The 218,095-nt window shown below is 35.2% G+C and overlaps 1 protein-coding gene across 5 annotated transcripts; it reads left to right on the top strand.

Moving 5' to 3' along the window:
• The first annotated feature begins 82,729 nt into the window (after window positions 1–82,729).
• On the top strand, window positions 82,730–217,760 carry RAP1GDS1 (Rap1 GTPase-GDP dissociation stimulator 1). 5 transcript variants are annotated; one of them, XM_079153820.1, is made up of 15 exons: window positions 82,730–82,960; window positions 112,680–112,787; window positions 141,874–141,996; window positions 146,933–147,058; window positions 169,100–169,246; window positions 181,975–182,103; window positions 186,526–186,651; window positions 194,724–194,867; window positions 195,313–195,444; window positions 197,729–197,863; window positions 198,759–198,884; window positions 199,721–199,857; window positions 208,800–208,926; window positions 211,975–212,103; window positions 215,901–217,760. In XM_079153820.1, exons 1-15 carry the CDS (start codon window positions 82,957–82,959, stop codon window positions 216,026–216,028), a joined length of 1,821 nt encoding a protein of 606 aa, XP_079009946.1. In that variant the 5' UTR covers window positions 82,730–82,956; the 3' UTR covers window positions 216,029–217,760. The 5 variants fall into 5 exon arrangements, with proteins under 5 accessions (XP_079009946.1, XP_079009948.1, XP_079009945.1 ...); XM_079153819.1 differs by having other exon boundaries at window positions 82,736–82,960; window positions 199,718–199,857; XM_079153822.1 differs by lacking the exon at window positions 169,100–169,246 and having other exon boundaries at window positions 82,734–82,960.
• The last annotated feature ends 335 nt before the right edge of the window (window positions 217,761–218,095 follow it).

Here is a 218,095-nt window from a genome sequence, read left to right as displayed (position 1 = left end):
TAGCCCTTTTAATTAACTATATGATTTGTGAATTTTACTTTGCTCTGTCTCTAGGTTGGCTTACTTTTATTGAGCATTTGCTATGTAACAGAACCATACTGGGTGTCTAATCTATAGTAAGTCATTTAAAGCTGAAAATAACCTATGAAATAGGTAATGTTACTATCTGGATTTTACAGATGAAAAAACTGAGGCTTAGGGAAATTAATAAAATTATCCCTAATTATATAGTAAGGTGCAGCAAAGCTTAAATTCTGATCCAGGCAATTTGACCCAAAGTTTTTTATTTTTAACTAATGTATTACAACACAAATATGAAATTCCTTTATTGAAATTATGGAAGCATCATAAACCAAGTTACAAATGAAAGGAAGAAATTACTTTGCCTATTTGCAAGTCTAGCAAAAAAACAAAACAAAACAAAACAAAACAAAACTGCAGGATGAACTGAATACCTTTTGAATCACATCCAGAAATTCAAACATTGTTATTACAGCTTTCCCTTATGATAGCACCCTGTGTTAACATTTTCTGAAAATTCTACTCTAAATTTTAAAAAATATGGATTTATAATTTTATAAGAGTGCAAAGTTTTCAAGTTAACTTATTACTGATTACAATTTGGCTAAGTTAGCCTAGAAAACTAACAATGCTATGAAAAAAAATCAAGTAATCTGTAGCTTGAGAGCAATATAAATAGGTACTCTTTCTCAGATATTGTTCTAGCCTAACCAATGATGTAATTGTTCACATGAATCTATTCATAAATATACAATTAATAAAATGAGAAAAGAATAATGAGATAATAACTTTGAAAATAGTAATTAAAATCATGTAAATAATTTATAAGTTAACTGAACATAAAAGAACTATATTGGGAAAATTTACTAGCAAAAAATTTAGGCTACTTTATAGCAAGTATCTCTCTAACCATTTGCATTTACCAAAATAAATAAAGGTATTTCAGTAAAAGTTAAAGAATGCCTAACATCTGCTGACTAGTTAGCTGAAAAGACAGAATTTAGAAATAAATTTGGTACAAAAAGTGATTCTTTCGAAGTGTTTATGAGATATGAGATATACAGAGGAGTGAAGGAGGTAAATCAAAAGAACTTTAGGATGTAGCAAAATACATCTTTAAAAGAGAAATTATTTCTACAAAAGAAAGCATTTCAGGCAGAGGGGCTGATAAGGACAAAAATGATATAAAACAATTGGGTGATTTTGACTAATTGCATATTCTTCGGCACGCTCAAATAAATTTTGAGGGAAGAAATGCCATGAGATGCTAGAGGTGAAGCAGATGATTTATGGAGAATCTCATCTGCCATAATTGCAATTTGATTTTTATTCAAGGTCAACAGGAGACACTGAAGAATTCATGTCAGCAAAGTAATACGGTCATCTGGCATTATAAGTCAATCACTTCCATTACATTGATGAAAGATCCTTGTAATGATATGAAATTTCTCTCTGGTAGTAATATATCTTACATTAAAATTCATTTTGATATTAAGATGGCTATACCAGTCTTGTTTTGTTTAGAGTTTATATGGTCTGGACTTTTTAATCATTTACTTTCAACTTTTCAATATCCTTATATTTAAAATGTTTCTTTTGCAACATATGGTTGGACACTTTTTGTCTGACAACTTTAGTTTTTAATTGGAATATTTATCCATTAATATTTAATGTAATTTTACTAATATTACTTTTGTTTTATTTGTCCCACCTGTTGTATATTGTTTTCTTTCCATTCTTCTGCTCTTTTTTGTTAACCAAATTATTTTTATTCTTTATTCTTCCCTTTCCAATCATTTGCTTATTATTTGTATACTTTTATTTTTGGGATTACTCTACAGCAAACTGTCTCAACTGTGTTACTTGATATTTGGGACTGAGTAACACTTTGTTGAGATTTGGGAAGACTATTCTGTGTATATATATATGCTGTATACGTATATTATGTGATGCTCAGCAGCACCCATGGCAGAGATAGCAATATCCATCTACTTGTTAGATATCGCTAGCATCATCCTTGCTTCCCTAAAAGACTTATGTGTTAAAGGTCAGTCCCCAGCTGTTTCCTGAGTTGTGACAATTAAAAATGTTCTCAGATATTACCAGATATTCCCTTGGGGGCAAAATCCTCCTTCATGAGAACCTACTCAAAAGCTGGGCTATCTGGTGTATTAGTAGTTAGTAGCCACTTGTGAGCTCTTGAAATGTGTGTAGTGTAAATGGATTTATGCCTTAAAGGGTAAAATGGTTGCCGGATTGTAAAGACTGGATATGATTTTTAAAAAATACACAGATCTTCAGAACACTTCAACTACTGTTAACTACTCTTTCCCTTATTGTGTTACTGTTGTCAAGTATTTTAATTTCTTATAAATATTACTTGAGATTACTGTTATAATTTTATACAGCTAATTTTGCCATTTGACATTTTCTGTTCCTCCTGCATTTCCATGCTTTCATCTGGAATAATTTTCTTTCTCAGTAAATAACTCCTTTTATTATTTCTTTTAGTGCATGTCTACTAAAAGATTAATTTTTGCTTTTATGAAAGTCTTTTTCTATAACTAAATGCACTTTTACATATGAATACTATCATGGTTTGGACTTCGTCTCCCTGAAAGGCTTATGTGTTAAAGATTAGTCCCTAGCCGATGACACTATTGGGAGGTGGTGGAACCTGTAGGAAGTGGGGTCTAGTGGAAGGAAGTTATGTCATGGAGGCATGCCCTGGAATGGGATATTGGGACCTCAGCCCCTTCCTCTCTCTGTTTCCTGACCACCACGAGGTTAGCAGCTTTGGCCACCATGCACTCCTTTTCATAATGCACTGCCTTGCCACAGGCCCAAAAGCAACAGAGCCATCTGACCCTGCGCTGAAACCTCTTAAACTATTAGTTAAAATAAACCTTTCTTCTTTTAAGTCATTTATCTCAGGTATTTTGTCATAGAAATGGAAAGCTAACACAAATATAACCACAACCAGATCAAGTGATGGAACATTTCTAGCACTGCAAATATTTCTAGCACTCCTGTTTGTCTTGCTTTTCCTCATTGAACTTAAAACTATGGGTGCAGAGGTAAATTAGATTTGCCTCCTCTTGTTCTTCATATAAATTGACACTTTTGTGCCTAGTTTTATTTTGTAAAATATTGTGTCTGTGAGATTTGTTCACTTTGTTGCACAGAGCAGTTTTCTCAATATTATATGGTATGAATTTACTACCCCGTCGTTTTCTCCATTATTATGTTGATATAAAGTTTGAGTTGTTTCCAGATGTTTAAAATTATGAATAAAGCTGCTATGGACATTCTTTTTAAATACATTTGGTGAAAATAGCACTCATTATGGTAAATCCTTTAATATATAATGCCAAATAAATTTCCAAAGTGGTTGTACAAATTAACATTCCCATTACCAATGCATGAGAGTTTCAGTTTCTTAACATCCTAACACTTTGCCATAGTGGGTCTTTTATTCTTAGACTGTCTGGTAGATAACAGTCTTTTGGGGATCTACATCTTGTGAAATATATTAAAGTAGTCTCATCAATGTTAATATTAGCTGGTGCAACCAATTTGGATATTTGTTTGGCACTCTTATCAAAGAGTTTACTACGTGACCCAGGAATTTCATTATTCTGATCTTTGATTTCCCTTTTTCTCCTTAATGGTGTCTTTGATGAACATAAATTCTTAATTTTAATTAAGTATAACTCTTTAAATATTGCTTGTTATAGTTATGATGTTTTGTTTAAGAAATAATTGTTTACCCTGAGACCATTATGATAGTTCTTATTATTACTCAATCCAGAAAGTTTATTTTTTAACTTTCACAATTAGGTTTATGATTCATTTTATTTTCCTTTTTTAAGGATACTTTCATTAGTTTGGAATTCTAAGACATGTGTTTTCACTTGCTTATGGGAGCAGTTCTATTACTGGCTGTTCTAAAAACATTCTTCTTTGTTCAGCTAATCCATTTTACTAGTGTGCATGGGAGAGAAGAAACTTATTTGCTTTATACTCTCACTTTCATTATATTTTACAAATTGGAAGATTTTTAAATGAGACAGATATCCTGTGTCATCACACCTCTTTCAGTTAGAGGTAGTAAAAATACAATATAAATTATCTGGGCCTCAAAATCTTGAATTGCCAAATAATTGCAATGTGCAGAGACAGTGCTTAGACATAGCTGAATCAAGGGTTTCAAACTACCTAATTACCATCCTGTTCACCTTCATTGTTCTCTCTGTGTCTCTCTTTCTTCTACCTTATCTCTCTGGAAAGTAGAGTCATTGGTTCTCTTCTTGTTGCTTTAGCAAATGGTCACAACTTTAGTGGCTTAAAAAGACACAAATTTATTCTTTTGAAGTTCTTCAAGTGAGAAGTTCAAAATGTGTCTTTTAGGGCTAATGCTGAACAGGTGGGCAAAGTTTCTTTCTTCTAGAGTTTTCAGGGGAGAATTTGTTGTTTGTCTCTTCCAGCTTCTAGAAGTTACTAGAATTCCTTGGCTTGTGGATACCTGACTCCAATCTCTGCTTCCCGGTCACATTGCCTTCTACTCTTTGTTTTCCCGCATCCCTCTTCAAAAAAGTCTTATGATTACACCAAGCTCTCCTAAAATGAAATTGCCATATAATCCAGGATAGTTCATCTCAAGAGCCTCAATTGATCCTTTCTACCAAATCTCTTTTATGGTATAAGGTACCATTTATTCATCCATTCTAGGGATTCTGTTGTCAACATCTTTGGGAGTCCATTATCAGTCAACCACAGATGTTGCCTCTTCCTCTAATTGTAGAAGAAAATCCTAGGCAAATCTCATAAATGTCCAGTGTGGGTAATATCCATATTCCCAAGCCAACCATTATAGCCAAAGGCATGAGGTCAAGGACTGTCAGCCAGATCTTCATGACCACTCCTGAGAGATGGTATAAGAAAGTTATGACAATGGTTCCATCGGGTCATATGTATTTGGAGAGGGGCAGGTATCCAGAGGAAGAGTTGTTACTATCAGAAGGATAGAGAAGGAATAAGGAGCAGAACAAAACAGCATAAGCAAAAAAAAATGTGAAAAACATGAGAGATGCCCATTTGAACCATGCTGTCGACACTCTTCAGTGATCTTAAACAGCACTATTCCTTTTGAAATATTTTTAGATGTTGATAGACCTTTATTCTTATTCATTTATTTTATATGCAGCTCTGAGGATCAAACCCAGTGCCCCATGCATGCTAGGCAAGTGCTCTACCACTGAGCCACAACCCCCGTCCCAAGCACTTTTCTTCTTTAAGAACTCCATATATTAGAGTTTGTACTTGTCTGTATGTTTTTGGCTTAGACAAAGGGGAAAAAAAGCAATGAATAGGATGTAAGATGTAAAATCAGGCAGACATGGATTTATGGAATGATTTTACCCCTTTCGACAGTACAGTAACAGCCAGAGGAGCCAGAACACAGAAATCTCATGTTATTGAAATTTCCTGACTTGCAGTTTCGTCATAGATAAAATAGGGTTGTTTGCCACAGTGACCATGGTGGATATTTGTCATGCTTGTTGACTACCCAGCATGTTTCAAAACATTGTTACTATGTAGGAAAATTCCCAGCCTTGAGAGTCTTGCTTCCACAAAGGAGAATGCAGAGAAAACCAAGGTTGCAGCCTCTCTGGTAGCCAGACCTACAGATGAAAGTGGCTTTGACTTTTCCAATCAGACTCATATGCAGGAGAATTTGACCAGTAAATGGGCAACAAGAGAAAGGAGGTCCCAGTCAGAATTCATTTTTTGGCATGGTGGTGGGTGAGCAGCAATGTTGTCTCTTTTGGTAGTAGCTGCAGGGGGCTATGCATTTTCTTCATGGTTTCAAGATCAAGTTCCTGGCACAGAAATGGCCAAGGTAGGGAGCTGGGAGTTGGCCCTGCCTGCCCTCCTTCTCTATAGGACAATTTCTCCTTTGGGCAACTCTGCCATATGGCATTCAGAGTTGTTCCTAGGAGTTTAATTTCAAGTCTGGTTGTCCCAGCTTCCAAACATTCTGTGAGGAATCAATCAATGTGCTTTAAAAAAAAAAAAAATCCCTTTTCTGCTTGATTCACTAAAGAGCATTAGGTTCAGTCACTTGAAATTAAAGGCAATGACTATATATCTACCTCAGAGAGTTGGTGTTATAATTATACAAAATATTATGTTGTCTTGCAAAAAAGAACTAATGGAGGGAGCACAGTGGTGCACACCTGTAATTCCAGTAGCTCTGGAGGCTGAGGCAGGAGATCATAAGTTCAAGTCCAGTCTCAGCAACATAGAGGCCCTAAGCAATTTAGAGAGACCCTGTCTCAAAATAAAAAATAAAAATGGGTTGGGGATATAGCTCAGTAGTTAGGCACCCTTGAGTTCAATCCCTAGTACTCCCCTCCCAAAAAGGACTAATGGCCAATCAGCATACATAAAAGACCTGCTAAAGCAAAGTTTATTGGAGAAAATTTGTAGAGACAGGAATAGTAACAAGCATTCAGGTAACCTGTTGCATTGTAAGTAAGCAAAGAGTGCTAGCGTGGTCATGCTCTCCAAGTGGAACCCCCAATTCCTGGTCCATAGGTTTTTAAGATCCATCATCAAGGAAACATTGGTCCCTACCCTCAGATGGTCAGGGAACAGAATGCAATAACAAGATGGCAAGGTAAATCGTTGATTCCAGCCCTATTCTCTGAGCTCAGATTTTATATTTATAGATACCATGAACCTTTGCCCTGCTATGATCAGGAATTCAAGTGCAGGCCTTATAGTTGACCAGGATTGACTGCCTTAAGATTTGGCTGTGACCAGTTTTTATGGAGTTCTATGGAAAGCCAGCTCCTTTTTCTTGGAACCAGCCTGCAGAGAATCAATTTTAGGCAAGTTCATCCTTACCTCTTAGGATGGATTGAATAGTGTCTCCCCCAAATCCATTTCCACCTGGGAATTCAGAATAGTTCCTTACTTGATAGGGTTGGATGTAATTACGTTACAATGAGGCCAACTGCAGAAGACAGTTCTAACATCCTGACATCATCCCACTTCAAATATGTGTATCTCTTCCTTGCCTCAGGATTTTCTCTTAGACTGAGAGTTCTTTTTACTTAAATAATTTAAAGCAACACAAACCAATGACTGCTAGAAATAAGTAGATAAGTGTTCCCAAGCTTCTTAGCCTCCAGCAAGATAATTCTATAGCATGTAAGAAACTGAACACATAGACAGTGACCAGACCACATATAAAAATAGAACTCTGACCTATAATATACAGCAAATAGTCAAGGAAACCAACCCATTGCCTATGGAAAGCTAGCCTACTCTCTAAAAGTCAGTATTGTAGGAAGTCAGACCACTAGCCCTATCGATCATTCCTATAGCAGTTAGTCCAAAATGGCCAGAACTTGATTAATAATTGACATCTTCCCTAAGTTCTATCCCTGCTTCTAACCAGAGAAAGCCAAACATGCACCACTAACCAATGACACAGTGTGCCTCCGTTACATCCTATAGCCTTTACATACCAACAACTCCCAATCAGATCATATCTGAAGCTTTCCCCTTTTCTCACTATAAAGTTTTCCTACTCCTCAGCCTGCCTTTTCCAAATACAAGTGATGAGTCTACCAAAACACAGGTGAGGAGATCTGACTCTTTTGCTATGGTAACCTTTGCCTGCTCTCCTTTAGTTTGTCTTCATTTATTTCCGAACATGGCATATCCTATTTCTGTGGAAGTCCCAGTACAATTAATTCCCAGTAGCCTGCTGCTGCACTTTGCTCATTAATACTCTCTTTATTGGCCTCCTTCTTTCCCTATCTCAATTTGGCTTCCTTGATTCGCTTGCTACATAGGATCATCTCCTAAATACACTAACTACATCTGCTCCTAAGGGAACCCAGTGAAGATGTACCATATTTATGGAAGCTTGATTTTAAGAAAATACTACACATTAACTTTGAACATTTCCCATAAGAAGAGTCATTTAAAACTAAAATTCCAAAGCAATGCCTCAGTCATTGCTTTCTTCAAGTCAAAGTGCTAAAATACTGAATATTATATTTTAAAGTGTGGGATTATTCCCATGACTTCCTGTGCCATTAATGTATCTGACATACATTATTTATTTCCAAAAAAGTTGGCAAAATTCCCTAAAGGAAATTGTCATTTTAATATATCAAGTCATCTTTTTTGTTTATCCCAGAGGTAAAGGTTTAATATGCGATTGCACTGAAAATAGTGCTGAAATTTCAGAATGCTTTTAAAGGAAGAAGATTCAATAATATTCTACTGCTTGGAATGTAGTTTACAAGAAAAGCTAATTACTTTTACAGAGTAGATGAAAACCTTATGCCTAGAATATGTGAATGATTTTCATTTGAGAAAATTAAGAGAATTGACTCATCTTTGTTGCAAAGTGATCCAGTTACTTTTAGTTGGGGAATATTCACAGCATTTGGGAAACCTAAAAAAAAAAAAAAAATTTTTTTAAATCCTAGAGTACATTTTCCCTGCAGGCTCTTACTGAAAATTCAATTAAGATTTATTGATAAAAGACTGCACCAGCTAAAATATATTATCCTAATTTAGGAATCAATAAGCATTTCTGTGATTTTTATGCACTATAAATTATTTACTTGAATTTATGCCTATCCAATGTCCAAGTGTATTGGTAAATGAGATGCCTAAAGCAACGTATGGGGATAGAATATAATTTTGTTAATGTTTAAGAGAGATGGTATTTGTATTCTAATCATAACAGAGCTCATGTGGACTGTTTTAACAACTTGCATACTACACTCAGATTTATATAGTGTCCCTTCTGTCTGTAGTCTTTAACACCTGGTTAATCCACCCACACATACATAAAGTCACACTGAAAGCACTAAGAGAAGTTTTACAGTTTTAGACAATTACCTCCTACTTTCACATTTCTCTTTCCCAAGACTCTCACACCCTCTCTGCCCTGCGTTCGTTTTTGGTGACATGCATGTGTGACAGGGTTCCAGGTGAAGCTGAGTTTAGAACACTGAGTGACAAGCTGGCAGTACTTGGTTTAGGTACCTGTCTCCCCACCTTGGTTCTCTTGAAGATCTCTGTTTTGCTCTTAGATGTGTAAGATGTTCAGGCACCTGTTCTCTTGGGGGAAAGTCTCATAACCTAATGTTTTTCCTTAAGTCTTTGTACACAGAGCTTGCCTCTGGAGTAAGGTGAGGGAAAATTTTCGTACTAATGAAGGAGCCTCTTGGGGGGAAAAATGAATCAAGACCTAAACAACTTCTTGAGGCTTAAAATTATTTTTAAAAAAGTTCTAACCCTTTGAAATGGTTTTGCCCAAGATTTTAAATTGAAAAATGGCACCAAAGGTTTTGAAGTAGAACTTTCCCTTAGGGATATGGACTTAAGATGTAGCCAATTCAAGAACCTAGCCTGCAGAAACAGCATTGGTCAAAGTGCACATGAGAAATACTTCAGTTCCTACCCACCAAGCATCTGGTCAGCTGGGGGAGCCAATGGATGGGTGTGTGTGTAAGCATAAACTTGAAGCCTAACTGTGGTGTCACTCTCCAGTGCTAGAGACATCTACGACAAAGGATATTTGCAGCAGTACTAAATAGTTGCTCCTTAGGTAGAATGGTCATGCAGTAGAGACATCAAGGGCTATGACAGAACATCTCTCGATACAAAAGGCCTCTACAGACATTCTAATTCTCTGTTCTCCCTTCTTTTTGGAAGCCAAACTGACCATTGTGGACAATACATGTGGAGAGACCACAAAAGACAAGACTTTGACATTTCTGCAAATATGAGAAGGAGGTTGCTGATAGATACATGCCAACCCAATAAAGTAAATCATGGTTTCCAGCTCTACTCACTTTTAGCATTTTGGCAGCTCCCCTCTTCTCTCATGCCTCTGTGTAAAAGCTATATAGATTATGTCTCTGAGTATAAGCCACAGATTGTAAAACTTAGACCATAGTTCAAATGATTCCATGGGAATATAAAAATTAAGCAGGAAAATATAGTTGATCAATTTATTTTTTAAATTGTATCACTCAAAATGTGAGAAAGTATACAAAATTAAAACAGAACATAGTTTTTCATCTCTACAGTATTGATATTTTGGACCAGATAATTATTTGAGTAGGGGGCTGTCCTAAACATTGTAGAACGTTTAACAGAACAGCTGACCTCTACCCACTAGATACCAGTCAAATCTTCCCTCCCCAAAGGTGACAATCAAAAATGTTTCTAGACCTTGCCAAATATCTGCCCCTCTGTTGACAATTACTGAGATTGTCATTTATTTATACACTTCCAGTGGAATGTTATGAAGTGTTAAAAAGAAAAATAAAGTTGGATAAGGAGAGACAGAATAGAGGGAGGCATGTACTACCTTCAGTAGGGTGGTAAGGGAAGAGCAGATCTCTGCAAAGGCAAATGTATGAGTAATGTTCCTTTGAAGGACACAGAATTGTAGGCAGAGGAAACAGCAAGAACAAAGACACTGAGAAATAAGTATATCTGGCATGCTTGAGGAAGAGTTTCTCACTAGTATTTTGGAGCAGAGAGAGAAAGAAAGGGATTATAAATAAGGTCAGAGAGGAAACCAGGAGCTAGATCTTTTAGGTGCTTTTATACCACAGTAAGAACTTGGAGTATTATTTTAGATAAAATTAAAACCCATAGGAGGTTTTTGAGAGAAGACTCATGTTAACAGAATAAAGGAATAAAAATAGTTAATCTTATGAAAAAATAATCAACTTCAGTTGTAATTAATTCAAAAGACTTTGAAAAATTGATATACCTCTTTTTTCACTTAGGACATTAGCAAAGATTAGAAAATTGAAATATACAGTGATGGTGAATCTCTAGGGAGATAGGCACAGTCCTCTCTTTTAATGGATGTAAAATGGTACAATGTCTTTGGAGGACAATTTGTCAATATCAATTAAAATTTAAAAATTGATGCACTAATTGTAGTTAAAAGGAATATAACATATAGGTCTACACACATATGGGCAAAAATATATCAAAATTACTATTGCAGTATTGTTTGAAATAGGAAAAACACCAACTGTGTTTTTCAATAATATTGAACTAGTTATAAAAATTATAGCAAATCCAATAATAGTAACTGCACAGTAATAAAAAAAAATTAAGGTAGGCTGATATGGCAATATTAGCAAAAATACTGTCAATCTAAGAAAAATAAATCTAAGTACAAAAAAAAAAAACCACCTTGTCATATAATTCCATCATTTAAAAAAGCATTTGAAAGGCACATGTGTATTTGCCTTAAGGATATTCATTTTCTTTGTATCTGGTTCCAATTAACTGGTTGTTCCCTATAATTTTCATTGAATATAATAAAAAATGCTTACTAATGCATGGTTTCTTTTGCTTAGATGCTTGATTTTTAGATCTTTGCTTATTTTATAGATTTATATTTGAGAATTCTGCTTTTTTGGGTACTACAAAATATCTCATATTTTAGTATAATTTTAAATAAATATAAAGATAATTTTAAAGTAAAACTTCTGTTTCTTTATGGGTAGAAAATTCTTAAAAAGAAGTATAAGAAACTGTTAAGAATGGTTTTCTCTGGAGAATGGAATTAGAAGTGAAGGGGGTAGGAGATTTTACAGTTCATTTTATACCTTTATGTTACTGTTTGATTTTTTTTATCGTGTCTACTTTTAATTATATTAATAATTTAAGTTAAAATGAGAATCTTCTTGAATACCCAGTGCCATTCCATTATCAGTCTCTAACCCAATCATTCTGCAGTCCTATCCTCTGAAGCTGTTTCCTACTCCCAGCATAGGATTACTTCTTGGGAAGACATTTGGTTTCCTCCACTTTTGTTCTTAATTCTCTAAAACTCTGTTTGCATTCACACAGGTTCCTATTCTTCTTAGCATTCCAGGTGACCACTTCATGTGATCACCCTGTGGTCCATCTGCCTACCTAGCTAGACCTCCAACCTGGTCTTCCACAAAAGAGGTAAGGGGAAAGTTCATAAAACTGACAAGTATGAGTAAGCAATACTAATCATGTAGACAATGCTCTTGTAATGGTTAATAGAAATAGATTTCATTAAGATGCTCAATAATTGTATTGCATCCTATTTAGAGTTAAAGATAAAAACTTGTGGTAACCCTCATGGTTTTATTGTGAAATTATATATTTATTGTGGATTTTATATGGTTTAGATTTGTGTAAGAAGGTGCATGCTTAAGTCAGAAGATTCCCTCATGCCATACACCAAACATAATTGCAAAATAGTAGATGAAGTTGGTAATGTGTTACTGGCCTTCAATGGGCCCTTTTTTTTATGCCACCTGGGTAATAGAATATTTTAAAATATTGTTTCAGATTGACCTGGGTCCATATATGGTTTTCAAGGAAGAATTTACTATCCTAAGTTACCCATGGTTGGTTTCTTCTTACCATTCTTGTACACCACTTTCCTGACCAATACTCCCACCTCCCAAGTCTTAGCTGAGCATTTTTCATCTCTGCTGTAATAGGTCACCCTGGGTTGTTAACATGTAACCAATAATAAATGATGGCATTCCCGACATTTTCACAAGGAATAAAAACAATGAACATAGGTGTACCTGTCAATTTTTTGATGTCCAACCACATTTCATGTTTTTCTAACCTTTATTTTTTGCCTTTATTTCTAACATCTATTTCTGAGCAATTTTCTAGATTAAAAAAAAAAAAAAACAACTTCCTGATTTGTTGCCATCTTCTGGCAGAATAACTGTCAGATTCCCATTTGGCCTTTATACTTTCTTCAGCTCAAAGTGGATAAACACTAAAGAAGAAAAACCAGATACTCAGAACCAGACTAAATAACATATGCTTTTTTTCCCTACTCTGCCAATGTCAGTAGTGGAATTGTAGCTCCAATTAATAAATGTGGATTTTTGCTGCCAAAACACAGTTACAGTTTTTCTAATTGTTGTATTAAGAGAACATCAAAATTAGTACTTAGGCACCCTATTATTTAAGGACTAATGGGATCCTATGAAACTGTCTGAAAAGTTAATTTGGTGAAATCCTATTTCATATCTTAATTAATGAATAGGCAAGATATTGCTATGGAAAACAAATTTTGCAATTGGTTAAGTCAACAGCTTTCAGAAGGAAACGATTGCTATGGTGATCATTATTGTGGTTTGCTGGGAGTTGTCAGATAAAAGCATTCCAGATTGCCATTATACCTAGCAATCGGCAATTTTGCCTTCAGTTTTTGAACATTTGGACACATCTTAGCAATGCCTTCTCTATTTCTTGATCTACCCTTTCATTATTTTTTTTTCATTGCAAAACCCTGGGAATCTCTGTTTTGCCTGAGTATTTCAGGTTCTATGTAGAATTCTCCTCCTATCCCCTACACTTTTAAAATATTCTAATTGGCATGAATGGAAAAGTGATTAACAAATGGTGTATTGTTCAGGAAAATTTCTTACCCTCCTACAACCTGTTAGTTCCCTATTTTATCAACTTTGAAAATTTGAAGTTTTATATATTAAGTAGTGAATGACATTTACTATAAATAACATTTCACATATGACAAACATTAATATGTAAAGTACGAAATATTAGCAAGAGAACTTTAATATTCAACCTAGCATTAGAAGGACTGCTACTATTGTTTTTCCTAATGCGTTTCTGTTTTAAGTCATTTCACTTATTTAACTGATACATATTATTTATACAGAATGTTAGGTTTTATTTTGGCCTATACATAAAAACATAATTTGATCAATCTTACTCCCTTCTACCTTTCCCTTCCCCCTGAACCTTTTTCCCCTCTATCCTAATGGTCTCCCTTCTACTTTCATGGAGTCCCTTTTTGTTCTGGGTTTTCTTTTTTCCCTATAGCTTCACATATTAGAGAGAACACATAATAAAACTTTTCTCTAATTCTGATTTATTTTGCTCAAAATTATGGTCTCCAGTTCCATCCATTTTTCTGCCTATGAAATAATTTTGCTCTTCATTATAGCTGAATTAAACTCCATTGTGTATATATACCATGTAATCTTTGTCCATTCATTTGATGATGGGCACCTAGGCTGATTTTGTAACTTGGCTATTGTGATTCGAGCTGTGATAAACATGGATATGCATGTATCACTACAGGATGATGGCTTAAATTCCTTTTTACTATTGATTTTTAAGTGAAGATCTATTTTATCTGAGATAAAAAGGAAAAGACTGACAATTTCACATTTGTATAGTATTGGGAAGTAACAATGCCATTGTTTTTCTAAAGCTTTTTAAAAATATGATTACATGCTAAATTAAAATGCTTTTATTGTTTTAAAAAATAGGTACTTAAAGTTGAAAAATATGCATTTCAATATAGACAGGCAGTTTCTATATGGATAATTTTTATATGGAAATTAATTTTTAATGAACTGGTTTGTTAGTTGCATGTTTTATGATCAAATATAATAATTGATAATTACTAAAACGTCAACTTTTTGCTTCTTTACTAGTTATATCACATTAACAGTTCTAAGAACAATTAAGTTACATTTGGGTTTTCTTTTCAAATGTCTTTATAAAGAAGGCTCTCTAGAGCTGTAAGTGAATAAATAATTTGAACTAGATCTTTCTTCCTCATGTGCCTATATGCCTCATGTGTCTTTCTAGAGATTCCTTTGAAGTGGTGACAGGCCAAAAGATGGAAATGATAAGCAATAGGGGGGAATAAAATTTTGCTACTGCAACTTAATGTTGTAAAGTAAATTCACCAACTTCAAAAGAATAGTGATAGGAAGTAGTGAGAAAAGAGATTGGATAGAATAAGTAAACAGGTTTGAATAAAAGATTGAGAAACTTGGATTGAATTTTACAAGTAAAAGTAAGTCAGTGAATAAGTTCCTCATCGGGGGAATTGACAGAATAAGAAGTTTGCTTTGCAAAAATTAATATACAACTCTGTCACACATAGAAGTCAAGAGATGGGAAACCAAATGGTATAGGAATATGATTAAACTCACTGGAGCCAGAGGTCCTAAATGCCAGAACTAAAGTGGTTGTAATAAACAAAGCAAATAGAATTTAGGAAATATTATGAAGAAGAAACAGGCTGTGCTTCCTGACTGTCATGAAAAAAGCAGCTTTCCTCCACCACAAGAAATGATGTTCTTCTGCCATGAACTGGGCCTGGAGCTGTCAGTTGGCCAATCATTTACTGAACCTCTGAAACCATGAGCCAAAATAAACTTTTCTTCCTATAAGTTGTTCTTGACAGGTCTTTTGGTCTCAGTGACACAAAAACACTAAAACAGAAATTGGTACTGAGAAATGGGGCCATTGCTGTGACTAACCTGATCATGTAGTTCAGAAGCCTGGGGAGTAGTTCGTGAAGGAGTTCAAGGTTCAGAGAAGCAAGCTGGAAAAGCTTTCTAATGTTGTAAGCAGAGGCAAATGGATGATTCTGGGGAAGTTCAGAAGATCAGAATGTCATTGGGGCTGTGGACAGTAAAGGCTGACTCATAAGGTTTTAGAGGCCTTTCATGTTATCTTCTGTCAAAGAAGTTGCCTATATTTTGATCATGTCCTGAGACTTTGTGTGAGACTATATTTAAAGGTGATGGTCTAATTAATTTGGCAGAGAAAATTTCAAGGCAGCAAAGCAGTCAGTGAATGGCATGGATATTGCTAGCAGCTTTTAACCAAGTTTACTGTGATAATCAGAAGCAGAAAGCAGAGTAGAAATACTTGAAAAACTTGCATTTGGACCAGAAAACTGCAAGTAAAATAGGGGCTAAGGAAGTTGTGGTTGTTAAACAGAGTATAGCCACTAAAGAGATGCTAAATACCTAGCCAGAAACAGTAGGAAAGATGGCTGTCATTAACCAGCAACTTTCCTCCACCATGCCCTTCTGCCATGATGTTCTATCTCACTTTGGACCTGAGCTATGGAATCAGCTGGCCATAGACTGAACATCTGAAACTGTGAGCCAAAATAGATTTTTAATCCTCTAAAAGAATAAAAGAAGGAGGAGGGGGAAGTGGATGAGGAAGAGGAGGATCGGGAAGGGTGGGGAATGGGCCATGCTTTGGAACTGATTGGTATAGGTCACAAATGAGAAGGAAAAATAAGAACTTCCAGTCTCTGGGATTATCAGTATAGCAAAGTTAACAATATATACTGTGTGTATGTAAAGACATCTTTTTAAGAAAGTCATAGCTTCCTTGAAGTTAGTATTTATAATTTTAAAAATCCAATTATGGAGACAGATGCAAGTGACTGCCTTTAATTTAATAATGCTTTTGGGTGAAATTCTGTTTATTGAATCACAACAGCTATAGATCTGTTTACATTGTGCATTAACTCTTCTGCATATTGACATTAATATGAATGCTACCCCTGAAGTTCTGCAGTGTATAACATATGCAACTGTACACAGTAAGCATGACTATAACATCTACATACCTTTGGAAACAGTTGAGGAAATCCCACTTATTCAGTCCTCAAATACTATCCCATTCAAAATGGTTCCAGGGATGATATGCAAGGACTCTTTCACTTCCCAGGGTACAGTCATCCATATATTGGCTACCCATAAGAGGAGGAAAAATAGGATTATATTGCTGTGAACAGTGATGGGAAAGTTTATAGAAGGAAGAATTCTACTATATTAGTTACCTAGAGCTGCTATAACAAATTACCAAAACCCTGGTCACTTAAAACAACCGATATGTATTTACTCACAATTTTGGAGTCCAGCAGTCCAAAATTAAGGTGTTAATAGGGCCATGGTTTCTCTTATGGCTCTAAGCAGAATCATAATCATTACTAGCCTGAGCCATATAAGATGGTGTATTAAAGGAAGACTGCATTTCCAGTTACTTCATGACTTAGGATTCAAGCAGCAAGAGTATGCTTTCTCAGCATCAAAGAGGGATTTAACTAAGATTCAATATTGAATAGTCAGAGTGTCTTAGAGACCCAGAAATGTGGGTGCATTGAACAAAGAACAAGAAAGAGTACTTTGGAGCGAAGCCAGTTGTGGCAGCAGCTGTGGTGCTGGGTCACCACAGAGGGGAAAGACAACCCAGAGAAACACAATGGACATATTTGGCATGGAAAAACTTGTGGATCTGAAAAGCAGCCTGAATTGAGCTAATCCAGAGGCTGCATAGCAAAAGTTGGTGGTTGAAAAGTGCTCTGTATTTCTCAACTGTCACATGGAGATGTGAGGCTGTAGACATCTTGAAGAGTGCAGGCTGCCTCTTGCTGCTATGGGAGCCCAGGAGATCATAGAGAACATTGTCATACTGCCATGGAAAGCGCCTAACATGTGGCCTGGGGTGTACTTTACAGAATGTGAGTGAAATAGGCACAGAGATTTTACCCAAGGAAATTCAAGTCAGAAAAATTAAAGGAAGTCCAGCTGTTTTCCCCTGAATCTAGCAGATCATACAACCACTGAAGAGGGTAAGGAATCTGACACTCAGGCAGGAGTGAATATACTCAGGGATTAAGCCTGGAAGTTTTATCTTTAGGCAGCAGAGTGTGTGGAAGATTGGCTCCCCTCTCCCACTCATAGAATTCCTAGGAATCTCTGAGATCCAGACTCCCAGCAGAGATTTGCATCTGCCTGGCCCTATGGGTGTGCTGACTTAACCACTCTAGAGTAGAAACCACCAAAGTCCCCAAGACCTGATTAGATATAAGCCTCAGTCACTAGAACTCTCATAGAACTCTGCATCAGCCCCACTCTGGTAGAGGATTGATCTGGACTGTGCAGATGAAACTCCATTTGGCTGTAGTTTCCATTTCATCCTACTTATCCTGGTAAGAAGGGAAGCTAAGAGCTATTTCAACCAATTTCAGTTTTGGACCACCAACCAGAAGCTTGTTGAGCAAAACAAAAGAGGAAGGAGTTAACAATCCCCAATCCCCCCCTCCTCTCTCAGTATATAGCTGAAGATGGAAGAGAAGGAAGGACAATTGGGTAGAGGCAGTGACCATCCATCCTTGTCAACCGTTCTGACCACCTCAGTGGAAACCATTCTTTCATTTTTCACTAAAAATCAATTTTTTCTCTTTTTTTTTTTTTTTTTTTGGCGGGGGGGAGTAGTTTCTTGCTGTGCTGATTGGTTCATTAACATATATACATATACATATTCTCCCTCATTTTTAGCATTTTTAATGTTATTTTACCTTGCCTTATCTTTTGAGGGATAGGGGTTTTGGTTTGTTTATTTTTGTTTGGTTTTTTGTTTGTTTCTTTCTTTCTCTGCTTTCTTCTCCTGCTAACAACCAAATTCTCTTGTTCTCTCTCTCTCCCTTTACTTTTCCTATTTTTAATCCTCCTACTTTATAACCATTACTGGCTACATCTCTTCTGCTTTCTCTCTGCTCACATTTTGAACATTCTAAACTTCCTTCTCCCTTACATTTTCTGTACTCTTAATAAACTGTATTTTTACCATCTTTCACAACTATTTGACTTATATAACTCCTGCCTCCCACCATTCATCATGTTGCAGTTATTAGTGCTGTGGGTGACATAGTTGACATCTGATGTTTACTTTAATGCCAGATCTACTTCACAGTTATTTATTGTTTTTCTGTTGACAATTGCTAACACTACCATTCCTGGTTTTGTGGTAATTAGTGTCATAGATGTTATAGTGGGCAGCAGGCATTAATTTTAATGCTGTATATTGTTTGCTTCAGTTGTTGCAATTGTTTCCCCATTTTCTGTGAGGTACTGTACAAACAGGTACATTACAAATTCACAGGGCAGAGATTCTGCTATTGAATTAAATCCAACCAAAAGACAGTGCAACTTGCATCATACACAAGTTAATGACACTCAAACTTTAGCTATACTTTAATGCAAAGAACAGAAGAGACAAAACTCAAACTAATGACGAGGTCTCAAGTAGGAATGGCTAGGTGTGGATCCTCAGGTCCCATTCACAGATATCCATTCCTACAACAAAAACAGAGAGAATTAAAACAATGACTATGGAGCAGCCCAGCCCCCTCCAGTGGGAAGCGCCTCTCTAGGCTAGCTTCACGGGGCAGACCGCCCAGTGAGAGCCTTTCGACGCAGAGCCACCACAAGTCCCCAAGCCAGCAGAGACCTCCGACCCGCAAGCAGCTTCTGGGACCAGGGCTGGGCAGCCAGAGACCTCTCCAGGCAGCCTTGCCCCCCTCCAGCTGCAGGCATTTTCCACAGGGCGATCCAAGATGGTGGACTAGAAGGTGAATGCATCTCCAGTCACTCCAGAACCCAGGATTCAAGAAGGGGAGGCATTGAGAGACTCGGACTAAAATAGAACCAGGGGGTGAGTCTCCCCCACCCAGTGAAGCTCAGCTGGGCGGCAGGCCCAGATTCGAGCGGCTTATTAGAGTAGGACAGGGCAGATAGAGTCTCCCCAGGCAGCTCTGAGCACTCTGGCGATGGGTTCCTCCCACAGGGACAGATTCTCCAGCCTCGTGGAGCAGGCCCCACAGTGAGAGCCTTTCTGCACAGAAGGAGCGCGGCCAGCTCCAGTCAGCCCCAAGCCAGCTCTGGCCTGCCCACAGGTTGCTTCAGAGACCAGCACAGGGCGCCAGGGACTCCCCCAAGCAGCCCAGCCCCCTCCGGCGGGAAGCGCCTCTCTAGGCTAGCTTCTCGGGGCAGACCGCCCAGTGAGAGCCTGTCTACACAGAGTCAGATACAAGTCCCCAAGCCAGTGGAGACCTCCAACCTGCAAGCAGCCTCTGGGACCAGGGCTGGGCAGCAAGAGACCTCTCCAGGTCTCTCTCCCTGGAACCAGTAGCGGGCTACGGGCAGCGTTCTTTGGAAGCACTGCTTATCAAGTAACTCCAAGACTTCAGGCTACTGAAGGCTGGTAGGTGATACACTGGAAATCTACAAGGACACTATAAGCCAATAGAGGAAATCTGCAGTATCACAGAGTCCCACTGACATCTGACCAATAGGAGAAAACAAGGGAAGAAAATGTCCCAAACAAACCTAGATACTATATCAATAAAACCCAATGACAGCACAGCAGAAGAAATGTCAGAAAGGGAGTACAGAATGTACATAATTAAAACAGTCAGGGAATCAAACGAGGAGATGAAAGAAAAAATGCAGGAATTAAATGAACGCACCAATGAACAGTTAAAAGAGCAAATACGGGAAACAAAAGAGCATTTCAATAAAGAGTTAGAGATGCTGAAAAAAAAACAAACAGAAATCCTTGAAATGAAGGAAACAATAAACCAAGTTAAAAACTCCATAGAAACCATAACCAATAGGATAGATCACCTGGAAGACAGAACCTCAGATATTGAAGACAAAATATTTAATCTTGAAAACAAGGTTGAGCAAACAGAAGAGATGGTAGGAAATCATGAACAGAATCTACAAGAATTATGGGATATCATGAAAAGGACAAATTTAAGAATTATTGGGATTGAGGAAGGCTTAGAGAAACAAACCAAAGGAATGAACAATCTACTCAATGAAATAATATCAGAAAATTTCCCAAATCTGAAGCATGAAATGGAAATCCAAGTACAAGAGGCTTATAGAACTCCAAATATACAAAATTACTACAGACCCACACCAAGGCACATTATTATGAAAATATCTAACATACACAATAAAGACAGAATTTTAAAGGCCGTGAGAGAAAAGAATCAGATTACATTCAGGGGGAAACCAATAGGAATATCAGCAGATTTTTCAATCCAGACCCTAAAAGCTAGAACGGCCTGGAACATTATTTACCAAGGCCTGAAAGAAAATGAATGACAACCAAGAATTTTATACCCAGCAAAACTTACTTTCAGATTTGACGATGAGATAAGATCCTTCCATGATAAACAAAAGCTAAAGGAATTTACAAGAAGAAAGCTGGCATTACAGAACATTCTCAGCAAAATATTCCATGAGGAAGAGATGAAAAACAATGATGTAAATCAGCAACGGGAGGAACTAGCCAAAAGGAACAGCCAAATAAAGGAGAAACCAAATCATGTCAAAAAACAAAAATGAGTCCAATGACTAGGAATACAAACATATCACAATAATAACCCTGAATGTTAATGGCCTGAACTCATCAATCAAAAGACATAGACTGGCAGATTGGATTAAAAAGAAAAATCCAACAATATGCTGCCTGCAAGAGACTCATCTCATAGAAACAGATACCCACAGACTAAAGGTGAAAGGATGGGAAAAAACATGCCATGCACACGGACACAGCAAAAAAGCTGGAGTATGCATGCTCATTTCAGATAATGTGGACTTCAAGCCAAAACTAGTCAGAAGGGATAAAGAAGGACATTACATACTGCTTAAGGGAAGCATAAATCGGCAAGACCTAACAATCATAAATATCTATGCCCCGAACATTGGCTCATCCATGTACATCAAACAAATCCTTGTCAATTCCAGAAATCAAATAGACCACAACACAATAATACTAGGTGATTTTAACACACCTCTCTAACTGCTGGATAGATCGTCTAAACAAAAATTGAATAAAGAAACCATAGATCTCAATAACACAATCAACAATTTAGACTTAACCGACTTATATGGAATATACCATCCAACAAAGAACAAATACACTTTCTTCTCAGCAGCACATGGATCCTTCTCTAAAATAGACCATGTTTTATGCCACAAAGCTACTGTTAGCAAATACAAGAAGATAGAGATACTACCTTGTACTCTATTAGATCATAATAGACTGAAATTAGAAATAAATGACAGAATAAAAAACAGAAACTTCTTCAATACTTGGAGATTGAATAATACACTATTATATGATGAATGGATAACAGAAGACATCAGGAGGGAAATTTAAAAATTCTTAGAAGTAAACGAGAACAAAGACACATCATATCAAAATCTCTGGGACACTATGAAAGCAGTACTTAGAGGAAGATTTATTTCATGGGGCGCATTCATCAAAAGAAGTAGAAATCAACAAATAAACGACTTAACATTACAGCTCAAAGCCCTAGAAAAAGAAGAGCAGACCAACACCAAAAGTAGTAGAAGACAGGAAATAGTTAAAATCAGAGCCGAAATCAACGAAATTGAAACAAAAGAAACAATCGGAAAAATTAACAAAATAAATAGTTGGTTCTTTGAAAAAATAAACAAAATTGACAAACCTTTAGCCACACTAACAAAGAGAAAGAGGGAGAAAACTCAAATTACTAAAATTCAGAATGAACAAGGAAATATCACAACAGACACGAGTGAAATACAAAACATAATTAGAAGCTATTTTGAAAATCTATACTCCAACAAAACAGAAAACCTCGAAGACATCAACAAGTTTCTAGAGACATATGAATTACCTAAACTGAACAAGGAGGACATACACAACTTAAATAAATCAATTTCAAGCAATGAAATAGAAGAGGTCATCAAAAGCCTACCAACAAAGAAAAGTCCGGGACCAGATGGGTTCTCAGCCGAGTTTTACAAAACCTTTAAAGATGAGCTCATTCCAATACTTCTCAAAGTATTCCATGAAATAGAAGAGGAGGGAACCCTCCCAAACTCATTCTATGAAGCCAATATCACCCTGATATCTAAACCAGACAGAGACACATCGAGGAAAGAAAATTTCAGACCAATATCCTTAATGAACATCGACACAAAAATTCTCAACAAAATTTTAGCAAATCGCATACAAAAATATATTAAAAAGATAGTGCACCACAATCAAGTGGGTTTTATCCCAGGGATGCAAGGTTGGTTCAACATCCGGAATCAATAAATGTCATTCACCATATCAACAGACTAAAAGTTAAGAATCATATGATTATTTCAATAGATGCAGAAAAAGCATTCGATAAAATACAGCATCCCTTCATGCTCAAAACACTAGAAAAAATTGGGGTAGTGGGATCATTCCTTAACATTGTGAAGGCCATCTATGCTAAACCCATGGCCAATATCATTCTAAATGGTGAAAAATTGAAAGCATTCCCCCTAAAAACTGGAACAAGGCAGGGATGCCCTCTTTCACCACTTCTATTCAATATCGTCCTTGAAACTAGCCAGAGCAATTAGACAGACCAAAGAAATTAAAGGGATACGAATTGGAAAAGAGGAACTCAAACTATCCCTGTTCGCTGATGACATGATTATATATTTAGAGGAACCTGGAAATTCTACCAGAAAACTTACTGAACTCATAAGTGAATTCAGTAAAGTAGCTGGTTACAACATCAATGCTCATAAATCCAATGCATTTATATACGTAAGTGATGAATCTTCAGAAAGAGAAATTAGGAAAACTACCCCATTCACAATAGCATCGAAAAAAATAAAATACTTGGGAATCAATCTCACAAAAGAGGTGACAGACCTCTACAATGAGAACTACAGAACACTAAAGAAAGAAATTAAAGAAAACCTTAGAAGATGGAAAGATCTCCCATGTTCTTGGATAGGCAGAATTAATATTGTCAAAATGGTCTTACTACCAAAAGTGCTATACAGATTCAATGCAATTCCAATTAAAATCCCAATGATGTACCTTACAGAAATAGAGCAAGCAATCATGAAATTCATCTGGAAGAATAAAAAACCCAGAGTAGCTAAAGCAATCCTCAGTAGAAAGAGCGAAGCAGGGGGTATCGCAATACCAGATCTTCAACTCCATTACAAAGCAATAGTAACAAAAACGGTATGGTATTGGTAGCAAATAGACAGGTAGATCAATGGTACAGAATAGAGGACATGGACACAAACCCAAATAAATACAATTTTCTCATACTAGACAAAGGGGTCAAAATTATGCAATGGAGAAAAGAGAGCCTCTTCAACAAATGGTGCTGGGAAAACTGGAAAACCATATGCAACAGAATGAAATTAAATCCCTATCTCTCACCCTGCACAAAACTCAACTCAAAATGGATCAAGGTCCTCGGAATCAGACCAGAGACCCTGCATCTTATAGAAGAAAAAGTAGGTCCAAACCTTCAACTTGTTGGCTTAGGATCAGACTTCCTTAACAGAACTCCCATAGCACAAGAAATAAAAGCAAGAATCAACAACTGGGATAGATTCAAACTAAAAAGCTTTCTCTCAGCAAAGGAAACTATCAGTAATGTGAAGAGAGAGCCTACAGAGTGGGAGAATATCTTTGCCAATCATACTTCAGATAGAGCGCTAATATCCCGAATCTATAAAGAACTCAGAAAACTCTACACCAAGAATACAAATAATCCAATCAACAAATGGGCTAAGGAAATGAAGAGACATTTCACAGAAGAAGATGTACAAGCAATCAACAGATATATGAAAAAATGTTCAACATCTCTAGTAATAAGAGAAATGCAAATCAAAACTACCCTAAGATTTCATCTCACCCCAATTAGAATGGCGATTATCAAGAACATAAGCAGCAATAGGTGTTGGTGAGGATGTGGAGAGAAAGGTACACTCATACATTGCTGGTGGGGTTGCAAATTAGTGCCGCCACTGTGGAAAGCAGTATGGAGATTCCTCAGAAAGCTTGGAAGGGAACCACCATTTGACCCAGCTATCCCATTCCTTGGCCTATACCCAAAGGACTTAAAATCAGCATACTACAAAGATACAGCCACATCAATGTTCATAGCTGCTCAATTCACCATAGCCAGAGTGTGGAACCAACCTAGATGCCCTTCAGTTGATGAAAGGATAAAGAAACTGTGGCATATATATACAATGGAATATTACTCCTCCATGAAGGATGATAAAATTATGGCATTTGCAGGCAAATGGATGAAATTGGAGAATATTATGCTAAGTGAGATAAGCCAATCTCAAAAAACTAAAGGACAAATGATCTCGCTGATAAGCGGATGAGGACATATAAGGGGGGGGGGGTAGGAGGGGTTAGCGTTAGGGCTAGGGTTAGGTTATGGTTAGGGATAATGAGGGTGGTAAGAATGGAGGAAGGAAAGACTGTATAGAGGGAAAAGAAGGGTGGGAGGGGTGGGGGGGAAGGGAAAAATAACAGAATGAATCAAACAACATTGCCCTATGTAAATTTATGATTTTTAATAAAAAAATGGGAAAAAAAACTACACAGAGTATTTCAGAAATAAATAATTCCTAGGTTTTTAATAACAAAAATAAAAAAAAAAAGACTATGGATGCTACACCTACAAGAGGATCTTAATTTAGATCACTCAAAGATACTTTGGCAAGAGGATACCATGCCCTAAAACAACCCACACATAAGAGTAGAAGATAAATCCATCCCCATAAATGCATAAAATCCAACACAAGAATACAAGAAACATAAAAAACCAAGTTAACACAATGCCTCCTAAGTTCATATTTCACCAGCAACTGATTCCAAAGATATTGAAATGGATGAAATGTCAGATAAAGAACTCAAAATGATGATTATATAAATAGTCAGTGAATTCCAAAAGAACACATTAAAAACAACTAAATAAATTAAGGAAGTGCATAGAGGACATGAAAGAGAATTTCAATAAGGAGATAAAGTTAATGAAAAAGAACAAAACAGAAACTTTAGAAATGAAAGACACAACAATCAAATAAAATATTCTTTCTCTTTAATGAAAGTCTCTTTAATGGGGTAGACCATGCTAAAGACAGACTCAGAGTTGGAAGACAATGTGGCCAGCCTTGAATATTCAATAGTGTTAAGGAAAATAAAAATAGATACAAGAACTCTGAGACATTTTGAGACTAACTTTAAGAATCATTGTAATTAAGGAGGGTTGTGAGATGGAGGTTAATGGAATGGATAATCTCTTCAGGGAAATAATAATAGAAAAAAATTCTAAACTTTGGAAATGAGATAGATATCCAGATACAAACAGAATTCAGAATCCAAATACAAAAGATCAGAAAAAAATCCACTCCAGGGCACATTATAATTAAAATGCCTAACATACAGAACAAAGACTTTTTAAAACCTCAAGAGAGGGACTGTGGTTGTAGCTCAGTGGTAGAGCACTTGCCTAGCATATGTGAGGCACTGGGTTTGATCCTCAGCACCACATAAAGATAAATAAATAAAACAAAGGTATTGTGTCCATCTACAACTAAAAAAAAATTAAATAAAAAAGTCAAGAGAAAAACACCAGATCAAATTAAGAGGCAAGCCTATTGGAATCACTTTTGATTTCTTAGCACAAATTCTACAAGTCAGGATGACTTGGAAGGATGTGTTCCAAGTCCTGAAAGAAAATGACTGATAACTAAGACTGTTATATTCAGAAAAACTATTCTTCAAAATGAATAAGAAATTTTGAAAACTTTCAGATATGACTACTAAGTCAGCACTACTGAACTTACTCAAAGAAATACTCCACACGGAAGATATAAAAAACAAACTCCAAAGTTCACAAATGAACAAATCTCATTTAAAGAGTATCTAAGCAAATAAGAAATAGGACCAAATTAAACATTAGACATAAATGGCAGGAATTAGTAAACATCTCTCCAAAATAACATTGAATATAGCCTCAGCTCTCTAGTTGAAAACCATAGGATGACAGAATAAACAAACAAACAAAAAAAGGACCCAACTATATGTTGTTTGCAAGAGACTCACCCTATAGTCAAAGATAGCCACAGAAAGTAAAAGGATAGAAATTGATATACCATGCAAATGAAGCCCAAAACAATCAGGAGTAGCTACTCTCATATTAAACAAAGCACATTTCAAATCAAAATTAATCAGAAGAGTCAAAGATCACTTCATAAAAAATGGAACAATCCAACAACAAGCTATCACAGTAGTAAATATTTATGTCTCAAATATTTGTGCACTCAATTCACTACTTGAATTAAAACCTCAGATTGACCCCAGAACAATAATACAGGTGAGAAGATTCCTCTCACCAATAGATAGGCCATCCAGACATAAACCTGGATGACATAAGACTATTTGGACTTGAAAAATACTATATCAAATGAATTTAACAGTCATCAATAAACATTTCATCCAACAACAACTAGATACATTTGCTTCTCAGGGCCCCATAGAACCTTCTCCAAAATAACCGTATTTTAGGTAACAAAGCAATTCTTAACAAATGAAAAATAGTGTAATTCCTTACATCTTATCAGGTCATAAGGGAATGAAATTAGAAATCAACAACAAAACCCCTACAGACAATATATAAACACATGGAGAATGAAGATACACTTTAGAAAGACAAATGGGTGATAGAAGAAATCAGAAATTTTAAAATTCTTAAAATCAAACAAGAATAATGAGACAACATGCCAGAATGTGTGGGACAGTATGAAGGCCATTCTAAACATGCAGCTTAGAATATCAGAAAGATCCTAAATAAACAACTTAATGATGCATCTCAAATTCCTTGAAAAAGGACAAACCATTTCAAGGGAGAAAATCATTAAGATTGGAGTCAAAATCAATGAAATTGAAAATTAAATAAACAATACAAAGGATCAATGAAACGAAGAGCTGTTTCTTCAAAAAGATAGATGAGATTGGTAAGTCCTTAGCCAAACTAACCAAAAGAAAAAGAGAGAATACCCAAAGTAATAAAAATAGAAACAAAAAAGGAGAAATCACCACAGATATCACAAACCCAGAGGATCCATTAAGGACTATTTTGAAAATTTATACTCCAATACATTGGAAAATCTGGAAGAAACAGACATTTCTAGACACATACAATCTTCCAAAGTTGAATCAAGAAGACATAGAAAATATAAACAGATCAATAACTAATAATGAGATATAAGCAGTAATAAAAAAAAAAAAAAGCCTTCCATCAAAGAAAAGCCTAGGACCAGATTGATTTTTCAGCTGAATTCTATCAATTCTTTAAAGCAGAACTAATGTCAATGCTACTCAAATTATTTCAAGAAATGAAAAAGGATGGATCACTTCCAAATCCATGCTGTTAAGCCTGTATCATACTCATAACCAAACCAGGTAAGGACCTATCAAGAAAAGAAAACCACAGATCAATGTCTCTGATTAACTTAGATGCAAAAATACTTAATAAAATATTAACAAATCATGTTCAACAACATATTAAGAAGATTTACATCATGACCCAATTGGTTTTATCTTCAGGATGCAAGAAATAGTTTGACATACACAAATCAGTAAATGTAATTCACATAAATAGAATTTGTCGCTGACTCTTTGCGGTTCCAAAATCCATGGATATTTGTCACCACTTGCAGCAACAACTTGCACGGGTCTTATGGGTGGTGGAGTGGAAACTGAGGCACTTCTATCTTTCTCTTTAGTGCACTGCTTTCTTGCTTGTTTGTTTATAGAGGATAGAGGAAATGAGGTTTACTTGCTTTGAGAGAAGAGAGAGAGAGAGAGACTTTGCTTAAGCGAGAAACTTGCTACGCCTTAAAGTCCTGCATCCTGTGAACTAAGGGTACATCTACCTAAGGTGCCCTAGTGATGTGTCTCAGTGCTCCGTTCTGCAATCTGCCTTCCACCGCTGCCCCTACTCTCTGCTGTCACGCGTGTTTTTCCTTTCTTCTGGATGCTGTTGCGTATGTCCCTACTGGCTACTGCAGCGTGTTTTCCCCTCTGGCTGCTGCCCCGCGTGTGTCTTTCTTCTCCTGCTTTTCTGCTAATGGCTGCTATCTCTGTCTCACTCTGCCTACGCTTATATCACCTCCAGGAGGCGAAGAGCAGGGCCACGCCTCTTTCGCAAGACGCTCCAAGCAGGCAATTAGCGCTCGAGAACACATGCGCATACTCCGCGCGGTGGAGAAAATCACCTGAGTGTGCTTATGTCAATTAACCTCCTCGCTGCCGATGTGATCAGGCGCCATCCCGGGGCCACCAACATGGCACAGCCCCCAACAAGAATTAAGGACAAAAATTACTTAGTCTTCTCAACAGATGTGGAGAGACTTTTTGACAAAATTCAGCACCCTTTCATGATAAAAACTCTGAAGAAATTAGAGGTAAAATGACCCTACCTCAAAATCATAAAGGCTATATATGAAAACCCCAACACCAACATCAGAGTGAATAGATGGTGGTACTGAAAAGTTGAAAGCGTTTCCTTTAAAATATGAAACAAGACTAGGATTTCCACTCTCACTAGTCATACTCAACACGGTACTAAAAATTCTAGCCAGAGAAATTAGGCAGGAGAAGGAAATAAAAGGGAAAACAATCAGGAAGCAAAGAAGTCAAATTATCACTGCAGATGATCTAATCCTATACTTAGAAGATCCACAAATTTCCACCCAAAGACTGCTAGAGTTAATTAACAAATTCAACAAAGTAACAAGTTACAAAATTAATAGTGTTTCTATACATTAATAATGAATCTGCTGAAAAAGAAATCAGGAAAGTAATTCCATTCACAATAACCTTAAAAAAATAAAAAATACATAGGAATAAACCTACCCAAGGAGGCGAAAGACCTCTGCTATGAAAACTATAGAACACTGAAAAAAACATTGAAGAAGAACTAGAAAGACCTCCCATGCTCATGAATAGGTAGAGTTAATATTGTTAAAATGGCAAACTACTAAAAGCAATACACAGATCAAATGTAATCTCCATCAAAATACCAATGATATTCCTAGAACTAGTTTTTCAAAAAAAGTCCTAAAATTCATTTGAAAGAATAAAAGACCCAGAATGGTCAAAGAAATTCTAAGTGAAAAAAGGATTGCTGGAGGTATCATAATACCTCACTTCAAATTATACTACAGACCTACAGTAACAAAAATTACCTGGTACTGGCATAAAAACTGACACATAGACCAGTGGTATAGAATATATTACACAGAGATAAACCCTCCCAGATTCAGTCATCTTATCCTTGACAAAGATGCCAAAAGCATACATTGGAGGAAAGATAGTCTTTTTAACAAGCAGTGCTGGGGAAACTGGTTGTCCATATGTGGAAGAATGAAACTAGATACCTATCTCCCACCCAGCAAAAAAAGTCAAACCAAAATGGATCAAAGACCTAGGAATTAGACCAGAAACTATGCAACTTCTAGAAGAAAACATGGTGTTAACACTCCAACATATAGGTAAAGGCAACAATTTTCTCAATAGGACCCCTAAAACTCAGGAAATAATGCCAAGAGTTAATAAATGGGATGGCATCGAGTTAAAAAAATTTCTGCGTAGCAAAGGATATAAAGAGAGAACCTATGGAATGGGAGAATGCCGCTTGCCGCCAACCAGTGGGACAAACGACACATACTCTTCAGAAGTTCATGAAGCAGCTTCCGCTTTATTCGGATAACACCCTCAATATATAAGCAGTCTCATGCATAAGCAATTGTAATCAGATATATCCATCCAATCCTATTAAAGGTCAAGCGATCACGAGCTCAAGCATACATGTAAGATATATCTGTCCATGCGCTAGGCGGCTGAACTAATTATCATACAGCCAATGGTAAACGCTTCCTGGTTTTCTCAAGGCGCATTCAGCACGCCCTTTGGCTCTCTGCCAGTCGCCATCTTAGATGCATGTGGCGTAACCCTGGGCCCTGGGTCTCACCCGCCACAGAGAAAATCTTTGCTAACTATTCTTCTGACAAAGAATTAATATACAGAATATATAAAGAACTCAAAAACTTAACAACAACAAAAAAAAACACAACACAATAAATGGGAAAATGAGTTAATCAGACAATTCCCAAAAGAAGAAATACAAATGATCAACAAATATATGAAAAAAAAAATTCAACATCTTTAGCAACTAGGGAAATGCAAATTAATACTATAATGAGTTGTTATCTCACTCAAATCAGAATGGCGGTCATCAAGAAAACAATAAATTCTGGAGAAGATGTGGAGAAAAAGGTATACTTTTTGATGTGATTGTAGATTAGTGCAACCATTATGGAAATCAATATGGACATTCCTCAAAGGACTAGGCATGGAACAATCATATGACCCAGCTGTACCATTCTTTTAATCTATTTATCCTAACAATTAAAGTCTCATTCTGTAGTGATACCTGCATAACCATATTTATAGCTGCACAGTTCACAATAGCTGAACTGTAGAATCGGCTTAGGTGTCGATGGATGAATGGATAAAGAAAATGTGGTGTACATATATCCATGTGTGTGTGTGTATATATGCACACACACATGGATATATGTACAGTGAAGTTTTATTCAACCACAAAGAATGAAATTATGTCATTTGCAGAAAAATGAATGGAAGTGGAGAAATTTACAGTAAGCAAAAATAAGCCAAGTTCAAAAAGTCAAGGGTTTTATGTTTACTCTCATGTGGAAGCTAGAGAGGAAAAAGCAAAAAAAAGACAGGGGGAGTTGGAGGAGGGGGATCTCATGAAAATCCAAGGGAGATCAGTAAAGTAGAGGAAAGGTACTAGGGAGAGAGAGGAGGGAAGGGAAAAGGAAAATACATACTGGGGTATGATACTGACCAAATTATATCATATGTATATATGTATGAATATGGAATAACAAATCTCACCATTATGTACAACTATAATGCACCCCAAAAATGTGGCAAAAAAATAATCATCGCTATCCTCTCCCAGTTTCTGATGCTCTTTGCAATCCATGATATTCCTTGACTTGGCTTGCACCGCTCCAATCTCTGCCTCCATCTTTACATTGCCGCCTTCTCTGACTTTGTGTATCTACCTCTTCTTGTGAAAACACCTGTCATTGATATAGGGCCTACCCAAATCCAGAATGAATATATCTCAACATCCTTTACCTATTACATCTACAAAGACTGTTTCCAGATGAGGAAACACTCTTTGTATGAGGATGTTCCAGGTGGGCATGGATTTATGTGGGGAACACTATCCAATCCACTACATATATCTATGTGAAAAACCTCAAGATTTCACAGCCAGCTGTCATGTCTTTCAAAGCAAATGCTATATTTTATAGTGGCTGAGTTTTGCAAAAGTAAAGAAGCAATGTGTTCTGATTCTGATGCTCAAATAGGAAAATAACAGCCACAGGGCTACAGTGGGGGCAGAGCAGCACAGGGTTTTAAGAACAGTTAAGGTCTTCGAACTCTCCTCCTTTAACCTCTTGAGAACACAGTCTTCCCTTGAGTAATGACTTGTACATGCATTCTTCTTACATGCCTTTCCCTACTTGTGATAGACAAGTCCTGCTTTTATTTCATTATGAGAGAAGAAAAGGAAGAAAGATAGGCTACAATTCCACAGGCATGTTATCTAACTCTTTTCATAAAACAAAAACCTTTTATTTTGTTGTTAATTGATGTTTAAATTGTACAATTAACTATTATCTTGATCTTTCCTTCTTTTTCTAGTTTAGCATATTCAGGCATGATTGGAATATTTTATTTTATCTGAAACATTCTGATTGTTTATTAATGTAGACCGGAATGTGTGGGACTTTTAAAATATTAGTTTATAATTCTTTTTGAAGTTTATATAAAATGGTGGGTTTTTAAAAATTCATCACAATTTTTTCCTAAAATGAATTCTTTACCCTTTGCATAATAAAGGGAGTTAATATGAGAAAGGATTTTAGATTTATAAATCTACCTTCTTCTTACTCTTTGTTGCTTTCACATTTTAACATAGCAAATTAAAGGAAGAATTACATCATCATAGGAATTCAGTAACCTTTTCTTTTATAAGGTCAAATTTGTTCCACTCTCAGATTTAAATAATAAGAACAGAGAAGACATGTTTATCCAAAATCCTGGGGCTAACAATAAAGAGGTGGGTTAAACTAGGTCCCTGCTATTAAAGTGCTGAACAAACTAGTGATAAACTAATAATTACAAAGAGCACAATGTGATACATGCCACAGTGGTTCTATTTATATATTGCTATGACATTATAGGAGACAAGTTCGTTAAGGAAGGCTTCACTGGAAAGTGACATTTGAGCTAAATCTGAAAGGATAAGACAGGCTTTGCCAAGCAAAGGATAAGTGGGAAAAGGATATTCTAGGCAAAACAAACAGCTGTGTTAATTCATGGACTCGTGCTCTGTTCAGAAAATGTAAGAAATTTATTGTAACTAAAGAATAAGGTTTGTATAGCAGATGGAACATAGTATGAATTGAGTATAAGAAGGTAAGGCAGATTGCAATCAGGTTATGATGCACTTTGTATAAGTAGTAGGGATGATATTTTACAAATACTAAACTAATGCTTTGTAATGTCTCTGTTTAAATGTGTTTCTTTGCATTCTTCCACTTCCAAAGTCAAGACATCAGGTTTATCATCCCAGGAAAGGGAAAATACTATAAGATACAGAGTAGCTTTTGATTTGCTTTGAATCTCAAAGCAAACTTTTCTATCTCATTAGGAAGATAGTAGTTGAGACATCCAAGTTCCATAAGAGAGATTAAAGGGTTTATGAAATTCTTGATCTCTCCCCTTAATATTTCAAAAGCTAGCCTATATAGTTTATGTAAGGGAGATCTAGGCAGGAAAGTTAAATTAGAAAAACCTTCCTCTTTTGATCTTTGTGGGTTAAAGCAGAAGGAAAAGAAATAGGAAGAGTGAGGAGGGCAAACATCAGGAACAGGTCTCCTTTCTCCTCCCTGTTTATGCTTTGAAGCAGAGAGGGACTGCAAGTAGAAGGGTAGGTGTGAAAGAGAAGGGCACTTGGGAAAATCAAAACAAAAATGGCAAAGTCCAAGGACTTTGGATATAGGGACTTACTTCTTAGTAGCAGTTTTGGGGAGGCCATGGACCTAGAAGTACTATACCTGTTTGCTCAGGGCAGTGTCCAACATGGCATGGGAATCATGGTATGGAGGCTGACTGAGGCATGGCTCCTGGCCCCTCATGGCTGATTGAATGTCCTACAGGGATCGCAGAAACTCCTGAATGCTTTAGGAAGGGAACTTGACTGACAGTGCCAGCAGGCCAGTATAACCTGGGGTTACTTGAGAGGACAGTCTATGATAGGACTTTAAGGTACAGAGCAAATGGCTAGGCTTCACCAGGAAGTGCCACCACACCACCAAAATTGCTGATGGTCACCAATCTGAGGAGAACACATATTCATCCATCATTTTCACAACAGAAGATCTGACCAGCTGATACTAGATAATGTGATATTAGAGATGAACAAGACAGGCAGAGCTTTCTGATGAAGTGATTATTTAGTTGAGTCCCAAAAGGTGAACAGTCAATACACAAAGAACTGGGGAAAGATCTGGAGGGGACTAGAGCATTGTGAATGAGGACAGTGTCTGGGGATGAAGTGAGAGAGGTAGGCAGTGACTGGAAGGCCTTGTAAACTATGGTAAAGAGTTTGTATTTTATTCTGATTACAACAGGAGTCAATGAGGAGTTGCATGAAGGGGAATGATATGATCAAGACAATTCCGGGTGCTGTGTGAAGGACAGACTATAAGGGACAAAAGTGAAAAGAGGGATGCCAGTCAGGAAGCTACTGTAGTATTCAAATGAGGGATGATGGAGACTTAGTACAAGTTGTAGCAGTGGAGATAGTGAATGTTGTTGGAATTACATACATATCCTCAAGCCAGTGGGTCTTACTGATGGGTCTGATTGGGATGTGAGGTAAAGAGAGAAATGGATAATGTTGGCTTTTGGTGTCGATACCAACAATAGGGTATAGTGACTTTCCTGAAATGGGGAAGGTTTAGTGGTGGATGAATGGATTGGGGAAGAGATAGAATCAAGTTTTGTTTTGATCATGTTAAGTTTGAGGTACCAATTAGACATCCAAGCAGACATATCAAGTCGGACACAGATGTACAAGTTCTGAGAAGGAGATTTAGTGTTGGAGATGGGAGATTAGTTTATAGATCATCTGCAGAATACGATGTTATATAATGCCAAGTGTCACTTCTGATGGGGTCATCTTGATAATCTTAATGGGGATGAGGTTGTGTGAGCAGCACAACCTTCTACTCCCATCTCAGAGACTCTTAGGAATAGTAGAGGGAGAAGAAACCTGAGAAACTGAGCCCTATACCTCAAGTGACTACACATACAGCCAAAAGGATATTTTAAATTATCTTATTGGACTATGTCTTCAGGTATGGATAAAAATTAGGTTTTCTTTTATCCAGTACATAATAAATGAGGACTTATGGGAAATACCAGGTCATCCCTAGAGAAAATAAAAGAATTCCATTTCTTTGCCTACCTGAGTATATGCCTGCCTCATATATTATTTTAAACCCAGCAGTCCTTACTATCATTAAATATTTGCTTCCAATACTCTCCTGAAATGAAATTTATAGATAATAATACTGACCTAATGTGGTTTCAAAAACAATCAATGTAATACTTAATGTCATATATAAGAAAGGAAAGTAATTTACAATAAAATAATGTGCATTTCAATATGTTATTGCCTGAGTACAACTACTGGGAAACATGAAGCAGTCAGATGCCTGCATCTATATATAAACTCACCAGAAGGTGACAGCCACAAATGTAGATATGTTTTTGGCAAATCAAATACTCCAAGTAGGATATACCCTTGGTGACATGGTTTCCCAAAATGGCAAACAACTTTTGTACTGTTCCAAACAAAACAAGGTACATACACCCCTCAATTTACACAATACTTCCATTCCTAGAAATTTCTATTTAAATTCTCAAACAGGTTTATCACTTACATTAATTTATGAGAAGATATTTGAAAGTCGTGCATGATAGGAATCAATTTTTCACTGAGATGGAATGCCCACACATTGCAAGACTTCTAGCTTCCCAGTACCCTGCCCAATGAGAGCCAGTAGTATTGTCGATCCCTGTGATAAAGTGCATCCGCAAATTTGCACATATTCCCTAAGGAACAGCACCAAGTCCATTGAGGGCCACTCTTCAAGTGAAAGATTCTTTTGTAGTTAACAGGGAGTCAGTGGAATAAAATGATAAGCAGAAAGTTGCCCAGGCATCATTGCTTTGGAAGATATAACCAATTGTGCACATAGATTGAAATGAATAGAAATTAGGGACTAACAGTCCCATTCAGTGGCTGTTGCAATATTTCAGATAATAGATAATAATAGCTAGATTAAAATCATGTCATTTTGAAGAGAAGAATCAAAATCTAGAAGCAAAATGAAAAAATTTCCAGACCATTAGACATAGATTGGGGAGGAGACAGGAATTCAGGATGGCTCTGAGCTTTCTAATTTGGGAGACCAGATAAATGATAATGCCAATGATTTATTAATAATATTAATGAATACAGGAACAAAATCATATTTGAAAGACAAGGGGGTAGAAGATAAGTTAAATTCAATCTCATATACATAGCTTGAAGGAATTACAGGGCAATTTTGCATTTACCCAATTTGCAACCATTAATTCATTCAACAAGTATGTATTATCAACTATTTCCCTGATACCAACACTATAACAAGTGTAGGAGAGTTAGTTCCCTACCTTCAAGGAGTATACCATCTAATGAGAGAGAAAGATTTACCTAATTGTACAGATACTTATCTAATTGTGATTTTAATCAGTGGACTTTCAATGGGTGCAATAAAGAGTTTGAAATTCATTGGGAGGCTGATCTAATTAGTGCAGGCAGTAAAGAGATGACCACTGCCTGGGAGGTGCCAGCTCTCAATGACACTTCTTTATGTCCCACTGCACTGGTAGGGTATGACACTGGTTGAAAAAGATGATATATCCTCACCTGTTGTCTTGTGGCCTCTGGGCCAGGCCTGTAACTTTATGATCCTTCAGTTCTTTCTCTTCCATAACTACATAATAGACACAACTTAGACTCACTGGGGGAAAACCAACATTTATTTCCTATTGAAATTCAAATGTTGTATTACAAAACACCGCTAACTCTCAATGGGGTCATGAAGGAAATTGACCTTTTTAAGTCTTATGTACAACCATGGAACTGGCTTCTCATACCTGCTTCCCTATGCCAGAGAATTGTTACGTACACCTGGACCTGCATCTGAATGTCGCATCTCCCATTATCTCCATAAACTCTGTCTCCATTTTCCTGATTCATGTGGGCAGCCAACAAGAAAGCTGGTTCTCTCAGAAATTGTGTGAGACCAAAAATATTTATAAGACTAGAAAACCAGAAAGGCTAGTATAATAAAATTGCAAAACATTTTCAGTGAAATCAGCAGGTTCTTAGCTAGAATCCTTTTGATTACCTAATACTCCCCAAGGCCTCAAAGGAGGTTGTATCTTAAGGGAATTCCTCCCTCCTTATTTTAACCTTGTGAAGAAAAGCTGTGGTAGCGATTTCTCAAACAACATAAAGTCAAATGCTTTTGGAACAAAAGGGAGGGCACTGCATAATGTGGACTTTAAGGAGTTAGAAGACTCTGTGGATAAACAGTTTCTCTGCCAATAATCTGGCAAACTAATGTTAACATAATCTATTTTCAAATCATTCAATATTGAACTGGACAGAAGTCATAGTATTGACAGAAGGAGAAATGTGATTTGTGATTCTCACTGCAAAGTATATTTTAAACATAATTGAATAAATAAGTTTCTACTATTTTCTCAGTTTGAAACAAACATTTGTGTGAACCTTTGAATTTTGCCCATAGACCCAAATTGTAGTTAACACGCACAACCATACTTTTACTTAATAGAAAAATATAGATATAAAATATAATTCAGGCTTAAGTAGAAACAAAAAGTTCAACATCTATTGCCTTTTAAAAACATCTCTTTAGAGCTAAAATATCATAAATTCATAAAGCCCCCAACCATCCTATAAACATATGATAATTCTGTTAAGAAAATGTAGGTGATCAAAAAGTTTTTAAAATCTTAAGGGTGCTCCCAAAGAAAAGGAGGACTGTTTTGAATTTGTAATATTTTCCTATCATCATTGACCATTTGAAAACTAATGTATTTACATTCCTTCGTACAACTGATGTGTTGTACAAAGAACTGAAGTGATTAATTTGTGTTGATGTCTAATTAGAAAATTGTGGAAATTATGTACTAAAATACCCCCTATTGTTTTTTGTTTGTTAGTTTTGTTTTGGGTGGTACTGGGGATTAAACCAGAGCTTCACACATGCTAGGAAAGTGCTCTACCACTGAGGTACATCCCCAGCCCCTGTATTGTTTTATTTTGAGACAGGGTTTCACTAAATTGCTCAGGTGGGCCTCAAATTTGCAGTCTTCCTGCCTTAGATTCCCAGATTGTTGGGACTGTAGGCATTTCCCACCAAACCCAGTTCCAAGTATTTCTTATAAGCAGTGATATTGGGGATCAAACCCAAGGGTGCTTTACCACTGAGTAACATCCCAGACATTTTTATTTTTAATTTTGAGACAGGGTCTCACTAAGTTGCTGAGGCTGGCCTTGAATTTTCCATTATTCTGCCTCAGCCTCCCAAATCACTGGGATTACAGGTATGTGCCACTGCACCCAGCAAATTGCAAGTAGTTTTAGTAAATAGTATAATGTATATGCGATTATACAAATAAATAAGTACAAGTCGCCATTATTCTATTTCAGTTAAAATAAAGTTAGAATTAGTTGCATTTCTGAAATGATAGTTGTGCTGTTTTAAAAAATATTATTTTTCTATTACTAAAAATGGTGACTGTGAAAAGTATTAAATTACCTTGATGATTGGGGTCAGAAGAGGGATGACAATAAATTGATTCAAACCTAAGACCTATATTCCAACCCAATGTTCTTAGATAATGAGGTCCCTCTTAGCTATAATCTCTTTGGAAGGTTTTATTTAAATTCTCAGATAGGGGAACTGGGCAGCATGAACTGATGCAATATTCTGAAAAATCCTCCAGGGAAAAGAACGTCTACAAAACAAGCATATCAAATGAACTGTGTTCAAGAATTTAAATCAAAATATTAAAGCTAAAAGCAATACTAGATCATAAAAGTAAAATTACTTCACATTATCATGTTAAATCATCCTCTCTGTTTGGGGACTATAATAATTACAAGAATACATCCCTTATCTGAAACTTGAAAGCTGTAGTTTTTTTTTAATACCTCAGTTTAAAAATGTAGTATTGTTTTCATGATAGCTTTTGGCATAATAAAAGTAATAAAATAAAAGACTCACCAAAAACCTTGATATTATTTAAATAACTCCCATTTTGGATGCATTCATCTAAAAATATTAAGGCTAGATTAATGTTCATAATAAATCCCACAGGATGTGAGAATATTTTTATGAGTTTGAATATTAAGTTTCTACCAGACACATTTACAATTTGTCACTGCATAAAATACAAGACAAAATTGTAAATAAGGTAGAGATAATTTAAAACATTGCCCCAAATTGTAATTCTTGAATACCCACCAAACCATTATAATGTTCTCGTTGACTAGTTAACATGGAAAAAAATGTTTTAATTTTTAATTTTAAGTAGTTTTCCAGAAGTATAAAGAATCCTCCCCCTATTTTTGATTTACAGCTTAAAATGTTAATATACAATAATTAGATTATCTTCTGAATTACCAGTACAAATAATCTCTCTGATATTTGTTTTTTTTATTTTAATGTAGCCAATAAAAAATTTAGCTCTATGGATTTAGCAAGATGTAAAAACTTGTGATGATTTCTGTAGTTAAAATCTTATGCATAATTCAGTACTAATATACTATCTTTTTACACTGATACAAATAGCACTTTCACAGGGTACTTTAAAAATTTAGAAGCCTTGCTACAACAGGAAGGACTCCTAAGATACTTACCAGGAAATCTACTTTAAAAATTGTTCTGAAATATGGAATCTATCATGCTGAAAGTAAAAGTATTATATGGTTGGTGCCCATTCAGACTTCTTTTTTCTCTTTGTCTACATTTAGTCTTGTATTGGGTTAGTTACCTCTTTCCTATTGTTTTTTGTTGTTGTTGTTCTTTTTAGTTATACATGACAGTAGAATGTTGGAGTATAACTTCCCATTCTTGTGGTTGTACATGATGCAGAGTTACACTGATAGTGTATTCATATATGGACACAGGAAGGTTATATCTGATTCATTCCACTGTCTTTCCTATTCACATCCCCCCTCCCTTCCCTTCATTCCCCTTGGTCTAATCCAATGAACTTCTATTTGCTGCCCCTTATTTTGTATTAGCATCCACATGTCAGAGAGAATATTTAACCTTTGGTTTTTTGGAATTGGCTTATTTCACTTAGCATGATATTTTTCAGTTCCATCCATTTACTGGCAAATGTCATAATTTCATTTCCTGTTGATTTTAAGAGCTCCTTGTTTATTATAGATATAGGTCATTTGTTTAACAAATTTGTGGCAATTTTTTTTTCTAGTTTGTGGTTTGTTGATTGCTATACTTGAGTTGATTTTTACATTTAACTTTTTATACACTGACTTCAGAATTGTTTATATAATGACTTCTAATTTTCATAATACTCTTTTAAATATCAACTTTATTTCCCAACATTTTCTTCTTATACATTGAATTTTTAAATTTTAATTGTATAAATATATGAATGCAGTGTCAATTCAGTTCATTTATACAATGTATAATAAATAAATTAAGGTAGTTAATTAACATTTTTCTTCTTTGAAAACATTTTTAAATTTTTTGACTAATATGCAATAACTACACATATTTATGAAGTATAGTGTGATATTTCAATACATGCATAGAATATGTACTGTAATCCAGATAATTAACATTTCAAATCCAAGCAATTAACATTTTTGTCTCCATATTATTTTGTATTTGGAGTCTTCAAGCCCCTTTCTTCTAGTTATTAACAAAATATATCATTTATGAACTACAGTCACCCCACTGTGCTGTAGAACACCAGACCTTATTATTTTTCTGTTTTGGTCCTATTATCTTATCTCCCCCTCTATCTCCTCTCTCCCTCCCACTTCTTAACCCCTAGTAATTACTATATTATATATTAGAATCAACTTTTTAACATCCACAAATGAGAATTTGAAATAGTTGTATTTTGCTGTCTAATTTATTTCACTAAACATAATGACCTCTAGTTCCATTTGTTTTGCAGCAAATGCTAGGATATTATTCTTTTCTATTGCTGAATAATATTTCATTGTGTACATATACCATTGTCCTTTTTTATTCACCCAATGATGGACATCTATTAGCTTTTGTGAATATTGCTATAAAAAGCATGGTGTGCAAGTTTCTTATTGATATGTTGACTTCTTTTCCTGTGGCTATTTATCCGGAGGATTAGCTAGATTATGTGGTAGTAGCTGTAAGAATTTGCATTCTCACTAACAGTGTTTAAGGGTTGCCTTTTCTCCACATCCTAGCCAGCATTTATTTTTTAACTTTTCTTTTTTCCTCTCTCTCTTTTTTTTATTGTAAACAAATGGGATACATGTTGCTTCTCTATTTGTACATGGAGTCAAGGCATACCATTTGTGTAATCATAAATTTACATAGGGTAATATTGTTTGATTCATTCTGTTATTTTTTTCCCTTCCCCCCACCCCTCCACCCCTCTTTTCCCTCTATACAGTCCTTCCTTCCTCCATTCTTACCACCCTCCTTAAACCTAACCCTAAACCTAACCCTAACCCTAACGCTAACACCTCGCACCCCCCATTTCATGTCCTCATCTGTTTATCAGAGAGATCATTCATCCTTTAGGTTTTTGAGATTGGCTTATCTCACTTAGCATGATATTCTCCAATTTCATCCATTTGCCTGCAAATGCCATAATTTTATCATATTTCATGGTGGAGTAATATTCCATTGTGTGTGTGTGTGTGTGTGTGTGTGTGTGTGTGTATATATATAAATATATATATATACACCACAGTTTCTTTATCCATTCACCAACTGAAGGGCATCTAGGTTGGTTCCACAATCTGGCTATGGTGAATTGAGCAGCTATGAACATTGATGTGGCTGTGGCTGTATCTCTGTAGTATACTGATTTTAAGTCCTTTGGGTAGAGGCCAAGGAGTGGGATAGCTGGGTCAAATGGTGGTTCCATTCCAAGCTTTCTGAGGAATCACCATACTGCTTTCCAGAGTGGCTGCACTAATTTGCAACCCCAACAGCAATGTATGAGTGTACCTTTTTCCCCACATCCTCGTCAACACCTATTGTTGCTTATGTTCTTGATAATCGCCATTCTAATTGGGGTGAGATGAAATCTTAGGGTAGTTTTGATTTGCATTTCTCTTATTACTAGAGATGTTGAACATTTTTTCATATATCTGTTGATTGCTTGTACACCTTTTTCTGTGAAGTGTCTCTTCATTTCCTTAGCCCATTTGTTGATTGGATTATTTGTATTCTTGGTGTAGAGTTTTCTGAGTTCATTATAGATTCTGGAAATTAGCGCTCTAACTGAAGTATGAGTGGCAAAGATATTCTCCCACTCTGTAGGCTCTCTCTTCACATTACTGATAGTTTCCTTTGCTGAGAGAAAGCTTTTTAGTTTGAATCTATCCCAGTTGTTGATTCTTGCTTTTATTTCTTGTGCTATGGGAGTCCTGTTAAGGAAGTCTGATCCTAAGCCAACAAGTTGAAGGTTTGGACCTACTTTTTCTTCTATAAGATGAAGGGTCTCTGGTCTGATTCCGAGGACCTTGATCCATTTTGAGTTGAGTTTTGTGCAGGGTGAGAGATAGGGATTTAATTTCATTCTGTTGCATATGGTTTTCCAGTTTTCCCAGCACCATTTGTTGAAGAGGCTCTCTTTTCTCCATTGCATAATTTTGACCCCTTTGTCTAGTATGAGAAAATGGTATTTATTTGGGTTTGTGTCCATGTCCTCTATTCTGTACCATTGATCTACCTGTCTATTTGCTACCAATACCATGCCGTTTTTGTTACTATTGCTTTGTAATGGAGTTGAAGATCTGGTATTGCGATACCCCCTGCTTCGCTCTTTCTACTGAGGATTGCTTTAGCTATTCTGGGTTTCTTATTCTTCCAGATGAATTTCAGGATTGCTTGCTCTATTTCTGTAAGGTACATCATTGGGATTTTAATTGGAATTGCATTGAATCTGTATAGCACTTTTGGTAGTAAGACCATTTTGACAATATTAATTCTGCCTATCCAAGAACATGGGAGATCTTTCCATCTTCTAAGGTTTTCTTTAATTTCTTTCTTTAGTGTTCTGTAGTTCTCATTGTAGAGGTCTGTCACCTCTTTTGTGAGATTGATTCCCAAGTATTTTATTTTTTTCGATGCTATTGTGAGTGGGGTAGTTTTCCTAATTTCTCTTTCTGAAGATTCATCACTTACGTATAAAAATGCATTGGATATATGAGCATTGATCTTGTAACCTGCTACTTTACTGAATTCACTTATGAGTTCTAAGAGTTTTCTGGTAGAATTTCCAGATTCCTCTAAATATATAATCATATCAGCAGCAAGCAGGGATAGTTTGAGTTCTTCTTTTCCAATTCATATCCCTTTAATTTCTTTGGTTTGTCTAATTGCTCTGGCTAGAGTCTAAAGGACAATGTTGAATAGAAGTGGTGAAAGAGGGCATCCCTGCCTTGTTCCAGTTTTTAGGGGGAATGTTTTCAGTTTTTCACCATTTAGAATGATATTGGCCATGGGCTTAGCGTAGATGGCCTTCACAATGTTAAGGAATGTTCCCACTACCCCAATTTTTTCTAGTGTTTTGAGCATGAAGGAATGCTGTATTTTATCGAATGCTTTTTCTGCATCTATTGAAATAATCATGTGATTCTTAACTTTTAGTCTGTTGATATGGTGGATGACATTTATTGATTTCCGGATGTTGAATCAATCTAGCATCCCTGGGATAAAACCCACTTGATCGTGGTGCACTATCTTTTTAATATATTTTTGTATGTGATTTGCTAAAATTTTGTTGAGAATTTTTGCGTCGATGTTCATTAAGGATTTTAGTCTGAAATTTTCTTTCCTCGATGTGTCTCTGTCTGGTTTAGATATCAGGGTGATATTGGCTTCATAGAATGAGTTTGGGAGGGTTCCCTCCTCTTCTATTTCATGGAATACTTTGAGGAGTATTGGAATGAGCTCTTCTTTAAAGGTTTTGTAGAACTCGGCTGAGAACCCATCTGGTCCCGGACTTTTCTTTGTTGGTAGACTTTTGATGACCTCTTCTATTTCATTGGTTGAAATTGATTTATTTAAGTTGTGTATGTCCTCCTCGTTCAGTTTCGGTGATTCATATGTCCCTAGAAACTTGTTGATGTCTTCGAGGTTTTCTGTTTTGTTGGAGTATAGATTTTCAAAATAGCTTCTAATTATGTTTTGTATTTCACTCGTGTCTGTTGTGATATTTCCTTGTTCATTCCGAATTTTAGTAATTTGAGTTTTCTCCCTCTTTCTCTTTGTTAGTGTAGCTAAGGGTTTATCAATTTTGTTTATTTTTTCAAAGAACCAACTATTTATTTTGCTAACTTTTCCGATTGTTTCTTTTGTTTCAATTTCGTTGATTTCGGCTCTGATTTTAACTAGTAGTCTTCTACTACTTTTGGTGTTGTTCTGCTCTTCTTTTTCTAGGGCTTTGAGCTGTAGTGTTAAGTTGTTTATTTGTTGATTTCTACTTCTTTTGTTGAATGCGCCCCATGAAATAAATCTTCCTCTAAGTACTGCTTTCATAGTGTCCCAGAGATTTTGATATGATGTGTCTTTGTTCTCGTATACTTCTAAGAATTTTTTAATTTCCCTCCTGATGTCTTCTGTTATCCATTCACCATATAATAGTGTATTATTTAATCTCCAGGTATTGGAGAAGTTTCTGTTTTTTATTCTGTCATTTATTTCTAATTTCAATCCATTATGATCTGATAGAGTACAAGGTAGTATCTCTATCTTCTTGTATTTGCTAACAGTAGCTTTGTGGCATAAAACATGGTCTATTTTAGAGAAGGATCCATGTGCTGCTGAGAAGAAAGTGTATTCGTTCTTTGTTGGATGGTATATTCTATATATGTTGGTTAAGTCTAAATTGTTGATTGTGTTATTGAGATCTATGGTTTCTTTATTCAATTTGTGTTTGAAAGATCTACCCAGTGGTGAGAGAGGTGTGTTAAAATCGCCTAGTATTATTGTGTTGTGGTCTATTTGATTTTTGGAATTGAGAAGGATTTGTTTGATGGACATGGATGAGCCAATGTTCGGGGCATAGATATTTATGATTGTTATGTCTTGCTGATTTATGCTTCCCTTAAGCAGTATGTAATGTCCTTCTTTATCCCTTCTGACTAGTTTTGGCTTGAAGTCCACATTATCTGAAATGAGGATGGATACTCCAGCTTTTTTGCTGTGTCCGTGTGCATGGTATGTTTTTTCCCATCCTTTCACCTTTAGTCTATGGGTATCTGTTTCTATGAGACAAGTCTCTTGCAGGCAGCATACTTTGGATTTTTCTTTTTAATCCAATCTGCCAGTCTATGTCTTTTGATTGATGAGCTCAGGCCATTAACATTCAGGGTTATTATTGTGATATGATTTGTATTCCCAGTCATTTGACTCATGTTTGTTTTTTGACATGATTTGGTTTCTCCTTTATTTGGCTATTCCTTTAGGCTAGTTCCTCCCGTTGCTGATTTGCATCATTGTTTTTCATCTCTTCCTCATGGAATATTTTGCTGAGAATATTCTGTAATGCCAGCTTTCGTTTTGTAAATTCCTTTAGCTTTTGTTTATCATGGAAGGATCTTATTTCATCGTCAAATCTGAAAGTAAGTTTTGCTGGGTATAAGATTCTTGGTTGGCATCTGTTTTCTTTCAGGGCTTGGTAAATGTTGTTCCAGGCCCTTCTAGCTTTTAGGGTCTGGATTAAAAAATCTGCTGATATTCTTTTTGGTTTCCCCCTGAATGTAATTTGATTCTTTTCTCTTGCGGCCTTTAAAATTCTGTCTGTATTTTGTATGTTAGGTATTTTCATTATAATGTGACTTGGTGTGGGTCTGTTGTAATTTTGTATATTTGGAGTCCTATAAGCCTCTTTACTTGGTTTTCCATTTCATTCTTCAGATTTGGGAAATTTTCTGATATTATTTCATTGAATAGATTGTTCATTCCTTTGGTTTATTTCTCTAAGCCTTCCTCAATCCCAATAATTCTTAAATTTGGCCTTTTCATGATATCCCATAATTCTTGTAGATTCTGTTCATGATTTCTTACCATCTTCTCTGTTTGTTCAACTTTGTTTTCAAGATTAACTATTTTGTCTTCAATATCTGAGGTTCTGTCTTCTAGGTATTCTATCCTATTGGTTATGGTTTCTATGGAGTTTTTAACTTGGTTTATTGTTTCCTTCATTTCAAGGATTTCTGTTTGGTTTTTTTTCAGTATCTCTAACTCTTTATTGAAATGATCTCTTGCTTCCCGTATTTGCTCTTTTAACTGTTGATTGCTGTGATCATTTAATGCCTGCATTTGCTCTTTATTCTCCTCCTTCAATGCTTGCATTTGTTCTTTCATCCCTTCGTTTGCTTCCCTGATTGTTTTAAACATGTACATTCTGAACTCCCTTTCTGACATTTCTTCTGCTGTGCTGTCATTGGGTTTTATTGATATAGTATCTCGGTTTGTTTGGGACATTTTCTCCCATTGTTTTCTCATATTGGTCACATGTCAGGGGACTCTGAGATATTGCCGATGTCCTCTCTTGGCTTATAGTGTCCCTGTAGATTTCCAGTGTATCACCTCCCAGCCTTCAGTAGCCTGAAGTCTTGGAGGAACTTGATAATGCAGTGCTTCCGATGAAAGCTGCCCCTAGCCCGCTACTAGTTCCATGGCTAGGAGCTGGCTCTGTGCGGAAAGGCTCTCACTGGGGGGCCTATTCCAAGAAGCTGGCCATGTGGGAGAAGCCCACTGCCAGAGTGAGCAGGGCTACCTGGGGAAGAGTCTAGCTGCCCTGCCCTTCTCTGATAAGCTGCCCCTATCCGTGCCTGCCACCCAGGCCAAGCTTCACCCAGTGGGGGAGACTCACCCCGTGGCTCTATTTTAGTCCGAGTCTCTCAATACCTCCCCTTCTTGAATCCTGGGTTCTGGAGTGACTAGAGACGCAGTCACCTTCTAGTCCGCAATCTTGGATCGCCCCGTGGAAAGAGCCTGCAGCCAGAGGGGGCAGGGCCGCCTGGATAGTTCTCTGGCTGCCCTGCCCTAGTCCCAGAGGCTGCCTGCAGGTCGGAGCTCTCCGCTGGCTTGGGGACTTGTGGCTGGCTCTGTGTAGAAGGGTTCTCACTGGGCGGTCTGCTCCGAGAAGCTAGCCTTGAAAGGCTCCTCCCGCTGGAGGGAGCCGAGCTGCTTGGGGAAGTCCCTGGCTGCCATGTCCTGGTGCCTGTGGGCCCGGAACTCACCGTGCTGGCTCCCAGACTTGGAGCTGGTTCTGTGCAGAAAGGCTCTCACTGGGGGGCCTGCTCCGAGAAGCTGGAGAAGTTGGCTGTGTGGGAGGAGCCCACCACCAGAGTGAGCAGGGCTACCTGGGGAAGACTCTAGCTACCCTGGCCTGCTCTGATAAGCCACATCTATCCGGGCCTGTCGCCCAGGCTGAGCTTTACCCAGTGGGGGAGTCTCACCCCGTTGCTCTATTTTAGTCTGAGTCTCTCAATGCCTCACCTTCTTGAATCCTGGGTTCTGGAGCAACTGGAGATGCAGTCACCCTCTAGTCCGCCATCTTGGATCGCCTCGTGGAAAGAGCCTCTAACTTTTTTATAATAGCCATTCTAATTGGGATGAAGTAATAACTCACTGTGATTTTAACTGAAGTTGAGCATTTTTTCAAAACATTTTGGCCATTTGAATTTCCCCTTTTGAGAATGTCTATTCACATCCTTTGCCCATTCTAAACTGGCTTATTTGGGTTTTGTTATTGAATTTTTTACATTCCTTATGTATTCTGGATATTAATTTTTGCAGTCATTTGCAATTTTTTTTTTACCCATTCTTTAATTGTTTCTTCACTATGTTGTTAGTTTGTTGTTCAGAAACTTCTTAATTTGATATAATCCTTTTTTTCTATTTTTGCTTTTGTTTCTGTGCTTTGGGATCTTGTCCAAAAAGTTCATTGCATATGCTATGCTTATGTCTTCCCATGTTTCCTCTATATTTTCTTTTAGTATTTCAGGTCTTATATTTAGGTCTTTGATCCATTTTGAGTTGATTTTTGTACAAGATGAGAGAGAGGAGTCAAATTCAGTCTTCTGCATGTGGGTTAACCAGTTTTCCCAGCACCATTTACTGAAGAAACTATTCTCCAATATATATTTTTGGCTGTTATGGGGATATTTTCTGGCATTCTATTTTCTTTTCTTTCCTTTTTTTTTGAGTGAGTGTGTGTGTTATTTACTGGGAATTGAACCCAACAGCCTTGATATTGCTAAGTAAGTACTCTACCACTGAGTTACATTCAAGCCACTAGGAGTTTTGGGCTGAGGTTGTGGCTTAGTGGTAGAGCACTTTCTTGCATGTGTGAGGCACTAGGTTCAATTCTTAGTACCGCATATAAATAAATGAATAAAATAAAGGTCCATCAACAACTTAGAAAGACTTCTAAAAAAAAGTCATTAGAGGGCTGGGGAGATAGCTCAGTTGGTAAAGTGCTTGCCTTTCAAACACAGGGCCCTGGGTTCGCTCCCCAGCACCGCCAAAAAAAAAAAAAAAAAAAAAATTCATTATGAATTCTGTTTTATCCCACCGTTCTTTGTGTCTGTTTTTTACCAAGCCAATGCTGATTTTTTTTGTTACTCTTGTTTTGTAATATGTTTTGAAGTGAAGATATTGGTATTTTTAACTTTGTTCTTTTTGCCAAAGATCACTTTGGTTATTTAGGGTCTTTTGTGCTTCCATGTGAATTTTACGTTTTTTTTCTAGTTTCATGAAAAGGTCAATTGATATTTTTAAGAGGATTGAATTGAATCTGTAGATTGCTCTGGTTGTTATGGAAACTTTAATAATATTAATTCTTCCACTCCATGAACATGGGAGATCTTTACTCTTTTTGTTTTTGTTTTTGTTTTTGGTTGTTGTTCTTCTCTTTAATTTCTTTCATCAGAGTTTTCAAAATTTTATTATAGAGATCTTTCATATTCCTGGTCAAGTTTATTCTAGGGATTTTATTTTATTTTATTTTTGTTAGTTACTGTGAATGGAATTCCTTTCGTGATTCCTATCTCAGCAGTCACATTATAAGTGTATAATGTTATATTGACTTTGTGCAAATTTACTGAATTCATTATCAGTTACAATAGACTTTTGATGAAATTTTTAGACTTTTCTGTGTATAGAATCATGTCATCTGCAAACAGGGATAATTTGACTTCCTTCTTGCCTATTTGTATATCTTTTATTTTTCTTGCCTAATTGTGCTTTTCTGACAATAATGGAATAAAACTAGAAATAAACAAGTAAAGAAATTTTAGAACTAGAATAAAGCATTTGGTTAAAAAATCCGCATCCCTTTGGCCAAGCACAGTGGCACATGGCTGTAATCACAGTGACTTGGGAGGCTAAGGCAGGAGGATTGCAAGTTGGAGGCCAGAGTCAGCAATTTAGCAAGGCCCTGAGCAATTTAGGAAGACCTTGTCTCAACATAAAAAGGGAATGTAACTCAGTGGTAAAGCATGCCTGGGTTCAATCCCCAGTAACCCGCCCCCCCCCAAATAATCTGAACAAATTAGATTTAGAAAGAATATACCTCAAGATTATATATATATATAATGCTGTCTTATATATATGTAATATTTATTTATATATAATGACATATATATGTATAATATATATTATGTATATATGTATATATATGTGTGTATATACGTGTGTGTGTGTGTGTGTATTATATATATATATATATAAAACACTCACAGCCAGCATGGTATATCCAAAGCTTTCAGCTTTTCTTCTAAGATCTGGAGCATGATATGATAAGTATGTCCACCCTCACCATTTTATTCTGGTCATGTTTATTTGGGGCCCTATCAACCTCCTTCACCTGGATATCAACATCTTTCTCAAGATTGGGGAAGTTTGTAGATAATATGTCATTGAATAGGTTTTGTATGTTTCTCCCTTTTCTTCCCCTTCAGGTACTCCCAAAACAAGAGTAATTGTTGATATAATCATGTTCCAAAGGTCCCAGAGGCTGACTTCTTAGTTACTTTTTTTTCTTCTTTGATTTTTACTTTTTAATTTATGCATTATAATTTTACAAAATAGTGGAATTCATTATACCATATTCATACATGCATATAACATAATTTGATCAAATTAGTTTCTTTCTTTGCCTGTGTGTGAAGGATGCAGCATCAGATGTCCTTGGCGCAAAACCCTGTCTCAGTCCCGGACCTGGAACATGCCCACATCCAGCCTTACAGTGGCGGACAGCAGCAGGCAACATCAATGCCATGCTCACTCCCAGTCCCATGGCGGCCACACCTGAAGTCCCAGGGGACAAGTGCCTTCATTTCTCATTTCTTGAGAGTGGCACTTTCATCCCCGTCTGTGCTAACACACATATCTCCTGTAGGGCATTGCGCAGGCTTGGGTATTGGGGTCACAGTTGCTTTGCTTAATCAAGTTGGGCTTGTGAGGTACAGTCCTCTGTGTTAGTGTGGTGTAATGTCTGTGGGTCCCAGGTATTGGGATATATGAAGCTTTCTGACCCTTAAGAAAGTATGAATTCAGTTAACACCTCCTTTTTCAAGCTGGCATCAAGCTACAGCAGCCTGGTATCTGGAGGTTGATGGGGAAATAATGTAATTCCTTCTCCAAAGTGAGATTGGTATGCAGATTCCAGGTTGCTCCCCTACCTGGGCTGCAAGCTTATGATGACTGTAAAACTTTCCAGTAGCTAGAATTGCCAGCATCTGTGTTGATGAGGTTTGCCGGAACTCTCCCTGTTACCCTTTCCCCTGCAAAGGAAAGTCCCACCTTCGTGATTGGAGAACTGAGAAAATAGTTGCCTTCCCCTCTTATTCCTCTTTCTATGCTGCCATCTCAAGTCTCCAAATTTTAGTTCCAGTCTCTCCCTTGATGAATTCCAGTGTTCTATCATGGTTCCTCACCTCAAAATACAGCTATCTACCTGTTACTTTCATTCTCTTGGGGAGGAGGAGATGAGCACCGGACACATCTCTTTGGACATGTTGAAATATTCCTTCTTTACATTTATGATTTTATGTCATCCAGTTATCGTGATTATGTTATTGAAATTAAGGTAGACAGCCCTAGTTCTAATTTTCCAAGTTCCTAGTTCTAATTTCCTAGCTGCTTATTTCACTCATTTATCATCACTTTTTCCCTCTGACTTGAAATGCTAATATCTCCATGGTAGACAGAATTACGGTTCCCTCACAGATGTCCATGTCCTGATTCCCAGGACCTGTGAATATGTTTGGTGACATAACAAAAGGTTGTAGATGGAATTACGATTCCTAATCAGATGAACCTGTGATGTGGAGAGGACCCTGGATTATCCAGGTGGGCCCAGTGAAATCACAAGGGTGTTTATAAGCAGAAGAGGAAAAAAAAAAGTCAGAGCCAGCAAGAAATTTGAAGATGCTCTGCCATGGTTTTGAAGGTAGAGAAGGGGCTGCAACCAAGAAAGTCTCAAGAAGCTGGAAAAGGCTAGGTTCTCCCCTAGAACCTCCAAAAGGAATGCACTACTGCCAATATCTCAATTTTAGTCAAGGAGAACTGTTTTGGACTTCTGTCCTCCAGAACTGTAAGATAATAGGTTTGAATTGGTTTAAGTCAGTAAGTTTATGATAATTCAATAATTCAATATGGGAGCAATAGAAAGTAATATACCTTCTTTCATACACAAAGAAATGGTTAAAGTGACATCAATTTGCTAATTAATGGCAAAGTTTGGCTAAAATGGAGAGATCTTTACTCTTAAACCTATGTATTTATAATTAAGCCTCTTAATTTATAAATTACAAAATACAGTAAAGGAATGGGTACAAAGGTAAACTTCAAAAACTAGCACAAATAATTGAACTATAAATAAAATTATTAAAAGATAGGAGACAACTTGTAGGGAGTCCCACAGTATTATGAAGAGTTCTAGCAGATTATCCTAAGGATAAGACAGTCAGAATATAGTTGTTTCTGACATTTTTAGAATTTCTAGGGCCACACAATGAGTGGTCACAAAAATATTACACTAAAATAAATTTCTACTCATGAGAAGCTATGAGACTAGATTATATAACTTTACCTTTTAACAAAAGTATGATTTCCCTTCCACATGAAGGTTGGGCAGCGTAAATTCTCATACCAACAAAAAGCATAGTTTTTGTAGTTTCTGTAGTTTAAGCAGAGAGATTCTTTCTAAATATTCTGTCTTTTTCATCTCCTCTTTCTGGTGTAGAGAAAATATGAAGTATTAGCCCTGAGAAGAGTGTTGAGAGATTTGCAGTGAAGATGGCACTGTAAATTTAGACTTCCACATATCCACACAGCACCAAAAATGTAATATTAATAGACAAAAATATTAAGAGAGAAAACCAAAAAGATCTAGTCAGACTCAAGCAGATAAATATCCAGGGACAGGAAGAAGAGAAATGAAACAAACTTTGCTGGACTTTAAATTCAAAAATAAATACTGAAGTCTGGAATTCACTTTCTAAAGACTAACTGGGACAGAAAACATGCCACTCAAGGTGGAAGACTGACACCAGAACCACTGCTCAAAGCTAGGGCCTGAGGGGTAACTTACCTCCTAAAAGAAAAGAAAAGAAATGTTAGATTTTGCTGCTTTGGTCATGTTACACAAGCTTCAGGCTTAGACAGGGAGAAAATAGGCACATGTCTTTGACTCTGAAATACCAGCTGGCTTGATGAACAGATCTACAATATTGTCAAGTCAGCTTGTAGCAATGATTCCAAAATAATACGATAAAACCTGATTTTGCCCTTGGACCCAGGGAATCTGGGCAGAGACAACCACAGAATCATCAGACAAACAGGGATGAGCACAGAAGTAGAGCCAGAAAAGGAAAATCAGAACATCAAGTATATATCCTCATAATGCAGTACCATGTCAAGTTGAATGACCAAGGTTACATAAGTTAATATAGGTAACTTTTAAAATCTACACCTTTTTCTCTTTCTTACCCTGCACAAAACTCAACTCAAAGTGGATCAAGGACTTAGACATTAACAAAGACCCTGTGCCTACCAGAAGAAAAAGTAAGCCCAACTCTCCACTATGTCAGTTTAGGAACTGACTCCATCAACAAGACTTCATAAGGTGCAAGAAGTAAAATCAAGAATCGATGGCATCGAACTAAAAAGCTTCCTCCCAGCAAAGGAAACAATCAAGAATGAAGAGAGAGCCTACAGAATGGGAGAAAATCTTTGCCACCTGCTCCTCAGACAGAGCATTAATCTCTGGGATATATAAAGAACTCAAAAACAGCACCATAAAGCCAAATAACCCAATCAATGAATGGGCTAAGGGACAAGGTCTCTTCTGTAATACCTCCTGAAGAACCTACCTGAGGAGCTTCCTGAGGAGGTATCACAGGCACTTCACAGAAAAAGAAATAAGATGGGTCAACAAATATATGAAAAAATATTCAACATCTCTAGCAATTTAAAGAAATGAAAATCAAAACTATACTGAGATTCCATCTCACTGCAGTCAGAATGGCAATATCAAGAATATAAGCAAAAATAAATGTTGGCAAGTATGTGGCGGGGGGGGGGGGAGGGGAGGTCCACTTGTACACTGCTAGTGGGACTGCAAATTGGTACAGCCACTCTGGAAACCAGTATGGAGACTCCTTAGAAAACTTGGAATGGAACCACCATTTGACCCAGTTATCCCACTCCTCGGTATATACCGAAAGGACTAGAAATCAGCATATGACAGAGGTGCAGCCACATCAATGTTTGCAGCAACTCAATTCACAATAGCCAAGCTATGGAACCAACATAGGTGGTCCACAACAGATGAATGGATAAAGAAAATGTGGTATATACACACAATATATTCCCATGCTGAATACCGCAGGCAGTTGTTACACAATGGTATTTGTGTATCTAAACATATCTAAATAGAAAGGTACATTAAAAAAAATATGGTCTAAAGATTTTAAAAATTGGTATATCCATATAGGGCAATTACCATATAAGAATGCGAGTGGCTCTGGGTGAGTCAGTGAGTAGTGAGTTAATGTGAAACCTAGAATATCACTATTACTGTCTACTACTATAGACTTTATAAATGCTTACATTCATTTAGGCTACACTAGATTTATTCTAAAATTTTCTTCTATCAATAAGTTCACCTTACTATATCTTTTTCTTTTAGTTTATAAACTTCTAAAAAATTTTAACTTTTTTACTCTTGTCATATTTAGGTTAAGTCACACTTTGCACAGCTCCACAAAAGTATCTTTTTTATATCCTTATTCTGTAAGTTTTTCCTATTTTTAAAATTTATTTTATTTTTAAGCTATTTTGGTAAAAATTAAGACAACACACATTAGCCTAGGTCTACCCAGGATCAGGATCAATGTCTTCTATCTCCACATCTTGTCCCACTGAAGTTCTTCCATAACACACATAGAGCTGTTATCTCCTATAAGAACAAGGGCTCTTCTGTAATACCTCCTGAAGAACCTGCTGAGGAGCTTCCTGAGGAGGTATCACTCTTTTTAGAAATATATCCATGGTTCTTTTCTTGATTTGTTTCTTTTTTTTAATCATAAATTTGCTTGTTAGAAGATAATGCACCATGAACATATCTTTTAATGAGCACCTTTTGGTGTTGGTTGCAGGTTTTCAAACTTTTGAGGAGCTCATTGAGATCTGCAAAACCTTCTGCTAAACCTTTCCCTGTGAATCTTCTTGGGGGTTCTGCTTTTTCATCTCCAACAGTTTTCTTTTCTCTTTCCTCTTTTTCAGTCCAGTTTTCACTAGGTAATAGACATTGTGATTTTATGGGACCACCATTGTAAATGTGATGCGTTGGCCATATTACATAGCTCCATACAAACATATCAGTTTGGAGATAATAAACATTTTAGAAGTTAAGTGTCTTTAAGAAGATGGCTAAGGATTATTTCTATCTACACAAACTTCCAGGGCAGGTAGATACATTTTGCTTCCTGAGGTTCCTGCAAGAATGCAGACCAGCAGGATACCTCTGGCTTCTTAACATGTGCATTCCCCAAAGTTGTTTCCGTTACCACATTTCCAGCAAATGGGAAGGAGGAAAAGTTAGAGGGCAAGCATCTTTAAAGAAGTTACCTGGAAGTTGCATCATTATTTCAACGACTTGCAACTGTTCCTAATTTAGTCATGCCTTCCTGTAGGAGAGGTTTGGAAATGTGGTTTACTTCGTGGCCACATGCCCAGATAGAATGCACTGATAGAGTAAATAAGATGCTGGGATCCCATCAGCTATCTCTGCCACAATGGTAAAAGTATAATGGAAAAACACAAAGTGGTTATCTCTAGGGAAAAAGAGAAGGGAGATGAACAAGAATACACAGGAAGTTTCAAATGCAATGTTTAAAAAATAATGAACACATACCTGCTAAAATGTTAGAATTTCCTAAATCCAGGTGGTAAATATAAGAGTATTCATTATGTTACTCTCTATACTTTTGAGGTAAGTTTGAAGTGTGTATTAATATAAGTAAACAAATAGTCTTTGAGGACCTTTAGCAAATGAATAATAGTATGTAACTTAGACAAATAGATGAAAATACTTACAATATTGGTAGCCGTATCTTCCATAGACTACAGTTCTCATCTACGTTCAGTATTTGCCAAATATATTGTTAACAAATCAATGAAACAGGCATTGCAGTCTTTCTACATGATGGCCTGTGCATATTAAAAGCATTTTAAATATTTTTAAAATGCTAAAGTTCAGCTAAACTCTGAGTTCTTCTAAGATCTTTAATGTGCTAAGTCACCTTATCCTTTTCTGTGAATCTGATAAGGCTGAACCCACCCTGAGGCCACTCACCCAGTCTACGCCTTGGATATCTCAGCCACATGTCTTAATGTGAGAAAACAGTTCCTTACTTATTTATTTATTTATTTATTTATTTATTTATTTATTTATTTATTTATTTATTTTCAGTACCAGGGACTGAACCCAGTGGCACTCCACAACTGTCACATCCCTAGCAGCACCACGACCCCTTTTTAAATGTTGAGACAGTATCTCAACTAAATTTCCCCTGTTGGCTTTAAACTTGTGATCCTCCTACCTCATCCTTCAGCATCTCTGGATTATGGATGTGTGCACCACATGTGGCTCTGAGAGCCAGTTCTTTAAAGAGGCTAAATGAAAGAAGGGTTAGAGGGAGACAGCTAGGAGGATCTAAGAAAAGAAACTTCTCCAGTCATATGACTTACTGATAGGGGACCACTCAATCATTCAAAATAAATATACTCATCATTTTTTCTATGTCCAATTCATAAATTTTAATTTAAAAGGAAGATTTGTGTAGCCCGATTGTCAGCATTAGGTTTTTCACAAGAAGTCAATAAACTGGCAAAAAAATACATATGCTTAGTCTACTTTGTTGTAATCAATAAAAAAGCAAACTTTTAAAGTAGTTTCAAATTTTAATCTGAAAATATTTATTTAAATTAGAAAAATTAAAATAGGTGGAGGTAAGATTGTTTAATAAACCAACAGAATAGGTATTAAGCAAGTAATTGCCCAAACTTATGAATTGAGCATATTATCTTGTAACAAAACATATTACTATGGTATAATTGTATATTTTAAAATAAATAGTAGACAAGTAGACCATATATTTAGTACCTACATGCTTCAGTAGTTCTATTGATTTCATTTTCCTTCATTTTACATAGGAATACATACGGCTGTATTTCAAAATTCCACACAAATAAACCATTAAGACTCTGGGCCCACGTGTGTTTAGCATGCTTAGGACCATGGGTTCAATTCCTAACACCAAAAGAAGAAAGGGGAAAAAAAGATGCTGGGCTCAATAAAAGTTGATTTTTGTAAGAAAAGGATAAAATTTCTTAATTCTCTTGTAATTCTTACTTTTTGTACTGAGTAATAAATATGGCATCTTAAGTGTAATGGGTTATTTAATGCAAATTAAATACTGTATTAACAATGTAGCCCTGAATTGCTTAGAGGGTTCTGCTCAAATTTCAGAAGACTGGTACTGACACAAAAACTGTTAGTGATCTGTGGTTTAGTAAGTTCAGAAATCAAGAATATACCTTTGGAATCTTTCATAGCAATTGGCAATAATTTTTCATCTACAGAATTTTTTTAAAAAATTATGTTTATTATGTTCTCTGGTAGTTCATTTCTGTTGTATCTATTGGTTCACAACTGCTTGAAACTTTAAAAAACCAGGTTGTTGCTGGGCAAGGTGGTGCATAACAATAATTCCAGCAACTCAGGAGGCTATGGCAGGAGGATCACCAGCCTCAGCAATTCAGCAAGACACTGTCTCAATATAAAATAAAACATGAAAAGAACTGGGAATGTAGCTCAGTGTTAAAGTGCCCCTTGGTTCAATCCTCAGTATAAAAACAAAACAAAAAAAAACAAAAAAAACAACAACAAAAAAAAAAACCTGGTTTTCCCCACAGATAATTTGAGAAATAGCCAAGAAAATCCAGTAACTATGAACTAAGAGCCCCAAAATTCCCAGACTGAATTAATATTATGACTAGAAAAGTAATGGTAAACAATGTTTATAATATATTTCTTTAGCATTTATTAGTTCACCAAGCTTCTAATTTTGGCAGGAAGGGATCATTATCCCTATGCTAAATTTCAATAAGAAAACTGAAACTCAGGTAAGTGAGTGATCTGACCAAATACATCCATTTACTCGATAGCAGAGCTGTAAGTGGAACATGAATCTTATAATGCTAAACCAGTATTCTTTCCACTATCTCATGTGCAAGAGTGAAATATATGCTGGTTTGATAGGAAAATTGAAACCACGATTATATCACTCAACTTTGAAATGAGGTTATTCATGCTTTTAAATTCAATTGCAACTGAATGTTCCTGGGGATAGAGAGAAACAGAAGAACCTATTCAGGTCTGAACTTTGTCTTTTAGACTCCAGTCTTTAATCTCAAAGAATCTTAGAGCTTGACTTTCATTTTCTGCACAGACTCAAGGGTAATAAAATGTTAATATATTGTTGATATATCAAGTTTGAAATGTGAAAGAATGAAATAGAAGGCATAAACTAAACAAACTAATTTTAGAAAGTGCATTCTAGTTAGTGCTATCCAGTAATAAGCCACTAGCTACAAATGACTATTGAAATTCAAATTAAATTCAAATTTTAGTTCTTCAGTTGCACTGACCACAATCTTAATGCTCAACAGCCATATGTGGCTGGTGTTTATTACACTTGAAAACATAACCATAGAACATTTCCATTGCTGTAGAAAACTCTATTGGATGGTGCTGTTTTAGTTTCCCCAGTCCCATGGGGACTCTCATCTTTGAAGAATTTAAAGTGAAAAATAAAAGTAAAGAAAAGAAAATCAGGGGACTTCTACAATAAGAAAAATCTAGTTACATGTACCTAATAATTATTCCCAAACCAAATTGCTTCATATACAATAGCTAGTCAAGTAAGGAAGTGAAAAGAACCCTATCCTAGATTTCATAGAGACGGATTATTATAAAACATGCATTGGAAGAAAGATCAAAGTCTAATACTGAGAGAGAAATTTAGTAATAAGTTAATAAAATGTTAACAGCATGTCTTACTTTAATAATTTTAAAAAAGAAAAAATGTAGGCAATGGCAACAAAGGGAAAATAAAAGTAATATTCTATGCCTCTCCGAGAGCTTGGAGCAAGGCCAACATAGCAGATCAGAAAATTATGCTGGATAACACAGAACACTATTGGAATTATGGTGAAGTTACCTTATCATTTGATAATAGATATTAGAAATGCAGAGTACAAAATCTAAAATAACAGGATAAAATGAGTATTTTATAGTAAGCAAATCAACTGTGACTTAAAGCCCAGAAAGTAGAACATGTTTTTAGATGTGTCTCTAAAGAAAGACATATGGTCAGCATCCTGAGCCCTATTTCCTAGCCAGCTGCCATGTTCAAATCCCAAGGTGCATTTCAGGCAAAAGCACTCTCTGTTGTGTTTACTATTTCATTTCTCATTCTGATGAAATAGTCTGGACTCACACAAAAGCCTCAAGGACTCTTTTTACCCTTTTATCTTAAGGCCTATATCAAAGTTAGGCTAACATCTGGTCCACAGAGCTTCCCAAAGTAAGGGAGGCCTGAAAACTCATCCAGCCTCCACCGTACTACTCCAATAACATGACAGGAAGAAAGGTAGGCACAAAGGAAAGCTGGAGGATAGAAGACACAGAAAAGAGCTGAGAAAAGATGAGTTCCAATCCAGTGCTCCTTAGATCCTTGACCTATAGGCAAGCTTCTCCTCCTCGAGGGCACAGGGAGAGAAGAAGAAAATGATTCTTTTAAATCATTAGTAAAGACAAAATATATTTACTCCCAAAATATCTTCTCTGAAATCAATTAAAATAACCATAGATTATCCATATTTTAAGAAGGTTTTGTGAACAGCTTATTTGAATCTTGCCAACAGGAAGAGTTCGTTGGAAATCTAAAGATAGGTGGCAAAGCTGACAGATGTGATCACAAGTGCTCACAAGATGCCTGCAGGAAGCAGAGGTGTGGAAGAAGCACAGGCTCCAGAAACAGGTGGATCCTGTGTTCAGATTGGGTCTGGGTGTCTCCCTGCTCTACAGGAGGAATTGATAGCAACTGATCAGATATAGCACATTATCTGCAATTTATCTAGGGATAGACATACCTACCAGACAGAAAAGAAGAGATATACAATGAGAACAAATAAAAAGAATTTTTATAAAATTCAAAGTTGCTACTGTTGGGATTCAATGGAAAAGGAATCAAAAAGTCAAAGTGAATCAACTGTTAGTAAAAAAAATAACAGTTACACATACCCATTACCAAATTATTCAAAAGATGAGAAGGGTAATGAAAACAATTAAGTTGACTATAGACTAACATCTAAAGGCAATTGAATCTAACTACAAAAATGTGGAAGTGAAATCTGATCAGTGTAGATTAGCATTAGCAGGGGACTCAATGCAAATGTTTTCAAAGATTGACAGAAAGTATAAGCATAAAAACAGTAGAGAATGGTGCAGCCTGCAGAGAACCAGAGTATTTACATTAAAAAAAAAAAAAAACATTTTTTTAGTTGTGGATGGACCTTTATTTTATTTATTTATTTATTTATTTATTTATTTATTTATTTATTTATTTATTTATATGTGGTGCTGAGGATGGAACCCAGGGCGTTTCACATTCTGGGCAACCACTCTACCACTGAGCCACAACCCCAGCCCAGTATTCAAGTTTTAGAATGTTTAAAAACCATGTGTGCTGCTTGAAACAAATCTGCAGGCAGAATTTGACCCCAGGGATGTAATTTTGGAAACTTTTTATACAAAACAAACTTCTACACAAACTTTTATACAATGACAAACTCTCATCTACAGACTAGCTGTGTACAGCATGAAACAAAGGAAAAGATCCTATCAACCTAATTGAATTCACTTTGCACCACAAATGGGTGAGGATCTGGGGAAACAAATGCTACCCACCTTTTTTTAAAAAAAATTGGTGTTATTAAAAATCATGGTTGCTATTCATCCCACATCCTGCCCCTCTTGCATTAACTGCAGAGAAAGAGGTATTACAAATACACAGTAGGAGAAGGCATGAAGAGAAAAATATGGACATCATAAAAATATTCAAAACCTGGAATGATGCTAAAAGGGAACTTTTAGAAACAGGAGAACATCCTACAAAGATGGGGGTGAATATATTCCAATGATATGATAGGAAGATAGGTAGACATAAAGGAGGAGCCATGGGGATAGAAGATGCAGAAAAGAACTGAGAGAAGATGGGCTCCAATCCATGCTGTTTATGTCCTTGACCCATATGCAAGCTCCTCTTCTTTGAGGGCAGAGGAAGAAAGGAGGAAAGCAAGAGAGAAGATTCTTTTTTTTTTTTCTCTCTCTCCCTTTATATCTTTGGGAGATAAATAAGATATATAAGACTATATTAAAACTTTTTTTGTTAACTCTTTTACTATGACAAAATACCTGAGAATATCAACCTAAAAAGATAAAAGGTTACTTTGGCTCATGGCTTCAGAGGTTTTGATTCTTGGTTACTTGACCCTGTTGCTTTGGGCCTGTGGCAGCACAGTATACCATGATGGGCAGTATGTGACCGATGAGGTCTGTTGACCTCAAGGCAGTTGGGAAGCAAAAACAGGAGACAGGAAGGGTCCAAGGTCTCAATGTCCTCTCCAAGGGAATGCCCCAATGACCTAACTCCTTTCTACTAGGCCCCATCTCCTCAAGGGTCCAACCTCTTAATATCACCATGGACTGGGAACCAAATCTTTAACACAAGTGTCTTTGGGGGGTATTCAAGATCCAAACTATAACACATTTATAGGAGAATTAAAGCAAACTGAGGGAACCAGGAATTTTTGATCTTTTCACTTTTGCATCTTTAAATCATTTAATCCCTGGGCTTTTAGAGTTTTGTCATTCGCACTTTAGGGTCTTTTTGGACCTTTGAGACTTGAGGGTTATTTTGTATCTTTTGGACTGAAGAAAGCTATTTTCTTAAAAATGCAAGGATGGAAAAAGTGGAGAACTAATTGTTTAGGATAGATTCTGAACCTTAGAATCAATTAGGCTAAATCAAAGAAGTAAGGATAGCTGGATGTACCTTTCTGAATTCTTGTAGGAGGTACTTCTTTAGGCTGCTCAGCATTTGAGCCCTTTTCTGTATTTTGGAAATTGTACTCTTTATAAATCTTGATGGGAGAATAAGTCTCCCTGCCCAATATAGAAGCTGGATACTCTCCTTTCTAGTCTCCTTTACAGGTAGGGAAAAAAGTGTACCAGGCTTTGACTCAGGAGTTAGTAACACAAGGAAGCAGGGATTGTGAAGCATATAACCCAGAAACCTCGGTGGTAGTAGTCCTACAACCATATCTAATATTTCTTATCAGCGTTGACAGCTATTCAAGATGCAATGTCTAGGGAATGGTGATTTCATGGTTCTAGCTGAGAACTATCCAATATCCTTTACTAAATTCTGTTTCAGCTTATGCTTAGTAGAGCTGATTTCTATTGGTTACAAATAAAAATCTCAGCTGAGACTGCTCTGAGGCCCAACCCACCAGGAAAAGTAAAGAAAGAGTTTGACAAACAAGCTCTATGAAGAAACAAAGACTCCTACTCTTGTGTTGTTTGTACTATTGGGAATCTCAACAGGGTGCCATTGAGACAGTATGAAAAATCAGGGTTATGCCAACTTATACTAAAACTACTCTCTGAGTTCCCCTCGGATTTTCTTACAGATAAATCAAATGACCTCTGTCCATTTCTCAGTGTTAACCTTTCTGCCATATATGACTTCGGAAAACATCTTGAGGATTGTCTTTTTATTAGCACATTGCATTTTGCCTGATACATGGCACTGAATGAGATTTCAATGAATAAATTAATTAATACATTTGTGTTTTTAATTATGACTAAAGAAAAATGCTTAATTGAATAAAGATCACAGGATTGGTTGAATAATAAAAAAGTGACAATAATCCAATTGAGTGTTATGTACCTATTTTAATTATAGTGTTTAATAATAGCATATAAGCAAATCATTGATTAGTGCATACAAATAAGACAAGTAATTGTCTTATAACTTAAGCACATCAACGGGATTGGCCTATTTGTTAACATTTTGATTAATCTATTAAATTAGAGGATAAAAAGATAATGAAGGAGCTACAGAAACTGCATGTAGCTGTCAACAGTCCAAGGAACACTGAAAGTCCTGTGTATATTCAGTTAACTGTACCAGTCTTTACCTCAATAACATCAAAATTCCCCTTGCTGATTAAACAATATCATCTCACTTTTTTTGGATCTTTAAAGTTCGCCAGCTTAATGTTTACCAAGACCAAAATCTGAAATTATAAAAGTGAGTTTCACCTGGACAAAACTGACCCAGCTCTGCAGGAGATTTTTAGTTAAGTAATATTTATATCAAGATCAAACATGCTTCAACCTGGCCAGAAAGCTATCTCACAGGCATTGCTTGATCAGGAATAGGGGTCACAGAACTTCAGCCATTGAACCAAATCCAGCTCATCATCTGTTTTTATAAATACAGTTTTATTGAAACACAGGTGCGCCCATCTGTAACACCTATGGCTGCTTTACAAAGGTGGAGGTCAACAGCTGAGACACAGACAGTATGGCCCACAAAGAGCCAAAAATATTTAGTATGGCTCTTTACATAAAAAGTTTGCTGACTCCTAACCAAGAAGACACAGAGAAAGCTGAAAGGTCTCATTTAGATTGCTTAGATTTGTACAAAAATTCCTGAAAATGGGAATTCTTTTGTTCCTTCTTTCCCACTCTCAGAGCTAAAAAGTCTCCCTTATCTTCCTGCCCTCCCACAATTTCACTGTATTCAGGGCTTATGATGAACAGTTTATCGTAATTAAACTTCATGATTGACAACTCATAGCATGTTGAAATTCCATATCCACTTGTAATTTATCCCAATTGTTTTTCCTAAATTCTCACATGGTTCTCACTTTTTCAAAAATAATAGTCTCCTTTTTATTGATAACCCTTCTTCTGACAACACATGGTCAATCTGTTTCTCTTCTTGTCTTTTTTCCACAATTTTCTTAAATGCAATATTGTACCTGATCTAAGCACTGTTTTCTTCCAGCTCCACTCTTGCTCAAGCCTCATTTATCTGCTTCCGTCATTTTCGCCATCATCCTGTACAACTAATTCTCTCTTGCTTTAACCTTTCTTTAAACCCTCTACTGCATCTCCAAATACTGTATGTCTTCATGTGGGCTTGTTATATTCCTACTCACACTTGTCTGGTTTGACATCTAAATCATTATCTCTGCCCACAAAAACACATCATAAAATACGCACTAAAATAGCTCAGCTGTTCATTGTTTACATTCCTAACTCCGTTAATTGTATTACTCTCCCACTGGCTGCTAAAGCCAGAAACGAGGGAAACTGTCACCATCTACCTTCAACCAAACTTAAAATTCTGAATATTCTTGAGTTTACAATATATTATCTCTGACGTGTCATTTCCAATTTTAAATCCTTATCACAGAATACCTTTAAAATACCTGAAATCTGTGTTCTTGTCTTAATTGGTTACTTCTCTACTTTAGCCCTCATGTTGTCCCTAGAGTGATCTTCCTATAACACAAATCTGATCATTAAACATCACTCCTCAAAAATCTTCAAGACCTACAAAGCAAAAATGTTAGGAGTGGCATTCAAGGTTAATTATGCCCGAGCTAACTTTTCAGATTCTTTCCAACCCCATCATGAAACTTAAACTCTAATGAATTGGATTATTTTCCATTTTCAGACACATCTGTGGCAGAAGAGTTGAGTTATTTTCCCCACCCACACCCCTATGCTGGTGTGGGGAGGGGGGACAATAAGTGGTCACAATTTGGCAGACAATTAGAGACCTTGCTTTGCTGAGAAACTTAATGCAAACTGACTGGTCTCTAAAAAAGAGAACTGAGCAGCATAGTTAGAAAAGCTTCTGAGAATATTCTCATCAAGAACCAGAAGGAATAAAACAATTTATATGAAGAAAAACTTTGCAGAAAGAACAGAGTTTTAGGCTTTTTTGTTTTGCTTTGACTCCCTCCTCTGTTTTTCCCTTAAACCTTCAGTAAGTCTGCATTTCTCAGTAATACTCTCATGGTTAGATTTACTTAAAGGCTAAACTTGAATGGTCTGGCCCAAAGGTGTATATGAAGTGAATTCCAGGACTTGGATTCCATTTAACTATGTATGTTTTCCTCCACCTTTATATAGCAAATTTTCTTGAAAGCATGATCATATTTCATAGTAACTGATCTCTGTTTATGCAATTAATTTGAATTCTACCCAGCTTTATCCTGTATTTCTCCTATTATTGCTATCTCCCAGGTCTATTCTCCCAATCCCTCACAGTACAACCAACTGGACAAATGAGTTGGCACCCTTCCACAATTTTATCTCCTGAATAATCCTATCACTGTCACCAGCATAGCACATGCTCAGAGCGCCTGGAACCTCTTCATTCATTTCCCTGATCAGAAGTCTATAGCTAATTAAGACTCTTTAGGAAAAGGTTATTCCATTGGACATCTCTCCTGCCAACAAAAACAAAACTGTTGTTGGATATGGCCCCTTCATCCATTAAATAGTATTAGATATGACACGTTTTAATGAGGCTCATGCTTTTCTATCTTTAAAGCTCTTCTTCCACAGCTGTCAATTAGGAGATGCAATAGCTTTTCAAAAGAAAATCATGCCAGGGACTGTCCTTACAATGCCAGTTAACAACAAAGACAAAAATCCTTGTTCTCATCGTTGTTATATCCAGTACAGGGAGAAAACAAATAAATAAAACAAGAAAATATCAGGTAACAACGAAGCAACGAAAATAAAACAGGATGCTGTGGTGGAGTGACGATTTTAGATTTATTTGTGTACATTATAGAAGTGAGGCAACTTAGTTCTTCTGAGATACTCCATCTGTGACCTGAATGACAAGGAGGTTGTTATGGAAATATCTGAGGAAAGAGCATTCCCAGCTGAGGGAACAGCGATTTTAGTGGCTCTAAAGCAGGAATGAATTTGGCAAGTTCAGGAAACAGAAAGAAAGGCGATGTAAGAGGGAAAAGGTTTAAGAAGATAAAGTAAATGCAAGCATAGGAAAGATCACTTGAGGGCTTATAAGCAGGGTAAGGAGTTTGAGTTTCCTTCTAAGTGAGGCAGGAGATATTTGGAAGTTTTTAAGCACAAGAGTGATGTGTCTAATTTATATTTTATAATGACCCTGGTTGCTGTGTGGAGATTAAATTATAAAGGAGCAAGAGAGAAATCAGGGTGAACAGCTAGGAGGCTCTTGAAGAAGACTAGGAATGAGAAGATGGTGGCTTGGCCCAGGGTGGTGTAGCAGTAGAAGTGGACAGATGTGAAAAATGTGTTGAGACAAGGAAGAAATGGATGGACAGGATGCAGGGAGAGGGTGACAGAGAGGCAAAGAAAAGAATCAACATGACTTCCAGATGTTTGAGCTAAACAAAATGAGGAGAGGGTAAAGACTGGGAGAGGAGCATATTGGGGGTGGGAAGACAATCAGAATTGGTTTGGAGCACATAAAATTTAGATTGTTTATAATATGTAGGAAGAAATATTATAGTAGCTAAAATACACAACTGGAGCTCTGCTAGGACCAGACATGACTTACAGTCTGAAGACATTAACTGAAGACATTCAGGGAGAGAGGGTAGAGGAGAGAAAAGAAAAGAAAGAAAAGGGGGTAGGGAAGAGGGTCTACGGTTACTTAGAAGTCAGCAGAGGAGAAGCCTCTGAGCTGTGGGGAGATACCAAGCATGAACTCTTCTCCACCACGCTGGACTGCTACATCCACTTCATGATCACTCCCAAACAGCCAGCAATCCTGTTACTCAGGATTTGCCTGAGAGTCACTGATCCAATGTGCTTATTTGTCTTAAGAAGATAAATGTTTCTAACCACTTCCTTCTTTGGACTGGTACTTCTTGTCCACTGAACCACCCACCAGGCATTTCTGAACTCAGCACACTGTTGTCTGACCTCAGCCTCTGGATTCATACTTTTCTCTGATGGCACAAGTCCTGCTGTGCCCTTTGTTTTGGGGGGATGTATGTATTTTCTCTTTGTTTTTAGCATTTCATGCCCAATTAAATTCTATCTTAGTAACTAAAGTGCTTGAGAAGAGTGTTTTAAATAGAAATCTGTGCCCTTAGCTTAGTGTTTACAACTAGCCATTAGTATGAAACCCATTTGCCTTGCTTCTAAAACGTATGTCAAAAGTTCTGGAAAAAAATGTTATATGTATGAGTGCATTCATAAATGCATATGATACGTGTCCAGAGGCTACAGGTTGTATCAGATCTCTGTATTATCTGGAGTTTTGTCCAACATGAATGGTTTTTATTTTCTCTGATTTGATATTTAAGAATTTTGTGTGAAAAAAAATAAGCTACTAGAATTAATCTCTTCATCCTTCTCTCTCCTCCCCAAGTCCTTTCGCTCAACGTAAGTCATTGCTAAAACCTTTATCAGCATATAGTTGGTACGTAATAATTGTGTGGCAGTAAGACTTTTGGCATGAATTCTTAACCACTCTAGGTAAATCCAGAAGGAACAGTTACCCTGAAGTTTTGCTGTTTCACTCAGGGCTGTGTCGCTGGAGCAAAGTGTCCCACTCCATCCTCATTCTCCTCCAAGAACGTGTCTTCCAAAGGGCAATGTGCAAAACAAAACAATGATGATCAAGAGTGAAGTAGTAGATTTCACACTTATATCCATTTTGTGTTTAAGAATATGAAAAGAGCTGGGCATGGTGATGCACACCTGTAATCCCAGTGGTTTGGGAGGCTGAGACAAGAGGATCACAAGTTTGAGGCCATCCTCAGCAACTTAGCAAGGGCCTAAGCAACTTAATGAAACACTGTCTAAAAAAACCAAAAACAGGTTGGGCATGTGGTTCAGTGGTTAAGTGTCCTTGGGTTCAATCTCTGATATCAAAAACAAATAAATAAATGAAGTGATGTTTTTCTAATATTACTTAATGTACTAATACTGCTGTCTTCACTTGCTCCCATATTCAAACATATAGAGAAGCCCCAGTAGGACTTGGCAGTGAGACCCTCATAAATTCAGTACTTTTCCATGTACTCTGTTGTACTACAGTTTACATGCTATAGGATGTTGTCAGTGTGGTTGGTTTTTTAAAACAAGATCTTTAAAGTAATAATGGAGTCTTTGCCATAAGACAAGGGCTGACCATAAAAGTTTTTTTTTTTTTTTTTTTTTTTTTTTTACTATATAGTGATCCATTCACTGTTGGTCTTATAGAAAGACTTCTCAAACTAAAAGCTGGGTAACACTTATCTTTTTAATAAATTGACAAATGTTTCCAATGTGCTGCCCTTTTCTATGAATACAAGTATTGTCAGATTAAAAAAAAATAATACTCTTATTTTTTCCTTCAAGGTAAAGGTAATATTTCTAATAATGAAGGAGAAAGGACTACTCTTCAGGACATCTGTGCTATAAAAAGAGCATTTTAAAAATAGATACTTGGAAATGTTTCATTATTATGTAATTTTGTTACTGAAAACAATTTAAATATAAAAACTCTTAATATCTGCCCACTTAAAAGCATAGAAATAGAGTTTTTAAAATGTTTCAAGAAATCTTTCAAGGAAGTAATTTCAGTGTGCTTTGAAGACATTTCTTTAGAACACAAAAATGCAAAAATTTCTGAAAGTTTGCAAGTACAACTGATATTGAGAATGATTTTGAATTTCAATGAAACCCTTTGCATAATTGGGGATGGGATCGAAAAATGAGTGTCATGATTTAGCAAGCACAACCAATGGTACACTTCTTCCATCTGGCTGTACTTATTTTTGTGAGATCTTTTTTTCAGCTGAAACAGCCCTTGAAGCAGACTTGGAAATACACTGATCTTAGAACCAGATCTCTGCACGTTATATCACGAGGTATTAAACCAAGATTTTTAAACTGATGAGGCGTTTTTAGCCAAATTGCTCTCATCAGATCAAAAAGGTCACTAAATTACTGATAAACAAAATAAAACAATTTAAAGATTATTATTTAAACTTTATCTCATCATCTGCAGACTCTTTTTATGTTTGTTTCACAAGGTATGGATTATAGTAGAGCATTAGTAAATATGATTAATAATTATGTAATTGTTCAACTTGAGGAGGGTTCACAAATTTTCAGTTAGGTGTGCATAATCAAAAAGAAATTTGAAAATCACTGTTTTAGTAGAACCAATCTCAACTTGCCTCAAATTCCTATTTACTTTAATCATCTTTGGAAGTACAAATCCCTCTTGTCGTCCATTACACCTGCCCTTCCAGTGATCTAAACTGACTGTATCCCTCCCAAGTCAACCCTTCCACTCTATCCTCAAAAAGTTCTGGGTCTGGGATCAATGAACTTTCTTTTGTTCTGATCTCCATAGATGTTCACGAATGATTCCCCTCCCTTGAATCTGGACTGACCCTGTAACTCACTTTAATGAAAAGAATGCTGCAGAAGTGATACTGCGCCAATTCTAGGTCTAAGCCTCAAGAAGTCCTGGCAGCTTCTACTTTTGCACTTTTGGGAATGCTCAACTGCCATATAAAAATTCCAGCTACAGTTCAGGAAAGTTCATGTGAAGAAGGAGGGACCCTGAGAAGGGAGGGAGAAACAAGGTGTGGGGGAGGGAGAGAGTGAGAAAGGGGGGAAGGAAGCGGGGGAGGGGCGGGGGGATAGAGAGAGAGAGAGACCTAGCCCTGCTGGCTGAACCCAGCTTTCCAGCCACCTCCACAAGGGCACCAGATATGCAAATGAGTCACCTTGGTCATTCCAGCCCATTCAAAGCCCCAGATGATGATGTCTGTCCCATCTGGCATCCTGTGAATCAGAAGAATCACCCAGCTGGACCCAGTCAATCTGTGGTATTTTGAAAGATAATAAGATTGTTAAGACACTGAGTTTTGAAAATCAATATTGAAAAGCAATAAATAACTAAACCTTATATTACATACTCAACCTTTTGGGAAGTTCCCCTCCCAGCTTTTGACTGTAAAGTAACTTTCACTGGAGAACAACATTTTAATCTAATAGCCCTCATAAGTGATACCGCCTTATTTCCCTCAAGGCCCACCTGTTACAGTGAAGAGGGTAGGTTTTCTCCTTGCTCCCAAACGGCTACACTCTTGAAGTTCACACCCTGACTATCTCTCTCTCTGAATCTTGTTGCTGCCATCAACTGATCTCTTGGCCATTCCTTTTTGCTCACAGATAGCCTAGTCCTGGCTCATGTTCCACTCCTACCTTCTTCATCACACTCTGTGATTTCAACGTTCATGTGGATGACTCAGTCTATTACCTTCCTTCTGGTTCCTTGACTTCTAGAGTGTTGCTATGCTCTCTTCAGTCACCTGCATCCATTGTCATACCCTAGAACTTATAAATTGAACCACCTCCGAATACAAATGTTAAACCCTTCATCATTTTTGTTCGCATGTACTGTTACCTGCACTGCAACAATTCTCTAACCCTATCAGAATTTCCAACAAGCAATGAAATATCTTTTAAGAAAACACAACCAGACTGACACATAACACTTTTCTCATCAATAATCACAAACTTCAGCTGGGCACAGTGGCATATGCCTGTAATTTCAATGATTTGCGTGGCTGAGGCAGAAGGAGCTCAAGTTCAAGGCCAGCCTTGGAAACTTAGTGAGGTCCTAAGCAACTTAGTTAGTCCTGTGTCAAAATAAAAAATAAAAAAGGCTGGGGATGTAGCTCAGGGCTAGAGTACTTCTGGGTTCAATCCTCCGCCCAAAAAAAAGGATACAAATCTCAAAAGCAGCCCAGTGATGATACTTAACTTCTACTTTAGTTTTACATTCATATTTCTGGATATGACTACTTCTTGCTCTCTTCTCTCCTCAAATCTCCTTTCTCCCTGCCCGTTCTTTCATTTCCATGAATGATAGTCCCTCAGGCTTCAGGAATAAAGAGGATGCTATTCACTGAGAACTTTCAATTCTCCCTATCATCAAATCTACCAGCCCATCTGTTGCTGTTTCATCTTCTCTACTGTGACAAAACCCCACATCAGGAGTCCTTCTCTCAGGTCCTTCACACTACTAGAGCTTAGGTCATATCCCCTCTGGCCTTTCCAAAAGTTTTGTACCTCCAGTTATTTTGTCTACCTTCCCTCCAATGTAAAAACAAAACAAACAAACAAACAAACAAAAAAAAACCCAGACATTTAAAGTCTCTTATCATGCCATATTTTTACTTATTTCCACAGAAAATTTTCTTTTAAAAATGTATAAAATCACCTTCTTCAAATTCCATAGTGGCTTCCCTTCCCAGTATTCATGAAAACTCTTTTTGCTCAATCACCAACAATCTTCACATCCCCAAATCAAGGAGTGTGAGTTTGTTATCATTTTATTTTTCTCCCAGATCTCTTCATTTCAATACATGGCATCACCATCTACCCAGGTGCTTACACCCAAAGTCCCATATTCCTGAATTCTGAATTCCTCCTTGATGTGCTTCCCTAAATCCACTTCATCAGCAAATCCCAGCCATCTCCTCTAGACCTCTCCACCTTTTGCCTTTCTTCATTTTCATCATGTATAGTCAATTTTTTGTCACTGTGACCAAAATACCCAACAAGAACAACTTTAAAAAGAAAAAATTTATTTTGGCTCATGATTTCAAAGGTTTAGTCCATGGTGTGCTGCCTTCATTGCTGTGGGCCTAAGGTGAGGCAGAACATCATGGTGGACAGACATGGTGGAGGAGTGATGCTCAATTCATGGTGGCCAGGAAGGGGAGAGAGAGGGAGAGAGAGGAGGGTGGGGAAGGGAAGGGAAGAGCCTGTTGTCTATTAACTTAGACCAAACATGGTTTATGTCCTTCCACATTATATAGTTTATTGAACATCAATAAATTCACAGGTCACTTTCATTAGTGGGCATTCACTGAATACGTGTGGGTCACCTGGTAGTCATAAGCCAGGCAAACTCAAGTTCTTTTCTTCTAATTTTTAAAAAAAAATTTTTTAGTTGTCAATGGACCTTTATTTTATTTATTTATATGTGATGCTGAGAATCGAACCCATTCTGTGCCTCACACATGCTAGGCAAGTGCTCTAGCACTGAGCTACAACCCAACCCCATCCCCTCTTTTATTCTAATCTTAATTTCTAATCACTATATCACTCGAGTCACACATCACACTTTACACACACACCTCTCTCTCTCTCTCTGTACATGTACATATGTATGTAACAGAGAGGCTAAGAAAAGGTTAAGAAAACCCCAGGAGTTCAGAAGGCTGAATTGAGAGCAAAGGCAGAGATCAGACACAAACTCAAAGAGTCACTGTAGAAGGTCAGATAAGATTATGAACCAACCAAAGAGTTGTTCAGGGCACAGAGTTGCCAAAGGTCCTGACAGTTTCAGAGCCTTAGCTTGAGATGTCAGCTGGGAGTGGACCATGTGTGGTCATCATTTAGCACTCTGCTAAAGCCCAGTGGGAAAGGAAATCAGTTCATTGCTTTGATTTTCCTGGGCAGGGCTCATGAGGAGTGACCAGGTGAATGGATCAGTATACTACAGAGTCCAGTCTCAGGGTGCTCCTCTTTTTAAGAAGGTTGCTTCATCCAGTAGTCTAGTGTTCGATAAGCTCATGGACCTGGTTTTCCAATGTGAGTTGATATGCCTGTGCATTCACGTGCTTCTGATTGATTTTATAAGTCCACAGGTGGTCATTTTTATTAGTGCAATTAATGTATTTATCTATTTGTGCTTTACAATTGTGCTAGGCAGATGGTGGTTGTTCACTTGTACAAACAAGATATAGAGTCATCCCACTCCAGCGCTTAAACTCAAAATGGAGCAGCCTATGGCAAATTACTGCTTTACAAAATCGTGTGACACAGATATTGGCACAGCCTGAAAATTGCCATTCTTTCTATACATCATAGAGTAACTCTGAGCAGGGTGTAGCCTGCTCTCCTCTCCACAGGGCTAAAGGGAAGGTGTACCTTTCTAGGGCATGCCCCCACTGACTCACCTCCTCCAGCCTACAGTTATTAGCCATTCTAGTTTGAATGAACTAATTAGGTTACATCTTTCACAATCCAATCATTTCACCCCTGAACTTAACATAGAAGCTTCTGGGTTGGGAGGCAGGGCTCATATCCAAACTATAACACACCTCTCCTTGCAGCATATCTCATTCTGACCACTGCAACAGCCTCCTAGAAGTTGCTTTTCCCCCACTTGTCTCTGAAGCAGCCAGAGTGATCTTTTTAAATCATCAATCAGCCTACGTAGCTCCTTGGCTGAGAATCTCTCAATGCTTCCTGTTTGTACTTAGAATGAAATTCAGACTGTGTCTCAGAGCCTATTAGATGCATCGAATGGAAGTGTCAGGGTAATATTTATCCCCCCACTCCACACATGTCATAGAGAGGAGAGAACATTCTCTCCATAGGAAGAAAATCATAGAAATTTTCCTCTCTCAGCATCTGCTTCCTCTATTCTCCTCCATCAGTACTCCTTTCTTCCCCTGAGGGGAGACAGAATTCTCTCACTGGAGAGATGGGGAACAGAAACGGAGCATGTGTGGCTCACAGGCTTTGAGGGCTCTTTCAGAGGAACTTAATTCTCCTGGGCTCCTTAGTAACCCACCTGTCCCTGGGGTGAAACCTGATGCTCAGTTCTGCCTGGGACAGTAGGGGAAGTAAATGTATTCAGGGTGATGTGACTGGGGTGAGGCATTAGGAAGGCCATTTGGCAGCAGAATCAGTAATGAAGGTGTTATTTTGATCTCCATCTACCAACTCCTGAGTCCCATCTCCCACTTAGTTCTAAACTCTGAAGTAACACAGAGGACTTTTATTTATTAGCACCCACTAACCCCACATTCTACGTTACTTAACTTTCATTAACTTGGCAACTTCATTTTTGCTACTGTTCCCTGTTGACGAGGCTTCAGTTACTCTGGCCTTCTTCCATTTCCTAAGAGAGCCACAGTTTTCCTGCTGCACTTCAAACTTGCAGTTCTGTCTGAAAATTTGCTCCTCAGGCTTTTTACTTGATTGGCTCTTTCTTATCTTTAGGACTTTGATTAATTATCACATTCTAAGAGTGGCCTTCCCACACAATATTACATAAAATTGCTTCCCTAGGGCTGGGGATGTAGCTCAGTGGTACAGTACTTGCCTAGCATGTGGGAGGGCCTGGGTTTGATTCCCAGCATTGCAAAACAAAACAAAACAAAACAAAACAAAAAAAAAACCCAATAAGGACATGTGTCTTTCTTGTTCACTATTGTATTCCCACTGCTTAAATCATAGTAGACTAGTGAGAGTCATTGAATAAATAAATGATTACATGGAACTAGCTTCTTAGAATATAATTAATATCTGTTTTGCCGACTTGATAATTACAAAGTTTTTATTTCAATTAATTTCCATGTGAATATTTGACACGCCTATAATTGATTTGTTCCCTGGAAAGCAGTATTTTTTTTTGCCTTAAAACCAAGTTCCAAAAATGCAAATGTCTTAAAAAGATGTTCACTTCAAGAATACTTAATGATACTTGTTGAAAATGTATATAATAGAACTTTTCAATAGAATTTTCATAGAAGGAAAAAAGAACATGAAAAAGGAATTTATGGTGGATCTTAAAAGGTGAAAATGTATACCAATGAAATAACCAAAGCACATACATAAAATAAAAAGTAAGAAAAGTCTGCTTTCCCACATAGAAAACTAATCAGTTTATCAAGTAAATTTATATATACACATCACATAGGCATCTTCATACTTGCATGTATACATACATATAGGTACTTACTAATTTTCAAAAATTTAATGGAACTATCTGGGGCACAGTGGAGCACACCTGTAATCCCAACAACTTGGGAGGGTGAGGCAGGAGGATCAAAAGTTCAAAGCCAGCCTCAGCACTTTAGCAAGGCCCTAAGCAACTTAGTAAGACCTGTCTCAAAATGAAAAAGGGATAGGGATTTGGCTTAGTGGTTATATATCCCCAGGATCAAAAAAAAAAAAAAAAGTTTTAATGGAACAAAATAAACTTAATATAAGCTACAGAGGTAGGTATGTCCCATAAGATGTTCCTATCCATATCCTAAGCCCTTAGAACTTGTGAATGTGGTAACTTCTGTGGCAAAACGGGTTGTGCAGATGTGATTAAATTAAGGATCGTGAGATGGGAAGATTATTCTGAATTATCTGGGTGGATTCTCTTCTCACAAAGGACCTTAAAAGGGAAAGAAGGAGGCAGGAGAATGAGAGGAGATGTAATGACAGATGGAGAGTTTGAGTGATATGATTGCTAGCTAGAGAGCAGACATAAGCCAAAGGAAGTGGGTACCCTTTGCAAGCTGGAAAAGAGAAAAAAAAAAAAAAAAAAAACAAAAAAACCAGACTATCCCCTGGAGCCTCCAGAAAGGAATTCAGTTCTACCCACACCACATCTTGCTTTTAATCCCTTGAGACCATTTTGGACTTCTGACCTCCACAACTGCTTACAATAAATTTGTGTCATTTTAATCCACCAAATTTGGGGTAAATTGTTATAGCAGCCATAGGAAACTAATACAATTACTTTAAGCAAGCTTTATTTGGCATTTAGTACTTCAGAATCTTGAAACCCCTTAGGGTCATCATGATGAGAATCAATTATTAGTGAACTGTAAGTAAATAGACATGCTGGTTAATGAGGTTTTTCTATTCAGTAGGCTGAATGAGCCAGCTGTTATTACAGAAGCTGCATAAGTAGTAATCAGGACTAGATGAGATTAAATTAGGAAATGTTTCCTAAAGAAGTGAGTTGTTAGGTGAACTTTCAAGAAGATAGCAGAGAACTCTTACAAAGGAAATAGAAGAGACTTCAAGAAGAAGATCTGGAAAAATCCAAAGAGTAGGGAGAATGGGCAACTACTGGTCACTGGAACTACATATATTTATGAAGGAAAGCAAGATAATATTATCAGAACAGTGTTCTGAATTACTTTATTTTTATCTAAAGACTCTTGAAATGCATACATACATACATACATATTTCACAAGATTTTGGAAAGGATGTTTATGAGTCTATTGGCACAGATTACTTCATTAGCTTCCTATCTCTCTGGAAAGGAAAGCATTCTTAGATTGAAACTAAATCAAACAATGTAGAGAAGTAAATACAATGAAATATAGGTGTCTCTTTTTCCTAGAATGTCATAGTAGAGGTGAGATTAGTGGTGGAGAAACAAATTTATAAAGAGCAGTGTGTTGAAATGGAAGGAACATGGATTTTGAAATCAAACAGGTTCAGTTTAAATCCCAACTCTACATTTATTGATCATGTGACATTAGGCAAATGAATTAAAACTATTTAGGTTCTTCATTTCTTTATCTGTAAAATATCTAACTTACATGGCAAGCATTACATGAGAGTTTTTGACACATAAATAGCCCCAAGAGCATCAAAGACTAATTTTGATTACTTCCCAGTTTTGCCTTGGGAATGAAATGTTTTAAGACTTGGAGGATTTCCTTAGTGTGAGTCTGTGAGGATGTATACTTGTGGGTGGGTGGGTGGGGTGGGGAATGAAGATAATTTTAGGTGGTATAGCTAAATGCCTCTAGCAGAACTAAACTCCATGAGAAAAATACTCCTTACATTTAAAAGACGGTTCATGGGCTGCCTCCTTGAAAAAGAGATAATTTACAATTTTTACGAGGAAATTTGAAAGTCAGAGATAAACTGACTTCCCAGAAAGACACAATTAACTGCCACGGAGGTGGATAGTAGTGGAATGGGACTCACCATTCCTGTCTCTTGAACTCTTTCCCTCTATGGTAATGTTCTCAACCATCAGGTCTCTTCACGTTCTTAAGCTACTTATTTATTTTACCTTGGCAGAACTTTCTTGTTACAATGAAATTCAGAAGATAAAATGAGATGACATAACTTGGTAAGCCTTCTCTGTTATTTCAAGAATAACTGAACCTATATTCTAATCAAGAGTAGTTTTATAATGCAGAGATTTCATCTATTATATCTGTAAATTTCAGAGAAACAGGAGCAAAAAATAAGACATGAAATTTTTGCTTCTAAGAGAAATATTTTATAACATTGTATTTTAAAAAAATCAGTTGAAGTCACAAAAAATATAAGCCATTTTCCCTCAACAAATACAATTGCAGTGAGGATTTAAGTCAGAACTACTTAGATTGTATTTTGGCTTCCCTTACTTATAAATTATAGATTCTAAGTTAAATGATTTAACTTCTGAACATGTCTTATCATTTGTAAAGCTGAGATAATATCTCACACATATTGCTATTTTATTGTTAAAAATAAATACTGCTACACAACCTCTAATCAATTGCCTCACCATACTTAATATTTCTCAAGACTGTCCATTACTCTTTAACCCCACTTCTTTTTCTTTCAGCTCGCAGTATCCTCAGAGTTTGCCAACAGTCCCCCAGCTTCCAGTGTATACCCCCTTCTTAGCCATTTTCTACTTTGAAACTACTAAAATATAAATTTAGCAATGCCATTTTCAAATTTAAATCTCTCTAATGTCTCCTGACTGCCCTCAGGATAATATCCAATACCTTAGCTCAGTCATCAAATCCCTACAAGATTCAATCCCTCTTACCTGTCCACTCTTGTCCCCTGACCCTCCCTTTCTCCACATCTCTGCATGCCCCCACTCTAGCCATTAGGAACTGCATGTAGGTTCCTCAAAGATTCACTTTTGTCTGTAGGCCTGTGCACATACAGTTCTCTGCCTGATGCCTTCTATCTGTCCTTCAGGTCTCTGTTTAAATGGTATCTTCTCCAGCATGCTTTCTCTGATAGGATTAAATATTCTACCCTATTCTTCCAGACTACCCCACTGTGGTAGTAATAGCACTGTAATTTAACTGTATACTTGTCTGTCTCTATCACTATAATCCTTAAGAGCCAAAACTATGTCTTGTTCACTCTGTGTACCTATTCCTAGATAGAATGGCACATATTCTCAAAATTATTTAAATTACAATTATTACTTAAATGATAATAAATATTAATTTCTTTAATGTACTGTTTCTCCCTCAATAGTTTTAACCAGGTTATTCCATTTCTTTGAAACTTTCTATGATTCCCTGTTTCCTACCTTATCAAGTTTAAATTCCTCTGCCTGGTTTTTTCAGTCTCTCACAATCTGCCCCTCATACTAAACTTCCAGTCTTATTACCCAAATATTCCTCAGTAGGTGCCCTTTTTTATGGTCTGATAAATACACCTGGGCCTTAGCTCATTCTGTTTCCTTCTCTTGGAATAGATTCCTTTCCCCCTATGATTTCTAAAATATACTTAACCAACCTTTAAATACCTTATGGTTTCTTATGAAACCATTGTTGACTTATTTGACTACTTTTCTTTAGATGTTTTGCATTCACAGAATTAGGAGATTTTCAAATAGGAAGAGACTTTAAAAATAGACTGGTCTTACTGTCTTGTTTCCCATGGTATGTACTTGTAGTTATTTCTAGCACAGTACCAAGTTTAGAAGAGATGCTCAATAATTAGTCAACTGATTTTGAACTGTTATGTCCCATATAATATAAATATGTATATGTAAAAAAGAAAAAAGAAAATTTAAATTTCATAAGATTTAGAAAATGATTAATATATTAATTAAATGAGGGGGTGTTACAACGAGGTTAAGACATCTCAGTTGTTCAACCTGGATTAACTTAACTTCACCAATGAGGGTTTTAAAAAACAGTTTAGGTGCAAAGACTGTTCACTGCCAAATTATTTTGTATTACTGCAAAGTTCAGTTAACTACTCCAGTGAGATTCCCTTAAATGATATTTGGAACACGATGGCAAAGAAGAGGCAATCAGTTCCCTATTATTCTTTTAAAACATTCTCTCCTCTTTCTACTTCTTTTTGCACTGTCCCTCCCAGCATGTTTCCTTTAAAGAATTTAAATCTCCTTCTAACCTCTTTGAGGTTACATGTATCAATGAGGTAAGTTATGCTAGGAGTCGTGCCGAAATGTGCTATTTCTGATCTTTTCTAATAGACATTTTCTTTGATACTTTTTCCCCAAATAAGATTTAGCAAACCATAAGACATTTTTAACAGAACTTGTTCTTCGAATAAATACACAGTACTTTATGAATATCATACTTCATGGCTAGAAGTTTAAAGCCACTACAATGAGGCCATAATTTCCTCTTTTATTTTGTAGCAGGCCTAATCAAATCCTGACCATCGCCTAACCTGAGTAGACAGATTCCTGGAAAAGTCCCTGGGTGTCAGAAGAATATTTTCCAGCTATTTCTGTAATAAATAACTGCAAGTATTATCAAAACAATTTTTCTAGAATATAGCCTGTTTGAGGGCAGGGACCATAATTTATTTGCTTTTATATCCAAGTGCTTATCATAGTGCCTGGTACATAGTAGGTACTCAACAAATCTCTATGAACAGAATGAGTGAATAAATAAGGACTCCGCCCAGTAGGGGACCCCATAGTTTAAGATAGAAACAACATAGACAGTAGTTGTCATCATCAACATTATAACTATTTATTGAATAAACAATTTTACTTGGTGAAATAGTAGAGTTTATAAACAGAATCTTAACACTGTTCTTGCTCCTTCTGGATACAATGTCACTAAAAAAGGAAAAAAGAGAGACTTATTCTTTAAGCAAATTTATATTAATCATTTGCTTTGTGCTTGTACTGTTCTCAGTAATGGGCATATAATGGCAAATAAAGCAAAGACAGAAACTCCTGCCTTTAGGAAACTTACATTTAAACATGATAGACAAAAGAAGCTATATCACTCACACACATACACGAACACACACATAGATATACTACATAATCATCCTAGTGATAAGTGTTACTGGAAATAAAAAAGCATAGAAGTGGGGATATGAAGTGGGAAAGCATTGATGCTTTAGATAAAGATGGCTAGGGAAGGTCTCATAAGAGGTAACAAATGGTGACAGGAGAGGTACTGTTATTTATGGAAGGAGTGGGCATTATACTAGTCCATAAGTGATCCACTTCTGCCTGTAGCAATGATTATGCAGTGATCATGGGGTTCGGTATAAGCACTACGCCTGAACAGCTCCCTGGTTTGTGTGTGTTTGCAGGACTAGGGATTGAACCCAGAGGCCCTCTACCACTGAGCTACATGTCTAGTGCTTTTTATTTATTTTTTAAATTTTTTTCAATTTCTCATGAAATTGCCCTGATTGGCCTCAAACTTGCATTTCTCCTGTCTCAGCCTTCCCAGTAGTTAGGATCAGAGACATGAGTTACTGTGCCCCACTCCCCTAGCCCTGTTTTCATTGGATAAGAAGGTTGAAGGGATGGCTGTGGATTCAAGTCAAACCAAAAAGGTGCTTGAACTAGTGTTGGTGGAGGTCACAAAGTCACTTCAGCTGCTTTTCTAATTTCAAATCACACATTCAAATGATAGAATATGCTTTATGAAATTACTGTAGTATATAACCAGAAAAGGACGTAGCAGAAAAAATAAAGCAAATGAACTTGAAAATCAGAAAGAGATTAGTGAAAGGTAAGGAAAGAGAAAGGCACAAGTTGGAGAATATCATGCTAAGTGAAATAAGCCAATCTCAAAAAAACCAAAAGCCAAAAGTTTTCTCTGATAGGTGGATGCTATCATGGCAGGGGGGGGGGGGGGCGGTTAGTGAAAAAAAGAGGAATGTTGGATTGTGTAGAGCGAAATGGGGGGGGGGGAGATGGTGGAATGTGACAAACATTACCCTGTGTACAAGTAAGATTACATGAATGGTGTGACCCTACGTCACTGTGTACATCCAGAGAAATAAAAAGTTGTACCCCATTTGTGTACAATGAATCAAAATGCACTCTGCTATCAAGTGTAACTAAATAGAACAAATAATAAAAAAAAGATAATAAATGAATGCCTGCTACTTTGAGTGGAAAAAAAAAAAAAAAAAAAAAGAGAAGAAGAAGAAGCAACAATATAAAGGCCCTGGGTTGTCTTCTGGAGACATAAAATAATGAATGTGGAACTTGGCAGGTGTGCGTGCGTGCAATCGAAGGATGGAACTTGCCTTGGTGCCTTATGGGTTGAATTGTGTCCGGTGCCCTGCCCCCCACCCCAGCACTGTTGCTATGTTGAACAAGTCCGCTAGTATCTCAGAAGGTGACCTTCCATGGAAATAGGGTCACTGCAGTTACAATTAAGATTAATGAGGTCCTACCGGAGTATGATGGGCCCTGGATTCAACCACTAGTGTTCTTATAAGAAAGAGAAATTTGAACACAAACAGGTAGAACACCCTGTGCAACTTGCAGTTATTCTGCCACAAGTCAATGAACTACCTGAAGCCAGAAAAGCCTTGGAAGAGATCCTTTCCAAGTGCCTTCGGAGGAAGCATCCCCTACTCACACTTTGACTTCTTGCATCCAGAACTCAAGACAATAATTTCCGTTGTTCTAAACCACTGCTGAGATTGTTACAGCAGTCCCAGGAAACTAATTAAGTGTGTAAGATGATTTTTGAGGCAAACAGGAAGAGCATTCTTGTTTCAGAAGACATAAGTGACTTACACATCAGAAAAGTCCAATTCTTTGACTTCTGTAAACTGTATTTTGCTGTTTTACCAGACCTCTCTATAATTATCATGTTGCATTTTTTTTTTTGTTTTAGAAAAATCACATAAAATTTCCTTTCTTAGCACATTAAGGCCCCCCTTTGATTTATAAGCTTGTAATATTAGTCATACAACAGTATGGCAATGTTAGCAGTTAACATAGTAGGGTGAGCCAATGATGAAGAAAAAACCCTTTCAACATCTGATTGGAAGGGTAAAAAGTTGAAGAGAAATCTAGATTCAGTTGTTCTCCCACAGGTTGTACAGGGGACTGTTTCTCTGCCAGCAAGACTGCGGTCGCTGCAGTCTCGGGATTGCCTCCAGATTCGTCTTTCCAATCACCCTGGGGGCGGGGAGGGTCAGAGCAAGACTAGGTGAAAAAGAAAACGTTTCTTTCTGCCTCCACCCTCCAGGGCAGACGACCCAAAAGCAGCGCGCATGCCCAGTCTCCCAGGCGTCCAAGGGGAGCGCCCCTGCTCAGGGGTTCCCCGCGACCCAGGGGATGGCAGGAGCCCCAGGCGGCGTCCAGAACCGCGGAGCATCCATGGGTTAGCTTAGCCGTGCTGCAGCCAACTCAGTCTTATTTTCAGGCCTGAGAATGTTGTTCCTCCCGCTCAAAACGAGCGGGGCGGAGCTGGCACATCCCGGAGGGGTGGAGCTCGACGGCACCCTAGTTAAAGGGCCCTGCGAGCGCCCTCCGGGGTGTGGAGGCCGCATTCCTCGGAGAGGGTAGCGACGCGCTCTCTGGTCAGTGTACTCAGTTGCCAGAACCTGTTTTTACGCTAGCTACAGATAGGACAACCTCAACTGCTCCAGTGCTAAGCTCGCCGATATGAAGTACCCGCCCAGCGCCGCCCCGGCCCCCTGCCCACAGGCGTCCTGGTCCCTATAAGGGCCGGCCTCATCCGTCTACACGTGCACTCCAGCTCGCTTTCGGGGCGTCTGCTTTGCCTCCCCACCACCCTTCTCGGGTCTGAGGCGGCCCAGCCTCTTCTCGGGGGAACTCTGGTTTGTGCGTCCTAAAACGCATGCAGCCCGAATTCCGAGTGTGAGTTGGAGCTATCGGTGGGAACGCAAGCCTGGGTTGAATCGGCTGGTAGCAGTTGGAGCTCAGTATCCTATGTCCTGCCTCTTGCGGGCCCACCACCCTCGGCCCCTCAGACGGCGGCCATCAAGCTTCGCTGCAGCTACAGCCGGTGCGCAAACACGCCCACCCTCGCGCTCGGTTCACTTGCAGCGCGGAGAAAAAGGCGGCACTGAGCATGCTCGGTGGGGAGGGCGGGGCGCTCCGGGCCGCGCGTCGGGGCCGGCGCTCCTCGGGACGGCTCGGCGCCTCCGCCGCCCGCCAGCCCGCTCGGAGCCGCGCCCGCCGCAGGCTGCGCCCTGCCGCCCCGCCCCGCCCCGCCCCCCGCCGCTCGTCCCCGCCGCGGCCGCGCCGCCTGCAGCAGCAGCAGCTGCTCCTCCCTGGCGGCCGCCCCCCGCGGGTCCCTCCCTGGCTGCGGGAGACACGGAGGTAGAGGGAGGACACTACCGTGCCGTCCGCACCAGAGACCTTCGCCTCGCCCTGCGGGTCCTCACCCTCTGGAAGGAACATGGGTAAGTCATCCTTCCCCCCCGTCATCGCCTGACATTTTTTCTCTTTCTCAGCGTGCTGCAGGGTGGGAAGCATTTCTCGCGCAAAGTTGCCGGATTTCTCAATTCCACGGGTGCGAGACGGTGGCTCTTCCCCCGGGGGAGAGTCGGCGCACGCGGAACGCACGCCGGCTGCTGGACTGGGAGGGTCCCGAGCCGGGGTGGGGTCGGCTGCGGGGCCGGACCGCCGCCCGGCTCTCGGTACTTGCTCCTTTCCTCCCCTCCTCCATTCTTCCTGCCGGTGCCGGCACGAAGGAGCTGCCTAGAGGGCTCACATCCTCTGCCCCAGCCCGTTGATCCGGAGGCCGCCCGCTTCCTTGCTCCCGCGTCGGCCGGGCTCGAGGCTCGTGTCCGACCGCGAGAAAAGACCACTTGGTGTAACTTCCTTCCCTGTCAGTGCGACCTCTTCCCATCTTGGGAACTGCTCATCCCGCGGCGGGGAAGTGGAAGCAAGTAGTTTGGGGGTGATTTTACAACCTGCACATCTATTATTTTCCATGGGGGAGAGCGGACAGCTTCATAGTTTGAAATGATGACTTGTCAGAGGCCAGGAGGAAGGTGAGGCAGAGTAGAGGCGCTGGCTGTTGAATTAATGTTGGATGACTACAATGTGCAATATTTCTGTCCTCGAGCCGTTTTCTCGGTTCCTTCGTCTGTCTACTGGAGCAGGAAACTGCGCCCTGTAACATATTGTTACCGAATTTACATGCTAGTTATTCGTTCCCATCTTCCCCTGCCCAAATCTGCATAATCTGATTTTAGTTCCTTTGTATTTATAGTTAATCTCAAAAGATTGGTTTGGATGAGATTTTTAAAAGCAAATATGTTTTATAAACCTATACATAATTTAACCAATTTTTTTCATGCTGTATTGCTTAACTGTTCAGTAATTACAGAAACGTCTGATGAATTCTGCAATGTAATTAAGAGCTGAAAGTTTCTTTTAATAGTAGCAACTTGGAATACCTTACTTCTGCATGTTCTCCAGCCTGCTTCCACTCCTATCTATCATAATTTCCTCCCTTTAAAATTTGCTCCATTGGCATCCATACACTTGGACTTTTCCCACTCCTTCCGCGGAAGTTATTTTAGGCTTGAGATGAGGGTGGTCCTTTCATCTGTCAGTACGGTGCTCAACATGTCCAGAGTTAGGTCATGGCAACTCAGAACCTTTAAAGAAGTATCTAAATCTAGAAATGGTGTCCTGGAGCTTCCTGGAAAAGCAAATGATCCAAGCTCTGATTCAGACCTTTGGCCATAGAGTGGGAAGAGAACAGTGTTGCAGGAGGAGGGGGTATGAATGAAAAACTCTCTAGGACCCTGGATTTTATTTTTAGTTTTACTATTAATGTCTTATTAATATTCTGAACAGATTTCTGTAAAAAATATGATGGCCTATTTATATGTGTCTATCCTTTTTCCAGGAGCAGAATTTTTAATGAATATTAAATCAGATTATTGAACGTACTTTGATTTTCTTTTAAACATACAGAACAAGTTTGGCTTGTAAAATACATTTTTCCATGTTTTAAGGTGAGCTTTAAAAATCCATCTAATTAAAAGATAAATGTTGAATCATTACTTTTTGGTGGGAGAAATATCTAAATTTGTTGCAAAACTGATGAATAAAAATATATGAAACAATTGATCTACTTGAGTAATCTTGAAAATGTTGAATCTATTGTTTAATTTAAAATTTAAAAAAGGGCCAAATAAAAACCCATCTCTTATTTTGAAGCTTCGGTTAGATTAATCTTTTTCTTCATAATACTCTGTACCTTGTTAGAAAATTTTTAGCAATTACATAATCTACCTGGAAATGGAGTTAGTTAGGTGTGTGTTATGCATTTAATCTTGAGTTTCAGCATTTGAAAACAATGTCTTGTTAATTTTTGTGCTCCTACAGTGCTTTCAATTAGTAGGTATTCAGTAAATCTTTGACAAATTAATTCTTAAAACCACCTATTATTTCTAACTTTTAAACCTGAAAGTGTAGTCTGGGAACAAACATTTGGGTTGGTAGATATTATGAAGGTATAGAAGAAACAGGTACTGAGAAATATCATTGTAGTATGGTCTCTTCAAAAAAAAAAAATGTTGGGTAATCTTAGAGGTATGGACTTTGAATCAACCTCAGGCAAGCCATCTCCTTCTAAACTACAGTTTTCAATGGTAATGTGGTTTGGTGTATGATCAGTAGCTACATACAATAATATAAAAATGGAATCTTGGAAAGCAATTTTATATCTGATCTAAGAAAGTTGTTATAATAATCCATAAGATATTGGTTAATGACAGGGGAAAATTGCTTTTTAGTCATCTTCTCAAAGAAAGTGAAAATTTTTAAAAAAGATCTATGGCAGTGATTTCTCCGCAGGAAAGTAAGGGAAAATTCTTGTATAACCTTGTAGACCACAACTATTTTTTTGTATATATTTTATTGTAAGTTTAACATACGTTATTTATTAAATATCAGTCATATGCAGTGTGATGTGAGAGGACAAAAATGAAAAGGACCTTCATGTTTCAAGTTTCTCGTAATCCTAACAGGAACAATATGACAAATATGCAAATAACTATAATAGGAATACAGGTATGAATGATATAAAAGGCCTTTGCATAAATTACAAAATTTATGGATAAAGTGAGGGTCTTAGAGAAATATTTGAATCAAAGGTTAGTTCAGTTTCTGAAAAGTATATATGAGACTGTTAACTGGAATGGAGAGGGGAGAGAAGTAACATGAAGATAGATATTAAACATTTGAGGAATTTCTAGGATATTATTAAATAGCCACTTTGGGCTAGTGCAGAAGATAAGGAAATAGTGGGTAACAGAGATGAGAAAAATTAATATATCATGACCAGATAATATAAGATCTTAAATGCCAAACTGAAGAAGAGTTTGGATTTAAATGTTTCTGTGCAGTAAAATGTAGCACTTTATAGGGAGTGGCATATATTGTTTTCTTGCCTGGGAATATTTTGTAATTTCAGCATAGTGCTACACATATATTTCTTTGACACTCTACTTAGGTCTTTATAACTTAGCATAGTACAGTTTTTTTCTTTTAAATAATGTCTGTCATTGGGAATTATTTTCCAATTTGAGTTTTGGAAGGGGCAAAAAACATTCAAACCATAGCAGTTACAAAGTATTATTTTGATTCTGAAATTCTATGTCTATTTGAAACTAAAGTTTGAAATATACTTAGTATCATTGATGTCATATTCATCTCTGTATAACTTGTTTTTCTTTATTGTTCAAATGGTAATCTACTTGATGCTGCAGTGTAAGGGTTTAAGATAATTTGTTAGGGTTGGCCTAAATAAATGCCCCCAAAAGTCATTTACAATGCTAACTAAGGTATGGATTCTGGATTCAAACTGCAGAGAAATACCATTTTTTTTCAGTGCATCTATTTATGCAGTTTTTACTACAAGCATTCCAGGAGTTAAAACCAACCACTGCAGTGATAAAAGGAAGTGGTTAAACCGAGCTGCTAACTATGATTAGCTGTACTTGTAAATTCCAAAGTCCTTCTGATGATTTTTTTTTTTTCCAGTTTTTCACAGAGTGATTGTAAATACCTAATGGTATGTATGTATCTATCTATCTGGGCTATTCTTTTTAACCTAACAGATTATTAGACACCTCTGCATGTATTAATTGTATAATTTTAAATAATGATAACCAGAGGTATGCTGGTAATTGTTAACCAAAAGCTTCTCCAAAAAAGCCCAATTTGTGGTGGTTGTCAGTTTCCTGTGTTGTAAATACTCCCACCATTGCAGATTTCAAGCTATCAAAATGGTGTCAACAAGTATAGAATTGGGAAGAGATCAGATGCAGCACACCATTATATAGTATATCTACTGTATAGACATAATCTCAGGAGAACAGATAATAGTGAAATGTAGTAAAGTAATTAAGTAATGATGGTTTTGCATATAACTTGTTTTAATATAACTCATTTAATTTAAAGTATATAATTTAATTTTTAATAATAACTTTTAATAACTGTCTCATAAAATTCCTTAAAATTTAATAATCATTATTTCATGGGCCAGTACATGAGTCTCCGGTACACTGAGTTAATAATTACCATTTATTAAGAATTATTGATGTTAGTTATCATACTCCAAATTTAATTTTAATCTTTTCAATAGTTCTATGAGTTGAGTGACATTCCCCATTTTACTGATTCAGAGAATTAAATAATTTATCCAAGGAGATAAATCCTCTCAAACCTAATATTCTAAAATTCTGATTTAAAGCAGTGTTTTAAGTTTTAGCTTACATAAAAATCACCTGGAAAGCTTGTTAAAAATACTACTGGGTCTATACTCAAAAATTCTGATTCAATGTGTGTGAGATAGGCTGAGAGTTTGCATTGTTAGGAGGATCTCAGGTAATGTTGTACCAGGAATAAATTGCACCCTATCAAGCAGCTGCTCTCAGACTTTTTCCACAGAGGGTGAGATGGTAAGTTTTTTAGGTTTTACAGGCCAAGAAGCAAAAATCAAGGGTATTATACAGAAAAGAGAGAATATATGATGAGAGAAAACAAATATCCACAAATACTTTGACTGAATAGAAAACATAACATTAATTGAACAAAGTTTAGTTTATTGTAATACAAAATGAAAAGACTAGCATTTCTTTTTGTGGGGATAACATTTCACTTTATTTGATTCAAAGGTATCAGAAGATAGTCATTTATTAATGAAGATTTGTAATTCAATTTTATGAATTTCATCTTTGAAGTATTTTTTCAACAGCTACATACTGCAATTATGTTTTATTAATTAATTTGGTTATTTAGTGTGTGTGGTGAGCCAAGGGCTTTGAACCTACGGGGCAAGCTATACTACTGAGCTACATCAACAGGCCTACATATTATTTTAATGAGCATATTCATTTAATGGAAAGCATTTATAGAATTTTTTTAGATCTTCTCTTGATATTTACAGTTTAATATACAGGTCAACCACTTTTAATTGAAGACTAGGTGGGAGCTCCTCCATTGGAACATTAAATGGATTTTGAAATATGGATATTGCCTTTGCACTTGTTGTAAGGTTTGAAAAGGAATGCTGGAACTGTAATTTAAGCTGGCAAAGTATCCATTGAAAATTTGTGAATGCTTGGAGATCTTGTTTTAACCTGAAAACAAAGGAAGTGTACAAAATGAACCAATTGTTACTTGCAATTTGAACAATGTTATCAAAATTACTGTATTAGGATATATATTTCTCATATATAAGCACTATTTTGCCTTGACTTTAGGTTTAATTCATTAGGAAACTATCAAATCTGCAGCAATATCTAATTTTCAAATATATTTATTATTTGATACTAGTGGTTGAAGGCATTTTTTTTGGTTCAGAAATTTTCATTTGTGCATAAGCTCAGACAATCACAGTAAAGCTCTACAGTTACTAAGCTATTAGGCCATTACATGATAAAGCAGGTCAGAATATTCAGTTTCTATTTATGATGTATATGCATAGAACTGACTGCCGTTAAATCTGTGAGGACAAGTAAAGTTCACTGGTGACAGTACTAGTTTAGTGATACATGATTGATTAAAATATTTTCCCAATAAAAAACATATTGACAAGTAATAGAATGAAAAATACCATAGACTTTAAACACCTAACATTTTCACCAACTGTAAACTTGTTCCTCATATATTTTTGCCATTATCATTTGTAACACATCTTAGCAGATTCCACTTCAGGTTAAACTGAATTAGTATTTTCTAAACTTTGGAAATGTTTTTGCCTGTTATTGTTCTATGTTTACTCTTCATAGAGACAAATTCTTCAGTTGCTTAGAATTGACTTCTTGAAAATATAACTATGCAGTGTCACTAATATCTTTCAACTCACCAGGAGACAGGGAAAGCCTCTTGAAATATTTTGCTTTGTTTTTTTTAGTTATATGTTGATACTGTTTCTGGTATCTAGGCTTCCTGAAAAGCATTCTTTAAAAGTTTATTTTCTCTGAAATATTTATTTGGTTGCTGTAGTCAAGTATGATTTAATTATCTCATCATAAGTAAAAAAAAGTTCCATTGCTAGGATAATAAATGAGACACTCTGAAACTTAACTTTGTAGCCTCATTTTCATTTTTTAGTTTTTAATTTGTTTTTGATTGTGGTTGTTTGGTTTGGTGTGGTGCTGGGGATTTAACCCAGGGGTACTTTACCACTGAGTCACATTCCCAACCCTTTTTAATTTTTATTTTGAGACAAGTTCTCACTAAGTTGCTTAGGGTCTCTCTGAGTTCCTGAGGCTAACCTCAAATTTGTAATTCTCCTGCCTCAACCTCCCCAGTTGTAGGGATTACAAGTGTGTGCCACCATACCTGTTCATTTTTCAGTTTTGTAAAGAAATTCTGCTATGATGAGATACTTTGTTTTGTATTTCCTCATTTCTCTGATGACACTTTCCTATGTGTAGGGAATGTGATGAATACTTAATCTGGTTATAATGATGTATATTGTATTTTCCCAGTATAGCTACAGCGTCATTGCATAATAGAATGGTTTGCTATCCAACTCAGTAGCAAAATAATCCAGATACCATTTTAAATGCCTTAAAAGCTTGACATTTAAAGTAAAGAGATTCCTTACCTTATGGGGTTACAATGGTGACTGAGAGGTAACCCCATAGTAAGTTGAAAATATGTTAAAAAATGCATCTACTAGAACTAACTTACTGAATATCATAGCAGTACACTTAAAATCTCTGTTTACCCTTATAATGAACTGGCTTACTAAAAGCTGCTGCTCATTGCCACTGCTCAGCTTTGAGAGAGTGTTAACTAGCCTGGGAAAAGATTAAAATTCAAAGTATGGTTTCTGTTGAATGCATATGGCTTTTGCACCATTTTAAAATTAAAGATTTAAATTGGGGACCATCTGAACAGTCTTTTTGCTTTAATATAATGGTCAAAATGAATATGTGGTATGACAAAGATGGTACTTGAAATTTTGGCAAGTTGTAGCTATGTCACTGCAGTTTACAGTGCATCAGAAAGTATGTAAATTATTTTTCTGGCACAACTACTCCATTCTGCCATTTATATGTTGAATGATATACATAATGCATAAAGGAACAAGTTGTATTCTAATAAAACTGTTATTAGACACTGAAATTGGAATTTCAAATAATTTGCATGTAATGACATAGCCTTTTGATTTTAGTCAACCATTTGTTAATGTAAAAGACATTCATATCCATTAGTTTACAGAAACAGGTTATGTAGTTTGCCAGTCCCTGTCATAAAGTAATGCTATGCTGCCTCAGTTTCCCTAAGATTTTTTTACCCTGTTAATTTTTTATGTAAGTGAATGTTCTCAAGAGTGACACTTGCTTTTTTAAATTAACAAATTTGAACTAACCTGGTATAATGAAAAGAACACTAAGATAGCAGTTGAGAGATCAAGATTAAGATTCTGGACCTGACATTGCCTCTAACTAAATGTATGAACTCAGGTATGTCTCTTAAACTCACTGGCCCCCAGTTCCCTAATCTAGACAAAAACAGTCATGTCATCATTATTTGAGGCCCTGAATCATACACTCTTTGAATTCCAGAAAAGCAGCGATCTGAAGATTTTGGACAGAAACCTAGTTTCTGACATTTTAAACCGGCCCCAAATATGCCTTCCTAGGACCCATTCCTGTATGGCAGAATTGATTGGAGTTGAGCAGGGAATCCCTGGGCGAGTGCATGCACACACACAGTCACAAACAAACAAGAACTCACTAATCCTAAGGATTCATTCAAGTAGGTGGGTCATTAGAAAACTCTATACACTAACATTCCTTATAACCTACAGAATTAACTCAATAATATTGTCTGATTCATGGAAGTACTTGAATATACAGAAATATGAGATTTCTGTTATTGTTTCTGAATTGCTGAAGATTTAATTATATTAAAAATTATGGTAAAGTTGGAACTTACTACTTTTTGAAAATATTTTATTTGACAGAATTCAAGACTTATTTAGAACAACAATTCTCAGCTAAGTAGGATCAGAAGAGAACTTTTTCAATCTGAGAACGGGTAGCTACAAAATTCACATCATCATTGTGGTGAAAAACTGTTTCCCTACACATTGGGAACAAGGCAAAATGTCTGCTGTCAAACCACTTTTATTCAGTACTGTGTTAGAAAATAAATCTATTTTAAAATTAAGAGGTTGTGAAAAGTCTTAACTGGTTAACATAACTACCTATTTTATTTATATTTCATTCATTCATTCATCAGTCATGATTAAATTTTATTTATTTAGACAACCAGAGTGGTTGAAGAATAATCTTAAGAGTTCAGAAAGATAAAAGATAGATTATCTGCTCTTCTGTAAACTGTAATTTGGCAAGTTATTTAAGCTCTTTATATCCTCATTTATATATACCCTTAAAATATTTTCATTTTTATTGAATAAGAACCAAAGAACATATTCCAAATAAAAAGGGAAGGTTGGGGGAGCTAATCTCATGGGAAATTAATACAAATTATAACATGGAAACCTTCAAGCTCCATTACCTAATAAGAACTTCACCACTTCAAATTAAGATGTTGTATTTGTCCTTTTCTTGGTTTTGACCCTTGAGTGTAAACATTTTGTGGAGAAAGTAATGGCATGGCGTTTAAAAAGATTGTCAGAGTACAGTAGAACTGCTGGATTGTTTCTAAGGAGGATTATTTCCTTATATATTAGAAAGAATTTAACCTATAAAAATTACATAAAATCATTTAAATTTAATAATTTACATTGTAAATTATTAAAATTACTTAAGAATTATATAAAATTATCTAAATAATTTCAGATAGCTAGTAAATTCCCTCAATTTGTGATAGGGGAAAAAAACACCCCAGGAATCATTGTACTTTTACAAAAAGAAAAAAAAAATGCTTTTATAGCTGTGAGAAACCCATACCATCTTAAAAAAATTGTTTTTGAACAAATTTGTCAGGGTTTAGAAACTATTTCCTTTTAACCCTTTTGAAAAATAATTCCTGTCTTAAGATTTCTCAATCCCAATATCAGAGATGGAACTGATCATTATAAAAGAGCGAAATTTATATTGATATATATCTATATGTATACACGCCTGAACATATATATTCACTGAAATTTAAATGTCGATTTTTCTTTAAAATTATAACATTTGTTTTTAAAAAAGAAGAAAAATTATATGAATGGATTAATTTCCTTTTGGTTGCAAAAAATCAATTTGGGGGGAGCATGGTATGGTGTTAAGCTCCAAAGAAGGGATAACTGTTCATTGTTTCACGTTTCTGGCTTCTATATAGTACATATAAGCTGTCAGTTAAATCAGAAACACAAGACTCTTAACATTGCAAAAGGTGACAAAAGAAGTGTAGTACAAGTAGTCACCTTTTCTGCTTTTGAAAAACTGTAGAGTAGTATAGAAGAAATAATATATAAAAATATATAACTTATATAAATAATATACAGATATAAAAGAAATGAAAAATAGAAACAGATAAACATTTTTACTCACAAGAGAGAAACACAGACCCTTAAAATTTGAATAAGAAGATCATATTTACTTTTTTAGCATCTAACACAGCTTCTCTGGCATATACAAGTGCTCATTGCTTCCAGAGATCTGGAATTTTTTTTCTCTAGATTTTATTCTTCACTTAAACACTTACTGAAAGCAAGAATATAGGTATCCAGCATTGTATTACCCTTATCTAGAGACAGCTCTCAAATATATTTGTTATATATTTAGGTCGCATATTTAGACATATAGACAGTTCTTACTTAGGACAGCTAACAAATTCATTCTTGAAAAGCTTATATCTATATAAAGCAAGATACAGACAGTCCTTGCATTGCACAGTTCTGATCTGTACAAGATCTTTGTGAGCTTCATTTAACTGCGAAGTGCTGACTGTCTGTACAGTGAAAAGAGCCAGGAGTTTGAAAACACGTCCGGATTTATCACAACTTTAGCACTTATTCTGGGCAAATTATTCAGCTTCTGAATTCAACTTTCATCAGTTAAAATGCCGATGATAATAATAATAGTAACACCTGTTTTCATAGGAAAGTTGTAGATACTGCATAAAATAATATCTGCTGAGTTTTCATTTCTGTTTCTAAAGTTGCAATATAATGGATTTTGGAAAACTAGCTTTGAGAAATATATCCAGTTAAAGAATATAATGCTGTTTACTTAGTACTGTTTTCCTTTTTTTTTTTTTTTTTTCTCAGTATCAAGGACCGAATGAAGGGGTGCTTTGCCACTGAATTACATCCCCAGTTCTTTATTTAATTTTTTATTTTGAGACAAGGTCTAGTTAAGTTGCTGAGGTTGGTCTCAAGCTTGCTGTCTTCCTGCCTCATACTCCCAAGTTGCTGGGTGTGTATGCCACCACACCTGCCTTTATTGTACTATTTTAAACAAACCATTTAGTGAATGTTCAGTTATTATAGCAGATTATATTTTCCAATGGTGACCACAGCAATCTCTTGCTCCACATCATCTTCTGGAACTTGCTACCCCCCATTGAGAGTTAGGTTCAAACTCTCTTATTGAATCTGAGCACACTTATGACTTACTTCTATTCAGCACAATGCCTCAGTGTGCTGCTCTGTGACTTTCTTCTAGTTTAGGTCTACTTCTACCTTGTTCGTTGAACACTGGCCTGCTTAGAGCCCTGAACAGTCTTAGTACTGTGAGTCTGCCTTATTGTTAAGGAAGCCAAGACTTGTGATAAGCGTCAGTTGTCAGGTCAGCAATCCTTGTCTTTAAGTCCTTCCAGGCCAGTCACCAGACATGTGAGTAAATGAATGTGAGATGATTCAGGTGATGCTTCAACCTCAGCTCCTAGAGCCACCCTAGCCTTCAAGACTCTTGTTTCCAGGGCTCAGATCTTGTAGATTAGAAATAAGCTATCCACAGTGTGCTCTTTGTGAATTCCTGGTTCAGAGTCTGTGAGTATAATAAAATGGCTTCTGTTTTATGCCAGTATGTTTGGGGTGATTTGTTATGTAACAACAATTATTGGAACAGTTATAAAACCTAAAAGATAACATTTTCTCAGTAAGAAACAGATTACTATTAAATTCATCAAAGTGAGAACTACCTGCTGAATTAAATGTTATATTGAGTTTTTCTTTCGTTTCAAAGGAAGATAGCCTAATAGAGAAGTCTGCCTAGTAAGTAGCATTCTTCTCTGGTTTCTTTCTCTTTAGTCAGACAATAACTCCCTTTAAGAAGTGTTTGATTGTGTTAACAGTCAAGGAATAGACACATTTGTTTGAATATCGCTGTAGGTTTCACCATAGCTTTCTGATAAATTTTACCGATTTTGCTAATGAAGAAAAGTTTCATTTGTGCTCTTAATAAAAATAGTTATCGCTAAAATTTATATTTTTTTATTGAAACACAAGAACACAATAAAACTTCTTAGGAACATAGGGATATCTATGCTGATCTCTCCAACTGAAAATTTAATTATCCCTGAGTTCATTTTAATGTTTTTATCTTATAGTAATAGCATTTTGGCAAAATTGTTTTAAATCATAGCTTTCCTATCATTTTCTTGGAACACAGTGAGTTTTTTTGTGTTGATTACTACTGAATGAAATAATGCTTTGTCATAATATTAAAAAAGGGATTTCAGTTATATTATGATTTTCTCAAATAATTCTTATGATGGATGATCTAAATGAAGATCATCACCATGAGGAAAAAGGTAGCCAGGGACGTAGTAATATTTGAATTATGTTTTGAAGGTTTTTGTGTAAGTCTATAAATATAAAAATCACATATGCACAGCATGCTTCTGGAAGGATACAGGAGAAACGTAACACTCTTTGTTTCTGGGAATGTACAGGAATATGTGAAAGTAATTCTCATTCATCTTCGTAAAGAGCAGTATTTGGTGCTTGGTAGGCATTTAGTTCATATTGTTAGATGAGTAGAAGTTTGAGTTTACCTTCTTAATTTGTTAGTCCTTTATTCATAACATTCTTTGTCTTTCTCACATAACTCATTTTTCAAAGAAGGCTTTTTATAGATTGCTATCTGTCTAGGTCCAATTAGAAGGCAAAACACACAGTGTTAAATTTATGTGTATATATAAATAGTCTGACAGGAAACACAAGGTTTGCATGTCAGAGAACAGAGTTTATCATTCACAGAGCATTTTAGTGCTGGTTCCCTAACACTCACTCTCAATATTTGGCAGTGTGGCAAGAACCTGGTGTTACCCTGTATATGTAGCAGGGTTGCACCATAGGAGAGAAACCCTAAATTTATGACACTGGAAGCATATATAGGGTTGCTGGCACTTCTGCCCAAAGAAGAAAAAAACAACATACTCCTTATCTTACCCTGTAATTAACAAATTCTCCCTGGGGAGGAAAATGGCATCTCTAAGTTTATTACCCTAAAAGTAAACTAAAAGCAAATTTCTAGGACAAAGAGGGGATTTTTTTTTTTTTTTTTTTAATGATTCTGGAATGTCTTGAAGGAGGTAGACTTATCATTATCCTTTGCTCAGAAAGCTTAACCATGCAGGCGTGCCAAGAAAAAATTGTTTCCCAACACAATAACTTAAACAGGGTACATATACCATAATATTTAATATTATGACATTATTATGTAATGATAAGAGAGTAACTATGAAAGGTAGACCACAAACTCTAAAAGGTAATCTAAGCCTGAGTGAGTATATCAAAGGAAGGGGAAACTAACTTTCTTGGAAGGGCAAATTTTTCATTAAGAGATACAGTTTCAACCCTCTGGATGGCATAGACGTTCATTGGGCGACTAGGCCAGAGCTGGTACACAGACATCAGACCTACAAGAACAACTCTTTGGAGAACAAGCAGGCTAAGGTTGATGAGTGGGCACCTAGAGAATTGGATGTGCAGAAGTTGAGGCATCTGTAAGTACTGCTTAGAACTGAGAGCTGGAGAGCCTGCAGGCACCCAGCATACAGTTTGTGTACAGTTTGGGCCAGAACTACTCTATTTATCCTGGTCCACAGGACTTACAGCATGTGTACTTAGAAAAGGATGTGGAGATGGTACAGGAAGCCATGACCTGGGCTAAGGTGCAGACCTTAGCTGTCTGGAGCTCTCCTATACCGAACTGCTGCCTGCATTGAAAAGTGGAGAAAATATGTGGTGACAGCCATAGCTTGTAGGCATTTGACCCTGGAGAAAACCATGTAGCCTGAACAGGAAGGAGAGAACCTTCCTATCCATTGTCTACTGTAGACAAAGCTTATTGTCATGCCATCTGGCAAAGTTAAAATACCTAAAGGGTCCAGCATTGTCTTTTTTTTTTTTCCCCCTTTGGTACCAGGGATTGAACTCAGGGGCACCTGACCATTGAGTCACATCCCCAACCCTATTTTGTATTTTTTTAAATTTAGAGACAGAGTCTCACTAAGTTGCTCAGTGCCTTGCTTTTGCTGAGGCTGGCTTTGAACTATTGATCCTACTGCCTCAGCCTCCTGAGCCACTGGGATTACAGGTGTGCACCACTGCGCCAAGCCCAATGTTGTTTTTACTGATCAGACTTGAAGAGTGAATTTGGAGCTGAGAAAGAAAGAAATTGTTAACTGACATTGGTTGAATTTTATTCATTTTAAACTTAATGTGGTACATCATAGCTTTAAGTAAGGATGTTAATCCTGCTGTACTTTATTTTTGTCCTAATTCCCTTTTATTTTGACCCTAAAATTTCTTTCTTTTTTTCATATCAGACAGGTCATATGCCAAAGCTGTAATAAGGATTAGAGGGAGAAACCTCTCACACAGCAGTGTGAACACTCAGTCATTATGCTTATGAACTGAAAAGGACCTTGATCCTAAAATTTCTTTTTACTTTCTGTAGCAATATTTTGGGTTGAGATTTCCTTCGTGGATTCATAAGTGATAGTTCAGACAGTTATTTGATTTATAAAAATGTATTTGATTTATTTATTTGATTTATAAAAATGTATTCTTAATGTATTGCTTAGTATTAATATATGCCTACATTAAGTAATACATTAAAAAAAAACTTTTAAATTCACCTGTATTAGGAAATACATTTAATTACTTCTGCATGTCATTTAGGATTGCTTGTGCCTATCATTTTTCTTCAGTGGCATTTGATTACTCAGAAAAGTTGGTGTTTCCTAAAACTATAAATTTCAGTGTGTATATCTATTCTCTGTTGTTAGATTACCAAGTGAGACTGGTTTTTTTTGCCAGTCTTAATGAAATACTTTTTTGTATTTCTCCAGCTAAAGAAAAACTATTAAAATTGTCTAGGCTTTGTATGTCAGTCTTAAATTTTCTCTCCAGCAAAATGTTATAAAGTCGGGTCTTTATTTTCCCCATCACTTTATATGGTTAGTTACAATTTGAATATGTTTTGGAAAAAATCTTAAGACTGTTTGGAAGTCAAAGTGGATAATCCCACTTTTGTTTATCTAATTTATCTAGCCTAGGCAAAATCTCCTCTTATTGAAATTGCATTATCTGTTGCTTGTCTGGTTTTCCTCTGCTGTCAGGCGTATCCTAGAGTCTGAGGTAGAACTTGAAGACAAGATACCTTTTACCCTTGAATCTAAGTGTCAGGGGGTTTCACATGATGGACAAATGCTTGAGTAGCATAGTAGCATAGTGAGGAGTAGAAGCTCACAGCTAAGATAGTCCTAGATCAATCTACTAATCTGAGGAGGTAAGTGGAGTAAGAGAACTAAGAAATAAATAAAATGGGGCCTGGGAGATTGGGAAACACAGGATAATCGGATAAGACATTTTCCTGAAATAATTCTGATGATAGTAAGGTCTTATTTAACTTGACTTGTAGGTACATTATAGGTATAAGGAGCTGAAGCAGGGCAAATATATTAAAAGCAGTTATTTTTATTTTTATTTTTATTTTTATTTTTATTTTTGTGTTTAGAGAGTTTCTCCTTTGTTGATTATACAGGCAATATAAAGGAGGCAGGCAAATAAGTGAAGTTTGAAAGTATATGGTTTCCATTTTCTAGCATTTTCTAGAACTAGTCTTTTATATATAGGTCATTTCAATAATTATTCATCACACAAACTGTTAGTAATCGACAGGTTACATTTTACCAACATTGTTCCAGTATATTTCTTAGCCTCCTTTAAAATTATTCAACATTCTGTCAAGCTCTGTTGATTTATTTATATTGATTTTCTCAGTTGGCTTATAATATCCTAGGTGTTGACCACTGTGATATGAGAGTATCTTAAATCTTTCTGTTTAGTTCCTACTGAACAAATCATCAAAATATTTTTCTTGGTCATTTCTCATACAAATAATTCATTAAGCCTGAATCTCATTGTGAATCACTGATTAGGAAAAAATGATAATGTGTTAATTTCTTAGTAATTTGTGTTATGTTGTATGCTAAAACTATAACAGCTTAAAACAGTGAAATAATTCTTGAACTCCAAGTGAAAAAGGTCTTTTGGCACTTGGTGAAATAAAATTTAACAAACCGTATCTTGTTCTCATGCATTATGGTTTACTATAGTTTTGATAGTTTTGAAGATCATCAATCAGACTCTGGACCATCTAATCAAACATGACAAGTAAGACTATACAGTGGTTCTGATTTAAACCAAAATAGAGTTTTAACTTTATTTAAGAATAAATGAAAAATGACTACTGAGAAAGTTTTTATCAGATTTCTGAAATAATTAGAGAAGAAAACTTATAGTGAAATGAAGTCGTTATTTTTAGTGTAGACCATATTAATACTTTTTTATTACTATTATTAGTATTATAATGCTATGGATTGAACTCAGGACTTTGTTCTTACTAGGCAGGTACTCTATCACTGACTTACATCTCCACCCCTAAAATATTTCTTAATCATGGCAATTTGTACCAAAATTTATAAAAGAATATTCAAGAATGGGTAACTGAGAAAGTAATTGAAGGCCTTCAGAGTTTATTTTGCTTTTACTATAGAGAATAGTGTGAATATCCTAGAAGAATTTCCCAGGTAATAGTAGAAATATACTGACAGTTTTACCGTATGTACGTAGAACTATAAAACTAACAAAATGAAAAGTACAGAACATTTAGAATAAAAATAATTTCTAAGTTAAATTTATGGACTTATTTATGAAGTTAAAGTTTAGAATACAGTCACTTGACAGGGATTTCATACTGCTTTGCTTATTAGGAGAGGTCGATTAAATTTATCTAAACCCTTATATTTTATGAAATCTTGTTTGTTTCCTTATCTGAAGTGAGAGAAGTAAGTAATGTGATATGTTCTAATTATCTTGTGAAATGAAAAAGGAGTACCCAGTGGATGCATGTGTGGATAACTGGGGAATGGGCACAGAGTTAAACGGCATTGCACTCCAGGAGCCACGTGCAGAGCAAGTCGTGAGTCGGTATCACTACATGTTAAAATCATAAATAAACAAACACCTTGAGGTAAAAGTTAAGAATGCAAGATTTATGAAATTTTAAGTTGGAATTTTCATAAATAGAGCAGTTTCTAGCTCTCAATTTTCTTTTCAAATATTACTAATATTCGTAATTCATCAAAGTACTGCTTGAATTGCCCTACAGAATAAACTTTGCATATACGTACTTTGAATAATACATTTTGGCTCTAATATATTTTTCCCCCCAAGGGTTGTGTGTGTGTGTGTGTGTGTGTGTGCGTGCGCGTGTGTGTACTCACTGAACGTATTTAGTATTTATGTTGGACTGGGGTTCTGTGAAATTTAATTATGGAAACTAATGAAAAAAAATGACCCATTTACATTAGCTTCATACTCTCTTTAACATTTGAGGTACTTATTCAGTGACCAAGTAATAGTTATGAAAGTAGTAATAAATTATTAAATTTTAGATATTCTTTCTGAGCTCTCAGTTTTTCTAGTTGACATTTTGACGACAAGCATCTATAATGCAGTAGCAAATAAGAGAGGCATGATTTTTCTTACTTTTTTAGCTGCTAAGAAAAAATGCTCATTTCGTCCAATTTTGTTGAGTGTTTATTTTACCTCATCATCAGAGACGCATAGAGGGTTGCAGTGGTATTAAGAGCAAAAGGGAAGGTTTTCTTTATTAAATATAGTCTAAGTCAGTTAATGTAGTATGAAATGAGAGTTTGGAACTGTTTCCATATTTAATATAAGCATATATACAATATAAAGTATAGTGTGATCTGTATTTGTTGTTCAGATAATTGTATGCGGAGGAAATTTAGGAGACTTTAAAACAAACTCACTCATATTAATAAGAGAATTTGGTGGTTGAATATGTCATCTTCATGCACAGTTTTTCTTTTTTTACTATAGGCATATCTACCTACATAAAGAAATGAGAAATTTTTCTTTTTTTTTCCTTCGGTACTGGGGATTGAACCTGGGGGTGCTTAACCACTGAGCCACATCCCCAGACTTTTTTACTTTATTTAATTTTGAGACAGAGTCTCACTAAGTTGCTGAGGCTGCCTTTGAACTTGTAATCCTCTTATCTCAGCCTTGGAGTTGCTGGAATTATAAGTGTGAGCCACTGTGCCCAGCAAAATGGGGGGAAAAATTCTTAATTCTCACTAATGACAAAATTCTAAAATATGTTGAAATAGGATATATATAAAACTAGACAATTTTACTGAGAGACCCCAAACAGGATCTGAACAAAATGAGATATATCCATGTAGTAGAGGGGAAGACCTAACAGTAAAAATGCAAATGATCTCAAACTTAAAATATAAAGTTAATGTAATCGAAGAGAATATTTATTTGTTCATTTGGCCTTTTAGTCAGTCATTTGTTCACTTTATCACTTTGGAGTGCTTCGATGAAATGATCTAAATGATCTGAAGTGATGAGAGTGAAAAATCTTTGGAAGAAAAAACTCTGAATAACTGAGAAAGAGTGGTGTCAGGACTAGTCTTATCAGATACTAGAACATGAGATAGGTTCAGTGTAATTATGTCAATATATTAGCATAAAAATGGATAAAGATTATTGGAATGAAGAGACAATACATTTCTGTATATGAAATAAAGTAGTAGTTTAATTTAGTGAGAAAAGGGTGAGTGTTAAAACCTCTTGATACAAGAAAATAAAATTATACTCCAATCTTAGGCCTTATGTAAAAATGAATTCCAGTGAATCAAAGACATAAAAATTAAAAGAATCATAATATTGAAAGATAATCAAGCAATTTTCTGGGAGCCCAGGAGACTTTCTTAACTGTAATTGAAAACCCAGATGCTATACAAGAAAATTGCAGGGAAAGAGGAATAATAAAACTAGTAGATTAATGATAGATATTAGGAAAAAAGTTACATAGATGACAGACAAGATTGATATCTATACTGTACAATAAGAATGAGACAAACCTATCTGAGCTCTAGGCAAAGGATGTGAATGAGCACTTTCAAGGAAGTCTAATTCAAAAGGCTAATCAATATTAAATGATGCTGACGTTTATAATGGTTAAAGAAGTGGAAATTAAAATAAAAATTACATAGCAGTCTAAACCCATCAGACTGTCAAGTGGAGAGCTATAATAGTCATTGATACTCAAGATTTGGGAAGAAACTATTTTTAAATACATAGTTGAGGGGAAAATAAAATCATTGAGCCTTTTTGGAAAGTGATCAGGCAAAATTAAAAATACTTAGACTCAGCTGTCCCATTCTTCAGAAACCTGTCCTGTAAAACTAAGAGTATTGTGTACATGTTCAGATATATTTATTGTACATTATTACCAATAATCAAAACAAAAATGCTACAAAAGAAGGCGAAAAACTTCATACAGAAGGGGCTGAATAAATCATGCTATCTGCAACCATGGTGTATGGCTCAAATACATAGATTATCTTGGAGTAATTTATAGGAGTTATTATAGAGTAAGAAAATGAAGATACAAAAAAGCGTGTATAGTAGGATCCCATTTTAGTTATTAGCAAAATTCCCCCAAAGTCTTGTATATCTACACTTGATTATGAGAAGAAGAAAAGCATGAAAGCTTGAAAATATATTAGTTCATTGACATATGAGAGGAGAGGTTAGTGAAAGTAAAAGAAGATCATCAAGCAAAAAGAAGGAAAAATTTATGCGTTTTAAAAGAAAATTGGTAATAGACATCCTGTTAAATTTTTTCTCATCCAAATGCACAATTTTTGGTCACCATTAATGCAATAATCATTTATTGAATGCCTGCTGTTTAAAACAACATGATGGGGCTGGGGAGATAGCACAAGGCCCTGGGTTCAATCTCTAGCACAGCAAAAAAAAAAAAAAAAAACACATGATGGGGATAGTAATACAGTGATACAGTTATAAATGTTATATCAACAGTCATCAGCATTGGTTAGTTGCTTATTGTGTGCACTAGCATCTGTTCTGAGAACATGAGGATTAAGCTCACTTAATCCTCACAACAACCTGATGAAGTATATATTTTTGTCATCTGCATTTATTTTGTTTTCTTTTGAACTTCAGAACAGATTTTATTACTGCTTAATGGGACAACAGGGGCAACACAAAGTTTTCTTCTTGGTTGCATTTGTTTATTTCATAGACTTCATTCACACATGAAAGTAAGATACAGATCCAGTAGAAGTTCATACAGATTAAAATCATTAACATTTGTTGGGACAGTATACCATGAATTTGCACTTTTCTTAATAAGCTTTACATTTATATTTATAGAATGTACTATAGGTAATACATGGAATTTTACCTATGGGGAAACAAAATGAACCAGCCTAAACTCATACAGGTTAAATGTGGACCCAGGACTTAAGCCCAGATGGACTGACTATAAAGGCTGCATTTTTAATCTTTAAAATTTGCTATATTTTCTGCCTGAGGATTGTTTGATTATGGTGAAACCTGACTTGAATTCTTGTAGTAATATAGAAAACAGTGAAGTCAGTGCTATAATTGAGGTATAAACAAAATATGGGAAAAGAAAGGGGGTTGATCAGAGGGTTTCATGTAAGAATTTGTGTTTATTGGTAGACTTTGCAGAGTAAGTAGTCATTCTATAGGTGGAGAGTACACAGAAAGACTTTTTTAACACGAAGAAATTAATTTTGCACATTTGTACAATTGGAGAGTTCCTGGGAAAAAGGCTAGTGGGACTGATGAGCATAATGTGTGACCAGGTAACAAGACATGAGGTTATAATGTTAGTTGAAGCTCTTGGTTTTTATGCAAACACAATTTGTTTTAGGCAGTAGTAAATCACTTAAGATTTTGAAAGAGTAGTGATATGTTCTGGCAAGGACATGTTTGAAGTCCTGGCTTGGATGGGTAGAAGAAGTTGGAAAGGTAGACAGAGGTTCTGACTCAATCTTTATTCATGTACTCATTCTAATTTGAAAGGGGAAATTAGAGAATTTAAAATTTATTTTAAAATGGGCAGAGGATATAATAATCGGGGAGGACTTAAGTCCTTTCTTGGTCTTCAACTTCCTCAGCTAGGAGAAATTTCCTAAAGGAAAGAAATAAAAGTTGTCTTCCATTACATGTAGTATTTAATGGAAGAGAAGTTAGGCTAATTCATTAAAAGGTTTTTGCTCCAGACTGATTTAGGACCAACTCTGTAAACATATATTAAACAAATAGAAACTAAATCATAGCATAGCTAAACTGAAAAATCTTATAATTTTTAAATACAGTATTTTCTTCCTGCTTATAAAAACAATTGTTTCTTCCTACTTCACTAGACAAGCTTTTCAAAATTGCTTCAGTCAGTCAGATACCAAACCCTTTAGATAAATGAAATATAATATCCAGGGGAGACTGTTATTATTTCTACCTCCTTAAACCAAGTGCCCCAAATTGACTTAATGTCATTTATTTTGAAATAAATTTGAAATTTTTTCATTAATACATTGACTACATCCTGTGTATTTGAAAACCATATTAGTACAGAAATATTTTTTCTTTACATTTGATGTGGATAATGATGCCAGTAAAGGTTTGTTACTAGATAGTTACATGAAGATTATGTTAACTTCAATGGCAAGAAAACTTTAATCTCTTTTAAAAATATATTACTGTTAGTGAGTGACTATAGAATTATGGGGAAAATGGGTGATATTTGAAGAGGGGATGGAAAGGTCTTGAACTTTCACAAGCTCAGTTAGCAGTTCTTATCCTGTACTTCCTCCTGTGGTGGTTTTGGTGTTTTTTTTTTTTTTTTTTTGTACTGGGATTGAACCTGGGGCACTTAACCACTAAGCCACAGAGTCATATCCTCCAGATCCCCCCACCCCCTTTTTTGAGACAAGATCTCACTAAGTTGCTGAGGTTGGCCTTGAACTTGTGATCCTTCTGCCTTAGTCTCCCGAGCCACTGGGGTTACAGGTGTGTACCACTGGGCTGAACTCCTGTGGGTTTTTATCATTAAAAATAAAGTTGTTGTCCAACACACACTCCTTTCTATCCATCCATTTACCTAGCATATAATAAAATGATAGAATTTATTAACATTTTAAAATATTATATTATAGATCTAATAACCTTGAAAATAGAGCTATCATTTCTGGTTGATGTCAAGAAGATAAACTGGAAAATATCTACCACAAATAACATAAAAATTAAGTTACCATGATACTGCCTTATATTCAGACTGGTTCTTTAGAGGTCTTTTGCTTATAATCAAGTTCATTTGATGATGGTAATGATCTTTCTTATAGTCAAGTTATTTACATATTATAATAGCCTCATTTTCCCCTTCAGTTTTTCTTAGATTATATTGAGAGGAATTTATAACTGTAGAAATTTAGGTCTTATTAAAACCTTTGATGGCAATAAACACACACTGACAAGAAAATAATTTTGAGTTTCTGGTTTATAGTAGAAGGAGTTTGGAAGATAAAAAGAGATTCTAATGGCATACAGTATTATGAGAAGAAAGAAAGGACTTGAGAAGAATCTTTTGAAAGTTCTAACAGAAAAGTATAGCTGTTCATGTGTTTTTTAATTTTTTACTTATAGATGAACACAATAACTTACTTATTTTTATGTGGTACTGAGGATTGATTACAGTGCGTCATGCTTTCTAGGCAAGCACTCTACTACTGGTCCACAATTGCAGGTCCTGTTCATGTGTTTTTAACAGGAATTTCTGGAAAACACTTATAAGGATAGTTGGCTGACCAGGCTTATCAGAAGTTGCCAGTGGTCAGAGTTTAGCCAAATGACCTTAACTCATATTTATGAGTAGATAAAGGAAGTGGTCTGTCCAGCTGGATATGAAAAGGAGGGACAGAAGGAAAGACAGCATGTCATCCTAGTACTCTGATGGATGTGGTTTTACTCAGGCAGAACTGAGGTCATGCTAACATTAAAGGGGAAGAAAGAGAAGGAGAGCTGGTGAAGATGACCAACAACAAGTGTTCAGAACTGGCATTTTTTAAGTTAAAGTGCTTCAAAACTGGATATCTTTGAGGCAGGAGGATGCAATTGCTGTAAAGATAACCAAATAAGAGGATTGAGGAAAATCCATTGGCTTTGTTTGTAAATCATTAGAGACTTTTACCAGAGAAATTTTGAAAGTTTCAGAGGACTTGGTTAGACAGTGGCTTTAGAAACAATTAATCAGTTAAGAAGTAGGGGACTAAGAATTAATGACCAAGTTGACTTTGCTTTAAGCAAATCTGTTTTCTTGTGGAAAGAGATACTTTAAGAAAAATAATTTGTTTTTGTTATTAATACTTCTTTGGGCTAGGGATATAGCTCAGTGGTAGAGCACTTGCCTTGCAAGCATCAGGTCCTTGGTTCGCTTCCCGACATTGCACATGAAAACAAAAAACCCCACTAAAATTAAAGTCGGGGGAAAACACTTTATGCTGAAACGTCCCATAGACATTATCCATTTCTTTCTCTACTTACTAATTTCCATTAGAACAATTCTAGTATCTGAAAATATAAACAAATACAAAATACAGAAACACAGATTTAGGTGAAAAATAATTCGGATGGTAAGGATTCATGACAGATTTACTGTCATAGTTTGAAGGAGTCCAAAAATAATCCCCTAAAAAGGAAAAAAAATGTCCTTTGTTCCTTACCCACGTTCAGAACCACTGGAGATATAAGCAAAGGAATCATTTGCTAGAATTTAAACTATCTGCTTTAAATTGATAAATATCACAGCAAAGGACCCTATTAGTATGTCATATAGAATTGCTGATCACTGCTAAATTACATATTTACCAATTTTGTCACTGGCACAGCTGAACAGCCAAAGGAATAGAGGAACAGAAATTCTTGCTCCTTCTAAAAGAATAGAAACCTGGAAGGGACTGGGTTGTGCATCTACCATCTGTTCATCCTTCATCTGCCTATCCATTTACTTTTTGAGGTGGGATCTCACTGTGTTTCCCAAACTGGTCTGGAACTCGTAGTCACAAGTGATCCTTCTGTCTGAGACCCCTGAGTAGCAGACACTACAGGTGCACATTACCATACCTAATTTCTTCTCAATTTATTAATCCCCCAAATTATTTCTCTACCAAAGAAGCAGGCAGGAGGAACAATTGGCAAGTAAGGAGGCAGAAAAGACTGAGAATGTCACTGATAGAAATTCCTCCATGGTGAAGTTTGAGGCCAGTGAGAAAGGAGTTCTTCCCCTAATCATTTTATTTTCCAATATACTGTTTTAAAATTGAGATATAATTCATATACACTAAAGTACATAGATTTTAAATGTACTACTGGATGATTTTTGATAAATGTACTCTTGTAATCACTATTACATTGAAAACAAGGAACATTCTAACACTATTTAATAAATGGATTCACAGTACGATTCTTTTAGGTACTGACTTAATTCTTTAAAACTGCTAAAAATTATATTTGTCAATTCTGTTGATGGCTTTGGTTGTCTTGATAAGGAATTTAATGAACTATCTCTAAAAAGTTTTCGTATCATTAATAGGGAATAGTTACTTACACTAAATTTTTACTGATTAGGAGTTTTTAAAAAATGAATATTTCTATGTAGATTTTAGTTGTAATATTTTATACTCTTAAATGCCCATATTGACTTTAGCTATCTCTTCCTATCTTAAAATCTAAGACTGTATTTCTGGTACTAAGGAGAGCATAGTAAATACTAACAGGTAACGTTTGCCTTTCTTTCCCTATTGGCATACTCTGCTCTTGAGTATGTGATACAGAGGATGGTAACTAGAAAGCTTTCTGAAAATAAGAAATTCATCTCCTTAATCACTCAATTCATGTAATGAATGTTTAGTGGACACCTCCTATGTGCTAAGTGATAGGTGTAGTGCACTGACTGTAATAAATAAGTACCTGTACATTACAGTAAGGGAATACATATTAACAATTAAAAAATTATAAGTTGTGAGTCGTGTTATGAAGGTTGGGTGCATATGTTAAGGGTGACCCTGGAGGGTTAAGAAAGGGGGCAAAGACTTCAGGTGGAATGAGCTTGGATGGTCTGAAACTGATGAGAGGGATATCAAACTTGGAGCATTGGGGATGGGATGAATTAAAGACACCAGATGCCATTGCAAGGTGGGGCCTGGAGGTACTTCATGATAAGTTAGAAATCAACTTGGGAGAAGAAATTAGAGAGATGATGAATTTAGTTTGGGACCTGCTCAGTTTGTCATGATGATGGAATATCTAAGGAGACATTCTTACTTAGATCAGAGAGAAAAGATAGGATCAAAGGTTATGTTTGAAACTATGAGTATTTTAAATCAGTGAATTCATGTTAATCAAGTAACTCTAACACATTACTCTGTATTTTGTAATTTTAAGCAATTTCTTTAAAAGTATTCTTATTCATTTTTCTTCATAAATGCAACATTTATGTTGCATATTTATTTATTTTGAAAATATTCTCTAGTAGAATCTAATATGGCAATTAATGTTGGTACTTGGTAAGTACCCAAGGGAGACAGTAGGGCAGATGGGTTAAGAAAATGTACTCTGCAGTCAGTGCTTTGATTTGAATCTTGCATCTTGGATTCTACTAGCTGTGTGATATGGGGAGAAATGATCTCTCTTCATATGCCTCCCTTTATGAACTGTATAGGGGGAAGATAGAAGGAGACCTGGATGGGACCACTTTTGGGGGAAGAGTAGACTGGCTTTCTTGTTGTTTTGAATCCCTGTGACTAGTACCATGCCACCAACCCCAGGAGGGCCCTGTGTAATGATGAGAAACCACATCACATAGAGAAGGCCTTTCTTCCATCAGACCCAGCCAGCCTGATTGACTAGCTTTAAACTTGGAGCTGATGTTGATGTCGCCTCTGAATTGGTACTTGCTTCTTTACACCAACACTTGAGAAAAATTTGTTCTTCACTCTCAGGTCCAGAAATGGGGCTGTGAATCAATTAAATTGGCTTCTAAGGTGATGAAACTGAAATACTGAGCAACTTTGCAAGACCTCATAGTATGTTGGGAGAAGCTATGTTCAGAATTCAAGGAAGTAAGGTTTGCAAAACTGCATGGTCCCTTACTCTTAGAAATGCATTAATATGAAGAAAAAGATCAAGAGTTTTCTGAGAGCCTGTTGGGAAGACCTCAACTTAGTAGAACTAGGGTGATAGGCAGGAATTCCACATTGAAAATACTAATAGAAATGCTCAATGGTAGTTGAATGTAACTCCTCTTGGACAAAATTAGATTTCATTTACTTCATGTGTCTTTAGTTGGTTACCTTCGTTTAGGTCAATTGAACATATTCTGTTGCAAGTCTTTTTCTCTTTCATTAATTCATTTTGAAAATAGTATTGAATTTATTTGAGCAAGAAAAATATTTGAACACAAGTCTTGAGTTTATCCATGTTGATGGAGTTTGCAGGAGAAATTTCATGTGGAGAAACAGATGAATACTTAGCAAAATTGAGGAATTATTACAGTGTCAGGACTGTGGACACTACCTAGAGTTTAAAGGGAACTGATGACCCTTTTAAGCAGGGGACTAATCCCATTTATATTTTAAAGGAAGAGATGTCTGTTTGGAAGGAAAGGTAAGACTGACTCAGCTAGACTGGGCAGTGAGACCACCCTAAGCAAGTAATAATAGAATGAGTAGAGGCAAAGAGGGAGAGAAAGCAACAAATTGGAAAAGCAATGGAACTGTGGTACTCCTCCCACCATATGCAGCCCTGCAGAGCCTGTGTGGGGATGCTGGGGATTAAGAAGTAGACATGAAATCAGCATACTACAGTGATGTAGCCACATCAATGCTTACAGCAGCTCAATTCACAATAGCTAAACTATGGAACCAACCTAGATGCCCTTCAACAGATGAATGGATAAAGAAACTGTGGCACATATACTCAATGGAATATTACTCAGCCTTAAAGAAGAATGAAATTATGGCATTTACAGGTAAATGGATGGAGCTGGAGAATATCATGCTAAGTGAAATAAGCCAAACCCAAAAAGCAAAGGCCAAATGTTTTCTTTGATAAGCAGATGCTGATCCTAAATGGGTGGGGGAATAAAGGGACTTTGGATTGTGCTGAGGGGAATGAGGGGAAGTGGGGGCATGGGAAAGACGGTGGAAAGAGATGGACATTATACCCTATATATATATGTATGATTACACTGCCCGTGTGAGTCTGCACCATGTTCAGCCAGAAGAAGGAGAAGTGTTCCATTTGTGTACAATGTGTCTAAATGCATTCTACTGTCAAGTATAACTAATTAGAACAAATTTAAAAAATGAAAATTTTAATAAAAAAGAGATTGATCAGACACAGAAAAAAAAATAAATAAACTGTATAGGAGTAAAAGGAGTCAAAACACTAGTGTAGTCTACCTTAGGGTGTTGTACTAATCAAATAAGCAGTGCTTAGAGAAGTAAAATGAGCATAAGGGTATGCTTATAGTCTATCTTAAGTTTGTTGTGCAGATCAGATAAAACAATACATTTAAAACATAGAAAAATATTCAATTGTCTGTACACGTTTGTATTTGTAGTGTTCAGGAACGGAACTAAGACGTCTTGCATGCTAGGCAAGCACACTACCAGTCAGCTAATCTGTAACCCATCAATAATTCTTAATTTATAACTTCTTGATTGATAGTTTTGATGAATTTGCCATCATTTCATTATGTTGTTTTAGTTTTAATCAATGTCATAATTTTTATTATTTTTAAAATGTGAACTTATGTATTATACATTGAAAAAATCAATATCTACTTAATACTACTGAACGGGTATATCCGAGATATGATGCCCTACAGCTTCTCTTTAGCTTATAAGAGATAAGAGATACCTGTGGATGTCATTTTCTTTTTCTTTAGAAAAAGATCAGTTTCTCAAAACTGTTTGGTTCTCTTAAGGAAATACATACTAACCTTGGTTGTGAATGATGACCACATTTAATTTTTAATTAAGAGTCTTACATTAGAGTCTTTACTTGGTACAACCAGAGGATGTTAGTATTATTTGATGTGAATTTTTGAGTCTGCTTTTTTCCTGAAAAATAACTTTTCTCTCCCATTATAACAGAATTCCACCAGATTTTTAAAATTGTCATAAGCTAGTAATATACAGAAATCTATTAATATTTGTACATTACTTAGAGAATGTGTGAAAACAGCAATCTGGTGTTCTTCAGTATCTTATTATGAGACCCTTGAGGTCAGAACTATTTGCTTAGAACATTATTTGTCTTTTTCACTGTGTTGATATTTGTGCTAACAATGGTACAAAAACAATTGTGGATTAAAAAAATAACTGATGGTGCTTTAGTATGTATCAGTCAGGGTAGCAGCACAAGATTATACTAGTAGTTATTGTATTCTTCACTATTACATACTTAAGATTAAAAGAAAAATGCCAGTTTTATTTTAAGAATGCCCCTGATAGGGTAGGAAAAAATATATTTTAGAACTTCATCTGTTGAGTATGCATTTTAAAAATATTCTGTGGGATAAAAATTGGAAGTATGCATAATCATTGCATTGTGAAAACTGACAATTGTGAAGAAAATCACTTGTGCAGTTTTTGAATTGTGAGCTGATGGAAGTACTTTTTTTTTTTTTTCCATAGAATACCATTTTTTACTTGAGAGAACTGACAAATTGTTTTTTTCCTGGTAGGCATTTTTTCACAAATAAATAAATTCAGTTTGTCATTTAAGGAAGAAAACCTTAGTAGTATTTGTTGCTGGTATTAAACTGGAGTTTTCAAAGAAATAGAATTTTGGAAAACTTATATCACCTTAAGTTAGACATCTTTCCAATACTTACAGTTGTTTTAGAAATAAGATTAGTGTTAATATCAAAAAATGATATTTTGAGTTAGTACAATGAGGTAGACATGTTAGCATTTGGAAGATGTATAACTCAATTTTCTAAATGACTAATACATGATAATATATCATCTTTTATGCATAAAAGATTAAAAATGCAAGAGACAAAGGATTTTATTCTAACAGTTGAAAGTGTTCTCGGATAGTGTATCAGATTTCACATGGCAACTGACTTTTAAAATACTACCGTTTGTCAAGTTTTGGTGTAGTATCAAAAATATCCTTGTCTGAAAGGGCTATCAAGTAATGTCTTGTTTTCCAGCTATGCATAAATGTGAAACTAAGGGAATTTTTAAAATCTACTCAATCAAAACAACACATTATAAGAGATTGAATATAGAAGCAACTAGGAAAATTCACTTATTTCCTGCAGAACCACATGTGAGAGATTTTGTAACATTGTCACTCTTGCTAAATTCTTTTTCTGTTTTGGAAATATAGTTGTGTTTTACTTGAAGTGCTAATGATGTTAGCATGTAATAAGGTTTATAATTTTTATATTTAAGTGGATTAGTTAGTAAATCTTTGGAAGTTTGTTTTGATTTTTTAAATATTTTTAACATCAATAGAAATAATGAAATATTGGGATCCCCAGTAATATTTAATAGTGAAAAGGGTTTTTAATAGTATAAAGTGAGAATCTGTGGTTAGAGGAATCAACATGTAACTTAGGAGAAGAATGTAACTTTATAATGCAAAATGCACAAATTTTGACTTCAATCAATAATTCAGTGTATTTTTTCAAATAGAATTGTCAAAGTATTTAGACATCACAGTATTATTTGAAGTCATTATTTTGAGACTTTTCTAACCCTTCACTTTTTTCATTTTATTCTGTTTTAAAAATACAACAGAGAAAGCAAAAAAAGAATTAAATATTATTTGCAAAGCTCTAAGGTTTTTCTGTAAACATTTAGTTTTTCTCACCTGTATCTGGTTTTCTGAATGAGCTCAGTAACGTATAAGACTGAAAATGATGTTCAATGATAACCTGGATTGTTCCTTATATCTTAATTTTTTACAAAGTGAATATTTTGTACTTGAATTAAATGTATAAAGTTTTATTTTAAAAGTTTGGTAATAGTGCACTGCGGGGCTGGGGATATAACTCAGTTGGTAAAGTGGTTGCCTTGCAAGCACAAGGCCCTGGGTTCAATCCCCAGTACTGAAAAGAAAAAAAAAAAAGTGCAGTACAGCGCCATTTTTAAATATATGTGGAGGTTAATTCAATGTAATAGGAAACTTTTTCATGTCATTGGTAACTATTATCCTTTTACCATGTAACGTGGTGGTCATAAGGTTAGTGAAACATACTTGTATTTTTTTTCTGTAAACAGATAATCTCAGTGATACGTTAAAGAAACTGAAGATAACTGCTGTTGACAGAACTGAAGATAGTTTAGAAGGATGCTTGGATTGTCTGCTTCAAGCTCTGGCTCAAAATAGTAAGTTCCATTATGTTTACTCAAATTCCAAATAACAACAACAACAATTACATCAGCAGTGGTTAAAAAACGGGAATATAATTAAGCACATAACTTGTATTCGCATAACTTGAATTCTTTTGAATCCTGTTCCTGAATACTTAGATTGTTTTAAATATTTCACCCTCCTACCTATCCCCCACCCCCAGGCTACTCAAAGCCAAGCTGATAGGCAGGGAAAGGAGGAATTTATTGGTAGTAATGACATTTATACCAGTCTCAGAATGAGGCTGTTATTTCATTTCCAACAGACAAGCACCATAGTTTTTTCTTAACCACCTACATTTGTGCTTTAAAAAAAAAGACTTTATTCTATGTTGGGGGAGAAAGGAGAAACAGAAAGGGGAGCTTAAAACACAGTTTTTTCCTGAGATCTTATGGTCTACCTTTTAGAATAATTTTATTTTAAAATAACACGTATGCAGCAGAGCATGGTGGTGCTCCCCTGTAATCTCAGTGATCCGGGAGGCCGAGGCAGGAGGATCACAATTTCAAGCCCAGCCTCAGCAACTTAGTAAGGCCCTGAGCAACTGAGTGAGACGCTGTCTCAAAGTAAAAAATAAAAAGAGCTGGGAATGTGGCTCAGTGTTTAAGTGTGCTTGGGTTCAATCCCTGGTACCTAGCAATAATAGTAACAACAACAACAATAATATGTATGCATAGGTTTAATTGGAAAGAACCATCAGCAGTCAACCAAATATCCTGTGCACCAGATATGGTGGCAAATGTCTGTAATCCTCGTGACCTGGAAGCCAAGCCTCAGCAACTCGGTGAGATCCTAAGAACTTAAAAATAAAAAATTTTAAAGAAAGGCAGGGACTGGAACTATAACTCAATAGTAAAGTGCACCTGATTTTAATGCCCAGTATCAAATAAGCAAACCAGCCAACCAACCCTTTAAAGTAAGGCTTGGTGTTTGGTGTTAGGGTAAATAATACTGGAGACAGAAATCACATAATTCTTCATTAACTAACACATCGTATTGTTACATTAGACTTATCTTTTTGTTCACTGTTTCTCTTTCATAGTGAATAGATAGGTATAAAATGAAACATTTGTTCCCTTAATTCTGCTTGGTTATACTGGTATTTAATTATGCCATTCAATTACCTTGGTACTAACTATATAGCTAAAAAAGAATCCAGGGGAGAATATATATTGTTAAGGTTTCAATTTCAAGGACTCAGACATGTGTGTTCTTTTTTTATTTTTTTAGTAAACTGTGAGTAGAAAATCTAAAATTATTTATTATAGTACTCTTCATTAAAAGACACACTTTAAAACTAGCTTTGAAAACTTTTTTTTTTAATTTTTAATTTTAATTAAAAATCATAAATTTACATAGGGCAATGTTGTTTGATTCATTCTGTTATTTTTTCCCCTTCCCCCCTCCCCTCCCACCCCTCTTTTCCCTCTATACATTCCTTTCTTCCTCATTCTTACCACCCTCCTTATCCCTAACCCTAAACCTAACCCTAACCCTAACACTAACCCCTCCTACCCCCCACCCCCGTATGTCCTCATCCGCTTATCAGCGAGATCATTCGTCCTTTAGTTTTTTGAGATTGGCTTATCTCACTTAGCATGATACCCTCCAATTTCATCCATTTGCCTGCAAATGCCATAATTTTGTCATTCCTCATGGCGGAGTAATATTCCATTGTATATATATGCCACAGTTTCTTTATCCATTCATCAACTGAAGGGCATCTGGGTTGGTTCCACAATCTGGCTATAGTGAATTGAGCAGCTATGAACATTGATGTGGCTGTATCTCTGTAGTATGCTGATTTTAAGTCCTTTGGGTATAGGCCAAGGAGTGGGATAGCTGGGTCAAATGGTGGGTCCATTCCAAGCTTTCTGAGGAATCTCCATACTGCTTTCCAGAGTGGCTGCACTAGTTTGCAACCCCACCAGCAATGTATGAGTGTACCTTTTTCCCCACATCCTCGCCAACACCTATTGTTGCTTATGTTCTTGATAATCGCCATTCTAATTGGGGTGAGATGAAATCTTAGGGTAGTTTTGATTTGCATTTCTCTTATTACTAGAGATGTTGAACATTTTTTCATATATCTGTTGATTGCTTGTACATCTTCTTCTGTGAAGTGTCTGTTCATTTCCTTAGCCCATTTGTTGATTGGATTATTTGTATTCTTGGTGTAGAGTTTTTTGAGTTCTTTATAGATTCGGGATATTAGCGCTCTAACTGAAGTATGATTGGCAAAGATATTCTCCCACTCTGTAGGCTCTCTCTTCACATTACTGATTGTTTCCTTTGCTGAGAGAAAGCTTTTTAGTTTGAAACTATCCTAGTTGTTGATTCTTGCTTTTATTTCTTGGGCTATGGGAGTCCTGTTAAGGAAGTCTGATCCTAAGCCAACAAGTTGAAGGTTTGGGCCTACTTTTTCTTCTATAAGATGCAGGATCTCTGGTCTGATTCCGAGTTCCTTGATCCATTGTGAGTTGAGTTTTGTGCAGGGTGAGAGATAAGGGTTTAATTTCATTCTGTTGCATATGGTTTTCCAGTTTTCCCAGCACCATTTGTTGAAGAGGCTATCTTTTCTCCATTGCATATTTTTAGCTCCTTTGTCTAGTATGAGAAAATTGTATTTATTTGGGTTTGTTTCCGTGTCCTCTATTCTGTACCATTGATCTACCTGTCTATTTTGGTACCAATACCATGCCGTTTTTGTTACTATTGCTTTGTAATAGAGTTGAAGATCTGGTATTGCGATACCACCTGCTTCGCTCTTTCTACTGAGGATTGCTTTAGCTATTCTGGGTTTCTTATTCTTCCAGATGAATTTCATAATTGCTTGCTCTATTTCTGTAAGGTACGTCATTGGGATTTTAATTGGAATTGCATTGCTGATGACATGATTATATATTTAGAGGAACCTGGAAATTCCACCAGAAAACTCTTAGAACTCATAAGTGAATTCAGTAAAGTAGCAGGTTACAAGATCAATGTTCATAAATCCAATGCATTTTTATATATAAGTGATGAATCTTCAGAAAGAGAAGTTAGGAAAACTACCCCATTCACAATAGCATCAAAAAAAATAAAATACTTGGGAATCAATCTCACAAAAGAGGTGAAAGACCTCTACAATGAGAACTACAGAACACTAAAGAAAGAAATTAAAGAAAACCTTAGAAGATGGAAAGATCTCCCATGTTCATGGATAGGAAGAAAACTGTTCTTAGTAATTCACTTTGCTTTCAAGATTGTAACTGTCAAGTTATTTCATCTTAGAGAAGGAGTTTGCAACAAGGAGTTCAATAACAGCATGTAGATAAGGTTGGAGAAAGTTAAGGAAAAAAGAAAGGAGTATCTTAGAGCTGTTGTTCATTATAGTAGAAACATGACTATTTATGTCTAATAAAATTTAAAATGAGGTTCCTTTGCCATTCGTAGTAGTGCATGCCTTTAATCCCAGCTACTCAGAGGGTGAGGCAGGATTGCAAATTTAAGGCCAGCCTGGAATACTTAACAAGATTCTGTCTCAAGATATAAAGAGGATTAGGGGCTAGCTTAGTGTTAAAACACCTCTGGAGTCAATCCTCAGTACCACAAAAACAAACACTATCTTTATCATAGAAAGTTCTTTTGAATAGCCCTGGTCTAGATATGAGATGCCACATGATGACAAGTTTTATGTGTGCCCATAGGCAACTATACATAATAACAATGAGCCTAAGAAATTGAGTAACTCAAGTTTATTTTTTTGAAGAGGAGTTTTATATAATCTCATGTCTTCAGTGCCTTTTTTTTTCCTCTGTTAGAAAAAAAATATTCATAAATGGATCATTTGCTTTAGAAGCTGAAGGAAATGAAAGTGATCTTGATCACATGTGGAAGGTTGCTATTTCTTCTTTGAATGACATAATTTTCAAACCTATTGTGAGCTCATTCATTGAACCTCTTTTTTTGGAAATGGTCTTAAAATTGTATATCACAAAATATTAAGGCCATTTAACCACAAGCTGTTAATGAAAACAAATTTATCAGTTCAGTTAATGACTTCCCAGGAAGATAGCAAAAGAATTATCTTCTTAATCGGAAACAAAAGTTATGAAATGTTCTTAGGTCTGAGACTAATGATGCAGAAGAATATGATACAGGAAGGAGTTCATGCAGATGTTGAGTCTGACAAGAGTTGAATCTGTCATTAAAGCACCTACTGTGTGTTGGCCCTGGGCTAGGGTCTGTATCTGTTATCTAATCTTTCCCATAGTCCCAAGAGGCAGGTATTATTATTGTTGTTTAAGAAGAAACAGATTTACAGTTATTTGGCTTGGTAAATTTGGGTTTAAACTCTTAGTTAACAAAAAAATTATATTCTGAGTGAAGTGAGGCCTTTTGCTGAGTTTATTGTGTTTCAAATTTTGCGTTTTCTTTAAAATAGTTCCAGGTTTTTGTTATTAAAGAGGAGAATGATAGGCCTTTCTTTCCCTTGACATGTAGACCGGTATATTTATTTGACATATTTCATAAAATTAGCATCTGTCTTTTAAACCAGGAAAGGTAACACTATACTAGTAAGGTGCTTGTTTGCTGAAGTTGTTCTTTAGTAAAGTGATTGGTCCATTTCCACTCAGTCTTCTTAAATGTAAAATAATAAAACATTTAGATTTAACTTACACAAATCTGTATTGCCTTTTTACAGAGATCTACTTGCATAATTTTTCCTAGCGCCGGGTGTTTTGACTCAAAATATCACTGTTTGCATTAGAATTGCACCTGATCAAAAAATTTCTTCATTTTGTACAAATTTAAAGTGGTAATGTTTGTAATGGAAATCTAAACTTCAAATTTTATTTAATAATCCACTAACTTATCATTGGAAAGGATATTTCTGAAAGAAATACATTTTCAAATATCTACATGTGGATTTAGTGTGTTTGAATTGTATATTACAAATGAACATAGTCTGAAATTAGAAATTTTACTTTGATGTATGACTTTACAGTAATTTTCTTTCCCTCCTTTCTCCCTGCTTCCCCTTCTTCTCATTAAATATAGTATCTGTATGTTAAGACACAAGTTAGAAGATTTGAATACTTACTAGAGTTTGTGGAAAATGTTTGTTTAAGCAAGCATTTTGTGTAAATCTCTGATCTAAATTAATATGAGGCATATATTCACTCATATAAATACTTCACATCTCACTTCAAAATGTTTTTAGTAAATAGATGAAGGCCACCAGCCAAGAAATCAGCCAGTTTATTCTGGTCTCTCTTGATTCATATTATACTTAGAAGATTCTCAGTAAATGCTTGTTAAATTGTAGCAGGGTTACATTATCTCATGTTTACTTGAAAATCTAAAACAATAGGTCACCTGTTGTCTTCCCTAAGCATTAAGAAAAGGAGATAGCCTTACAAGTAGGAAACTTAGTCACCTTGTGGGAGAAATGACCAACTTACATTAAAGACCTAAAGGCAAGAAAAGTTAACATTCAGTTCCTAAGGAAAATTCTGTTCATTCTACTCCATTTTAAAGCATGGGGAAAATATTACAGGGAACTAGAAAGCATCATGTCCATCATGATCATGGACAGCTTTAAACTCTTCCTGAAGAATAGACTGTCTTCCTTTCTTCCTTTGTCATTTTCCTTTGTATTTTTCTTCTTAAGGTAGGTCTTACCGGACGACAGTTCCTAGTTCATGCAAGAATCATGTGATTGTTTATTTTCTGTAGAACGACTTTGTGAGACAAAGTTACCTCTCTCTACAATTTTACTTCACTTTAGAGAAAACCGTGCTTAGTTTCTAGTTCACGTTCCTAATCTTATATCATACTACCCATGTACCTGTTGAATTCTTAGTTTGTTTCCCAATCTTAGGTTGTTTCCTAGTTCTTATTTATTTGTTGTATCGACTTTTGCTCCCACCTAGGTTGCAGTCCTAAGCATCCTAATTGTGTACACAGGCTGCTCCTATAGAGTACTCTATGTTTCTTCTCTAACAGTTACCATTTTCTTTTAGTCTGCTTTATGCCTTAATATCTCTGAAAGACTTACCGCCAGGTAGCTGTTATTTCTTCTTAAGTAAGGGACTTGAAAACTTGTGAACTATTTTTCAATCACTATGCTAAATTTGCAGTTACTGATTGTGGAGTGTTGCTGCTGTTTGGAGAAATTAAAGATTATAATTTCACTTTGTTTTTTCACAGCAGTATCTATAATAGATTTTTCTTTCCCAGAGTTATCAAATGCATCACAGGAAGTACTGTGTTTCCTTTGCATGCCAAATTCATTATGTTGTTTACCTGCTTTACATTTTTTTGGTATTGTATGCTTCTTTTAGTCCTTGTGTCCATTGTTCATGAAGAGAGATCACTGGTGCTGGTGATACATTACCAAGGATTCAATTTTTACCAAATAAGGAGAATGTTCTAAGAATATATAAGACTTTCAACTAAACTAAGGCCATCAACTAAAAGACATTGGCAATTCTTTATAAATTGAAACTCCTGGATTGCCAGGTAATAGTGGTAGCCCCCTAAATCTGAAATTTTTCACCTTCTCTCAAAATTCACACAGATCAACAGAGCAACTACATCATACTAACTAACCATAATCTATGCCCTCACCATAACTAGGAAACAGACTTCAGATGTTGAGTGAGAGAGAAAAAAATAATCCAAATCTAGCTTACTCAATTGTAGAAACCACTCTCGAAGAGTTCCATGGAAATTACAAAAACAACATGGAAAAGAGGAAGAGGAATGGGGATCCAGGAGCTCAGGGAAATGGTACTCAATTAAAATTGCCTTTAGGACAGATAAGCTCCTACCCTGGTAGAGAAATTCCAAGGACTAGCCTTAGATTAGTTTAGAGCATTGGCCACTTAAAGTGCATAGGAGCCAATATGTCAGGTCAGGAAAGGATCAGACTGGGGAATAGGAGTTGTTCTTTCTTGTGTACTTGATGGTAAAAAGCAAGAAGGGGAAGTTAAGAGTTCTGAAGAGTTAAGAACCATTAAATCGGAAGACACTCATTACTCCCTTGGGTTTCAGTTTAGAAGTGGGAGCTTTTGAACTGGGGATGAGGGATCCCCTAGATATTCATCTCAAATCTTTACCCTTACTTCATATAACTTGTTTTATAGTTAAGGAAAATAAAAATTATACTCTGAATGGAAAATAAGAGATACATCAAAGACATTCTGAGGAAAAATTGAGAATAAAAAAAGAAAAAAGAATCAAAACATTTTAGCTATTAAAAATTTTCCTCCTAAGGTAAATCATGTGTGAAGTAGTTATCAATAACAGAATACCCTGACCTGTATTAAACAGCTTCCTCAAAAAGTCTTCCCGGATATGAAAAATAAAAAAATTTAAAAAATAATCAGAAACTAGAAAATCAGAACCTTATGGATAAATGAAAATAAAAGATCAGAGAAGAGATATCAGTATAGGAGACAGTCAAAAAGATGTAACATACTTGCAATTGGAGTCCTTAAGAAGACAAAACAGTGAAACACAGGTAATATTTAAAACTAAGTTTCCTGGAAGTAAAGGGAAATTTGAATCTATGTATTGAAAGGGTACTTGTAAAAGCTGACCTGAAATGGTCAACTCAAAAATATAGTGCGGTAAAAATTTCAGACACTAAAGATAATAATAATTTAAAGGAAAAAAATCCTCAAGGCCTCCATGCAAAAAGATCAAGTTATTTAAAAAGAAAAGAAAATCAGATTGGCCTCAGACTTCCTAACCGCAATGTATGTGCTAGCAGTATTTTCAGGTAACTCAAGGAATAAGAATTTTATAGTGAACCAAGCAGCTCAGTAAGTATTAAGGCTATAGAAAACCACTATTAAACATAGAAGAACTCAGGGAATACTGTAGTCTTCCAGAGGAATTATCCTAGCTTGTTCTGTCTAATGTAGTAGACGTGCTTCAACATGACTGTTGAACATTTGAAGTAAAGTTAGTCTGAATTGTGGAGAGATGTAATTCTAAACCAAGTGCCAGATTTCAAAAAGTATAAAAAAAGTAAATGATCTCATTAATCATTTTTTTTACTATTGCTTATATATTGCATCTCTTGTTTAAAATTCAATGAAATTCTGTAAATGGTTTATTTCCATTGAAACTTTATAGGATAGCATTTTCTAGATTATAGATAGTGGCTAAACAGAGTGGAGACCCAGTCAGAATGGTATCTTCAAAAAATGAAACTTATTATAGTTGCTTTAGAAAAGTAATTAAGTGGTTTTTATACAATTAAACTTTAAATTACCACAATACTCAACAAACCTGCTCCTACATATTTACCTCAAAGAAATATGAATAAAGGTCCATACTAAAACTTGTGTTTATATAAATACTTAGTACCTTTAGTCAAAATAACCAAAAAGTGGAAATAACTCTAATGTCCATCAACAAATGAATGGAAAAACAAATTGTAGCATATTTATAAAATGGAATACTATTCAGCAATAAGAAGGAATTTAACTTTAAAAATGCAACTTAGAAGCAAAATAATTATAATTCACCTACAATATAATTGAACTATTCACCAAAAGAGAGTATTTTCCAAAAAACCTTAAATTCATTATTCTAGGTTAGATTTTAAAGAGGAGGCAGTATAGAGCATCCAAGTTATGTTTTGTATGCTTATTCTGAAACAGAAAAGAGAAGACTGTATATCCAAATATATTCCTATCTGGGAATTCGTCCAAAAGGGAGCCAGGGAAAGGCTTGAGTCTGGGATAATGAGAAAGACCAATTTGAAATTCCTTGCAAGTCATGAGATTAATAACAAAAGCAAGAAATAAATATGATAGTAGGTGCTAATATGCTTTGAAAGCATGTACTTCATGAGAGGAAAAAAGAATGTGCAGTCTCCAGTGGACAAGCCTCCATTGGTGGTGTGGTTAGTGACTGAAGACTTCATAGAGGATCTGAGTTTGCTAATTTTAGCTAGTGAGTATCATTTTTGCTGCCTAAGTTTAGTAAGTTTGCAAAACTACTTGTGTTGCTGCTATGATTTGAATATGTCCCCCGAAGTTCATGTGTTAGAAACTGAATCCCCAGTGCCAACAGTGTTAAGAGACGGGACCTTTAATCATGAATGGATTACAGTTGTCATCATGAGATGGTTTCCTGGTAAAAGAATGAGTTTGGGTTTTTCAAGATGGCGGCCTAGAGGGTGGCTGCATTTCGTGTTGCTCCAGGACTCAGGATTCAAGAGAGGAGATATTGGGACGCTTGGGACCAACTCAAAGTAGCCGGGTGACTCTCACCCCCTGGGGGGGCATCCCAGATGGGACGGGGGTCCCGGAACGCAGGAAACTTTGTGAAGTAGAACTGCCGGCGAGACGCCCCTCCCCCCGCTGGAGCAGTGAACTCGGACAGCTGGGAGCGCCGTAGAGGAGGCCGCTGGGCACAGCGCTGGGACTCGGAGCAGCCACTGGGGCTCCGGCGGCTGCCCAGGGGAGGAGTGGCGGGGAGAACTGTGTGGACTCAGGACACCGGGGCCTGCCCTGAGGAGGAGGAGAGGAGCGTGGCCACTTGGATTCGGAGAGACTGCACCAGAGCTGCAGGCGGTTGCCAGAGGAGAAGCTGCGTGGCGAGCTGTTTGGAATCAGAACGACGCTTCTGAACACCGGGGCCTGCCCTGAGGACGAGGAGGAAGAGGAGCGGCCGCTTGGATTCGGGTGACTACACGGGAGCTACAGGCGGTTGCCAGAGAAGGGGCTGCGTGGCGAGCTGTTTGGACTCTGACCACTTCTGAACCCCGGGGCCTGCCCGGAGGAGTAGGAGAAGGAGGAGGAGGAGTGCGGCGGGTCCTTTGGACTCGCAGTGACTGCATTAGCGCTCCAGGCGGCTGCTCAGAGGAGAAGGCGAGTGGTGAGTTGTTTGGTCTTAAAGTGACAGCTCATGAACACAGGGGGGCTGCCTGGAGGAGAAGCGTGGTGGGACGCTTGGTCTTGAGTGGCCGCACTTGAGCTCCGGGCGGTGCCCAGAGGACCCGTGCAGCGGGTCACGTGGATTCAGAGCCACTCAGAGGGACTGCTCCTGAACACCCGGGGGGTTATCTGGAGAAGGAGGAGGAACGGGGAGGGTCACTTCGACTCGGAGTGATTGATTGCCCCGGGCTACGGGTGGTTGGTGGGAGGAGGAGGCACGAAGTGAGTTTCTTGGACTCCTAGTGACCGCACCGGCATACTGGGCGGCTGTCTGGAGGAGGAGGCCTGTGGCGGGTCTCTGGGACTCAGAGCGATTGTTCGGGGCCACAGGTGGCTGCTCAGAGGAGGGGCCACGCAGCCAGGCGATTAGGTGCAGAACAGGGTCCCAGGATCTAGGAGGCTTCTGGGTGGAAGAGCCGCACAGAGACAGGCTTAGGGCGGAGCGAAGGTTCCAGGCCTATGGGCAAATTCTCTGAGGAGGGGCAGCCTAAAGAGATTCATCTGCGAAGGGTGAGGCTCCCAGGCCCAGGAGGTAGGGCCGGGCCCCTGGAAACTTTGCAGAGGAAGGCAGCCCAGCCCAGGCAGTAGCTGTAAATTGAGGGGAACCTCTAGGAGGAAACTGACCAGCGAGACCTCCCCACTGGGTGAGTCTTCCCTGCCTGGTGAGGTTTCCCCACAAGGACGGTAAAACCAGAGACACAGGCCCAAACAGGCCTTGCCTCAGCCCACAGCCTAGGTCCCCTTTGGATGACCATTGGTCAACAAGTGGAGGCACCTCTGCCCACTAGCAGGGAATATACCCCACCTGAAGGCCACCACTCCTAGAGAGGCAGCTTCCTTGTGGAGCACCGCATTATCAACTTCCTCCAAGACTTCAGCCTACTGAAGGCTAAGGGGGGATATATATAGAAATCTTCAGGGACATTGTAAATCAGCAGAGGAAATCTGCAATATCTCAGCGGTCCACTGATATCTGAACAATATGAGAAAACAAGGAAAGAAAATACTGCAAACAAATCTAGATGTTACATCAATAAAACCCAATGACAGCATGGCAGAAGAAATGACAGAAAAGGAGTTCAGAATGTACATAATTAAAATGATCAGAGAAGCAAACGATGAGATGAAAGAGCAAATGCAAGCATTGAATGATCGCACCAATCGACAGTTAAAAGAGCAAATACAGGAAGCAAAAGATCATTTCAATAAAGAGTTAGAGATATTGAAAAAAAACCAAACAGAAATCCTTGACCTGAAGGAAACAATAAACCAAATTAAGAACTCCATACAAAACATATCCAGTAGGATAGAACACCTGGAAGACAGAACCTCAGACATTGAAGACAAAATATTTAACCTTGAAAACAAAGTTGAACAAACAGAGAAGATGGTAAGAAATCATGAACAGAATCTACAAGAACTATGGGATATCATGAAAAGGCCAAATTTAAGAATTATTGGGATTGAGGAAGGTCTAGAGAAACAAGCCAAAGGAATGAACAACCTATTCAATGAAATAATATCAGAAAATTTCCCAAATCTGAAGAATGAAATGGAAAATCAAGTTCAAGAGGCTTACAGGACTCCAAATACACAAACTACAACAGACCCACACCAAGGCACATTATAATGAAAATACCTAACATACAAAATAAAGACAGAATTTTAAAGGCTGTGAGAGAAAAGAACCAAATTACATTCAGGGGGAAACCAATACGCATATCAGCAGATTTTTCAATCCAGACCCTAAAAGCTAGAAGGTCCTGGAACAACATTTTTCAAGCCCTGAAAGAAAATGGATGCCAACCAAGAATCTTATACCCAGCAAAACTTACCTTCAAATTTGACGATGAAATAAAATCCTTCCATGATAAACAAAAGCTAAAAGAATTTACACAAAGAAAGCCAGCATTACAGAACATTCTCAACAAAATATTCCATGAGGAAGAGATGAAAAACAAAGCAGCAAATCAGCAAAGGGAGGAATTATCCTAAAGGAATTGTCAAATAAAGGAGGAAACAAGTTGTGTCAAACAAATAAATAAACAAAATTTTAAAAATGAACCAAATGACCGGGAAACCAAATCATTTCTCTATAATAACCCTGAATGTTAATGGCCTGAATTCATCAATCAAAAGACATAGACTGGCAGATTGGATTAAAAAGAAAGATCCAACAATATGTTGCCTGCAAGAGACTCACCTCATAGAAAAAGATACCCATAGATTAAAGGTGAAAGGATGGGGAAAAACATACCATGCACATGGACTCAGCAAAAAAGCTGGAGTATCCATCCTCATTTCCGATAATGTGGACTTCAAGCCAAAGTTAGTCAGAAGGGATAAAGAAGGTCATTTCATACTGCTTAAGGGAAGCATAAATCAGCAAGATATAACAATCATAAACATCTATGCCCCAACAGTGGCTCATCTATGTATGTCAAACAAATCCTTCTCAATTTCAGAAACCAAATAGACCACAACACAATAATACTAGGTGATTTTAACACGCCGCTCTCACCACTGGACAGATCTTCCAGACAAAAATTGAACAAAGAAACCATAGATCTCAACAACACAATCAATAATTTAGACTTAACGGACATTTATAGAATATTCCATCCAACCAAGAGTGAATACACTTTCTTCTCAGCAGCACATGGATCCTTCTCTAAAATAGACCATATATTATGCCACAAAGCTAATGTTAGCAAATACAAGAAGATAGAGACACTAGCATGTATTCTATCAGATCATAATGGTTTGAAGTTAGAAATAAATGAAAGAGTAAAACACAGAAACTATTCCAACATCTGGAGATTAAACAATATGCTATTATATGATGAATGGATAACAGAAGATATTAGGAAGGAAATTAAAAAATTCTTAGAGGTAAATGAGAACAAAGAAACATCATATCAAAATCTCTGGGACACTATGAAAGCAGTACTTAGAGGGAAATTTATTTCATGGAGCGCATTTAATAAAAGAAGTAAAACTCAACAAATAAACAACCTAACACTACAGCTCAAAGCCTTAGAAAAGAAGAACAGAACAGCACCAAAAGTAGTAGAAGACAGGAAATAGTTAAACTCAGAGCTGAAATCAATGAAATTGAAACAAAAGAAACAATACAAAAATTGACAAAATAAATAGTTGGTTCTTCGAAAAAATAAACAAAATTGATAAACCTTTAGCCACACTAACAAAGAGAAGACGAGAGAAAACCCAAATCACTAAATTCGGAATGAACAAGGAAATATCACAACAGACAGGATGGAAATACAAAACATAATTAGAAGCTATTTTGAAAATCTATACTCCAACAAAATAGAAAATTTCGAAGACATCAACAGGTTTCTAGAGACATATGAATTGCCTAAACTGAATGAGGAGGACATAAACAATTTAAATAGACCAATTTCAAGTACTGAAATAGAAGAAGTCATCAAAAGCCTACCAACAAAGAAAAGTCCGGGACCAGATGGGTTCTCAGCCGAGTTCTACAAAACCTTTAAGGAAGAGCTCATTCCAATACTTCTCAAAGTATTCCATAAAATAGAAGAGGAGGGAACCCTCCCAAACTCATTCTATGAAGCCAATATCACACTGATACCTAAACCAGACAGAGACTCATCAAGGAAAGAAAATTTCAGACCAATATCCTTAATGAACATCGACGCAAAAATTCTCAACAAAATTTTAGCAAATCGCATACAAAAACATATTAAAAAGATAGTGCACCATGATCAAGTGGGTTTCATCCCAGGGATGCAAGGTTGGTTCAACATCAGGAAATCAATAAACGTAATTCACCATATTAATAGACTTAAAGTCAAGAATCACATGATTATTTCAATAGATACAGAAAAAGCATTTGATAAAATACAGCACCCCTTCATGCTCAAAACACTAGAAAAAATAGGGATAGTGGGAACATTCCTTAACATTGTAAAGGCCATTTATGCTAAGCCCCTGGCTAATATCATTCTAAATGGTGAAAAACTGAAAGCATTCCCCCTAAAAACCGGAACAAGGCAGGGATGCCCTCTTTCACCACTTCTATTCAACATCGTTCTTGAGACTCTGGCCAGAGCAATTAGACAAACCAAAGAAATTAAAGGGATACGAATTGGAAAAGAAGAACTCAAACTATCCCTGTTCGCTGATGACATGATTATATATTTAGAGGAACCTGGAAATTCCACCAGAAAACTCTTAGAACTCATAAGTGAATTCAGTAAAGTAGCAGGTTACAAGATCAATGCCCATAAATCCAACGCATTTTTATACATAAGTGATGAATCTTCAGAAAGAGAAATTAGGAAAACTACCCCATTCACAATAGCCTCGAAAAAAATAAAATACTTGGGAATCAATCTCACAAAAGAGGTGAAAGACCTCTACAATGAGAACTATACAACACTAAAGAAAGAAATTAAAGAACACCTTAGAAGATGGAAAGATCTTCCATGTTCTTGGATAGGAAGAATTAATATTGTCAAAATGGCCATACTACCTAAAGTGCTATACAAATTCAATGCAATTCCAATTAAAATCCCAATTGTGTACCTTACAGAAATAGAGCAAGCAATTATGAAATTCATCTGGAAGAATAAGAAACCCAGAATAGCTAAAGCAATCCTTAGCAGGAAGAGTGAAACAGGGGGTATTGCAATACCAGATCTTCAACTCTACTACAAAGCAATAGTAACAAAAACGGCATGGTATTGGTACCAAAATAGAAAGGTAGATCAATGGTACAGAATAGAGGACACGGACACAAACCCAAATAAATACAATTTTCTCATACTAGACAAAGGGGCCAAAAATATGCAATGGAGAAAAGATAGCCTCTTCAACAAATGGTGCTGGGAGAATTGGAAATCCATATGCAACAGAATGAAACTAAACCCATATCTCTCACCATGCACGAAACTAAACTCAAAATGGATTAAGGACCTCGGAATCAGACCAGAGACCCTGCAGATTATAGAAGAAAAAGTAGGTCCAAATCTTCACCTTGTTGGTCTAGGACCAGACTTCCTTAACAGGACTCCCATAGCACAAGAAATAAAAGCTAGAATCAACCACTGGGATAGATTCAAACTAAAAAGCTTTCTCTCAGCAAAGGAAACTATCAGCAATGCGAAGAAAGAGCCTACAGAGTGGGAGAATATCTTTGCCAATCATACTTCAGATAGAGCACTAATCTCCAGAATCTATAAAGAACTCAAAAAACTCTACTCCAAGAATTCAAACAGTCCAGTCAACAAATGGGCTAAGGAAATGAATAGACACTTCACAGAAGAAGATCTACAAGCAATCAACAAACATATGGAAAAATGTTCAACATCTCTAGTAATAAGAGAAATGCAAATCAAAACCACCCTAAGGTTCCATCTCACCCCAATTAGAATGGCGATTATCAAGAATACGAGCAACAACAGGTGTTGGCGAGGATGTGGGGAGAAAGGTACACTCATACACTGCTGGTGGGGCTGCAAATTAGTGCAGCCACTATGGAAAGCAGTGTGGAGATTCCTTAGAAACCTTGGAATGGAACCACCATTTGACCCAGCTATCCCACTCCTTGGCCTATACCCAAAGGACTTAAAATCTGCATACTACAGAAATACAGCCACATCAATGTTCATAGCTGCTCAATTCACAATAGCCAGACTGTGGAACCAACCTAGATGCCCTTCAATTGATGAGTGGATAAAGAAACTGTGGTATATATATACTATGGAATATTACTCAGCCATAAAGAATGATAAAATTATGACATTTGCAGGCAAATGGATGAAATTGGAGAATATCATGCTAAGTGAGATAAGCCAATCTCAAAAAGCCAAAGGACGAATGATATCGCTAATAAGTGGAGGATGACACATAATGGGGGGGAGGGAAGGGTTAGAGTTAGGGTTAGGGAGGGCGGCAAGTATGGAGGAAGGAACTACTGTATAGAGGGTAAAGAGGGGTGGGAGGGGTGGGGGGAAGGGAAAAAATAACAGAATGAATCAAACAACATTGCTCTATGTAAATTTATGATTAGACAAATGGTATGCCTTTACGCCATGTACAAACAGAGAAACAACATGTATCCCATTTGTTTACAATAAAAAAAATAAATAAATAAATAAATAAAAATAAAGAAGAATGAGTTTGGCTTCTTTTTTCTCTTCTATGTGTTCTCTTGCCCTTCTGTGTTCTGCTATGGGGTGATGTAGCAAGAAGACCCCTGAGAGATAAGGGCCCTTCAACCTTCTCAGACTCCAGAACTCAGAGAGTTCAAGCACTCTTCTTTGTAAATTACCCAGTCTCAGATGTTCTATTGTAGCAGCATAAAATGGACTATGACGGTTCCCAGCAAAGACTGAATGTATAAGAGAAAAATTGTGATTTGAAATGGTATTGTTTGCCAAATATACACTGGGAAAAAATTTGCCATCCTTAGTATTTATAGTTCCAGTTCTGATTTACTATCTCCAAGGAGTACATTTTAAGCTATTCTGGGGGAAGAAATGATGGGTTTGTGCTTCTATATCTTCCTAGCATTGTTTCCTCAGGGTTCCTTGTAACTCTGCTTCTACAGCTAGCTATGGCCTTCATACTGTTTTTCCCTTTTTATTTTTAATGTTTTTTATTAGAGTATTATACATAATAGTGGGGTTCATTATGACATGTTCATATGGACGCATATCATGATTGACTCTGATTCATTTCCCAGTAGTTACCCTCCTCCTTCCTACCTTCCTCTCTCTATTCCCCTTTCTCTTCATATCTGGTCTTCTTTTTATTTACATATGTAGTTTTTCATTGGTGCATCTTAATTACAAATAAAAGTGTGACTACACACTGATTTAAGTCACCCAACTTCTCTACTCATGTACAGTAGGCCCCCTCCCATCTTTACCTGTGGTTAACTGCAATACAAATATACTACATGAAAAATTTCAGAAATAAACAATTCATAAATTTTAAATTTTATAATACTTGGAGCAGCATGAAGTCTTACACCATCCTGCCCAAAAAGGAACCATTCCTTTGTCCAGAATATCCATGATGTACATGCTACCTGCATGATAACCACCTCATTAGTAGCTATCTCAGTTATCAGATCAGCTGTCAGTCAGATTGACTGTTGTGGCATTGCAGTACCTATTGTTCAAATAAGCTTTATTTTACTTAATGTCCCCAAATTCAAAAGTAGAGATTTCGGCAGTTTGAATATGCAAAAGAGAAGCTACAAAGTGCTTCCTTTAAGTGAAAATGCAAAAATTCTCAAAGGAAGAAAGAGAAAAAAAACATGCTGAGGTTGGTAGTGTCCATGGTTAAGAACAAATATGTCCATTACATTGTGCAGATGGAAAAAGAAATTCATGCTGATTTTGCTGTTATACTGCTTACTGCAAGTTAGAGCCACAGTACGTAAGTGCTTAAATAATGTGGAAAACACATTAGATTTGTGAGTGGAAAACATGAGGAGAAACTGTGTTCCTTGGATGTCAGTGTGTTGTGCCTGAATGCATTGAGCTTCACTCATCTAACCACATCTAGTACATCATGTCACATCATCACAAGAGGAGTTAGTATAGAATAGTAAGATATTTTGAGAGAGAGGGAGAGACCACATTTGCATAACTTATTACAGTATATTGTTATAATTGTTCTATTTTATTATTTTATTGTTGTCAGTCTCATACAGTACCTAATTTATAGCTTAAACTTCATCCTAGGTACTTGTGTTTGGGGGGTTTATATAATATATATATATATATAGGGTTTGGTACTATTATTTAGGCATCTACTAGGTGTGTTAGAATATATCCCCCATTGGTACAGGGGAACTGATATAAATACTAACCCAGTTCATTCTCTTATAACAGAATACCACAGATTGGGTAATTTATAAATAATAGAAATTTACTTCTTGTTCCGGAGGCCAAAAAGTCTAGAATCAAGGCACTAGCAGGTGTGGTGTCTGGTGAGGTACTGTGTTTTATTGATGGTCCCTGATTGTGGTATCCTCACATGATGAAAGGTAGAATAGAAAGATAGAGACTGACAGACATAGAAGTCTCTTTTTAATGGTATTAATCTACTCAGTTCCCCCGGAGTCCTACGTCTTCAAACTATCATTTGGGGGATTAAGTTTCAGCACTTGGATTTGGGGTAGGATACAATGTGTTAGTTCATTTTCAATCACTATGATGAAGTACCTGAGTCAGTCTATTTTGTGAAGCAAAGAGGGTTTTTGCCTGTTACAGAGGACCAAGACCAAGGGGCTGCATCTGGTGATAGCTGGGGTGGTATAGAGTATCACATGGCAAGAGTCAGGGAGCATGCATATGTTTATGTGTCTCTTTTCATCTCCTCCTTCTTTTAAAGCCACCAGGATTCAACTGTTGGGATTCTACCCTGATAACTTTATCTAGTCCTAATTACTTCCCAGAGACCTCAGTTCTAAACACCGTAGGTGGATTAAGTTTATTCTTTCTTAGTACCTCATCATGGGGACTACATTTCAGCACATGAAGCTTTGGGGGATACACTGAAACCATGAAACAGTATGTCCTGAATGTGTTAAGGAATATGAAATATGTAAATTGACCTTTTTGTATAATGAATGAGAAATTAGTTAATATTTGAATAATAAATTTCTCAACAGAAACTTATAATTTGATGCTTAAAGATAGTGAAGTAATAAGTAGATTCAGTTGACCTGTTTTCAGTATCCTCACTGGGATCATTTTGTTTTTTCTTTTACTCCTTTATTTTTATTTTTTATTTTGTTCTTTTTAGTTATACATGACAGTAGAGTGTATTTTGACATATCACACATGGACTATAACTTCCCATTTTTGTGGTTGTACATGATGTGGGGTTATACTGGTCATATACGAATATAGGAAAGTTATGTCCGATTTATTCTACCATCTTTCCTGTTTCCATTCCCCTCCCTTCCCTTCATTCCCCTTTGTCTAATCCATGAACTTTTGTTCTTCCCTTCCCCTCTCCGCATTCCACCCTATCCAGTCCTGTGACTGCCCCCCAGTTGTGTATCAAATCTGCATATCAGAACATTTGACCTTTGTTTTGGGGGGATTGACTTTTTTCACTTAGCATGATAGACTCCATTTACCAGCAAATGCTATAATTTAATTCTGTTTATGACTGAGTAATATTCCATGGTGTATATATACCACATTTTCTTTATCCATTCATTTGTTGCTGGTTCCATAGCTCAGCTATTATGAATTGAGCTGCTATGAACGTTGATGTGGCCACACACTATAGTATGCTAATGTTAAGTCCTTTGGGTATATGTGGAGCAGTGGGATAACTAGGTCAAATGGTGGTTCCATTCTAAGCTTTCTGAGGAATCTCCATACTGCTTTCAAGATGGTTACACCAATTTGCAGTCCCCCTAGCAATGTATGAGTATACCTTTTCCTCTACATCCTTACCAACATTTATTGTTACTTGTATTCTTGATAATTGCCATTCTGACTGAAGTGAGATGAAATCTCAGTGTAGTTTTAATCTGCATTCCTCTAATGATTATTGGTGTTTGAACTGGAAGATAAGAGCAGTATTGGGCTACTTTTTACTTAGTATTGTCCTTGAAAGTCCAGGTGAGTTGTGTTTTCTCCAGAATGCTTTTCTTATACAGTCTAATACCTTCACTTTCACTTCTTACATTTCAAATTTCCTAAGTGCCCTTTTGTCATTATAGAACAAAGATTTATCATTAGGTAGATTATAGAATCTATAAATGAGACATTTGGGGAAATAATAAAATTTATTGAATAACTTTTCTTAATAGAAGCTTCCTTATAAAGTAGACATGTTGTTCTTGTAATTTATTTACTTAGGTTCAAAAATTTATTTTGATATGGTATAAGGTAAGGATCTAATATTTTTTCTAGACATTCAATTTTCTTAATATCATGTGTTTTTAAACCTATTCTTTGTTGGTTATTGATGTTCCTTTTAGCCTGTGATGACCACATAGTTTCATATAATTGCATCAGTATCTGGGTTTTATTCTGTCCCATCAATCTGTTGTTTATTGTGCTATTACCATGATGTTTCAGTTATGGTAACTTTTTGGAGTAAGTTTCTCATTATTAATCTGTCTTGAAAATTTTTTGTTTTTATTAGTCTCATGGATATAACTTCTAGAAGCACTTTGCTACATTCCTGAAAAATCTTATTGGAATTATGATAAGCTCCCTTATTTCCTTAATTGGCCTTCATATCATGACAAAGAGACATTAGAGTACTGTTACAAGATGGTAGAGCAAAGGTTGACAGTATGCTTTCCTAAAATCCGTGTGGCTTATTTGTGTTCTTAATGGAATATTATCTGTTGAAAGGGCTAAGATGATTCTCTTCTGCAGTGGTGTATTGGTCAGGTTCACCAGAGAAGTAGAACCAATAGGATGTGTGTAATAAATAGAGATTTATTTTAAGGATCTGTCTCATGCAATTATGGGACCTGGTAAGCCCACATCTGCAGAGTGAACCAATAGACTGGAGACCCAGGGAAAAGAAGCAATGTTGCAGTTCAAGAATTCCCTCTTCCTTGGGCAATGCCATTCTTTTGTTCTACTAGGTCTTCAGCTGATTGGATGAAGCCTACTCACCTGTAGAGGGCAAATCTGCTTTACTCAACCCACTGACTAAAATGTCTATCTCATCCAGAAACACTGTCACAGAAACATCCAGAACAATGTTTGACCACATGCCTGGATACTGCAGCCAGCCAAATTGATACAGATGTAACTGTGGCAAATGGAATATACATTTCTATTTAAATATCAAATGAATTGTATGGTACAATAGTCAGGTGTTGGGATAACTGCTAGTGAAAAGAGCCATTGGAATTAGAATTTTCTGTACAAGAATATATAATTGGTTTTACTGAGATTTTTTTTCATGACCTACATTTTAATATTTATTATAATAAATGCCAAAATGAGGTTTCAAAAGGCAGAACCATTTTTTTTAATAGAGCATATGGATTCAAAGTCTAGGTTTTAAGCACACAACATTCTGTGAGGCAAATTTTTATTTTAGATGCTTATAATTTTCTCTTCCCCTAGTTGAGTGTTACATATCTTTGTATTGTACTAAAGGAGCAAACAGAGTGTTTTCATTTGGCTCATAATAACTTAGTTATGGATTGATCATCTTTTCTTTTCTGATGTGCATGTGGGAGGGATAATATAAAGGCGAGGTAATTTTCTACAATGATTTTTGAAGGCTTAAAGAACATTTTTGCATATGTTTGCTTTTGAAAAATATTAAGACCTGATTAACTTAATGCAAAGTGAAAAATTAAGTCCTTGCGTGAGCTAGTGATTGGTAATTCTACAAAAATATGTTCTTGACTTTAAAATTTTTGATGAGAATTCCTAAAATATGTCTGCCTCTTTATAAACCTGATCCTCTTTTATTTTAGAAGTAATTACAGCTACAACATCAATAAAACATAACTGAGTTGCTTTATCTTTAATATTCCCATAGCAGTTTATACATTTCTCTCTTCCAGCTTATGTCAATATATATTCATTATTTGTATATGGCTTTTTCATTTCTTTAGTTATAAATTCTGTAAGGGCAGGGATGCAGTTCTGTTCACCTACCATTAACTGGGTACCACTATGCATTAGTTGCTAATTGCCCTGGAGAGATTAGTCGTCTAGATAGATAAATAATAGGTAAGTTTTAATACAGTATAATGTGTTATATAATAGAACAGACTACAAAATATTGTAGCAATAGAGAACTATATCCATTCATGGTTAGAAGAGTCTGTGTACCACGTCTTCTGAGTCTTGATCACTGGATATGTATTGTATAGGTGTACTCTTGTCTTTCTCCTTCTACCTGGCTTTTCTTCACATCTGAGACGATTTACAAATTCTTAACACCGGTAGCATTCAGCTGCTGACTCCCTCCCCAAAATTGCCCTGTGATATAGAATGTTGCTATTACAAGCTTAAGGTCTCTAGCTTCAACTGGTAATTCTGTAATGCTTTTACATATTCCTTCTTTGTAAAATGTATCTTTCTCCTTTTTTTGCTTAGAATATGCTTTATTGTCCTTAAAAGCTCAGCTCATGTTACCTTGTGAGCATTTCCATATTTATACAACTGTATCAGTAACATTGAATTGTGATAATGTACTAACCTCTCTCTTTTTCTTAGTAGACAGCTTACTGAAAATGATTTACATCCCACATCTTATATTTCTATAGGGATTCAGTAAAAACATACTTTCCTGGGATGATCTCTTCCACTCCTATGTCCCTCACTTATAAGTATGTTCTAACAACTGGAAGACAGTTGCAGTGTGGTGTGTATTTGGGTAAGCCTGAACAACGAATGCTGAATTTTGAAAATACAGTGCATTTTAGCTACATGATGTGAGGACTTGAAGAACATCCCAATGAAGTAGGCCTCATGTGGAAAATTACTGAGGTGGGAATGAACTTATTTCAGTAAGAAACTGAAAAGCTTGATGTCACTAGCAGGAAAGGGTCAAGAAATGAAAACTGGAAAGTGTAAGGGATCAAATTATGAAAGGTCTTTTATGCCATCCTAAAATCATAGAAAAGTAAGTGAAAAACCACTAAAAACTGTGGTGATCATTTAAAGGACGGACCTGAGGATAGCCATGAAGAAGAGGACACGTTTTTTGAGACAAGAGTTAAGGAGAGTTAATATCATTGGCTGGTCTGGGTGTAAAGGAACAACATATTTTTACTCTGAATTACCGAGAAAGATTATGCTTGACAGTGATGGAGATAGTGTTTCAAAATATGAAAGGAAATGACTGCAGAATAAAATGATTGCTGAATGTTGAATAAGATTATAAGATACTGATTTGTAGTGGTACAAATCCACTATTAAATATAACACATTTAATAATATAAGAACTATTTTTAAATTGGGGACTATGAAATAGTATATAGCTAGATTCATTTATATAGCTAGAGCTAGAGTCATAGTATATAGTATATAGCTAGAGTCATTTAGTATCAGAAGATTTAGAAGTAAGGTGAAGGTGGGGTTTTAGGGAACTTAGTTAATACTAGAATTGTAGAAATCTTTGTTGAGTAGGTATGGATGAAATTAATTGTAGAGAGAACTGATGGAAAAGGAGAAGATGAAAGAGGTTTCCATAAGTGTAAAAATTTAACAAGGAAATAAAAAACATGATATCAGGAATTGATTTCCAAATTTAAGCTTTCAAACAGAGCAGTTCTACATGATCATGAGACCCTGGGTGTGATTTTGCAATGGATTGTTGAAGAGCAATGGGAATTGGGTCATATGTTAAAAGTCAGGGAAAGTAAAGCCAAGTTATTAACCATCTCAGAGTTTGAGATGGTGGCAGAAATTAGAGGTGGGGCGAGGAAACTGAAAGTAAACTATAGTGAACTTGAGGGTTAGAATATGAGTAATGAGAATAGTATAACATTACCAAATGGTAGAGGCTGAAAAGAGGGAAATCGTTTTTTATAATGTGCTTTTGGATAGCTAGACAGCAATGGTAGTCCTCTATTGAACATTTTTCAAGTACATCTTAAGATGACATAATGATCCATTCAGCTCTTTTTTCTTTATACTGAGGTTACTATAATGTCAATTTTAAGTGACTCAACTTTTTTATTGTTGTTGTTTTTTTATTTTTCTGTGTCTTCTTGTTTCTTTTGTTTTCCTGGAAAAGCAGAGTAAATTTTATTTCACATTGACTTGTAGTTAGTATAACTTATAGTTAGTTTTAAATGAATCCATTGGATCACTCATTCTTTTAGATGTCTTATTAAGGAAATGACTTATTTGTAAAGCAGTATATAATCCTGTAGGCTCACAGTAAACATTAGGAAATGAAGGACTTCATAAAATCCTGCAGATGCCAAATCTCTTCAGCTTTGTTTACTTGATATATTCCTCCAGGGTATTTAACAATAGAATCGAATGGATCCTTAACTGAAAATGTTCCTTTGCTGTGTTTTGTTACACGCTCATTCTCTTGGTCTAAAATGCACAAGTCCACACTTGGATGGGGAATGAATCTACAGTAATGATTTTCACCTTCTAGGTGAATAATTGTAGTTACATACTCTGCTTTTACCACAGTCACTAGCACAGTCCTTCTGGTGTTTACTTTCTCAGTAAATATTTTTATATTTTAATAGTACAATTTTTAAAATTTTAGCAACTGCCTTTATGACCTAGTTAGTGGTAATTTTAAAGAAAAAGTCAAACTAGCATGTCTCCCTGCTTATTCTGGTGAGATTTCTAAACACAACTTCTACTCCCACAACTTACATTATCCCTCGAATTGAAATGGCTGTAAGACTATCGAAATCATTTATTGTAATTTTATAAAATGAGTCTCACAACTTAATCTTTTAGTAAGACCTATTTCTGATGATGAGTCATTGTATAAATGGGGTTTGTTCTGTTCTTTCTTTTCATGACTGCATACGTTCTTTTCTTTCTTGCATCTCGGTTCCTTTTGTGTGTTTAGGATCTTTCTGGGGGAAAAAGGTTCTCATGAGAGAAATGTCATTTTATTCACACATACACCCCCACATATTTCATATGCTTCCATTTTCTTTAAGAAACATTAATTTCTCATTTGTTGGGCCATGATTTTACTTTTAGTCAGCATATTCCTCTTGCGTGTTTTAAACCCACTTCACTTTCTGTAGACTTGTTACCTTTCTTTTCTCGACACAGCCTCATTTTAACTATTCCAAAATACTATACATCCCTTTCCTATCTTCAGTTATCTTGCTTTAGTTCTTATTCCTGTAAAATATGTTAAGTAAGAATATTTTTCACTTTGTGATTTGGCAAGTGTGGTCAAGGTGTTGTGAACAATATGTATATTCCAAATGACAGTTGTGGTAGACAGAACACCAGACTAGGAATCAGAAATACTGGTTTCTTATCTTTTCCGATATAATCGTATCATATAGTCATCTTTATGATATGAAGAACATGATTGTTCATGCCTATCTCACATGACTTTTAAAAACAAAGAGATAAAGCTGGGTCAATAAGAGTGGATGGCTTTTGATCAGATACCTTTGAATGAGGGCAATGTAAGTCTGAGTAAGAATTAGCTAAAATGGTAGGGTGGATGGGGCTGGCATTTTATTTGTTATTAATAGAAGGGTTAGTTTAGGTTACTCTCAAGTTAGTGTGGTTAGAGATGAGAGGTAGGATTGGAAAATATGAATGCCTTTGAATGTTTATTTAAAGGTTGTGGAGGATCACTTAAAGATTTAGAGAAGTGGCAAAATTTGCATTTCTTGACGTTTATTTTGTATCATCATAGATGACAGATTGGGTAGGGGAAGCCAGAATGGAGTTAGGGAGATTTTTAAGGCTGTTGGATTGAATAAGGTCAGAACTAAGAACTTGAAGTGGCAAGAATGTAGAAAGGAAACAATAGATGTAAAAGATACTTGTGAGATGGAAATCTTTGGAACCTGTGTTCTGATTAAATGTGGGTGGTAGGAAGGCATTTACTAAAAGACAAATTTATAATTAATCTAGGGTTTCTGGCTTAGATTCCCCACAATTCACTGAGATAAAAATCAGAATGAATTTAAAGCAAAGAGTAAATTAGGTTTGGGATATGTTAAATGCAAGATATTTATGGTATCTCCCAGTGCAAATATTTTGTTTTCTATTTGATAAGAGAGAATTTGGGACTTGGTAGTAAATGAAGTCTTGGATTTGGATCAGATTGCCCAGGCATAGGGCCAGATTTCTTTGTTATACCTATTTTTAAATCTTCCCCTTGAGGAATGTACAGTTCCTCAGAAGCCAGGGTACCCATGGTCCTTTGAGTCATATTACTGGTCCTTTTAGTCGGTTCCAAACCTGAGTTCTCGCCGAAAATAGGTCTTCTCCAAAGTCTCCCATAAGGATCCTTAGAACATGTAACATCAAAATACCATTGTTCTTGTAACTAAGCAAAACTTAAAGCATCTTTTATTATGTTAAATCTATATTACCAATCTAATCTAAATACCTTTTTAACCAAATGGAGTCAGAATAACAGCATTTTATTTTTATAACTTGTAGTTGTTATTTACTTATCAGATGCTCTTTATTAGTTTGTCTTCATGAAAACTATATGATAATCTAATAAATTCAGCTTATTTATGATAGTATCCCTGAAAACTCCCTGTTGATATTTAACTGAGACAACTATTTTAATGTATTTACTTGGTTAGCATTGTTGGGAACTTTACCGTTTCTCAAACCATAATCTTAAATGACAAGTTCCTGGCTATTCCCATCTTCTCCCTCCTTTGTCCTATCTAGTTATTGTCCTTGAGGTGTTGTAAGCATTGTGCTTTAACGTCTCTCCATACAACATTGTAACCTGGTTTCTTAGTTTACTCTTCGTTCCAGTTTCTTTGGCCTGAATGCCCAGTTTTAAGTGTCATAACTGGGCTGCCTCCTTGTCTTTAGGAGGCCAGATGGGGTGTAGAGATAGAGCTTTCAAGGACTGCAAGGGCCACTGGGCATGACTCCTACATTAGCTTCTACATATCTTATTTTAGAGTAGTAATTGCCCTTTGTATTTGGGTCCTACAGAATTCAAAGGGTCCTTCTAGCTGCCTGGAATTTGTAGGCATACTCAAACATTTTTTATGACTGCACCTAAGTATGAAGGAGGAGAAAGATGTTGATTCGATTCTAGCAAATGTGAGTCATATCAAAGGAGTACAGTTAAAAATGCCAATAGTAGTCTGGCTAAAGATAATGAAAAGTCTACCTTTCTTTAAAAGAATCCTTGATCACAGTGCCTTTTTGAAAAATTTAGTTTTGTTTTAATAAGTTGATATTTATTGGAACTTGCAAACACCAACCTCTGATGTTTTTTAAATCATTTCAGGGGTGCTCACAAACATCTGAGAACGTCTATGAGTTTGCATGTAAAGGTACAGTTTGAGATGTAGTAGGTTGCCAATGCAGAAAGTACACATAAAATGAGGTTAAAACTTGGTAGTTATTTATTGAACAGTGGTGTTTTCATGAAAGAGTAGCCTTTGGTTTTTTATGTTTTTACAACAAAGAAAAAGGGTAATTCCAGATGGTTAGATTCTAACCCTTCACAGAAATCCACATGCTAGCAGGTAATACTATTCCCAAATTTTTGATTCCTGTTTTAGCACAGCTGTTCTCCCAATTGCTTTGATTGTAATCCGTGGAAAGTCTTACCAGAGAGCAAGAGTTTGCATTATTTTCCCCTTGACCCTGACATTCAGCTCTGATATTTAGCCATTCTTTTAGTTATATAGTTAAAATGAGGCATGCATGGGTGATTTGCAGTTAGCTCGCCTCCACACACACAAATGCCTCTGCTCCACATCTAATCATGATTCATGCCTTATGCCAGACTCTTGCTGCCATCCCAGCACCAGCAGATGGTGGGGCTAGACCCCTGGGGCAGCCTGACCCAGTGTTGCAGGTGATATGTCTTCTGGTAGCAGTGGTCAGAAAAGGAAGGGTTGTTTTTTTTGTTTTGTTTTGTTTTTTTAAATGGCAAGTTGAGTTCAGTTCATTTTGGCTTCTTGCTTTAAAAAAATTAATTAATGAACATTAGGTGTTAGATTTCAAGTGATTCCTTAAAAATTTATTAGTCCAAGATACATAATAAAAGCATATACTGGGAGTGATATGTTATTTTAACTCAGAATCTTAGGTACTAAAGGGATGCATGGGATAACAGCTTTTAATTTTTTATCAGAACTCAAATAGAGATACATTTTATATATTACATGTATGCATACGTGTACAGTCACTTATGCTTGTGTGTATACATAACCCAAAATTTCACTGTTTTTATCTTACAATGTGTAGTTATTCTCCTACGTTTTATTGGTAGTGTTAATTCTGTCTCTAAGAAATTGCTGGTAATCATTCACCAAATAAAATTTCAGAGCTTGCTAATGAGTTGGGACCTAGAGTTTGAAAAGCACTGTATTATACAAACAGTTGGCACTTACTATTAAAGTATATTTTTATGGGTTTTCTCAAATTATCCTATTAAAATTATTTTCATACTCTTTTGAATCACATCAGCTGCCATTTACTTAAGAATTTTGTAATATTTTCCATTATTTGTATGTATATGCAAGGGTCTAAAGGATATAGAAGAGCCACACATAGAAACAAATTTAAATTGAACTTTTTAATGCATCTTATCTTTAGACACATACCAGTTCTCTTTATTATTTATAAAGAGTAAATTTATTTCCTTGAGCTTTTATTTTCATCATTCCTATTATCCTTTATTTTAATAGGTCCTTCTTTCAAAGACAGATACATGAAATAGCTTGATTGTATAGGCTCTTTAAGGAAAGAATTTGGAGACCTCCTGAATTTCTGTATGACCAAAGAGCGTTCTGAATGTTATAGACTTTACTATTTCCTTTCTTTATTAGTGGCAGTTGGAATGAGTTGTATGAGAAATACAGTAGTCATATGGAACTATATAATCTCAGCTATCACTTGTTCATTACATGTAAAATGAAGTAGGGATTTTGCTCATTATTATTTCCAATTTTTTTTTATTTGTTGCAGTGCTGAAGTTTAAACCCAGGGCCTTGCACATGGCAGGCAAGTGCTCTATCTCCAGTCCTATAATTGTCGTATTTTAAGTTGCAATGTCATTATAGAGAACAATAGAATTTATATAAAGTGATATCCTATTATAGCTGTAAAAATTCAAAAGGGACATAGAAAAAGTATTCCTGAGTATTCTGAGTAGACAGGCTTAAAACTAACATTAAAAGTAAGTGTTCTCTGCAAATGATATATTCAGAAAGAATTTCTTAATAGTCTAACTGTAGATAGACAAAATATTATAAAGTGTTTTTTGTGAATAAAACCTAAGATCAAATCAGTTCATGGAGCAGAAGATAATTTTATATAAACATACATTTGAATATATGTCAAAACCAATTTCTATTATGGATAGGAAGATTCTTGAAGAATTTATTGCAGATTACGTTGTCAGTGTTAGTATTAGAGATTTTCATTGAAACTCTTTGTATTATTTCTTTCAGATATGGAAACAAGTGAAAAAATGCAAGGAAGTGGAATACTTCAAGTGTTCGCAAGTCTTTTGACTCCACAGTCTTCCTGCACAGCCAAAGTAGCTAACATCATAGCAGAAGTAGCCAAAAATGGTGAGGTTTTCCTCAAGAACTTTTCTGCTGGGAACATCTTCAGTTTTACACCTTACTTGTCAGTATGTTTTATTATGTTTTAATTTTAGAGATTAGATTTTATTTTCTATTCTCCTTTCTTTGACTTTTTTTTTTTCATGTAATTGTTTTAAATGACTATAACTATAGTCATTTAATTCATACATTTCTCATTTGCTATTTCATTCCTTCAGAGAGGAACTAAGGGAAAGCACTGCTAGTCTTAGCTATATTTGCATCATTTATTACTTTGCATACACGATTCTTAAGCTTGTCACTAAGTCTTTCATCTTCATTGTCACAGGAGAGTTGCCTTTTCTGATATGTATGTTGATTTGTGTTATATCCAGATAGGCTTCCCTTTTTTTTTTTCTATTTTCTTTTTCACAGTCTTGCTTGTCCTTCTGACATTGGTGCTTGACATCAACAGTGCAGTTGGAATGTATGTTCTGTTTTCTGCACTTGCTTTCCTGGAAAACATCTATTTCTTAAGTTTTCATATAAGAATATTTTGGAAAAACAGCAACAGCAAAGTTAGATGGTATAATACTTAATTTGTTATTTATGGATTATTTATATCCAGTGAGAGATTTTTTTGGAAGAATGATAGCAGAAATGTTTACATACGATTTTAATTCAGTTGGTTTGAGAAAACACTGCATTCCTAAAGCAGTTTTTTAAGCATGAGGGAAAGCCATAGTAAATGTAGTAATACTTTTAGTGTGCTTCAGTTTGTCAAAGTTTGATATTCTTTTTAGGCCCTTTCTTTTAGTATGTTGCACACTTTAATATGTTCCATATTTATACTTTAAAGAGAGGAAATTTTTTTTTTTTTTTTTTTAATTCTGGTTTCATTTGGTTGATGATCCTTCCAGGTGGCTTTGGAAAGTACTATTATGTATCATTTATGGCTGTAAAAGTGTGTTCTTATGTATGTTCTTGGAAAATAGTCACAGAATGGTTTTGTTTAAAGGTTATCATCATGCCTTTAGGCTTTAATTAGGCTGTGTATTTTGTTGTTGTTACTTGTATGTCACATCTAAGAATCAAATCTAGTTTAAATATGGAACCTCTCTAGACATTGTTTATGTCTTAGCCCAACCCTATCAAAATCTTCTTAAATACAAGTATCTTGTTTTTTAAGATAGGTAGTTAATTTTTAACCTCATTAGAATAATACCATAGATTTTCAGAAATCAATGTAGAGATATAATTTTTATCTTAAAAACACTCTTTCTTAAGAATGGGCCCAAATAATTTGGTATAAATTCAGAAATTTTGGATTGCTGTGAAATGCTCAATATATTGCTCTATATGCTCTTAATATCATTACTCATAATGCTTTGTCACAGTTTCATGACAACTGTTACTAGAGGTTTTTTTATAATAATACTCTAAAAGACACAACTGTGTTCTAAAGACATAATGGAATTTTTAGCATAACTTTAAATCAAAGGCTAATGAAAAGGGTGTATTGCTAACCTCTACTAGTTAAAATTAAGGATATTCATTTGGATGTTTATTGCTTAATGACCATATTGCTTTTTCCCAGTAACCAACCGAGAAAATAGATCAGAATTTTTTTAACACAAATACTTATCGTCAGAAATACAACATGATCCAACAGACTATATTAATTATGCTTGTATTTCTTCTTATTAGAAACTTTACAGTGAACAAAGATTGTATGAACCAGAGAAAAATGAGGTTGAAAGTTGATTTGTTTATCTTGCAGTATGTATTATTTAAAACACAGGAGAAAATTAGCATATACTTCATAGATTCAGAATAAACAAAATATATTTAAATATTTTTGTACAAAAAGAAGCCCTAAAAATTTAACAAATCTGGCTCTGTGCTGACATTCACACTTCAAAGGATTAATAAGATAATACATGCAGAACTTTAATGTGGGAGGATAGCTATGACCATCTTTATGGTAAAAGATTTTTAGACCTTTTTAAATAAAGCATTACCTTATATAAAAAACTTAAGACTGATTTGGGGCAGTGGAATAATAAGCAAGATAGGAAGACTATATGAATACTTCTTCATTTTCAGAAATAGGCTCCGAAGATAACTAATGATAATTTTAACACTACTATTATGTGCCTTCATTGTGCCAAGTATTATGTACATTATTTCAAATTCTGTGACAATCTGTTTTCTTAGATGTGAATCAACTTTGTTATTAAATTTTATTGTCATTGAGATAGTATGATGCCTATTCCTTAAAACTTATGAATTGTATTTCTGTATTAAAGTCCACACATGATACAAAAATTAAAAATAATTCTGTTATATAGATATACATATATACAAATATTTAATAATTTCTGCTTTCCAAAGCCTAATGGCTTCGCTGACTTTGATTTCTACTCATTATTACTCTGTATGCATTTTTATTTCAGCCTCCCTTTATAGTATTCCCCAGCCTCTCCCTTCTCAAGAAGTTTTTTTCAGTTCTCTGGAGCACAGATTGCCAAGAGTGAGAATTTGATTTTCCTTTAGTTCATCACCATTACTGTGCTTAGCAGATCTTGAAGAGTAGACCATCTTTTTAGACTGTTGACCAGCCCTACACAGTCTTGCCTTGAGTCAGAATCTAGCCTGCTGTGATCAGGGTCAGACTCTTTGGTGGGAACACAGGCACGTGTACAGTAGGGACCTGTTTGAATAAGAGTGACTGCCATCACAGCAATTCTGAAGCCTCTCAATATAATAAATGATGTTTTAAACATATTCTAATATATTTTGAAAATATATCTATCTGAAGCATGGTTTTTAAATTAGCTAAGAAAGGCTGCTGTTCTTAGTTAAAAATGGTTTTTTAAGAGGAGTTTACTTTCTCCAGAGGCCAGCAGTATTGCCTTTACATTGACTGAAAGCTGAGGACTATACCAGCCTTGTTCTTTTTATGTTTCTGAGTAAAATACAGTTCAGTTTTATTTAATGCCACAGTTTTCCTATAATTATTTACCTTCAAGCATTCTGAGAATACCTGAATCTTTTAATTGTGAAATCAGTTGTGAAAAATTGGTATATAAGCGGGCTGGGAGATAGCTCAGTTGGTAGAGTGCTTGCCTTGCAAGCACAAGGCCCTGGGTTCAATCCCCAGCACTGGGAAAAAAAAAAAATTGGTATATAAGCATTTAAGTCATAAGAGCAAAGAATAGTTAATACCTTGATGTTTTCATTGCTTAAGGAATAGTAGCAACAAACAAAATATATAACAATATGTTCCATTTATGAAATGAATATAGATCATATTATTACTGACTTTCTTATGTTAAGAGTTGTCAGTGAAATGATCCCAACTGTTGGAACCTAGGTGTAGCTTGGCGAAAAGGGATAATAAACATTGGTCTTTAATTTGAGTTGGTGACATGTTAATTTAATATTTAAAATCTATAAAGATTTATAAAGTAATAGTTAATGTAAGAGGTAGATAAATAGATTGATGTGTCATCTCCTGTAGATGGTCACTGAATTCATGGGCATGTGTAGCATAATTTGTTTTTCTGACAAGTGGTAGGATACCTTCTACTACTGCGGTGTTTTAACATCTCAGTTGATAGATACCATTGTTAAGCTTTGTTATCACTGATGTGATAAACTAAAAGGTTAACTTAAGGTTAGCTTTAAAATAGGAAGTAATTTTAATCTTGGAATTTTAATCACAGAAAGTTTTCAGTGATAAGAGAAAGAATAGGAATGGTACCCTGTGACTTATAGCTATTTTAGGGGGACAGGAAGATTTTTTTGGTTTTTGGCAGTACTGGGGATTGAACCCAGAGCCTCATGTAGGCTAAGCAAGCACTGTACTGCTGAGCCACATCCCTATCCCCCCAATAGGAAGGTGTTTTAGAGGTGACAGTTCACATCACAGCCCTCTGTGTTATGCTCTAATTTGAAAATAAAAGGAGAGGGGGATTGTTACTTATGAGAATACAGGTAAATCAAAAACAAAGGAATGTATCTCCTTGAATGTGAGAGTGAGAAGATAGTTATTTTTCAGTAGGACAAATTATAGATTAAGGATTTAGCTCTGTTTGCTTACCTTTATTGACCAGAACATCCTGATGGTTTAAGTTTTGATGTCCAAAATGACTATTCTGATATTGGTTATTGGAAAATTTTTTTCAATTACATATCTTCATTATCCTTAAATTTTTTAGTGGCCCCTCATGAAGCACTGTAAAGTGGTTTTTTCCAATCATAACCATAGTGGTAGCATTGGAAGTCAATTAGTGGAAAATGATACACTATAAAGATAAGGGAAAAATGAGTTTGCAGTATAAGAAAACTTAACATTTGGTGCTTTAGACCTATAAATGTGTGGGTACAAAAGCAGATATTAAGTGCTCCATAAAAATGGATTTTAATAAAGAATAGGAATGAAAATAAAGGAGTATGTGATTTTAATAGGTCTTACCAGTTGAAAGGTAATATGATTTATAATGATCCAGTCGGGTGCTTTAAAAAAAAAAAAAATGTTATTTTGGCTGTTTAGAGAACATATAGTAAAGAATCAGGCCATGTGATAGATTAGTTTATAACTGTAGTATTTTAATTACCAGGCTCATAGAAAGAACATTGCCATCATCACATGCTACTCCCAAAGCACATCCAGTTATTGTAAGAAGATAGTGATAAATTAGTTGTAATGAAAGTTAATTAAAAATCCTTTTGGTTTATGGCAGAAATTATCAACAAAGAAAAATATGACCCCCTCATTTTTGTGAACTTATTTCATGAACTATTTAGTAGGGTCATAACAGGGTATTTTTGAATAGAAATGTACTTTTCAAATAGAAAGTCACCTTAAACATTTTAATAGTACTTAATTTACTAAGGGAGATGTTAATGTAAATTGTGAATCTGTAGAATTTTAATTAAATATGCCTTTTATTTTCAGAATTTATGCGAATTCCGTGTGTGGATGCTGGATTGATTTCACCACTGGTTCAGCTGCTAAATAGCAAAGACCAGGAAGTGCTGCTGCAAACTGGCAGGGCTCTAGGAAACATATGTTACGATAGCCGTAAGTGTTGAGATGTCAGTAATACACTTGTAAATGTTTAAGAATTGTGATTTTCAGATTAATTTCATTTTTTTGTTAGGACTGACTCTTCTAGGCTGACCAATACATTGATGTTGGCTAGCATGATTTTGCTCTACTCACTTGGCAGAACCACTGTGGCCTACAGGCCACCGTATTCTTAACTAAGAAGTGACAGGAAATTAATTATCTTCCTCTGTTACCATAAGAGGTATTTTCTGATGAGAGAGTAAGTATGTTTCTAAAATTGAGGCTTTCAAATTCAGCAAAAATACATATAAATAAATAAATAAATTCAGTAAACCTTAGGGTTTATGAAAGATGTGTGTCTGAATGAGAATGCTTGTGGACAGTTTTTAAAGTGTCTGAGTCTGTCCAAATAAAATTTTAATTGCTTTTTATTCAGTGAAAACCCATTATCTTCTCAAAAGCTAGATTGACATTTGCATTGACTCCATTGCGACTTGTCATTATGCCATTGTCATCTTCAGCACCTTCTATAACACACTGTTCTGGACAAAGCAAAACAAGAACTTGAGTATGGGTGTATTGCAAAAATGTTACAATGTCTACTGCTTCTTCCCGTATATAAACAAAATACAGAAAACCCTTGGTTGAAATCAATTGAATTAGGCTTAATCTGATTTTCCGTAGATTTCTATTTTCTAAGCCCAAACCACATACTTATCATTCACTTTTAAAGCCTCCTGGAAATTTAGTCTTATTTATATAACTAGTATAACTTTTAATGCCTAAATTCCTTGTTAATATCTCGAGTGAGTGGTGTTTTATTGCCAACACAAAACGGGTGACCCTTTTATAATAGGTAGTGCTTCAAAAAGTGATTCATGCTTATGAACCAGGTGGAAATTAAGAGTATAAACATTAATTTATGGTAAAAGAAAGAAGAAAAAAATTGAAACTATAGTTACAGTTATAACTGTCCTATCGCAGACTGGTAAGGCTGGCCTCATTTGTTCTCCCTTCCTTTCTTTTTCTGTAATGTGTTATGAGCCTTAAGTTTAAATTATCACTGACATGTCTAAGGATGTGGTGGTCTTCACATCAATTTTAATTTATAGTTTTAGTCTCCAGTGCTGCCTATAAATTTACTTATCTGCTTCTTTGCTTCTGTTTGTTTTATCTTAGAGCATTAGCTTTATTCACAAAATGCTAGTGCTTTATGTTTATAATTTTGCATTTTCATATTTATGATTTTTATTATATACTGTCTTATAATCTCCACTCTCAAGAATGAGCCATTATACATTTTGTGATTGATTTTAGCAATCTGTTAAAAAAGACCTCCACACAGTAATAGGCAAGGATTAATGATATGTAGTTGGAGAGCATTGGTTATTACTCTTTTTATTCTTATCCTCCATCTATTTTTTACTAGAATTTAAGGCTACCGGAAGTATTCTTTAAGCCTTGTTCAGCTTAGTTATTCTTGAATTGAACATTGTTTGGACATAGGGAATATTATCTGTTTTGAGGACGTTTGTCCTGGAGTTTAACTTAGTATTGACAAAACAGAAGAAACAGTGAGTGATCTTTTATTTAATATTGCAGTATATTTTGTGGGCACAGAGTAATTTATTTCCTGTGTACTCTGAAAATCCTTGAAGTTAGAATAATAAATGTCCAGTTAATAAGATTATCATTTTGGTGAAGGTGAAGTCCATTATTATCGTGTTTATCATATCCATTTCCTATGTCTTAGGAGATACACAGTAAAGTTCTGTGGATATGCTCTAAGTTATGAAGTTTTTTTTTTTTTGTTTCACTTATTTATAACTACTTCATCCTCATTTGGTTCAATGGAAATTATGGTTGAATGGTAATTAAGAGCAGTGAATACAAGCCGTGGTTTTATGCTTTTAGGCCTTGGTTAAGGAAAATGAAGTTGGCATTCTTAAAAATGAGTATACGTAAGAACTGATACATCGCTGTAACTTAAGTATGATGAGCATGTGTATATGCATATACTTTCCTTAAGACTGCATGCTTTCTTATTATCTTTTAATTTGAAATTAAGTTTCTGTGAACTTAGAGATTTCTCCAGAATTATTATAGGAACACAAGAATCTGTATTCAAATTTCAAGAATGATGTAAAAGTCTGTAAATGTGATACTTGTATGGTTACTTATGAATTTACTTGAAATGTGTTTCTTACTTATTTTCTTTTAACAAACCTAAAACATAGATTTCTCTTTTTTTTGAAGTTTTTAATGGCTTCTATTCTAATTAATTCATCAACCTTCTTCCCTCTCAGAAAGGTAATGTTTTATTTTTGAAGGAAAATAGAAAACTATGTGAGAGCCTTGTAAATACATGAAAGTTTTTTCTTCCAAATACAGTATGTTTTAAAATTCACATTTATGTTTCATCAAACTTACTTGTCAAGTTTAAGCAGTTGACTTAACGTTTTACTAATGTACTCCAAACGAATCACTTCTTAGTGTGATTTTTATTCAGGGTGATAGTAAGTTGCAGTAGATACTAAAGCTGATATATACAGAAAGTTCTCTAAGCAATTCACTATTGGAGGAAAAAATTCAAGAAATTTGCATGTGTGTTATGTATTTTTACTTAAAAAGTAAAGCATATGCTGACATATTTCAGTTAAAATAGTTTATTTGAAAGGAGGGAAGCTCCCTCTGTAGAAAGAAATACCATAAAATTCATGGAAATCTTTAAAAAAGAAGTAGGTCAGATTTCAGTTTTAACAGACTCGACAGTTTCCATTTTAGGAACTCTTCCTAATGGAAGAAAACGGTCTTATATAATTTTAACATCAAGTAACAGACTGACATAACTACTAAATAGAACAGTGTAAGGCTTTGTTGCTGATGAACTTTTTGAATCCCAATTTCCCTCTTGCATATACAGATGAAAGAATCATTGACTGGGAACCTTTTTCATTTAAAACACCTGGTCTATTTCTTTTCTCCCAAACAGCTTCCGAGAAGCTTCATTTATGAGTTTCTCTTTCAAAGTATCCAAACAGACTTTGATACAAACAATATTTTAAAACTTTTGCCCTTTAACTTTGCCAAAATAACTCTTTTTATAAGAGATTTGAATCTCTCAAATCAAAGAAGAGAAAAAAATTGTATTTCAATTTAGAAGGAAATGCTCAGGAATCTGGTTTTCAATAAAGAGAAGCAATATCATATTTCAAAAATGCATTGTTTGACCTATTAATTACACATTCTTCTCAAAGGTGATATAAAAAAAATGAGTGTTGGTTTCTTCCTGTATGGCCATCTTTGTGGCATTCCATTCTTTCATTGATTTATTCTGTTTATACAACTATGCACTTTTTAAATGATATATTTTAATGACCTTATAATCTTGAAAAGCCTCATGTTAAGTTCCCATCCTGTGTTTATAATTTCAAGGGATAATTTGGTAATTGAAGATTGAGTTTTCCATGTTTGTGACTATTTTTGCCTGAGGCCCGGAAATCACTGGGTGTTTGATGCATTAGTTGAAAGATATTAGTAGAGGCAGGAGAAAATGATTACATAAAATTAAATATTTGTCTTTTTTATTCAAAGAGGAAAAATCACATGAACATTTTTAAATTAAATATTCCTCTTTACAGAAATAAAATTTATGTTATAATTAGTCCCATGATTGGAAAGATATGGACACTTAAGGAAGAAAGCTGATGTGGTAGCTTGTTTCACATGGTGTAAAAGAGAAAATTATATTATTGATTACTGATGAGTAAATAAATATTGAGAATGAGAGTAATCAGACTTGGCAAAGACAGTATTTATGAAATAAATATTATTAATTTAATTGACTTCAAGTAAAATTGATGCTCAAATATATGAATGCACCCATTTGTATGTTAGTAATTCTTACTGTGCTACACTATTTTTACATAAAGGATTAAGAAAGAATGTATGGTTATGACTGCAAATGCTGAAAACAATAGTGTATTTACACTATTTTGTACAAGAAGTTGGTCAGATAACCATGTATTAATACAGTACAGACGTGCTTTGAAATTGCCCAAGTAATCAAAGTGTACTTGCAGCTGTTGTAATTAACAGGGAACTATTTATGACTGGCATTTAAAAATAAATATTTCAATGATATACATTAGATTATTTGATATGTTATTAAAAATTTTTGGAGGTCTATTGCCAATTTTTTTCATCATTTAGTTTTAGAATAAAGTAGAATTGTCAGCCAGTAAGTAACATAAAAATAAGATTCTCAACTTTGATCAGTTTGTTTTATTTTGTGAATGAGTCTGTTATCAAAGTGCATTATATATATAAGTATAAGCAACTATATGGTATTTTTAGAAAAATTATAATTATAACTCATAATTATAATCACATGAAAATACTTCATTGTAAAGATGCCATTAAGTATATAAAGTAGATACTGTTTTATAACCCTTTCTCAAACTGAAAAAAAGTGGATGCATAAAAGCTTTTAAAGTAGGAAAAAAATAACATGAACAAAGGAACACAGCTTGAGAATAGTTAGAGTACACATTAAATATATGAGTTTGGCAGAATAAAAATAAATAGATGATGAGAGTACTAATTGCAGATGATTTTTAGAAATCAATCAAACAGTCTGTTGCTTAGGAAAATTAATATAATTATGATATAAAGATTTGTATAACTGTGTTTAAAATCTTAACATGCCCCCAGAAGGCAGATGTAATGGATATGATTTCTAGCTCTGCATTTATTGAGTTGTCGTTTAATTTTTCTGATTTTAGTTTCCTCATTGGTAAAGTAGGTTTGTTATATGGATTAAATAAGGTTTATATATAAAAGTATCACACAGATTATAAATTACTGTGCAAAGCAAATACTGTGATTATTATTTCTAAAATGTGTGCTGCAGCCTAATGTAATACATACACAAACACACAAATATTTACAGTGAAGCTATGAAAGCCAGAAAGGAAGGCAAAGATAAATCTGGGAGGAACAATGGATAATATACTTAATAACTATATTAAGATACATAGTTATAGAGAGAGCTTGAGTTTCTTCCTAGCCAAGATGGAGAGTTGATATCCTATGTAATTTTTATCTCATGCTAAAAAGAAATTTTCCATGTCTTAAAGAAACAAACAAACAAAATAGACAAAATGCTAGAAGGAATTTATCCATAGGATATCCTTAGTTCACCAGTGATTCTTTGCACATACCTAGTTAAAACTTGTAAAGAATATTCACTGGTATTATAGTATGTTCAATACTAGTTCTGCAAATCTTGCCCAAAGTGTTCTCCAGGTCATTGTTTCTTGTATTAATCGTCAGTAGAATCTAAGAAATAGGGACTGGGGTTGTGGCTCAGTGGTAGAGTGCTTGCCTAGCACCTGTGAGGCACTGGGTTCGACCCTCAGCACCACATAAATAAATAAAATGAAAGTTAAAAAAAAAAAGGGTTAGCTCGCCTTTAAAGAAAAAAAAAAAAGAATATAAGAAATAATAGTATTTTAGTGAGGATAGTTTTATTTGGGAAACATATGTTTCCCAAGTATGTTAACTTTGGAAAGTTTGAACTTGGTTCAGGCATATAGCCTAAAATTTGAAGAAGTTTTGATTTGAATATATTTTAGTTGAGTTTTAAATCAGAATACAATTCTACTCTGCATTCGTTATCCCTGGTCATTTTCTTCATGTCACATAACATATACAAGTTGTATTATCTGAGATGAAAAAAATTTGTTTATCTTTGTTGTTCATTGTCAGTTTGATGAAAATCCGGTTTGCATGACATTATTTAAAATACCACATTGGCGATGTTGCATCAACCTACACCTATAATAAGATTGCTTACAATCATACATATCCACACATATACATTAGTGCATGTAAAAACTGATGGCAGTCTGAATAGGCTCTGTAGATGATACCAACCAGGATATTATACTTGAGTTGTTTGATATTACCATTGTAGGAATCTGAATAAAATATATAAAAGACTTTTCTTTCCTTTCTTTCTTCTGTCTTTCTTTTCCTTTGTAGTACTGCATGGTCGAACCCAGGACTCTCTACCATGCCTTTTTTTATTTAGAGACAAGGTCTCACCAAGTTGCCCAGACTGGCCTGGAACTTCGAATTCTGTTTCAGTCTCCCTAGTCACAAGGATTAAAGACCTATTCTACCATGCGCAGCTATCCAAGACTTTTCTTGTGCTTTTTGGGTTGTTTTGGTTTTTCCTTTCTTCTTTGGTAAATTCTGAGTCACTAATTATTTCTAAATAAAAGGTTCAAAACCTTCCTATATTCAGGATTCATACATATAAAGCAACTTGTTTCTATTACCCCTTGAGGGAGGGAATGGGGTAGCACACACACAGTTTTAAAGCATAGCTAAAATATGCTTTGTTTTGTTTTTACTGGGTTTGTATAATTAAAGGGCAAAGTTTCCTATAATTTTTACCCCTCCAAAAATTAGGGAAAAAAATTATTTTAAAAAGTCAATCCCAAAATAAGATTTAGGTAGAGAGAAATTATAATTCATGTCGTTGGGGTAGGATCCATTGGTCAAGGACAAAGTGGATTTCTGAGAGAAGGTGTAATTGATGGGGAAAGCCCCCCCAACACATGCTTCCCCGTGTGTGCGTGGACAAGCACATGGGGCGGGGTAGGGGGAAAGGTACTGAAATTATGAACCCAGGTCATAATTAAGAACAAAAAAGTACATTTCTTTTTTTTTCTTTTTCTTTTTCTTTTTTTCTGAATGGAAAACGAAGGTGGACAAATTTAAACTAAGTAGGTGTTTTCTCAGTTAAGATTAACATGCAGACAAAAAATATTGCTAAATTAAAGATATTATGGTATTTAGAAGCATTTTTATTTGTTTTCCACCTTTATTTATTTATATTTGACAAAATTGTATGTGTTTAAGGTGTACAGTTGATGATGTGAGATGCACACATTGTGAAATGATTGCCACAATCAAGTTAAGACATCTTTCATCTCACCTAGTTACATCATGTACATGTGCCTGCAGTAAGATCCATCCTTTTCGTAAATTTAAAATATGCATTGCATTGTCATTAAATATAAGCTCCATGCTATACATAAATCCCCAGAATATATTCATATTATAATTGAAAGTTTATTGCCTTTGGCTACCATCTCTTCATTTCCCCCACCTACCAACCCCTGACAACCACAATTCTACTCTGTTTTTCAATGAGCTCAACTTGTTAAGAGTTCACATGTAAGAGTATTTTTCTTTCTGTGTCTGGCTTATTTCACTTAGCAGAATGTCCTTAAGTTTATCATTGTTATTGCAAATGGCAGGATTTCCTTTATCATGACTGAATGATATTTCAGTGTCTGTATGTATGTGTATATGTAGTCACGATATCTTTATCCATTTGTCCATCAATAGATACTCAGATTGTTTTCATTTCTTGACAGTTATAAATAATACCACAGTGATTATGGGATAGGAGCTATCTCCTGGACATACTAATTTCATTTCCTCTAGCTGTATGCCTAGAAGTGGGATTATGTATTTTAATTCATTAGTAACTTCCTGGTTGTTTTTCACAATGGCTATACCAATTTATATTTATACAAACTGGGCTCTTTCTTTCTACCTTTGCCAATACTTGTGTTTTTAAGGCCATTGTAATGACCTTAAAATGTATCTCAAATGGGGTTTTGATTTGCATTTTTCTGATGATTAATGATGTTAATTACCTCTTTATGGATCTGATGCCATTTTTATGTCTTCTTAGAAAATCTACTCGTTTTTATCCATTTTTAATAGGGTGATTTTATTGTTTGCTCTTGATTTACATGAATACCTTATATATTTGTGATAGTACCCCTCTTGGATCCATGATTTACAAATATTTTCTCCATTCCAAAAACTGACTCCTCATTTTATGAATTGTTTTATTTTTTTTATTGTTTTTTAAATTTATATATGACAGTAAAATCCATTGTTATATTTATACAAACATAGAATATGTCTTTTTCTAATTAGAACCCCTTTCTTGTGGGTATATATAATGGTGGGACTCACTTAGGTATTTTTATATATATACGTATATGTTGGATTCATACTATTGTCTTTCCTATTCCTTCACTCCTCCCTTCCCTTTATTCCCCTTTGACTAATCCACTGAACTTCACTTCTTCCCCACCGCCTTATTGTGATTTAGTTTCCACATATCAACAAAAACATTCAACCTTTGGTTTTGGGAATTGGCTTATTTCAGTTAGCATGGTAATCTCCAGGTCCATCCACTTACTGACAAATGTCATAAAGTCATTCTTCTTTATGGCTGAATAATATTCCATTGTGAATATATACCACAATTTCTTTATCCATTCATCTGTTAGTGGGCACCTAGATTGGCTCCGTATCTTAGCTCTTGTGAATTGAGCTGCTATAAAAATTGATGTGGCTGCATCACTGTAGTATGCTGATTTTAAGTCTTTTGGATGTATGCTGAGAAGTGGAATAACTGGGTGAAAGGATAGTTTCATTCCTAGTTTTCTGAGGAATCTCCATACTGCTTTCCAGAGTGGTTGCACCAATTTGGAGACCCACCAGGAATGTATGAGTGTACCTTTCCCCCACATCCTCAACAGTGTTCATTGTTCCTTGTACTCTTGATAGTTGCCATTCTGACTGGAGTGAGAGGAACTCTCAGTGTAGTTTTAGTTTGCATTTCTCTAATCGCTAGGGATGTTGAACATTTTTTCATGTATTTGTTCTTCTGAGAAATGTCTGTTCAATTCCTTTGCCTGTTTGTTAATTGGGTTATTTGGTTTTGGTGTTAAGTTTTTTTGAACTCTTTGTGTATAGTGGATATTAATACCCTATCTGAAGAGTAGGTGGTAAAGATTTTCCCTTATTCTGTAGACTCTTTCTTCATGCTCTTTATTATTTCCCTTTCTGTGAAGAAGCTTTTTAGTTTGGTGCCATCCCATTTATTCATGTCTAAATTTTATTTCTTGCACTCAGGAATCTTGTTAAGGTACTTAGTTCCTGATCTACTATTATTGAAGCGTTGGGCTTACATTTTCTTCTAGTATGTGCAGGTTTATGGTCTAATTCCTTGGTCTTTGATTTATTTAGAGTTGATTTTTGTGCAGGGTAAGAGATAGGGGTTAACATTCATTCTATTACATATGGATTTCCAGTTTTCCCAGTACCATTCATTGAAGAGGCTGTCTTTTCTCCATTGTATGTTCTTGGCACCTTTGTCCAGTATGAGCTCACTGTATTTATGTGGGTTAGTTTCTGTGTCTTCTATTCAGTACCATTGGTCTATGTACCTGTTTTGGTGTCAATACCATGCTGTTTTTGTTATTACAGATCTGTAGCATAACTTAAGATCTGCTATTGTGATGCTTCCTGCTTCATTTTTCTTGCTAAGGATTGTTTTGGCTATTCTGGGTCTCTTATTTTTCCAAATGAAGAATTTCATGATTGCTTTTTCTATTTCTATGAGAAATGTTGTTGGGATTTTAATATGAATTGCATTAAATCTGTAATTAAATGCTTTTGGTAGTGTGGTCATTTTGACACTATTAATTCTACCTATCCAAGAACACGGGAGAGCTTTCCAATCTTCTAAGGTCTTCCTCAGTTTCTTCCTTTAGTGTTCTGTAGTTTTCATTGTAGAGGTCCTTCACCTCTTTTGTTAAATTGATTCTCAAGTATTTTATTTTGTTCTTTAGAATATTATGAATGGGATGGTTTTCCTCATTTAGCTGACTCATCATTGGAATATAGGAATGCAATTGATTTTGGGGTGTTAATTTTGTGTCCTGCTACTTTGATGAATTTGTTTATGGTGGGGTTTTTGGGTTTTCTAAATGTAGATTCATATCATTGGCAAATAGGGATAGTTTGAACTTTTATGGTGCTGAGAATCAAACCCATTGCCTCACACATGCTAGGCAAGCACTCTACCACGGAGCCACAACCCAAGCCCCAGCATTATCTTTTTATTATGTTTTTGTGCACAGTTTGCTTGTACTTTATTAAGAATTTTTGCATCTGTGTTCATCGTGAATATTAGTCGGGAGTTTTCTTTCCTTGATGTGTCTTTGTTTGGTTTTGGTATCAGAATGAATGCGTTTGGAAAAGTTCCCTCCTTCCTTATTTTGTGGAATAATTTGAGGATGATTGATATTAGTTCTTCTTTAAAGTCCTGGTAGAACTTGGCTGAGAATCCATCTGGTCCTGGACTTTTCTTTGTGGGTAGGCTTTTGATTCTTCTTTAATTTCATTACTTGAGATTGATCTGTTTAAATTTTCTTTATCCTCCTGTTTCAAATTGGGTAGGTCATATGTCTATATTACTTTGTCAGTATCTACAAGATTTTCTTACTTATTTTCAAAATAGTTTCTGGTTATCTTCTGTATTTCCATAGTATATATCACCATATTTCCATTTTCATCATGGATTTTAATGATTTGAGGTTTTTCTCTCTTTTGGTTAGTTTGCCTAAGGGTTGATCAATTATTTATTCTTTCAGAGAAGCAACTTCTTGTTTCATTCAAAAATTTTTTTTAAATCTCAATTTCATTGAGTTCTGCTCTGATTTTAATTATTTCTTGTCTTCTGTTGATTTTGGTGTTGATTTGTTCTTTTCCTAGTGCCTTGAGGTGTAATGTTAGATTATTTATTTGGTATCTTCTGTTCTCTTATTGAATGAGCTCAATGCTATGAACTTTCCTCTTAGGACCACCTTTATAGTGTCCTAGAGATTTTGATATGTTGTATCACTATTCTTATTTACTTATACGTTTTTTTTTAAATTACACCCCTGATTTCTTCTGCTTTCCATTCATCATTCAGTAGTGAATTTATTAGTCTCCAGGTGTTAGTTTGTACTTTTTGTCTTATCATTGATTTCTAATTTCAATCCATTATGGTCTGATAGAATGCAGGGTATTATCTCTCTTTTTTGTATTTGTGTAAGAGTTGCTTTTTTACCTAAGATATGATCTATTTTAGAAAATGTTCTGTATGCTGAGAAGAAAATATATTCAGTCCTCAATTGATGCAATATTCTATATATGTCTGTTAAATCTAGATTATTAACTTTATTTTTAGTTCTGTAGCTTCTTTATTATAAACTTTTTGTTTGAATGATCTATCTAGTTTTGAGAATATTATTGTATTGTGGTCTATTTAATTCATAATTTTGGAGGAGGGTTTGTTTGATGTACATAGATGCTCCATTATTCACAGCATGAATATTTATGACTCTTATTTCTTGTTGTATGATTCCCTTAGGCAGTATGAAATGGCCTTTCTTGTCCCTTCTGATTAACTTTGTTTTGAAGTCCACTTTATCTGATATGAGAATAGAAACCCCTGCTTGTTTATAAGCTCCATGTGAGTGATATGTTTTTGTTTTTGTTTTTTTTTTTTCCATCTAGAAAGGACATTTCTGCCTTAGAGAAAAATAACAGAAGTTAAGTGAAAATATTTTTAAAAATTAAACTAGTAAAGAGGGCAGTGAATATAGTGTTTCTGGCATGGCTTCTATCTTCCCAGTAAAGGAGAAGTTCAGCTCATAAAAATCAGTATCAAGGTGATGGTTTAAAATTTGGGGCGTATGGCAGGGCAGCAAGAGTTCAGAATTAGGGCTATGTGGGCATGTTATAAACAGTCATGAACACATGGTGAGCCTTCCATGGTTTGAAATCTTGATTTTATGTCCAGTTACTAATGTGTGTTGTCAATTTAAAATGTGTGCAGTGTGAGCTAAGGAGCTATTTGGTATTTTGATGTGTGGACAGGAAAGAGCTACTAAAAGTAACAGAAACTGGTCGTTTCAGTTCTGTACCATTGTATAGTTTGTATTGGAATGGGAAGAGATGTGAGGCAGAGATATCAGGAAGTTCTTATAGTAGACCAGGTGCGATGTGGTAAATACTAACTTGAGACGAGAGAATGAAATTAAAATCTGAAGTGAGAGACAGTGCTCAGATTGAGTTATTTATTACCAGTTGGTTCTTGCTTAACCCTGCACCGGCTTTAAGCAATGTTAAATACGTGGGTAACCTTTAGTATAGTTTACATTTTGATGAACTGTGATCTTGCCATTTTTGTACTTGAGATCAAGTTGAAATCCCTTGTTTATTGTTAAAATGGAATTACTAAATCTAAGATTTTATAAGTTTTTATGTTAAAAAAATTGTAGACAAGGAGTAATTTATGTCACTTATTCTCCCAATGATTGATTAGTTTCCAAGTAGTACTATATTATTAGAAAGGTAACACCTTAAGGAAGACATGGAGTAATGCTCTTTGAATAATTGTTATTAATTTTATAGCTATGAGAGTGGAAGCAATATGTGAGAACATTGCATAGGGCAAAAATAGATGACATTTCTTGAGTTAAATCAGAAATCATGTATATTCACTGCATTAATTAATTTTGTATCTGGGATACCCAGTTACCTCCTGAATGACTGTTGGAATTTTCCTTTCCTAATTAACAAGTCTTAATAGGGTAGGAAAAGTCTGAGTTAGAAATCTCTGAAAGAAAAGGTGTTTGTTTTGTTTTGAGTGTGGTTTAAATCTGTTTTGTTTTCTTTACCACCCTTGTTTCACCTGTTAAAGGTGAAGTTTAGATTTACAAAACATAAAATTTCTAGTTTGCCTATTGAAACTCTAATGGTACATATTATCCTCTGTTCTTTTAAACAGTGTTTTAATTTTTCTATTGTTTTTCTTTTAACCAAACTGAAGTACTGACAGCATTCTCTATTTTTTATCAAAGTTGTCCCTTCTACAAGTTGGGGATATTTCCCTTTGATAAGAGGGAATATGAAAAAGAAATGCTATTTAAAAGTGAATAATTTACATTTTCCTCACTGGGTAAATATTTGTCACTTTTGGGAAATAGAACTATTATCAGCTCAGGTTAAATTTTTTGAGTTTAATAAATTATAATTTTTTTAAACTATAGATCTCAAACATTTGATAATAAAAATAATATAGGCATAAAAATAAAGGTAGTAGAAAATACAAGCAATTTCTTTAGCAAATGTAGTATCATTTATGGATCTCCTATTATACAAAATACTTTTGAAAAAAATAGAATTATCAAACAATTTAAACTGATGTGAGAAATCTATTGTAGTACAGAAATTAATACTAATTTCAGCAGGCACAGCTTACATATGTCCATCAAGTGCTTTGCCATGACCTAGTTTTAAACTGCATCTGTGGTACTAGTGCTTTGGGAAATGAATTTATGTCTTCTCTGCTCTTGGTCTTGTATTACACAAGTAAATACATAGATACTTTAAAATTTTCCTGCAAAAGGCAGCATTTAAATTTGAATATAATATTAATGTCACAAAATTGCAAATGTTGTGCTTTTTTTGATATGTGAGTATTTAATCATCATAGTGACTTTTTCCTCATAACTCATTTGTGTAATTTCACTGATGTAATATTTATAGCTTCTGCATTTATGTCTAGTTTTTCATGGATTTTACCTGCACCTGGAACATGAAAAAATTGCTTTTTGAATTTCAAAAAAGATGTTGATGGGTTCAGGCTTTTCATTTGAAAGCTTATAATATATTTGAATATGTCTTTAAGTACATAATAAAAATTTACCCTTTCAGCTAAAGGATAGAAGGAAATATAAGCATCAGAAATTAATTCTTCCCTAACCGAATTCATAAATATCTTTTGACTTTATCTTTAAAAGTGACATAGGTGTGTTATCATTACCATGCTCCAAGAAAATAGTATTTTTTTTATACTTGACAAAATTAAACTGTAGTATATTTAAGAATAATAGAAAAAAATCCTTTATAATCAATCATACAGATTGGAATGTCCAGTAAATCTGACTTACAAAATATGAAACTACTCTTAATATTTAAGTCATTGGCTGTCAAACTCTGGATACAAAAACCCCCTTTTTGACATCAAATTTTAATTCTCTTTCCCCTTTGAGGATATTGGTCACATAATAGTAATGATTATGTACTCTTAATACTATGGAGATTCAGAGGCTAGAATTTCTATATTGCAAGATAATTCTTTGTCATCTGCAAAATATTTAACTTAAGTTGAGCCATAGAAAGATGCCAAGGATTGCAACTCAAGATCAGAAAAGAGATGCAACCACAGTAGAAAAATAAGCAAAGATTTAACCTTTTCAGTATTCCTGTTTTTAATAAGCCTTATATATGACATAGGAAAAAATGTATCACTAGATATATCCATCAAGTGCTTTGCCATGACCTACTTTTAAACTGCATCTGTGGTACTAGTGCTTTGGGAAATGAGTTTGTTTCTTCTCTTCTCTTGATCTGGTATTACACATGTAAATAAATAAATAACTTTAAAAATTTCCGGGACAAAGGCAATATTTAAATCTGAATATAGTATTATGTCACAAAATTGAGATTAGAATTAGGAACAAACTTTTTTATCATCAAAGACACGTCTTTGTGTTCCTGCCTGAAGAACATCTTGGTATCTGTGCCATGGGTCATATAATGATGAATAAATGCAAGGAAACTCTTACTTTATACCTGTTTGCTTTTTGATGTGTACACCAAATTGTTTAACTCACAAGTGTTCATTGAACCCACTGTATTCAAGGCACTGTGCCAGTTAATGAGGATCATAGGAGAAAATAAAAGCAAGAAATCTGTATTCTTGTGAGTCATGCACAGAAGATAGATAATAAACAACTGAAAATTACAAAAAAGAAGGCACTTATAGATTGTGATCATTAATATCAAAGTAATTAATAAGGTGAGGTAATGGAGAGCATCTGAGGTGAAGAAAGTTGTGAGGATGTTATTTGAGCTGAGATTTGAAAGATGAAAATAAGCAGGCTATTGATAGAGAAGGGGAAGAATATTGCATATAAAAGTGTAGCAGTTGCAAAGCTGGAAGGAGAAAACAGAAGAGAGACCAGGCAGTGAACAGGGAGAGTGTTGTGCTGTAAGATTCAATAAATATAGAAGACGTGGGGTCATGGGACAGAATCATGGGCGACCAATGGAAAGACCTGTCAGTCCAGGCAAGACATAATGGTGACAGGTTAGGTTTAGGTAGTGAGGATAGAGAGAATCAGAAGAATTTAGAAAGTATTCAGGTTGATGGATTGAATTGGGAGGGAAAGGGGAGAAATCCCGAGTGATTCATCAAAAGCAAGTTGTTACAAAGCATCTAGCCCCCTCCTTGTCTCCCTCTCTCCTTTGCATGAATCCACTCAGCAGTTTTTCTCTGTTGTTATGGGATTTCTTTGTGTGTGTCCGCTTGCTTTTCTGCTTTCTACCATGCATGGAGCAGCATGAGACCGTCACCAGACTCCAAGCAGATGTTGGTACCATGCTCTTGGACCATGAGCTAAAATTAGCCTCTTTATCGATTACCCAGTCTCAGGAATTCTCTTACAGCAATAGAAAACAGACTAAGACAGTGACATTAGAGTTGAACCTTGAAATTATTAGACTGAAAGAAGATGGACATAGACAAATAACATAATTCATTTATATAAAAGGCAAACATCTATAGTGACAGAAAACTGGTTCCCCGAGGCCAGAGGCAGAGGAAGATGACCTGCAAAGGAACACAAAGGGTTTTTTGGTTGTGAAAATTTCAATATCTTGTGACCGGGTGGTTTCTAGGTTTCTAACTGTTAAAATCCATCAGTTTTATACTTTGAATTTACATAGTTTATCCTATGTTATTTTATTCAATAGAGTTAATAAAAAAGGGAATCTGATCAGAATCTAAACAAAATAGCACAATAGAACAATTTAATAAATTGCACTAAGGATTTTAAAGACGTTTTGAGAAACATGACTATGAATTTCTCTGACCTCTCCAGGTGAAACTCATTTCCTCATTTGTGCTTCCATTATACTGTGAACACTTTTTTATGTTCACAGCTTCAGTGTTTCCTTTTACAATCCCTTCTTCCCCTTACTCAAATAAAACTGTGAATTAGTTACATTTGCATTCCCATCTTACTTAGTGTATGAAACATGGCAGTCTTTCCCAAAGATATTCGGTAAATGAAGGAGAATGAATAGTTATTTGGTCACAGATTTTGGGATACCTTGAATAAACTGACTATGCAATACTGTTGGCAGTCAGTACTTTAAACAAGGAAATTATACTCTTATTAAATAGTGTTTAGCTTAGATTATAGGTGAGCTAGAGAAACCCTTTTATTTTACTTGTGTATTATTTATAAATATTAGGCAATATACTTATGTTATTATGAACATTTTACTCCTGTGAAGTTTTATGTAAGCCTCCCCCCTCACTTTTTTAAATCCAGAAGAGGTCTGTGTTTTTCTCTCTGCTTCTATGACACTGTAAAAAAACTGTTTTGAAGCTTTTATTCTATTTACTTCTTGTCTTCCTGGTTAGAATAGAAAGTAAAGCCTTTTTATGTCTGTTATAACTGACTGAAAGGTTAATATTTAATGAGCACCTGTTCTATAATTGTTAACATGTCCATTTCTCCCAAATTCTGTCAGGTTTTTGTTTCATATATTTTGAAGCTCTATTTCTGAATGCATGTATATTTAGAATGTCAGGTTCTTTTCCTGAGTTAGTCTCATATCACGTGTAACGTCCCTCTTATCCCTGGTAATATTGCCTGTTCTGATGTTTACTGTATTGTCTGACAATATATAGACGTAACAATTTTCCTTTGAGTTTGCATGACATATTTTTCATGATATATTCTTTTATTTCTAATATATTGAATGTTCTTAGATTTAACGTGGGTAACTTGTAGACAGTGTGGTTAGGTCTGTTTTTTTTGTAAAATCCTATCTGAATATTGCTACCGTTTGTTTTTTTTTTTTTTTCTTTTTTCTTTTTCTAGCTCTACCTTTTAAGAGAGAGGTTTGGATTTGAAATCTACCATCTTCTTAGTTGTTTTCTGAAGTGAGAACTATCCTTTGTTCCTTTCCCTTCCCCTCTTTTCTGTCTTTTGGATTTTTTCCTATTTATCTTCAATACTGGCTAATTTAACCTTCTAATTTTATGGTGATTGCACTGTTATTTGTAAAATATATCTTTAATTTGTTACAGCTCATCATCAAATATTGTCATATCACATATAGTTTAAGAATCTTACAACTATAATTCCAGTTCTACTCTCCCATGCTTTGTGTTATTATTTTCATGTATATCAGAAACCCCACAGTACATTGATATTTTTACTTTATGTAGTCTTTAAGCATAAGAGGAAACTCTTGTATATTTATTTTCATTTTAATAATTTTTCAGTGCATTTTTAGTCTTTGAGTAGATCCATATTTTTTGTCTAATATTGTATGAATTTTGCCTGAAAAGCTTATTTAATAATTATGCATAGTAAGTTTATTGGCAGTGACTTCTCTCAGCTTTTATGTATTTGAAAAGTTTTTACTGCAAGTCAGGCATGGTGGCATACACCTGTAATTCCAGTGGCTCAGGAGGACAAGGTAGAAGGATCACAAATTCAAAGTCATCCTCAGCAACTTAGCAAGGCCCTAAGCAACTTAGCAAGACCCTGTTTGAAAATAAAAAGGACTGGAGATGTGGCTCAGTGGTTAAGCATCCCTGGATTCAGTCCTGGTTCAAAAAAAAGAAAAAGTATTACTTTACCTTATTTATTTAAATATATTTTCAGTGGGTATATTATTCAGGGTTGTAAGTTACATGATATTCCATTAATTTCTTTCTAGCATAGTTTCAGATAAGAAATTTACTGTATTTCTTGTTTTTATTCTTCTGTAGTAAATTTTCCCCCCCTATGGTTTGCCTGCAGAAATTCTCCTTTTGGTTTTTAGCAGCTTGGCAGTAATGTATGTAGATGTGTCTAGTTGTCCTATTGGCTTTGCTTTGGAGTTCTCTAAATGATGCCTTTCACTATATTTGAAAAGTCTCAGTGGTTAACTCTTCATATATTTCTTCTATTGTAGCCTCTTTCATTTATGCTTACATTAGACTATTGACTATGTTCCTTCATCTTATGGGTGCTCTAGGTCCCCTTGCCCCATTGTTTTCATTTCTTTATATTTTAGCTTGTATAAGATCTCTCCTCCTGTTCCCCTACCCCACACACCCAACTTTCTCTCAGTGATTAAACCTGGTGCCTCACACATGCTTGGCAAGTCCTTACACAGAGCTGCATCCGCAGCCCATTTTATTTTACCTTAAGACAAAATCTCACTAAGTTGTTGAGGTTGGCTTTGAACTTGATGAGTCTCCTTCCTTAGACTCCCAAGTAGCTGGAATTACAGGCCTGTACCACTGCACCCAGTGAATTATTTCTCTTGTTCTGCAAGTTCATTGAATCTTTCTTTGGTTTTTCTGAGCCTCCCATTTAGCCCATTGGAGTAATTCTTTATCTTTGATAGTGTATTTTTAATTCAATCATTTCCATTTAACTCTGATACAGTCTACCACTTTTCTCTAGAATCCAACATCTGTTCATGGATGTTATTCACTTTTCCCACCATATTCTTAAATATATTGATCATAAAGGCCCTGTCTGATAATTTTAACATCTGTCTCACCTTTGAATTTGGTTCGTATTGGTTGTTTCATCTTTTGACTGTAGGTATTTAACCCTCTCTTTTGGAAACACATCTAAACTTCTTATTGAATGCTGAACACTAGAAAAGCAGTAGAGATTGAGATTAACTGTATATAATTGCTGGAAATGATCACACTTCCTTTTATGTTGGGCTGTTAATATAGGGTAGAACTCAAGCCAGTCTAGTCAAGAGTTGAGTTAGAGCTAGCCATGGTGTTGCATGCCTGTAATCCAGCAGTTTGGGAGACTGAGGCAAGAGGATCACAAGTTTGTGGCCAATCTCAGCAACTTAGCAAGACCCTGTTTCAAAATAAAAAATAAATAGGACTGGGGATGCAGCTCAGTGGTAAAGTGCCCCGATGTTCAATCCCAAGTACTGGTTTTAAAAAAAAGAAAAAAAAAGCTCAACCACATTTTGTTGTTACCAGCTTTACTACAGTATCTACTGTACTGACAGCATCTTCTTCAAATTCCTTTGCTACTGGGGTGCTCTTTCTTGTACTTAGAGTGGGGATGCTGGAGGACCTTTCCTAGTGTTCCCGCTCTCCCTTCAGCCAATGGCCTTTCATTGCACCTGTACCACTGGTTCCCTCCTTGCCCTGGCTCCTTTCCCTTTGGTAGGCTGCTTTTGACAGGAAGCATGTGGATATAATCAAGGAATCATAAATGATGTTAAAATAAAAACAAAGGGTATGTTGAATAGAGTTTCAAATCCAAAGACACAGATTCAGATGGAAAAGAAACAAGTGGTCCAGCAAGGGTCAGAGGACTGGTTTTTTTTAAAAGGGAAAAAAGGAGACAATGGAGTGAGGTGAAGTAACTTGTTTTAAATAATTTTCAGTTGGGCCTGTTCATTACAGAGTTTGGAATGAATTTAGTTCAGTGCTGGAGGGTCTGTTCACACATTAAACTGCACATCATTGGTTGTAGGAGGCTGTCCCAAGGGGATTGTCAGTAAGCAGTGAGTCTTCAGAAGTAGCAAGTAAGCAGAAGTCCTAGGATAGACAGCTGTCACAACCTGAGGTCTTGTAAGCACTTTTTTTTTTTTTTCCCCCGAACAGCATTCTTTATCTGGAAGTTAAAGATGAGGAACTTGAATCTGTGAGGTAAACTGTACCCTGTCAGATGTGATTTCTGAGGCTTACATAGTATTTTGTTCTCTCTCTTGATCAAACTGCAGCCCTTTTTTTTATTATTCCTATACAGAGCATCCATCAAAATGCTGTTAACCTGTGGAGTAAAAGATGGCTTCTAAACAATACTCTCTTTTAAAAAAATGTGAAGCTTAAATATTTCATGTTGTTCATATAGAGCAGTATATTAGTTTCTTAGGGCTCCTGTATGTAACAAAGTACTACAAATTGGGTGGCTTAAAACAGGAGAAATTTATTGTAATACAGCTCCAGAGGCAATAAGTCCAAAATCAAGATGTTGTCAGAATCTTATTCCCTCCGAAACATGTGGAAGAGGCTTTTACCAAACTCTTTCTAGTTTCTGATGGCCTCAGGTATTCCTTGGCTTGTGGAAGCAGACCAGAGTCTCTGCCTCTGTCTCCACATGGCCCTCCTTTTGCACCTCTCTTCTCTTGATACAAGGACACCAGTCATTGGATTAAGGACCTACCCTACTCAAGTATGACCTCATATCAACTGATTACATCTATAGTGACCCTGTGTCCAAATTTTGTCACATTCTAAGGGGTACGAGGAGTTAGGACTTAAAGAAATACTCTTGAGGGATAGTTTGATCTATAAAGATAGGAATGACATCTGTATCTCAAAAGTATACTCCCAATTAGTAGCATTATCTTATACAAATAAAGATATTAAAGACTAAAGTCTTGCTAAGATATATACTCATGAGTAAATGTCTGTCATAAATTTTTATTTTAATGTTTTAATGCTAAATAGTTTAGATGATTTGTATATATTTTATTGGGAAATTAAACCATGGAAATCAGATTTCTAAGTGAGATTTGAATGACATTCTTAACTGGTTCATCTACTAGTTACCCTGGCAATGTAAGAATTTTCCATGCTCTTATTAGCTGATTAGCATAAGGTCCTGTTCTGTATCTATAGCAATACAATAAAACTAAGTAGACATGGTAAGAAATTAAATAGACAAAAATATTTTGTTTATTATTTTAGGATAATTTCCTAAAACTTCGTATAATTATGAAGCTAGTGTTTCTCAGGGAAATACTAGCATATGTATGCCATTAAAAATCATATATATTTTCATTGTCTCAGTGATGTTCAGCATTGCTTATAAAGATATGATCTTAGTCCTGCTCCTTTTATTAGGAAACTGAAAATCTTTTGTTTACTAACTTCATAGTTATAAGTACCTTGTGAGCTATTGTGCTAATACTTTTATTACCCTTCTATAGCTAAACTGTCCGTTACGGTAGCCAGTCATCAATTTGGCTATTAAGCAACTGAAATAACTAGTCTGAATTGAGATGAGGGTAAAATACACATGGATATTGAAAATTTGTTACAAAGAAGAGTATAAAATGTTTCATTAATAATGTATATATTGATTGCATGTTGATTTTTAGATACATCAAATTGAATAAAATTTTGATAAAATTAATTTTTAACCTTTTTTCACTCTTACTAGTAAATTCAGGTTACATGTGACTTGCATATTTCTGCTGGACTGCACTGTTCTAGAGACTATCATTTTATGTAAGGAAGTCAGATTTAGAGAGGCATTTTCCTTTTATCTCTTTCATTTCAGTATTCAATGGTTAGAAAGTATTCTAAAGCTATTTATATGTTCTAACAGTTAAATGACATTTGTTCTATGCATTCTATAATGAAGAATATATTTGACTATTGCTTGATCACTGATTGTGATATTGAATGTACTTGGCATGAGCTAGAATACAGGGAGTAGAGAAATGAAGGGAAAAAAAAAGAGAATATGCTTCTGGACAATAGAAAATGCCATTAAAAAGACCCTGGTACTATTATTTAGAAATTACATGTTGTGATCTTGAATTATACTGTGTCCTATATAACACCACTGATAGGAAGATATAGTTAATGATTTCCAAGCTGAGAACAAAAACTTCTACCACAGAACATCACTTAGTTCCTTTTTGTACTTACACAGAAATGTCTTTTGTGAAGGGGTTGGGAGTGAAAAGCTTCACAGCGTAAACTTCAGGACAGAGAAGTTCCTTAAGCTCTTGTATGATACCAGTGAGGATAATCTTTTTTCTCTTAGAATAAAAAGTGTCTCTTTTTCCCATCCCACCCCCATTTCCATGTTTATTCGTTCTGTTTTGTTTTTTTTTTTTTCCCAAAAAGACATATTTAGTATCCCATCTATGTTTATTTTCTCCTTACTCACTAACTAAGGAATAACAAACACTGTTATGTTTTGTATTTGCAATTATAAGGTACATTTCTTTTTTGTTTTATTTTTAATTTAACTCTTTGTTTTACAGATGAGGGCAGAAGTGCAGTTGACCAAGCAGGTGGTGCACAGATTGTAATTGACCATTTAAGGTCACTGTGCAGTATAACAGATCCCGCCAATGAGAAGCTCTTGACTGTCTTTTGTGGCATGCTGATGAACTATAGCAATGAGAATGGTAAACAACACTGAAAACTTGCTTTATCTCTGGGGGAAAATTTAAAATCATTTTTATTTATAGTACGCAACAAGTATTTTTGAAAAATGATAAAGAATTCATAAGGGCATATAAAGTTAACAGTTAACTCACATTAAATTACATTGTTTTGAAATTACAAAATGGTCTCATTCACCAAATGGGACTAGTATTTGATTGGTGGCCATTGTTAATCAGTACCCAAACCTAAAACACAATGCTTTGGTATGGTTTAAGCTTTCTTGCTGTGAACATTTTTTAAATAAGCAATATTAAAAAGTAGCTTCATGTTTATTTTATTACTGCCAGAAGTAGCTTTAAGACATAAAATTTTCTTTAGAAGTAAAATTATTTTATTCTAGATATATTTACTTGGAAAAAGAATCTTCAGTAAAATCTGGCTTTAGAAAAATAAAGTTCAAAGTAATTGCACCTAGCTCATTTTAGAAATTGGATTAAGTATTTTTAAAAAGCAGTTTTTTCTGTAAACAGTTTTTAGAAGCTTTACTCCCAATTTTCAGATGGCCTGTATATTAATTAGATGAAAATTTAAAAATTATATTAAAACTTCATATACTTTTGTGTCAAAAAATATCTTTATTGTCTTATATGAAATACTGCATGGATCAAACACTCAAATTCCAATTATGTTCCTGGCATGTAAGCCAAATAAGGTCTTTCTGTGGTTGGTTTCATAATGGCATTTTACATTATTGTCTTTCTATAGAGACCTTTTATTTGCCTATTGAATGTGTAATACTATACTTTCATGTGTTCTACAAGTACATGGCCCTCTCAGCATATATTACTTCCCCCCCCCCCCCACTTTTGGTACTTATGGCTCTAAAGAAGTGTTCTCAATAACTAAAAAAGTTAAACTTTGAGAAATGACTGCTGACATTTAACCTTTGCTGTCATTGACAGTGAGCTGTGGGGACTGTGGCAGATCAAAAAGCCCGTGTCCTATTGAAAGGGGAGAGCTACTACTGTTTAGTTAGCTGTTAATATGTGACAGTTTAGCCATATACTGTCAAATGATTGTATCTGGGGAGGAGGGAAACTGAAAGTATGGTTTTTTCATGTGAAATATGAATTTTAAATGTTGGGCTCCATTTTTTTTTTTTTTTTTTTAATACTGTACAAGCTAAATAGAAAGTATCTTCAGGTCTCATCATGGGCCACCAATTTTAAACCTCTAAATTTTAAAAGTATCCATACTAAAATATTAAATAGTTTTTGTTAATGAAATGGCCACCCTGTTAAACTTGAGCTAATAACATTTGGTGGACATTATATGGTCAGTTACTTCTATTTTTCCTCCTCTTTGGTGAATCTTTTTTGAACTGAAAATACCTTAACTATGAACAGGAAAAACAGAAAGGACGAAGTTCAGGTCATCTACAAAATGAATATCTAGTTCCTGAGGAATTGAACTTTGACCTTAGTACCCAGCTCTTTGAACTGCATTAAGAAATCATTGGTCAGTCGTTCATTCGTGTTGCTTCCTTTCCTTTAAACTTGATTTGAGCTTGGCCACTTGAAAAGTTGGAAAAGTGCCAAGTGGGATAAAGATAAGGAAACTGGTCATCAAATTGCTATAGCAGCTTTGGATATAATAGAATTTGTCATTAAGCATCTAAACTAATTGTTCTTGGAGAAAGTTGTTCAAAAATCTGTGTAAAAGTTTTTCAAACAGCCAAATAGTTCTCAAAAGCATCACTAATTCTAATCTAAAGCAGATAATGAGTTCCTATAATAGAATTTCAGTGTGTAGGAAAGTGTTCTGAGAAGGTGATGATTAACAACATGAGAGTATGCAGACTTTGAATAATATACTTTTAAGAATTGCCTTTGTTCTAGTGTTCAGATATTCCCAAGAAATAATTTAGATGTTTTGGAAAGCTATATTAACTTTGCTTATGTTATTGTGGGGCAAATGGTATTTTTGTTCTAAACATTGCATATTGAATTTACCTTTTAAAATTAAGTAGATAAAACAAATCATCTTTAGTATTTTTTTTCTTCTTCTGGTGCTGGGAATTGAACCCAGGACCTCGTGCTTGCAAGGCAAGCACCCTACCAACTGAGCTATATCCCCAGCCCCTATCTTTAGTATTTGTAAGAAACAAATGCCAAACTTTTGACTATCATCTTCCTTGTTTCCTTTTTCTATTTTGTCATGAGCTTCTTAGTTTGTGAACAGAATCATTTTCTTTTTAATGCTTTAAATTATTTAATGTACTGTTTGGTTTACTTTGCATTACTATTAAACATCTTTATTGTTGTGTTTATTATTTACTTAACTTTTTTCATTAAAATTAGTGTTTAAAGACTTAAATATTAGGCCTTCTGCGGGTTATTTGATATTAATCCTGTCCACCTAGATGAATCACTGATACCCTCCCTCCAAGAAATGGAGCTTTATGAAACTCAAGAGGCACTTGAAGTTCCTTTTTATGTGATTAACCATTAAATTTCAGTACACAGCTTCTGCTAATTTATCAGTAGATTATATGAGTGATATATACCTCCTTTCTACTCCCGCAGAAAAATTAACTGTGTCTCTGGACCCAATAACCTAACTCTTATCCATAGTTAGGGAATTTCTCACTCCATGGATAAAATCAGTTAAATATACAGGTAAGATTGTACTGAAACTAATCACAAAGATCCACTAACAGTTTCCCTGAAGAAAACATTTTCAGGTAGTTAATTAGTCCTCAAAGTGGACTGACATTATACTTAAAGTGAAACTCTGAGCACATCCACTTTTTAAATCTATTGAATAGAGAGTAAAACAAATTTCCTGAACACAGGTAAGATAGATATATTAGGAAAATGCTTGTTCATTTTTGTACCATTTATTTTTTTTCCTGCACTACTGGGGATTGAATGCAGGGGCATTTCACCACTGACCTATGTCCCTATCCTTTTTTATTTTATTTGGACAGTGTGTTGCTAAGTTGCTGAGGCTGACCTCAAACTTTGTATCCTCTTGCCTCAGACTCCCTTAATTGCTGGGATTAAAGGCATTAACCACCACACACAGCAGATATTCTAAAGTTTGAGCTATTTTTCTTTGATGTTTTATAATTGGGTGAATATTTATTTAGTGTCCAATTTGTGCCAAATACATAATCTTTAGTAATCGCACCTCCAGAAGAATGTTTCAGAATTTTTCCTCCTAAGAGTACTACTTTAGCAGATTACTAATTTCCACATCCAACAGTGTTTTTTTCCTTCATTTCTACCCACCCCTTATCTAGAACTGTTCCATGAAAATTTATATGATTTTAGATTTAAAAAATTAACCAGTGCATAAAAACATTAAAATCATACATCTTTGGGGGTACCATATGATGTTTTGATACATATGTGCATGGTACAATATTTAAACCAAGTTAAACATCTATCCCCTTGTGTGTCATTTCTTTATGGTGAAAACTTTCAAGCTCCTTTCTTCCAACTATGTGCTCCTTTTTTAAAAATTGATTCTTCTTAGTTATATAAGACATTAGGATACATTTTGTCATCATCACAAAAACATGAGATATAATTTGCTCTGATTCATTCCCCAGTATGTCCCCCTGCTCCCTTCCTTCTACTCTACTGACCTTTCTGCTATTTACTTATGGTTTTTCTTAATTAGTGTGCTGTGTATATGTATTCTTGATGTTGGGATTCACAATATAAAGAAAAACATAAAGGAAAAAAAAATCCAACCAACCCATTGTTAAGTCAGGGACTATCTGTATTACACTCTTTTAGAGCACAGTTTGGAAAATATTTCTTGGTTGACTTTTCTGAATACTTAGTATTGTCTAAAATTTTGATTAGCAAAATCAACCCTTGGAAGAGAAATGTTGGAAAGCATTTTCTTCATTAAATAAGTTAGAAGAATTATAAATTCTTTCCCAGCATATTAGTTTATATTTCCTATCCAGACACATGGCAGTAGCAGAAAGGAGCATTGAAAATGGGTAGCAAGTTCCAGAACTGCAATTAGAATTTTTCCATAGGTGATTCACAAACTTGATAAGTCTGCATATGTATACTTGAAAGGTGATAACAGGTTTGAATAGAAACAAATATGTAATCTAAAGCAGAGAGACCAGAATAATGCCTTGTTGAGAAACGTGTTCATGGTCACCATTGTGATATTACAACTGACCATGATTAATCAATAAATATCTAATGAAAAACTAATAATTTAATTTTTTAATATACTTGTGCTAGAGACATGAAATAGGAAGAAAAGATTTTATAAATCCAAAGGAAGTTTTAATGATGATAAGAAATAAAGACTGAACTTATTAGTTTTACATAAGCTATGCTATAATAAAAAAGCAGAGGCAATAAACATGACACCAGGAAGAAAAAAATGAATCCCTTCTATGTTAACATAATATACACAGTCTCTGGCTTCTTCATCTGACCTGTATTTTATATATAGGCCTAAGGGATGTGTGTGTGTGTATGACATATATGGTTTCTACAAGTTGAACTAATTTTTCTCTAATATCTTACACCTTATTTTTGAAAAACTAATTTTTTCCCGTCTATTTTGGTGGTTTCCTGAAATTTCTCTAAGATAACCTTCATGTTAATTTTCACATTTATTCACTGCCTGGACTTAGGATAACTAAGATATGGTTGAAGGGAAGCCATCTGTGTGATGTAGGGAACATAACTCATGGGGTATGTTATTGCAGGATAACAACTGCACTTAAGTATTACACCTAGTCCTTAAATTCACTTGTTTAGGTCTGTGAAGTATTTAAAGATCATTTAATATGTAATTAATTTTGACTACTACTTCAATATATGTTTAATCATGCTATTAATTTTCTAGTGAACCAGTCCAATAACTTGGGTTAGTTTAACTTTCTTTATACTTAAAATATTGGAGGAGTAGAAATGAATGAGAAATGATACTGATTTAAAACAAAAAAAACTTTTCGGCCTGAACTACACATTTCTCCTTATGTTTTTGGTGTTACTTTATTACAGGTGAGACGGAACATTTCCTAATGTTAGATGTTTAAAAAAATGATTTGCTTTGCATGCGTGAGGAACTATTTCCAAAGTTTACCTACTATGAGTACAAGCCAATTGATACTTCCATGTATTTCCTGAATACTAGAATTTTTTTTGTCTTAACTCTAAGGGGAGGCAGAATTCAAAATGTAAAATTGTATCTTTGCAATCATTATCTTTTTTTAATGATATTTTCCAATACACTGTTTTAAATGAATTTTCTGTTCATCTTTTTCTCCGATTTTAGTCATGGGAAATGTACTTAGTATATTTAAGTTCACATCTTTTAGAGCCCAGCTAATCAAATTAAAATACTTTAGTGTGTTAAATTAATTAAGTGCATTAAATATTTTACTGTGCAGCTAAGTTGTTAGGCTTTTTTATTCATTATTTACTTTTGTTGTTTATTTCCTTTTTTATACACACAAAAAAAGTTAGTCAACAAAGTTTTTAATTTTTATTTTATTTCCAACAGAGCTTTCTAATCAGTTGGCTGAAGCAGGTTGCATTCTTGAAGTTCTGTTACAATTAAAAAAAAAATGTTTCATTGAAAGCAGTTAGGAAGAGTAGGCCTCTTCCTAATTCTGCCTACTAAGTTTAACCAGTTAGACTAGGTTAGCTTTTAGTCAATGTTTCTAAACTATTGCTACAACAGTACTTTTAAGGGACAGCTTGAGGATTTGTTTTTTAGTAGAGGTGTATCAGATACACAGTTTGGTGTAATATTACATGTTCAAATATTGGCTTTAATATTCAGCTTTGAGCATTATAGCTTAATGCAGAAATCTAAAATTTTATCTCATAAAAATGAAATGGTTATTATATAATTATTTTGTCAGTACTTTTAGTAGCCTGCTGCTTAAAGTTTGGCCTTATATAATCACAGGAGCAGTACTTTCTTGGCATTGTCAGCCTCTGGATTGCTCCTGTAGTGGTAGCACATTTGGCATTGTAATGTTACATAGATGCCCTCCTTTAACCAAGGGAAGTGAAGACACAAAGTACATTTGGAGTTCCTCATTCTCTAACATGGTTTTCTTTTCTGTACTTGATTTATGTCAGAATTGAGATGATTAATCATAGATTTTTTTTTTCAAGATTTTCCTCATTGTGAAAATTTTAGGTGGCAAAGTTGGTTTTCTGAAATTTTTTTTTTGCTTGATAATACATAAAGAATTCCCAAATTGAACTTTATATTGAAGACTCTTTGCTTGGATAGAATTAATTTAAAATCAAAACAGTTCCTAACACTTCATGTTGTAAATTCTGAAGAGAATATTCTATTCTGCCTTGATTTGATTTTTATATTTTATAGTTTATCCATCATTAATTATTGCAGCATCTTAATACTTGAATAATACACATTTACATTTCATTTGATTTATAGATTTTCAACATATGAAGCACATAGATTTTTCTCTGTGCATGGAATACTTACCTTTGGAAATGAATATTAAGATAGTAACAAATCTGAAAGACTAGATCTTATTTTTATTATTGATGTTGCTATACTCGTTGAAACATATGATGGTTATCAAGCACATGAACATTGATCTTGCACAAATCTCTAGGTCCCAGAAATGGCAGTGAAGCAAGCATTCAGCCATTTGGTCTTCCAAAAGCTGAGGCTAAAGTCAAAGGTGAATAATAGATTTTGTCCAAATACCATTGCATCTCTAATTTAGGACACTTAAAAAGTCCATTCAGAGAGAAACCGAAACTAGAAAAGTAACAATCTGTAAATTAACTTTTATAAACATTAGCAATCCCGATTCTTAACTGCAAATAAAATCTAACACTGAACAGTTCATATAATTTTATTTACTGAAAAAAAAAAAAGTTAAATACTATTTGAAAAACAAGGGTATTGTCTAGAACTTTATAATCTTTTAGCTGTGCACCTGTGTCGTCTTAACACAATTCACAAAAACGTGATTTTAAAGTGTAAAAAACCAAATCATAAAAAGGTCCCAGGGTCACTAGAATTTTTTATTCTTTTAAAAGCCAATAATCATTTTTAAAATAAGGACTATTTATGTTTTTCAGTACGTTTGTAAGGAATGCATGTTGGGATATAAATTAACCTGGTATTTAGCTTAGGTCACTATACAGAAATTCAGGTATCCACTTAAACTTGTATACATGTGGTCATTATTTATAAACGTGCCCTATTATAGCAGACTGGGTTTGTTTTTCTTAATAAAAGGTATTAAAGTAACAACTATCAGTAGCCCTCTTGGGACTCATACTTACAGACCATTTCTGAGGTGATAGCATTGAATTTAAAATCAGAGTAGACATAGCTAAACAAATGTCATTCATTATAACAAGAGGTGATCTCAACCTTAAGTTGGGAAAAATTATCTACTAAATTAAGATATAGTCACTAGGTATCATTTGATTGAGAACAGAAAGTGTTTTAGACCTCCTCAGGAGAGTAAAGTATTTTTTCCATCTCGTAGTGTTTTGCTTTGGGGGTTTTGGTTGTTGGTGCTGTTTGCGCTATTTTACATTACTTTCATGCATGTAATTTTGTCATTAATCTTTAGAACTGTTACCAAAGGGAAGTTTTGCAGTGCAAAGACTTTTATTTTCAGAACCCCCCAGATTTTTTTGAGTTCTCTCTTCTGTTTTTCATGAACTTTTTAGATAAATGTGTTGTTTTGAACCTCCAATAACCTAAATACTAAAAAATCATGATTTGCTTTTTTTCTTTTTGAAATCTCTGTGTGTCTGTGTGAGGATTAAAGGGTAATCTGGATGCAAAACACATGTGCATGTTTTGTGTAAAAAAAAAAACTTTGATTTGAGGTTGATTTTGAGCACATGTAGGTAATCTAGTTTTATGTCCTCAACATTAGATTAGAATAAAACTTCTCCACTTTCCTGATCAATAAACTAAAGAATATAGAATAGGAAACTGACAAGGAAGTCTGTACTTGTACCTGCACATTTGTGTATGAAGTTTTTGACACTAGTCATTCTCTTAATAGCTGTTTGTCAGTTTCCTTTTCTGTGTTACAGAGCTAAAACCTGCTTAATGTCCAATGTGTCACCTCACTCTTCCATCGATTTTTATCTTCAGTTCTTATATATTGTTTTTGGAAATACAGATGTTCCATTCAGTCAAAGGCAGTTTTCTTTAGTCTTTATTATTCCCAAATGGTTTTTAACCAATTTATATTGAAATTTTACATATTTTCTTGTTTTCACTGTTTGAACTGTTATGTATAATTCATTGACTATAGAATAGGGTTTTTGTTAAAAGGCTGCAGGTAACAACATCATAGCTTTATACTATGAGTGGTGTACGTACACTTACATACTAATGTAGAGACTGTATTTTAAATTGTGTGTATTTAATTTTGACACAATTTCTTCCTTAAGTTCTATTTACCATTAAATTTAATAATAATATTATGACATTGTCTGTAAGGGTCTTAGGACTAAGATAAACATGTTAAAATCTTCTTAAGAAACTTATTTTTAGTAATTGATCAACATAACTTCAATTGAGTTACTGGAATTCACAGCATACTTTTCTGGATCTATAAACTAATCTATACCAATGTTTTAAACATTAAACTTAAAACTCAGGGGGATAAAGGTTCTTCAACTTAAGATCTTCTCTCCAGATCTCCATTCTTTGGAGTTTCCATGAGTGTGACCTGAAGAACTTGGAACCATTGAAATTCAAATGTAGGTAGGTAAGTGTTCACACCAGCGCATGCGTTGATTGCCTTATATCTCTTTGTATATGCATCTGTATTGCACCCCCTCAGTGCCTTTCTTCCTCTTCCTCCCCATAGATCATGTAGGGCCTGTGTCATCTTGATATTATGTAGTTTTGTAAATCTGTATTTTGGTCAATATCTGTCTGTGATGTTTGTCAGGAGCAATTTTTTTAAAAGCCTTCAGGTGTTTATGACATCGTGTTGTCTAAAGACTGTCTTTCACATATAAGTGTTTGCTATGTATGGGCCTGGGTTGCATTTTTGTGAATTGCTGTGTTTGTTGAGCTCTGATAAAACATTTCCCTGGAGTTGCTGGTGTTTGTTGAGGGATGCAAAAGTTTTAGTCTTGCAATTGTTTCACATACTCCCTCCAGTGTATCTAGAGAATGTGGATTATTTTGGGTTCTAAGAATTTCTTCTGTTAGTTTTTCAATTAGAAGTCAAACTCCTGATTTTATTCATGATAGTACAGGTGTCAGCTCTTATCCTATGAAGAACATTCACAAGCTTTCTTTGCCTAATTTTTAAAAAGGGATCAACTAGTAATTTCCGTCTGTTGATAAAAATTAATATCAACTTACACAAATCAGACCCCCCTCTACATAAAACAGAACAAAACCTACTTCATGGTAAAATGTTATAACTGAAATAGATGAACAGACTAAATCTGGAATATTCTCCTAAGCTTAGCTAGACCTCCTGTTCCAAATAAACAAGATGAGAAATTCAGGTGCTTTATTAAGGTAAATTCTCTCAGAATACCTGAGCACCAAAATTTGGGATTCTACATGCTTTAAACTTTTATTTCATTTTTTTCTGTTATCATATCTGCCAAGCACATTCTTTGACCTTCAGAATGTCTTTTCCATATTTTCTTCCCCTCTTCCATCTCTCATAAAAATTAGGTAATCCTTTGACAGTGGTTCTTAAATGCTTGGTCTCTGGATCCTTTTAAACACCTAAAAATTATTGAAGCTTTCTATAGAATTTGTATGGGTAATATCCTAATATCTAGCAACATTTACTGTAATAGAAATTAGAATAGAGAAAATTTAAAGTGTTTAGTATTACATTTTAAATTAACAGTAAGTTCATTATATTAACATAACATTAAAAATATTTTCAAAAACAAGAGAAAAGCATCTTATTTTATAGTGTGTTACGGTGAAGAATACAACTGTTTATACAACGTGGTGTCACTGCCTGGGTTCTGGCTACAGAGCCAGCAGTTGTATCTACCATTTTTTTTTTACCCCATCAATGCAAATGTCAATATAGTGGAAAAGGCAATGTCCTGGTAATTTTATAAAAAGAATTTGGACTTGGTGATCCTTTAAAAGATTTCAGGGGTCCCGCTTTGAGAACCATGTTTTAGGATTTTTTTTAATACATAAAATTTATATCAACCTATTTGGGTAAAGGTCTTTTTCTCCCCCTTCTGTGGGCCTTCATTATCCAAGAATTTCTTGAGTACAGTGTGAACAAATTTTAGAGTTGTTTGAGTAGAATTATTGTTCTAGTTATTATCATAGAAATAGATACAAAAGAAAGCACTCAATTGGTCCAAAATGAATCTGTCCAATTGGATGACTATATATTTTTCTCTTGTGTGTGGTATGTGTGTTGTTTGTGAGTATATAGTTGATTTAGCTCCTTAGTAGTTTTAAAATACATTTTCAAGAAGTAATGTGATTTTCATGAATTATGGCAATTCACATCATTTGCCATTTGACTATGCTACTTTTCCTGATCTGTAATTTCAGATATTATGGGTGCAATTTGTATGCCAAAGACTTGGTTAAGCTCTGCAACATTTCTTAAATTTTTGCCCCTCTTTTTCCTGGAATAAAAATTTATAGCATTTTAAAAGCAGTCCAAGAAAGTGATGGAGATTCCAAGTTAGGAGAACATGAAGAACATCATCTTCTAAGTGGCATTCTCCTCTTATCTCCTTCACAAATGTGTTACTCCTCTGAAGTCCCTGGACTGTTGGATTTTTATAGTTTGTACCAACAGTACTGAGGGGGTGTGTGATGCTTACGTATATGCAGACATAGAGCAGAGTTTGACTCACACTCAATGCATGCGCTAGTGCTCACGCTTACATACCTGAAATTTTAATAATTCAGCAGCTCTGCAGTATTTGACAAGCTAGTCAAAATGAATTAAAAAAAAATAAATACACTGCTAAAGAACAAGGATATTCAGAGGTGATCCTCTAATAAAGAACTCTACTGGTAAGTAATCAAAGTAATTTCTAACTTGGAAAGCTCCTTGGTGCATGACCATTATAAAATTATAATCATAATGCCAAGTATTCTGCCTATATGACATACAAGTATACCACTGTAACATAAGTACTTTGCCTGTAAGTGTTGTGAACCATCTGTTGATTGCTCTCGTATGTTTAGGAAAAAAAATTTATATCAGAAGTTTAAAAATAAATCATTTAAATATATAGTCTTTTAAAATCTCCATTTAGAATAAACTTTATAATTCCATTACAGAATTTAAAAGTATTTTATTAGATTATTTGAACTTTAAATGTAACGTTCCTTTTTTCTCAGTTTTATCTTATATTCTTGCTTTGGTAATAGCTCCTTTCTAGTATAGATGGGCCCCCAAAACCAAACCACATAATTATCTGTAATTACCCACTCACCAGTTTTCAGGGGCAGCAAGCCTCTCTTGGCTATTTCTTCATACCTCACTGTAAAAGCCAGGAAGAGTCAACAGCAGAGTCCACCAGACAAGTAATCAGCTGGCATGTGAGACAGCTCAACCCTGCCTTTGTGTTCTTTTCTGGTAATCACCTACCCACTTCCTTATCTACAGGTCAAGAACTATAGAGTGTAATAGAGATTAGCAAGCATACCCTGTCAAGGATTTGTGCTATGAGGAAAACGTGTTTTGTAGGAAACAGTGTTATCTTTAGATTTCAAATAGGTAACTTAAGAGAATTTGGAGAAAATTATTAGCTTGAAAATGGCATATAATTTTGAAAAGAAAAAGAAAACCTTGAAAGAATATTCTTATGTCTTTGGATGAACCAGTTATTGACACTAATATAGTGTTTTGCATAAACGTACAAATGTTTACATGTCTTTCTTTAGCTTATCCTAAGAGGCAGTGCTTTTGGTTTTCATTTTGGCTAATGTACCTTCAAGCTCGCTGCAGGTATTCTAAGTCCATGAAGAATTATTGCGGAAATTCAAGGCATATTTAGAACTTTAAAATCAATTTGCTGCTTAGAAAATGCAGGCAAGCTAATGACAAGGTCATGTTGACCTCATTCTCATCACTTCTCAAACCATCTCTTTTACTGAGATGATCTGTCATTATAATTAAATAAAGCTTTGAAAAGAAAAACATTTTTGCCTTGTTAAAACTACATTCCTTTCTAGCAGTCATCAAGGAACATTCTGCTTGTAAATACTTAAATCATTTTATGTATTATATAATTTCCTTTTTTTTCTATAAAGAAACTATTTAAAGAATGTTAAAGATTTTTGTCTCCTTTCTTGGTCTTTACTAAACTTGCTATTTTTCTTAGGATTTTCATATATTCTGTGGCTTCCTGTAATGCAAATGTTACATTGTCTAACCTTTTAAAAGTCAATGGTAATGTTTATTTATATATCATAAAATCCTGATCGTTAAAGGTATAAGACCCTCTTTAAAAAAAAAATGATATATTCTTTAAATTATTTTCATTTCTAAATTTATTTTGGTCATTGAAAAGATTCAGAATTCAACCCTTCTGAACTGTGTTTTAAATGTCTAGTCAATCATATGAATGGACTTCATTTTCCTTTACTGCAATTGCAATTGCATTGAGTTTAAGGAGAATAACTGGTACTTTCTTCTTACTAATGTTCATTTGATATGTGAACAGTTTTCTTCCTTTTTTTTTTTTTCTTTCTTTTTTATTTTTTACAGATTCCCTTCAAGCTCAGCTTATCAATATGGGTGTTATCCCTACCTTAGTGAAATTACTGGGTATCCACTGCCACAATGCAGCTCTTACAGAAATGTGTCTTGTTGCTTTTGGAAATTTAGCAGAACTTGGTAAGTCTGAGTCATGAACCACAAATGTCATGAACTTATTAATGCACTTATACTTGTTTATTTAAATGTTAAGAGCCTGAAATCCACTTAGATTATATTGTTTTAAACTTTTGAAATACTACCTTCCATGTTTTTTTAAAAAAGATCTAATTAGATCTTATGATGGTATTGTTTATGTATTTTTTTTCTCCTTTCTTTGTTTGCTTTCTCTCCCTTCCCTTTCTCTTTCCTTCCCACAACTTGGCAAAAAAATGACAAATTTAGTTTGAGTCTACTCCACTTCCATGTTCATAGTAAATCCTGTATTATGGGCATAGGGAAACTGTTAATGTTTTGTCATAGCTAAATATAGTAGTATAACAAATAAATTTAGCAATTTTGCTAATTATCCCCATTTTGTAAATAAAAGCACCAAGACACTGTTGATTTTTCTAACTCAAAGCTCATGTCCCTGTACACGACACATTGAAGTCTTTATTTTAGTACTATATTTTTGCTTTTATGTCAATTTAAAAAAATAGGAATTATTTACCAGAGATTTTTAAAAAATCATTTTTTTTCCAGTGGTCATATTTGAATATTTGTAAATATTTCTTTTTTTCACTGTTTATTTCTTCTTTCTTTTTTATATTAGCCTGATTAACACATTTCCCCCTACCATTCAAGTGAAACCAAAAAGGAAAGAACATTCATTCAGTGTTTCACACTTATTTTGCATTATTTAAATGGGTTGTAGAAGTTTGTCCAATATAGTTGGTAGAAATAAATCAGATATCATGCTGTAATCCCATACCAACAGTGTCAGTCTGTGTACCAAAAATATAAACATCTCTCTTAATTTGCCTTCAGTTTCATCAGGCTCAAAGAGTGTAGGTCCTTTACTTTTACATTTTAGGATAAGTAGTTTCTAGAATAGCACTAATCAGTATAATAGCCACTAATCTTGCCTATTTTCCTTTACTTTTTTACTGTATCTATAAGGAAATTTTAATTTGCATATGTGGTTACATTTTTAAAATGGATTGTATGTCTATTGGACAGTGATGCTTTAGAAAATAAACTCTATAGCAAAGTCATCCTTCACCTTGTGAAGGTCCCTTTCCCTTTAAAGTTTTAGGAGTACATGGAAGAAAACAAAGGCTGATGTTTATCTCTCCTAACCTTAAGAAAAGGTTAGTACTAATTAAGGAAATGATTATAATCCTTGAATAGACTATGTTGTATTAGAGATTATACAATTCTAGTTGCTTGCTGAGGTTTATTTGATTCTTCCTAGTTGTATAATATCTGAATTTTGTAAATGCTTCAACCTCAGGAACTATTCAGATATCTGCTTAATTTCATGCAAAGAGAGTTAGGTTGTTGGTTCACTGTATTCCAGTAAACTGTTTTATTCCAGTCAGAGTCAAGGAGAAGGGTTTACTGATTACTATACCTCCTTTAGAGAAATGAATATATTACCATGAAAGAGGGTGGGACTTGAGAAAATTTACTTGTAAGAGTCCTGCACTTTATAATAAAGGAGGATCCTGAATCTGTATTAAACCTCATTCACCTTTAGTGGTCCTATGAAGTAAATAGGACCTGATTCTTACAATTAACTCAGTAATGTATTTAATATATGACTTACTAGTAATTAGTCATATTGATTAGTAATATGAATTCATGCTTATATAATAGAGAACTTCCTTCTGGGAGGCACATTTTAAAAGGCAATTAGTGTTTTCTAATCAAAATTACACAAATATCTTGCATATTTGAACCTTAAATCATTCAATATAGAAATATTGATTTAGCTGTTACTGTGTTGACATTATAATACAAATATAAAATATTAACACTTCTCAAAGAGCAGCAGAGAAATCCATATTGTAAATTACTTATATTAGGGCAATATTTTTCAGTTTTTGGATTTTGGCCCACAATAAGAAATGCATTTTATTTCACCACTTATTACATAAACACACCTGGAACTAAACAGTACTTATCTTCACTGTATTCAGTGCATTTCAATAGTTTATTTTCTATTTTTTTAGCATATTGGTCACAATCCTAAATTGATTTTTATAACAGTGGATTACTATTTGGCCTTTGAAAAATATAGCATTCCTATTATGCGAAATCATTTGAACAACAGTATTTTGTACTCTAATACTCTAGATGTGTGATCTTTTTATATTTAAAAAATGTGAATTCTCATACAAGGAATCTTTAAGTGACACTTCAAATACTATCACTTCTTTCACTTCTTATATATTTTCCTGTGTAATTATTTTTACTATATGTGTAGCTTATCTGTTACAGATATTACTAAAACATTTGCTTTATTCAGGCTGAAAGTAATTAGTCATTTAAAATTTTATTGGATAGATAAAAAATTCTCAATGATCAAGTTTAAGAATTTATAAAAATTTTGTTGAGAAAATACATACTTGCAAGTTGATGGTAAAGTTCTATAATCTGTACCATGCTAGCAGCCTGTACTTTCTAAGCACTGTTTTTACTGAGCCCTGTGGATTTCAGAGATTGTTACGAAAGTAATGTTAGAAGAGTAAAAAGAGGGGGGAATAATTCAGTATTGAATCTAGTCATCTTATTCTTGAGAAAAAAGTGAAAGATTTGCCAAAAGCAAAAAGCCCAGAAATAAGCAGAAATATTTGCCCCATATTTCCTGTTTACCAATCCTTTTTAGACATTAATACTATTTGAGATAGCCAAAGTTTTCAACCATCCACCTCTTATAAATTACTTTCCAGTCTTATTTTGTATATCTTACTGGATAGTGCTTGGAGCGTATTATTTGTTAAATGAATGGAAATATGAATGCACAGATAAATACATCACAATAATGTTAGAAGCAACTGGGAATGGAAGTTTTGATTAGACAAATGAATAAGGAAAAATATTCTGGGCCTCCCAAAACAGCACAGGGGCTGGGAATATAGGTTAGTGGTAGAGTATTGCTAGCATGCATTGGGCTTCCCTGGGCAGGGGAGGTAACAGGTAAGTAAACAATTGTAAATTCAACTTTGCTTACCTTGCTGTTATCCCTGCTGTACTGGGTAAATATATCTAAATCCATGTTAGCTGGCATACTCTACACTCTGCAGTCTCTTTTCCACCAGACCTCTATAAATTCCTGTTCCTTGACACTTGGTCCTTTGCTTTCTTACATTCCTAGTTCTGACTGACCCTAGACAATCTGCTTCCCTTCTGTAGCATCAGATGCCATCTCTCTGTTGATGCATTCTTCTTTGTAGGTCCCAAAATGGAAATATCTTTAATCCCACCAAATTTATGAGGCTTCATAAGGCAGAGTTGCATTTTCTTTTCTCCCTTCAGTTGTGAAATAAATCTTACATGTCAATTATTTTTCATTTTATCTTTAAACTACTATATATTAGTGAGCAAAACCACACAAATTTCTGTGATTTATCATTTTTATTAGAAATTTTTCTGACAAAAAGTGACTCTAGTACTTAGGAATGCATGTGAATTAAGAAAGTACAGGCAATGTATGCATACAATGGTATCAAACTGTTTGCAAAAGTGAATGAGATTTACTTTTTAAAAAAATTATATTGGATATAGTTGATGAAGAAAGTGGGATATAGGGAGGGAAGGTGTTTTTAATTTTTCTATGTGAGAAATTTACATATTTAAATACTGACTGATGGTGAAATTCCAGAGTAAGGGTCTAGATTGAACTTATTGAAGAGGAAGAGGGAATGAGGAATGAGATCTCCCACTACTTGTGAATAATTGGAATTTAAATAGTAGTCATAGAGTTGGGGGGCATAGCTCATAGAGTGCTTGTCTAGCATTGCAAGGTCCATTCTCAGCACCATGAACCTCCCTCCACCCCCAGAAGAAAACAACAAAAAAAAATGAAAAGCAGGACTGGGGATATAGCTCAGTTGGTAGAGTGTTTGCCTTGCATGCACAAGGTCCTGGGTTCAATCCCCAACACCACCAAAAAAAAAAAAAAAAAAAAAATGGTATTAACAACAGGACCAGTGCAAAAACATACTACTTTAATAAGAGTAAAAATAAGACAGTGTCACCCTTAATTCTGTGACATATAATCTGTTTTGAACAGTTTTTCAACTGAAAGCCTTGACACTATGAATAATATGACACTATATTATTCTGAAATAATTTATGACTCAATTATTTTGTTGTTGCTGTATTACTTTTATTGTGCTAGTGAACATTTTTTACAGCCTCAAATATAATTGAGTCAGAATATTTTCTCTAGAGCCTTAGACAATTTTTCTTTTTCAAGGTCCTCTGATTGTGCCTGTATTTGAAGTGTGCTTATAGTTAGTAGTAGTACAAAATGACCAAGTATTAACAGTAACAGGAAACAAATTTCTGGGTTTCACTTTCTTTATTCTAAATTTTTTTTCCTTTGTTTTTCAGAGTCAAGTAAAGAACAGTTTGCTAGTACCAACATTGCTGAAGAGCTGGTAAAACTCTTCAAGAAACAAATAGAACATGATAAGAGAGAAATGATTTTTGAAGTTCTTGCTCCATTGGCAGAAAATGGTGAGAAAATACACCTCTTGACTTTCGATCATGTAGAATTTTTGAAGTTTTAGTTGCTAGTTCTTTAATTCAAAACCCTTCCCTGTGTTATTATTGATATACTACATTTTATTTAGGTATCTCTAACTTCAGCTACATTATCTACCCCATAACTGTATCTATATTGGTGAAAGCTATCTTCCAAAATCCTTTGATTTTTAAAAATTTAAGTAAAGAGGTCTCCGTAGTTAACACTTTCTTGTTCTAATCCGGAAAAGGCAGCTGAAAGGCTAACCTTCATTTCTGTATCCTTCTATGGCAAAGGGAATAAAAGTTGGAGTCCCAGGCCAGCCAACAATGAGGATATTGGTAAACCACTCGTTTTTGAGCAAAAAAAATCTTCTGTGATGCACTGTAGGAATGAGTGAATCAGAGGAAACAAAAAATTCCTTATAACAATTTTTCAAATACAACATCTAGCACAGAATTAAAGAGGACCTGACACATGAGGAGATGAGACTGTAAGCAAGAACTAACAAGGAGCCAGGCACCAGCAGCAAATCTCCAGACAGAATTATTAGACATTGATTCAAAACAGATGTGCCCATGTTCAGTGAACTGAAGGCAAGCTTAAAAATTTAGAAGGAAGGAAACTGGAAACTTTTTAAAACATATGACATGGCAGTTTTGAAAAGAAACAAATGAAAATTGCTGATTTGAAAAATCCAACCAAAATTAAGAACCTAATTGGTGGGGGCTGGGGTTGTGGCTCAGTGGTAGAGCACTTGCCTAGCACAAGTAAGGCACTGGGTTTAATCCCCAGAACCACATTAAAAAATTAAATAAACAAAATAAAGATATTGTGTCCATCTACAACTAAAAAATGTTTTTTAAAAAGAAGAAGAACCTAATTGATGGGTTTACCAGCAGATTAGATATAGGTGAATTAGAATTAGAGAATCAGTGAACTAAGATAGATTGGAAGGGAATTCAGAATGAAATATAAAGAAAAGGAGATCCAGTTTACATAAAAGAAGAGGTAGAGAACTTTTCATGAACATTTATTTAGAGTCCCAGAAGGAGTGTAGAATTTGGGGGTGAGGGCTGCAGAGGCAGAAGATATATCAGAAATTTTGTAAGATGTCAAAGATTCAAAAAGCCCATGAGATTAATCTTAGTCTGTTTTCTGTTGCTGTGATTAAATGCCACAAACAGTAATCTTAGTCAGTTTTCTGTTGCTGTGATTAAATACCACAAACAGTAATTTATAAAGAATTAATGTTTGTCCAGCTCAAAGTTCTGAAGACTGTAATGTTCAAGATTGGGCAAATTTACCTGGAGAGGTTCTTACTAGTACAAATTTTCTGCAGGGAAATTTTCACATGGCAAGGAAAAACACTCTCATTCTTAAAAATCCACAATCCCATTTGATTATATACCCACCCTTGTGGCTTCATTTAACCTTAATCACCTCCCAAAGATTCTACCTCCAAATACCATAGTCAAATCAAGTCTGTACCCTCTTAATACAATGGGGATTAAATTTCAACATGAGTTTTGGTGGGGACATTCAAACCATAGCAATAAAATATAAAATAAAAAATGAATAAAATGAAAAATGAATTCACATATAGGTTGCATCAAAGTAAAAATGCAGAAAACAAAGGACAAAATCTTAAAATTAACCAGGGGAAAAAAAATAAACAAATTTCCTTAAGAGAAGCAACAGCTTGACAGCTAACTTCTCAACAACAGCAATGCAAGACGACAGTGGGACAGTATGTTCTATATAGTAAAAGAAAATAAATGCCAACCTGGAATTCTAAACTCAATGAAAGTACTCTCCCAAAGTGAAGGCAATATAAAGTGTTCAGATTTAAAAATTCAGTTTACTACCATACCCTCACTAAAGAAAATTATAAAGCGAAAAATGACACATGCACAGGAGATGAAGACCAACATTTTTTCAAAAAAAAAAAAGCAATTAATTTAATTGTGAGGTTTAAAATGTATAGTGCATAATTTAAAATATACCACAGAATGGGCATATAAATCAGGCAAGAAGTGAAAGGAATTATAGTCTAAGATCCATGCATTATCTGGAAGATACTGTTTGTTACTCTGATTATTCCATGATTTCATTTTCTAAGGTGACTACCAAACTAGTTTTTAATAAAAATAATATGAAACCACTTATCTAATAGAAGGATGCGTGGAAAGTTTCTGTGACCTAAGTGTGTACAAAGTGTCTGCATTAATATTAAGAAATATATTTCTAATACTTCAGAGGTCAAAGAAGAATCATCATAGAAATCAGAAGCTGGGCATGGTGCTGCACACCTGTAATCCAGCAGCCCAGGAGACTGAGGCAGAAGGATGAAATATTAAAAGCCAGTCTCAGCAAAATCAAGGTGCTAAGACACTGAGACCCTATCTCTAAATAAAATGCAAAATAGGACTGGAGAAGTGTGGCTCAGTGGTCAAATGCCCCTGAATTCAATCCCCAATAACAAAAAAAAAAAAAAAAGGAATCAGAAATTTTTCTAATGAAAATTAAAATACCATATGTCTCAAATCTGATATGATGCCCATAAAGCTATACTTGGAAATTTAAATTAGAAATATGTGCTTTAAGTGCATGTTAGATCGGGCAGGGGTTGTAGCTCAGTGGTAGAGCACTTGCCTGGACCATGTGAGGCACTGCATTCCATCCTCAGCACTACATAAAAATAATAAATAAAGGTATTACGTCCAGCTACAACTAAAAAATTTTTAATTAAATAAAATAAATACATGTTAGAAAAGGAGGAAAGCTAAAGTCAGTGAGCTTACTATTCATTTGAAGCATTTAGGGGAAAACAAACCCAGTACAACCGAAGGAAGGGAATATAAAGAGCTACAATTAATAAATTAGAAAACATGCAATGCACTTCAAGCATCAAATTGCCAAAGTTGAATCTGAAAAGACAATAAAATTGGTAAATCCCTACAGTAAGATCAGTGAGGGGAAAAAAGAGAAAGCACAAATAACCAAAATCAAGAATGCAAAAGGAGATCTTACAACAGATCTTGCAGATATTAAATGGGCATTATGAAAAAATTGACCCAGTACATTTTAAAGTATGGATGACACAAACAAAAAATAGAAAAACTGAATAATTTTATCTTAAATTCCACCAGATAGTAGGAAAAACAAATATACTTACCAAGTTTATTTTAGTGAAGCTAGTGAGACCTTTATACTTAATCCCCAAAAAGATAATGCAAGAATAAAAATTAAAGGCCAATCACATCCTGAACATACACCAGAATTCTTCTTGAAACTTTAGCAAATCAACTTTAAGAATACATTTAAAAGTTAATCATGCCAAATTGCATTTATTCTGAAAGTGTAAAACAATTTGATATTCAAAATTCAGCCAATATAATTCATCACCTTAATTATAGTGGAGAAAGGATTTTATCTCAGATTGAAAGAAAAAAGAATTTGCTAACATTATCCCTTTACAATTTTTAAGAACTCTTAGCAAACCATTACTAGGAAAGGATTTCTTCACCCTAAAAAGAATAGCTACAAGAAACTTACGGAAAAATTATCAATGGTTAAATAAAAAACATTCCCTTTGAGATTGGAAGAGAGGAATATGAGTCCCACTTCTTCTATTCAATATTGTGTTGAAGAATTACCCAGTAAAGGGTAAATGAACGTTATAAATGTTCAATTTAAAAGAAGCTGTTGGTCAATTTTTTAAATTAAAATTCAGGTAAATTTTCTGACCAAAAAAAAAAAAAAAAAGTCAAAACAAAACTATTTCTATATGCCAGCAAAACCCAGAAATAAAGTGTTTAAAATAAAATGTTCACCATGGTATGAAAAATAAAGCACCTAAGAATGAACTGACAAAAGACTTGCAAGATCTCTGGGAGGAAACTGTAGGAAAGCATTGAGATAAATAAAAAGAGCTAAAAAATGGAAAACAAACACTTTCATAGATTTGAAGCTTCAAATGTTCTAATGATATATGTCGATTTAGTGCAGTTGTAGCCCAAAATTCCCAAAGGTCAGGAATAGCCAAAATTATGGGAAGAGAATGTGTTGGCAGAACTGGTTTTACTCGATAACAATAGCAAAACTTTATTCTAATAAAATGTATTTAAAAACTCCCACAAATCATTAATAAAAATATGAAAACTGGGGGAAAATACGCCCAAATCTCACAGTAATCAGGAAATGCAAAACAAAAACACTATAAAATATCACTTGATCTATTGGGAAGAATGATATTCTAGGTGTTGGTGAAGGTGTGGAGCACTGGGAACAACCATTAAGTGCCAGAGGAAGTGTAAATGGTACAATTCTGAAATTAATACCTACTGAAGTTGGAGCTATTCACCCCTGTGACCCAGCAATTCCACTCTTAGAAATAAACCAAGAAACCTGTGTGTATATGCACCAGAATATTCAAGCAACATTATTTATAATAACAAAATAATTGGAACCAACTCATATCCATTAAAGGTAGAATGATAGTAAATCACAGGATATTAAAATAATGGAAAAATCATTATGAAAAGGAATGAAGACAGCGAGAACCATTAACATGTATGAATCTCATAATATTGAAAGGAGAAAGCCAGTGCTGAAAAAGTAAAATTTGGCTTATGTGAAATTCAACATAAAGTGCAACAAAACCAGTTTTCAGAAATGATACTTTATATGGTGAGCCAGTAAAAAAATATAGAAGCGATTATCATATCATCCCAGGTAGTGATTTCAGAGAATGAAGGGAGATGCTTGTGATCAGAAAGGGAAATGCAGAGAGGGACTTTCTAGATTGTTGGCAATGAATTTCTTGCTCTAGATGGTAGATGCATGGTAATTCACCAATTATTTATTATACTTAACATTTATATTTTCTGCACTCTTCTGCATTTTTGGATTTTTTCATAATTTAAAAAGTCATTTAATATATTTGCATATATAATACATGTGTGCATTCATACACATGCATGGTGTCCTTGGACAGAATGGTGATGATAAATGTGCTGGGCTTTCTACTTTGTCAGAACACCTTGCTGGTCCTAATTAAGGCAGTTTGAGCCTTCTAAATATATTCATGATTACAGTCAAACTGTAAGAATAAAGATCTGTGGTCTTTAATCTTGACACATTGTACATTTTCTAATTGCCTTAGATCTTATTCTTCAGGAATAAATTTGTTTTTGATGTCATTTGATGGTTCTGAAAAATGAAAACTTTATCATAAACTTTTTGTTTGCTTGCTTATTTGTTTGCTGGTACCAAGGATTGAACTAAAGGCTCTTAACCACTGAGCCACATTCCCAGTCCTTTTTATTTTTTATTCTGGGACAGGGTCTCCCTGAGTTGCTTAAGGCCTTACTAAGTTGCTGAGGCTGATCTCGAACTTGAAATCCTCCCAGATTGATGGAATTATAGGAATTATAGGTAATTCTGTGGCATAAAACCAACTGCCCCACCTTCAGTCCATTTTATGCCAGTTACCTGTAACTTTCCTTGCAGTATTTGAGAATAACAATATTTTTATTTTTTTAATCAGTTCTATATGGTTTTATGTGTAATTGGGTTCATTCCACCAAACTTAGACATGCATGGAAATCAGAGTTTCTTATTTGTTTGTTTGTTTTCTCCTCCACCATTACCTCCATTTTATAATGGTGTAGTGCGTGAAGTGATAACTTTGAAAACTTGTTTCTGGATAAACCTTTGCATATCATTGTGGTTTCCCTGGTATACAAAGAATAATAATCACAGGTTGGGATTTGTATAGTTCAAGGTTTTTAGTATTTTTAAGACTTCTTTTTTAAATGATGGTTTTCAATTCTGTTTGCTACACATTTCTAGCCCTAGCATTGTGTAACCAAGGAAACGCCCTACTTTTTACATGGCACAGTACAAGTATACCTTTAAAAAAGTATTCCAGAATGAATATTCTATGTGTTGTGAGACAATATTCAAGAGAAAATTGATCTTCCTGGTGATAGTAAAAAACTATATTTTTGTATGTTAAAATTGCCAACAAGGAAAGTCTTAAGTTTATATGTGTCTTAAGTATAAATGTTTATGTCTTTGTTTCTTCCAAATGAGAAGCTGAAATTGATTCTGTAATGTGAGCATATACAGCTTAAGGAAACCAAGGACTAAAAAATAAAATTTAAATTTAAAAAATTCTTTGCAAATGTATTTCTAAGGCCAAATGGCATTTATCTTAATCCATTTTGTCCCATTGTCCTAGATGTGGAACACCTATAAAAACTTAAGTCGATGTTGTTTGAAGGTTTTCAAGAGTTTGGGGCATGGTTGCTTATTTTCTGGGTTTGGTTTTTTGTTGTTGTTGTTGTTGATGGTGGTTTTGTTTTGTTTTGGTACTGGGGATTGAACCCAGGGGCTCTGTACCACTGGGCTTTATCCTCAGCCCTTTATATTTTTTTGAGACAGAGTCTTGCTCAACTGACAAGTTGAGGCAAGCCTCAAACTTGCAATCCTCCTGCCTCAGCCTCCCAAGTAATTCCTGGGATTATTACAGTCATGCATTAACAGGCCCAGCTCAAACTTATATTGAGCAACAAATATACCACTTATGATAACTTTAATATTTGAAAATATATTGTGGAATTTAAAATTTGGAATTTAATGGGTTAAGAAATGTCAATTTCAAAGCATTTAAATAAGCCAGTTTAGGCTAAAAACAAAGATTGATAAGGTATATCTCCTCTTAACAGGAGATGGATATGGATCCAAATACAACATCTTCATTGAAAGTGCTATAAGGCAAGGATATTTAAAGCATTAGGGATGTAAAAAGTTCACATACTACAGCAATAGAGCCTCCTCAGTGTTTATAGAGCACAATTCACAAGAGCTAAACTATGAATCAACCCAGATGCCCATCAATAGACGAATGGATTAAGAAATTGTGGTGTATATGTACAATGGAGTTCTACCCAGCCATAAAAAATAATGAAATTATGGCATTTTCTGATAAATGGATGGAAGTGGAGAATGTCTTGCTAAGTGAAACAAGCCAAACTCAGAAACTCAGAAGTCAAATTTTTTTTCCTCATATGCAGAAGCTAGAATAAAATAAAGGGAAAGAGAAATATAGGATATTATAAAGAACCAGTCAAGTATAAATTAACAGAAGAGCAAAAGGAAGTCAAGTAGAGTAGAGGAAGGAGAATGGAAGAAGAGAAGGGAAAGAGGGAACATGAACTGAAATCTATTTCCATGCATGTATGAGTTTGTCAGGATGAACCCAACTACTGTGTATGATTATTGGGCTCCAATCAAAAAAGAAAAAAAAAATAACATTAGGAATATAAAAAATTTGATTTTTCTGGAATTTTCTATGAAGTTTTTTAGTGTAATTGCGCTATAAATTGTTTCTAAAATACCTTATTGTTTAACCATTAGAGAGCTTCAAAGTTATTTTTTCTTTCAACTTTTATTATGAATATTTTAAAGTACATTCAGAAGTAAAATTTAGTATAATGAATCACTATATACTCACAACCCAGAGATACCTTAAATTAGTGAAAATCCAAAGTCCTTTTAAAAATGTGACTTTAAAATTCATTGTTATAAATTGCCCTAGAAAATTAGCACTATACAAATATGAAGCATACTTGTGATATAGGTTAAAATTTATTAATGTTTACGTTTCAGTAGCTTGGTTTTAACATCCCATTGGTGGGGGTATTTTAAGTTTATGTAAATAGGTATATATGTAATACGTAATTTATAGTATTGCCTTTTAAATATAAGCTAATATCTAGAATAATAGTAGAGTGAGATTGCCTTTAAGGCTGAGAATTGATTCCTTTAGGTGCTATGAGACATTGTGAAAGGATAAATTTCAAATGGAGAAATGAGCTATAGTTTTTGTGTAATTAAACTGTACTGTCAGATGTTTCATTCTGAAACTCAAATCTGGAATGCTGTTTTCTCTAAATTCTGCATTTCCCTGAGTTGCTACAGTTCTTCATAATGGATTGCCGGTACTAAAGCTCCTGTTCCATCTAAAATTGTGGTTTTTGTTCTCATCGTTCTTTAGACGCTATTAAACTACAGCTGGTGGAAGCAGGCCTTGTGGAGTGCCTCCTAGAGATCGTTCAGCAGAAGGTGGATAGTGACAAGGAAGATGACATTGCTGAGCTCAAAACTGCCTCCGATCTCATGGTGTTGTTACTTCTTGGAGGTGAGTTGTAATTTACGTCAAAGAATATGGGTGCCAGAATCTGTAAGTGTATTAAGTTTCTTCTGTAGATATAATTACTAGGCATTTTCTCATTTTCCTCTCTCACTTCCTGTTGAAGTGATGATTTTGAAACCTAACACCTCATGGAAAGTACTAGAGACGATGAACCAGAAAAAGAGGAATCTTTGCCATGTTCCAACATATGAAGAGCTGTCATAAAGAGAGTGCTGTGGCATCAAAGGAATGAAAGCATATGGCTACAGAACTTGTACTAGGAAAATTCTAAACTCTTAAAGCTTATAAAAAACAGTCATTGCTTTTCCCATTATGAATTTAATAGTTCGCCAGGTTTGTAATGTCCCAGTGAGATATTTACTTAGGGATATGGATTTGTTACTCGTAATTATATTTCTCTTGTTTAACTATTTATTGTACTTATGCCCAGATGAATCCATGCAGAAACTGTTTGAAGGAGGAAAAGGCAATGTGTTCCAAAGGGTGCTTTCTTGGATTCCTTCAAATAACCACCAGCTACAGCTTGCTGGAGCATTGGCAATTGCAAATTTTGCCAGAAATGGTAAACATATTAGTTCTTCCTTTGTAAAGCAGATGTTCTACATATTTCTTTAGTTATGAAAAATAAGTTTTTTTAAAAAATTTTTATTTGTTCTCTTTAGTTATACATGATAGTAGAATGTATTTGGATATATTATACATATATGGAGATAACTTCCCATTTCTGTGATTGTTCATGTTGTGGAGTTACACTGGTCGTGTATTCATGTAAAAATATAGGAAAGTTATGACCAATTCATTCTACTGTCTTCCTATTCTCCTCCCTCCTCCCTTCCCTTCCCTTCATTCCCCTTTGGCTAATCCAGTGAACAACTTCTCTACCTCCCTCACCTATTTTGGGTTAGCATCTGCATATGAGAGAGAACATTCAGCCTTTGGTTTTTTGGGATTGGCTAATTTCACTTAGCTTGATATTCTCCAGTTCCATCCATTTACCAGCAAATGCCATCATTCCATTCTTCTTCATGGCTTAGTAATATTCCATTGCGCGCGCGCGCACACACACACACACACACACACCACATTTTCTTTATCCACTCATCTGCTGAAGGGCACCAAGGTTGGTTCCATAGCATGGCTTTGCGAGTTGAGCTGCTGTAAACATCGATGTGGCTGGGTCACCGTGGCATGCTGATTTTAAGTCCTTTGGGTATAAACTGAGGAGTGGGATAACTGGGTCAAATGGTGGTTCCATTCCAAGTTTTGTAAAGAATCTCTACACTGCTTTCCAGAGTGGTTGCACCAATTTGCAGTCCCACCAGCAATGTACGAGCTAACCTTTTCCCCACATCTTCACCAACATTTATTGTTACTTGTATTCTTGATAGTTGCCATTCTGACTGGAGTGAGATGAAATCTCACTGTAGTTTTAACTTGCATTTCTGTAATTGCTAGAGATGTTGAGGTGTTCTGCATTTTTAGAATTTTTGCTTAACTATCACAGGTACTAAAACTATAACAGTTCAAAAATGTGTGTGTGTTGCTTCCTTAATTCTTCAGAAGTCAGATACTTATGGTGACTTTCACAACAAATTACATATTTTATTTAATTTAATTAATTTCTAATAGTTAAAATATCACAAATAATAATGTAGTGCTTCTTTTGAATACTTTGCATATCAAAGCTTAGTAAACTTAAGTCCTGTTCTGGTGTGCATCTGATGTGAACGGGATATGCTTTTGTGCCTGGTGATTTAATTTGGGGCTTAAATAATCGGAGTATTCATCCTCTGGCTATTGAGCCCTACTTTATACTCTTATGCCTATAAAACTTTAGTATGAATAATCCTGATTTAGTGTAGAATGTTTATTTTAATGGTATTTCAGAGGCCCCAGATCTATGACTATTGAAATCTGGCACTCTGATATTCATTCTAGAAACTTGTACCTTGTCTAGGAAACACAGTTTTCTCTTTAGTTTGATTTTATTCTAGTATGAACTGTTGGTATACAAAACAGGTTGAGTATCCCCTAGCTAACATTTTAGATTTTCATATTTTAGATTTTTTCAGATTTTTGAAATATTTGCATTATATAATGGCATATCTTGGTGACAGGGCCCAAGTCTAAACATGAAATTTATTTATATTTCCTGCATAGCCTGAACGTAATTTTACAACAATAACTTTAGTGTACTTGCATTTTGACTGTGATCCATCACCTGAGATCTATTGTAGAATTTTGTTTTTTACAAATGGCATTATGACAGTACACCCAAACTTTTGGATTTTTGAGTATTTCAGATTTTGAATTTTTGAATTAGGGAATACCTGTATATTATAGTGGCAGACATCTTATTATTTTCTCTTGTTTTTGAGAATAACTCCTTAATGATGGTGTTAAGAGGACTGGTAAAAATATTGATGATTATTAAAGCTAAATGTGGAATAAATACTGGTTCATTATAATCTGTTTTGTAAATGTTTGAAAAAAATCACTAAAAAATAATGTAAGTATCAAGCCATGATAAAAGTTGACTACTGAAACTAACACTAAAACTGTTCACGAATGGGGTGCTTTGAGCATGCAGTTTCTACTTCTGATATATGATCAGCCTCTAAACAAGGGATTTTTCTTATTTTAAAAAACTTTCAAAAGCATCTTTATAAGCAGACATCTCATTCTGGAAATAGAAAAATTCATAAATCTGATGGGAAAAAGAATTGGAATTCATTTTATTTTGTTACAGTTCCATTTTCTCTAATGTAGATAATGGGCAGGCAGCGGCACCACAACATATTCATAAATATTTTTTAAAAGAAGAAAATTGCTTTTGTTTTTACCAGATGGAAATTGTATTCATATGGTAGACAATGGAATTGTAGAAAAACTTATGGATTTACTGGACAGACATGTAGAAGATGGAAATGTAACTGTACAGCACGCAGCACTAAGTGCCCTCAGAAATCTGGCCATTCCAGGTAAGACTTAAAAATAGGAGGAGAGAGCTCTGTAGAAAATAAAAAGATTTTTACTATATACAATTTGTGGGCCTTCCCTGACCAAGAAAAGAAAAATAGTCTTAAAACTGTTGATATTTTTCTTACTGATAAATGGAGATCATGTTAAATAAGTTTTCTGAGACAAAATAATCTTTGCTTTTAAGATCAGAGATTCCATTACCTTTTGTGAACTCTTTCATTTTCATTGTTATTTGTGCAGTTAAGATTTTTAAAGCATCTTCTGTTGAAGTTAATTTAATGACATCAATTAAGAGTCCCCTAAAGAATGACTTATCCAGGTTTTTTTCTGTCTACAAGTAGACATGCAATTTTTTAAAAATAGTCTTACTGTCTTTGGATTAGAAACTTTTGGGCCATGAAATCACATTATCATGTGAAATAATACAGAAGATAATTAAAACAATTTTATTCTGTTTCCTAAAAATAAATTTCTGATAAGATTAAATAATGTGGTTCTTTGAAGATCTAATCCACATGCATTCAGTTTTCTTCATAAACATCAATAAACCAGTCATGTATATCAGTTATATTAATAATTAGGTCAAAGACAAAGATCACATTAGAAATTGGGCTTAAAAAACCAGTATGGTCCTGGGTTCGATCCCCAGCACTGCAAAAAAAAAAAAAGAAAAAAAACAGTATGGTTTTATATTGTTATGATCTTATAAACAGGATACTTAACCACACCCAATCCCATGTTTAAAATTTATAGGCCGGATTGTTTCTAAATAGAAAAATATAATCTGGGACCTTAAAGCTAAAAGAAAGAACTCAGTAAATGTGTATTAAATTGAATATTTATCATTAAGAATGCTACACCATTTTAACCATAGTCTCTTTCTATTTTTTTTAGTTGTAAATAAAGCAAAGATGTTATCAGCTGGGGTCACAGAGACAGTTTTGAAATTCCTTAAATCAGAAATGCCCCCAGTTCAGTTCAAACTTCTGGGAACCTTAAGAATGTTAATAGATGCACAAGGTAAGAGAAATGCTATCCCAAGCATTATACTTTTAGTGTTCTCCTCATTGAAAAATGATTTTTTTTTTTTTAGCTTGTACAGTTATATTATCATAAAAGTAAATAGCAAATAAGAGTTAAAAGATACTGGTTTAGGAATCCCATTCATTAACTCTCTTGCTTATTATAGCTGACTTTAAATAGAAATTACACAATTTCTCTTTATTCATATAATCCTTGTTTTATGTTGGTTATCAGTTCCTGAGGTGTTTCAACATTCTATGCCTTTTACCTTGTCTTCAAAATCAAATTTTTAAAAAATTTGTTTTGCAAACAGGGAGAGGATTTTTTTTCTATTTGCAGAAACAGTAATGAAAACCACTCCTAAGAATGAATTATGTTTATTTGCTGACTTTTAAATTCTAAGCCCTTCTGTATACTAATTGCTCAGAGAAAACCCTTTGTTATAGTCTGCCAGACTGCTGGGCTTAACCTAAAGAGTGTAAAGTTATTTATTTTTGTGTTTTGTATAAAAGTCCACAACTTTATAGAAAAAGTTAAATAGCCCATCAGGTGAGGAGTATTTGTAGTTCTTAAAGTTTATTGAACTGTTTTTTTAGACATGTAATTTTCCTTCACACTCATATCTTTAAAAAAAAATTTTTTAGTTGCAGTTGGACACAATAACTTTATTTTATTTATTTGTTAATATGTGGTACTGAGGATCTAACCCTGTGCCTCACATCTGCTAGGCAAGCGCTCTGCCAAGCTACAACCCCAGTCCACAGTCATATCTTTACCAATTATTTCAGCTGAGATTGCCCATCCTTTTTGCTTTGCCTTCTTTCCTATAGCAGAAGCTGCTGAACAACTGGGAAGAAATGTTAAGTTAGTGGAACGTTTGGTAGAATGGTGTGAAGCCAAAGACCATGCTGGTGTGATGGGAGAGTCGAACAGACTGCTTTCTGCCCTCATACGCCATAGTAAATCAAAAGTAAGTTCCAGAGGAAACTTCACCTACACAATGTTAGATTGGGCTTTTGGAAAACCAGCATTAGATCCTGTATCATGAGCTTGTATTTTTATACATTTTATGTAAGTACACTAATCAGTAGTTCTGGGGGAAAATGAAGATTGAGCCTTTTTATTTCTCCAAACAGAAAAGATTTTCTGTCTCTTCCAAATAATAAAAACTGAGATAACACCCATCTGAAACTGTTGTAAGGATTATGTATACAAAGAACCCAACGTGTACTTGGGACATAGGAAACACCCAGTAAATGGAGGTTACTGTTACTCCTGCCATTGTTACTGTTATTTTTACCATCACCAGCATCAGAATCAAACTCTTCTGTGTGATGGGCACTGACCTAACCCAGCTACTGATATTTGGAAATTAACTGATATCTAGATAGTATATTATGCCCAGTCCATATTTATGGCGGAGTCCAACCTAGTAGCTTTCTGGCACATGATAGATAATGACTGAAAGAATGGACTAATTTAAAGATAACAATGGTAGGAACCCAGTCTAGCAATATAATGACTGCTTTAATATCTAGATTAGTTCTTTATAAATATTCTAAGGTGAACCTTTTTTTTTTTTTTTTATCATGATACAACTGCAGTAGTGGTTATGTATGAGAAGAAAGGCAGTTTAGAATTCAAATTCACCAGCAGTTTCCATTTATTTATAGAACACACAGAGGATTGCAAGAGGAAAAAAAGTAAAGGTATTCCTTCACTTGTGTAAAACTCTTTCACATAATTAGATTTCACCCTCATGGCCAGCTGGTTTGCCACAGGAGTATTTCCCATCAGGGATGACATGGAGTTCTTTTCCTTGGGAAAGACTGATGTTAGCCAGGGCTACCTGTTACCCATCTCCCAGACCAGCCTACGAGTTCATCCATTGTCACTGCTATAAACACAGGACCAAGTGGATGGAAAGTATAAAGAACTAATGGTGACCTCCTTTGATAACCCCTTCTTCCTGCTTTGTCATAGTGGTCTCGTAGGCCTGTTGAACAGATAATATTTGAATGCTTGCATTGTTATAAAATGTAATTGTTACTTTAACTGTCTAGTGAGGGTACAGATATGAAAACAGCTGAGTACATCATAACTCTGCATACTCCGTTCAGTGAGGAAAGGACAGCCACAGCCTCACATGCACAAGACCCTGGGTTCAATCCCCTGCACCACAAAAAAAAAAAAACAAAAACAAAAAACAAACAAACAAAAAAATATATATATACACATGTGTGTGTGTGTGTGTGTGTATGTATACATATATATGTATGAAATAATGAAGACCTGAATGAAGGTTTGGGGTTGAGTGGTTTGAAATTGCTAATCAATCATTTTTGTCACAAAGAAACAAATTTGTTTCATTTCATGGTTCATCTGATTAGTAGCACTAAGGGTGGAAAAGAAGAGGACTTAAAAAAATGTGGGCAGTTAAACTGGTGGTTTTTTTTGTTGTTTTTTTTTTTTAAATGTATTTGTTTTTTTAGATATATATGACAGTAGGGTGTATTTTGACATACACATACATGGAATGCAACCAATTCCAATTAGGATTCCATTCTTGTGGTTGAACATAATGTGGAGTTAAACTGGCTGTATATTCATATATGAGCAAAAGAAAGTTATATATGATTCATTCTGTTGTCTTTCCTATTTCCATCTCCTCGCTCTTCCCTTCATCCCCTTTGTTTAATCCATTGAACTTCTATACTTCCCCTCTCTACCTTCCCTTGTTACGAGTTAGTATCTACATATCAGAGAGGACGTTTGGCCTTTGGTCTTTTGGGACTGGCTTATTTCACTTATTCTCCAGTTCCATCCATTTACTGGCAAATGCCATCATTTCATTCTCTTTATTGTTATTATTCCTTTGTGTATATATACCACATTTTCTTTATCCATTCATCTGGTGAAGGGCACCAAAGTTGGTTCCATAGTTTGGCTATTGTGAATTGAGCTGCTGTCAACATTGATGTGGCTGAGTCACCGTAGCATGCTGATTTTAAGTCCTTTGGGTATAAACTGAGGAATGGGATAACTGGGTCAAATGGTGGTTCCATTCCAAGTTTTGTAAAGAATCTCCACACTGCTTTCCAGAGTGGTTGCACCAATTTGCAGTCCCACCAGGAATGTATGAGTGTACCTTTTACCCCACTTTCCTCAACTGTGTTGTTATTTGTACTCTTGATAGTTGCCATTCTGACTGGAGTGAGATGAAATCTCAGTGTAGTTTTAATTTGCATTTCTCTAATTGCTAAAGATGTTGAACAAGTTTTTATATATTTGTTGACCAATCATACTTCTTCTGTGAAGTGCCTATTCAGTTCCTTTGCCTGGAACTGGTTGATTGGGTTATTAGTTTTTGTTCCTGTTTTTGTGTTAAGTTTTTTGGAGTTCTTTGTATATCCTGGAGATTACTGCTCTGAAGTGCAGGTAGTAAAGATTTTTTCCCATTCTGTAGGCTCACTGTTCATGTTCTTGAGTGTTTCCTTTGTGTGAAGAAGCTTTTTAGTTTAATATAATCCCATTTGTTAATTCTTGATTTTACTTCTTGCATTTTTGGAGTCTTATTGAGGAAGTCCATTCCTGAGCTGACATGATGGAGAGTTGAGCCTACTTTTTCTTCTAGAAGACTCCAGGTCTTGGTCTAATGCCTGGGTCCTTGAGCCACTTTGAGTTGACTTTTGTGCAGGGTAAGATAGAGGGGATAAGTTTCATTTTGCTGCATATGGACTTCCAGTTTTCATAGCACCATTTGTTGAATAGGCTATCTTTTCTTCAATGTATGTTTATGGCGCCTTTGTCTATTATGAGATAACTATTTATGTGGTTTGGTTCCATGTCTTCTATTCTGTTCCATTGGTCTTCATGTCTGTTTTGGTGCCAATACATTGTTGTTTTTGTTGCTATAGCTCTGCAGTATAACTTAAGGTCTGGTATTGTGATGCCTCCCATTACTTTTCTCACCAAGTTTTGTTTTGGCTATTCTGGTCCTCTTATTTTTCCAAATGAATTTCATGACTGCCTTTTCTTTTCTATGAAGAACATCATTGGAATTTTAATGGGAATTGCATTAAATCTGTGTAGCACTTTTGGTAGTATGGCCATTTTGACAATATTAATTCTGCCTATCTAAGAACATGGGAGATCTTTCCATTTTCTAAGGACTTCAGTTTGGAAGAGGTAGTTTTAAAGGTACTCCCAAGTTTGGTGTTTGGTACCAGTAGGGTTGTGCCATTCATCAAAAGAAGACACAAAAGGAAGAGATGCAGATAACACTCCCTCACTAGCTTATTCCCAACCCACTTTCCTGTGCTTGGAGAGTTTACCCTTAATCCTTTGCTTCATTCCTTGAGAATTCTCAGCAGTAGATTACAAGCAACAGAGACATGTTTCCTGCATCTGAATTTAGAACAGACAGGGTTTACATTTTTGAAGGCCTCTTTCCAATAATGACCCGAGAAAGGGCTGCACAGTGTGCCCTTGACTGTCTGGAACTGGGTAACCTCCTGGAGGGGCAGGTGGAGGCTCCAAGCTGGTGGAGCCATGGGAGCATAGCCCACCGTATTCGATACTTTGCAGGCAGAACCTGGTATTGAGGGGAATCATTCTGCCGGTGACTCTCATCCTCATGGCATTTTGTGTTTACAAGCCCATTCATGTCAGTGACAGCCCAAGTTGACTTAGAATGCCCTGATTGCAAAGCAGCATCCATTGTGAGGATCTTAGTGACCTAAGGCTTATGACTCCTCACCTGTGTCTGGATCTGCACTTGGATGCCCCCACTGAAATCAGGGTCACACCAGGTACATAGAAGGTATTTTTGATGTTTAGTGGGTCTCACTATCTTGCCCAGCCTATCCAGAAACTGCTGGACTAAGCTGCCTCAACCTCATGACAATAAAAAGTACCAGAATACAAAAGAAAAAAGAAAAAAAAAAAAAAAAAAAACTCTTAAATTCCTGGTGTGTGTGGTAGAAAGGCCAATGAAGCCACTATTAATCCATAATGAGCCATCAGTTCAGTATTCACTAATAGTATTAATATAATCAGAACTTGAGTGGACACAAATGTATCCACAGAAAAATTCATCTCAACTTTTTAAACAGCCATATTTAGGAGCCAAATCTATTCAAATGCTATAATACTAAGTTGAAATTTGAGAATTTAAAGGTGCTTCTGTGAATTTCATTTATCATAGGTTTCCCTTTCCCTTATCTAACCTCCCACTTTCTCCAACCCCCTTTGGGTCATTGGCCAACTGACATAATACAAGAATTTAATCATCCATTTAACCATTCTGTTACCAGAGTCACAGTTCAGACCTGGAAGGTATTATAATTTCTTGTCCTAATGACTACACAGATAAGGAAATGGAAGGGTAAAGGCCCATAGTCAATCTGAATGTCAGGTTGCAAGCTAACTGACATAATGGAATTGCATTGTCCATCTGCAGGAAGCTTCCATCTCACAAGCCTGGCACGTGGCCAGATTTTGTACGTACATTCATACATCATGACTTTGACAGAATACCATTTTGAATCCTTGCACCACCACTTAACAGCAATGTGACCTTGTGCATCTTGAACCTTTTGTGTTATTTTAGTTGTACGAATTTTTATGAGGTACAGTGTAATAATTCAATAGATGTATCATGCATATTGATCAAATCAGGCTAGATAAAACATTTCCATCTCTTTTAAACATTTTTAAACTTTTCATTAATAATCACATATTTATGGAGTACAGTGTGATATTTTAATACATGTGTACGATATGTACTGTGTAACCAGAGTAGTTAATGTTTTCATCTCCTCATCATTATTTTTTTTCTATAACCTTGCCAGTATTTGTTATTTTTGTCTCTTTAATATTAGCCATTCTAACTTGGGTGAGATGATACCTCCTTGTGGTTTTGACATGCATATCCCTATGACTAATGAAATTAAGCATTTTTTTCACAAATTTATCAGACATTTGAATTTCTTTTGAAAAGCATCTATTTTTATCCTTTGCCCATTTTTAAATATTTAGGATTTTTTGTTTAAGTTCCTTATGTATTCTGAGTAATCTTTTAATTTTTACAGACTGCATTTTGATTCAATGTACACAAATGGGGTACATCTTCATTTTTATGGTTGTGCATGATGTACATTCATATTGTTTGTGTAATCATACGCGTACGTAGGGTAATGAAGTCTGTCTCATTCCAGCATTTTTCATACCCCCCCCATTTCCTCTACGTAATCTAAAGTTCCTCCATTCTTCTCTCAGCCCCCATCCCGATTATATATTATCATCCATTTATCAGGGAGAACATTCAGCCTTTGGTTTTTTGGGATTGGCTTATTTCACTTAGCATGATATTTTCCAATACCATCCATTTATCTGCAAATGCCATAATTTTATCATTCTTTATGGCAGAGTAATATTCCATTGTATATATATGCCACAGTTTCTTTATCCATTCATCAATTGAAGGACATCTAGGTTGGTTCCACAATCTAGCTATTGTGAATTGAGCTTCTAAAAACATTGATGTGGCTGTGTTACTGTAGGATGTTAATTTCACGTCCTTTGGGTATAAACCGAGGAGTGGGATAACTGGGTCAAAAGGTGGGTCCATTCCAAGTTTTCTGAGGATTCTCCACACTGCTTTCCAGAGTGGCTGCACCAATTTCCAACTCCACCAGTAATGTAAAAGTGTGCCTTTTTCCCCACATCCACGCCAACATCTATTATTGTTTGTCTTCCTGATAATAGCCATTCTAATTGGAGTAAGATGAAAATTCTTAACGTTCAGCCCTCCAAAAGTCTGTACTAACTCATCTGAGTCAAATGCAGTATATTTTTGTGCTTATGCCCATAGGTAAGTTCACACCTTCCCTTGAAAGAGTGTCTTATACTAGAGCTCCTGATCAACTAACTAGACCTCCCAACTGCAGGTATTTTAAAACAATAAAAGAAACACAATTGGCCTTTACACTTGGACTGTAAAATCTCCTGCCTATTGAAGTAGGCACTTTTCTTTACCCTTTGAGAGTCCAACATTCATCGGTAATAAGCTAAAAACCTGTTTTAAACAAATGTATTTAGTCATTTGCTCATTCATCCAACAAACCCTTATTTAAATCCCATACTAGGAAGTCTTTGACAGTGTGATGTGGAAAAAGAAAATTTTTGATAAGTGAATCAGTGGCTACACCAACCTGCAGTCTTATTAATTGTTGACCTCAAATGTAAACTTACCCCACAACATTCTATTATAATTACGTTTTACGTTTTTATACAGTTTTCAACAAAGCCTTGAACTTGTTTGTTTCAGTAATCAAAGGTACAAATTGACTATAAATGCTAATACAAAGGTGAAATTTTTAGCGTAGATCATTTGCCTTAGTTTTCAATAAGAAAACTTGAAATATAAAACCATAAAATAAAACTTTGTTTCAGATGTCATAAAACCTCTCCAGATTTTCTGGAGATTTTGCAGAGACATCTAGAGCTTACTTAGAAGGACTCCCTAGTGAACTGTTTCATTATATATATATATATAACTTATTATAAATGAAACAGTTTGAGAATTCCTGGATTCATTTTTGAAGTTTGTTATTAAAATACTGGTAATTGTCCAGATGAACCTTCTTGCTCTGTGAAGGTTGCTAATCTTCACTTTGGAAAAAATATCTTCAAATTAAAATATAATTTGAAAATACATTCATAGACCCTTTTCAAATCACATTAAGTGACCACTTCTGTGTGGCACTATGAATTTACTACATTTATTTATTTATGCATTGGACATGAGTGATTAAGAAAAAGGATCTGGCAACCAAACTCTGAATTCAAATCTTGGCTTTACCAGAAATCACTGTCTGATCTTGGGCAAATTTTGTAACTTAATCTGAGCTTTGATTTCTTGATGTATAAGCTGGAAATAATATGCAGCTCATGGAATTTTCTGTAGAATAAAAAGGAACTAGTATCCATAAGCTACTCAGTTAAGTGTCCAGCATAAAATTGTTGCTCTAAAAGGGTAGCCATCAGTATTACTGTCTTTTCTGTCACATAACTCAAGTACAATGCCTTATTTCTTTTCTCCCACATTCTATCAGGCAAAGCAACCCCATGGAGTAGCTAGTCAATACAGGAGTTGAAGTAGTTGGAGATAAGGCAGGCATTTTAAAAGGAAATAGCTTTTCCTCTTGGACAAGATGAAGCAGCAGCTGTATGTGGACTTAAGGGAGGACTACTCATTTCTGATGCATAAACTTCCCTTGTTTACTCCCTGTTCTTCTACCACTGCAGACTTTTCAGGGTGAATTGAAAGATAGAGGATGAAATGACAGTCCAAGGACCTTCCTGAGGTGACTGCATACGTATCTGTTAATGTTTTGTGGTCTTTATTCAGCCAGTTTCTGTGTGAAACCTATAAAATTTTTTAAAATTCATAAACATTTTTGTAAAATACTAATTTTAAGAATTATGTATTGGATTAAAATAAACTCACCAAGTAAGCAGTAAATTGGAAGATTAGAAAAGCCTTTAAAGGATAGTTTCTTGTTTTTCTAAAAGAAGTTAATGGGAAAAGACAAGATGCCAGAATAGAGCTGCTATAAAAACAAATTTCTTAAACTTTATTATTTTAGAATGTTTTATCACTAAACAAGTTTGGGAACAGAGTGAAGATATTTTCTTTTTTCTTTTTTTATTTTTATGCGGTGCTTAGGATTGAACCCAGGATCTCACACGTGCTAGGCGAGTGCTCTACCACTGAGCCACAACCCCAGCCCGTGAAGATATTTTCGATAAATAGTTGTCTTAAAATTTTACAATAAGATGGAAGGATAGAGGAAACCTTTATTCAGCAATTTGAAAAATATTTGTAATTACAGTTAGTTCTATAACACTAAACTAACTTTGACAGTCTACTTTTTAAAATATACAGAACTTACTTCATGTTACTCGAAATAGTGAAAACAAGCAAAGAAAGTAACTTTTAAAATATCCTAAAATTGATATTCTCCCCTAAATCATATTTATTCTAAGAATTCTAAATCAAAGCCCACACTGGAATGAAGACAAAATGGATACCAGAAATAAGTGTGATAATTTTTTTCCATCTAACTTTTGCCAGATTTCCTTATATGTTCTTTTTATGTGATTACTTTGTAATTATTACAAAAACATGTGAGAGATACACCTAACATCACCCCTGCATCATAAGATGAAGTCTCTGTGATAGGAGAGACTTGGTAGTTGGCTCAGACTCAGCATTGGCACTGGGATTTATTAAATCCAGAGCTCACTGCTCCCTCTGCCTTGGAGAAGGACAGAGCTCTAGGCCCCATGAGAAATGAGGGCAGAAAGAATTTTGATTAAAGTTCTGTTCAGTCCTTTGGCATGTCATCCAGTTCTCATATTCCAGCAGATTGAGTCAAGGGGTAAAAGGTACTTTAAAAAAAATTTTTTTTAATATATTTAAAAGCTTTACTTAGAGCCAGGAGAAAACTATCTGGCACTATCATAAAAATTTAAAAAGGAGAAGTTTTTTTATTTATTTTTTTTTTAATTCCAAATTTTATTTCTCTCTTGTTGATCCTAAGGTAGCTCAACATTTGGGGACATTGGAGCTTTTATTTCTTTGACTTCAATGGCTTCTAGGCCTCTATTCCGTCATATGAAGTGCAGTGGTCTTTTTTGCTCAAGCAATTTGTCATCTTTTGACGAATTTATTTAAAGCTAAAAGCTTTTTCCCTTTCCATGAAGAAAAAAATTTATGGTTAAAATGTAATGATTCATACAGGACACTGTCACAAAACCACTCAACAATGAATTTGAATTGACTGATTGTAATGTGATTTTTTTATGTTTACAATTAAACATTGTAATTCTATTTATTTATTTTAGGATGTAATTAAAGCCATTGTACAGAGTGGTGGCATCAAGCATCTAGTTACCATGGCAACTAGTGAACATGTAATAATGCAGAATGAAGCCCTTGTTGCTTTGGCATTAATAGCAGCTTTAGAATTGGGTAAGTACCTCAGTGACAAACTTATTTTATCCTATTTTTATCTTGGATAAAAAGAAGTACAGGAGTGGAATAAAAGATAAAACCTTGACTGGAAGCATTTGGCCAGTGTGCATATGTCCTTGTATTTGAGTATATGAAGATCATATTACATAGCTTGTTACCACAGCTGTTTCCTTTGGTTGTGCTTTCAGTAACATTTTTAGGGAAAAGTTTTAACTTTTAGGTAATATCTCAGGTTATAGCCACTTAGAGAATATAGAAAACATTTTTGGCAGGCTTCACAGAAAAATGAAACAATGTGTAGAATACCACAGCAAGTGAAGAATCCGCCACTCTTCCTGTGACCAGAGTTTCTCTTCCACCGCTTTTGGTTCTACTGCAATTCTCTTCTGCTAATCTTCTCTATCACCATGATTTCCATTGCTTTGTAGCATTGCCTTCACTGAATTCTGACCTTCTGTCACTACTCTGCATGTTTTGTGCTCAAAACTTCCCTAAAATAAAGTCTAAATGATTCCATTAGTTTCTCTAGCATCCCTATGGGCAGGATTCCACCCAGGAAACTAACTCATGCACACCTAGCAATCTTGGGCTCAGGAACCAATCCTGATACAGTCATCCAGAGGCTGTGAATCAGTGCCATATACCCTGTGATTAAGGGCTAAGGCTGTTCTACATGAAGAACTATAGACTGGTAGGCATGTTCAGTTCTAAGTCATATGTGTAAACACTGTTAACTTATCTCTTAATTTCTACTGACAGTTTACATCCATAATTCTCACACAAGGCAAGTGGACCCACCAACTTGGGAAGGCAAAACCAAAAAATATATATGGCATATATTCCTCTCGTGTAAGATTTACTCAGATTTATAAGTAAGATTTGAATTTTTGTCATCTTATAGGGTTTTGAATTTTAAATAATTGATAATTATAAAACTCATACGTGTACTGTAAGCAGAATGTAAAATTGGTTCAACTTTAAAGATAAAAAGACTGAGAATGACTTTGGCTGTGGTTAGAGATGCTTTGGTGGTCCTTGCTTAGCCTTCCACTGTTTAGGTAGATTATGTGAGAGTCTCTAGAAGTCCACAGACGTAAGTGGGGAGGCCTTGAAAATCAGGACATGTGGTATCAAACCGTCCTCACTGGCCTGGTTTTAAATGGCTCAGGGATGGAGCGATTAAAGAGTATTTTGATCTCCCAGCCTGAGATGAATTTGGTTTTATGTCCTACATATATTTGTGTCTTCCAAACAAGGTAGGTAGTTTCATGTGCTTCCTGATAGCTGAGAATTTGACTGGTTACCTTACCATAGAACTACATAAAATGACAATACATATGCCTATTTTTATTGAAACCTAGTGTTTCCTTGGCTTCTTAAGCCCAAAATATAAAAATAAGGCCATTCTACCTTTGTTTTCTTCTTCTTTTTTTTTTTTTTTTTTTTTTTTTTTCGATGCTGGGGATTGAACCCAAGGCCTTCTGCTTGTGAGGCAGCACTCTACCAACTGAGCTATATCCCCAGCCCCTACCTTTTTAATGTATGACACACTTTGGAAAGCATTCTTCTCCAGTCTTGTGTCCTCACAGGATATTTTATGTTAAGGAATTATCATTATAAATTTTTATATAATAGGAATAACAGCATTTTAAGAGTCTTACCTCTTTTTTAAAGATAATTATAGATTCACGTATATTGTAAGTAGTAATAGAGTGAAATCATTTATAACCATACTTACCTCCCTATCTTCCACCTTGCCCCTAACCCCTGAAAACTACTAATCTACCTCTCATTTCAAAATGTTATGTAAAATAGATCATAAAGTATGTGATTCTGGGGGCTTGGCCTTTTTTGTCTGTTTGCTTACCTAATTACTGAGAATCATCTATTATCAATAGTTCATGTTCATGCTTTTGTACTGCCAAATAGAATTTCATGATATATTATGTACAGCTTGTTTACCCAGCCCCTATTAAGGGTATTTAGCCTGATTCCAGTTTGTGACTTTAAAAAGTAAAGCTGCTATAAATATTTTTTTATATACAGGTTTTTGTATGAACATAAGTTTTCATTTTTCTAAATACTGCTGCTGGGTTATATGGTAGCTTCATGTTTAGTTTTTAAAGAAACTTTGAAACTCTTCTAGAGTGACTATCCCATTTTACATCCTCACCAGCACTACATGCGTGATCGAGTTCTCTCTGAATTGTCACCAGCATTTGATCTTCTCACATTTTTTATTTTAGCCATGCTGACAGCTATGTTGTGATATCTATGGTTTTAATTACCATTTCCTTAATAGCTGACTATACTGAACATCTTTTCATATCCTTATTTGCCATTTGTATATATTCTTTGGTGAAATCCTTATTTTATTCCTTTTGCCCATTTTCTAGTTTTTTTAAACTATTGAAGTTGGAGGGTTATTTATTCTAAAAACTTTTTGGTTTTCATTTTACATGTAAACCTGTGTTCCATTTTGAGTTAATAGCTGTATAAGGTAAGAGGTTTAAGTCATTTTTGTTGTATCCAAATTGCTCTACCACCATTGAAAAAGCTGTCTTTCCTCCATTGAATAGATTTTGTAGCACTGTCAAGTATCAGTTGATCATATATATGTGGGACCTCAGAAGGGTTCTCTGTTCAGTTCCTTTGACTCATGTATTGGTCTATACCTTCACCAAACCATTCCACCCTATTTTGATACTGTAACTGCACAATAAGCCTTAATATCATATAAGAGAAATTCTTCTATACTGTTATTCTTTATCAAGTTGTTTTAGTTATTCTAGGGCCTATGGTTTTCCAAGTAAATTTCAGTATATGTTTTTTTAATTGCCCCTTATTAAGAGGGATGTTTTAGTGATGAACGGATAAGCCTAAACTTCTGAAATCTATTATTTTCACAAGGTCTGAATTTAATATTAGTCTCTTTTGGAAGGGCGCACATGGTTAGTTTCTAGAAGAGGAAGCAGTGGTTAGCTGAGAGTACTTGGTTTATACACAGTGGATACAACTTACATTTTTAACTGTTTACTATTCTAGGCACTGCTGAGAAAGATCTAGAAAGTGCTAAGCTTGTACAGATTTTACACAGACTGCTAGCAGATGAAAGAAGTGCTCCTGAAATCAAATATAATTCAATGGTCTTGATCTGTGCTCTCATGGGATCTGGTAAGTATTTCTTCTGTGGTTGACATCAAATATTAAATATGGAATAATAGTGTAAGTGGTGTCTTTGTGTGTAAAAAAGTATTAGAAATTAGTTTATGGGGAATGTAGGTTGCTTTTCCACTGAAAATTCTCCCAAAAGATTTCAACTATAATAAAAAGTATTATATAGCAAATATAGGCAAAAAAAAAAAACAAGTTAATTACATAAAATAACATTTTAGGGTTAATGAAACTTATAAAAGAAGTTCTGATTTTGTATGCTAAGCTGCTCCCTAAGGAATTGTTCAGTGACTCATTGGTATATGTGCCATGGACACTTGAGAAGAATGTGTATTCTACTGTTGGGTGTGTTCTACTCTAAATTCCAGTTAGATCTTGTTGGTTGGTTATGGTATTGAGTTTCCTGTATTCTTGCTGGTTTTCTAATTGTTCTATCAATTGTTGAGAGAGGAGTGTTAAAATTTCAAACTGTAATTGTAGATTTGTCTTCCAGTTCTGTCAGTATTTTCTTCATATATTTTTCAAGTCTGTTTGGATGGACAACTTTAGGATTGCTGTGCCTTAGTAGATTCTCTTGTCACTATGTAATATACCTCTCCACTTTTCCTTGAGCTAAAGTCTACTGTATCTGACAGTCATGTAGCTACTCCTGCTTTCTTTTAAATTATATTCATATTTTCTCCTTCTTCTCTTCTAGTTTCCATCTGTATTGTTAATATTTGAAGTGTCTTGTAAATAGTATATAGTTGAGTCATGTTTTATAATCCACTCTGCCAATGCCTTTCATTGGTGTAGATATTTACATTTAATGTAATAACTGATATCTGATGGTTTAAGTCTACAATTTCATTTTTTTCTGACCTTCTGTAGGTTGCTTGAACAATTTTTAGTCTCTGTACTCTCCTTATTTATAGTTTGTCATAAATGTTTTCTCTATATACATTTAAAACTAGATTCTCATAATTTTTGCTTCACTCATCGAATGTAATTCAGAAAATTCTTGACCAAAGTCTACTGTAATTTCTCTTGTGTTTAACCCCTACTGCCATTTTGTCTTAATAATGATTTGTAATCAGAAAATTTCCTTAACCATTCTTGGTTAAGTCAGCTAGCAACAGCATCTTTTAGTTTCCCTTCATTTCCTTATTTCCCCTTCATTCCTGAAAAATACCTTCTCTGAATAGAGTATTCTGGGTTCCTAGTTTTGTTTTTTGTACTTGAACAAATGCTGTGCCACTTTCTTCTGAACTCTTCTGACATTATGGGTTTCTGATGAGATATCCACTGTGCTCCATTCCCCCCACAGCAAGTAAAATGTCATTTCTGTCTCTCATATTTCTTTCTTTTAATTTTTAGGCTTATTCTTTATGATGTGGGTTTATCATATGTGGAGTTTGCTCAGCTTTTTGATCTATAGGTCTATGTCTTTTACCCTTATTTCTTCAAGTACTATTTAACTCTGTCTTGTTGTCTTATTCCAGGTCTCTGATGACAGAGTTAGTTTAGTGTTAAAGCTCCTGAGACTTTGGTCCCTGTTTTTTTCTTCTGTTGTTTAGATTGAGCAATTTTTGTTTTGTTTTGTGGTACTGGGGATTGAATCCTAGCATGCTTTACCACTGAACTACAGCCCTAGTCCTTTTTATTATTTTGAGACAGGCTCTCACAAAATTGCTGACACTTGCCCTAAACCTGCCATTCTCCTGCCTCAGCCTGTCCTGGGATTACAGGTGTGTGCCACTGTGCCCAGCTTCTGCTGTTCTGTCCTAAAGCTCACTGGTTATTTCTTCCATTCCCTACATTCCAATGTTAATCCTATCTATAGAGTTTTTTTTTTTTTTTTTCCAAGTTATGATTCTAAAAATCATTATTTTCTTTATATCTTCTATTTCCTTGATAAGACTTTTTAAATTTGTTTCAAGCATGTTTGTAGTTGAGCCACTTTTTAATTGCAGTAAAATTTACAAAACAAATTCTATTTTAACCATTTCTAAATATATAGTGGCATTAAGTACAATCACAAGCTGTTCACCTATCACCCTCATTCATCCCTACACCGTTTTCCATCTTCCCAAAGTGAAGCTTTGTACAAGTTAAGCAATAACTCCCCACATACTCCTACCCTCTGCCTTTATGAATTTGCTCTAAGCACCTCATGTAAGTAGAATGATAAGATACAAAATGACAAATATTTTATTTCACTTTATTTCATTTTTAAGACTCATCAGTATTGTAGCACATGTCAAATTTCATTCCTTTTTAAGGTTGAAATATATCACATTTTGTTTATCCCTCCATTGATAGATGTTTGAGTTATTTTCATTTTTGGCTTTTGTGAATAATGCTGCTGGGAAGATTGATATGAAATTCTCTCTTCACATCCCTGTTTTCAATTCTTTGGGGTATGTATACAAAAGTGGAATTGCTGGATCATATGGTAATTGTTTAATTTTTAAAGAAATTGCCATAACTGTTTTCCACAGTAGCTGGGCCACTTAACTTTTCCACAGGTAAAATATGGGGGCTCCAATTTCTCAATATCCTCACCAATATCTATTTTCTCTTATTTCAATAATAGCCATGAGTGTGGTGCTGTCTTTTTTGTGATTTTGATTTGCAGTTCCCTAATGAGTAGTGATGTTGGAGATCTTTAAATATGCTTGTTTATAAATCTTCCTTGGAAAAATGTGTATTCAAGTCCTTTGTCTATTTTTAAAATTGTTTTGTGTGTTGAGTTGTAAGAGTTCTTTATGTTCTGGCTATTAATCTCTTATTAGATATGATTTACAAATGTTCTTTCTGTGGGTTGCTTTTTTACTTCATGATCATGTCTTTTGTTAGACAAAGGGTTTATTTTGATGAAATCCAGTTCATCTATTTTTTTCTTTTCTTGCCTGTATTTTTGGTGTCATATCCAAGTACTCATTGCTAAATCCAAGGTCATGAAGTTTTTTCACTCTTTTCTAAAAGCTAAGTTTTAGCTCTTTGCTTCATTTTGAACTTAGTTTTGTACATGTTAAGAATTCTTTTTTTTTTCTGCACGTGGATATCCAGTTTGCTCAGTACCATTAGTTGAGAAGACTGTCCTTTCCTCATTAAATTGTCTTAGCACCTTTGCCAAAAATCATTTGACCACATATGTGAAGGTTTATTTCTGAGCTCCTTTCTGTTACTCTATTATGTCTGTCTGTAATACCAGTACCACAATGTTTTGATTGTTGTGGCTTTATATCAAGTTTTGAAGTGGTGACCTCCAATTTTGTTATTTTTCCAAGATTGTTTTGTAGATTTGGGGGTTCCTTGAATCTTCCATTTTTTCTAAAAATACTGATTCTAGTTTTAGACGTCAGTCCTATCAAAATAAATACATCAGCTTGAGGAGTGATGATTTATCAGACCTCCCCCTTCCCATAGTAGATTCTCACAGTCTTAAAAGGAATCTCATATTTTCCTATAATTAAGATTAAATAGAGCCAGAAAGGGGAGGATAGAAAATCTGAAAGAGAGCCCAATGTCACAGAAATTTGTTGGATGTGAAGTATAAACTTCATTTGCCACAAAATTAATTTGAAACAGATTCTAAGGGTTTCATTAAATCATTGGACTTCATGTGTGAACTGGTGATAGGGTTCAGTTAGACTCTAGACCTTGACATCTGATTTCTTTATAAAAATGATTGCAATATAGTTTCTCTGATTCAATTACAATATATTCCTATCACTAGAATTGTTCCTAGTTTATATAGTGAAGTTAGAACAACCTAACAGAAGTACATCTGCTATCTTGTTTTTGCCTTCCAGAATCCCTACACAAGGAAGTGCAGGATTTGGCCTTTCTAGATGTCGTATCCAAACTTCGCAGTCATGAGAACAAAAGTGTTGCCCAGCAGGCCTCCCTCACAGAGCAGAGACTTACTGTGGAAAGCTGAGAACTGCCTCTCCCTGACACGCAGCACCATCCCATCCGATTTTCCCTTTGTCCTCCATCCAGCTGCCTTTGCCACTTCATTCTCTACCACATCACTTGTGCATGCGTGTAATGTTCCAATATCAATTGAAGAACTGCTGTAGGTACCTGCCTAATAAGATTTCTAAACCCATAGTTAGTGTGAACATGACTGTCAAAACAAGTCTCCACCCATAACTGTTCTCTTGTATTCCTGTTGCTTGAGCTACATTAAGTAGAATGTGCATGTTGTAGTCCTATGATGATGTAAACTTGGTACAACATAATGACTTGCTCCTCACATGCAGTAAACTACATAATAACGTACTGGTAAATTAGAAACAAAGAATGCAGCAGGATCTGTCTATCTTGAAGATGAAATTGAATAATTAAAAAGTAGCTCCATTTCTTTTCTTTTTCCTCCCCCCACCCTTTTTTTTTTTTTTTTTTTTTTGGTGCTTGTGAAGCACAGTGACCAAAAAAAACTGTTGAACTGTATGGCTGCTCCTTCATTAGTCCTACATACTAATGTCAATCCCATGGTACCTAGAATTAAATAAAATTCCAGTGCTCACTCTGCCCTATGGTTTCTCCTGCTCCTGTGTAGACTACTAAAACTGCCATAACCTTGGCAAGACTTCTGAGATTTCTGATTGATTCCATATTTAATTGATGGTCATCAGTAGCCTCATATTGAAAACAGTTGTAGTTTTCAGTGTGGTTAGCACTAAAAGGTTAAAGAGTCCCTATTAAACAACTATAGCATTTTGAGTTTTGCCTGTGGTACCTTAAATTCTGATGTATGTGTAGTTTCATCTCAGAATGCCTTCCAATACTTAGATCGGCATTTTTAACACTTGTCTTTAAAAGCTGTTGGCATTTGTTTTCAGTTAAGGAAAAATGAGTACAGCACATTTAAGAATGTATTTTTTTTCTGTCTTTCATCATTCAGGTTGAAAGCAAGAAGTTTCATCTTTCATAGTCCTTTTTAAGCCTTATAGTGAGACATAGGAGGAAGATGAAGAAATAAGCTGTCTAAAGAATGGAAGGCAGGTTATAAAAAGCCATAGTAGTCAGTCCAGTACATCCTGCAGGTGGCCTCATACCAATCACTATTTGGGTTTCCCACTTCCACTTCCCCACTGAGAACTACAGGCATCTTATAGGCTGTAAGAAAGCCAAGACTCCAGATGAGAAGAACCCCCTTGGCAAAATAGAGAGTACTCTTCACTGCCACTACCACCACGGGTTTCTAGAGCTTTGACACACAATCTTTGTAAATTAATCAGAATGTCCCTGTGACCCATCTGCCTTCTCCCCATGCCCAGGTTTGACCACTACTGGCCTACAAGGGAGGGTGGGCTCCACTCCAGGACTGAAGGGCAACAGAAAAGGGCTGCCGAGGAGGGGAGCTTCCTCCTCTCCACCTGAGATGCCCATCTGTGTGATCTAAGTTGGACTTTTGACTCAAACAGCTATAATTCAAGAAAGTTAAAAGCCTAATGGAAGAACCTTTGGATTGTTCCCTTTGAAATCTAAATAAGAACTATTGTGAGTACTTAATATGCTATACTTTCTGTAAGAATGATCTTGTATTTATTGTTGTTCTCCTGGGCTGGACAGTGGACTATATTTTGTTAGGTTTTGAAAGACATCTGTAATGTTACAAAATAGACTATCCATATTAATAACTTAATAAATAGTGAATCAAACTATGATGGCATCATTTAATTGTGTATTTTACATGTATTTGCTCATTGTGGATACTCTAAGTATTTGTGGAATGAATGAATTCCTACGTAGGAAGTTTCCAGACTGCCTGAACTCATTCCAGATAGACTTAATTGACAAGATATCTGTCCTTATTGAAAAAGCATTATAAAGGAAGCCTCAGAATAGAAACATCATAAAATCATAGAGTTGAGAGAAGTCACCATTTGGGCCAACTGCCAGCAATCAATCCACTGATACACTAGCAACACCCAGCACCAGCAAAACCAGGTGCAATTCAAATCACCAGCTCTACAGGAGGACCTGAAGGCTGTGCCTT

This window comes from Sciurus vulgaris (assembly GCF_902686455.1).
Source record: "Sciurus vulgaris genome assembly, chromosome: 9".
Classification (NCBI taxonomy): domain Eukaryota; kingdom Metazoa; phylum Chordata; class Mammalia; order Rodentia; family Sciuridae; genus Sciurus; species Sciurus vulgaris.
This window is presented reverse-complemented; position numbering and strand designations above follow the sequence as displayed.

What these genes read in the sequence shown, in the direction of transcription:
- RAP1GDS1 (XM_079153819.1), top strand. An exon ending in AAACATATGTTACGATAGCC is followed by an intron (nt 147,059 to 169,099) that starts GTAAGTGTTGAG and finishes TTTGTTTTACAG; the next exon opens with ATGAGGGCAGAAGTGCAGTT. An exon ending in TGCAAATTTTGCCAGAAATG is followed by an intron (nt 195,445 to 197,728) that starts GTAAACATATTA and finishes TGTTTTTACCAG; the next exon opens with ATGGAAATTGTATTCATATG.